This window comes from Bos indicus x Bos taurus, chromosome 11 (genome assembly GCF_003369695.1).
Source record: "Bos indicus x Bos taurus breed Angus x Brahman F1 hybrid chromosome 11, Bos_hybrid_MaternalHap_v2.0, whole genome shotgun sequence".
NCBI lineage: Eukaryota > Metazoa > Chordata > Mammalia > Artiodactyla > Bovidae > Bos > Bos indicus x Bos taurus.
This window is the reverse complement of record NC_040086.1, coordinates 3345867-3611282: the sequence shown is the minus strand read 5'-3', so window position 1 is coordinate 3611282 and position 265416 is coordinate 3345867. Positions and strand designations below refer to the sequence as shown.

The window sequence follows — 265416 nt, the reverse complement described above, 5'->3', positions numbered from 1 at the left end:
GAAGACAGGAGCTGCTAACACTCTTCCAGACTGTCCTGGCGTATTGTTTAAATATACATTTATAGACTCACGAAATATCAGCTCCTTACACCTCTCTCCCAAAGTTCTATTTTTCCGTAGAAGGGAAATACAAAAGAGTCTGAAGTTTTAGAAGAAAAACTTCTCTTTAATAGGACTTTAAGACAATATTTCTCTTGAGGAAGAGAAACAATGGACTGAATATGAACATTTATCTTCGTCTTTATCAGAAAAAAAATTCTTTAATGAAAACTAATTCAATAAACCAGAACACTTAGTCGGAGCTCACATCTCTCATGTATAAAAGCAACAATGTACAATTTACTTTAAAAAGAGCAGATGTTAACCTGTTAGAAATGAAAATTAAACAAAACTCCTCTAACATTTAGATCTGAGCTTCCCTATGTCACCAAAAGCCAAACGAGGACAACAGTCTGGAATTAAAATAAGTAAATATAAAACTATTTTTGAAGTTTATTTTCTGACTTTTTTCTCTTATGAAAAGAAATTTACTCAAAAAAAGCTTTCTATTATTTCTTCAGATAAATGGAAAGAAATATCAACAGAAATTTAACCCTAGCATAAAATTAAAGTCAAAAAAGAAATCAAACTTGTGGAAATGCAAAAATACTTATATACTTTATCTTCTAAAATTAGGATGACCATTATAAACCTGGTATAGCTGGGACATTCTCACTTTACACCTTTCATTCTAAAAAGTGTTCTCAAAAGTGTTCAGACAATACATTTTATGGCCTTGTTAACTTTAATCAGGGCTTCCCTGGTAAAGAATCCGCCTGCAATACGGGATTCCTAGATTCCATCCCTGGGTTGGGACGATCCCCTGGAGGAGGGCATGGTAACCCACTCCAGTGTTCTTGCCTGGAGAATCCCCATGGACACAGTTCCATGGGGTCGCAAAGAATGGACAGGACTGAGCGACTAAGCAAAGCAAAGCAAAACTTTAATCCAGCCAAGATAATGTTTAAATTACTGACTTAAAAAGAAATCAACAACAAAAAAATTTTTAAAGTAACATTTAAATTCACAAACATCTAAAAATAGTCCAGCTTCCAATAACATTAGTCATTTGATTGCTGTGTAATTCACTTTTTAATCTTATAAAGATTAATTACATTTTCAGTATGGCAAGGAATGGGACCACAGTTTCAGTGTAGAGTGAACATTATCAAGAGAAAAGGGAGCCAAGTTTGTTAGTAAATACGGTACTATGCATTCCCTAAGCATCACAACATAAGAGAAGAAGGTATCCTAGAAGTGTATCTGTGGGAAGACATCGCCATCTTTTAGAAACTCTCAACATGTGGTTCCCTAACAACAGCTATGGTTTTTCGAGTAGTCATGTATGGATATGAGAGTTGGATCATAAAGAAGGCTGAGTGCCAAAGAATAGATGCTTTCAAACTGTGGTGCTGGAAAAGACGCTTGAGAATCCCTTGAACAGTAAGGAGATCAAACCAGTCAATCCTAAAGGAAATCAGTCCTGAATATTCATTGGAAGGACTGATGCTGAAGCTGAAGTTCAATAGTTTGGCCTCCTGATATCAGTGAAGAGCCAACTCATTGGAAAAGGCCTTGATATGCTTGCAGAAATTGAAGGCAGGAGGAGAAGGGGTCGACAGAGGATGAGATGGTTGTATGGCCTCATCAACTCAATGGACATGAGTTTGAACAATGGTGAAGGACAGGGAAGCCTGATGTGCAGTTCATGGGGTTGCAAAGAGTCAGACATGACTGAGTCGCTAAACAACAACAGCATTAACATCTTCTCTAAACTTGCTAGAAACAGAAGTTCCCAGGTTCCACACCAGAACCGAATCAGAAACTCTGAAAATGGGCCAAGAAATCTATATTTTAACAAACTGACCAGGGATTCTGATAAACATGTGGACTTAGATCATCTAAAGTGCTATTTGGGGGACTAGAACCAACCTACATGAGAATTTCTCTGGGGGCCTTTAAGCATGATAAGAGGGCTTCCCTGGTGGCTCAGATGGTAGAGAATCTGCCTGCAATGCAGCAGACCTGGTTTGATCCCTGAGTTTGATCTCTGAGTTTAGAAGTTCCCTGGAGAAGGGAATGGCAACCCGCTCCAGTATTCTTCCTAGAGAATTCCATGGACAGAGAAGCCTGATGAGCTACAATGCATGGGGTCACAAAGAGTCAGAACTGACTGAGTGACTAACACTTTCACTTTCAAGCAAGATATATTTGTGTTTATATGTGTTTTCATTGGAGGATATACGTAACCTTGAAACCCAACAGCCCTACTGTCATGGTAGCTGTGAAAGCCAGCAGCCTCCCAGCCACCAGAGGGGCAAAAAAGGATTTGGAGCACTTCATAAAGCCATGTCCCCAGGGAGTCCTCACTATTTGACTGACCTGACAGCTTACCGGAAAAGCTCCATTCTCAGGGCTTGTCTTTTTTTTTTTTTTTTTAATTGGAGGATAATTGCTTTACTATATTGTGTTGGTTTCTGCCATACATCGACATGAATAGGTATTCATGTGTCTCCTCGCCCTTGAACCTCCCTCCCGCTTCCCACCCCATCCCACCCCTCTAGGTTGTCACGGAGCACTGGGGTGAGCTCCCTGTGTCACACAGCAGATTCCCACTGACTGTCTATTTTACGTATGGTAATATATATGTGGTACTGCTACTCTCTCAATTTGTCCCACTCTCTCCTCCCCCCGGAGAAGGCAATGGCACCCCACTCCAGTACTCTTGCCTGGAAAATCCCATGGACGGAGGAACCACTTTCATGCACTGGAGAAGGAAATGGCAACCCACTCCACTGTTCTTGCCTGGAGAATCCCAGGGACGGGGGAGCCTGGTGGGCTGCCGTCTATGGGGTCGCACAGAGTCGGACACGACTGAAGCAACTTAGCGCAGCAGCAGCTCCTCCCCCACTGTGTGCACAAGCCTGTTCTGTGTGTCTGCGTCTCCATTCCTGCCCTGTATATAGATTCACCAGTACCCTCTTTCTAGATTCCATATATAAGCATTCATATGTGATATTTGTTTTTCTCTTTCTGACTTACTTCGCTCTGTATAATGTCTTTATTTGACCTGACTCAGGGTTTATTTGGTGCAAATGGCCCTATCCACAAAGCATTTGCTTGAAAGGAATCAGTAGTAATTATTTAACAGTGCAACCGCCTAAGGTGGTGATACCAGGTGGAGCTAGCAAAAGGCTGACCAATTAACCTAAAACGAAAGAATGAGGAAGACTTACCTGGGGGAACTTTGGAGAGATCTGAGATACTGCTCAATTATGTATGAAAGATTCTACAGGATAGGCTGTTTGACAGGCCATTAAAAAGTCTCAATAAATTAAAAAGGATTGATACCATACAAAGTATGTTCTCTGACACCCGTAATATTAAAATTGAAATCAACGACAAATGGAAATTACAAGTAGGTGGAAATTAAAAAACACAGCATTCAATAACCAAGGGGTCAAAAAGAACTCAAAAGGGAAGTGAGAAAACATTTTCAGAAAAATTTCAGTGGAAACTCAATGTATCAAAACTTTTGCAATGCAGCTAAAGCAGTGCTTAGAGGAAAATTTATGGCTGGAAACAGCTATATTTTTTAAAAAAAGACTTAAAATTAGTAACCTGACCTTTCTCCTTAAGAAGCTAGAAAAATTTAAAAAAAAAAGGAAATAAAAATGATTAGAACTGAAATTAATGAAATGCAGAATAGAAAAAAGAAGAAAGATTGATAAAATTAAAAATTGGTTCTTTGAAAATATTAACAATTTTGACAGACCTTTAGCTAGCTTGGCCATGAAACAAATTAAAGAGAAGATTCAAATTGCTAGGATTAGGAGTAAGAAAGGAGACATCACTACTGACCATTTATATCAATAATAAGGATTATAAAGGAAAACTGAGCAATTTTAACAAGCTACAAAACTTAGATGAAATGAAGAGATCCCTGGACAGAAACAAATAAAATTAACTGAAAAGAAGTAGAAAATCTGTATAGAACTTTAATAAGAAAAAAACTTAATTAGTAACTTTATAGCATTCCATTAAAAAAATCCTCAGGCCCAGATATCTTGACTAATGAATTTTAACAAGCATTTAGAAAACTCTTTGCAAACTCTCACAGAAACTAGAAGAGGAGGAAACACTTTCAAACTCTTTATACGAGACCTGTATTACTCAGATACCATAACCAGACACAGACACTAGAATAAATGAAAACTCCAAATCTATATTCCTTATTATATAAAAAAGCAATCCTCCCCCACCAAAGAAAATACTAGCATACTGAACCTAGTAACCTGGAAAAGGTTATATGCCATGGCCAAGTGGGATTTATCCCAGGAATGTAAGTTTAACATCTGAAAATCAATTAAGGAAATATATTAATAAATGACCAAAAAAAAAGCCGCATGATTTGACAAAATTCGACAAACTAGGAATTAAAGAGAACTTCCTCAAATTGACAAAGAATATTTTTGAAAACCCCACAGCAAAGATTACACTTGATGAAAGATTGAATGTTTTACCTCTAAGACAACGAAGACGACAAAGATGTCTCCTCTTTCCACTTCCATGCAATATCATATTGGAGGGTCTATCTAGGGCAAGCAGACAAGGAGGAAAGAAAAGAAAAGACATCCAGACTGAAGAGGAAAGGGTAAAACTATTTGCAGAGTTGGCTCCGATGGTAAAGAATCTACCTACAATGCAGGAGACCCAGGTTCAATCCCTGGGTCAGCAAGATTCCCTGGAGAAGGGTATGGCTACCCACTCCAGTATTCTTGCCTGGAGAATTCCATGGACAGAGGAGCCTGGCAGGTTGCAGTCCATGGGGTCACAAAGAGTTGGACAGAACTGAGCAACTGACACTTCCACTTCTTCATGTATATGGAAAAGGCTAAGGAATCATTTTCCTTTTTAATTAGAGTAAACCTGTTCAGCAAGGATGAAGAATATAACATCAGTATTTTTTATAAACTAGCAACAAGCAATCCAAACATCAAATTAATAAAACTCGCTTTGCAATAGCACCAAAATAATTTTAAAAAGTCAGGTATTTAACAAAGTTCAAGATTTTGTATGCTAAAAATCCAAAACATTGTTCAAAGAAATTAAAGAAAATATAAGTAAATGGAAAGACATCCCATGTTGATGGATCAGAAGACTTCACGTATATAAGATGGCAATATTCCCCCAAATTGATCTTCAGTTCAACATAATCCCTATCAAAATCCCAGCTAGCTTCTTTGCAGAAATTGACAAGCTGATCTAAAAATGTATATGGAAATAGGGGAAAAACCCAGATAGTCAAAACAATCATGAAAAAGGAAATAAAGTTGAAGGACTTACCCTGACTAATTTCAAATCTTACTATAAAGCTACAAGTCATCAAGATAACATAAGGATAGGCATGAAGATCAATAGGATAGACTTGGGAGCCCAGAAATAAAGACTTATATTTGAGTTATTGATTTTACTGATGCCGAAACAGTTCAGCTGAGGGAAGAATAGCCTGTTAAACAGATTATCTTAGGACAATTGGATATGTATTGCCAAAAAAAAAAAAAAAAAAAAGACATTGGATTCTTACTTCATACTATATGCAAAAGTTAACTCAGAAGTCAATCATAAACTTGTAAGTAAAAGCTAATACTGTAAAGATATCAGAATAAAACATAGAAATAAATCGCTTCAGGCTTGGACTAGGGAATGATTCCTTAGATGTGACACCAAAAGTGTCAACAGCAATCAAAAATAGATAGCTTGGGCATTACCAAAATCAACACCTTTTGTGACTCAAAGAGTGTCATCAAGAACATGAAGACAACACACAGAATAGGAGAAAACATCTTGAAATCATATGCATTTAAGGAGCTTTTACCTTTATGTATTGTGGAATACATAAAGGAGATTTACAACCCAGCAATAAAGAGAACCCAACTGAAAATGAGCAAAGGATCTAAACAGACATTTCTCCAGAAAAAATGTATGAATGACCAGTAAGTACATGAAAAGATGCCCAACCTCATTAGTCACCAGAGAAATGCAAATCAAAACCACAATGAGGCACCACTTCATAGCCTCTAAGATGATCAAGTCACATAGTAACAAGCGCTGGCAAATTACAGGATTGTTCATGACAGCATTATTTATAACAGTCAAAAAGTAGAAACAACCCAAAGAACATCAATTGAATGAATAGATAAATAAAATGCAGAATATGATTTACAATGAAGTATTGATACATGCAATACACGGATAAACCTTTATAATGGGCTAAATGAAAGAAGCTCGTCACAAAAAGGCCACACAGTGTATGATTCCATTTCTGTAGTACGTCCAGAATAGGCAGACCCATAGAAACAAAGGTAAACAGGTAGTTCCCAGGGACTGGGAGGAGGGGATGATGGGGAGTGGCTGTTAGTATGTAGACGAGTCTTTTGGGAGTGATTAAAATATTCTGCATTTAGATAGTGGTGATGGCTGCACACTTCTGTGCAAAGAGTAAAACCCATTGAATTGTACACTACAAAAGGGTAGTTTTTATGGTATATGAATTTATACCTCAAAAAACCCTGTTATTTAAACAAGCAAGTAGCATATTATTGTGTTAATAATATCGAAAATCATCCTGAAACTCAATAATTTGCTAGAAGGACCCACAGGACCCACAAGTTGTTTTGCTCAAGGTTACAGTTTATTGCAGTGAAAGGATGTATCAGTTAAGCCTGTAAGGGACCAGATTAATTTTTATTTAAGAATTTCTGTCTCTTGGACTTCCCCGGTGGCACAGTGGATAAGAACCCACCTGCCAATGTAGGGGACATGGGTTCGATCCCGGATCCAGGGAGATCCCACATGCCCCAGAGCAAATAAACCTGTATGCCACAGCTACTGAGCCTGTGCCCTAGGGCCCAGGACAACAACTCCTGAGCCCGCACATCCTCGGGCCCACGCTCTGCAACAGGAGAGGCCCCACAAGGAGAAGCCTTCGCACCGCAACTACTGGAGCCCTCACTCTAGGGCCGGTGCTCCGCAACAAGAGAAATCACCGCTGTGAGAAGGCTTTGCGCTGGAACGAGGAGTATCCCCTGCTCGCCAGAACTAGAGAAAGCCCCTGCAAAGCAGCGAAGACCCAGCACGGTCAAATAAATGAAAAAATTAAAAAACTTCTGTCTCTTTATTGATACTCTTTATTTCATGAAACATTGTCATAATCTTTTTTTCACTTCTTTATGTTTGTAATGACTTTGATGTCTTCTTCCGCTAAGTACAAGCGAGCCTCTCTCCCAGGCAGTTTCTACTGCCTGCTTTTTCGTTGCATCTGTTTTCCTGTGTGTGGGTCGCACTTTCCTGTTTCTTTGCATATAGGAACTGAGAGGAACAGCTACGTAAGAGGCAGGACATTCCAGTGTCTGGTTACTTCTTTCGAAACCTGAGGGTGGGAGAACTTTTGGTTTCATTTTGTCTTCCATTTTCAGGATTCTGTGAATGTGGGGTGAATTTTGATGATACTTCTCCTTTTTGGTGTCGGCTCCCTCCTTTGATGGCTTGTCTTCTGGCTGGTACAGCTGGGTGAGCCTGGAGCTGTCTCACCCTGGAGACCCTCAAGGCAGGCCTCTGCTCTAGAAGCACCTTCTCTTCCTAAGGGTGGGCTTCCTCCCGTACCTTCCATTCTTTGCTTCTTCCCATGGCATTGCCTGTCAAATATTTTTACTTCAGGGCACTCATTTCTCCTGGATGCTGGGGTGAATAAAAGAAAGCCTCTTGCAAGTGGAGGTGAATGCCTTAAGGATTCTGACCTCCCCAGAGCCCATCAGGGAAAGTATATCCAGCACATCAGTTGAGCATCTTTGCCCTAGGCCAAGATAAAGTGTTAGTTGTAGGAAAAAGGGACAAAGAGTTTTCTCAGTCTGATTTTGGTACAGGCCTCAGGCGAGCAGTCCAGGATGTATCAGTTAAGCCTGTTTTGTTGGTGTTCAGTTGCTAAGTCATGTCCAGCTCTTTGAGATCCCACGCGCTGCAGCACGCCAGGCCTCCTTGTCCTTCACCGTCTCCTGCAGTTCGCTCAAACCCATGTCCATTGAGTCGGTGATGCCATCCAACCATCTCAATCTCTGTTTCCCCCTTCTCCTCCTGCCCTCAATCTTCCCCAGCATCAGGGTCTTTTCCAGTGAGTTGGCTCTTCGCATCAAGTGGCCAAAGTGTTGGAGTTTCAGCTTCAGCATCAGTCCCCTCCTATAAGGTTCAAATATCATTACCTCTGGGCAGTCTTTCTCCCTCCAATTTCCTCAAGAATGAATCAGTTCATCTCTCATCTGTACTCCCAAAGCAAGTATACATAAATGTGCTACAGCACTTTTTTACGTTATCATCACACACAGATCTGTTTCCCCTATTAGTCAACAGGTTCACAGACGGCGGGACCTCGTCTCGCTCAACTCTACACAAGGCCTCACTCAGCGGGGCCCGACACCTGCTGCGTGGTGTGTGCTCAGTAATTTTCATTCTAGAAATTCTTTAACTTGGCTCCATGTTGGGGTCATCTGGAGAGTCTGAAAAAATTGTAGCTGTCTAGCCTCTACCCCCAAACCAATTAAGTCAGAATTGCCAAGGATGGGGCCCAAGCATCAGGATTTTTAAAGGCCTGCCTGGGTGGTTTTAATGTGCAGTCAGGGTTACACACCACTGGTTTAATTGATTGGTCCACCTTATCACACTTGCTCTTGCCATTGAGTCCTGCCATAAAACCGGCTTCTCCTGAGATTTGATTCAATTTAGCAGATATTTTTGAGCACCCATCCTGTGCCAGCCATCGTGGAGACCGACCCTTGCTACACAAAGTGTGTTTTATGGACCAGCAGCTCTAGCGTCATCAGGGAACTTGTTAGCAATGCAGAATCTCAGGCTCCATCCCAGATCTACCAACTCAGGATCTGCATTTAACAAGATTCTCAGGGTGGTTCGCATGCATATTGAGTTCTGAGAAACAGTGCTCTCACAATGCCAAAATGCTTACTCACTGTGAATTTTATTTCACTTCTTATTTACTCTGCCGGAGAAGGCAATGGCACCCCACTCCAGTACTCTTGCCTGGAAAATCCCATGGACGGAGGAGCCGGGTAGGCTGCAGTCCATGGGGTCGCTAAAAGTCGGACACTACTGAGCGACTTCACTTTCACTTTTCACTTTCATGCATTGGAGAAGGAAATGACAAACCACTCCAGTGTTCTTGCCTGGAAATCCCAGGGACAGGGGAGCCTGGTAGGAAGCCGTCTATGTGGTCGCACAGAGTCAAACATGACTGAAGTGACTTAGCAGCAGCAGCAGCAGCAGCAGCAGCATTCACTCTGATTTGCTTTCCTGTAAAGGAGTATTGTAGGGCTTCCCAGGTGGCTCAGTGGCAAAGAATCCACCTGCAATGCAGGAGACATAGGTTTGATCCCTGCATCAGGAAGATCCCCTGGAGGAGGAAATGGCAACCCACTCCAGTAGTTTTCCTTGAGAATCCCATGGACAGAGAAGCCTGGCAGGCTACAGTCCATAGGGTCACAGTTGGACACAATTGAAGCGACTTAGCACACATGCATGCACGCAAAGGAGTATCACAGTCTATTCTGTTCTCCAGCTAAAATGGAACATCTCATCCAAACAGGCTGGGACTAGGCAGGGTTCCGGGAGCCACCACAGGAGTTCCCACCCATGACAAGGTCATGCGGGAGAGCCCTGACGGGCAAGGCAAGTCAGGGCTCGAGGACCCCCCTGGATCTGCCTAAGCGTCTACCCCAAAACCAGAATCTGTCTGTTTTACTATTTTACGACTTTCACCAACTCCTCTGACATTAACAGGGGGCTATCTCCGACCACCTTTCTTTGAAGAAAATCAACTCAGAGCTCTAGTTAATTAGCCTCCTGGGCATAATAGGAGTGTTTCAATCCAAACTCCTCAGATGGCTCTCTAACTTGCCTGACAGGTTTCCCGGACTCCTACAGCTACGCATACGATTGTTTACAGTCTCCCAAATGCTAGAGGCATGGGAAGCTTAAGAGATTCAAATAGTATAGAGCCTCTTGGAGAGTTAGAAATTGTTAGAACTAGTAGAAGATTTCATTGTTGAGCCAATGCTTGCTGCCAAGTTTCCACATCCCCTGTATTGTGTCCTTGCTGCTGCTGCTGCTAAGTCGCTTCAGTCGTGTCAGACTGTACGACCCCATGGACTGCAGCCTACCTTAGGAGTATATTAATTAATATAGTTGGTATATAGAAAAAATAAGTAGTGGCCTTGGTGCTAACAACTTTAGACCCTTAAGGTAATAAATTCTCTCCTTGTTGTAAACCCACTGCACCTCTGCCCTATAGAAATGCAGCTTTATCTAACACCTTTGGAGGATGGCGCCAAACTTTAAAATAATTACTCTTAGAGAAAATAAGTCTTATGGTTGACAAACCTTTATCAGAGTCATAAAATGTTAACAGGCCTTCTGACCAGAAGATGATGTAAATCACCTAAACCATTTGTATACGATAAGTTTGCAGAAAAGAAAGCCTGGTCTCAATAAGGATCAAAGACTGCTGACTTTGCATGATTTTACACCCCCTATTATCCTCTATGCACAACTTAAGGTATATAAGGTCCCTTTGAAAATAAAGCTACGGGCCTTGCTCAAAGCTCGGTCTCCCCGTATTGTTCGTTCTTGCTTCCTTTTCTCTCCTTTTCTTTTCTGTTCTTCCTTCAGGGTGACTGACTTAGAGCGTGGGGCTCTCTGAGACCACTTACTTGCCTGGGCTTCTAAGACCCACTTGAGAAGGTGCCTAAGGTGGGGCACCTTCCGCTATTCGAGAGGGTGCCTGCGGCCTCCGTGGTCAGTGCAAACCTAGTGTCACAGGTTTTATTGGCTTTCCGCATAAACCAGTTAGTTCATCTCTGTCTCTTTTTCCTTTTATCTATCCTTTTCACCAACGCCATCCTCCGGAGGGAATCCCTGGATCCAACCGGGGCTGGACTCCAGTAGCAGGGGAGAGATGAGCTGGTGGATTCCCTGAGTGTGGAGGGAAGAGGGAAGGTGAGGCTGGCCCTTGGAGAGAGAGATGGAAGCATTCCTTGGCACACTGAAGATCAGTGTATTGGGGGCCTTGGGGATGGGCTGTTGGAAGGGATGACTCCTGTCTGATGTTGCCAGTTCAGTGGGAATGATCTGGGTGTGCTGGAGGCCTGGAGAAGATCTGGTTGCCAGGGAGCATGCTGGCATTGGTGCCTTTCTTGGTAGGATAAATACAGCAGCCTTGCTCATCTTGTGCTTTGGGGATCAAGGTATAGTGGGGCTCACAGACACAGAAAACAAACATATGGTTATCAAAAGGGAAAGCAGGGGAGAGATGAACTGGGAATTTCGGACTAACGGATACACACTACTGTACATAAAATAGATTCACAAGAGGACCTATTGTGTAGCAGAGGGAACTGTATTTAATACCTAGTAATAACCTAGAATGGAAAAGAATCTGAAAGAGAATAGCTCCATGTATGTATGCATAACTGAACCACTCTGCCGTGTACCTGAAACTAACACAATGCTGTAAATCAACCGCACTTCAATCTGTGAGAACAGGTACGCTGGGCTAGACGTGGTGGTCCAGGTGGTTACGATTCCAGCCGCCAATGCCGGGGCCACGCGTTCCGTCCCTGGTTTGGGAAGATTCCACATGCGGTGCGGCAACTAAACCAGTGCACCACAACTGCTGAAACCCTCTCACCCTAAAGCCGGTGCTCCGCGATAAGAGAAGCCACAACTAGAGAGTACCCCTGCTCGCCGCAACTAGAGGAAGCCTGTGTGCAGCAGTGAAGACCCAGCACAGCCCAAAAGGACTGTTATAGTAAAAAACTAGAGTGGGGCATTTTTGAGGGCTGGCAGGTTAGGAGTCACAGGTTATTCACAATATAACATTTTTTCCCCATGACACTCACAGACAATTGAAATCTAATTTTTGTGGTGCTATCAGACTGCTGACTACAATCTGTAGCAAAAGATTGAATTTTATGTCCCAATCAAACACGTGACATGTGAGTATAACAAACACGGTTGCCATGGAGCCATACTCCCATGTATGGTGCCAACACGGTCTATTATTTTTATTATATTCCCCTAAAATTTGTTATTAGGTTGGTTTCATGACCCGATCATGGATTGCAGTCCACAATTTGAAAAAATAAATAAATGCTTTTCACAGAATCATCGTAAATTTGCAGTGAAAGCATTAGACATTCTCTGAACTGGTCAAGCTGACCCAACTCCTAGGGTGTAGTTTAGCATAAGTGGTTAAAATATGGGCTTCCGGAAGCCTGCCCGCTTTCCTAGCTGTGTGCTCTAAACAAGTGATTTCATCTTGCTCAGCCTTTGTTCCCCATCTGACAATGGGAATAGTGACAGCCACTTCCCCCTCCCTCAATCTCTTCTAAAGCTGAGTTCACTCTTAGCCATCCCAAAGATGGGGAGATAACAGATGTGCCTCTGGGCCCACGGCTGCCTCTGTTAGCACCAGCAGAATGGCACTGCGGGAATCTGGGGATGAAGACAGCACCCTCAGGAGCATCGCGGGCCAGGAGGTAGGCTTGGAAATGAGTTTTATAGAAATAGAACCCCGACTTGCTGGCAAAGGAAATACAGTGCTTCCTTCCTGATTCAAAGGCAGACGTTATAAAATATTACACATAAACCCAAATGTCACTGGCTTCACACAGTGAAGGCCTATCTCTTGTATCACAGTCTCGTGGGCTTGGAGGCACAGGCTCTGCACCATGAGGCCTGCGGGTCATGGGGCGGAGGAGGAGGAAAGCGTGGGGTAGCAGACACGCTACTTCCGCTCACACTTCTCTGGCCACAACTGGTTCCCTCGTCAGCCTGACTCTGCAAGAGAGGCACAGTGAGGCCTTGGTGTCTGTCAGGGCGCCCTCACCAAGACATCACCATAGAGACGAGGAAGGAGAGACGGTGACCATCATCAAAAGCCACCCACCCAGAGGGTCAAATACCTAGGAGTTTATTTATCATCAGTCATTGCATCTTAAATTCTACAAATGGTTCCAACCACATTCTTGCTTTGGCATCTTGATTACTGCAGTGCGCTAAAAAGGCCAAGCCACACCTTGCTGCCAGCACTGAAGGCTGACGTTTGCACAGAAAAGAGCTGTTCCCTCCCACTCTTGCATTGCAGGCAGATTCTTCTGCAGCTGAGCCACCAGAGAAGCCCTGTCCCCCCCACTCTGACCTGTTCTGTCTCTGAGGCCTGGGTGGATCTCCTGGGTATGGGCTTGCACACAGTTCAGCCTAACCTTTCCCTGGAAAACCACTCCAAGTACTGACAGCCGTGCCCTCTGGATCCCTGGCTTCCCTGATTATTCACCTAAACTCTATAATCACACACACATAACTTCTCCTCTAATCCATTTAGGAAAGATACAGGCTGTACTTAAACCACAGAAGAGTCCAACATTGCCAAGTCTGTCAACACTTATGTCTGTTAACAGCATGCACCTCGCATACCCACCTGAATTAAATGGAAGAATGAAATAATTCTGTCAAAGCCAACACTTCGTCTGGGTCTAGGGTTAACCACTGCTGCCAGCAGCCATGATCATCTTCCTTCAGTGGCTTTACCAGTCGCATGGGGGAAATACCACCCAGATGATTTATAATGTGTCATTTGTAACCGTCTACTCTTAGGCAGTTTCATTGGCGATATATCTATTAATGTATTGACCAAAGTTTAATCTTAATATTTGAAAGTATATCTGAAATTTCAAAAATATCCAAAGACCATCTTGGAATTCCCATTTTAAGATCCTTGCCTTAGTGAAACAGAACTCAGATTGTTTTGAAGGAATTGTCAAAAGAATTTTGAAGTTTTTGTAACCTACTCTTTCAAGACAGATGCTCTTCAGTATCTGAAGCATCATTTCCCAGGTTGGGGAGCCAAACACATGGTTATATTCAAGATCACTGACATTAGAGTCTTCTGGATTACAATTGCCACAGTATAGCAATTGCTAGATACAAAGTCTGGTTTCTGTATAACTGCTTTGTCTTGGGGACAGGCAACTTTTGAAGTATAATGCCATGGATGTGTATTTTTTTTCTTCCAAAAATTTTGCTTTGTTGTGTTTCTCTGAAATCCATGCATCATCAAATTCTTGCATATAGAAAAAATAGTCCATCATTTTAATTTTAATGGTTTCATTCATGTTTACCTACTTAGATAGTCTCTATATTCCTGATGTGGTTTAGCAAATACAACCTTACAGCAGAGTGTTAAAACAGAAGACTTGGAGGATTAAAGAATATTAGATGTGTAGGGTCCTCTCTGGCCAAGACAGGCATTGAAATATGAAAGCTGCTTACCTGGCCTGGGGATCTGCCTCTTTCTTGTCTCTTTTCTTTTTTTTCATAAATAATAACAAAAGTAGTACATGCTTGTGGGTTGGAAAAAGTTGGATGGTACAGATAAGCAAGTAACAAAAGGATCTTTCCAATTCTACCAGCAGATGGTGGCGTTAAGGATTTATGCGTGTATCTCTCCACATTTGGCTGTCATAGTGACTGCCTCTTCTAGAATGAAAGACAGAATGAACTAGCACAAGAGAACTTGCCAAGGTCACCAATGTCCTTCTTGTTACCAAATTCAATGCCCACTTCACAATTCTTCAGGGTGTGGCATCATCAATCACATTGTTGAATTTCCATCGCTGACTTTTACCATATCTTGACTACTTACTTTCTTGTCTCAGTTCCCTGAAGGTTTCACAGGCAAGTCTTCTTTCTCCTTCAAAAATGGTTATGCCTTCCAGGCTTTAAAATACCGCTGACTACTTGACCTCTTAACTGTTTCTTGATTCTGTCTCTACTTCTCTACTGTTCAGCTTGCCATCCCCTTCCCCAGCCTAGACTCCTCCCCCAGCCTGGACAACTCCCCTCTCTGGGCCTCCAAATCCAACTCCGACATAACAGGGGTTTATTTAGGAGGCAGCTCAACCCTCCAGTGTCTCTTTACTGCCTCAGGTAAAGTTCAAAACTCCTTGGCATATGAATCTTCAGGAGATAACATTGGCAGAGGGGGATGACTTCCTATCCCACAGTGAGCATAACCACCTTTAACGTTTGGGAGAAGGGAGATGTCCAAGAAATAAGGTGAGGAAGCCCTTGCCTGGCTATCCTACTTCATCTCGAGCCACTCTAAACTTTTATGTTCTAGCATTATAAGATGTAGAATGAATGAAGAAGTGATGCTGGTGGCCTGAAATAAGGGTGAACTAGAGTTTTCACCCTTATTTCAGTGGCTCCAGCATCTCTAGCCACAGAGGAGGGGAGGGTGCAGAGGCCCAGCTCCAGGCAAATGCAGGCAGCAGCCTCTTGTCACTTAGTTGAACAGCTGCTTCGGTTTGCTGCCCTGAGCTACAAACTGGCCCAGAAAACGCGCTGGAGGGCAGCGCCCAGAATCCTGGTATGGAATGGTGCTGGCTTCTTATCCAGTGTGGAGAGACAGTAAAGGGGGCAGAGAGGCACAGAGCGATGACTTTCCCCTCCACATTTGTTGGCGGTTTGTTGCTACATGCTTCTGAGCCCAAAGAACAAACTGAAAAAGCTGGTGACTCACCTAGGGAACTGAATGTGTACACGTGAGCTCCCAGGTCCTAAAAGTAGAACCATCCCATTCATTGAAGACTGTGTAAGCTGCTTCTGGGTACATTGAAAAACTCCTTCCTGTACAAATTTCTCTGGCTAAGGGGAAGAAAATGAGAATCATTCACTGCAAGCATCTTCTTTTTCACTGCCCCTCCTACAAATAAAACCTATAAAGAGTTGCCAAGAAGAAAAGTTTGGAAAGTTATTTAGAATTAGGATTAGGTTTCTTTTGCTAGAGAATCAATGTTACAAATGGAGATAAAGTTTCCAGGGAGCCTATAGATTTCTATTTCACTGACATTAAAACAATGTTTCTATTAGAAAATGAAACCAGAATTCCATCAGGATGACAAGACTTTCTCTCCTCTGCTGCAGTCAGGATCTGTCCTCTCTACCCTCCACCCATCACCCACTGTCTGCCTTGGGAAGATATGCAACCCCAGCCTTGCACCACTGGTGGCGGCAGGAGTGCTGTGGGTGAGGGCAGTTAGGAGGATGTGGCACTAAACGTGGCCAAGGAGGGGTCGGGGTGGGGAAGGGAGGCCAGACAAGAAATGTGGGCTCCCTCAGCAGCCTCTCCTCCTTTCTTCTCATGCACCCTAAACCCTTTAAATTTGCCTTTTGCCCAAAACAAGTGGGCCTTGATCTAAAGGTGAGCACATTTTCTAAACAGGGAGCTTTTCGATGAAAATGGTATTACTTGTGTGTTTGACCTGAATTACTGAATAGCTTGTAGAGAACAAAAGTGAATTTGTACCAGGACTGAACTCTGTGTGATACAACATAAATCTAACTTAACCTATAGTTAGCAAACACAACTTTCCACCAAAAAGAATTTTTAAAAATTTCAGTAGTTCTTGCCCAGCCCCGCCCCCCAGGGTGGGGACTGGGAGGTGTCTGGAAAGGGCGTTGGCCTGTCAAGGCGACTGCCGGTGCCGAAAGCTCTTAGTGTGCGGGCGGGGGAAGGGCCAGATGTCCTCGCTGTTCTGCTCTGAACACAGGACGGAGCTGTCCTGCCCCAGATGCCACTGATAACTTAGAGTCAACCATTTACAGTTCCTGTTTCCATCCCTGATAACTGTGTTTTCAATGTTTTCTGGAAACATAAGGTCCATTTTAATTGTCCTGGCAATAGTAATCAAAGGACCCAGGTCACATACGAAATAAGAGGGCCACAGTCTCCCTTTTTCCTACCGGCAGGATCAGAGATGGGCAGAGGTGGAGGGGCCTTGGAGACTGGCTCACCCCACCCGCTGGCTCTGCCCCAGTGTGTGCTAAGCTGTTTCAGTCATGTCTGACTATTTGCCCACCAGGCTCCTCTGTCCATGGGATTCTCCAGGGAGGAATACTGGAGTGGGTTGCCATGCCCTCCTCCAGGAGATCTTCCTGACCCAGAAATCAAACTTGCATCTCCTGTGGCGGATTCTTTACTGCTAAGCCACGGGGGAAGCCCAGTGCAGAGAGACGCGGTAGCTGCGATGTCACCCTGTTGGCAGCAGCATTACCTGACCACTGCGGCCCTGGGGCCTGAACACAGTAGCCTTTCTCAACAAAACATCCAGAAACATGGTGGAGCTGTAGCGTTTGCTCATTAAACTTCTGCAAATCCAACTGAGTTTGGGGCTAAAGAGGAGAGAGGGGAGGGGGGGCAGCACTCTGAATGGTGTGGGAAACTCTGCCTGTCCTTCTGCTGCTGATGTGGGCAGGGATCCCAAGAGCATCTCAGAGTGTGAGCAGCTTGGCCGACGTGCCAGGACAAGGCAAACACTTTTTTCAGTTAATAGATTTTTTTTGTTTCTCTCTCAACAATTGTAACAAACATAAGGCCATTATTGAAAACTATACGCCTGACCAAAGAGATGAAAGACTTATATGCTGAGAACGATAAAACATTGATTAAGGAAATTGAAGATGACTAAAAGAAATGGAAAGATATACCATGCTCTTGGATCAGAAGAATTAATATCCTCAAAATGACCGTATTACCCAAAGCAATCTACGGATTTAATGCAAGAAGAAAATGGCAAACCACTCCAGTATTCTTGCCTAGAAAATTCCATGGACAAAGGAGCCTGGCAGGCTACAGTCCATGGGGTCACAAAGAGTCAGACACAACTGAGCGTGCACACATGCACACACTATTAAATTACCCATGACATTTTTCACAGAACTGAAACAAGTAATCGTAAAATTCATATGGAACCACAAAAAATCCAGAATTGCCAAAGCATTCCTGAGAAAAAAGAACAAAGCAGGAGGCACAACCCTCCCAGACCTTAGACAATACTGCAAAGCCACAGTAATCAAAGCAGCATGGTATTAGCACAAAAACAGACATAGGGGTTAATGGGACAGAACAGAAAGCCAGAGATAAAGTCACACAGCTACAGTCAATTAATCTTCAACAAAAGGGGCAAGAGTATACAATGGAGAAGAGAGTCTCTTCAGCAAGGGGTGTTGGGAAAACTAGATAGCTGCTTGTAAATCAGTAAAGTTAGAAAACACTCCCCCATACCACACACAAAAATAAGCTCAGAATGGCTTAAAGACTTTAAATATGACACCATAACACTCATAGGAAAGAACATAGGCAAAATATTCTCTGACATAAATCGTAGCAATGTTTTCTTAGGTCGGTCTCCTAAGGCAAAAGAAATATAAGCAAAAATAAACAAATGGAACCTAATAAAACATAAGTTTTTGCACAGCACAGGAAACCAGTAACAAAACAAAAAAGACAACCTATAGACTGGGAGAAAATATTTGCACATGATGTGGCCAGCAAGGACTTAATTTCCAAAATATACAAACAGCTCAAACAATTCAATAATGACAACAAAAACCCACAAGCCCCCCCCCGAAATGTGCAGAAAGCCTAAATAGACATTTCTCTAAAAAAGACATACAGATGGTCAACAGGCACATGAAAAGATGCTCAATACCACTATCTATTTATTAGAGAAAGGAAAATCAAAACTACAATGAGGTAACACCTCTCACTGGTCAGAATGGCACAAATTCTAAATGCAGGAGAGGGTGTAGAGAAAAGGGAACCTTCCTACACTGTTCACCCCACTCTGGTACTCTTGCCTGGAAAATCCCATGGACGGAGGAGCCTGGGAGGCTGCAGTCCATGGGGTCGCTAAGAGTCAGACACGACTGAATGGCTTCACTTTCACTTTTCACTTTCATGCATTGGAGGAGGAAATGGCAACCCACTCCAGTGTTCTTGCCTGGAGAATCCCAGGGACGGGGGAGCCTGGTGGGCTGCTGTCTATGGGGTCGCACAGAGTCGGACACGACTGAAGCGACTTAGCAGCAGCAGCAACAGCCTACACTGTTGGTGGGAATGCAAAATGGTGTCGCTGCTATGTAGAACATCATGAATGTTCCTTAGAAAACTAAGAATGGAGTTATCATATCATTCAGCAATCCTACTCCTAGGCGTATGTCTAATTCTAAAATCTCTAATTCGAAAAGGTACATGCACCCCAATGTTCTTAGCAGCACTATTTACAACAGCCAAGATGTGGAAGCTGTCCAAGTGTCCACTGATAGGCGAATGGATAAAGAAGATGCGGCATATGTACACGATGGAATACTACTCAGCAAAAACACAAGAATGAAGTAACGCCATTTGCAGCAACAACGGAGGGTTGTTGCGACCATCCTAGAGATTATCATACTGAGTGAAGTAAGTCAGACAAAGACAAGGATCATATGGCATCACTTACATGAGGAACCTAAAGTGTGACGCAAATGAACTTATTTACAAAACAGAAACAGATTCCCGAGGTAGGAATCAAACACAGGGTTACCAAAGGGGGAGGCTGGGGGAGAAATACATCAGAAGCTTGGGATTAACAGATACACACTATGATGTATAAAATAGAAAAACAAAAAGGTCCTACTGTGTAGCACAGGGAACTACATTCAGTATCCTACAATAACCTAGATGGAAAAGAATGGAAAACGATACATTTATATCTATCTATATATATATTTGAATCACTTTGCTGTACACCAGAACCACAACATTGTAACCAACTATACTTCAGTAAAGAAAATTCAATTTTTATTTTTTACAATTATTTATTTTGGACTGCATTGCATCTTTGGTGCTGCCTAAGGGCTGTTGCAGAGAGCAGTGGGGTGCTCTCGTGCTGTGGTGTGTGGGCCTCTCAGTGTGGTGGTTTCTTTTGTTGGAAGCGTGGGCTCCAGGGGAGTGGGCTCAGTAGTTGTGGCCCACGGACTTAGTCGCTCCGTGGCACGTGGGATCTTCCTGGTCCAGAGATTGAACCCATGTCCCCTGTATTGGCTGGGGAATTTTCAACCACTGGACCACCACAGAGTCCCAGCGAAATTTTTTTTTAAATAAAAAAGACATGAAGTTATCAAAGAAAATTTGAATTGTTAATGAGTTGGGAACTCAAAATCACTCAGATAAATTAATTTTGAAACAGATACACATATAGCTTTCATGGAAATAAAATGCCTTGTCAGTTTTAATGCTGGTGTGTCCTTTATCTCTTTTCTATAAAAATGATCACTCCTTTTATTAGCTTTCTTGTGGCATTGCAAACGTTAAGGAGAAGCTTTCTCCTGACAAGTGACGTTGGCTAAGATTTTGTATATAAATATATACAAAAGAACTCAGAAACGAATCAGGTAAACTATTGCTGCAAGTATGCTGCAACACTTGTCGGAATCAAAAATAGTAAGAGCTCACATCTCTGTTACTTGGAAGGGAAGGACACACAGCTGTCCTGTCCAGAGAAGACTCTTTAGCTCCCCCTGCTGGGAAATTGTCATACTACACTTACTGTGTTAGAACAAGACCCTCTACTGCCATCTGCAGGAAATCCATCATAATAAATACAAAAGTCTGTGATTCTAACAAGGCAAGATGCCTCTTTAGGAGGGACACTTTTGGGTAGCGGGGCTTCCCTGAGAGCTCAGCTGATAAAGAATCCGCCTGCAATGCAAGAGACCCCGGTTCGATTCCTGGGTCGGGAAGATTCGCTGGAGAAGGGATAGGCTACCCACTTCAGTATTCTTGGGCCTCCCTGGTGGCTCAGATGGTAAAGAATCCGCCTGCAATGCTGGAGACCTGGGTTTGATCCCTGGGCTGGGAAGATCCCCTGGAGAAGGCTGCTGCTGCTGCTGCTGCTGCTGCTAAGTCGCTTTAGTCGTGTCCGACTCTGTGTGACCCCATAGACAGCAGCCCACCAGGCTCCCCCGTCCCTGGGATTCTCCAGGCAAGACTACTGGAGTGGGCTGCCATTTCCTTCTCCAATGCATAGAAGTGAAAAGTGAAAGTAAAGTCGCTGAGTCGTGCCTGACTCTTAGCGACCCCATGGGCTGGAGCCTACCAGGCTCCTCCATCCATGGGATTTTCCAGGCAAGTGTACTGGAGTGGGATAGGCAACAGCTGCCAATTCCAGTATTCTGGCCTGGAGAATACTGGACTGTATAGTCCATGGGGTCGCAAAGAGTGAACATGACTGAGCAACTTTCACAACTAGAGCGACCATATGTGGCAGAGCCCTGAACACTTAAAGTAAGCCAACTGTTTCCTCTGATTCTCAGCCAGAGTAAGCTGAGATACTGGCATGCCGGACCTAACACAATCCTAGCCTGCATGTAGAGGGCAGTTAGAGAGATAAAAAAACATATGATCCATAGGTATATATGTCAAACAGAAATGAGTGCGTACATCCACCCCCAACAACGTTCATAGCAATGTTACTCATTGTGGCCAAGAAGAGAAACAGCCCCAATCCCCATGAATACAAGAATGGATAAGTAAATCATGCTGTGTTCACTCCATGAAATAGTAGACAGCAAGGAGAATATGGACTACAGCTACACATACACCATGGATGAGTTTTGATAACTTTGTGTTGAACAAGGAAAGTCAGCTACAAAAAGAATACCGTGTGGTTCCATTTATATGAAGTCTGAGAACAGACAAAACTAATCTCTAGTGACAGAAGTCAAATGGTTATCTTTCAGGGAGTTCTACTGACTGGGAAGGGGCCCAAGGGGGCCTCCCAGGATGCTGGAGCTGTTCTATGCATGTGAGTTCATGTCCACATGTAACTATGTATCAGACTCTACATTTAAGATACTTCCCATGTGTGTCTTATCCACAGCAAAACATTTGTCTGGAACTTCCAGATCCCAACCTCATTTAACTCCTTGTAAAATGAATTCTTTCTAAATGGAGAAAAGATTCAGATATAAGAAATGAAGCCACAAAAATTCTAGAGGTGTATACATGGGTGGATATTTCTATATTCTGAATGAAAAGACTTAACTGTGACATAAAGGCCAAAACAGATAAGACATTGATAACTTCAACAACATAAAAATACAGAAATCTTTGTGAACAAAAACTAAGTCGAGGGAAACTTGTATCACATGTTGACAAAGGAACACCAATTTGTTTTCCTAATATCTTCTCAGAAATGAATATGAAAGAGATGCAAAGCAGATATATAGGAAGAATTATAAACAGGGGTTTTTAAAGAATCATAAGTAACCAATTATTATATAAACACTCCAGTTATATTTATAGTGAACTAAATCACGTTAAAGTAAGGTAATTTCCCAACTATTAGTCTGATAAAGAACAAAAATGATGATAATACACAGCTACTCTTATACACTGTAAAAAGATAGAAACTTTTGGGAGAGCAACTTAATGTGTATCAAAAGTCTTTTTGAGAATTCCTGCACTTTGACTCACTGATTCTGCCTCCAGGAATTTACCCTAAGGAGATTAATCCCTTAACTATTCGGCACATATTTATAGAACACCTATTATTATGCTTGGTCCTTTGCTGGGTATACACTGGTAAGAAAAAAAAAAAGAACAAATATCTATCAGAATGGAATTTAGTGTAGGAGGTACTGAGATGAAACCTCAATAGCAAAAGGAACAAAGAGAATAAAAACTCATTCACCAAATAGGAAATGAATAGTGGAATCATGGGTGATTAAAGACTGACCTCGCTCACCTCTGGAAAGGCTGGGAAAATGTGCTCTTTCAGGCCGGAGGTGGGCACACACCCTGAGAGGGTGGTTCTGAGGCCACTCACACAGAATGTATGAAAATGCTAAATGTGTGAGCCTCTTGAATAAGAATGGCATATTTTCTTGGTTTCCGATAAGTCATGTGACTTAGTGTTTTCTATTTTCTTTGGGTGCTCAGAGTCCTATTTGATGTTCAACCTTTAGCCATTTAAATCTTAGGACACAAAACTGCACAACCTAAATCTAAATACGTGGGACATCTGAGAAACCCAAATGGAGGGAAATTCTGCAAAATAATCGGCTTCTTCAAAAAAGAGCAAAAGACCAAAGAAGAGTAAGGAGCCAAATGTTCCAGATGAAAGGATGCTACGGAGATGTGATGATAAACACAGTTTGTGAGTCTGGATTAGATCCTGGACCAGGAAAAAGTAGAGCTTCTTGGGACTCAGTGAAATGTGAAGACAGATCACAGATTAGATAAAATCTTTAAATCAGTGTTAAACTTCCTGCTTTTGATAACTGCATTGTGGTTATGTAAGAAAATGTTCTTTTCCTTGTTCTTAGTGAGGATGAGGGTGAGAACCACCGAGCTACAGACTCATCCAATGACTGGGTCAAGGAAAAATTTTAAATCCAGGTAAATGTCTTTCTTCTATGCTGTGATTATCCTAGTAAATCATTAAGAGATTGTGAGGCTCTCTTTAGTTCCGGTTTTTGTTGGGCTGCATTTAACTTCATTTTTGTTAGCAGGCATGCTATCACTGCTAAGAAAAAAATCCATGAATCCAAAATTGACCACAAAATATATACTAAAAAATGTTTATCCTCTGATGTATTCACTAATTAACATTTGGTGCTTTTTTCTCTATCTCAATTGATTTGACACCAGGTGTGACATTTACATTTTCTGAGTCTTAGTTTCCAAATTTGCAGGAGGGAGATTCTAATACTTGCCTCCAAGTGTTGAATAGAAAAATGCAGAGCATCTGACATTGTACCAGACACCAAGCAGGTGCCTTCCACGTGTCAGGGAGTATTAATGCACATGTCTCTAAGTCTCTTCCTGTTAGCTTAGCTGACTAGAGCCTGGGTCTGTGAAATACCAGCTCGATGCCTGCCCAAGGCGAATTGGTACTTTCTGGTCCTAAGCCGGCTCCCATTCCTGGATTCTGGGGCACTCATCAGCAAAGCCGTTGGATCATAGAAAAAGCAAAAGAATTTCAGAAAAATATCTACTTCTGCTTCATTCACTACGCTAAAGCCTTTGACTCTGTGGATCACAACAAAATGTGGAAAATTCTTTAAGGAGATGGAAATATCAGACCACCTTACCTGCTTCCTGAGAAATCTGTATGCAGGTCAAGAAGCAACAGAATCAGACATGGAACAGCAGACTGATACCAAATTGGGAAAGGAGTACGTCAAGGTTGTATATCATCACCCTGCTTATTTAACTTATATGCAGAGTACATCATGCGAAATGCCAGGCTGGATGAAGCTGGAATCAAGATTCTGGGAGATATACCAATAAACTCAGATATGCAGATGATATCTCCCTAATGCAGAAAGCAAAGAGGCACTGAAGAGCCGCTTGATGAAGGTGAAAGAGGAGAGTGAAAAAGCTGGCTTGACACTCAACATTCAAAAAACTAAGATCACAGCACGTGTTTCCATCACTTAATAGCAAATAGATGGGGAAACAATGGAAGACTTTATTTTCTTGGGCTCCAAAATCGCTGTGAATGGAGACTGAAACCATGAAATTAAAAAGATGCTTGCTCCTTGGAAGAAAAGCTATGACAAACCTAGACAGCATGTTAAAAAGCAGAGACATTACTTAGCCGACAAAGGTCTGTCTAGTCAAAGCTATGGTTTTTCCAGTAGTCATGTATGGATGTGAGAGCTGGACTATAAAGAAAGCTGAGCACCGAAGAACTGATGCTTTTGAACTGTGGTGTTGGAGAAGAGTCTTGAGAGTCCCTTGGACTGCAAGGAGATCCAACCAGTCCATCCTAAAGGAGATCAGTCCTAAATAATCATTGGAAGGACTGATGCTGAAGCTGAAACTCCAATACACCTGATGCAAAGAGTGGACTCTTTGGAAAAGGCCCTGATGCTGGGAAAGATTGAAGGCAGGAGGAAAAGGGGACGACAGAGGATGAGATGGTTGGATGGCATCACTGACTCAATGGACATGAGTTTGAGCAAACTCCAGGAAACAGTGAAGGACAGGAAAGCCTGGCGTGCTGCAGTCCATGTGTTTGCAAAGAGTTGGACACGACTGAGTGACTGAACAACAACATCAGCAATGCAAGATCCTCTTACTGAGCCATTAGGGCCCGAGCCGTCCTGTGTATCACTTCCCATCACCATTCACAAAAAGCCACTCAGAGCCATGACCACTGATACATGGGCTCCATATATTACAAAAGGTTAGTATAAAACTTTTGTTAGATATTTTTATTATTTTTAAGCTTTTTTTTGACATACACCATTTTTAAAGTCACTATTGAATTTATTACAGTATTGTTTCTGTTTCATATTTTGGTTTATTGACCAAGTGGCATGTGAGAGCTTAGCTCCTCGACCAAAGATTGAACCCACACCCCCTCATTGGAAAGAGAAGTCTCAGCCACTGGGCTGCCAGGGAAGTCTCTGTTATTTTCAAAAACCATCAGTCTATGATGGAAACAACTCAGAATGGTGGTTGCCTCTGAAAGCGGAATGGAGCTTGCCTGAGAAGGAGAATGTGGAACTTTCCAGAGTGTTGGTAATGTTCTACATCGGTTGCAGGGTATACAATGCTCAGCGCTCAGAGGACATGCACTTACTGCGTACCTCATAGTTCACATGTGCATTTTGTCTCAGTAGAAAAAAACCTGTAAGCACAAAACTCTAATGATACACATGTTGAAGTATTTGGGAGGAATAATGGCAGCCACAATTTACTCTGAAATGTATTTTAAAATTAGGCACATTAATGGACGGATAGAAGAATGGATAGATGGACAGTAATAAGTACAGTAAAATATAAATGGTAGAATCTAGGTGGTGGATATATTGTTGTTTAACCACATAATTATTTCTATTTTGCTACATGTTTGAAAATTTTCAATATAGAATGTTGGGGATGTGGGGAGGAACCAATACCCAGGACCAAGGACCTCAAAATGGACCTACAGTTAAAATACTGATTATTTTTAACATTGAAGCCATAATTCTCATTGGGCTGGATGAAGAAAACATAATTATAACAATGAATAATGTTAGCTTTCTTCTGTCTTGGCCGCTGGCTGGTCTAGTGGACTGTAAGGACTTGGACAAATCCAGGTCAAAGATGGAGGTCCGCTGTCCAAGTGTAGGCTCGAGGTCCAGGTCTAGGCTCAGGACTCAGTCGCCGCGTCCCTCATCTTCACTCTCACCCCAGTCCTCGTCCTCAAGCTCCATGTCACGCTCACTGTCAGGTCCAGCTTCACTCTCCCCCTCAGGCTGGCCCTCACTCCTGCGTTGCGTTCACTCCTACTCCACACCTCAGTCCCACCTCCTCTCGCCCAGACTCATCAGCTTCTATTCATTCACCCTGACACCCTCAGTCTCACTCTCAAGGTTACAATTGCCATCACCCGCACTCCAACCTTCTCCTGACCCTGACTTTCATTTCCACCATCATGTCGAAAAAAGTAGACATGTGTAGATCCAAGATCCATGTCCAACATCTCTGTTAAGATCCGAGGTGCAGACACATCATCCACGACCAAGGTCAGGTCTCGGTCCATAACGGAGGTCTGGATCCATGATACAGTCCCAAGGCATAGTTTAGGACTGAGATTGCAGGATGTTTCCAGTTTTAATTAAAAGGAGAGAGGCTCCCCACCCTCCCTCATCTAATAACTGTGGGCTACAAAGATGTTCTTAGATTCTGGTATTTCAGTTATTTTCGTTTTTTTTTTTAATTAAAATAATGCTGTAGTAAACATTTGTGTATGTCTCTGGGTATACACATATGGAAGCTTTCCTGTAATATGGAGCCAGAAGTAGGGTTGCCACATCACAGGTATGAGTTGTCAACTTCACTAGGCAAAACCACTCCCTGCACTTCAGAAAAGCATTTTTCTTCTCCATTTTATTCCTCACGGTTTTCATTTTGCATTTCCTTCCTTGGGGTATTTTCTGGGCTCCCAGACCCAGAAAAGGAAGCTGCCTTGGCTTCCATTTAACAGAACTCTGGCAGAAGGGTTCTAGAGAGACCAGAGTTTGCTTAACAAAGTTACAATAGGTCTCTGGCCCTGCCTAACTTAGGGCGTTGGTAGCAGCAGAAATTTGAGGGCTAGTGCTTCAGGGGGATGGAGCAGGCTTCTCTCATATTGAACCAGTTGAGTTACCAATAATTTCAGTTGCTCTTTATACTGGTTACTGCCAAGATATACTGTGCCCAGCTCATTGTGGTTCTTTGAGGTCTAGAAGATTTGGGACTTCCCAAGTTTGAGGTATCGGAACCTTTACCAGGCTGGGTTCCTCAGACCCAAAGCTCCAGCCTGCTCATCCAAGGTCTGACCAGCTCCTCCCTCCCCAGGGTTCTGCCAGGGAGCCTGCAATCAGTCTGAACGTCGAGGGGTGCTCACCAGTGTTTTCTTCCTTTCTTGTCTCGGAGACTGCTTTTCCTGAGACCAACAGATACACACACAAACACATACACACAAACACCCCTCCATGAGTTTAGATTCCCAGAGAAGGCACAAAGAGAAGCTATCTCCCGGTGTGGACCCCCGTGCTGGACCCGGTGCAGAGGGAGGGCCTGCCTGCAGCACACGGGATGGGCTGGGAGCCCACAAGCCCTTTCTCAGGTTCCAAGACAGTGAATGGAAGTCCTAAAAACAATCCAAGACTCAACTTCCCAGCAACCTCAGCACCCAAGGGCTAACTAGATGAAACTGTGTTCATTTCTCCCTCCAGGACAATAATGTGACATTTTCTGCACCCAAGAGGTTGAAGGGCCATCCTCATTATACTGTATAAGTTTAAAGTTTGTTCACAACAACTCTGCGAGGTGGGCAACGTAGTTCCCATTTTTTGGGTGAGGAAAGCCAGGTATAGTGAGGTCAAATAACCTGCCTGAGGGGCAGTCGTGACTTGAACAAGAGCAGTCCCAACCCCCTCACACCGAAGCCCATATTCTAACTTACTACCCAAACTTCTTGGGCGTAAGCACTGGACAAATCTGGGGAAATGCTTACCTGGCTTCCTGAACATCCATGCCTTCCTAGACTGCCCACCACCACCCCCATGGTGGCCTGGGGCAAACAGTGCCAATGGGCTTAGCATCCCGCCTGGGACATATCTTTTATGTAACCGAATGCTTGGAGTTGCTCACTCTGACGAGTGCCGCAGCCTTGTCTGCCTTTCTGTGCCTGATTTTTGTACACATCCCCTCACACGGTGCCTGTGTGAAACCTGCTCACCAGTGCCCGTTCCTTTGGGGAAGCCAGGCTCATTGCCCTGGAAGCATACCCCAAGATATGTGACCACGTGAGTTTTCCCTTATGATAAAACATGAAGCAGGAGCCGTTCGGTGTTTTTTTAAATCCAGGTCTCTATTTTTCCTGTGTAAATATGAATGTAGGCAAAATTAATAGTTAAGGCTTTTAAAATACGTGCATTTTGGTAACACGTTGCTAGTTACATTGTGCTGATGATAAGAGCTTGGATCACATCTTTCTTTAATAGTTCTTTGAAATTTCTTCTAAAAAGTTAAAATGGTCAAATGATCCATAGTAGAAACCAGAACAGACCCATGTAAATCCAAAATGCATACTTGAAAAGGCAGCACCTTTTGTATGAACTACATTAGGGCCCAGTTATGTAGCATATGGATTATAATTTAGACCACAGAGATGTCAAGGTTTCCAAAGGGCATGGGGCATCTTGTCTGAGAAGAAAAGAGCATAGGAAGAAAGAAGAAGAGGAGGAAGAGAAGAGAAGGAAGGAAGGAAGAAAGGGAGATGAGATTGGAGAGGGGAGCCAGAAAGCCTGCATATACGGCTTCTCTGCATCAGGAGAGTTGGGTAATTTACAATGTGTATGAAGCAGAGAATGGACCATTAAGGTAATAATTCAGTCATAGAACCCAAATCTATATAGATACCTTCTAAAATCTTAATGTAATATTATATACTGATTAAACAAAAAGAGCCAGGTCGACACTCTGCACGTTTTTGTCTAACAGCTTTGCCTCAAGATGTAATTCCAAGGGAGAGTGAGGCTTCCTGTTCCAGGGTGCAGGGAAAGACATGGCCTAACGGTCTCGTCTCTTGAAAGTCCTAGTGGTCAGCTTGTTTACCTTAGGACCCCATTCCGACCTCCAACCCGGGAAACTTCCCCTCAACACGACTCTCCCCTCCAGGCCAGAACAGGCTGCCTCAGGACTCCGACTCAGGGACTGGGACAGAGCCTGTCTTTGAAGCCTGTTGGGGAGTTAGGAGATGTCCCTTTCCCTAATGGAGATGCTTTTTGCCAGGAAACAGATTCTGGTTTCACAGGAGTTGATGGCAGGGCACCTGGATTTGCTTCTCAGACTTGAAATGGCCTCAGCTGGGGTGACCTGGCTTCATTCTTTGTGCCTGTCACGGCATCAAAGAGCACACGAGGAGATACCCAAGTCAGAAATATGCCCAAGCTGTTTCATGTATCCAATTCGAGTTACCGCTGGTACTCTCAGCTTCTGTTATCACTCCCTCATCAGGAGGTGGTGGAGTGAGGGGCAGGAGGGATGGGTAAGTAAATAACCTCCCATTTACAAAAAAATGAAGTTCAGGAGTCTAAATATTCCCCACGGATTAAAAAAAAAAACTTCTGTGCTCACATTTTTATACTCTTGGCCTAGAAACATCTCACACTTAACAAAACCCTGCCTCAGGAAGCGTTTCTTGTGGAGCTCACAGCAACCTGTCACTTAACTGGGACAGACATAAAGACTCCCGTTATCTAGATGAGGGAAACCAAGGCTCTCTCCCAAGGCCACGCAGCGCACAGAGGGTGGGGAAAGCTAGAATTCGGTCCCGGCCGAGCCCCGTGCGGCGCAGCGTCGCACTGACCGCCGCCCCGGGGAGGCAGGAGAGGGCACCTGTGTCTTCAGGGCTGACTGGCCTCAGTTTGCGGAGCATCGCCATCAGGCGGGAGGCCCATCTTCACCTGGCTTTCCAACTGGCTGAGCCGCTGCTTCACCTTCATCTGGGTGGCGTTGTACTCAGCCAGGAGCCGCGCAAACCTGGTCTGCAGGGAGTCCAGGGAGGTCTCGAGGTGCTCCACCTTCTCCTCGATGTCCTTGGGGTCTGCCCCGGCCTTGGCCAGCTCCTCGTCGATCAGGTTGTCCTTCATGAGGATCTGCCGCCCTTTCTCCTCCAGCGCCTTCTTGGCCTCGGGGTACTCGGTGAGCGCCTCCATCAGGTCGTCCTTGGAGAGGCAGAACAGGTCCGAGTAGCCGATGCTCCTGATGTTGGCCGTGCGGCGGTTCCCGGACTTGCTCCCCTTGATGTTCAAGATGCTGATCTCCCCGAAATAACTCCCGTCGCCGAGGACCACGAACTGGGTGATGCCGTCCTCGGCCACCACGGCCAGCTTGCCCTCCTTGATAATGTACATCTCCCTCCCGATGTCCCCCTTCTTGCAGATGTAGTCCCCGGGGCTGAACACTGCCGGCCGCAGCTTCAGCACCAGCTCCACCAGCAGCCCCGCCTCGCAGTCCTGGAAGATTCGGACCTTCCTCAGGGTGTCCAGGTGCACGTTGATGGCGATCTCGGCCTTCAGCTTGTCGGGGAGGCTCTTGAGCACCTCCTTCTCATCCACTGTCTTCTTGTTGGCCCACAGGTAGTCGAACCAGCGGATCACCCGTGTCTCCAAGTCCTTGGTCACCTTGCGGAACTGCATGTACTGCTTGATGGAATCGATCTTGGCCTGGAACTCGGCGCGTGAAGCGTTCATGTTTGAGATCATGGAGCCCACGTTGCCCACGATGGTGGCAAAAATCAGGACGCCCACCAGGAAGTCGATGACCACAAAGAGATATTCCTCGTCTTTTACGGGGGGCGGGGTCTCCCCAATGGTGGTCAGGGTCAAGGTGGACCAGTAGAGACTGTAAATGTACTTTCTGGAGAGGCGCCCATACTCTGGGTTGGAGATGTTTGGGTAGACCCAGGAGTCGGTCCCGAAACCAATGAACTTGGAAATGGCAAAGTAGATGCAGGCGTTCCAGTGGATGATGATGAGGATGTACAAGACCAAGTTCCCAATCCTGAACATGTTGGGGTAGTTGGTCCTTGTCTCCGTGCGGTCAAAGAATTCGAAGAGCCGGGCCAACTTCAGGAGGCGGTTGAACCTCAGTTCTGGGTAGTTCATGCCCAGCTTAAAATAAGCCAGGTCTGTGGGGGCCAGGGACAACACGTCCAGCTTGAAGTGCAAGGTCTGTGTGTAGTGCTTCCACAGACGGCTGGCGTCCATGACCATCAGGCCTTGCTCCAGGAAGCCTGAGGAAGGAGACAGACCACGCGGGCATCAGAGAGGCTGCGTGCTTATGGTCACGGCCCACAGAAAGATATTTTACCTTGTGACTACACAAGATGTGGTGTTATATATACATAACAGAAACCATTTCCAAAAACCATACTCACTATTATTACAGGAAACGTGCTCTGGTATTTCCTATCAGATCATCTAATCTATTTTATTCAGTTAAAAATACAGATCAGTTAGGTAAATTTGAATGTGGATTGGGTATTTGATAGTAGTGAAGAAAGATTATTAAATTTTAAGAGATAAATGGAAGTTATATTTTAAAGAATGGGTCCTGGTTAAAGCTACATGCTAACATGGTTACTGTCTGAGATTCACTTTAAAAAAACCTCCATCCAAGAACAGGGTGTGGGAGGATAAATGAACCAAAATTAGCAAAGTGTTGATAACAGTTGGAGCTGGATGAGGGTACAGGGGGATTCATAATAGTGCTCTCTCAGTTTTGTATATGTTTGAAAATATCAACAATAACAACTTTAAAAACATTGGTCATGGCCTAGCAAATTGGCTTTACCAGTTACTAATGGGGCATGATCTTGCCCGTGGGAACTCCCTGGTGGTCCAGTGGTTAAGACTTCACCTTCCAATGAAGGCGATGTGGGTTCCATCCCTGGTCAGGGAGTTAGGATCCCAGGCCGGTCACTCAGCGCTTCTGGGCCCTGGTTTCTAAAGCAGTAAGATGGAGATAATCCAGCCCGTGCTTCTTGTCTCCTGCAGCAGTTCTCACAAGAAAACAAGACGTGCTTGGAATGCTTTGTGTATTATAAAGCTGCCCAAGGTTGTGTGGTGATCTGGTGGTGTTTGTATCCACAACCACGGCACAGTTTTTAGTTTAAAAACCTTGGAAGTGACAGGCAGGGCCTCTGGCAGCTTATGTGATGTCTTTGTGCAAATCAGAAAGAGGATCCTCAAGGATGCACAGCTTGGAGACTGAGGCATGGGTGGGGCTTTAGGCCTGGCTCACAGCTAGAGGTGGTTTTGTTACTGACTGGGGGTCTTTGGACTCTTTAATCAGCAGAAACTGGTGAGAGACCAGACCAGGAATTCAGGCAAGGCTTTACTGGGGCTCGGGCAGCAGCAGCACTAGGCAGTGAGACAAGTCACGGGCGTCCTTGCTCGCTCCCAGAGGCGGGGCTGGTTTCTTAAGTGGGGTGGGGGTGGGGGTGGGGGTGGACCTGTGGGTTGGGCTGGAGGTGTGGCTCAGGTGGTCTGCATATGGGGATAGTTATTTTTCATTTCCTATGCTGCTGCTGCTGCTGCTAAGTCGCTTCAGTCGTGTCCGACTCTGTGCGACCCCATAGACAGCAGCCCACTAGGCTCCTCTGTCCCTGGGATTCTCCAGGCAAGAACACTGGAGTGGATTGCCATTTCCTTCTCCAATGCATGAAAGTGAAAAGTGAAAGTGAAATCACTCAGTCATGCCCAACTCTTAGCGACCCCATGGACTGCAGCCTACCAGGCTTCTCTGTCCATGGGATTTTCCAGGCAAGAGTACTGGAGTGGGGTGCCATTGCCTTCTCCGTTCGTTCCCTATAGATCCTTTGTATGCTGTTGCTGCACAAGCACTCTGGCAGAGGATCGCAGCTCACAGGCTGTCTTAATCTGAAGGAAATCACACCCTCCTAGGCCCTATTTCAGATTTTAGTTCTCTGTATATTTCACCTACTCTGAAAGCCATGGGTAACATACCCTGGCTCTTCTGACTGTCCACGAAGAGGAACCCCAAGGGCGACTGTTCTGGATCTCCCTGAACCTGCCCACAGGCCCCAGGCCCCACCCCCACACCCCCACTGCTGCATGCTGTGGGATCTAGGACATGGGGCCCGGGCCCACTCACCTGTCCGGGCTCGGACCAGCATATCCATGCCATAGAGGATGTCTGCTGAGTAGTCCAGGACCAGCCAAAGCATCAGGTGCTCGGACTGGAGCTCATCGAAACAGGCCCTAAAAAAGTGCAAGAAGGGCCATGTGGGGGAGGGCCCAGGGTGGGCAGCAGCGCTGTGCTACAAACTGGGGCTCAGTTCATCCCCCCAACAGCCCGGCCTGCAGGGCTGTACCCCAGCAGCTCACCCCGGCCTCGATGAGGGGCCCGGGCGCTCAGAAGCTTTTCTGCCTCGAGGTCATAGAGCTCCTAAGAAGACCTGAGACTGACCCCAAAGAGTGGGCCCTGTTGCCTCCTGACAGTAAGTGATATGATGGCCCCTTCCCCACACTGGAGATGGGGCAGTTTTTCCAGGCCTCAGTGGTAGAGTCAGATGAAGGGGCTGAGAACCTGCCCTTTCTGGGGCCAAAGAAACAACAAAGATACAACAACTTCTAGAGATTAACAATGGAACAAGTCACATCTCCCCCCACAAAATAGTAGCTCACCATGCATCCCAAACGGCTCAGAAAGCCCAAAGGCCCCCTCTGGTGTCTGCCCCCTGGTGGGTGAGGTTGGTCCAGACTGGGATTGACATATACACACTGCTATATATAAAATAACTAATAAGACAACTAATGAAGACTTATAGTATAGCTCAGGCAACTCTCTGTATGACTTACACAGGAAAACAAACTAAAAATCAGTAGATATATGTATATATGTAACAGACTCACTTTGCTGAACCCCTGAAACTAACACAACATTGTAAATATAATATATGCCAATAAGAATTAATAGAAAACAAACAAGAAAGCCCAAAGACCACAGCCAGCAGAGAACACCACCTGTTACCTACAGCCCCGTCCTGCAGGTCAGCTCAGGAGTGGCCCACCCCTCCCACTTCCCCTCAGGAGAGCAATAACTCACTCTTGCATCTTCCTCCTGTGACTCAATTAGGAAGGCTCCAGGGTGCCAGGCCCTTTGCTTTGATCTCAAACACAGGTCCCCACCGGTGCTCCCTCTTTAAGCCCTTCCTTATGGACAGAGCCCTGGAGTGCGGCATGGCAGCCCACTCCAGTATTCTTGCAGGGAGAATTCCATGGACAGAGGAGCCTGGTGGGCTACAGCCCATGGGGTCACAAAGAGTCGGATACTACTGAGTGACTGTGGACAGAGAGCCTGAGGCACACACAGCCGGAGGGCAGCCACCGGGCGCTCAGAGCTCTGTCCCTAGCCGCCCCTCCCGGCTACCTGCACACGAGCAGACACCAGTTGTAGAAGACAGGCACGGCGATGACAGTCAGCCAGTGGTAGTACATGTTGCTGGAAGGGTCCATAACAACGCTGTCCTTCTTCTTCCTGGGAACGCCCACACAAACAGCACAGTGTGTTGGAAGTCTGCAGCTCTGGAGGGGTTTAGAGACCTGGTCTAGCTTACAGACCCCAGGGCAGCTGTGGGCTGCAGCGGAAGAGATGACTTCCCAGATAGGGTCCTATCTATCTCAGCAGGGGTCATGTGGGTGTCCCTGTAGAGGGCCTTCTCTTCCACCCCCAGGAAGCCACGGTAACTCTAAAACCATGGTGATGACATTCCCACGTGCCCTGTGGTATCATCCACGCACTCCAGAGTGCCAGGGAGGAAAGTGGAGCACCGTGATGTTGGAACCACCTCAGGGAAGCTTTGGGAAAATGCAAGTTCCCAGGCCCACCCAGACCCCTCCTGGGCTGGGGTCTGGAAATGTGCATTTGACCCTTGCCCCAGGTGGTTCTGAGGCAGCTCCTCTCTGGACTGACCTTGGGATCCCGGGGGTCCCCTTTAGGAAGGTGCTCTGTCCACTTCACTAACTGCATTTGTGCAGATGTTCTAAAGCCTCACTTCCGAGCACTGGGGTCCTGCCTCCCACTGAAAACCACCAACCTGGGAATCACTGCAGTTATGTCAGCCAAGACTGAGTGGAAGAAATAGCTTAGGGTGCTTTCTACTTTCATTTTCAGGATTTTTGGAGGGTTAGAATTTATAGGTGGTACTGGAGATCTTTTCTTTGGGTCCACCTGTCTCCTCCCCCATGCCAACTCCCCACCATGCCCACTAGGCCTGCAGAGCTGCTCCTGTGCCCCAGAGGACACCCTGGGTTGCCTTTCTGGTTGCACCTCAACTTATCAAATGCAAGATCAGTTTCTCACTGACAGGGCTTTGGACATTCCCAACCAGCAACACTCATCATCACTGGGTTTGAATTAGTTTGTGAACATAGTATTTTCTAGTGACCGGGAGAGGGGCTCCACATACCCCAGCTGTGAAGATGACACGGTGGGCAAACAGAATGCCCCAGAAGAGGGCACCAGAGCAGGCTCCCAGGGAAGCCCCCAGCTGCCCACCCAGGGCTGCAGACCACCCTGCCTACCTACAAGCCCCACTCTGAGGTCCCCGACTTTCCCTGCAGAATGAAACCCACACATGGTCTCAGCAGGCCTGATCCCTGCCTGAGACCAAGTCCTTTTCCATAGCCCTAAGCAGCCCCCTCTCTAGGGCTGACCCTGAGGCCCCACGGAGTCAGCCTCTCTCTCCTCCCTGGGGAGGGACCGGGCGTGCTGTGACCCCAGAACTTCCCCTCTTTGGGGGCAGTTTCTCTTCGTACTTACTCCTCTTTCTTGGGGTTCTCCTTTTTCTCTTCCTTTTTCTCTTTCTCCTCCTTTTTCGCCTTGTCACTGGATGACACAGGGTGACACTTAGCAATTTTCATATACCATGGGGAGAGGGCAGGCCGCAGTGACCGAAGGAGAGGGCGTGGTGCAGGAAACTCATCTTTCCAGCACGTTGGGGTGAAGCGAGCTTACTGATTTCAATAATAGTAATGTCAGGAAGCTGATGCACAGAGAGGTCAGGTAACTTGCCCAAGGTCACAAAGCTCTTAGGTAGCTGAGTTGGGATACAAATGCTCTTAACTAGTATATATATTAAATGTATTGCATGTATGTGGTGCTAGCGGTAAAGAACCTGCCTGCCAATGCAGGATTTATAAGAGATGTGGGTTTGATCCCTGGTTTGGGAAGATCCCCTGGAGAGGGAAAAGGCAATCCATGCCAGTATTCTTGCCTGGAGAATCGGGGAGCCAGTCCATGGGGTCACAAAGAGTCAGACATGAGTGAAGCGACTTAGCATGTATGTATGTATGTATGTATCTATTTATCTACCCATCTATATTCTCAATACATAGACCTAGAGAAAACTTGGAGGTATATTTGCCGATATGTGAAGAGGGGCTTCTCTGATACTGGGGTTCAATTATTAACATAGAGTATACTTTTGTGGCTGTGTGCCATTCATGGGTGCTTTTCTGTGTCCCAAGTTTTTGACAATGAGCATATTAATAAATTGAGTAGAAACAAAAAGTTATAATTGGTAAATGAGAAGAGCCAGGACAGTCAGTCACCCCATCCTCTGTTCTGAATCTACTGATCTTTCAGCAGCTTAAGTCTTAATGCCAAAACACCAGCAGAGGGAGCTGCCCACAAGCTTATTGGGCACACTCAGCCCTGCTGGGAGTTTAATTACACCAGGCTCTGCCACCCTTGTTCAGGATTTGTGGCCTGGGTTACAAGCTTTGGCCTTTCCTCTGGCTACCAACCTGCTGAGGCCTAGGGAAGACCCCGTGCCATCCAGCTGTGTCCCAGAATGCAACCAGCACTGACCCAGGGGACCTGCACAGAGCTACGAATCGATGGTGGCTTTGACTGAGAACAATTTGATCAGGAGAAAGAAAATTTCAGAAGCCATGGACTAAGCGAAATGCCATAAATGTGGTGGAAGAGTGGGGGAAGGTGTCCATAAGAATTACTTCTGTATCTTTGTGCCCAGGTGGCCCCATTTGGGAACAGTTCCCTGTTTTGTCCTTTGGTCCTTGGACCCATGGTACGAGCCCATCTGAAAAGATTTATCAGAGCCTGATGCAGCCAACTGCACCCACCCCCATCCTTGCCCACATCCTAGCCCCAGGTCGGAGAAGCCTGGAGACCCACCCACAGGACCTCCGCCCAGTCCAGTATCCTGAGCCTTTACTCAACTGCAGGACTTTCAAGGGTGTTTGATGTCAGGTTTGCCTTGACATCAAGCATTTCGAAACAGCTATCATTTTGCATATTAAATCATTTTGTTTTTCTGACATTTGGGTCTCTGGATTTGATGTCCCAATTTATGTAAACAAAATGCAACTGAGGGGGAGGAATGCATTAGGAGTTTGAGATCAGGTCAACTCTTTGTGACCCCATAGACTGCAGCCCACCAGACTCCTCTGTCCATGGAATTCTCTAGGCAAGAATGCTGAAATGGGTTGCTATTCCCTTCTCCAGGGGGATCTTCCCGATCCAGGGGCTGAACCTGGATTTCTTGCATTGTAGGCATTATTACTGTCTGAGCCACCTGGGAAGCCCTTCTTGTTTTCACTTCAAGGGAGAAATGGATTAAGAGTTTGGGATTAGCAGATGTAAACTATTATATATAGCATGGATAAAGAACAACTGCATAGAACAGGAACCTATAATCAATCTCCTGTGATAAACCACAATGGAAAGGAGTCTGAAAAAGAATATATAAATATATAAGACTGAATCGCTCTGCTGTATACCAGAAATTAACACAACATTGTAAACTTATTTCAATTAAAAAAATAAATTTAAAAGACAACAAAAACAAAACAAAAAACCCAATGCAACTAATGTTCAAGGAGGAAAACAGAAACAAAAATTCTATCAGAACAAAGGGAAATAATCAGAAAAAGCCTTGGCATAGTTCTCTGTCAACTGGAAGTCAAGAAATTGGCATTGTTTGCTGATATTGTCCTCCTAGGCTCCAACTGAGACCCCCCCCTTCCCTACTTATCCCCATGGTGTTCCATAAAGGAAGGCTGGAGAATGGGGCACACATGTGCATGTGTTCACACATGTAAATGGCCCCACCACATACACACTCCCTGTTTGGGCTTTTGGATGGCATTGCCAGAATCACACATCAAACTTCTCTGCCAGCTCAGCATCAGGTGGTAGGAAACAATTGCAGTGGGCCAGGGTTTCAAGAGGTTGTTCTCTGGAAATATTTAAATTTCCTTTTTCCACTGATTACATCCTGATCACATCCTCCAAAGAGGCCCAAATTAGCCTTAAGACAAGAGCGTTCCCCTGGCACACAGGAGCTTGAGGACGTAGAATGAAAAGTACATTCTTATCATGAAGGAGAAGATCCACTGCTCAGTAAAGGGACTCCAGCTTTGCACCTTCAGATACATAGCAACAGAGGGTGCTGGCACTGAAAATGTTTACCCATCCAACTCCTTCGCTTTATAAATAAGAACAGTGCGAGACACAGAAAAGAGGACCTGCCCAAGGAAGTCTCACCGAATAGGTCCCTCCCCACATTTGTCCATGGGGACGGGTTTCCAATGCCAGGAGCAGGGTTCTAGCAGGGTCTGGGGGTGTGGCAGAAGCAGCAGGACTAAGGAGGGAGTCACAGCTGGAGTGTCTACAGGAGGAGGGCGGCGGTGGGGAGTGGGAGGGGGCAGAGGTACTCACTCCTTCTCCGAGTTGTTGCAGGTGTTGGTGTTGTTTCTGGCCAGGGGCCAGGCACTGCGGGAAGGCAAAGAGAATCTGAACTCGGTCCACTTGCTGGGGACCCCTTGCCCTCCGGCAGTTATTCTGGGACTCCCATCCCCTGTCTCCTGGGCCTTTCCACGCAGTTTTAACACAGGGAATTGTTATCGTTGGGGACAAACTTCTTTTGTGTGTGTGACCAGTTTGTGCTGGTGAATGCCTCAGAGTAGAGGAGAGGATGGACACTTGGGTAATGTGAGGATTCTGAATAAATGGGGAGTGCCTCTTTGAATCCCATCCAGCACCCTGGCCTCAATTCCTCTTGCATTTTAGCACATGCCAGGCAGTGCACCAGACGCTACGGAGGGCACGTAGGCCACCCAGCATGGTGCCCGCCCTCGGGTGCTTCTGGGGGAACAGGCTGAGCGCCTTGGGCCAAGGTGGACAGAGTTAGCAGCAGCAGCAGCACTTTTAGAGGGTGGGCAGGGATGAGGTTCTCACAGGGCCCCTCCCTCAGACACCCCATCACAGGGGTCGCTTCCGATTCTTAGGGCAAAAAATAGACTGAGGGCAGAGCTGCCCCAGGGTTCAGCCCATCCTCCCCACCCCGGTCCCCAACATTCACCTTAAAACTTCAGGGCCCACTACCCAGATCTATGTGAGAATCTTGTAGAAGGCGGGGATTGGTTTTGCACCCAGCGATGTTTATTTAAAGCTGGACTGGCCAGTTCTTGATGGTGTTCTTTAGGAAAAGGCGTGATCCTTGTGAGCTCAACTGCCAGTTCACGTGTGTGACAGCTGGTTTAAGAAAGCCAGCCTGGCCTCACAGGGCTGGAGGGCGGCTTGCCTGTCTGTGGTCACTGCAGACCAGTGACAGGACAGGAGGTCTGCGGGCCAAAGCCAGTGCCTGGGCCACTCCAGACTGACTCTAGCACCTCTCCTCTGATGTCGAACATCCGGCCAAATACTTTTTTTGGTACTTCTGCCCATGCCTCCCTCCCTCCATTCAGAATGTGGCTCTAATTGCTTTTTTGGGGATTAATTTATCACCTGAAAACCCCCCGAGAAATCAAAGCTGTGCTATTACAAAGAAAAGTTTAGGTGTCTGGGGTGCAGTGGCATGTGTTTGCCACACCCCTGTGCCCATAATCTCATTGGGCCCAACCCGTAGGAGAACTAAGACCCATTTCTGCATACATTTTGCTTTGCTAATAGGACTTGGCCTTGGAAATTCAAGGTCTTCTTCCACAAGGAAGCCTCCCTGACTACTCTGCTCCCATCCTGCACCATTGCATTCACCTGCCCACTCTGAACCTTCCAGTGAGTTAACCAGGCATTGGTGGCAAGTTGGGGCCTGGCCCTGATGGGGTCCTAGCTCAACCCTCCACTTATCTGGTCACACAGGGAAATGGACACAGTCTAGTGTTCGTCTCCATGAATCTCAAGTTGCAGAGAAGACAGTTTGATCAGTTAAGCCAAGGAAGTCTTTGCTTGCCCAAAAGGAACTGAACCAGTTTGTTGACTTGCTAACAAACCTCCTTCCCTCCCTACCCCTTCTCTGCTCCCTGCACCCTACCTCCCTGCCACACACCACCTTTGCCCTACCCGGCTTCTCCAAGTTCCCTTCTTCCTTGGCCTGCATCCCTCCTCTCTGGCTCAGCAGTGAACAGCACGTGTGCCTTGTGGTCCTAGAGCTCCCTCACAGGGATGCTCAGCTCTGGGAACCTGCACGTGTCCCAGCGCTCAGGCCCTCCACAGCACCCTTCTCACAGCCCAGCAGACCAAGGGTTTGTTGTCCAAACTCGTGTGAAACAGTAGCCCGGAAACGCTGCTCCACTGGACCTCTGCCTCTCAGCCAGCAATTCTCATGCCTTCCTCAGCAGGGAAGACTCGTGCAGACCTCCTAATGTCACTAGCAAGACATTTCTTTGAACTGTCATATTTTATCTTAAGCATGCTTGTGTATCTCGCACATTTCACAATGTACTGCATAACCTGTAATAAAAATATACCCCACCCTACCCCCAATCTGGAAATAAAGCTGAAGCTCTGAGAAGATCCATCCTGTTTTCCCCAAAGCTTCAGAGCCTTCAGTCCCCAGGGGCTTTCTCTGCCTGTTTGAGGTGCCACATCTGAGCCTTTCTGTTCCTTTAACTCAAAAACAGCATTTTCTCTATCAAATTACATAGGGACTGTCGGTTCTGCAACAACCATGCTTCTTTTCACCCTTATTTTTATGTCTTTTAAATCCTGACATGACCTAGAGAATTCAGCTTAGAGATCTTGTCCAAGCCCCCCTTTCCCTTAAAGTGGGTTCTGAGCAAGTGTCCTCCCATTTGTGAGGCTGAGAGGAGGTCTGCTCCCCCCGCAGGCTTACTTCTCCTACTGCTACAGGGTCCTAAAGAGACCTTCTGCTGTTAATCGACACCTGATTCAATCCGTGGTGGCTCAGTGGTCTCCCACTGACCAGAAGCTGGGTGCTTCTCAAGAGCACTAGAGAGGAGGGAGAGGGGAGGCAGCAGCTCTGTGTGGGGTGGGGGAGCAGGGGATATCAGTCTAGCCCCTGCAAACTTCTCTGCGTGCCTGCACCCCACAGCACCAGCCACAAGCTCCCCGCTGGGTAGGGGGCCAGGCAAGGTGCTCAGAGCCCTTGTTCTGCAGACCCTTCTCCTAATGAAAAGCAAACACTCTCCCTATCCCCCCCAGGCCCACCTATCGTCCCCTCATTGTTCTCAACCTAACCTGGGGTTGGAAGGTTCCCCTTGAAAGTTCTAACCAACCTTCAGATCTTTTCCCCAGAAGAATGCACCTATACCCATCCATAAAATTGTGGGTACTATGTAGGTACTCCCCGAGGCTCGTGGTACAAAAGCCTCAGTTTTCTAGCAAGAGAGGTCACAGAGCAGTGTAGGATGAGGGTCCTTTGATGGAGAGACTGGTGAGGCCAATGTCCTGCAGGTGCGATTCTGAAGACACCAGCAGCAGGGGGTGCTAGGGGGGCTCTGCGGAGGACAGGGTCAGAGCTCAGTTGAGGCTGGGGCCTCAGGTTAAAGGGCTTCATCTCCTGCAGGGCTTCTTGAAGTCTGATGGAGATGGTTAGAGCATGCAGTCTAACCCCAGAACAGACCCTTTCTTCAGGGAATACCTGGGCATCGACGTTCCAGGCCACATGCTGGGTTAATCCACACTGGCCCACACGAGCAGCAAGCGCTTCCAGCCCCATGTGGTACAGGTGGCCCCCTCTCCCTTACCTTCTCCCTCTGTCTGGTGGCTCCTGGCTGCCCACATTGAACTGGACATGGCTTTCTCGGCTAGACACCTCTTGGAGCTCAGCTCCGCGGAAACGCTCCAGGAAAGAGTCGGGCCTCTGGTCCTCCTGGTGTAAGTGCCTGGCGCTCCAGGCACGGAGCGAGATGATGAGGCGTGACAACCTGGAAGGATACAGGTGGGCAGCCAGGACGTAGTAGAAGGAGGCGGAAGCCCCCTCCCAGAGGGTGGGGCAGGGGCAGTGATGCAGGCAGGACAGGATCCCCCGGCAGGCGGCAGGCTCAGGTTTGACCCCACCCCTGCCCCCCACTCCCCAGAACCGCTTCTTCCTCCTTCCTCTGCCACCTGGGATGGAGCTTCCTCCATAAGGGATACTATTTTCATTGTGGCTTTGTCACTTTAATGCCTGGACTCCATCAAAGGCATGATCCTTCCACTGGGGCCTTAGCAAGTTTTTCTGCTCATTTTTCCTTTTGCCCCATGTAGAGCTCTTTGTTATGACTGGTAAGCAGAGGAACAGTAAAAAAAAAAATACAATTTCCAAATAGGGATAAAATTCAGAGCCAGTTTAATGGAGCAAGCACCCAGATACAACCTAGGTTTTTTCCCCAACCCTTGTCCTATGAATTGCTGTCCATACAAACTTTTGTTTTGTCTCCAGGCCTGTGGAGAAGTCCCTCTGCAATGTGCACTGACCTCTGTCTTGGAGCAGATCCGGTCCAGGCCTCAGGCACCTGAACCCAGGCAGCCCGCATGCCTAGAGCGCATCTAAGCTCCAGCTTTCCCTGTAAAACCTTCCCTCAGCCCCATCTGGTACAGGTGGCCCCGTCTCCCTTACCTTCTCCCTCTGTCTGGTGGCTCCTGGCTGCCCACATTGAACTGGACATGGCTTTCTCGGCTGGACACCTCTGAACTGCCTCTCCTGCCCCTTTATTCTCCAAATCTGCAACCCCATCCTCATCACCATTTCTTCCTAAGACTTATCTTCTTTCTGCCTCTGTCTCCTTATTCCCAAGCTGAGGGCAGAAACCAGTCACTTACCTGGTGGGACCCTGGCTGGTGAAGGAGCTTTGCCTGGATTCAGCCAGTCCTCTAGTCTCCATGGCAATGCCTTCCTGCAGTTCTGACGATGTCTCCTCGCATGGCAAGTGGGTCCTAGGAAATCAAATATGCAGCAAGCAAAATTGATTTCCAGCTCATCCAACTCTTGGACATGTTGAGGATCGAGATGGCCAGATGCTCTGCTTAAAGAGGAATGCCACTGTCAGAGATCCTCACCCCAGAGCTCCACCCTTCAGTTCATGCTCCAGCAGATCCTGGCTTTTAGGATAATGTGGCCTTTACTTTATGGCAAGGAGGCCACTGCCCATAGCCTAGGCGAAAGGGGCCAGCCAGCAGTAAGTGGTCCTTACTAGAGCACCGAGGGCAGGGAGTTGGGGTGGGGGAGGTACTGTGCCTGCCTCTAGAGCCAGAGCAGTTGTTTCCACATGAGGATTCCAGAACAAGGATTTTGGTTCACACACATCTCTGCATGCTGAAACCCTTTCTCCTAAAGCCAGATCAAGTGCCGCCTCCTTCAGGAGGTCTTCCCTTGCCCTCTGTCCCAGTGTGTATGTGCTGCAGGAAACCACTGATTAAGAGGAGGGTCCTGAAATATTGTAATGAATTGGCTTCATATTTGTATAGTGCTTTCAAATGAAAGTCCACTTCTGCTGTGCCCTTTTGCCAAGGTAGGGGCGGAGGACCTTCCCTTGAGCAATTCAGGGCAAAAAGTCTGAGCATTAGCAGAGCCTAGTGTTTCTTGAATTTCCTGGAATAAGAGCTCTCTGCTGGGGCCTGTTTTCATTTCTTTCCCTTTAAAACTTCCTGGGGCTGAAGTCTGATCAGCCTGATTAAAAGCCATCCAGGCACTGGCCTCTAAGGATTTGCACTTCATCCTTTGAGTCTTGAAGAGCCCAAGCAAGACAAATTAATTCGATCACATGACCTATTCCAACCTAATCAGCCTTCTTAACAAGGTGGCAACACGGTTGAAGAAGTAAGCAGGAATTACTGTCAGGGTAAACGCTCTGTGTCTCCCTAGTGAGTGATCAGAAGTCAGAATTCCACAACCCAGCCGCCAAGCTGCTGCCTCTTCCTTTCTGCAACAGCCCTGCTGTTTCCAGCACAGGGCGGGGGGTGGGGGTGGGGGGCTCACTACCACACCTTGGCTCCTCCAGGCAGTCCCTGCTCAGCCCTGATGGCCAGCAGGTTCTTCTCTCCCTCAGCTTCCCCATATCGAGGATACTTTTTTTTTTTTTTTTTACTGAAAACACACAGAGTGACACATAAAGTACCTGCCATTTATTGACTGCTTACTGTACGTCAGCCACTTACATTTTATCACTTAAATCATATAACAATGTTATAAGGGACGAAACAGGTTCAGGGAGATTAAGTAACTTTCCCAAGGTCACGTAGCCAACTGGAAAAACTGAGATTTGAATGCCATGCCATCCCATTTCAAAGCCTGCTGTCACCCATTCATGAATCTGCCTTCTGTATTTTCTAATTAAAGCAAAAGTTGAATAGGACATGGCTGAGGCAGATGGTGACTGAAGCTATGAAATTAAAAGACGCTTGCTAAGCTTGCTAAGGAATAGCTATGACCAACCTAGACAGCATATTAAAAAGCAGAGACATTACTTTGCCAACAAAGGTCCATCTAGTCAAAGCCAGGGTTTTTCCAGTAGTCATGTATGGATGTGAGAGTTGGGCTATAAAGAATGCTGAGCACCGAAGAACTGATGCTTTTGAAGTATGGTGTTGGAGAAGACTCTTGAGTGTCCCTTAGACTTCAAGGAGATCAAACCAGTCCATCCTAAAGGAAATTAGTCCTGAATATTCATTGGAAGGACTGACGCTGAAGCTGAAACTTCAATACTTTCTCGATTTGATGTGAAGAACTGACTCATTGGAAAAGACCCTGATGCTGGGAAAGACTGAAGGCGTGAGAAGGGGATGACAGAGGATAAGATGGTTGGATGGCATCACTGACTTGATGGACATCAGTTTGAGCAAGCTCCAGGAGTTGGCGATTGACAGGGAGCTTGGCGTGCTGCAGTCCGTGGGGTCACAAAGTCGGACACGACTGAGGGACTAAACTGAACTGAGGACTGAGTTCTGTAGCATGCCACTAGAGACATAATTCTAATTCCCCTAGCTGCACTATGTGGGCATGTTTTTTTTTATTGCCAAAGCACCTAATTAAATTCTCTCTCTAATCTCATAAGAGACCACTCACACCTCAACCTTATACATATAAGAGACCCTATCAGGACTTCCCCTGACAGGGGATAAGAATCCATCTGCCAATACAGGGGACATGGGTTCAGACCATGGTCCAGAAAGATTCCACACACTGCGGAGCAACTAAGCCCATGCACCACAACTGCTGAGCCTGCGTGCTGCAACTAGTTAAGCCTGTGCACCTAGAGCCCATGCTTTGCAACAAGAGAACCAACTGCAATGAGAAGCCTGGACACCGCAACAGAGAGTAGCCCCCACTTGCTGCAACTAGAGAAAGCCTGCACGCCAAAACGAAGACCCAGTGCAACCAAAAATAACATTAATTAATTTAAAGAGAGAGACCCTATCAGAGGCCCTGCTACAAGTAGGAAGCTACAATTCCCTTGCCCTTCTAATATTGTCCACAAAGCTGGGAATGCATGTTCCAAGGCACCGGGTCAGTTACAGGAGGAGGAGGCAGGGGGACAAGTGAATCCATCTCTCCAATCCCTGGTTTCGAGCAGCTGGCATGCCTGGGGGTGGGGAGCTGGAGGTGGGGGCAGCAACTGGCAGCTGGGCTGGAGCTCTGCATGGCCTGTGTGCCCGGAAGATCTGGAGGTGGTCCCCAGGACGAAGCTATTCTGTCCCCACCAGCTCCTCAGGGAGCTCCAGGCACCAGGCAGTCAGCCCAGCATTTCTGCCTAGTCTGGTTTCTGCTAATTGTGTGGGAGCACCTGCTGAGAGCAGATTTACTTGCATCCGCAGCAGAAGACTCCATGTGCATGACATCAGGGTTTGTGGGTGAGTGAGAGGGGCAGAACTCACCCCAGATTTCAAAGCAGGCCTGCAGCTGGCAGCAGTGAGAGCCACTGCATGTGGCCTGGACCTACGGCATCCACTGGAAGGGGAGGCAGCAAAGTGGGGGACCCAGAGGCCTGGGTTTGAGTCCCTACCCCAATGCCTATTAGCTAGGTGTACTGCAGGCTTGTCACTTACCCTCCCTGACTTTAATTTTCCTGGTCTTCGAAAAGGAAACAAAGGAAAAATTGATTTCATAATGACTTGTTCAAACACCCAAGTCCCAAAAGGCACATTTAGTTGTGAGGAACAGGAAGGGTCTTATATGATGTAAGTCCAAGGGACCCAAGGGGCTTTTTTTTCTGGATGCATCTCCTTAATTGTTTCTTGATGCACAAAGTTCTACCCTGATGTCTTTCTTCTAGCTCCAGAATCTCTACCCTTTTTAAACGCCTGGGAGATATCTAAATAATAGCAAATCCAATGAGTTACTCCTCAGAGAAACTGATTTCACAAGGTAGACAGAAGGGGAGATGGGGTGGGAGGAGAGGAAACAAATGTCTGAGGTGACATTTTGAGTCCCCAAGGACACACAGGTACTGCTGAAAGGGAGGACCTTCTGCCAATCACTGCAAGATCAGAGATTCAGAACCTCGAAGGGAAATACAGAGGGTGGAGACTGGGGGCCAGGCCCCGTCCTGCTAGCTGGCTGAGGAGCTAGCTGAGGACTTGACAGGCCTCAGGCTCTATAGAACAAGCAGATCAGGCCAGGACAACCTGACATTGCCTCCCACTCACAGACTCCTTCTCAGTGGTGATGCTACCTCTACAGGAAGAAGCCCTGGGAAGTTGGTAATTAGCAAGAACAAGGACAACTGGTGAAACACAAGAAACTGTTTTGAAAGACAAGGTCATTTTCAACGCGTAAAGCTCATCTTCTGTGTTCATTTATACAGAGGAATTCATGTCCATGAGGTGAGGCTTTTTTGTCACTGGAGGAAGCAGAGGTTCTCATCAGAATGGAAACCGGTAACTAACTTTGTGCTCTGTGGATCTGGTGTCTTCCTCTAGTGACTCTGGGGACATGCGAGTGAACAGAAGTGACCTTTTAGAACAAGGGTGGAGAGTGTGACACATTATTTTTCTTCTCCTCCCAAGCCCCGAGGAACTAGAGTGACGGGCAGGTGCTGCCCCAGCCGCATGTGACCAAGGAACCGAGGTCACTGCATTTTTGCCTTCGGTCCTGGGGAAGCAGGTTGCAAATGGTTTTCTTTTGTGATAATTGCTTTGGGCTCTGCTCAGGAAGCAGCACGAAGAAGTCTCCTCTTCTTTAGGACATGACCCTCTATGCCCAAAAGCTCATCTAAAATAGCTACACCAGGAGATTGCTCTGGGGGTTGAGGTGTCCTTGGTGCTAGCTGCAATTCTCTGCAGCAGGTTCTGAAGTCTTTATTGCATTATCTGCAAAAATATGCCAGGGAGCTCTTAAATAATTGAGTCAATGAAACAGATCTAAATAGAAAGAGCAAAATGCAGGATATTTTTATTTCTGGTCTTTTCAAGGTGTAAATTTAATTTTTTTGTGTTGTTGTTCAAAGGAAACATTTTGATCCTTCCTTATGACTCTTCACAAGCAAAATGATCTCAGTGATTTAAAAGAGAAATGGAAACCGGTCTCTAATTTGGTGAAAGAGCTGGGAAGAGAGATGTCTCAGGGGACAGGAAGATGACATCTTCCCTCTTTGGGGGGCCCTCAGCAAAGGGCCAACCAACACACAGGTTCCCAGCACAGCTGTGTGGTATCACTGAGGATAAAGAGTGATTCATATTTAAGGACACCCGTTTGTAATTATCTCTCCAAAAGCTTTCTAAAAGGATTGGAATTTCAAGGCAAAGATCTGATTTGTTCAGATTCCATTTCCTCCCTCAAAATAGCGATTGGAAACTTTAAAAATTTTATGTGACTGTGTCAAAATCCTTTGCTCAAATAAATCTTACAGGGAAAATTGGTCTGTCCATAGGCAGATATTAGGCTGCTCTGAGAAGCAGGGGAGGGGCCTGGATGCAACTTTCTGGCCCAAGGCTGTACCATTCCCAGCGTGAACTCCTACTCTGAATCCTCAGTGATGCTAAGGAACCATTCTGGAAACTTTTGTTAACCCACTCCTGCCTCTGTGAGCTAATGCTTCTCGTGAAGGAAGCTTTTTTCCTGTCTCTCCTTTTGAGATCTCTCTAGTGTTTCCATGGGATTCTGTACTAATCTGTCAACAACATGCTGTTGGGCATGGCCCCCAGTGGGGCTCAGTGAGACTTGGCTGCTGGTCAGGCTGAGACAACCTGATGTGGACACAGGCAGGAAACAGCCCATCCAGGTGTCAGGGCAGCTGGGGCTATCGGAGGTCAGAGGGGCCAGAAAAGGCTTCAGCCTGGGACACAGAGAAGACCCATGGAGGTGAGCATCTCCAAGACCAGCAGGGAGCGGTGATAAGGGCTTACTGCATGGCAGGGGCTGTGCCATGAGCTTTGCCTTGTTTTAACCTCACTGCTGCTCTCTGAGGTCAGAACTAGCATATTTTGCAGATGAGGAAACTAAGGCTTGGAGCTGTTGATCAGCTTTTCAGAGCCAGTTTTCAAACCTGGCAGAGTGGCCTCAAGCTTGTGCTGTTGGTCACCATGCTGGCCTGGGGATGCAGAGCAGGGGAGGGGGGGCATGGCATCACCCGGGGGAGATGGCAGAGAGGACTGTCCAAGGGCAGCATTTCAGAGCCCCTGCTGTGTGGCGGACCCATTCTCTGAGTGTGCATGGGCTCAACCTGAGCTCACAGAGAAGCTCTGGGAAACCAGAGGCTCTTGAACAGCCTTCAGACCAGATGGGACTTGCTGGCCACCTGCTGAGGCAGAGCCAGGATGCGTCGGGCAGAGCTGGCCCGTGTGGTGGTGGTGTGAGTCGAGCAGGCATTCTGGGCAGGAGCCCCAGCCCACCTGCTGGGCCTGCCTTCTCTTGACTCTCCCACTGGGAGAAGCCAGACAGACCCCAGGGAGCTTGGATCTCAGAGATGCTCTGGCTATGTCCTGCCTGAAGCAAAAGGGAGCAATGGGGAGAAGTTCCATGTTGCTTCACATGCTCCTGATCCTGACAGCCTCTGTCCTTCTCCCTGGGGCCCAAGATCCTAGGAGCCTCATGTCTCCAGGGAGCCTGACTTTCTTGTTGTGTGCCATGCTTGGACCTATTTTTTTTTTTTTTTTAGTTGCAGCACGTGGGATCTGGTTCCCTGATCAGGGATGGAACTCAGGCTCCCTGCATTGAGAACTCGGAGTCTCAGCCACTGGACCACCAGGGAAGTCCCCCTTGGGCCTTTTTTCCATTTTATTGCAACCCTCTTTGAAGCCCCTCTTCAGCCCCTTCTTCAGGGGTTTTGTCAGCTCTGATGTGGGAAAGAAACTATTAATATATACCAAAGTTTGAATAGCAGATAACTGTCCTAACAGTGTTCTTTTCCCTTTTAAATAAGGGCAATGCCTTAAGCTAAAGGAAGGAGCCCTCAGTTATGGAACACAGATATTGATGGTCAGCCAGTTAGCAGGGAGAGATTTGAGTAGGGTGAGAATTTATGATGCCCCTGAGTCATATAAAATTTCCTGGGTCTCAGCACCAACTTGCAAGAGTAGGAGGGAATAAACATCTGTTGGCATGCTTTGAGACTTTCCTTCCTTTGCCTGAACCCCAGAAAGTGGGGATCCAAAGACTGCATAAGTTTGCAGTGATGGGGAAACTACTGTCCATCACTCATAAGCAGAGTTTGCTAAGGACCTGGGACAAAGAACTGGACACACAAAAATGAGATGTGCATCTGAGAGAGGAAGAGACATACACAAGTGGGTGAGGAAAAATGGTGGAGGAGGGCCAGTGCCAGGGATGCAAGGACTGAGGGACTGTCGGTGCGTTTTGGGGCCTTAGATAATGTGCAATTTACATGGGCGGGAGAAGTTTTCAGTGCTATATAAGTGGGACAAAAATAACATTAATATTGGAAATACAGTTTCTCCTGGTTTAACTCAATTGACTGACAATTTAAGAAGCATCAAAAAAATGTAAGTCTGTCTGTACCAAATAGATACTCACATTTCCCAATGCTGCTCCATTTTACAATTGAAGAATCTGAGGCATAGAGGGTTTAGTGCATTTTCCCAGATCTCCCAGTAAGTTAGGAACAGGGCTTGAAGTAGAGGCCCCAGATTTCCAGGTTACTGCCTATGTCGGACATCATCGATGGTGCTGATGGCTTTGCTGGCAGGCATGGCCCCTTCCCCAAGTCCATGAGCATGACTGAGTCCTGACCCTCCCCTGGAAATGAGGGGCAGGGCACTGGATTGGTACTCCACCCCAGTGCCCAGGACACTGACTGGTGCAGACAGAGCCTGATAAATGTTTGATGTACACAAGGCAAAGTGTGGCACTTTGGGGACGTTTTCACAGTCGTGTTTAATCTGCTGCATTTTAATCTTCATTTTCTTGCCTTCCCAAAGTTATGTAACTTTTGGAGCATTTTCCCACATCTCTAAAATGAGAATAAAAACTACTTCAGTGTGGGTTGGGAGGAGTCATGCAGTTAGAAGGAGTGCTGTGAACAGCCTCCACCCTCCAACCTGTCCTGCCCACAGGCTAAGGCATTCTTTCTCCCTGGTCAAGAGCAGCTATGGGAACAATTTGTTCCAGGCATGAAGTTAAAGCCCATCCTACCTGCTGAGACCGTTTTCAATGCAATCCAGATCTCTGTCCGTGGTCCTGACCGAGGGGTGTGTCCTGGTGCGGTGGGAGTATTGGGTGCTAATCTTGGCCATCTTCTTCCTGTGTCACATTCCACCCCAAGGTGGCTGCTGAAACATGAACATGAACCAGATATGTCGTCAGGACGAGGAAGTAACTGAACACCCAGCTCGTTTGGGAGGGCTGCTCCCCAGACAAGCCCTGGCACACGTCCTCCTCCATCTCTCTCACAACTCCTGCCACAGTGTTTTAGTTGGCTCTCTCTGGGTTCTTCTTCCCATTCAGAAGCACAAAGAAGGTCTTTTACTCCTTTGTATAAGCTGCATGCCAAGAACTGCTCAAAATTAAATGCTGATCAAACAAATGAATGAACTTGGTATCCAATGTAAGAAAGCTAAACCCTCATGATTCTCTTCAATGATGCAGTGTCCCTCTTAACTCTGACTTTGTGGTGGCTCAGTGGTAAAGAATCCACCTGCCAATGCAGGAGACACTGGTTCAATCTCTGATCCATGAAGATTCCCACATACTGTGGAGCAGCTGAGCCCAGGTGCCACAACTACTGAGCCTATACTCTAGAGCCCAGGAGCCGCAGCTGGGCTCACATGCTGCAGATACTAGAGTCCGCACACTAGAGCCTGTGATCTGTAACAGGAGAGGCCACTGCAGTGAGAAACTTGCTCTGCAACCAGGGCAGCTTCATTGCCCTCACAGCAGCGAAGACCCAGCAGAGACAAAAATAAACAATTTTTTAAAAGTAAAAAAAAAAGTCTGACTTTGTCATTTTCCTATATTTATCTTATAATTTTGCTCATTTTATAGCTCCCCCAAATCTTGTTTTAAAACAAAGCATAAAAAGCCTAAATACTTGACATTTATAAAAACTTTTAAACAAGATCTTCAACCTGATACACACTTCATCTCATTTAATCTTCAAAATAAACTCATCAGACACATACAATTTCTGTCTCTATTTAAAGATGACTAAATTGAGATCCCATTGCTGACCATGAATACTCTCCCTTCAGCAAACGGTGGAAGGTACCCCTCTGATCGATGAGAAAACTGACGTGAGTGCACAGCTAGCATGATGAAAACAGCAGACCAGTTGCATGATTTCTGATCAAAATTCTGCAGGAGGAAAATAAATTCCTGAGGATAGTTTTTCTGAGGCAGATGAGCACAGGCTCTCTTGAGCTGCTGCATGGCTTAAGTGTGTCAGAAGTCAGTTGAGACCACTCCAGAGAAAAATGGTGATTTCCAGAAATAGCCCAGTGGCTCACTCCAGAACTAAATTAATTTCATATCCAAAGGAAGGTCGGTGCAAGGACCCCAGAGCACTGCACCAAAGTACCTAACATAGATGTGGTCCGTGCTCATCACATGTTACTCAGGGAGGTGAAGATATTGGCTTAGATAGTCCTGGTTCATCTCTGAGATTTGATAGCTTAAGTCCATGATTTAATTAAAATTTTTATAGTTTTCTCAATAGACAAAAAATGGTTTTGGTTTTTGAAAACGATGTTCATTTATGTAACTTAGTTTCTGGCTGACCACAGGAGATACAAAGAAGTATAAGACAAAGACAGTTCTCAAGGATCTTACAAGTGGGGCAGATGACAGATACCAAAGAGTCCTGCTGGTTGTGTCAAGAGCTTGGATTCTACTCTAAGCCCAGCAGGGACGTGGTCAGATGTGTACAGGTTATTCTGGCTGCAATGGGGAGGATATATTCAGGGAACACGAGCAGCTAAGTGCTGCAGTATCTCAGGCAAGAGACAATCGTTGCCTGGACTAGTTTGTGGTAGTGAATCAAATATAATAAATTTAAAAACTAAATGGATAGGAGCATGGGGACATGGCAACTGATCAAGGATAAATGAGGGAGTCATGCTGCCATGACTGTGAGGGTGCGGGGTTGGTGGTGCTGCCCACTGAGGCAGGGACTGGGGAAGGAGGAGGGCTGAGGAAGAGAGTGATTCTGGTTTGAGATACCTGTGGAAACTGTGATGCCAACAAATGAAACAAGAATCTCCCATTAAAGAAATACATCTATAATTTGAAATCATCCATCCAGCGATTTTTTAACTGAGCCCTGACTGTACTCACTTAAGTGCCAGGCAATACGCTAAGAGCTAGGGTTTTATTAGAAAACAATATGCAGCTTTGTCCTCAAGGAGCTTACAGTGGGATCTAGAGAAACTCTTAAAGAAGTCTGGGACTCTGTCAAAAACCTATCAAAATTACTCTTTGTACATTTCCAGGAAAATTGTTCCAAAGAAAAATGTGATTGCCTCCAGTCTGGACCCTTTCCCTGAACTGCCCTCTCCACCCTGGGCTCAAACCCTGACCTGATGCCACTGAATGGAGGCCGCACTTCTGGACCCTCGTAGACCTGCCCGCTGTGGAGAGCTCCTGCATGGCAGGCACAGAGTAGGTGCTTGTGTAACACTGTCTCCTTTAACCCCCCCAGCAGCCTCCCTTTTCCAATGAAGAAACTGAACAGGTGAGCAGTTTCCCTAATGTTATTGCTTGAGACCTGGGCCAAGATGAACAAAAATCTGATTCCAGAGCCTGATAGCGTAAAGTCTGTGGGTAGAAAAGAACTGGCCCTGCTTTTTGGCCTAAGCAGTAGGGCCCCTGCCTGGGGTCCCATTCTTTAAAGGACCCACTCTGACCACTTTCCAACCACAGCCCATGACCAACGGGACATAGGCTGTGCTCTGGATGCCCTGGACCCCCAAATTCTCTGCCCAGCAGGCTGTGGACCGGCTCTCGAGACTGCTGGGGCCTCTTCCCAGGTCTGTCTTCCTGAGAAGTGTGTCAGTGTTCACGCCCTTAGACTTCCAGGTAGCTCAGGAGGAGCTGTTTGTGCGGGAGGGTTAAATGGAGCTTGGACGTGTGGGGAGAATGCCCACGTGCATGTGTGAAAGTCTCCCCTGTGACTTGGGATAAACCCAAAGGGAAAAGAAGGGGGCAAACCATGGATGGGAGACTGGAGATCAAATCTCCCCATGCTACCATGTTCTGAGGCCACTGTGACACGTGTGCAAACCCAGAAGTGCTAGACTGCAAGCCCTCCTTGGGCAACCCTTGACTGATAGAACCCAGAACCAGGGATAGATATTCCCCTCTTTTGTCCCCTCAGGAAGACAATTCAGACCTATATTCTACAGGGATCTTTGGAGAAGCCCTGGAAGGATCTAACCAGCTGCCCATAGTGGTCATTAGTTTGATAATCTACACTTGGGGTGGTTTCCCCTTTTTTCCTTGTTTTGTCTTCGAAGACTCTTCTTTTCCTTGGAACCACTTTCCCCAAAAAGCTGCCTGCCAGTATGCCCTTACCCAAAATTCTGTGGGCTCTTATGGTGAGAGGAGGGAATTACCTCAACTCAGAGAATGTTTTTCAGTTATTTAGACATGGTAAGTGGGCACTTGACCCAGACCTCTCAAAGGTTAGAAGTAATCTTTTTTAATTCTGTGTTCTTTATCCAGGAGAACAAGGTTGGGTAGGGCAGGGCAAAATGTACATAATTAAAGGAAAATGTTAGTTTAAGATAAATCATAAGATCTTTTCCCCCAATTGTTTCATAAATGTCATAATGGTTGTCTTTTTACAATTACTTAAAAGCATAAGGATCCAAACAAGGTCTATATATTCTGATGGCTTGATGTGTCTCTTTGGTATTTTTAAATCTAAAGTTTCTATGCATTTCTCTTCTTTCTTTTTATGGAAAAAACCAAAACTGCTTGTACTATTGAGTTTCCCACGGTATGGATTTTTGCCAATTCCAATTTTACAATGTTTCCCGTAAATTGGTAGCTGTACTCAGGATGCAGTTAAATTTGGGTTCCATATTTTTTTTGCAAGAATATTCCTTTGGGTGATTTTAGCAGCCATTGGTGATCATTGATTCATTAGGAGTTGCATATTGGTGATATTCTACCATTCCATCTTCATAAGTTAGCTGAAATATTCTTAAAAAAAGAAAATTTGATACTATTTGGCTGCTCAATAGTACGACTCATACAGGAAAGGCAGGTACATGCATGCTAAGTCACTTCAGTCGTGTCCGACTCTTTGAGACTCTATGGACTGTATAGCCTGCCATGCTCCTCTGTCCATCGGATTCTGCAGGCAAGAACACCATCGTGGGTTGCCGTGCCCTCCTCCAGGGGATCTTCCTGACCCAGGGATCAAACCCGCATCTCTTATGTCTCCTGCATAGTCAGGCAGTTTACCACTAGAGCCACATGGCAAGCCCAGGAAAGGCAGAATAAACATTTAATTCAATCCAAGTAATTCCCCAACCACCCAAGTGCTTTCACATCTCTTGGTCCCACAAACTCTAGGAGAACTCACAGATGAGATCATGAAATTAAAATCAGTAATACTGAGGCTCTGTTGAGAATGGAAACCACCATCCAGCCAGGGTCCCCTGAGTGTGGGACACCTGAATATCCATTATTTGTACATCCACAGGAACCTTAAGAGGTAATAGTGAAGCTGATTTTGGAGGTGAGGAAATGCAGGTTAGGGCCTCTCTGACCCTGAAGTCCATGTTGTGGTTTGTTTTATTTTATCACACCCACTGCAGGAGAGTAGAAGTGCACAAATATAATTTTAATTTTCAAGCATGGGAAGAAGATACAGCCTACCAACTACTAGGGTGACCTTGAAGTGGATCCCAGGGGTGAGTGGTTTGTGGTCATCTCCCAAGTCCATGTGTGTTTTCCAGGGCTTGACTGGGGAATTTAGGACATACTGTTTCAGACAATTCCTTTTTTTTTTTAACAGCATCACTAAATCCAACGTGTTTTCTTCCCACTGACACACTTACTGATTCTTTCAGTGTCCTAAACATTGCACCTGGCCCCAAAGAGTATGAAGATGAAGAAAACAGGTCCCTGTCTTTGAAGACACAAAACTGCATAGGGAAACAGGCATGTAAACAGCAGTGGGAGGAGAGAGAGGTGCTGAAATAGAGACAGAGGCATGATGGGAAGCAATGCAGATGGCAGGGGACTAATTCTGTCTTAGGGACCACTGAGGTCTGAGGAGACTTTTTATGTGAGGAGCAATCACCATAATTATTTAACATTATTCAACATCTACCACGTGTGAACCACTGTGCTTGTGCACCTTTAAGAATTTGATTGCCTTTTGTGCATAGCTCTAACTCCCTCCACTCTTCTCGGCTTGGGCATCTAAGTAGGCAGAAATCTAACACAACTTGCCCAGCTGTTCTTGTGTTTTTCTCACTCCTTTATTAACTCCAGAAGACTTAAAGGAGTTAATAAACTTTACTTAAAATATTTTATCCTCCAAAACACCCATTATATACTCATGGTAGGTAATAAAAAATAGGTGGTATAAAGGGAGGAAGATCCAGGTGAGTAACTGCAGTGATAACAATGATAATTACAACAGTATATTTATTAGCCTTTACTCTTTGCCTGGTACTGTTCTTGATAACTTAAGTTGTATTAAACTCATTTGATCCTCCTAACACTTCTGTGAATGAGTCATGCTGAACATTTACGTCCTATTTAAGAACGGAGGGGAATTTATGAGGGAGAGAGCAAGTACGCCACAAAGGAAGTCAAAACGTGTAAAGCTCTATTTTTTAAATTGAAATGTGCTTCTGAAAAAAAATCTTGGTCCCCACTTGTGATGACTAACTTCTCATACTAAAAAAATATTGTCCATGTCCTGTCCTCTTTTTTATTTTGGCTTAAACATGAAAACCAGTCCTGGTTCCATGTATGTCAACTGACACATTGTCATTTTCCAAAACCTGGACGTAGCACGCCAACAGAGAGGTGTGAGGCCTCTGTGAATGATCACTGTCCTGGGTAATGACTCCTGTTCAATCAGGGTCTGGCAGGTCCGATCAGTGAGGCACTAAGCTTGGACACAAACCCACGCCAAGCAGATGGGAATCCCCATCAGAGGAGAGCCCTGCACTCGTGCTGGGCTCGCACACTTAGCCCAGGCTTCCATTTTCTCCAGCTAGGATGGACCATTTTTACCACTTGGGGTCTTTGATCTTCTCAGAAGTAACCTGCCTCTGGCCTTCAGCCATTTCAAGCCTCCACAACTCAACTTACCTAGCATCACTCTGGGCAAAAAGCACTCAGCTAATTCTCAGTAAGTGTGAGGTTGGGCAGGCTCATTTTGTCAAATTAAACTCCTAAGATAAGTTAGTAACTCCCACAAAGTCTGCACACCTTGGAACTTTTATCTAAAGTACACTTCTAATTGCCTTTCCCTTCTTTCCTATTTCATCTGAGAACTTCAGGGTAGAAGGGAAAATCTCTAACGCTGAGCCACTGAATCACTCAGACGTGTGAGCCAGCCACAGAACAAACACAGGGACCAGAGCAGACATTAGTACATGAACTCAATGATAAGGGTTTTGTGTTTTCAAGCAGCTTCCTGAGTAAAATATCTTTTGTTTGCAACAAATGACATTGGAAAGACAATATAGGTGGTCATGTGTACTGTACTAAGAGAAGGGAGAGCTGGAGTCTCTTCTCAGCTCAGCCTTCAATTTGGGCATGTGACCTAGCACTTTAGTTTCTTCATCTAATAATGGGACATAGACTATGGCACATAGATGAAGTCTTCCACAGAAACCCAATTAAAAAAACATTCACTTGTAGTGTTCTGTTTAAATGTTTGATAATTTTTATAAAGACAATCAGTGGGATATAACTTAATTTTGACCATAATATCCAAATAATAAAGTTAGGTATGGAACACATCATACCAACCAAAGCTATCTCTATTCATTTGGGGTTTTAAAATATTTAAATATACATTTTAAAAAAACCCTTAAAATGCAGGTAGAATACCTTTGGGAACTCTGTGGAACAGAGGTACAAACCAAGACCCAGGAGATTATTAAAGGGCCTTCTGTTTCAGAATTTCCATGATGGGACAAAACTCTACAGTGCAAATATTGTACCTGATAGTCCTCTCCTATTTTCTATGAATGTGATCCTATATGAAGGAGATAAAAATATTCCAGAGTTTCAAAAACAGAAAGGGGAAGCAACTATATAATGTCAATATTCTCTGGACATGGCACAAGTATAAACAACTTAAATATCAGAACTTAACGTAAGACGATGAAAATTATATTAATAGGCAAAGATTTTAATAACAAAATACTAGCAAACCAAACGGAGAAGGCAATGGCACCCCACTCCAGTACTCTTGCCTGGAAAATCCCATGGACGGAGGAGCCTGGTGGGCTGCAGTCCATGGGGTCACTAGGAGTCAGACATGACTGAGCGACTTCACTTTCACTTTTCACTTTCATGCATTGGAGAAGGAAATGGCAACCCACTCCAGTGTTCTTGCCTGGAGAATCCCAGGGACGGGGGAGCCTGGTGGGTGGCCATCTATGGGGTCGCATAGAGTCAGACACGACTGAAGTGACTTAGCAGCAGCAGCAGCAGCAAACCAAATCTAATAATACATAAAAAGTATCCTATTCTATGGTCAAGTGATACTTATTCTAGGAATGCAAAGTTGGCTTATCATCCAAAATTAGTTAGCTTAGTATATTATATTGGGCTTCCTGGGTAGCTCAGCTGGTAAAGAATCCACCTGCAATGCAGGAGACCTGGGTTCAATTCCTGGGTCGGGAAGTTCCCCTGGAGAAGGGATAGGCTACCCACTCCAGTATGCTTGCCTAGAGAATCCCCATGCACAGAGGAGCCTGGTAGGCTATAGTCCATGGGGTCACAAAGGGTTGGCTGCAACTAAGCACAACAACACACAGTACACCGTATTAATAGGTTAAAGGGTAAAAACATGTTCATCTCAATGGGCACAAGAAAAGCATTTGACAAAATCCAACATATTTTCATGTTAAAACTGTCAATAAACTAGGACTAGAAGGAAATGTCCTCAATCTGATTAAGGGCATATACGATCAACTCATTTTCAACGATGGTCCCAAGATAACTCAATGAGGGAAAGAATAAATGGTATTTTCATCAAATGTTGCTGGTATGTAAAAGAATACATACCATTCATAAAAATTAACTCAAAATAGGTCATAGACTTAAATATAAGAGCTAAAACTATAAAGTTTCTAGAGGAAGACAGAGGAATTTGGGTTAGACAGTGGTTCCTTAGATATGACATCAGAAGTATAATGGACTAAAAAAAAAGATTGGGCTTCATAAAAAATAAATAAAACCTTTGTGCATCAAAGGACACCATCAAGAAGTAAAAAGGCAACCCACAGAATGGAAAAAATAATTTAAAATTATATATTGTAAGGGCCTTGTACCCAAAATATGTAAAGAACTATTATTACAACTCAATATTAAAAAGACAAGTAACCCAATTAAATAATGGGCAAAGGACTTGAATACATATTTCACTAAGGAGATACACAAATGTCCAACAAGCACATGAAGAAATGCTTAATATAGTTATTTATAGAGAAATGTAAGTCAAAATCATGATGAGGTATCACTCCACACTGCCTAAAAGGGCTATCATTAAGAAATAAACAGACAATAGCAAGTGTTGGTAAGGATGTGGAGAAGCTGGAGTCTTCACATGCTGCTGGTAGGAATGCTATAAATGGTGTAGCCTCTTTGGAAACTGGGCAATTCCTCAAGATGCTGAAAATAGTCATCATAAGACCCGGAATTCTGCTCACAGGCAGATACCTAACAAAAATATATGTCCGCACAACTTGTATTTCAATGTTCACAGCAGCATTATTCATAACAGTCCCCAAATGGAAACAACCTAAATGTCCATCACCTGATAACTAGATAAACAAAATAAGGTGTTTCTACATAATGTTATTCAGGTGGAATTTGCTACAACACGGATGAACCTTGAAAACATTATGCTAAGTAAGCAAGCCAGACACAAAATGCCACATATCGTATAATTCAATTTGTATGAAATGTCCAGAATAGGCAAATCCATAGAGATAGAAAATAGATTAGTGGCTGCCAGGAACAAGGATGGGAGGGGAGTTAGAAAAGAAAATGTCTGATAATGGGTGCAGGATTTCCTTTTGGAGTGTTGAAAGTGTTAAACTGTAACCCTCAGAGGGTGCCATTCTCCCGCTTCTGAACTCTATGCGTTTCTATAACCCAAGCAAAGGGCAGCTTGCACATACCAGCTGTAGATTTTCAATTCCTGACTAAGAAAAAAAGCTAACATTGTTCCCCAAACAGGAAGAGATTCAGGGTAAATGAGAAGGCTCTGAAATTGTAGCAATGTTGTTAGTTTTGTTAGTCAACCACCAAACAGAGGCTTGCCACATGCCTGCAAAGTGTCTTGGTCTTCTGCAAGAGATGGTTCAAAGTTCATGGGACTCTGGTTTCCTGAGCTTTAAGTGCACTCAGTTTCTAAATGACTACTTTGCAATAAGATTCAGCTGCTCAGGCTGAGATTCCAAGAGGATGAAACTACTTTCTAGATGTTGCTAGAGCCGGTGAACCCAGATCTCTGGAGCCAGCCTTATAGATGCTCTCTGCAGAATTATGTCTTCTCCTCCCAAAACACACACACAGTCATCAAGGCCGGGCAAAGGACCTCCCTTCTTTCCCCAAGGACCCATTTCCAAGATTAGCTGCAGGCACAGGAAGTAAAGTGTGTTATTTCCCCTTAATTAACTTTTTGGATATGATTATAAAAGTAGTACACTGTCATTATAGTAAATTATAAAATGGTCGTATCCAACTTTGAGCATTTGCCATACCAGGCACTGTGCTGAGAAATTCACTCCAATTGCTTCATTTCTTCTCCAACAACCCAATGAGGCACATAGTATTGCTACCAGTTTGCACATGAAGAACCTTGGGCTCAGAATGGCTAACAACAGTTATTGTTAACCATGGTTATTCAAAGTCACCTAGAGGCAGCACTGGGGAACAAAAGTCTGTTTGGGTTTAACCCCTACACTAGATTATTCTAATACAAGATGGGGTGTGTGAAATTCCTCATAGAACAACAAAAGAGGGACTCCTCTGGTGGTCCAACAGTTGAGATGCCATGCTTCCAAATCCCCGGTAGGGGAACTAGGATCTGCATGCCGAAGCCAAAGTAAATAAATAAAACAGGACAAAAGAAGCGCTTTGGGGATGAGGGCCATGTGAGAGAGGATGCAGCATATCCAGGGAAGAGTTGATACAAAACTATCCTGAATGGCACCCTCCCACTGGAGCCTGCTAATCACCCAGCTAAGACTCGCATAAGCTTCCAGACCTCCCTCTCCCTCACTTCCCTAGATCTACCGTCACCAAGTCCTCTAGGTTATCTGTCCCCTCTGTTGCCTTCCATTCTTCCATTCACTAATTCAGAAATGGATTGAGCCCTAACCATGTGCCAGAACCGAACCAGGCAGTAGGGGAGTGACAGTGAACAATCCAGAAGCAGCTCCTGGCCTCTTGAGTTCTGCTCCCACCTTTGTCCAGGCTCTTGTCCCTCTCTCCAGGACTGTCGAAACAAATCCACCCATGCCCCTTGCTGTGGAAGGGCAGAGTCCTAACCACTGGACCACTAGGGAATTCCCACACAGTAGTTCTAAACATGTCAATCAGAAACTTTTAGAGGTGGCCTATTTTCTCCAGCATGTAGCTTTAGCCTGACATTAAATCATGTAATCTGGATCATATTACCTTAAAAGTGATGCTCCATTTAAACCAAATCACTCACCCTTTCCTTAAGGGTGGCATGAGTTTTCTCATCCCACTTACTGGCATAGAATGCTCACCAAAGCCTACTCTGCACTGGCTTTTACTTCTCAGTCCCCCTTACAGAGCAGCTGAGGACGGAGTGGCAGGCTCTGTCCAACAGAGTCCCCCATTGATGGAACCCCCCACTGCCCCCCGGGCCCCCGCCCCAAGCCTTGGAACCACAGACATCGCATAGGCAATACACTAAGCTGCTGAGACCTTCTGAATCTATTACTGAATGCAGCAAGTTTGTGTGCCAGAAACACAGGAGGCCAAGTAATATCAAAACCAAAATGTTGCAGTTTGGAGCAGAGAAAGGTTTATTGCAGGGCCCTGAAAGCTTTCAGTAAGCCTTTTTCTAGGAAAGGTGATGGACGGGTGTGGTGAGTTGTTGCAAACTTCTTGGGGTCACATCCTTTGTTCTAGAGGTCAGGTCATGGTCTGGTCACAAGGTTCCTGTAAACCTCCACCAAATCCACCAAACAAACGTAGTAAAGCACAGAGTAGTAAAGCACAGACTGGCGTACTGCAGTCCATGGAGTCACAAATAGTCTAACACGACTTAGCGACTGAACAACAAATGTTATTCTCTGTTCTGAAAAGGAAGGGCAAGGTCCCAAGACTCAGCTCTCCCTCTGATGCCCCCGCCCTGGCGAAGGCCGGGTGGGGTGTGTGTCCCTGCTGGTGCCTTCACCCTGCCCAGGAGTGTTCCTCCAGCACCCAGTCTTGGTCCTCCTGCCAGCACCCTCAGGACCAGGTCCCCAGACCCTGCTCAGCCATCATACTGGGTGACCGGAACCCAGCCAGCCCTCAGGCTTGTCATTTAACCTGGAGAGAACCATTTGTACGGGAACAGGAATACCCATTCTAGCAAATACTCATCAGGACAATTCCCAGTTCCTGACAACTGCCCTTGGTTGAGAAGAGCCCCACCCACAGAGGCGGACCTGAAGTAACCATGTGCAAGGTCCTTGCAACTTAACCCTCACCTCCAGCCACTTATTAGGAATGGACAACTGATCTATGCTGTTCCCAGTTTTGAAACTTGAAGGGAGAGACTGAAGCTGGCTGAAGCTGGTACCTGAATGGCAGTGTCCACATACTCCAGTTGCTGAGGCCTCCACAGACTCGGACCTGTGAAGACCACCTCCGCCATTAGAAAGGGGAGAGGTTCCCAGGGCAGCTGGGCCGGGGGCTCTGGAGCCACCGAGGACGCAGCCCTCAGCCTGTCCTGGGACCCCCAGCTCACCCACTGGCCCCCAGGCTAGAGGACCTGGAGGGTCCTGGGGAGAAGGCTGCCATCCACCTCGCACAGCATCCTCCGCCATGACGACCACTGTGAGGGCGACCGTTGGGAAGCGAGCAGGACCTCTAACGGACACGCTCTGGGCCTCACGCTCAGGATCTCGCGAGAATTGTCGCGAGCTAACGGCTGCGCGCCGCCCCACCCATCTTATTAACAGAAGTCTCTGTGCTACCGCGGGGCTAGCCAGTGCAGAGGAAATTCATGTCTTTGCTCCTGCTAGTCCCTCTGCCTAGAGAGACCTTTCCCCTATGGCTCCTCAGGTGAAATTCCTTTGTTTCAACTCCAATATGTCCTCCCCTGGGTGAGGGTGGCGGGGGTCTGTCATCCCCACCTCTGTACTCGCCAGGCTCTATCACCTCTGTTTCAGTCCAGAGAGGCGGCCGTCTCTGCACCGGGACGTCCGGAGACCAGGGGCTGTGTTTGGCTAGTTAATTCTGTCTCCCACAGGGCTTAGTCTTGCGATTTGTACTCAGGAGTAGTCAGTGAGCAGCAGACATGAGTTAAGTCAGAGCGAAAACCATTTTCCCCCAGCCTCATTGTAACAACTGGAGGATGGAAATGGAAACTTGACCCTTCCCAACCTGGAGGCCACAGGGATTAGAGAGGATTTCCGGTGAACAGGCGGCTAGGCGGTGTGTGTTGTGTGTGTGTGTGTCGGGGGGGGGGGGGGTGGGCAGGGTGAGCGCCGGCAGTACCTCAACATTGCCATCCCTCTTTCACAACTGAAGGAACCCCTCAGCCTGTGCAGGATCTGGGGAAGCTACTACTCAAGAACTTCTGCAGCTTGCAACAGTTTACCTCCTGGGTACCATGGCGATGGGAAATTGGTCGTCATGGCAACCTCATTATTGACAAGAAGCTGCAACCGCGGGCAGATAGTGAATGAGGACAGGAAACGCATTAAGCACGGGAGCATCAAAGTCAAGAGGCACAAGCAGTCCTGGCCAAAGTCCCTGCTAAAGTGACTGAGATTTTGCAGAACTAGTCACCCAAAGGGCATCCAGTGACCCTCTCCTGGCATCCAGCGCCCATCGAGGGCCCTATTTATGACGGAACAGAGGCGCCACATCCTCTAATTCTCCCACTGCTGCTGCTGCTAAGTCGCTTCAGTCGTGTCCGACTCTGTGCGATCCCATAGACGGCAGCCCACCAGGCTCCCCGGTCCCTGGGATTCTCCAGGCAAGAACACTGGAGTGGGTTGCCATTTCCTTCTCCAATGCATGAAAGTGAAAGTGAAGTCGCTCAGTCGTATCCAACTCTTAGCGACCCCATGGACTGCAGCCTACCAGGCAAGAGTACTGGAGTGGGGTGCCATCGCCTTCTCCGAATTCTCCCACTCGTTCAGTGAAATCCTAACGCGCTTCCCTGACCCAGCAGACTTTTCAAGAATCCGAAATTTGGGCATACAAGCTTAGAGCTAGTGGCTGTGACGGCGGTCTCCTCCCTTCTCCCGGCCTGACTTTCTAGCGCCCCATCCAGTGATTTCTCACCCAATTATGTCGCCCCATGCCTAGACAACGATATCAGTTGCGAATTTTTATGAATGAAAGTGTGTGTGCGCGCGTGGATGTGCAGCTTGATAGGCTGGAGGACACGTCCAGAGAGACTGAACTGTCCCGGAGAGACCCTGAACCCAGGTCTGGAGCTACTGTCCCAGGGTAGGAGGAGGAGCTCCCACTCCCACTATCACGCTGTCGGGTTTCCAGATGAGTTGTGCAGGTGGAACCCCTAGCAGGGAGCCCTGAGCGAGTGAATTGCCTGTCCCGGGCACGGGGTCCACCGCCGCGGAGATCACAGACCCGGGCTCGGGGTTTTCTTTGCTGCTGCTCCTGTCATCCTCGGCCACATCCCGCGTCTAACTAGGGATACCCACTTCAGAATGACAACGTTTAAAGTCTCAGCAACAGCATAAAATAAGGCAGCTGTGAATTGGAGGATTCCACGGAGAGGAGAATAAATCGGCCCTTCCTCCAGTCATCCAGCCCTTGCCCGGGAAGGCTGGAGCGCAAGGGGTTGCTGGCCGCGCCCCTCAAGGATTGGGAGTGGGGGCGGCTGCTGAGCTGGGGAGAAAAGCCTGAGGATGAGGACAGAGAGCCCGTGTGATTATCCGCTTAGGGGATTGCTAAGAATCAGAGGGCCCCCCACCCCGCCCCTTCTTGCTCCTAAACGCTAAGCCCCTAAGGCAGGAGCAGCCAAGATCTCGGATTATGATTTTATCATTAAAAAAACAAAAGTGACTGTTCACTCCCCCAGAGAATTTTAATTCTTTGCCTCTTCCTCAGCCCACCTGTCTCCGGATCCTCAAGGCTGAGTAGGATCCAGTGGAGGCAGTCCCCCGACCCCCGTCCGCATTCTCCTTGGCTCCTGCTCCCTCCAAGTCGTGGTCACTACTTCCTCAGGAGCCGCGCACACTCGGGGAGACTGCGCGGGACCCCAATCTGGACCCCGGGGAAAGAGGCGGCCACGAGCCTCTTCTAGGACGGGCGGCCGTGAAGGCGGGGGCGTCCGGGTACCCGGGATCTTGGGGAGGTGTCTTGGGGGTGGTGCCAGGTGCATCCTTTTGCTGAAGGAGCCCAGCTTCTTCTGCCTCCAGCCTCGACGGCTCAGCCTGACTTGGCCCAGCGCGGCGGCTGCGGGACGTGAGTAGAAGGGGGTGCGATAGATTTAGAAAGCAGGGACGGCCTCTAGTCCTTTGATTGCTGCTGAAGGGATGTGTGTGCCGGGGTGGGAGCAGAGCTGGCCCTTGCTTCTGCCCCTTTCTCCCCTGTTTCAGCACCGGGGGCTTCGGACAGCGCCGCGCCCACCAGAGGGCCCCGCGACCCTAGTTCCTTGAGCGCATATCTTTAATCCACTTTCATACTGGAGTCTGCGTCCCCCGCGCACCTCCCAGCGCCCCAAGAACCATCAGCTCAAGAGCCCCTAAATTCCTTACCCCACCAAAGTTTGAGCTCTCCGCAGCGCGCCTGTGCCTGGCGGAGCGTCTCCTCTTCGCTCTGGACAGCAGCGCCCGCCTTGCTCGCTCCCACACGCTCCAGCCCCAGGACCCTCCTCTGCTGGCAGCGGAAGGAGCCGGTTGCCTCTCTCTCTCTCTGCGAAAGTCAGGTGAGGCTCTGGAGCCTCAAAGGCGGTCCCGGAAGAGGCCGAAGCCGCTCGAAGCCGTACCCTCTGAGGCAAGAGGGGCGAGCCAGGAAGAAGCAAGCAGCAAAGTCCGTCTGTCAAATCTGGACTCGCTCCTAACCGCGAACAGCCTCCTTGGACTCCTTCCTGGGATTTTGTTTTAAAACTGGTAGTGTAATTCACACCGCATGAGGACACAGCAGAGATCTGGGAGTTTGAAGTTTAAAGGTGGGAATATATATCCCCTTAAACTCATTTACAATCTTAGGCGGGAGAGTTTGAGAAACAAATGTCTCTTGGGGATATGGTGTATTCTCCTTGCAGAGTTTTGGTTTCCTTCTGTCACACCAGACAACACAGATTCCCTGAACCAAAACTTTAAACCTACCAATCCAGCTGGTATTCATTGCCCACTATGGAGGCCAAAGGTGCTTAAACTCTTTTTGAAGAAAAAAACCTTTTAGCAAACTCACTTTTGCCACAGAAGGTATATATCTGACACACACATATCAAGGATGAAGACCTAATCTCACCTCCTGTTCACTCTCCGGTTCTGGATGAACAGGTCCCAGGAGGAGTCCAGCTTTCTTGTCTGGGACAAGAAGCCTCTGGGTTCCAGGTTCCCATAAATTAACACCCTTACAGGAAGAAACTCTGAAGGAGCAGATCCCCCTCAGGACCCTGAAAACCAGAGGCTTCTCTGAGGACTTGAAGTACATGGCATTTCCTGAACATACCTATCAAACTGTCTATTCATGGAGGAAACTGTCTTCAGAGGGCAAGCTTTCAAGTTCATGCAGATTTGAAGGGAGAGATGAAGTGTATCCCATTCACTGGAGAAATAACGAATTAGACATATGTACACACATTTATCTACAGAAAGGACACAAAGCCTAGGAAAAAAAACTTCCTTGAAAAGTCAGGCTAAATTGTTCAGATTCAAAGGATTCTGGTTATAGGAAAACAAATGAATGGAAATGGTGAATCAATAAAGTTGAAGCCACAGAAGACGGAGAAGAAGAGAGTTTTTGTTTGGTCATTTGGGCTCTTGGAAGAAACCTGAATTTACCACAAGAGAAAAAAACAATTCATGAGACCATGGTCTCCTTAGCCCACAGAGTCTCCAACATACATCATTTACCCTGGGCAATTTTTTTTAAATAGTCCTTATTATTGAGAAATGCTGCATTTCTTCTAATCCCTGTGATTTATACAAGTAAGAGCTGTTTCCTGTTGGCTTGTCCTCAGGGAAGACAGGAAGCAGGTGGTTATCCTCTGTGGCCCAGAAATATTTTAGAGCTTTTAAAGAATCTTGAATGCTGATTTTGGAGAAAGTAGTAGTAGTAGCTATCAAATAGGAGACAATTTTTGAGGCATAATATTAAAAATTCATTTGAACTTTGTTTTTGAAATGTAGACCATTTCTAAGATCTGAAGGGGAAAACAAGATCTTACAAAATTGATCATAAGCTGGAGAAGTGCACTGAATCTGATGAAATAAAGTAGACCATCTACTATAGGACTGAGCACATAATTGGGCTATAGGGCATTATGTGGGTGTCGATAATTATTACTGAAGAACCTTTGGCACCTGAAAGATGGAAACAGATGAACTGAGACTGGGAATGAGCAGAAGGAGCCCACAGAAGATGTCTCTGTGAATTTGCCTGGAAAGACTTCTAGGAGCAAGATCTTTGACTGCCAGTTTAGAGGGTCCAGATTTGGCCAAAGACACACTGAGTGCGGTGGCATCTGGGGATCTGTCCTATTGCTGAAGCTTCATCTGAGGTACAAGATGGTGTGTACGGATGGCATCTTTGTCAAGAGGCAGGACACAGTCAGCACCAGGCAATTCCCGATGAGCCAGCGGGATGTCCTCACAGGTCCATGGGATCCAGAGACTCAGCATAGGGATTGTCAGAAACCCAAAGCCTTGTGCCAGAAGTGGAAGACCACAGTGTGAAGGACATGATGGAGGACACTACTTCCTTATTCTGATGGGGCAGGTGAGATTGGGAGGAGGGAAGACTGGGTGGATCCTGTGTTGTTTCAGTCTCAGTCAGGGCTCACTAAAGCAATGAGAAGGGGTCTGTGGGGGAAAGGGTCACACTCGGCCATCCAGAGCTGAGGAAGGCTGGCCCCAGGGAAGCTAGGAGACCAGTTCTGTTCACCTGTGATTTCAGTGCCAGAGAAATGAAAGGATAAATACTAGCCATGCCCAGAAGGGTTGAGTTAGAACAGGAGCCTGGATAAGTGTGGCTTAGGGGACTCCCTGGTGATATGGAAAAACCCAGATGCTGGGAAAGATTGAGGGCAGGAAGAGAAGGGGGTGACAGAGGATGAGATGGTTGGATGGTATCACTGACTCAATGGACATGAGTTTAAGCAAACTCCAGGAGATAGTGAAGGACAGGGAGGCCTGGTGTGCTGCAGTCCAAGGGGTAGCAAAGAGCCTCAGACACAATTAAGCAACTGAAAACAGTGATATTTAGTTTTATTTTAAAATTTAGAAATGGTGTGATTACAGTCTATATAGTCTTCTGGGATTTTTTTTCCCAACCAATAATTAAGATTCAGTGACGCTGTTGCTTGTAGCCATAGGTCTTTTAGTTTTACTCTGTATATATACAATTTGTTATTTATTCTGTGTGCGTATGATGTACTTTCATTTTAAAAAACTAGGAAGCGGAGCAATATTTTTGCTATCCTAATTACGTAAAATCTGCCCAGTCCAAACACTTCAGACATCCTGCTACTAAGTCACTTCAGTTGTGTCCGACTCTGTGTGACCCCATAGACGGCAGCTCACCAGGCTCCCCCATCCCTGGAATTCTCCAGGCAAGAACACTGGAGTGGGTTGCCATTTCCTTCTCCAATGCATGAAAGTGAAAAGTGAAAGGGAAGTCGCTCAGTCGTGTCCGACTCTTTGCGACCCCATGGACTGCAGCCTACCAGGCTCCTCCGTCCATGGGATTTTCCAGGCAGGAGTACTGGAGTGGGGTGCCATTGCCTTCTCTGCAGACATCCTGGGAACCTGATAATTACAGGCTGGTGTTGAAAGGCACATAATTTGTGCCCAAAGGTGGGCAACAAGGCAGCTGCTTCTGCCGGGGGCCATATGGTGTCCCTTATGTTAAAGAACACACAGTCTGATAAGCAGATAAGCCACACTAGCAGATGAGAAGTAGAAACGCACACAGATAAGTCCACTTATCAGTAAGGGGAAGGTGTCGGCCAGCCCTGGCAGATGGCCTAGATCCTTGGTGAATGATAAAGGCAATTTGTAGGCTTGGCTTTTGGGAAATAAAATACTTATGCAGAGGCAGACAGGGTTCACAGGAGAGACAATCATGCATCAGTTTCCCCAGCAAAAATGCTCCTAGTCAATGTAAAATCATCTGGGGGAAAAATGCCTGAGGTAGGGAGAGGCAATTGTGTTTAGTTTTTAAGGCCCGCTTTGCCTGCTTCCTTCTCAGACCATGAAGAAAACCTCTGTTTCCCTCACCTACCTGGCAGTTGGAAGAACAGAAGGAAAATAAATTAATGAAATATGGAGTTATGAATTCTATCCAAATGTCATTAAGAGCCCAAGGAGGTCCATGGTACTGTGGATCTAAGCTACTTTGTCCTGGGAGCCACCCCCTTCAGGTCAGCCTTGCAGGCAGTGGAAAGGTAGGAGCTGCTGAAAAGGCCTATGTGGGTGGGAGCCTTCTCACTCTGTACAAATCTCCTGTGTCTGACCACCAGTGCCTGCAATTCCACTCTCAGAATTTCATCCTTTTATTTTCAAACTTTGGTTCTTTTTAAAATGCCAGTAACTCCAGGTGCTAGAATGTGGTGGATAAAGAATCAAATAAAAAGTTCTGATAAGATTGAGGAGAGCATTTGATGATGCTGGAAACCAGTGAGGGTGGCATGGTGTGGATATCACGGCGTGGGGGAGGGGGTGCTATCAGAGGGGGCCAGGGCCGGATGACAGACACTCAATACTGAGGGCAAACTTGGCCCCCATTACAGCCACGCCTGGTCCTGGCCTCGGAAAATCACTTGAGTGTTCCTCTAAGACTAAAACCTTCCTTTTCCACCCAAATGGAAGGACAATTACCTTTGCAATTGTAAAAGCTGACAAATGTGTACGGAATGCAAGGCTGCTTGAGTGGATTGCAGCATGAATGCCATCACAGACGCTCATTAATAGATGTGAGTCACCCTGGGGCTCAGTACTGCTCAGGACCACATTCTCATCAGGGCCTGGGGGAAACACATGTAAGTGTCCTGTACATTTCAGTATAGATGGAGTGTGTGGCTAACATGCTTTCAGGAAATATGGCAAATAAGGGGTTTAAATCCAGATCCAAAAAATGCTTGAGAGCTTTCAGTGATGGGCTGAAAATACAGACCAAGAAAAAAAAAAGTAACAGGAACAAGGATAATGTTCTGCATCAGGGTCTAAAAAATCAGCTGTCCCAGTACAGAAGAGGAGACATGGCTTAGCAGACCTCATTTAATATGATGCGAAGCCTCAAGATGATGTATTTCTACAGAATTAGCAAAAGTTAAGGAGAATGCTGACTTAATAGAGAAGTTCAGTTCAGTTCAGTTGCTCAGTTGTGTCCGATTCTTTGCGACCCCATGAATTGCAGCACGCCAGGACAGCCTCCCTGTCCATGACCAACTCCCAGAACCCACCCAAACTCATGTGCATTGAGTCGGTGATGCCATCCAGCCATCTCATCCTCTGCCGTCCCCTTCTTCTCCTACCACCAATCCCTCCCAGCATCAGAGTCTTTTCCAATGGGTCAACTCTTCTCATGAGGTGGCCAAAGTATTGGAGTTTCAGCTTCAGCATCAGTCCTTCCAATGAACACCCAGGACTGATCTTTAGGATGGACTTGTTGGATCTCCTTGCAGGCCAAGGAACTCTCAAGAGTCTTCTCCAACACCACAGTTCAAAAACATCAATTCTTCAGCCCTCAGCTTTCTTCACAGTCCAACTCTCATATCCATACATGACCACTGGAAAAACCATAGCCTTGACTAGACAGATCTTTGTTGGCAAAGTAATCTCTCTGCTTTCTAATATGCTATCTAGGTTGGTCATGATTTTCCTTCCAATGAGTAAGCATCTTTTAATTTCATGGCTGCAATCACTAGTGATTTTGGAGCCCCCCAAAATAAAGTCTGACACTGTTTTCACTGTTTTCCCATCTATTTGCCATGAAGTGATGGGACCAGATGCCATGATCTTAGTTTTCTGAATGTTGAGCTTTAAGCCAACTTTTTCACTCTCCTCTTTCACTTTCATCAAGAGGCTTTTTAGTTCCTCTTCACTTTCTGCCATAAGGGTGGTGTCATCTGCATATCTGAGGTTATTGATATTTCTCCCGGCAATCTTGATTCCAGCTTGTGTTTCTTCCAGTCCAGCGTTTCTCATGATGTACTCTGCATATAAGTTAAATAAACAGGGTGACAATATACAGCCTTGATGTACTCCTTTTCCTATTTGGAACCAGTCTGTTGTTCCATGTCCGGTTCTAACTGTTGCTTCCTGACCTGCATACAGGTTTCTCAGGAGGCAAGTCAGGTGGTCTGGTATTCCCATCTCTTTCAGAATTTTCCACAGTTTATTGTGATCCACACAGTCAAAGGCTTTGGCATAGTCAATAAAACAGAAATAGATGTTTTTCTGGAACTCTCTTGCTTTTTCAATGATCCAGTGGATATTGGCAATTGGATCTCTGGTTCCTCTGCCTTTTCTAAAACCAGCTTGAACATCAGGAAGTTCACGGTTCACGTATTGCTGAAGCCTGGCTTGGAGAATTTTGAGCATTACTTTACTAGCCTGTGAAATGAGTGCAATTGTGCAGTAGTTTGAGCATTCTAGAAAAGAGGTGAGGCTTGCTTAGAGCTTCTCATGTAAACCTACCTGGATTATTTTCATTTTGGTTACCACATTTTTAAAAGGTGTTCCACAACAGAACTTCCCTGGTGGCACAGTGATGAAGAATCCACCTGCCAATGCAGGGAACATAGGTTCTATCCCTGGTCTGGGAGGATCCCACGTGCCCTGCAGATCAACTGCGCCCGTGCACCACAACTACTGAGCCTGTGCTCTGGACCACAGGAACTGCAGCTATTGCGTCTACGTGGCAACTACTGAAGCCCGAGCCCGTGCTCTGCAACAAGAGCAGCCAGTGCAGGGAGAAGCCTGTGCATCATGACGAAGAGTGGCCCTGGCTCCCCACAACTAGAGAAAGCCTGGGCAAAAGCAGTGGCATGGCCAAAAAGATAAGTACTGCCCAGTCATATTATAATAAACTTTAAAAATCTATTCAATAAATCAATTCTACATTTTGTTATGTTCTAGTTTTTCTTCACATACACATGTTCTCTTTTACAGTCATAATAACGTGTAAATACAAATTTCGTTACTCTACTTTTAATTGTCTTGAGGAATAGCCTAGCTTGCTATTTGGATTCTAATGCTTTTCTGGTCACAGCCAAAACATTTATCACTGGCCATGATCATGGCCAAATGAATTACATAATCAATAGAATGATTTACACACTTACTGATCTTTTCATGTACATTTAAATTATTTCCCATTTTTCAGTCTTTTAAATGATGGCCATAAGCACATGCATAGAATCTTTGCCTATTTTTGGTAATTATTTCCTTATGTTCCCAGAAGCAGGATTACTCCAAAGATGTAAACATCTGAATCCAAGAGAAGTTTTAGCAATTTCTATTGCTAAAAATCATTTTCCAGTTCCACCATTTTTTCACCTGTATTCTATTTTTCAAATTTCATGCATAAACTCTACCCTATTATAGTTTTAATTTGCATCACAGTAAGATGTAGTAAAGTTGAACATTTTCTCATGTCTGCTTATTACTTGTGTTTCCTCTTGGTGAATTATTGATTCGTGTTCTTGGCCCATTTACATTAAAGTTGATGCTTTTCCTTTCAATTTTTATGAGCTTTTTGTGCAATACTGAGAGAAACTTCTCTCTGATTTATTTGATGAAAATATTTCTCACAGTTGGCTTGCCTTTGAGTTATAATGTTTATTTTATAGACTTACAAAACATTTCCCACTGAGATTCATTCAATTCACTGAAATCCTAGAATGCATACTTCCACTACATATATGTTGCCTACTCCTTTTTTGATGGTTTTACATGTTTTTATACTTAATATTAACTTTTTAATACCACTGGACTTGTTCTGACATATAGTCAAGAATTTTACTTAAAATCTTTGAAACTTTTTAATTAATGTGGAAGTCAAGTTCTTCATCTATTAAAAAAATTTTAAAGCCACCTACTTGTCTTATTCCAAGATCCTCTAATAGACTATTGAGTGGACAAATACATGATTGTCCAGGATACCCCCACCATTGTTCAGGATTCTTCAACCATGCTATGTCAGTTACCAGCTCATTAGCTCTCAGCTCCCCAGTATTACCTGCTTCTCAGTGCAATATTAGGCATCTGTTTTGTGCAGAACGCAAGATGTAAAGCTGACTCCGTACAGGAAGCAGGAAGGGACTCTTCTGCCTCTTCTGGCAGCTGCACCGCTGGTCAGCAGAGAGGGAGTGAGCAGGACCAGCGGTCTCTGCCCCATCCCCACCCCACCGCACTTCTGCCTAAACCACACGGCTCCTTGATGATGTCTCAGCCCCAGTCCTACCTGGTGGTCGCCTGCCGGCAGCTCTCTCAGCGTGGACACCTGGTGCCACAGCCCATCCTGCCTGGATGGCTGCTCCAACTCCATCTGCTTCCCTATGCCCTCACCCCCCAGATTTGTCTCCTGGGACTTTTGGTGCTACAACCCTCTGACACAAGCATCAGAGCTCTAGGTCTCCTCCTCACACCAGTGCCCTCAATTTCTTTGCACACCTGTGTGGCTTACCCCATCTGCATTCTGCAAGTTGCTTCCTGCTGGCCCAACAAGTGCAGATCAGCTCAGGCCTATGCAAACCAGGGACCTTCTCTGCCACCCACTGGCCTGCAGTTACGCCAGATCCAACAAGGTCTAGCCTTTGGGAGGAGGGGTTCCATTCCAAGTTTGTCTCCCCTTGGTTACTCCCCTTCAGCCCTGGGGTGTCATGTAGATTCTCTCACATCTCGTGGTTACCCTTTTATCATAGTTTAATGATCTTTATAGTAATCTCCTCCTGTTTAAAATTATTGTGTGGTTTCTGCCTCTTGATTAGATCCAAACTGATATAGGGATATCTTTTATATTTTTATCTAGAGAAGAGGATCAGAAAATTTTTCTTAAATACTAACTGGATAGTAAGTATTCTAGGCTTTCAGGCCAGATGGTCTCTGTCACAAAATCCAACACTCATTCATGTTAAAAAACAAAATAAAACCCCAAACTCTCAGAAAATTAAGAATAAGAGGAAACTTCCTCAAGTTGATAAAAGTCATCTTAGAAAAGCTTACAGTTAGAAGTTAGAAAAGCTTACAGTTAAAATCACACTTAAATTTGAAGAGATCAGGAACAAAGCAAGGGTATTCGCTTTCAGTCCTTCTGTTAGTGTCTGTACTGAGAGTCCTAGCCAGGGCAATACTGAAAAACAGAATGAGCAATTGGCATGAAGATGAGGAGAATGTAACTGCCATTACTCAAAGACAGCATGAATGTATGCAGAAAATCCAATTTACAAAAATATTATAACTAATAAGTAAATTTAATAAGATTGCAGGACACAAAGTTAATATACAAAACTCAATTGTATTTCTATATAATCTAGCAAAAAACAATAGAAAATGAAATTTAGAAAGTATTATTTACAATTGCATCATAGACATAATTCTTTATTCTATGTGTAAAACTTGTAAACCATTGCTAAGAAAAATTACTAAATAAATGTAAATATATACCACGTCATGGCATATGTTTATGAAATCTCAATAATTTAAAGATTTCCCCTCATATTAATCTATAGATTTCATGCAGTCTCAATCAAAGCCCATATGTGTGTGTGTGTGTGTGTGTGTATGTGTGTGTGTGTGTGTGTGTGTGTGTGTGTGTATACAACTGATTTTTTGATAAGTGTCAAGGCAATTCAGTGTGGAAAAGAAATTCATTTTTAAGAAATGTAGTGAAAAAATCAGGATGTGTATGAATAAAACAAATCTCAATTCCTATTTCACTCTACACAGGAAACTTAATTTGAGATGGATCATAGACAGACCTACATATGAAAGCTGCAATCAAATGCACAGAAACAAAAAAACAGAATATTTTCATGATTGTGTAGTAGGCAAAATTTTTTTAGACAAGACCAAAAGTTACTAACCATAAAAAACACAATAAATTATACTTCACCAAAAAGTTTCTTCTAATCAAGAGATACCATCAAGAAAATGAAGAGGATAGTCTACAAAATTAATTGTACACGCTCTTCAATAACATATAGACTGACAGACGGGCAGACAGACAAGCAGACTGAGGGACTGTTTCGGATTAAAGAAATCTAACAATAAATGACAACTAAAGGCAACGTGATTTTGGTTTGGATCCTTGACTCCAGCAATTTTTCTGTCAAGGGTGTCATGAAACAACCAATGAATTCTGAACAAGACTGTAGTTTAATAATAATTGTGTTAATAATAGTTGTGTGTCACTGTTAATTTACTGATTTTGATAATTGTACTGTGATTAAGTAAGAGGATGTTCTTGTATTTAGAAAACACTGAAGTATGAAATAAAGAAGTAACATCTCTGTTAGTGTCAAATGGTTCAGAAAAAAGAATTAGTATGTGTGTGTGTGTAAGACAGAAAAAGTTGACATGCTGATTGGTAAAATAACATTTTTTTTTTTTTGGTAAAATAACATTTATGGGTCCCAGGTGAAGGGTATATGGAAATTTTTTGGACTATTTTTGCAACTTTTCTGTAAGTCTTATTTCATAATAAATATTTAAAAAGGAAATGTATAGACATAAAATACTCACAATACATATATCTGACAAAGGAATTATTTCCAAAATATATAAAATTTATATAAATCAATAATAAAAAGACAACCCAATTAAAAAATGGGAAAAGTATTTGAACAGACATTTCACCAAAGAATATATAGGGATGACAAATATACAAATGAAATGGACTCTGTCATTAGTAATCAAATTACAAATTGGAAATGTAAATTAAAACCACAGTGAAATACTACTGCACACCCATTAGAATGACTAATGAAAAAGTTAAAGTAAATATGGAGAGAATATAGAGAAGCAAACACACGGTGGGAATGTACAATGATGCATTTGTACTTTGGAGAACAACTTGACACTTTCTTATGACGTTAAAAGTACCCCAACCTCATGATCCCTCATTTCCACTCTTAGATGTCTTTTTCTCAAGAGAGATGAAAACATACATCATCAAAATGGTTTGCACACAAATGTTCATAGCAACTTTGTTTATAATAGCCCCAAATTGGAAATAAATCAAATGTCCATCAATACATGAAGGGATAAACAGATTGTGATTTATTCAAACATGGAACATTACTCAGGTCTAACTTACTTGAGATGATGACGTGGCCCCCACGGAATGGAGGTGTTTGAAAGCTGCTGATGAAGGGAATGTGGTTTGCTTTGTCCCTCTTAGAGCTATGACACAGTGCAGCAAGAAGTCACAGGCACCTGGAATTTCAACCCCTTGAGTGGAGGCTGAGCTCATGAAGTAAAGGTTTCCAGGGGAAGTGATTCAGAACCTCTGGGATGACTTCACGCAGTTTATTATTCACAAGATCAGAGTGACATTTAAATCATGCAGATGTACCCTGCTTATCTGTGAGTGGACACAGCACACACTGGCAGTGCCACAGAGCAATAAATAACACATTTTAGAGGAAACAAGGGTATTTTACATTTCCGTTTGACTCTGTGAAATGCGGCTTTTGAATTTGCCTTCTCTATTGAATTCCAATTTCTCACCAAGTAGCTGTATAAAGGAATTTATCTTTTTTCTTCTGCCTCTCCCCCACCTCCTTCCTTTCGTTATTTTTCAGTCTTTCTCCTTCCTCTCCCTCTTCTTCACTTCTCTTCTCTGTTCCACCTCCTCCCTACTCTGGCTTGTACCTACTGCTTGGGGTGAGGGTACAACCACCATTTTCTCCTGCCCGGTGTGAGTTCACATCCTCTGTGTGTTGCATGGGTCCCATGGTTACCACGAATGCTTGTTTTGGTTGTGGAAGGAGAATGAGGAGGGAGATTGTAGGAAGCAGATCTGGGAGGTTCTTGAGGGAATTTTGGATGAAGGAGTCTCCTCCCACGCACCTGACCCCATTCCTCAAACCTGCCCATTGTACAGATAAGAAAACTGAGGCCCATAGTGGGGAGTAACAAGCTCAAGTTTTTTGTTGTTGTTGTTGTTTTTTTAATCAAGGAGTGTTACTGGCACACTTAGCTTTTCTCTCTCGCTCTCTCTTTTTTTTTTTTCCTGTGGCTATACTGTGTGGTATGCGGGATCTTGTTGCCCCCAGAGGGATTGAACCCATGCTCCCTGCAGCAGAAGCATAGAACCCTAATCACCAGACCACCAGGGTATGCCCTGCTGCTGCTAAGTCACTTCAGTCGTGTCCGACTCTGTGCGACCCCATGGACAGCAGTCCACCAGGCTCCCCCATCCCTGGGATTCTCCAGACAAGAGCACTGGAGTGGGTTGCTATTTCCTTCTCCAATGCATGAAAGTGAAAAGTGAAAGTGAAGTCGCTCAGTCATGTCTGACTCTTAGCGACCTCATGGACTGCAGCCTACCAGGCTCCTCTGTCCATGGGATTTTCCAGGCAAGAGTACTGGAGTGGGGTGCCATATGCCCTAGCTCTAATTTAAATGTAGTTCTGCTACTCACCAAGGACCGCCTTCTGTGATCAGGTTCTGGCTCTCTTTCTAGCCAGATGATCTGCCCCAAAGTTCCCCTGTTATGCCTTCAGCCTATTAAGAAGCAAGCTCAGGATTTTGCAGATCAAACAAAACTGAGGGTTTTGTGCTTTTGGAGAGATAAAGCTTGACCTTTCCTTAGAAGTTACTTCATAACCATCCCATGCAGTGCTTGTGTTGTGGAGAGAGATGCTGAGAAAATATGCGCCCTGTTGGTAATCATGGTTACTACCTTCAGGGCACTTACTCTGAACAAAATACTGCAAAGCACTCAATTCATTTACTTTTCTAATTATGAAAGGGGAAACTGAGGCACAGAAGTGGCCACCACCATAGAGCTAGGCTGGCACCAGTGGTGGTTTCTTAAGCACACACTTAAGCTGGGTCTCTGCACACCAGAAAGCTGGGCCCCCAGATCCTTCTGGGGACTCAAGATCCTCCCACCAGACACCTGGCAGAGGGGTGTGAAACCTCAGGCCACCAGGGTTGTTGTTCTCTCTGTGACATCGTCAGGATTCACCCCTCTCCCCTGCAGAATCACTAGGAAGGTTACGGGGCGGGGGGGGGGGGGTGGGTGGGGGCGGGGAAGGGTTGTTCAGTCAACAGAAATTGATGAGGTCAGACGAGGAATTCAGGCGGGGCGTTATTGAGACTCATGCTGCACAGGAAGAGAAAACTAGAAGCAGGCGCCCTTGCTGGCTCCTCCCTTAAGAGGGGTGAGGGCGGGAGGGATCTGTGGGTGGGGCTGGAGGGTAGGCTTAGCTGGTCGGCCTGCCCCCTGGGTAGCGCTGTGTGCAGGCAGCATTAGCAGGACCCTCCTCAGGGAAGCGGCAGTTGGGCTTTGGCCTTTTTGTATCTTATTGTTCGTGATTTGTCCCAACTGCGCATGCCTGCAGTTATTTTCAGTCCCTTATAGTTAGTGGGAGGAGGAGAAGACTGTTGCTGGAGGAGACGTTCGTCCAGGTGCAAGCACTGCAGCAAAGGGTCCCAGGTCCCACCCTGTCTTGGGAGAAGCAATCTGAGGCCACTTATCCTGAATGGCTAGCTCTCAGATGGGTTGGCTACTGAGGAATCGGTGAATGTTGCACCCCCCCTCCGTGGTATCTCATTGGTTGCCCCCCAAACAGCAATCAGCTGTGAGTTGAGGAAATCGTCCTTTTTGGTTTAGCTATGCCTAGTGATGAGAACTCCAGCGTTCTTGCCTGGAGAATCCCAGGGACGGGGGAGCCTGGTGGGCTGACGTCTATGGGGTCGCACAGAGTCAGACATGACTGAAGCGACTGAGCAGCAGCAGCAGTGATGAGAAAGTTGGCAAAAAGTGTTCCTGGACCAGACCCATTTTATTCCTGATTGTAGCATCTGGCTCATCTGTAATTGTTATACTAGCCGGAGGATATTGGACATACAATGCAAAATACCACCATGTAGGGATCAAACAGCTGGTTTAAGGGGTCAGATGTGGCCAGGCCATGCTCCATGTGCGTCTTTATGGGAGGCCAAATCAGAAAGGACAGGGTGGGCCTTCCTGAAGACTCTGGGTAACATAGAGATCCCTTCCAATCCGCATGCCCTGGGGGTTGCTGGGGAAGCAGCAGCCCGTCAGTGCTGGCCACCGCTGAGGCCCAGTGTTAGTTATTTCTCTACAGCATACATGCCCCCGTTGAGGGAATTTTGAAGCCCAGGAGTGAGGCTACCTAAAGGTCCATCCATTTCACAAATATACACTGAGCACCCACTGTGTGCTTGGCGCACCTTGTCACACTGAAAAAGACCTCCTACTCTTGTGAATTAGCTGGGACAAAGCCTCAGGGTCATGTAAGACACAGCTATTCTCTTCCTGGAACAAAGGTTAACTCTCTTCTGAAGAACTATTTGGGAATAACAGAAAGAGTGCTGTGCAGGCTTCCCTGGTGGCTCAGGTGGTAAAGAATCTGCCTGCAGTGCAGGAGACCTGGGTGCTATCCCTGGCTCGGGAAGACCCCTTGGAGAGGGAATGACTACCCACTCCGGTATTCTTGCCTGGGAAATCCTAGGAGGAGACTGACAGAGGAGATTGGCAGGCTACCAGTCCATGGGGTTGAAGGGAGTCAGTCATGACTAAGAGACTAACACTTTAACTTTCAGGAAGTGTGCTGAAGCTCAGTACAGTCACTGGGGTCTTGGGGAGATTCATAGCACTTTGACTCAAAGGGGTGCTTGGTGAGGGCCTCCATCAGCCACTCAATGCCTGGAAGGAGGGAGCTTATTGAGAGACCACGGCGCATGTCTGGAATGACAGAAGGGGTATCTGGGGATTACAGTGCACACAGGAAGGAAACTCGCAGAGAAGGATGATGGGATGGTAACTTCTCAGTGGAGGATGGCTCTCTGCTGGGGGGTACGCATAGGCTCCTGGGGGTGAGAGCCCTGGGAAAGCCTCCCAGCGCCGGGGAGATTAGGTGAAATGAGGTTGGTGCTGATGCTGAGTGCACGGTTATAATCTGTCCTGCATGGATCTTGGCTGCTTTAAGTGGTGATCTCCTCTTCCTCACAAGGTATGGGGGTAGGGATTCAGGAGGCCCCTGCCGTCTCTCCCTGGGAGTGTTATTGATGCCAGTAGCCATGGTAACAGCTGTAGAACAGCTGAGGTGTAATGATTTCTCACTGTGTGCCTCACCCTGTTCCAAGTCCTCCAGCCATTCATCCCCATGAGAGCCTGTGAGGCAGGCACGATTTTCACTCTAGGTGCCCAGAGGACCTTCTGTAGGGACCACGAGCCTAACAGTCAAGAAGTGAACTGGCTCTGGGTCTCGGAGGCCGAGTTCTCCTTGACCTTGGTTGGAGGGTGTTTGGGGCTCAGACCTGGGAGGGAGAAGTATAACAGTATTTATGTATAACAAGAGTATTTCCTCTTGGATCACCTGCTCAGGTACTGGTTCCCTATGTGTGATTCACTGAGATCCTGCTCAGGAGCTTGTTGAAAATACAGAATGCCAGTTTCCACCCCAAGCCTTCTGCATTCGACTGCCTGGAAGTGGAGCCCAGGATTCTGCATTCTCAACAGGGCAATTTACTGGCATATTAAAATCTCTAGTAGATGCTGAAGAGATCAAGAAGAGATGGAAAGAACACAGAGAACTATACAAAAAAGATCTTAATGAACTGGGTTACTATGATGGTGTGGTCAGAGTTAGACATTCTGGAGTGTGAAGTCAAGTGGGCCTTAGGAAGCGCTGCTGTTAATAAAGCTAGTGGATGTGATGGGATTCCAGTAGAGCTATTCAAAATCCTAGAGGATGATGCCATCAAGGTGTTGCATTCAATATGTCAGCAAATCTGGAAAACCCAGGAGTGGCCACAGGACTGGAAAAGGTCAATCCTCATCCTAATTCCCAAGAAGGGTAGTACTTAAGAATCTTCTAACCTCATCTCCCATTCTAGTAAGGTCATGCTTAAAATCTTTCATGTTAGGCTTCAGCATTATGCAAACCAAGAACTTCCAGATGTCCAAGCTGGGTTCAGAAAAGGAAGAGGATCTAGAGGATCTCTAGATCAAATTGTCAACATTCACTGGATCATGAAGAAAGCAAAAGAATTCCAGAAAAACATCTACCTCTGTTTCATCAACTATGCTAAAGCCTTTGACTGTGTCGATCATAACAAACTGTGGAAAGCTCTTAAAGTGATGGAAATACCAGACCATCTTACCTGTCTCCTGAGAAACCTGTATGCAGGTCAAGAAGCAACAGTTAGAAAAGCCAGTATGGAACAACTGATCGGTTCAAGATTGAGAAAGGAGTATGACAGGGCTGTCTGCTGTCACCCTGTTTGTTTAACCTATACGCTGCTGAGCACATCATGAGAAATGCCAGGCTGGGTGAGTTACAAGCTGAATCAAGATTGCTGGGAGAAATATCAACAACCTTAGCTATGCAGATGTTACCACTCTAATGGCAGAAAGCGAAGAGGAACTGAAGAGCCTCTTGATGAGGATGAAGCCGGCTTAAAACTAAATATTAAAACTAAGATCATGGCATCCGACCCCATTACTGCATGGAAAATAGAAGAGGAAAAGGCGAAAGTAGTGACAGATTTCCTCTTCTTGGGCTCTAAAATCACTGTGGTGACTGCAGCCATGAAATCAGAAGATGATTGCTTCTTGCCAGGAAAGCTATGGCAAACCCAGACAGCGCGTTAAAAAGCAGAGACATTACTCTGCCGACAAAGCACAGATACTACTCTGCCATATAGTCAAGGCTATGGTCTTCCCAATGGTCACGTACAGTTGTAAGAGCTGGACTGTAAACAAGGCAAAGCACCATAGAATTGATGCCTTCAAACTGTGGAGCTGGAGAAGACTCCTGAGAGTCCCTTGGACAGCAAGGAGATCAAACCAGTCGATCTTAAGGGAACTCAACCCTGAATACTCCTTGGTAGGACTGATGCTGAAGCTGAAGCTCCGGTATTATGGTCATCTGATGTGAACAGTTGACTCATCAGAAAAATCCCTGATGCTGGGAAAGACTGAGGGTAGGAGAGGAGGGCATCAGAGGATGTGATGGCTGGATGACATCGCTGATGCAAAGGCCATGAACTTGGGCAAATTTGGGGAGATGGTGAGGCCAGGGGAGGCCTGGCATGCTGCAGTTCGTGAGGGTTGCAAAGCCTCCAAGGACGGGCGACTGAACAACAGCAAAGCAGCAAGCCTCCCCTGTGGGGTGGAATACCTGCCTTGGACAGTCTCTACGTTGTTCTACAGAAAAGGCTGAAGTATTGGGAAGACTTGCATACAGGAATATAATTTTGTATTCTTGGTGGGAGGTGAATCATTTATATTCAAACTTCCTCTGGAAGCAAAGGAACACAAATGAAGATTCCTGATAACTAGAATTGCTAGGTGGTGCGACTTCACTGTCACTTTTCACTTTCATGCATTGGAGAAGGAAATGGCACCCCGCTCCAGTGTTCTTAACTCGAGAATCCCAGGGACGGGGGAGCCTGGTGGGCTGCCGTCTGTGGGGTCGCACAGAGTCGGACACGACTGAAGCGACTTAGCAGCAGCAGCCTTCAAAAAATATCCCAGAGAGAGGGTTGAAACCTCATGACACTTCAGCAGTCAGTGTAAATCCAAACAATGGCAGAGTTTCTCACAAGTGAAAAAGGCCACCTCGAGGAGCCCGAGGCATCCCAGCCTTTGCATTGTAAGCAAAGCTTTTGCTGTAACATTCTCTTGCAGGGTCAGAGAAGGCCTATCTGACTGCAACCTGTGATGCGCTGATGTGTGTGTATTCAGTCATGTCCAACTCTTTTCGACCTCATGGACTGTAGCCTGCCAGGCTCCTCTGTCCATGGAATTCCCCAGGCAAGAATACTGGAGTGGGCTGCCATTTCCTACTCCAGGGGATCTTCATGACCCTGGGATCGAACTCGAGTCTCTTTTGTCTCCTACATTTCAGGCAGATTCTTTACCACTGGGCCACCTAGGAAGCAGACACCAGGTTAAACGCCACCTTGACTGGACACCCAAGGAGATGTTATGGGGAGTGAGCAGAAACCCCGGAGGTACCTAGAATAATTACTCAAAATGAATCCAGGTAATTTATAGAGAAAGTAAATAGATCATTGTCCAGGGAGCAGAGGTGTGAGATGTGCCTTAGAAACAGCTGTTGGTAGAACTTGATGTGTTTCTCAGGGTCTCAGCCACAGCAAAACAGCAAAAGGAGGTGTTTCTCTGCTGGACACAAGGTGTAGGTTAAATATATTAACAAAGAGAGGAGATGTGAAAATGGAGGAGCGGGGAGAGCATTCTTCAAATAATCTCACAGAGCAATCCCAGAACTGAAAGTCCCTGGACTGCCATCCTGCAAATCTGAGCCCTTGGGAAGTAAAGGAAAAAGGCCTCCCAGTAAGACATTGTCCTCTTCTGGAGGCTGGGGGTTGGAAACAGGGCGTAAGCAAGAGTCTGAGGTTGGCCGTCTAGCCCCAGAATATTCCTGGAGCCCTGAATGGCCCAGTGTGGTCCCTCTTTTGGAAGATGGTGAGCCTACCGTCCCAAGAAACCCACACAGGAGAAGCAGCCCTGGAATGTAGCAGGGTATGTGTTATTCCTACGTTAGTTCTGAAGACCACAGTACAGCATCCCTCATCCGTCAGATGGAATCAGTTGTCTCCTCTAGGGTCATCTGAAGGGCTGTCAAGCGACACCCTTCCCCGGCCCTCACCTTCATCTTCTCCAGTCTGGCCAAAGTGACATGCAGAGGGCAGGCTGTCAGCAAGGGCAGGCTGGAACTCTTGGGTGCTGGCTGAAGCTCCTGTCCACAAGAAGAATTTCTTCCTCATCAGAGAAGCTTCAGTTCTACTCTTAAGGCCTTTCAACTGATTGACTCGGACCTACCCAGATTATCTAGCATAATCTCTCTTATGGACAACTGGTTATGGAGTTTAATTATACCTACAAAATACCTTCATTTCAAAACCTGGATATCCATTGGAAGGACTGTTGCTGAAGCTGAAGCTCCAATACTTTGTCCACCTGATGTGAAGAGCTGACTCATTGAAAAAGACCCTGATGTGGAGAAAGACTGAGGGCAGGAGGAGAAGGGGACGGCAGAGGATGAGATGGTTAGAATAGATAGACAGAATCCATCACAGATTCAATGGGCACGAATTTGAGCAAACTCTTGGAGATAGCAGAAGACAGAAGAGCCTGGTGTGCAATCAATATTCCATGAGGCCCCAAAGAGTCGGACTTGACTTAGTGACTGAACACCACCACTACCACCTAGATTAGTGTTTGAATTCCTGGGGACTATAACCTAGCCAAGGTCACACTTAGAAAAAAAGATCACTGGTTTCCCTGAGAGTTTATTCAAACATACTGGAAGTGGGGTTTCTCTCACCTTCACTGTCAAAGGCTAGTTCCACTGAATAAACATACAATTCCTTGTTACAGGTTTTTGTTATTTTCCTTTTTTTATGCACTTTGTTCTTCCAACATCTGGTTTCCATAGCTTTTGTTAAGAAGTCATTAATACTGCGTCATCGTTTCCTGGAATGTAACACATTGTTCTTTGGCTGTTTTCAAAATTTTCTTGTTATCATCATCTTTTTAACAGTTTGATTTCAATGTGCCTAGAGTGGTTTTCTTTGTATTTATTATGCTTAGGATTATTTAGACTTCTAGAATCTACTAATGTTTTCCACCACATTTTGGAAGTTATCAGTCATTGTCTCTAAATATGTTTTTTCTCTTCTCCTGTCTCCTCTTTTAGGTCTTTAATTTCACATATTTTGAAAATGTTTGAAACCACACCACTGGTTTCTGAGGTTCTGTTTACTTTTCTCCAATACCTTTTTGTTTCTGTTCTTTTTGTTGAATTGGGTAATTTTTCTCAATATATTTTCAAGTTCAATGATTCTTCTGCTTTCTCCTTCTGCTGTTCATATTTTTCAGCTATAGGATTCTCCTTTTGTATTTTTAGGACCTCCTTTTATCTATTGAGATTCCCTATTCATTTTTTCCATTGATTTTCCTTTAATTCCCTGTATATATTTATGATTATTGCTTTGAAGTTTGTTAAACACAACATCTAGATTCAAAGTTTCTATTGATTCTTTCAGCCATTAGAATGAAACACATTTTCTTGTGTCTCTGCGTGTCTACTAAGTTTTTTAATTCAAAATCAGACACTGTAGGCAATATATTCTAGCAATGTGAAGCCCGTTGTGTTCTTCAAGGGGGTTTTTGTTTATTTATTTTTGGTCTGCTGTTTTGTTTTTTTTTTTCCTATTCTAGTAATAAGTTAACTTGCCGTACTCAAACTGCAAACTTTTCTCTCCTGTAGTATGAAGCCGCTCACATTTTTATTCTGTTCTTACGGCTTCTCATTGCTGCTTTTTAATTCTGGCACCTTGGGTAGTTCCCTTATGTCTACATATCTTGGTGGCAGATTTTGAAGCTCACTCTTTCCTTGTTTAAATTTTCAACTGCACTGCCAGCCTCAGACTCTGTCCCCTGATGTGGTAATCCCACAGGACTAGATCACTGCTGCCCAAGCTGTACATGATTTGCAAATACATTTCAGTTACCAGGCAGCCAACACACAGACTTTGCTCCATGCAGCTCTGTCTCATAAAATGCCTTTCTGCCTTTTTGTTGGTGGTGGTGGTTTTAAACAGAGCGCCCTGAGTTCTCCCTTACACATGCTTATATAGTTTAGTGATCAGTCAGGAATAAAAACAGTTAATATTCACTTTTTATGACTCACTCTGACTGTGGTTTCTTGCTCCCAAGATATCTTTAAATTTTCACTTCTTTTCCAGCCTTGAACTCTCATCTCTGGCACCTGGAGCCAGTCAGCGTATAGTTTTCTGTGGCCTTGGCCGTGAAAATTGGGAACTGCCCTTAAGCCAGAGTGTCGCCACCTCACAAATCTTACCTCTTCTAGATGCAGTTTTTGGAGAATAAACTCTCCATATCCTATATGCTTTTGAACATTTTTATTGTGGTTTTAAATACCTGTTGACTTTTATTTAATATTTATTTTTATTTATTTGGCTGTGCCAGGTCTTAGCTATAACACTGATCTTCGATTTGGCATTCAAGATATTTAGTCGCCACATTTTAATTCTCAGTTGTGGGATCTAGTTCCCTGACCAGGGATCAAACCTGGGTCTCCTGCATTGGGAGCGTGGAGTCTGGGCCACTGGGCCACCAGGGAAGTCCCACCTGTTGACTTTTAAAAATATTTTATGCAGATCATAAAATTGTTATTGTGAAAGGATTTGCATTAGCACTTCACATTGCCACATTTCTGGAAGTTCTCCAAATAGTTTTAATTTGTAGCTCTCTTAACATGAGTGAAGTTAAACATCTCTTCAAGCTTTTAGGTTTATTCTTATATATATTTTTATGTCCTTTGCCTGTTTTCTGCCATGTTTTTGGTCATTTTTTCCCCTTCAATTTTTAAGAGTTCTCTATATTTTAGGGACATCAGCCCTTTGTAACACACTAAATTTCTATTTATATTTGGGTCTGTTTCTAGACACTATTTTATCCCACTGGTCCCCTTGTCTTGTGTTAGCAACATCCAGTTTTAAGCATGAAGATGTTATCATGTTTCATGTGTTATCACAAGTCCCTCTCCTTTTAGTATTTTCAAGTTAGTGTCACATATTTATTTTTCTATATGAACTATACTACCAACTTCTCAAGTCTTATAAAACATTTGGTATTATTTTTCTTGGGACTATGTTACATTAAAAAATGAACTCAGAGAGAACTAATATATTCATGATGCTAAGCCATTTTGTCTAAAAACAGGGGATGTTTATTAAATCTAATTTTGTGTCTTTCAGGAGTGTTTTAAAGTTTTTCTCATATTGGTTTTGCACATTTATTGTTAAGTTTATTCAAGTTACAATAGATCCTCATTATTGATGGATTTCCATATTTGTGATTCACCTAGTCACTAAAACGTCTTTGTAACTCCAAAATCAATACTCAAAGTATTTTGTAGAATATGCATATGCTCAGAGTGGTGGTGAAAACTTAGGTCATCTTTCTGCTTCTCATTTCAGCTCTCATACAGTAAAAAGAGGTCCTTTTCATGGCATATTTAGTGCCATATTTTCTCACATTTTTGTGTCCTGCTGGTGATTTCAGTTTAAAATGAAGTACAGTTTAAGTGCCGTCTAGTGGTCCTAAGTGCAAGAAGGCTGTGATGTACCTTACAAAGAACATGCATGTTCGCTTCCTTCAGACAGGAGTTTTAGTGCTGTTAGCCATGAATTCTATGTTAACAAATCAACAATACATATTAAATAAAGTGTCTTTAAACAGAAAAACACATAAAAGGAGGTTAGATGTTGATCAGTTGGTGGAAACAATGTGACCAGAGGCTCACAGGAACCTTACCCCTAAGAACCATAATTCAGTATATGCTAAATTTAGTTTTAGAGTTAACTTTATAGACCCTAAATGCCATTCAAAATATGAGATTTATGAGAATTGACTATATTTAATTTTCTTAGTTGCTGTTGTAAATGAGGTTTTCTCTATCAATATATCTTCTAATTGATCATTACTTGTGTGTATGAAAACTGTATTGGTTTTCATACAGTTTGATTTTCATACAGAAACTGTATGATTTCTGTATATTAAATTTCTATCCTGCCACCTCACTGAATGTTTTTTGTTTCAATTAGTATCAATATTATCACTTATTCTCTCAGGTTTTTCAGGTATATTCTCTTTTCATGTGAAAATATAATTTTCTTTTTCAATTCTATTCTCCTAATTAATTTTCTCATCCAATTGTCTTGGCTACAACCCCTCTCCCTTTTTATAAGGATGGTTTTTCATCTATGTTGAACTGCTCTGAGTTAGTAATGGACTTTAGTTATTGCACAGACTCTCGAGTTGAAAGGCACTTAGAAGTAATGTTGGGGATTCTGTCATTTGATGCATGGATCCTTTTTCACAGCACTCAAGGGGTCATCTGGTCTCTTCTTGAACCATCTGTTCCCCTTCTTCTGGTAAGAGCTTATCACCCTGTACTCATTCCACATAGCTGTGTGGCTATCAATCACTCCATCCTGATGCCTCTGCTCCTGGCTTTTAATCCAAGCTAATTATAAAGGGTAGCTATAAAATCTGTATGTATAGTTATTATTTTTTAACGGATCTAATCTCTTTTATTACTTCTTCTGTCATATGCTAAAAGTGCAGGTTTATCCAGTGAAAATCAAATACACAAGTTACCTGAGGCAATGCATACAGATGAAATGTAAGGATGGCTGGTAATGCATCTCCTGCCTTTACTGGAGCCTGGAAACTGTTTCTAGACAGTCTATCAGGGACTCACAGGGCTCACTTTGTCTGTTTCCCAGAGATCAATGCTTCTGTCCAATGTTTTGGAAACTGTTACATATATTTTTATCATGTGCTTTAGTTGTTTCAGGTCAACTGAAATCTAATGGGTAGAAATCTAATTTCTGTTATTCCACATTGGCTGGAAGTGGAAATACATCGATTATTGCAGTCTTCCCAGCACAAAGAACTGTGCATTATTACTGAAGGACAACACGTTGAACATATCACTTAATGGCATTGAGCATATCATGCACTATAATGTAATATCAATATACTATTATGAATATTTGTCCTGTAGTTCATCTTTGCATCCCCATGGAAATGGAGAGAGGCAGAATAGTATAATGGTCTCTCTGCAGCCTGGCACACTGTCAGCACTCAACTGTTTACTGAATAATTGAATGGACACATGCAGGCTTACATGAATGCACACATGCATGAAAGAATCACTATGACCAAGTGAATGGTTTCTTTCCTACCCCTTCAGTCCTCAGCTGTACAGACCAAACCCGGATGACTGCTCCAGTATCTTCCTGCTGGGGTTCTGGGTGACAGGATGCCCAGTGATAGGATGCTCTCCCCAGCCTTGTTCCAGATCATTTCCTCACTCCTCAATTCCTTCCTCCTTGTATTACTGATGCATTTTAACCTGATCCCCTTTTCTTTCATATTTTTGGAACTGGATTCCTCCTTGAAATTCTTCATCATAACTCTTGGTGACCCCTCCTAGCTTTTAGGAATGTAAGCATCACTTTTAATTAGATTATGAATTTTAGAGTATCACAACACTGCCCTATCTTTTCTGGAGAAAAGCATCCAATATTTTTCTTATTAATAATCTGTACCCTATTATTATATAGCCCCAGGGCTATTACTGACTAGGAGAGGAGAATTTGGGAGACTTTTATTTTTAAAATTAATGAGGCTGAGACTTCACTGGTGGTCCAGTGGTTAAGAAACTGCCTTCCAATGCAGGAGATGCAGGTTTGATCCCTGGAGAAGCGGAGAAGGCAATGGCACCCCACTCCAGTACTCTTGCCTGGAAAATCCCATGGACGGAGGAGCCTGGTGGGCTGCAGTCCATGGGGTCGCTAAGAGTCGGACACGACTGAGCGACTTCACTTTCACTTTTCACTTTCACGCACTGGAGAAGGAAATGGCAACCCACTCCAGTGTTCTTGCCTGGAGAATCCCAGGGACGAGGGAGCCTGGTGGGCTGCCGTCTATGGGGTCGCAGAGTTGGACACGACTGAAGCGACTTAGCAGCAGCAGCAGCAGCAGCAGCAGCAGCAGGGGAACTAAGATCCCAAATGCTGCAGGGCAACTAAGCTCTCAAGCCACAACTAGACAGCCTGTGTATTGTAACTAGAGAAGCCCACGCTTCAGTGGAGACCCAGTGTAGCCAAAAAGTAAATAAATAAAAAAATAAATAAACCAACCTTCTCATCACTCATCTCCAGGAAGCTACAAGGAGAACTGCCTTTCATCTACACTAAGAATGAGAGGGGAAAAAATAAAACTAATGAAGCTAATTTTACTAAACAATTATTGAATAGAAGTGAATATTTTTGTATGTCTTTGCCAAAATGTGTTCAAAGAAAATAGTAACAAACAGCCCAATTGTTTTGAAATGTTTCCAAGGTAAGAGTCTTTATTCTGGTTCCACGCTCAATTAGAAGTACCTACAACAGACTTCAGACAAAAATAATTAGGGAGGGCTCAATAAAAATTTTCAGACAACAAAATAGGTAATGTTCAGTTTTACAGCTCTCAGACAAGTTACTAGGTCTTGATTTCAGTCCTAATATTTAAGGATAAAATCTGATTATGATGAGATAATCAATGTAAAATGAAATTGCAAGCTTGGATTAGAACTACAGAATTTCAAGATTAGAACTACAGATTTTAAAAAACTTGAAAATCCTATGAAGGTAATCGGTCAGATTAAACTCCTGGGTGTGTGTGTCTACTGGAAGATGGTATTCTATCGGTTTTGTGAGGACAGGGGAAATAATAGGATGAAGAACGCCCCAGAAAAGTCAGAACCAATAGGCTCAACTAGATCCAGGCAGAGGGCGGCAGGGACGACTACCTTTGTCACAACCAGGGAAGGTGAGGATACAGTAGAGGGCGGCCTTACCTCAGCAGAGGGGCTAGGTCCGCAGTGCTGGGCGGCTGAGGGCAGCCCTGAAGGGCCGCTGGTGCTCGTGAACGTGGATGGCGCTAGGCTGCTTTCAGGTTTCTCAGTGGTGCCACTCAGCCCTCGGCTGTGGGTCGCTTGATGAGGGCAGGGCAGGGCTTTTCCCGGTGTGGGTGCGGCAGCGATGGCATGGCTGGTTGACTCCTAGACCCCAGGCTGAGGACATACTCTGGGGAAGTGATGTCAGCATTACTTAAGGGTGTTTGAGTTTTTGCTGTGCTGGGGCCTACACTCACCCGGAAACTGGGGTGTGAGCTCACATGCGCTATCCTTGAGAGAGACTTCAGGGTGTTCCTGGGAGACATGATGTCCCCCTCCCAGCTTGGGCTTAGGGTGTCTCTTAGGGTGGGAGTCTCGGGACCTGTTGCCACAGGAAGAGTCATCTGAGTCTGAGGAGACCACCTCCTGGAGAGATAGCCTCTTGCTGGCTTTCTTTTTCTTCCTTCTAGGGTTCTCCTGTTTTGTAGCTTGTAAATCCCCTGTGTTAACTTCTCTGATTGGCCATACTAGGAGAGAAGAGTTCTTTGTGTCCATATCTTCCCTAGAGAGAGAGAGACATAGAAAGAGAGAGAGATGAGGGTTATCCTGGTTTTGATGGCTGCTGTGTCTACAGAGATGTCCAAGTTAAGAAATAAAAAGTGTGGGTGAGGATGTGGAGAAAAAGTAACCCCTTTACTGCTGGTGGGAATGTAAACTGGTAGTGCCTCTACAGAAAACAGCATGGACGTTCCTCAAAAAATTAAAAGTAGAACAATATTTTTGATCCAGCAATTCTACTTCTGGGCATATAGCCAAAGAAAATGAAATCAGTATCTTGAAGAGATATCTGCATTCCCATGTTCACTGCAGCATTATTTACAATTGCCAAGATATGGAAACAACCTAGGTGTCCCCTGGTGGATGAATGGATAGAGAAAACGTGACATATGTGGAATATTATTAGCCATAAGAAAGAAGGAAATTTGCCATTTGTGACAACATGGATGGATCTTGAGGGCATTACGCTAATTGAAATATGTCAGACAGAGATAGACAAATACTGTATGATCTCACTCATGTGTGAATCTAAAAAGAGCCAAACTCATAGAAAGGGAAAATAGTATGGTGGTTGCCAGGGTCTGGAGGCAGGGGGAGGGGAAGAAGGGGGGCTGGTGGGAGAAACAGGGAGATGTTGGCCAAAGGGTATAAAAAAATAAAATATATTGGGCAGTTTATTTATATTGAAGGACTTATTTGAAGTCCTTCAAAAAAGGCACCTTGGGAACACCATGATCCCTTCCCAGCCATGCCATCATGGCACACCATTTCAGGAACTTGCCTTTTTCAGAGGCTTCAGGGCAAAGTAAGGACACCAGCTGCCTGGTATTCAACCTTATTTTGTTCTCATAATCAGTATCTGCCACCTTGATCACCTACCTTTCACACCGAATAACTTTGACCATGGTTGTTTTAGATCCTTTTGGAAATTGTCAAGAAAAAAATCAGTAGAGTGAGAAAAGATTTTTAGTTATTTTTAAGTAGAAAATCCCTCTTCAGTGGTCTGAATCTTAAACCACATGTGATACTTTGCAAAAACTGGTTCAAAGACTCAGGAGGTAATTTCCAAGAGAGATTAAAAAATTGGCCTGCCCACTTTATACCCATTAGGATAGCTATTGCCAAAAAAAGAAAAAGCAAAACCAAAAAGTAACAAGTGCTGATAAGGATGTGGAGAGATTGGAATGCTTGTGATGGGAATGTAAAATGGTACAGCTGCTGTGGGAAACAGTGCGGCAGGTCCTCAAAATACTAAAAATAGAATTACATAATCCAGAAATTCCACTTATTTCTGGGAATAAGTGGAACTTATCCCCAGGGACCCAAACAGATATCTTTACATGGTGAGTACTCTTGAAATGAGGAACTAAGGATGGTTTTTAGTCTTTTTGTTTTTAATTCCTAAATTATATCGACTATGCATTCCTTTTGGAATAGGAATAAAACAATATAACAATCTGGGGAGGGAGGTTGGAGGGGTGTTCAGGGTTAGGAACATGTGTACACCCGTGGCAGATTCATGTTGATGTAAGGCAAAACCTACACAATACTGTAAAGTAATTAGCCTCTAATTAAAATAAATAAATTTAAATTAAAAAATAAATAAAGTTCACACAAACTAAAATATATATATATAACAATCTGACTGCAATGTGGGAGACCTGGGTTTGATCCCTCAGTCAGAAAATTTCCCTGGAAAAGGGAATGACTACCCACTCCAGTATTCTTGCCTGGAGAATTCCATGGACAGAGGAACCTGGTGGACTACAGTCTATGGGGTTGCAAAGAGTCAGGCATGACTGAGTGACTAACACACACACACACACAAGTTGTCAGGATTAGAATAAAAATGGATTGGGGTTTTGATCAAGGAAAAGCCTTTAGATAAACCAAGCAGATGCTGGGCCACTTTATCATACTCTCCAAAATGACTGATGTTGACCAAGTTCAAGATATTCCACAAGGAAACGTCCACTCATGGGATGGCCAGCAGAGTAGGTGGGAAATGAATCTGATGTGAAAATTCTTATCCATTCCCCCCACCCACCCTCACTTTGCTCCACGGGGAGGGGAAGGGCGGCCGTGTCTTCACTTCAGTCAGGGCACATTCTCCACCTGCACATCTAGAAGGACCCTGCTAGGTGGTCCTCTTTTGCCCTGTGTGTATTCAGTCGCTCAGTGGCGTCCGACTCTTTGTGACATTTTTGGACTGTAGTCTGCTATGCTCCTCTGTCCATGGGATTTTTCAGGCAAGAATACTGAAGTGGGGTGCCATTTCTTTCTCCAGAGGATCTTCCTGACTCAGGGATTGAACCCACATCTCCTGCATTGCAGGCAGATTCTTTACTGTCTGAGCCACCAGGGAAGCTTAAGCCAAAACTGAGTTAAATTTAGTGCCCTATTGTCTTCCACTATAGAGTTAACTCGGTAATACAATAAACAGGCCAACACTAGAGGGGGTGTCTGGGGAGCCAGCCACTGTGTCTTCACTGGCTCTTCAAAGAAGCTGGTTCGACTTCAGGGAAGAGTTCTGAGCCTCCTGTCCACGCTCTCCTTAGCTTAAAACCCAATGCATTTCCTTAACCAGGCATCATCAGCTTAACCGTATTCTTGCCGGTTCCCTGAGGCTTCAGTTCTGTTCTGCTCTAAGTGTGTCTCTGTCGGTAAGACCATCTTGGTAAATGAAGAACACGGGGACCTCTGGGGTGGGCACTGAAGAGATGTTTGATGAGGATCAAGAGGCCCCGGGGTTTTGACAACAGAAGTGGCAGAAAGTGGAGAAACTGATAAGAAAAGGCAGTTGCTGGGTCTTCCTGGTGGTCCGGTGGTGAGAGTCTGCCTGCCAACGTGGAGGACATGGGTTCCATTTCTGGTCCAGGAAGATTTCACATGCCTCGGGGCAACAAAGCCCGCACACCACAACTACTGAGCCTGTGCTCTAGAATCTGTTCTCTGTAATAAGAGGAGCCACTGCAATGAGGAGCCTGAGAGCAGCTGGAGAGTAGCCCCTCCTTACTGAAACCAGAGAAAGTCCTCCTGCAACAACAAAGACCCAGCACAGCTGAAATAAATCAATCATTTGAAAAAAAAAGCAAAGGCAGTTGCCATCCAAATGGCTCCCCCTGGCCCTCAGGGCTAATGGATCTCCATGACTCTGTGTTCTGGTCCCAAGAACTACACACCTTCTGAGGACAGGTAATGGCATTTTTCCCTCCGGATATGGCAGGGCACTCAATCATAGGGTTACTGCTGAACTGCTTATCTTTTAGGCCTTGGAAATGAGGCTCCTGATCTGACCAGAATGGACCGAGGCTGCTAATGACATACAGAGGTTTAATGATTTCAGAGGCAAGCTCCTTTTAAGGGAAAAATAGTCAGTCGTGACCAGGCAAGATGGTGGGAAGTGATTCATCTTGGGTAATGTCAGAGTCTGCGCTGAATCTCGAAGCTTTAATCAATGACTTATGTCCCTGCTGTTAGGAAGGCAGTGTGAGGCCAGGCTACATGGATAAAGGGAGGAGTGTTCAACAACATAGGACTTATTATCGCCTGTGGGGGCACAGTCTTAATTCAAACAGCTTGATGGAAAATTACTAAACTGCTCAAAGAATGATAACGAGAGGCTAGTATTTTGTGTAATAGGAATTAAGAGCTGGCCACAGACCCAGACAAACCACATCTGAACCCTTGGAGGAGGGTCCCCCTACCAGAACTCTTATCGCCAACTGCATCCCACGAAGTCCACATGGTTATAATCACGCATCAAGGAAAGAACACTCCTATCTCCAGGATCTCATGACCAACACCCTACTTCAGATCCCCAGTGATTTTCCATCAGCACAGAGACAATAATTAGTTCACTCTGGCTTTCCTGAGATCACATTTAGAACGTGCTAAATTTTTTCAAGAAATCAGACTTCCTTTACAGTGAAAGAGGAGCCTTGAAGGCAACCTGCCCAAGTTGTACTCTGTCAAGAAGAAAGGGAAGGACTTCCCTGGTGGCACAGTGGATAAGAATCTGCTTGCCAATGAAGCAGACATGGGAAGATCCCACATGACGTGGGGCAACTAAGCTGGTGCACCACAACTACAGAGCCTGAGCTCGAGAGCTGCGCTCGGCAACAAGAGAAGCCACCACAGTAAGACTGCACACCGCAACTAGAGGACAGTCCCTGCTCTCCACAGCTAGAGAAACCTGAGCACAGCAATGAAGTTCCAGTGCACTCATAAATAAATAAATTTTAAAAATTTTCAATAAAGGAAGGGAAGATGGATTCCAGCTCTGTTGGGAGGGTTTTCCAACTAGGTCCATGGCATCAGGAGCATGGATTCAGCTGCCAGAGCTGCCCTGCCCAGAGGAGCATGTGGTCCCCAGCTGTGGTGGTTGAATAACACCAGTAGGGGCACATCCTTTTGCTGGAGGAAACTGGAAATCCGAGCGTTAAGCCCACGAGGCACACTTTCCTGGCAGGAGCGAGAAGCCACAGCCTTCTGATGTGAACAGGATCCTGGGGGAGGTAGTCAAGGAGACCGAGGACGTGAATCTCCTGCTGGTGAGAAGGGAGGATGCCAAAAAGTGGGGAATATTCCTTCCGGTCCACTTGCTTTGGGGAGTTAGAAAAAATTACATGTATGTTCTCTAAATGGGGAAAGCCATAGAGAGGTTAGGGGATATTCTCACAAAGAAGAGAGATCTCTGATGCTGTGAAATATAGAAAAAGCTCAGGGACTTTCCTGAAGGTAAGGCATGGCAAGAGCGGTCATTTCCCTCCACCAGACACACCTCTTTCAGAAGCGCCATCAGAGAACACAGTCATTGGGTTGCAACAGAAAGAGGAAATTGGAACAGCTTCACAAACATGGTGATACTAAAACTATCTCCTTTAAGGACTAGTTATTTGGAATTTAGTGAACTTGGTAACATATTTTGCAAACCAAACTTATTATGAGGCTTTAAGAATCATTTCAGTGTCAAATTTTGAACTGAAAATGAAAAATTTGTATCAGCTGCAGCCATATTCAATCAGTGTTGAACTCTTCACCTTCCAAATACTGTTCTTCCTGCCTTTCACTATGTTACACCCTCATGAGGAACCAGAAGAGGGGTTTTCTGAAAATACTCTGTCAGCCCCAACTGAAGACCCCAAGAAGGAAGAAAAAAAAGGAGGGGCAGAGGGTGGGAAGTTGGATATCTGGCACTCTGGTCCATAGCTGTCTGGGACCATGTACCCCTGGTCTCACCAACCTTAAATGGTTGGTTATAGTGGATTTGATATTTTATTTTTTAATTTTATATTTCATTATTTATTTTTAATATAAATTTATTTAAATTGGAGGCTAATTACTTTACAATATTGTAGTGATTTTGCCATACACTGACATGAATCCGCCATGGGTATACACGTGTTCCTCATCCTGAACCCCCCACCCACCTCCCTCCCCATCCCATCCCTCTGGGTAATCCCAGTGCACCAGCCCTGAGCACCCTGTATCATGCATCGAACCTGGACTGGAGATACATTTCACATATGATAATATACATGTTTCAATGCCATTTTCCCAAATCATTCCACCCTCACCCTCTCCCACAGAGTCCAAAAGACTGTTTTATACATCTGTGTCTCTTTTGCTGCCTCACATATAGGGTTATCATTACCATCTTTCTAAATTCCATATATATGCGTTAGTATACTGTATTGGGATTTGATATTTTAAAACAAAATTTTGTCAAGTGATGTCCTGTTGGAGTTGTAACCTACAATTCATTTCTTTAATTAGTCCTTCGAAGAAAGCACCATAATTTTTTTTTAATGGTCTCATTTAGTGCAATGGTGTGAAGATATGCTAAAGAACCACCAAAGGGAGGTGGTACATTTAGAAAGTGAGTGAGAAAGAGAATGAAATCATGGTTGCCAGGGGGCAGGGGAAGGATTCAAAGAAGGGATAGTTAGGGAGTTTGGGATGGACATGTACACATTGCTGTACTTAAAATGGATAGCCAACAAGCATCTACTGTATAGCACAGAGAACTCTGGTCACTGTTATACGGCAGCCTAGACGGGAGGGGAGTTTGGGGATGAAAATGGATACATGTGTATGTCCGGCTGAGTCCCTTTGCTGTTCACCTGAAACTATCACAACATTGTAATTGGCTATAACCAATACAAAATAAAAAGTTTTTTTTTTTTTTTTTTTTTTTTAAAGAACCATCTGCTCCAAATTTATGAACATGATACAAAGTAAAGATATCTTAGGAAAAAAAAAGAGCGGGTAAGAAAGAGCTTCTAATGAGAAGGACCTACCAGAAGGAAATCCCCGTGTAGACACAAAATCAGACCTACGCCTTTATTCTGTGTGCTCACAGCTGCCAGCTCTGATTATGGAAACAGAGACAGATTAGGCTCTGAACTTAGCAGGCTGGATGCGACCTCTGCTTAGGAGAATTAGATGTGTCTTTTGCTAGCAGAGAGGCAGCCAGAGCAACAAAACAGTGGAAATTACAAAGGGGGACAACAGGGTCGATGAATGTCTCTGCCGTGTAAAGACCCAGAAGCTGGGGTAGGTCACTAGCAGTGGAGAGTTTTAAATAAGGCCTGGGGCAGTACTAAGGTAGAAAATAATGAAAGGCTTTAATTTTAATTCTAAAATAGTGATCGATAATCTTGAGTTTAATGAAGATGGTCGATACCTAGACCCATGTATCCATATTCCTTTATTAGGTACTGTAATTTGGATATCAAATTGTTTGAGTAGGATTTTGAGATGAACAAAAAACAGTGCTATTATTTAAAAATGAAATATTCATCTAGAAAAAGGATTGTAACATCTATTTTCAACAATCATACCTAATAAAAGCTTTTCTGTGGAACTACACGCCCTCAAAGAGTCTTGCTGGGCATCCCCTAGTATTTGTTCATCTGTTCATTCTTCGAATTGTCCTTGGGTACATCTTGCAGGCTGGACTCTGGCACCCAGGATATAGAAGTAGATCCTGGCCCCTGCTTTCAAAGACTCATGTCCAGTAAGAGTGATGACCATTAAAGTACATGGCCCAAGACAAGGCAACAGTCTCATAATGAAAATGTTTACAGGAGGCAGTGGGATCACCTCACCATAGAGGACTGGAGTCCCAGAACATCACACAGGAGTGGTGGGATGCTTGCCTTTGATATTGGAATTCCCCAGGCAGCCAAGGGCAAGAGTAGCATTCCAGGGAGGGAATACTTAGCCTATGCAGAGGCACAGGGCTTTGAAAAAGCACAGCATGGGGAAAAAACTACAAGTTTATAAATTTAGTATGGTTAGTGTGCAGAGGGCTTTTGGGAGGATAGTTGGGGAGTAGCTAGGGGAAAAGTAAGACCAGGTAGGTAGGCTTGGTTCAGGTCAACAAGAAGGTAAGCTAGGTTAAGAGGAGGCATTTCAGGGAGGAGGGAGCTTTAGTGGGGGAGGGACAAGAGCAGATTTGCCTGTGAGGAAGATTCTTCTGCCCAGCCCTCAGGGTAGATGGCTGGACAGCAGAGCAGGAGGAAGCCTCCTGACCTACGGAAGCACATGTGCAGCAGTGCTGAGAAATATTTGCAAGCTGTTTATAGAATATGTCTGTCTTTAAATAAATCCACTTCTTACCTATGACTCTGTCTCTCACTGAATTCTTTCTGCAATGAGACATCAAGAACCTGAGCTTTGTTATGTCCTGAGACCAGGAGTGTGGTCTCAGTTAAAAGACAGTGGGTTCAAGTTCCAGTCTGGGTTGTGTGGTTTCAGATCTGGGTGGTGAAGGGAGTCCAGGGTAGTTGACTGAGCAAGGACCCCAGACTGAGCAAGACCCCAGCGGGGTACAGATCTATTAGGGGAACTACTGACTGAAACTGCCTGCCCTGGCTAGGCACCACAGTAGTTATCTCAAGCAGGAGGTCCTGGTAAGGAATGTGGAACTAACAAGCTTACCATCAACTGGAAGAATTCAGGGAAGGTCAAAAGGAGAGAGGAGACTCCAGTCCACATATCCTACCAATCTCCCAGAATCCTATTGGCTGGAATCCATCTTGGCTGAGTGACGTGTGCACCACCAGGAAGGACCCTGAATCAGAATGACTGGCCAGATACAACCCGGAAACTAATCCCATCACCATAAAACCAAGACTGGGAGCCACATGGCAGAGTAGTCCTCCTGGGTTCCCTTGCCCTGCTGCTCTCCACAGAGATGCCCCTTCCTGATAAAGTCTCTTGCTTTGTCAGCACATGTGTCTCCTTGGACAATTCATTTCCAAGTGTTAGACAAGACCCCACTCTTGGGTTCTGGAAGAGGTCCCTCTTCCTGCAACAGACATACTGGGCAGATCAGTGTAGGACAAGGAGGGACTCTGACGTCAGTGGGAGGGATCCAGGCTTCCACAAGCCCAGAGGTGGGGAAAGCAGCACAGTGAGAGAATGTCTGGTGGTTTCTGTCTATGAAGCACAGGTGAAGCCACGGGGATATGGAAGGTTGGCACCCAAAGATGGCCCAACCTGTGCTCAAGGTCACCTCCAAGGTCATGGCTCTGACCCCAACTCTGATGTTCCTTGTTGGTCCCAGGGACTCGGGTTCTTGCCTACTCTCCAGGTCTCAGCTTTTTCTCACTGATTTTGCTTTAATCCACCTTTCCAGCTTTTATTGATCCTGTTGCCTCAGATAAAAATGTGTTCACTCCACCGCTGCCCCAGGAAACTACCACCCACACACACTCACCAGGGCACGGGTAAGCCAGGAGCTGCACCTTCCTCTCACCAGCCATGGGGAGAGGCAGCGGCTGATTGGTCCCAGGTGCAACTGAGTCTAACCTGAGCTTTCTAGGAAGATTGCATCTTGGAAGGCCTTGAATCCTTACCAATGAAAGGAAAGTAATTCCTTCAGATTTATGACAGGATTGAATGCTTTTCTGAAAGGTCAGTAAAATACATAATGTTGAATTTGAGATTAGAATCAGATAGACAAACAGCCAGCAGATAAAAGGTGTGATGTGGCAGGAACCATCATCCTAGACCTGCATTTTAGCAGGAAATCCTCACTTTTGCTTTTCTCTTCAAGCCTTTAGAGATCATGGATCTCAACTCAGAAGCAGATGAAAAGTGCAAAGACATAAATTAAATTCAGAAAGTAAGAAGTTGGGTCCACTTACGCTTTTGAATCCTCCTGAATTGGGGGTGAGTTAATATGAGAGCAAGAGAGAGTATATTTGTTTTGGCTGATCTTAATGAGTGCACTCCGAGGGCAAAATTCCTGTAATAATACCAAAAGAGTTCATTCAATTTAAATCAGAAATATCCACAATTCAGATGTGATTTTATTTTGCTAGTACAGCCCATTGTAATAGCTACCAGCCATTTTCCTATTCTGGTGACACTTAAGAGAGTGGTTTGAATGCAGAGTCTAACTTGGTAATTTTATGCTGAATAAAAGTCATCATTGAATCCTTTCTGTCATTTTTCCACATTCTGGATCATTTGTCAAGTTCACCCCGCTAAGATGCGTGTGTGCATGCACAAACACACACTATTTCATAGAACTATCTTCCTTTCCGTCTTAACTTCAGCCTTGGCCATCTCCTTTCTGGACTCATAAATTGTCACCACCACCTGATACTCAAAGTCCCACTGTCAGCCCCTGGGTCTCCCAGAATTCCTATCAGAATTGTCCCCTGGGTCTCCCAGAATTCCTATCAGAATTGTCCCCTGGGTCTCCCAGAATTCCTATCAGAATCGTCCTTGGCATCCATCTTCCATACCATGTTATCTAGTCTCTATGGCCCTGCTGCCCTGTGGATAATTTCTGAGGTCCTTCCTGGGCTCCGAGGCTCTTCCTCAGGGACCCTGGGTCACCTAGAACCCATTCAGGGGCGTCTCTTCCAATGACCCTGTATCTGCTTTCTCCTCTCTTGCCTGGTGGAAGTCCCCAGAGCAGGGCCACCTGGCAGAGATGCTTCCCACCCACTTCCAGCCTTCTTCACTATCATCCAAACAGCCCCAGAAGAGTCCATCATCCCTCAGGGGTTTTCCTGGATTGATGAGAAGGTGCCTTTCTCCCTCTTGATCTATCGGATTGGATACAGCACTCCAGGGGACCCGGGCTCTGATGGCCTTCACTCATCCATCCTAAATTTCATCCCTTCATCCTAAAATTCACTCACCATGACCCCTTCCCTGATGGACATACCTCAGTTACAGTCAGGAATTGACAAGATATTTTAATTCTGTTTACTAGGCAGTTGGGCACAGATATTTAGAGAGCAGGCCATAAAACCAGACTTCCTGGGTTCAAATGCCTGTGACACCACCACCCTGGGTATGACTTCACTTCTCCACTTCTGGCTTCTTATATACAAATGGGGATATGCGTATGTACCTCACAGTGTTCTCAGCATCCAACTGTTCACTGTGTGTGAAGCACTTGGGTTTGTACCCATGCCACATAGAAAGTGCTGAATACAGTCAGCACGACAGTATTTGCTTGCCAATACATTTTGCAGGCATATTACGTGGGCCATCAAAACAACATTATTTCCATTAGAAACATCACTTATGCAAGCGCTTTATAAAACCATGGTGAGAAAGTGCTCATTATCCGCAGCAGTACCAGGGGTGCAAAGATGGAAGGACCCAGGCCCAGCCTTTAAGGATTTGGGAGATTGGAGAGGGATCTGGTGTGAGAGGAAGGCAGGACGGTGTGCAAGGGGATCTGGGGGCCTCAGCAGAAACAGGGCAGAGTCTTCAGGGGACAGGAGTTTATATGGAAGAAGATGGAGAGGGTGATCCAGGAAGGGTTAAAAACCTAGAGGCTTGAGAAACTCCACTGTGTTCAGGAAGCAGTGAGCCTTCCATGTGGCTGGGAGTCAAACTCACAGGGCAGGCGGGCAGGCTGAGGTTGGGCTGGGCTTTTCCTCGAGGTGGAAGAGAAGTGTGTGTGTGTGTGTGTGTGTGTGTGTGCAGGGATGGAGCAGGGGCAGGTGGCACATCAGGTAGGCAAGTGACCTCATCATTGTAACCTGATATTTTTTCTAAAACTTTTAGGAAAAATACATAGGGAGGAGCAGTAGGGAGACAGAGTGGGGCTGTGAGAAACTGGGGAGGCTTTTGACGAAGCCAGAACTGGAGCAAGCCTCCCCAGTCCCCCATTGTGGAACAAGAGCCCCAGAGACCATCTGATGGGGGAGTTAGGAGAGCACTGTGACTTAGCAAGGGCGGACTTCGAGTCGCCCAGTGGACGGAACTCTAACCACAGGAGCTGGATGTGCAGGGGAAATAGATACAGCCAGAGCAGGAGAGAGCCAGGCACTGCACCCGAGAAAGGCAGGGGTCAAGGAAGCCACTTTCTGCCTAAAGAAAAAGTGCTTTTCTAATGAAAGTCTACTTACTCTCCGGTTGTTACACTTTAAAACTGTGTAGAATTTATCGTCAGCCATATCTTGATTTGGAAGTGCAATAACAATGGCAGGGACATAGAAGTCAAATCCTTTGGGGATCACAATTTTGGCAAACACATAATCTCCAACCTGTAGATGAGAACATCTTTGAGAGCAAATATTCAGCTTACGGATCTTAGAGACAATAGTAAATAAGCTTGTTTGAAAACTCTCCAAGATGCTAGCTGATGCTAGGATTCAAACACATTTTTTTTCTTAGTTGGAAAGAGTTATAGTTCCAACATTCTTTGGGTTCATAGGGCCCTGGCTGGAATTTTATGATTAGTTTGGGGAAGCCACATTCAGCAGGGCTTCACCTGCCAAGGGTCTCAGGGACAGCCAGCGAGGTGGCGAGGGGTCTGGAAACCAACTCTTACAATGACTGGTTGAAGGAACCAGGACTCTTTGACACAAGAATGAGTTTGAACGGAGGAAAGGAGTGTGTTTGTTTAATGTGGCTCTGAATCTCACACCTGAAATCCATGGGGAAAAGTCACAGAGAGAGAACTTCCAGGAGAAACAAAGTCTGGTGAAGGGACACACAAAGTTTTGGGCATCAGTCAGATAGAGGGGATTCATGGTCGGGGGAAAGTGCCCTGATGTGCCTTTGGGTCTGCCCAGGAGATGCGGGAACAGACAACCCACATGAATCCTCTGAGTGCCCCTCAGTGCTTTTTTTCCTCCAGGCTCATATTATTTAAGAAACAGCAGCAGTGGAACTCTGCAGAGGCCTTCTCTCTACTCTGGCCTTGGTGCTGGAATAAGGATAATACAGGAGAATTGGCAGACACAGCACGGCTCTGATGAATTTATAAGTAGATGAGAACACATCAGCCCGACTCACCCCTGGGATGCACATTTAGGGGTAACTGCGTTATGGCATCAAGGTCTGGCATCAACTGACTTATGGTGTCAAGGCAGGTGCTACCTCTGGTCTTTTTATTCAATGTTTTAGCATGATTTCCTGCAGTGAAAGCTTCCAAGCTCTAGCAGTTACAGCAACTCCCTTCCCCCACCCATCTATTGTCTGTAAAGCAACAAAGGCCTCAAGGGACATGCAAGCACGTCTGAGCTATTTAAATAGGGCATTGGCAGATAAGGGTCAAGAGCAAAGAAATTGGTAAGCAAGAGGTCACAGGAACAGGGGCTGCTGCTGTCCAAAGCTCTAGGAAAGGTGAAAAGGGGCCCAGGAACAGCTAGCTGGAGCAGGTACCTGGAGCAGTGGGCAGGGCATGGCGCCCCCCACCGGCGTGATGAACGAGATGGGCACAACCTTGGTGTCTCCATACCTGAAGCCCACAAGTGCATGGGTGGGGTTCACACACCTCTTCACAACTCCTATAAGGAATCAAATTATTGAAATAAAATATAAAGACAATGCCTGTTCCCTTAGGCTTGCCCCATCTCTTGGGTTTGCTAAATTATAACACTTTGCCTGCTGAAATCAGCGAGCCCCTTGATTTCTCCACTGCATAATGCTGGGTTCTGTGTGATGCCTGCTAGGGTTAACCAGCTCAGACAGCAGTGCCGTGCTGTGGTCTGGAGCTGAGCTGGGAAGCTGAGAGAACACACGTGGGAGCTTGTTCAACCAGTATTCCCAGAAGCCATCCTGATGGGAACACTGATCCTAGAAATACCTTCTCCCTGGAGGCTTCCTACCATCTTATTTATTTATTTCAGCCATATTTCCTTCTATAATATACTTGGAGACAGAAAATCATTATTGTTAAATTGAGAAAGTGAAAGGAAATATGAATTCCCATCCTCAGCTTCTCATCTGATATTACACACCCCACAGCTTCCCTAAAATGTATAATCAAAAAACGAAGAAAAAAAAAAGTAAGTTTTCTTGTCTTTTAGTTATATGGGGAGATTATTATAACAGGAAAAGAATGTATCAGTGTTAAGGTTCATGTATTTTGTTATTTATCCTAGGTGAAATTAATTTTCCCATTGCAAAGGGATTATTAATATTAGGGAGAGGTTTTTGACAGGGATACTTCCCCAGCAGTAACAGCTTCACTTGGACCCCCTTATCCTGAGACAGAAATGTGCTCGCCCCCATGCTGGGCTCCAACAGCCTGAGTGCCTTGGCTTTCTTCCCCACTCTAGCTTACTCGTTGGCCTTGGTGAAGTCTTAGGTACTGCTGCTGCTGCTAAGTCGCTTCAGTCGTATCCGACTCTGTGCGACCCCATAGACTGCAGCCCACCAGGCTCCGACGTCCCTGGGATTCTCCAGGCAAGAACACTGGAGTGGGTTGCCATTTCCTTCTCCAATGCATAAAAGTGAAAGTGAAGTTGCTCAGTCGTGTCAGACTTTTAGTGACCTCATGGACTGCAGCCTACCAGGCTCCTCTGTCCATGGGATTTTCCAGGCAAGAGTACTGGAGTGGGTTGCCCTTGCCTTTTCCGGTCTTAGGTCCTTCCAAGTGGCAAAGAAACAGCTGCTAGCTTTCATCTTGAGTCCACGTATCTTGTTTCAGTTATTTATTTATAAAGGATCTAATCCTTTTATTTTATATTGGCCACACTGTGAAGCTTATGGAATCTTAGTTCCTCTACCAGGCATCCAACCCTTGTCCCCTGCAGTAGAGGCGCTGAGTCTTAACCACTGGATCGCCAGGGAAGTTCCCCATGTTTCTTGTTTTAAATGGCCAAAAAAAGGGAAAGCTTAAAAACAAAACAACTGCCCTCCCCCCGCCATACACACACACAAGAAAACCAGCTTTATGTTATCTATTTTCTTATTGGACTAAGATGTTTGGGTGGTTTTTGAAGTACTATTTACACATTTTTTTTACCATAAACTGACTCTACCCTTTTCATCAGGAAAACAAACACTACTTTTTATAAAGAATTCCTACTATGAAAACAAAGAGCCACTGTGAGGTGAGAAGAATCCTTCTATGCCCAGCATATGCGTGCCCCGCCACAAGCGCCAGCCAGTGCCACAGAGCAGGGCTGAGGGTCCAAGCGCCAAGATGACCTCAATGGCCAGGGTGACCCTCCTCGAATTCTTAGCCTTTGGGACTGTGTAGAATCCAGTCTTAAAACTGGGGTGCAGTTTTTCAGGTGTCTGCCTGAGTTGAGCAGCTGTGCAGCTGCATGGCCCATGGAGTCTACACCATGCATTAGCTTTTTTTTTACATAAAAAGGCTTCCTGCCCCTGATCTAGATCATTAGACCTAGACATTTGGTATGTTTCTACCATCTCTTTTTTGTTTCAATCTCTTCATTCATGGGTTTTTGTTCACCTCCAGAAATCAGTGCAGTTTCTTCCCAATTAACTGTAGAGCCAGCCTCATGGTGTTGACACCTGGCTGGCTGTTAATCAGGCCAGAGGACCCAGAGCTGCTGGCCTGTCTGGTTATGGCTCAGCCTCTGCACTAACTCCTTCTCTACCTCATTAAGGAGTTGCTGCCATTTCCAGGTCCTGATTCTAGATCGGCTTCCTATTCTGGGATGCCGTTATGCTCCAGTTTCCTTCTGCCCTCAGCCCCAGAGAGGTGAGAAGGCATCTCCCAGGGCCATTTGGGGCTCTGGCTCTGGAGGTTGGACCGGAACCACCTCCATGGCTTTCTGTCTTCCTCCTACTGGAGGCTCTGGGATCCCCATCTTCCTGGGTATGAGTCAGCTTCCCTACCTCTGCTGGGGGATTCTCCTATACCCAGGTCGGGGGAGAAGGGGGTGCCCCCCAGTTGAGACCCTCAGTGAAAACACTGCTCATGCCCAAAGGTCAGAGGAATGAAGAAACAGTTTAAGTAGACAGCATGGGTCAGTTCATTTAGCAAAAGAAAGCAGGGGTTGTTTTCAATCTTCATTCCAAACAGGAATTTCTTAGGCTGGAGTGCAGATTTTTTTACCTCTGGCTATAAGAACCTTCTGATATTCACAGCTGGGCTGGGATTCCGTTTCCTGGAAGAGGCATCTGTTCTGCTCAACTGGAAACGTGCCTTCCACTTGCCCCTCCTCCACTGACTTCCAGCCTACACATCTAGTCATCATAGTCTCTTCTTCCTTTAGTCTCAGAGGTTTCCTCTATAGCTCACTGTGCTGGTTTTGCCTTTTTGAATTGCTCTTAAACTTTTAAAACTACTGTTAAAGTTTTTAAACTTCCAGCAGTGTTCTATACCCCCAGGTGAGGACCCCAGGTGAGTTGTTTATATCTCCCAAGAAGCGGTAATAGAAAAACTCCATAGGTAATTAACACTTTCCAATTTCAAAATGCTGCACATTATCAAATTTAATCGACATCACTATCTTATGGGGATTTTCATTGTTTAAATCCCATTTGGAGAGAGAAGGAAACAAGCTCAGAATACTTCAGTGATGCCTGTCAGCTGGATGGTAGAGGCAAGAAACAGATTTCAAAAAAAAAAAAAAATTAGGATTTTTCTGGTCCTAAATCATTACACCTGAGAAAGTATTCTGTTTCCCACCCCCAGCCTTTTTTTTTTTTTTTTCCTGTTGTAACTTGTTCTGATGGCATAGTGCAGAAATCTTGCAACCCAGACTTTTCATCATTGAGGATTTCCTGAGATAAAATGCTGCTTTTTACTGAACAACAGGAAAGATGACACAGTTCCTACAAATAATGATTAAAATAAAGTTCTGAAATGTGTCCGCCTTCCTGATTTTCAGCATCCGGATGAACCAGGCTATCAGCTTGTCACTTCTGTTCTGCACAACACAGTCTGACCTCCACTAGCTAATCCACACTGATCCCTGGAGCAGAGGTGGTGGTTGTTGTTCAGTCACTTGGTCGTGTCCGACTATTTGTGACCCCAGGGACTGCAGCATGCCAGGCTTCCCTGTTCTTCACTACCTCCTGGAGTTTGCTTAAACTCATGTTCATTGAGTCAGTGATACTATCCAACCATCTAGTCCTCTGCCACCCCCTTTCCTCCTGCCCTCAATCTTTCCCAGCATCAAGGTCTTTTCCAATGAGTCAGCTCTTTGCATCAGCTGGCCAAAGTATTGGAGCTTCAGCATCAATTCTTCCAATGAATATTCTATGAATAAAGGACTGATTTCCTTTAGGATTGACTGGTTTGATCTCCTTGCTGTCCAAGGGACTCTCAAGAGTCTTCTCCAACACCACAATTTGAAAGCATCAATCCTTTGGAACAGAGGTAGCCAAATGGAAATCCCTGCCCTGATTCCCAAGGGTGGCAGCAAGAACTGAGCCAGCTTTGCTCCTGCATAGACCTGGCCTTAAGCAAAGGACGCTTTGATCCAATTGCTCTGAAGCTGCCTTCTGCTTAGTTGTTTTTCTCTAGAAACATTTATGAGGCTTTGAACAAATATTATCAGAAAGGAGTCACCAATGAAGATCATGCCTGTGCTCCTCAAAATTCTATCTGGCCTTCCTTTTTGGAAGGGGTAAAAAAATTCAAATACAATATCCTAGTTGTTAGTTCTACACATATGTCTGCTAGAAACCCAAATTCCTATTTAAGTATTTTTCCCACTTAAAAAGCAGATTTAATTAAATGTAATAAATAATTTTTTAAAAATGGTGACTGGGAGTAGGATTGACTACACTTCAAGGTATAATCTTTTCGATTGACATCTCTTCTTCTGGGTTCTTTAAGCTCTCTTTCCCCATAGGCTTTTACATGATTTCAGTGAGTACTTTTGTGCTGATGTGTCAAAAATTTCTGTCTCTGGACAGATTTCCTCTCCAGACTCTAGATCCATATCTCCAACTGCGTCTCTGACAACGTTAGTGTCTCATGGTGCATCTGCGATTCATCATGTCCCAGACACATTTGCCTCTCCCTCTAAGGAAGAGGATGTCATAGGCATTCCATTCTCAGGGCTTCTAGTGAAGCCCTGGTCTTCCCTTGCTAGAACTCTCCCCCCCAGATAATCTCATGGCCCCTTTTAATTAATTTATTTTTAAATTTTATTTTTTAAATTTTTTGGCTGTGCCACACACTATGTGGGAACTTAGCTTCCTGACCAGGGTTCAAATCTATGCCCCCTACAGTGGAAGCCTGGAGTCTTAACTGATGGACTACCAGGAAATCCCTTCTTGCTCCTTTTGAAAGTCCTGATTAATATATCACCTTACCCATAAGCTCTTCATCGACCACCATACTTAGAATTGCAACCTTCACCTTTGATGTGCTCAATTCTCTTCGTGGCTCCATTTTCCTTCATAGCCCTGGATCTGACACACTACATATTTTACTTATTCAGCTGCTGTCTGACTCCCCCACTAGCATGTAAGCTCCATAAAGACAAGAATTTTCTTCTGTTTGCTTACTGTGTTAGACCAGCACTTTAGGAATATTACATACATGGAACATAGTAAATATGTAATAAAAACTTGTTTACTAAACAAATGAAAGATTAATGTAAGTTTTTCTGGCGATTACTTCTCCACAAATATGGGTAGAAACCTCATCATCCTTTCATTTTAGAAGTGGAATACCTTAGTACGGCTTATGAGGTGTCAAAGTGATAGGGAAAGCACAGTTTGAGAACTTCTGGTCCCTGATATCGTATTACTTAACAAAGGAATTTTACAAAGTAAAATATCTACCTACCTGGAAAATAAAAGCCATTTTCATCACATCTTGCAATAACCTTCTGGCCTCTGAGTGGATCCAATTTTTTTGATTTGTTTTTCTTTGTTGGAGTTCCTTGAATTTTCTGTTGCTAAAAAAAAAATAAATAAAACATTAATAATCACAGGAACAAGATAGTTTGCTATTCTCTGATGAGAATTATGTCACTGAAGAATTACAGAACACGCACATACTATATACTCACTCTGGAGGACTCTCTGTTGTGGAACAGGCTTTTAAACTTGGACAGATATGGGGAACTGCTGCACATAGAAAATGAGGCAGTATTTCCAGCCTAATCTAATCAAGTTAAAATGAAACCAAAAAAGGCAACCTTTCCAGAGCATTTAAACAGGACCTAGAGTCTTAAAACACAATATTTAATATAATTGATATATTAAACTAAAACACAATATTTAATATAATTGTAACATTGTATAATATTGTGTAGTATAATATTAATATTGTATAATATTGTGGAGTATTATATAATATTAATATTGTATAATATTATACAAGCCAAAATGCAACATACAAAAAAGCACACAAACATGATCAATTCTCAAGGTAAAAGGCAATCGACAGACCACAGAATTGAGATGACTCAGGCATTGGAATAATCAGATAAAGACTTTAAATTAGCAGTCACAACCGTAGCATGAATGCCAAGTCACTTCAGTCATGTCTAGTTCTTTGCAGTGCTATGGACCATGGCCCACCAGGCTCCTCTGTCTATGGGATTCTCCAGGCAAGAATACTGGAGTGGGTTGCCTTACCCTTCTCCAGAGAATCTTCCTGACCCAGGGCTGTGGGATGTGTTCAAGTTTTCGGACTCACATAGCTTTTAGCTTATGTGGCCACAGACAAAAACGGAAGATGACCAACACCCTTTTGATGTTCCCACCGAGTTGGATTTTGCTTGGGACCCTCCATTCTCATGGAATTTCTGGTTTTAGAAATGCAGTCAGTATATCAAAGAGGATGGCCCAACATCAATGGTAGATGGTGAATATCCTCTGACTGTTCCTGAGCTTTCAACCAGAGGACACATCTAAGCACTCCTTTCCATGGCCGATCAGAATGACCTACTGCCAGTCTGAAATGGTCTCAAAGAGATGGGACTGGACCAGGGGACAGGAGAAATGGGACCAAGTGCTATCCAGGTGGTTGTGTGAGCTTGGGCAGTATGCTAACATTTCTGGGCTTCAGTTTCTGCGTGTGCAAAATAAGAGGACAAAATAAATGACCTCTAATGTCCTCTAATATCTGTCCAGAAGAGTCTTAGCCTTAGGAGACTTTCTGCAGTACTGGAGAAACTGTCAGGTCACACGCGTACAAGGGCAGGAACACAAGCATGATACCCTGGCTTGTCGTTTCTACAACATAACGGAAAAGTCATGGTCAGAACTGTGACACGAGTAGCAGAGTTTTCCATCATAATTACCCCAAAGAGATGCCCACACCACAGACTACACAAGAACTGTAGTCAGTTCCTTGATGGAAGACTCCATGTACAGTATGTTCTTGTTATTGATAGAATTCAAAATCTTGAAAATTCAGAATATGCCAAATTAAATCAGATGTCACATAAATACCTCACCTTTACATAAATTTAGTTTCCAAAGCCACACTACTTCACACCATCAGTGTTCATATCAAAGACCGATCAGCCAGGGAGACGGTGTTGGCCCCTGAGGCATGAGGCGGTCTTATCATCTCCAGACCAATAATAACCTATTATTTACAAAGGATTTCCATATTGATTCTAGAAAGCCATTTTTCTCCTTTAGATTTCATCAGTATAACAGACCAGTGGTTTATTAGAACCTATGCTTAGATTCATCTAAAACTCCTTTTCAAAATTCAAAATAAGAATAATCCCATAATTTATTTGCCTAGCCTCTTTTTATCTCTAGATTCCAAATATTGATTCTCTCAACCAGAGAGCTTCTCTTAGCCAGAAGCTAACAAATATGATTGCTCTCTACAGTTCTACAGGTACAAATCTGTGAAGTCATTTGCCCAAAATCATCAGAGAGCTCTTTTTTACCTTCCTATAGTTGTCACTCACTTCCCAATGCATCTAATACAGAAAAACCACTCACTCTGTGAAGACCTTCCCTGCAAGGGTAATAGCAACGAATGGAAGCGATGCAGAGGGCTGCTCGTGTTCATTCTAACACACTGAAAATGCTACCTAAGCAACTGCCTTTCTGGGACTTCCTTGGTGGTCCAGTGATTAAGACTCCACTCTTTCAAAGTAGGGGGCTTGGGTTCAATCCCCGGTCGGGGAACTAAGATCCCACATGCTGTGAGGCACTGCCAAACCCCTCCACCACCACCCCCCAAAAAAACCCTGCCTTTCTAAACAGCCAAAAAGTATCATCCCTCCTTCACATCATTCCCACACCACACTTTGAGTTCACCTGAAAGGACCATTACAGCTACTACAGGGCTTTGCACAGTCACATTCACTCTGCTCTTGTTTCCAACTATTACTACTATTGACAAGAACTCGCTCCTGGCTGTTTCTATAGCATGGAGGTGTATGGAAGGAACCTCTCACTGCACACTCAGTGATTCTTCCATATCCCTGCACAGGCAACTCAGCTATACCACAGATAGAGCAGAGAAGCCTCGGCAACGCAGACCTATGGGGGCCAGCTTTAATATATGGATTCATTCACAGAAATAGAGCACTGGTCTCTCAGGATGGTAGGACACCAGTCAGGGCAGCTAGATACCTCATCCATTCAGCCATAATGCCGATGGAACCTTTCCAGAGAGATGACATCCTGCTATTTTTGAATCTTGCCAAAGACTTCATATTTTTTAAAAAATGTTTATTTATTTGGCTGCACAGAGTCTTAGTTGCAGCACATGGCTCAAACCCAGGTCCCCTGCATTGGGAGCACGCAGTCTTAGCCACTGGACTACAAAGACTTACTAAAGACTTTAGAGACATAGCCCATACTAGAGGGTGTTCCCTGACCTGCTCATTTTCAGCCATAAGGCAACTAATCATATGCACAAGCAGATCAGATCAGTCACTCAGTCGTGTCTGACTCTTTGCAACCCCATGAATCGCAGCACGCCAGGCCTCCCTGTCCATCACCAACTCCCGCAGTTCACTCAGACTCATGTCCATCGAGTCAGTGATGCCATCCAGCCATCTCATCCTCTGTCGTCCCCTTCTCCTCCTGCCCCCAATCCCTCCCAGCATCAGAGTCTTTTCCAATGAGTCAACTCTTCGTATGAGGTGGCCAAAGTACTGGAGTTTCAGCTTTAGCATCATTCCTTCCAAAGAAATCCCAGGGCTGATCTCCTTCAGAATGGACTGGTTGGATCTCCTTGCAGTCCAAGGGACTCTCAAGAGTCTTCTCCAACACCACAGTTCAAAAGCATCAATTCTTCGGCGCTCAGCCTTCTTCAGCTTGAAAAAGAAATCTTTGGAGGATGAGAGTCACAGGGGATGGAGAATGAGAGAATGAGAAATGCCAGCACTAAATAAATAAGCCAACCTATCTGCAGGCTCAGGAGCATAGGAGTACTGCAGACCAGTTTTAGTGAGAAAGTCAGATGGGCAGTGATGCTGCAGTTAGGAATGCTGTTCTCTGGGTAATTTGATTCTGCCTTGTTTCCAAAATTCAGAGACTCCAATTCACTCTTTTGCCAGATTCAGTTATCAAGTGATGTATCAATAGATACAGGATCCAAGATACAATACCCTCCTTTTGTTTTATTACTTAGTTTCAAGGTCATGTTCTCAGGTTTGCATTGGTGGGGTGGAGATCACTAAATGTTTGATGCTTTAGAATTTTCCACTTAACAAACAGCATGTTTTCACATCAGGTACAGAACATACTTCTATGTTCTACATACGTAGAACTAGTCTTTGGCTCAAAATCTTGTTGTAAAATCACTGTATTTTTTTCCTGCCTCAAATCATTGAACTCTGCTGCTGCTGCTGCTAAGTCGCTTCAGTCGTGTCCAGCTCTGTGTGACACCATAGACGGCAGCCCACCAGGCTCCCCCGTCCCTGGGATTCTGCAGACAAGAACACTGGAGTGGATTGCCATTTCCTTCTCCAATGAATGAAAGTGAAAAGTGAAAGGGAAGTCGCTCAGTCGTGTCCAACTCTTCACGACCCCATGGACTGCAGCCCACCAGGCTCCTCCATCCATGGGATTTTCCAGACAAGAGTACTGGAGTGGGGTGCCATCGCCTTCTCCAGAACTCTGCTGCAAACAACCCCTAAACAGTACTAGCAGCAGATCCAACATGCTTCTCTGGCCATATTTTGTCCTTAAAGCCAAGTAAAGTATGACTGCTGTGATCAAGATACTACACGTAGGGCCAGGGATCTTCTGACCTTTCCTCTCCATAGAGTACCTAATTATGAGATTAGAACATTTGGAAACTCTTTTGAAACCTAGTGAGGAGAACAAGGCCAGCCTGGAGCATTTTCTGACCTATTCTCTCTCTCCTCTCATTTATACGTAGAGGGGTTTGCTCCACCACAGGAGTATCCAGGATCTGTGTCCCTTTTAGACATGAGTTCTGGAGAGAAAATGAGAAAATGACCTTACAGGAAGATGTAAACCAAGGGTGGCCAACTCCTGCCCAGTCCCCGAGGCAGCAGAATGGGAGTGACCGACCCATGGTTGCTGCTGTTGGTGTTCAGTTGCTAAATTGTGTCCGATTCTTTGCAAACCCATAGACTGTAGCCCGCCAGGCTCCTCTGTCCATGGGATTTCCCAGGCAAGAATACTGGGGTGGGTTGCCATTTCCTTCTTCATTTCTTCTACCCATGGTAGAGAGTTGAAAAGACTTGGAGAGTTTTCCTTTCTAGGAAATTTGCATTTTAGCAGGAGTCAAACTAAAGCCATAGAAGTGAAGCTCTAAGTGGAATTTCCTGTCCCAGCTCCCTCCATTTCAAGAGGAGGGTAAGTCTCCTTGCAAGATTTCTCAAGCACAGCAGGTCAGTACTGGGCTCCTGGGGACACTGAGGAGTCCATCCGTGAGCCCAAGGCTTAAGAGGGAAGCTGCAACCAGGAGAACATGCAGAGAATTATTGTCCCATTTCAGAAGTTATGTTGTGGCTAACTCTTTTTCTATCCCATAGACTGTAGCCTGCCAGGCTACTCTGACACTTAGTTGTACTTTCAAATCCAGAGCAGGGTTGGCAAGTGCTTTTGCGGAGCTTTGTTCCCCTCCTCCTCAGGGAATTTCATAATGTTAGAAAACGCAGGAGCAATACATGTCCGCAAATTTCTGTGCAGTTTCTAATCCCCTCTCCAGGGGTGGCTTGGCCTTACCCTCATCCTGGTGTGGTTCCTTGAGCTGTGTAAACAGGTGCTTACGAAGCATAGGAAACAATGATAGAATGAAGAAGCCCTGAAAGGCCTTGAGTCCAGCACACAGCAGCACTGGACTAGGGAGACTTAACCACTCTGATAGTGAAGTCTCCAACCAAATCGCAATCCATATCAACTCAAAGGGCTTTTGTGGAAGGGTGAAATTTTTTCAGAAAATTGTTTCTTTTTTTTTGGTAGTATCTAAAGTGTATTAAGTCTCTCAGTAATGTCTGACTCTTTGCCACCCCAAGGGCTGCAGCCTGCCAGGCTCCTCTGTCCATGGAATTCTCCAGGCAAGAACACTGGAGTAGGTTGTCATTCCCTTCTCCAGGGGATCTTCCTGACCCAGGGATTGAACGCAAGTCTCCTGTATTGCAAGCAGATTCTTTACCATCTGAGCCACCAGGGTAGTAGCAAAGGAACCTGATAAATATGCATTAGATGCTGAATCAAATTATTTCTGTAGCTTGAAAAGCACATTTGTAACATCTTCTCAGGGAATATTCCCTCATTGCTCTTTTAGGGAAGAATCAAAGAGAGGAAAACTTGAAAAGGTTTTAAGTATTTAAACCTGAAAATTACTGCAGCTCTGAAGTCTGTGCTTTGGATGTTACTGATAGTCATCCATAGGCAGGCACTTCAGAGATGCACATACTACAGCCAGTTCTGTGCCACTGCCTGCAGTGTGGACCACCACCAGCTGACTGCTGCGGTTGTACAGAAACATCTCAAGTGAGGTGATGGTATAAATAGAAATGCTGGGCCTGTAAGAAAACTTTTCAAAAGAATCTCTGTGCTGCTTACTCTGGTCCACCCATCTGCCCCTAGGTCCATTCTCTGCCCTGCCCTGCCCCATGTTCCAGAAGGCTGACCCCTCCAAGGACAACATGACCCAATTTCTCTTGTTGACTGACTTTCTGATAGGCAGAGCCAATGGGAGGCGGGAGGTCAGAGGGCAGCAAGGAGAGAAGGGCTGGGGCATTGGTTCCAACCTCCCTCCCTGTCTTTTGTCTCTCCACAGATACCACCCCCCCAAACCCCAACTAGTGGACTGCACTCTTGCAGGCTCCAGTACCACTATTTCCCTCCACCTCTGAAGTCCAGAGGTGCTGACAACTTCCCGCTTTGCCAGTTCTGGGGTGAAATCCCCTTTTAGCTGCCTTGACCTGCCTCCCCCTCTGCAAACAGTCCTTTCATTAATGTTTCTTCACTTGAAGTGACTGAATGAGATTCTGTTTCCTGCCTGGACCCTCCTTATAAGCCCTCTGCACTCAATTTTCCTCCTCCAGCCAGTGAAGTCAATGATCACACCCAAACCTGTTTAGGGTAGAATTTATGCCAATGAAAAAACGATGAAAACTTCCCTGGTGGTCCAGTGGTGGAGAATCTGCCTGCCAATCAATGCAGGGGACCTGGGTTTGACCCCTGGTCTGGGAAGATTCCACTTGCTGCAGGGGAACTAAGACCACGAGTCCCAACGACTAAGCCCATTTGCTCCAACTACTGAAGCTGAGTGCCCTAAGAGCCCGTGCTCTGCAATGAGAGAAACCACTGCAGTGGGAAGCCCACGAACTGCCACGAAGACCAGCTCCCACTCGCTGCAAATAGAGAAAGCCCTCGAGCAGCAATGGAGATCCAGCACAGCCAAAAATAAACAAAATTAAAAAAAAAAAAGACGAGCTGTGTGGCAGGGGAGTGCTGGGGTCCACCCAGCTGAAATCTCTAGCCAAGAGGGGTGCCTTCAGCTTTAGAATAAAAAGAATCAAGGTGTTGATTTTTGTTCTTGGAGCTGATAACCCCCCCTCCCCCGCTTTCCACTCCTGAACATCAGGGTACTAGACAGAAACTTTTCTGGATACTATTTAGAGTTGGTGGGAGTGTTTCTTCCCTTCTTTGAACTTCCTCCATTGGCTGGTCTTCCTGAGCAGGATCCTCGCCTAAAATCCCCAGCTAACCATGGCACTACCATGACACGGGCAGCATCTTCTCTTTGGCATCCTTGCCCATCACATCCGGGCGCCTCACTCTCTCTGGGATTTCAGCCCACACTGGCCAGGTGTCCCACCACCATCGTCTCACAGGAGCCCATGGGGGGTCTGGTTTCCAGACGTTCACGTATCGCCTCAGTGTGTGCGTGTGGTTCTTTGTGCAGCCAGCTGGGTCAGCTCATCTCCAAGGTCTCTATTCAGGTTGTTCACAGATGCTTATAGCTTAACAAGATGCACAATCCAGACTTGCTAGTTCCCCGCCTGCACGCCAGGGGACCCTCTATCTCACAGTCTCCAGGGAGTCAGTCCTCCTATCAGACTCAAGTAGCAGCAGAAGAGACTACAGGTTCCACTCCTGGAATAAGAGGGGCTGGCTAGTCATAAAGGGTTAAGGTGCGATGCCTCCCTTTAAAGAAGGAGTACTGCTGCTGCTGCTGCTGCTAAATCACTTCAGTCATTTCCAACTCTGTGCGACCCCATGGACTGCAGCCCACCAGGCTCCCCCGTCCTTGGGATTCTCCAGGCAAGAGTACTGGAGTGGGTTGCTGTTGCCTTCTCCGAGCTGTATAAAGATGGGTTATGAGGCAGGAATGACAGACAACTGGTTCAATTACTGTTTGGGAGAAAACATAACAAATGACTCTACTTATTCTGACTTCATTTTATACAACTCAAAGAAATTTCTAAGTCTCCTGAACTACTGTTCTCTCGTGTAATGTCATAGTCACAATCCAATATGTTTTCAAATCCAAGTGGTTTCTTTTCATCACTCATTCTCCCATTCCCTTCTCACCCAGTCTCACCCACATCCTCCCACCTGTGGTGCATTTTCCTAATGCTCTCTTTCTCCTGGACAACTTTCCATGGAATGGAACATTTAATTAGCTATTTCTCAAAGCCAAAGCCTCCAGATTCCTTGCTGGTCACAACTTGGAGTAGTAACCATGTGCAGCCAGCTGGGTCAGCTCATCTCCAAGGTCTCTATTCAGGTTGTTCACAGATGCTTATAGCTTAACAAGACTTGCCACCACAGTGTGTTTCAAGGCAGCCAAGGTTACGACTGGGGCTGCCCCACACCAGGCTCCCAGGGAGAACTCGGGGGGTGAATTATGTCTTGGATGCCCTTGGTGCCTTCCACCATCCTGCAGCCCTGAGGGCTCCGGATGGGCTAATGTCGTTGAACTCCTCAATCATGGCAACAAGAGCGGTGCTGGTGAAGGGAGCTTTCCAGTGGAATTTTAAAGGTTCAGAATTAAGAGACTTTCCTGGTGGTGCAGTGGTTAAGACTCTGTGCTTCCAATGCAAGGGGCATGAGTCTGATCTCTGGTTGGGGAACTAAGATCCCACATGCCATGCAGTGTGGCCAAAAATAAAATAAACACCAGGAAGATATTTCTTCATTAAAAAAATAAAAGTTCAGAATTAAGACCTTTCTTTCCATTATGCAGTCAGTAATCCAAGCACCTGTCTCCAAGGATGCCACAGAATGAGTGGATTACAGAAACAGGGAGAACGGTTAAGCATGGGATGTGCCCAGTATAATGTGCTGGGCAGAGCAGGTAAAATAATGATTCACACCCTACATCTGATCTTGCAAAGAACTGCCAGGGAAAGTCTGAGTGGAAAAGCAGGGCACAATCTAGCCAGACACTGGCATGTATAACCACTTCTCCCCACCACTAATCCTGACCAACAGAAAAATCATGAAGCTGTCCCAAGCTCAGGAACCAATGTGTGTCTACGCTGGGTGCCAACATATGTCAGGGGAAAGCATCTGAGAGCCACAGACCCTCAGGCTCCATGAGGCACCCTCGACTGGATCAAATACAGTGACCACTCCCTTCTGAACACACATGGGCATTTCTGATTGCCTCTCATGCCAACCAATTTTGACCACCTTTTGCTGTGTTATCAATAAACTGTAGGGGATCTTAACAAAAACCAGGTTTCTTCCTCTCCAAATTACAATCATTGATCAAAATCTTTGGCCTTTGCTATTAGAATTTAAAATGAGACTCTAGTTATATCTGAATCAATAAAGATGACTACATATGTGATGGATTTTTCACTGCAGGATCTCAAAAAGTCTTGCAATCCTGAGCTTTGATTTCAACCATTTTTCACACAGAAAGGTTGACACCTTTAGTGGGTCATGGAATCAATTCAGATAGAAATGAAGTAAAATATCACACAATACATCACTTACAGTAAGGAGAAGCATCACCTTAAATATTACACAGAAAATCTTCCTTTACAGAGGGCCACACTCACAGTGGAAGAAATTGTGGATCAGCTGCCAAGTATGAACCTCTCCCACCCATTCCTTACCTGTGGACAACTTTCCTGGGCACATGGGTGCTGCCCCGAGCAGACAGTGGGGGCTTTGGTCACCCAATAAAGTGACAGGGCAGTGAAAGGACATCTTTAATCCTTGACCAAAAAAGAGGGTAGCAGTGGACGCACCAATACCATTACATGAATTCAACGTCTTCTCTCGCTGTGGCTCTCACGTCAAGCTCCCACCATCTTTTTCTCCTTTCCTTTCTATGAAGATCTTCAAACTAAAGTCTTCACTTCCTATATTTATTTTCTCAACTTCTATCCACTCCTCTACCTTCTGCAAACTGGCTTCCACTCCCCAAAGGCCACCAAAACTGTTCTGGCTAGGATCATTACTGACATCCCTCTTGAAAGTCAAATGGCTTTCAGACATCATCCTGTATGATTATTTCAAAACTCCTCAGTAATTCATTAATCGTAAAAATAGCAATGATGGACAATGTGTGTTGAGACAGCGTTTCCCGATGAACATTTAATGCTGCACACTGTCCTGAGCATTTTATGTGAGCTGTCTCATAACCATCTTGCAGGTGGCCATTATGATTTTTCTCACGTAAGGATGAGGGACCTAGGCTTAGACAGCCTAATGAAGGTCCCTCGGCTGGAGTGTGGCAGTGCTGAGACTTGAATTCAGGTCTTTCTGACTCCAGGCCCAGGGCTCTTGCCACCTCTCCTCCTTGGGCTCCGGCATCACAGCTCTCTACCTGGAGCTTCTGCTTCTCCAGCTGTCCTACACTGGCCCCTCTACAGTCTCCCTTTCTCATTACCTCAAAGAACCTTCAAATCTATCTCCTTAACTCAGACTTTTCTCCTAAACTCCAAACATGTGGCTGCCTATGGGCCTTTCTCACCCAGATGCCCTGGGGACATCCAAGAATTGAGAGGACCTAAAGAGTTTCCTTTCCTTTCCTCTCATGGTACCTCTTGCTTCTGTTCTTCCGTTTATTTATTCATTCAAATATTTGGGAGTGCTTACAAGGTGTCAGGCAATACTCCAGCAATACTAGAAATACCTAGAACACAATGGACCAAGCCCCACTCTTATTCCAGTGGAGGATGCAGATCATGAACAAATACATACATAATGTCAGGTGGTGAAATGTGCTATGAAGAAAACAAAACTGTGGTAAGGGGTGAGAGAACGACACGGTGTTTCGAAGGGCTGTCTCCTCAAGAAGCAGAGGTGATACGGATGTGGTGGTTAACAGTGCCTCTGTCTCTTAGCTGTCTAAGATGGGAAGTTTGTGGGTGTGCTCAACTTTGCCCTCTGGCTCACTGCACACATTCACTTTCCACCAACTCATGCCTCTTTCACCTAAACCCTCCATACTGTACTGACTTGGCTCGAGGATCAACGTCTCTGAGTCTGCACCTGGTTTTGGTCTTTTCCCCCTACACTGAGCCTTATCTTGCTGCCAAAATAATCTTTCCAAAACAAAAATCTGTTCATGTTTTCTGCTTGCTGTAAATCTCTCACTGGTATTCATTTCCTACAGGATAGAGTCCCTGATTCTAAGAGAGATTTTCAGTTCCCTGTATTCTGGGTCCATCTTCCCTTTCCCTGTCTCGTCTCCTGCCACACCCCTGGTGAATACACCATGTTCTTCCCCTCTACCTGTCTTGGCACACACAAGCTGTTTCTCTCACTCAGAACACTTCTCACACTCCCACCCGCAAATCCCTACACATCCTTCTGGATCAAATTCAATCACCCCCTTCTGTGAAGACTTCCTCAACTCCCCAGCCAGAATTGTTCACTTTTCCCCATCTTCCAGTTGTTCTATGGCTATGCCTCTACTGTCATATTTGTAATACTCTGATATAAGGGTCTGGGTTTCATTCCTTCAATAAATACTTTTGAGCACCCACCATGTGCCAGGCATCATTCTCAGTGGATGTAGCTATGGATACAGCTATAAGTGAGGCCAAACAAGATCTCAGCTCTCATGGAGATTATGCTCTAATACAATATGTCTCCTACATTGGGCTGAACCCATGTCTCCAATGGTATTAACAAGCCCCTATTTTGTGTTCAATGTATAGCTTCACCTTGGCAGATCCCAAGGAAAGAGAGAAGAATGTGACAGCCTATTCACTGACTGAGATCACCTGTGCCATGAATCTAATCCATGGTAGGCAGTGAACAAATATTTTTGGATGAAGAAATTGTGGAAATTATTTTACTTCCCACTCTGTGGACAAGAGAATAAAGAAATAGAACAATTCATTCATATCCCACGAACAATGAGCCTTTGAATCCCACAAATCTAGACAAATTCAGAACATACTTTGTTCTGAATCACAAGAGGCTTCTTTTCACTACATTAGCAACACTCCCGTTTTTAAATTTAATGTAAAGTGTAGATGAAAGAATCCTGCTGTTGCTGCTGCTCAGTCACTCAGTTATGTCTGACTCTTTGAGACCCTGTGGACTGTAGCCCTTCAGGCTCTTCTGTCCATGGAATTTCCCAGGCAAGAATACTGGAGTGGGTTGCTGTTTCCTCCTCCATGTGACCTTCCTAACCCAGAGATCAAAAGCTTGAAAATTCTGCTGTTAGGCAGTAATGTCTTCAGAGCTCAACATGGGAAAGTCCATCATTTAAGACCTGTAATGGTCTGTTTTCTCAACTATAATAAGAGTGGGGCTTGGTCCCTGTGTTTAAGTACTTTTAGTGCTTAGAATAGGGCTTGGCACCTCAGAGGAACTCATAAATATTTCAATGAATAAATGAAGGGACAAACAGAGAGGAAGAGGCATGATGAAAGAAGAGATCTCCAGGGGGAGGGAGTTAATTCATTTTCAGCCTTCTTGATTCTTGGGTGTCCATGGGACATCTAGGTGTGAAAGGCCAATAGACAGAAACACATTTGGGGTCAACAGATGGTGCATTCCAAGGAAAGACTGAACAACTCTTTGAGGGGGTCACTTTGTTTGAATAAAAACAATATTAAGAATCCCAATACATATAAATAAATAAAACAGAATAGGTAAAAGCGAAAATAAAGATATGATAAAACTTTTACACTCTGCAGAAAAGAAATAGCTTTTGACACTAAAGGGGGAAAAAGCCATTTTCAGGGGAAAAATTAAATTAAAATAAGCAAATAAAACACAACAATCTAGAATAGCAAAAACAGAATTTAAAACCAGGCAAAGTCAGTATCATTTAGCAAAGACTGAAATAAAAAATAGATGAATCTCAAAGGTCAATTCCTTGGATATATTTTTTATGCCATCAAATGGTGAATATATGAAAATTATATAAAAATCAGTAAGATTCTGGATGAACTATTCCAGGTCTACACACACTCTACTACAGTCAGAAAGAGAATATTTATTATACAGGCAGCAAGTATTTAAAGCCCCCAGGTGTTTATGTTCTTTGGGCCAAGAGTCCCACTTCTAAGACCTTATCTTAACAAAATAGTTCAACTGTATGCACCATAGAAGCATCAAAACATCTGAAAGGAAAATTGAAAAAAAAAAAAAAACAAAACCCCAAATGTCCAACATTCAGTGAAGAGTTAAACCAATGAGGGTAGTTATACACCATGGACTATCATGTAACTACAAAAAATGTCAATCTGATGGTTCAGCAAAAACAGAAAGAAAGTATGTAAGACAATGCTAAATTGAAAAGTAGAATATAAAATGATTATGGACACTCTGTATCTATGTGTAAAATTTATTCAAGGAAGAAAAACAATTAAAAGTAAATGACTGAGGATTTAAAGATGGCGGAGGCATAGGTGGACATGGAGTACATCTCTTTCCACGGATAAATCAGGAATACACCTTCAGACACAGAAGTGTGTGCAGAACACCAGCTGAGAGCAGACAGGAGTGCCTGACCAGTGGAAAAGAATATATAGAACCACACAAAACTCAGTAGGATGAAGGAACTAGGGGCAAAAACAGGAGTGTTAGCAAGACTGGACCTGCCCTCGGCGGGTGGGGGAACTGAAGCAAGGGTCTGATCCCCATATCAGGGCAACTGTCTGAGTCAGAGGAGAAACATTTAAGTCTGAGAGGGAAACAGCTGATCTGTGGTAGCCTAAATGGAAGGAGAGTCAAACAGTCCTTGCTGCAGCCATACATATTCCGGAAAGGGATGAGGTCCCCTGGAAGGTGCAGTGGCTGGGAGCTGGAGTTTAGGGATTGTGGAGCAATCCCAGGGCAAGGGCTGCTGTTGATTGCGGAGAGACGGATCGAGGGGATGTGAGGGAGGAGACTGTGGTGAGAAATGCCTGTGGAGGAAAGCTGGGCAGCCGTGGAAGCAAGGCGATACTGCATAGTGGGTGGAGCCATCACCGTAGCCTCTCTCTCCCTACAATAGCCAGCAGTGGCAGCTGAACAAGAAAGGCTGGCCCAGAAAGTGCCTGACGCACTGAACTACAGAATAGGACCCCACCCAGGGTGCTCCTTTAAGTGCCTGACACCCCGATCTACAGAGTAGGATCCCAACCAGGGGGCCCTCTCTATGTGCCTGATGCACCAAACAACAGAGAAGGACCCCAGGCAAGGAAGCCTTGTAAGTGCCTGAACAGGCAGAGCTATGGAGAAAGACTGGCCAAAGAGGCCTTCTGATCACCAGCTACAAGAGAATCGAAGAAAGACTCTCTGATAGGGTCATAACTCCTACAGCAAAGGCAGTCCATGTCCCTGCACATTTGGTGCCTCCAGGGTCCCTGCAAGCCAAGCAGCTTCACCACCTTCATGTTCAACTCTCACTGGGGCAGAGCTGCCACAGACAAAAAAAAGGCTTGTGTCTATGCATGCAGGGTTGCTTCAGTCGTGTCCAACTCTTTGTGGCCCTGTAGACTGCGGCCTGCCAGGCTTCTCTGTCAGGGGGTTCTCCAGGCAATACAGGAAGTATTGGCCAATACTGGTTGCCATACCCTTCTGTTGCTGCTGCTAAGTCACTTCAGTTGTGTCCGACTCTGTGCAACCCCATAGATGGCAGCCCACTAGGCTCCTCTGTCCCTCGGATTCTCCAGGCAAGAATACTGAGGTGGGTTGCCATTTCCTTCTCCAATGCATGAAACTGAAAAGTGAAAGTGAAGTCGCTCAGTCGTGCCCGACTCTTAGCGACCCCATGGACTGCAGCCTACCAGGCTCTTCCGTCCTTGGGATTTTCCAGGCAAGAGTACTGGAGTGGGGTGCCATTGCCTTCTCTGCCATACCCTTCTAGAGCATTATGTTTCCTGCTGTCCTAGCCATCAACTCCCCTGAATACCTGGTGCTGCCAGAACCCCTTCGACCCAAGCAGCTGCACCACCTCCACACCTGGCCCTCATAGGGGCAAACCCAAGTGCTCCAGGGCATCCTCAAGAGCAAACCCCAGGGGACGACCCACATGCAGAAGTGGAAATAAAACCACAATTGAAACCCAGAGGCAGTGTGGCTAAGGAAGAAGACCTCAAACCTTCCCATCAGCTGTATAAGCTTCAGATTAAATCCACAAGATCAACTAGGCAGACTCTGTGTCTATGGAATATATAAAAGAACACTAAGAGCTTTCACAAAATAAAATGCACCAGTTCTGATAGCCGTGGACATTGGAGGCAAGAACACATAGAAGTAAGACAAGATTAGAATCTAAGCCGCCCCCACAACAGGTCCAGAGATCAGCACAGTGTTGGAGGGCCTCCTTGGGAGGTAAGGTGGACTGTGACTCCCAGTGAAGGAAAGGACTCTGAGAGCAGTGACTCAAGAAAAACATCTATTATTCCTATGTTTTGACTTGTTCTGTAGATTCTTTGGATTTTTTTTTCCCCTTTCCCCCTCCTCTGTTGTAGTTGTCAAGTTTATTGGCACTATGAAATCTAATTCAGCTTTTGAGCTTTTTCTTTTCTCTTTTTCTCAGCCACATTTTTTTTATTGTTGTTATAAACCTCTGCCTCTACATTGGGCTTTTGCAGTTCTGTGGAGTTTTCCTTGTTTTTTTTCCTTTTTCTCTCTTTTTAGCTTTAATTAATTTTTCTACATTTATTCCTTTGTTTGCTTTTCCTACTGTTACTTTCCCCTTGCAGTTAATCTTTAATGTATATAAATCTTCTTTATCTACCTCTATTTAACCTTGCACATCTATTCTTTCTTTTCTTTCTTTCCTTTCCTCTCAATATATTTGTTAGTTTTATTTTCTTTGCTTTATTCCCCAATTGGCACTTTGCTTTAGTTTTATTTTCCAGTTTGTGCTTTAGTAAGTTTTGCTCTTAACTAGTAGATATAATTTTTGGCTTCCTTTATTCACCAGATCAACCTACTGTACTTTATTTTTGTTGGACTCTTGATTTTGATTATGTGTGTATATGCATATGTATATATTCAGTCACACTTTTTTATATTCAGTCACACACATATAATTTTTGATTTTGTTTGTTTAACAGGTCAATCTACTGTACTTTGTTTTAATTGGACTGTTTTGACTTTGCTTATGGGTGCATATGTGTATGTGTATATTCCATTATTTTAATTATTATTTACCTGATTTTGTAACTTCCATTTGTCTGGGGTTCATCTTTGGTTTCTCACTTTGGGGTATCTGTTTTAAGCTCACTTAATGCCATAACAAATCACTTGTGAAATCTTCATTTCTAACCAGAGATCAAGCTCTGACCCTTTGGAGTGGGAGCACTGACTCCAAGACCCTAGAATACCTGAGTACTAACACTAGGGAGTATCAAATAGTGAGAACTCACACAAAGGAAACCACTTGAGTACAAGACCCAGCATCACCCAACCCCCAGTAGCACCCTGTGCAGAACACCTCATCTAAACAACAAACAATAAAAATACAAACCCAATCATCAGCAGACAGGATTACCACCTCATTCAGCCTTGCCCAACAGAGGACAAACACACACACACACACACAAACTCAGCATAAATCTCACCCTATTTGAAGCTTACACAAACCACTGGACCAACCTTAGGAGGCCAAAAACCAAAAGGAAGAAAGAATTCAACCCTGAAGCCTGGGAAAAGGTGACCTCAAACACAATAAGTTAAAAAAAATTATGAAAAGGCAGATAAATACTACACAAATGAAGGAACAAACTAGAAAAACAGAAGTCCAAATAAATGAAGAGGAAATATGCAAACTCCCTGAAAAAGAATTCAGAATAATGATAGTAAAGATGATCAAAAATCTTGAAAACAAAATGGAGAAAATACATGAATCAATTAACAAAGACCTAGAAGAATTAAAGAATAAACATACAGAGACATACAACACAATTACTGAAATTAAAAATACTCTGGAAAGAATCAATAGCATATTGATAGAATATCTGAATAGAATATCTGAAGCAGAAGAACGAATCAGTGAGCTAGAAGATAAAATGGTGGAAATAATTTCTGAAGAGCAGAATAAACTCTGGGACAATATCAAATGCACCAACATTCAAATTATAGGGGTCCCAGAAGAAGAAGAGAAAAAGAAAGGGTATGAGAAAATTTTTGAAGAGATTATAGTTGAAAATTTCCCCAACATGGAAAAGGGAATAGTCTATCAAGTCCAAGAGGCATGAAGAGTCCCATACAGAATAAACCCAAGGAGAAACACACCAAGACACATACTAATCAAACTAACAGAATAAACACAAAGAAAGAATCTTAAAAGCAGCAAGGGAAAAGCAACAAGTAACATACAAGGGAAACCCCATACGTTTAACAGCTGATCTTTCAGCAGAAACTCAGCAGGCCAGAAGGGAATGGCAGGATATATTTAAAGTACTGAAAGGGAAAAATCTACAACCAAGATTACTGTACCTGGTAAGGATCTCATTCAAAATTGATGGAGAAATAAAAAGCTTTTCAGACAAGCAAAAGTTACGAAAAGTTAAGAGAATTCAGTACCACCAAACCAGCTTTACGACAAGTGTTAAAGGGACTTATATAGTCAAGAAATACAAGAGAAGTAAAAAGATCTACAAAATCAACTTCAAACAATTAAGAAAATGGCAATAGGAATGTATATATCAATAATTACTTTAAATGTAAATGGATTAAATGCTCCAACCAGAAAACACAGACTGGCTGAATGGATACAAAAACAAGACCCATATATATGCTGTCTACAAGAAACCCACTTCAGACCTAAAGACACATATAGGCTGAAAGTGAGAGGACGGAAAAATATATTCCATGCAAATGGGAAGCAAAGAAAGCTGGAGTAGCAATCCTTATATCAGACAAAACAGAGCTTAATATAAAGAATACTACAAGAGATAAGGAAGGATAGTTCAATTTACTTCAGTCACTCAGTTGTGTCCGACTCTTTGAGACCCCACAGACTGCAGCACGCCAGTCCTCCTTGTCCATCACCAACTCCTGGAGTTTACCCAAACTCATATCCATTGAGTTGGTGATGCCATCCAACCCTCTCATCCTCTGTCATCCCCTTCTCCTCCTGCCTTCAATCTTTCCCAGCATCAGGGTCTTTTCAAATGAGTCAGCGCTTCACATCAGGTGGCCAAAGTATTGGAGTTTCAGCTTCAACATAAGCTTCCAATGAACACTCAGGACTCATTTCCTTTAGGATGGACTCGTTGGATCTCCTTGCAGCCCAAGGGATTCTCAAGAGTCTTCTCCAACACCACAGTTGTAGCATCAATTATTCGGCACTCAGCTTTCTTTATAGTCCAACTCTCACATCCATACATGACTACTGGAAAAACCATAGCCTTGACTAGACAGACCTTTGTTGGCATTACATAATGATCAAGGGATCAATCCAAGAGGAAGACATAATAATTGTAAATATCTATGCATCCAACATAGGAGTATCTCAATACATAAGACAAACACTAACAGACATAAAAGGAGAAATTGACAGTAACACAATAATAGTAGAAGACTTTAATTAGGAGACTTTAATTAACAGAAAATTAATAAGGAAACACAAGTCTTAAATGATACATTAGATGAGATGGATCTCACTGATATCTTTAGGACATTCCATCCAAATGCACAAGAATACACTTTCTTCTCAAGTGTACATGGAACATTCTCCAGGATAGACCACATCTTGGATCACAAATCAAACCTGAGTAAATTTAAGAAAACTGAAATTGTATCAAGCATCTTCTCTGACCACAACACTATGAGACCAGATATCATTTATAAGAAAAAATCTGTAAGAAACACAAACACATGGAGATTAAACAATACATTTCTAAATAACCAACAGGTTACTGAAGAAATCAAAAGGGAAATCAGAAAATTTCTAGAAACAAATGACAATGAAAACACGATAACTCAAAACCTATGGGATGCAGCAAAAGCAGTTCTAAGAGGGAAGTTTATAGCAATACAATCCCACCTCAAGAAACAAGAAAAACATTGAATAGAAGACCTAATTTTACACCTAAAACAACTAGAAAAAGAAGAACAAAAAAATTCCAAAATTAGTAGAAGGAAAGAAATCATAAAAATCTGAGCAGAAATAAATTTAAAAAAATGAAAGAAACAATAGTAAAGATTAATAAAACTAAAAGCTGATTCTTTGAGAAGATAAACAAAATTGACAAACCTTTAGCCAAACTCATCAAGGAAAAAAGAAAGAAGAATCAAATCAACAAAATTAGAAATGAAAATGGAGAGGTTACAACAGACAATGGGGTGACCCCCCCATGTCGCACGTTGGCAAGGCTGGCAAAATTACAGGGTATCTCTGAAGAGGGCACCCTGGGGCAAGCACATCTCACTCTGTTGAAGGGGATCCATGACCCTGTCACTCTACTGTCTGGAGGGGACCATAACCAAGAAAGAAAAGTTGTCATGTCAGGCAGCTTTCTGGACTTGGAGTTGTGTTAATGAATAAGTGATGACCTGCTGATCAGAAGAAAAAAAAAAAAGAGAGAGAGAGACTACTATGAACAACTATATGGCAATAAAATGGATAACCTGGAAGAAATGGACAGATTCTTTGAAAAGTTCAACCTTTTAAGATTGAACTAGGAAGAAATAGAAATAATGAACAACCCAATTATAAGCACTGAAATTGAAGCTGTGATCAAAAATCTCTCAGAAAACAAAAACCCAGGACTAGATGGCTTCACAGGAGAATTCCATCAAACATTTAGAGAAGAGCTATTGCCTATCCTTCTAAAACTTTTTCAAAACTCTTTCAAAAAATTGCAGAGGAAGGAACACTTCCAAACTCATTCTACGAAGCCACTATCACACTGATACCAAAACCAGACAAAGACAACACACAAAAAAAGAAAACTACAGGCCAATATCACTGATGAACATAGATGCAAAAATCCTCAACAAAATTTTAGCAAACAGAATTCAGCAACACATCAAAAAGCTCATACACCATGATCAAGCTTGGTTTATTCCAGGGATGTAAGGATTCTTCAATATACGGAAATCAATCAATGTGATACACCACATTAACAAATTGAAAGATAAAAACCATATGATAATCTCAATAGATGCAGAAAAAGCCTTTGACTAAATTCAGCACCCATTTATGATTAAACTTTTAAATGCACATTAAAAAATGTGCATAGAAGGAACCTACCTCAACATAATAAAGCCAATATATGATAAGCCTACAGCAAACATTATTCTCAATGGTAAAAAGTTGAAAGCATTCCCCCTGAGGTCAGGAACAAGACAAGGGTGTTCACTTTTACCACTATTATTCAACATAGTTCTAGAAGTCCTAGCTACAGCAGACAAGAAAAAGAAATAAAAGGAATTCAGATTGGAAAAGAAGAAGTAAAGTTCTCACTGTTTGCAGATGACATGATACTGTACATAAGAAACCCTAAAGATAGTATCAGAAAATTACTAGAGCTAATCAGTGAATTTAGCAAAGTTGCAGGATACAAAATCAATACATAGAAATCACTTGCATTTCTATATACTGACAATGAAAATACAGAAAGAAATTAAGGAATCAATCCTATTCACCATTGCAACAAAAAGAAGTATCCAGGAATAAATTTACCTAAGGAGACAAAAGAACGGTACACAGAAAATTGTAAGACACTAATGAAAGAAATCAAAGGTGACATAAACAGATGGAGAGATATTCCATGTTCCTGGGTAGGGAGAATCAATATTGTGAAAATGACTATATTAACAAACACAATCTACAGATTCAATGTGATCCCTATCCAATTACCAATGACATTTTTCACAGAACTAGAACAAAAAATTTCACAATTCATATGGAAACACAAAAGACCTGAATAGCCAAAGTGGTCTTGAGAAAGAAGAATGGAGTGGAGGAAACAAACTCCCTGACTTTAGATTATACTACAAAGCTAGTCATCAAGACAGTATGGTACTGGCACAAAAACAGAAATATAGACCAATGGAACAAGATAGAAAGCTCAGAAATAAACCCATACACCTATGGGTACCTAATTTTTGACAAAGGAGGCAAGAATATAAAATGGGGCACACAGCCTCTTCAATAAATGGTGCTGGGAAAACTGGACAGCTACATGTAAAAGAATGAAATTAGAACACTCCCTAACACCAAACACAAAGATAAACTCAAAATGGATTAAAGACCTAAATGCAAGACCAGAAACTATAAAACTCTTAGAGAAAAACATAGGCAGAACACTTGATTACATAAATCAAAGCAAGATCTTCTATGACCCACCTACTAGAGTAATGGAAATAAAAACAAAAGTAAACAGGTGGGATCTGATTAAACATAAAAGCTTTTGCACAGCAAAAGAAACTATAAGCAAGGTGAAAAGACAACCCTCAGAATGGGAGAAAACAACAGCAAATGAGACAACTGACAAAGGATTAATTTCCAAAATATACAAGCAGCTCATACAACTCAATACCAGCAAAATAAACAACCCAATCAAAAAGTGGGAAAAAGACCCAAGCAGACATTTCTCCAAAGAAGACACACAAATGGCTAACAAACACATGAAAAGATGCTCAACATCGCTCATTATTAGAGAAATGCAAATCAAAACTACAATGAGATATCACCTCACATCAGTCAGAATGGCCATCATCAAAAACTCTACAAACAATAAATGCTGGAGAGGGTATGGAGAAAAGGGTGGCTCAGATGGTAAAGCATCTGCCTGCAATGCAGGAGACCCAGGTTTGATCCCTGGGTCAGGAAGATCCCCTGGAGAAGGAAATGGCAATCCACTCCAGTACTCTTGCCTGGAAAATTCTATGGATGGAGGAGCCTGGTGGGCTACAGTCCATGGGGTCGCAAAGAGTCGGACATGACTGAGCAACTTCACTTTCTTCTTTCTTTCCTGCACTGTCAGTGGGAATGTAAATTGATATAGCCACTATGGAAGAAGGTATGGAGATTTCTTAAAAAACTAGGAATAAAACCACATGACCCAGAAATCCCACTCCTAGGCATATACCCTGAGGAAACCAAAATTGAAAGACACATGTATCCCATTGTTCATTGCAGCACTATTTACACTATTTACAACAGATGAATGGATAAATAAGTTGTGGTACCTATACACAATGGAATATTACTCAGCCATAAAAAGGAATGCCTTTGAGTCAGTTCTTCATTAGAAGAATCCACCTCATTGGTGGATGAACCTAGAACCTATTATAGTGAAGTCAGAAAGAGAAAGATAAATATTGTATTCTAATGGATATATACAGAATCTAGAAAAATGGAACTGAAGAATTTATTCACAGGGCAGCAATGGAGAAACAGACAGAGAGAATAGACTTGTGGACATGGGGAGAGGGGAGGAGAGGGTGAGATATAACATGGAAACTTACATTACCATATGTAAAATAGATGGCCAAGGGGAATTTGCTGTATGGCTCAGGAAACTCAGACAGGGGCTCTGTGTCAACCTGGAGGGGTAGGATGGGGAGGGAGATGGGAGAGGGCTTCAGGAGGGAGGGGATATACGTATGCTGCTGCTGCTGCTAAGTCGCTTTAGTCGTGTCCGACTCTGTGCGACCCCGTAGATGGCAGCCCACCAGGCTCCCCCGTCCCTGGGATTCTCCAGGCAAGAACACTGGAGTGGGTTGCCATTTCTTTCTCCAATGCATGAAAGCGAAAAGTGAAAGTGAAGTTGCTCAGTCGTGTCCGACTCCTAGCGACCCCATGGACCGCAGCCCACCAGGCTCCTCCGTCCATGGGATTTTCCAGGCAAGAGTACTGGAGTGGGGTGCCATTGCCTTCTCCAATTACTGAAGTCCAAGCACCCTAGAGCCCATTCTCTGCAGCAAGAGAAGCCACTGCAATGAGAAGTCCATGCACTGCAACAAAGAGTAGCCCCCACTTGCCGCAAACAGAGAAAGCCCACATGTAGCAACAGAGACTGAGTGCAACCAAAAAAAATAAAATAAAATAAAGAAGTAAATGATCCAAAGTGGTAATAAATATTAAGGCTGCTAGATAATAAATTTTCTTTTTAGAAGGTCTGTTTTACTAGTAACAATAATTGCTAATACTTATGGAAGACTTTCAATACTAACTACTTTAAATGTTCATTTTCTCATAACAAGCCTATTAATACTCTTATCTTACAGATTTAAAAAAAAAATGTACGGTTTAGAGAGAGTCACTGACCAAGATCACATGGGGATTAGGTGGCAGATCTGAGACTAGATGCTGGTCTGGCTCATATCAAAGTCCAGGCTTTTAATCACTCTGTGATACTTCTGCTTAGTTTTATTTTCCAGTTAAAACATGTATTGTTTAAAAAATAAGGTCAGAGTAAAATCAAATGCCATTTCCTTTCTACTGAAAGAGGTGCTGAGACCTTCAGTGGGTTGGCTGTAAGTCTTAGAAATCAGTGTGTTGAGAAGTGGAGGAGAGGGATGGCCAACACAGAGATGTCAAGGGCTCGGACCAGAGGGGAGGGAGCAAACACAGACCCCACCACGGTACGCACCTCTTCGAGTGCTTTGCTTACATAATTCTCCTTCTTGACAGCCTCTTGGAGCTCCATGGCCTGCTGCACGTACATTTTCCCAGCTAGGATTTCATTCTCCAGCATGGAGAGCTCCTTCAACGAAATGGGCCAATTCAACCTTTCTAATGCCTCGTTCAAAGCTGCCTTGTTTTCTAAGTACCGCATTGGTTTGTTTGCATCTAACCTAGAGAAGGGAGAAGAAAGAGAAAAGTAATGTGATCATAACAGAAAACATATGGAAAGATGGTTTTTCAGTCAACCCTCCCCTGAGAAACATCTGTCGGAGCAGATGTCAGGTGTTGACAGAATTGCAGCCACGCCTTCTTGTCCACTGGGGCTTTGGTAGTTTGCACAAGTTAAAAATAATCATCTCTGAGTCATGGAAGGCCCTTTTACCCATTATTTAATTTGATGGTCTGATTTTATAGAAGTTTGTTACACGAGTTGTTTTTTTTTTTTTCCAACAATTTTTTTTCAGCATGTTTGGAACCCATTCCTTTCTTCTTAGGTCTAACGTTTGGCAGAAGCAAAAGCAAGTTTCAAAGAGATTTCACACAGCTATGTCTAGCAGTGACTCTGGAAAACAAGCAAACACTAAACCCAAATATTTGTCTCAGTGCAATAATTCTTCTAATAGCTCATTTTAGCTACCTTTATCTCCTGTCCTCTTGTAAGCCTAAATAGGCCTATATTTTCCGGTTTCACTGATTTGGTTCACAAAGAACAGAAGCCAAACTTTCTATCAGCTGATGAACAGGCTGCATGATTCCAGGGAAAGCCAGTGGGGTGTGGAGGGCCCAAGTTCTAAATTCTATTTCTAGTCCCAGCTACTTCTGAGTCAGATATTCATGGAAGGAGGTACAGAGAGGGCGATGGATAGATTGAGTGAGGGAGATATGGGGAGAAGAACATTTCATAATTATCATTCTCTTATTGCTGAAGGTGTCACGTCTTTTTATTTTTTTAAGTGTGTGTTGTGTGTGTTGGAAGAGCACACTGTAAACCCAGCACAATCACAGGACTCAATTCACAGATAAACTTGTCTCCAGAAGACAGCAAAAATCCTTATTAAAAATATAAATGGGAGTGATGTCAGGAAAATAGTAAAATGAGAAACCCCAGACCTCATTCCCCCACAGAAATGCCGACAATAATATGTGGCCAAACTGCCTTTGTGAGAATTCCAAGAAGCCAGTTAAAAGGTACCAGCTCGGAGAAGGAAATGGCAACCCACTCCAGTATTCTTGCCTGGAAAAGTCCATGGACAGAGGAGCCTGGCAGGCTGCAGTCCATGGGGTTACATGACTGAGCATGTGTGCATGAGGGTGGAGGGTCATGGGTTGGTGGCAATAAACTGGTAGAACTAAAAAAAAAAAAAAAGGTACCAGCTCTCCAGGTGTTCAAAGCCAAGAAGAATGGGCACTGAAGTGTGTATTTGGAACATTTGTTGCACTTTGCCTGGCCTAGCCCCTCCCCTTTCTTGGCACGTGGGGAGCAACTCAGAGGAAATCAAATCCTGGCTTCTCCGAAAGAGAAGAGTGGAACATGTATGCAACATTTTCGCCTTCTGTGGGGCTGCTTGAGACACTAGCTTTTGTCTCACTTGACTCAGAGTGCCAATAAAAATGGCAGCATACTTTGCATGCCAGGTTACTGGCAGCTGAGAGCAAAGGCAAGTTTCATGGCTGGTTACAGCACCAGAGAGACTGCAGTACCCAAAGAAAGACACCAGGGGGAGGAAAAGACTACCCGCTCCTGAGAAAAGACAGGGGCAAATCTCTTTGACTGGGAAATTACACACACACACACACACACACACACACCACACCACCACCACCACCACCATTCCTAGAGAAGAAATACCCTCAGAAAAGTTGTGAGAGGTTCCCAGAATCTCTAGTCAGAATGACTGGTGAAGGTCTTCCCCTATAAGAAGTCATCTCTAAAGACTGGGACAAGTGTCTGCCTTTCCAAATGTCCAGATCTTGCCTAAAAGTACTAAGGAATAAAGAGAAATAGAGAAGAGTGGCCAAAGGAGCAAAATAAATCTCCAGAAATCTACACTAAAGAAAAGAGCTATGAATTACCGGACAGAGAACTGAAAATAACTGTCTTAAAAATGCTCATTGAGCTCAAAGAGAATACAGACAACTAAATGGAATCAGGAAAATGATGGATGAACATACTAAGAATATCAACAAAGACACAGAAACCATAAAAAGAACCAAACTGAAATTCTGTATCTGAGGAATACAATAACTGAAAAATTCACTGAGTGAGTGAGTGAGTGAAGTCGCTCAGTCGTGTCTGACTCTTTGCGACCCCGTGGACTATAGCCCACCAGGCTCTTCCGCCTATGGGATTCTCCAGGCAAGACTACTGGAGTGGGTTGCCATTCCCTTCTCCAGGGGATTTTCCCAACCCAGGGATCAAACCCAGGTCTCCTGCATTGTAGGCAGACGCTTTAACCTCTGAGCCACCAGGGAAACCCAAAAAATTCACTAGAGAGCTTCAAAAGGTGACTTCGTAAATCAGAAAAAAAAAATCAGAAAATTATGACTATTTTAAGTCATAAATTGTTACAAGAGACAAAGAAGGACATTCAGCTCAGTTCAGTTGCTTAGTCATGTCTGACTCTGTGACCTATGGACTGCAGCACACCAGGCCTCCCTGTCCATCACCAACTCATGGAGCCTACTCAAACTTATGTCCATCAAGTTGGTGATGCCATCCAACCATCTCATCCTCTGTTGTCCCTTTCTCCTCCCACCCTCAATCTTTCCCAGCATCAGGGTCTTTTCCAATGAGTCAGTTCTTCCCATCAGGTAGCCAAAGTATTGGAGTTTCAGCTTCAGCATCAGTCCTTCCAATGAATATTTAGGACTGATTTCCTTTAGGATGGACTGGTTGGATCTCCTTGCAGTCCAAGGGACCCTCAGGAGTCTTCTCCAACACCACAGTTCAAAAGCATCAGTTCTTTGGCACTCAACTTTCTTTATGGTCCAACTCTCACGTCCATACATGAGTACCGGAAAAACCATAGCTTTGACTAGACAGACCTTTGTAGGCAAAGTAATGTCTGCTTTTTAATATGCTCTCTAGGTTGATCATAGCTTTTCTTCCAAGGAGCAAGCGTCTTTTAATTTCACGGCTGCAGTCACCATCTACAGTGATTTTGGAGCCCCCAAAATAAAGTCTCTCACTGTTTCTACTGTTTCCTCATCTATTTGCCATGAAGTGATGGGACCAGATGCCATGATCTTAGTTTTCTGAATGTTGAGTTTTAAGCCACCTTTTCCACTCTCTTCTTTCACTTTCATGAAGAGGCTCTTTAGTTTTCTTCACTTTCTGACATAAGCATGGTGTCATCTGTGTATCTGAGGTTATTGGTATTTCTCCTAGCCATCTTGATTTCAACTTGTGCTTCATTTAGCCTGGCATTTCTCATGATGTACTCTGCATATAAGTTAAATAAGCAGGGTGACAATATACAGCTTTGACGTACTCCTTTCCTGATTTGGAACCAGTCTGTTGTTCCATGTCCAGTTCTAACTGTTGCTTCTTGACCTGCATACAGATTTTTCAGGAGGCAGGTCAGGAGGTCTGGTATTCCCATCTCTTTAAAAATTTTCCACACTTTGTTGTGATCCACACAGTCAAAGGTTTTGGCGTAGTCAATAAAGCAGAAATAGATGTTTTTCTGGAACTCTCTCTCTTTTTCGATGATCCAATGGATGTTGACAATTTGATCTCTGGTTCCTCTACCTTTTCCAAATACAGCTTGAACATCTGGAAGTTCATGGTTCACTACTGTTGAAGGCTGGATTGGAGAATTTTGAGCATTACTTTACTAGTGTGTGAGATGAGTGCAATTGTGTGGTAGTTTGAGCATTCTTTGGCATTGCCTTTGAGACTGGAGTGAAAACTAACCTTTTCCAGTCCTGTGGCCACTGCTGAATTTTCCAAATTTGCTGGCATATTGAGTGCATCACTTTCACAGTATCATCTTTTAGGATTTGAAGTAGCTCAACTGGAATTTCATCACCTCCACTGGCTTTGTTCATAGTGATACTTCCTAAGGCCCACTTGAGTTCGCATATAAGAAGGACATTATATAATGGTAAAAAGGGTCCATCCACAAGGAAGATATGACAGTTATAAATATGCACCTAACTTCACAGCTCCCAAATATAGAAGCAAACATTAATAGAATTGAAGGGAGAAAATGAAACATGATAAGAGAAGATTTCAATTTCCATTTTCAATAATGGATACAATCACCAAACAGAAGACTAATGAAGAAACAGAGGACTTGAAAAACATAATAGATTAATTAGACCAGACATACACAGAACACACTACCAACCAATAGCAGAATACATATGCTTCCTAAGCACATGGAACATTCTCTTCAGGATAAACCACATGTAAAAGCACAAGTCTTAAAAGTTTTAAGATTAAATCATATAAAATATATTCTCCAATCACAGTGAAATAAAACTAGAAATCAAATATGTGTAAATTAAACAAGATGCTCTTAAACAACCAATGGGCCAAAGAAAAAATCATAAGGGAGACTGTAAAATATCTTGAGCTATTTTAAAATAACAATATAACATACTAAAATGTCTAAGACATAGCAAAAGCAGTCCTAAGAGGGAAATCTACAGTGCTAAAGACTTATATTAAAAAAGAGAAAATACTCAAATCAACAACCTAACTTTACACTTCAAGGAAGTGGGAAAATGAAGAATAAACTCAAAGTTAGCAGAAGGAAAGAAATAATAAAGATGAGAGCAGAAATAAGTGAAATATAACAGTAGAAAAAAATCTATGAAACTAAGAGTTAGTTTTTGGAAAGAGCAGCAAAAATGACAAATGCTTATTAGCTAGATGAAGAAGAAAAAAGAGAAAAGTCTAATAACTAGAATCAGAAAGGAAAGAATGAACATTACAACTGTTATCAGAGAAATAAGAAGGATATTTTATAAAAGGCTACCACGATCCATTATACACCAACAAAGTGGATAACATAGAAGAAATGGAAATTTCTATAAAAATATAACCAAGACTGAATCAGAAAGAAATAAAAAATCTGAACAGACTTGTAACTAGTAAGGAGATTGAATCAGCAAACAAATAATTTCCAACAAATATGAGCCCAGTACTATATGGCTTCCATGGAGAGAACTACCAAACATTTAAATAAGAATTAACACCAATCCTCCTCAAATAATTCCAAATATTGAAGAGGAGGGAACGTTTTGAAACTCATTCTATGATGCCAGTATTACCCTGATACCAAAGCCAGACAAAGATACTACGAGATGGAAAACTACAGCCCAATATTGCTTTTGAACACTGATTCAATACTAGCAAACAAAATTCAACAACACATTAAAAGAATGAGACACTGAAGAATGAGACTTATTCCTAGAATGCAATATGTAAAAATCAGTCAATATAATAAATCACAGTAACAAAATGAAGGAAAAAATTATCATCTCAATGGATACAGCAAAATCACGATGAATTCAACACTCATGATTAAAAATGAAAACACTCAACAAACTAGGATTATGAGGAGACTACCTCCATATGGGGCTTCCCCAGTGGCTCAGAGGTAAACAATCCACCTTCAATGCAGGAGACACAGGTTCAGTCCCTGGGTTGGGAAGACCCCCTGGAGAAGGACATGGCAACCCACTCTAGTATACTTGCCAGGAAAATCCTGTGGACAGAGGAACCTAGCAGGCTAAGGTCCATGGGATTGCAGAGAGTCGGACATGACTGAAGCAACTGAGCACAAGCACTGTAATATAGTAACGGTGTCATAACTTACTCAAAATCATGCTTTAGACGGTAAGGAGGGAAGTGATGTCATGAAAGACAGTGGAGTAGAAAAATCAAGGAATTGGTCTTTTCACCAAAACAACTACTTGATAGAATTAACTGTTTTGGAACTCAAGAATGTAGTTAAATACTTACATAGCATTCAGAAGAACGCCTGATGGAGAGAGAGGCTGACATGTAGGGAAATCTCTGTCAGGTCACTGGCTGACCACAGGGATAACAAAACAATACTTCAATGAACACACATGATAAAGAATACAGTCTTTGCAAAATAGGTGGAAAGACATTAAACAGACAACTGCAGCCTTCATCAAGCAACAGTAGCAATTTCTGGGGAGGGTAGAGAATCTGATTTCCTGAGTTACTGTTACAGTGTCCAAAATGTTCAGTTTTCAACAAAAAATTACAAAGAATAACAAGAAACATGTATGCATACAGCCCATTCACAGGGGGAGAAAAGCAACAGACACATAAAGTTCAGACACTGGATTTGGCAGACAAAGACTTAAAATAACTTTCTTAAAAGCCAATCCTCAAATTCACACTGAACTTCAAGGGGCCACAAATAACCAGAACACTTTTGAAACAGAAGAACAAAATTGGGAGACTTTCAAAACTCACTATAGCCCGCTAGGCTTTTCTGTCCGTGGAATTCTACAGGCAAAAATACTGCACTGGGTTGCCATTCTCCAGGGGATCTTCCCAACCCGGGGATGGAACCCAGGTCTCTTGCACTGCAGGCAGATTCTTTACCATGTGAGCCATCAGGGAAGCCCAGAAAGCAGACTGGTAGTTACTAAAGTGGGAGAGAGGAATGGGAAGGAGTACTTAGCAGGTACAAGGTATTTTCTGAGATGATAGAGAAGTTTTGAAAGTAAAGGAACATGTGGCTTGCACAACATTAAAAAAATTTTTTTTATTGGAGTATAGTTACTTTAGAATGTTGTTATTTTCTGCCGTACAGCAAAGTGAACTAACTGTGAATAACTTAAGTATTACCGAGTAGCACATTTAAAAACAGTCAAAAGAAACTGTTAACTGTAGGTTATATGAATTTCACCAAAATTAAAAAGCAATTTTAAAGATGAAAAGGAACTGGCTTACTTTTTTTTTTCCTCTGGAGATAATGCTCGCCAAACAATTTTATTCAAGCGCCTGTTTAAAAAAAAAAGTCAACAATAATTATTTAATAGCAATACTTTACTCCAGAAGGAAAGGCTGACCCCAGGCAGGGAAAGCCCAAGCCACGCACCCCCGCAGGACCGCACCATCGCCACTTGCTTGGAGACTGGATGTGAGGGTCTCCCTCCCTTGGCATGACTGCAGAAGCTTTATGATTCTGTGGCAACCATGCTAAATGTGAAAGGAGGGCATAGTTCTCAGCTCCATTAGGTAAAACCCAGGCTGAGAAAAGGCAGCAAACAAACTGGTCCTCATTACCTCTGCATGAAGATATTTTTAAACATCTGATTTTCATCTTAAGGAAAAATACAAGTGTGCCCTTAGCCTGCCTCCTGTAGACATTTTTCTGTCTGGATTTGCAGAACAAAAAAGGGTTAATAGGGTCATAAATAAGAGAACTGGGATACACTTTAGAGATCAACCAGCCTGACCTCCTCGTTTTCCAAATGTGGCAGCTGAAGGGGCAGAATGATGAAGTGCCTTGCTCATCCAGCATGGAAAGTTGGGGCTGAGACTAAGCTCACTGAACATGTTTGCAGAAAGATTCTGGAAAGGAGGAAGTTGGAGCCAGTGCTTTCAGTTGGGTAGTTATAGCTCCTTTTCTTGTTACTCATCAGTGGTGCTCCAGGAGCACCAAGCACAGAACACTGGCTCAATGGGCTGTGAGCTGTGTCCATGAAAAGAAAAGTCTCAATAAGATGGAGTGGGAGAATACTGCCACTCCCCAGGAGGCACGCTCCTAATCCTTGGGCCCAGTGTCCGTGGCACAGGGCTCTGGGAGCATACTTTGGGTGGTGTTATCTTGCCCTGATCATCCATCATGAGCTTGGGGAGGTCATGGAAAGGGGGTCTAGTGTGGTGGTAAAGAGCACAGACTCTGGAGCCACTGGGCCCAAAGCTCAGTGTTCCCCTCTTATTATCCAGTAGACTTTGGGCCAGTAGCCAACTTTTCTGTAGAATGCGGATAATAACAGTACCTCCCAACCAGTGTTGCAGTGCAGATTTAACAAGCAAGTGTATGCATCGTACATAGAACTGTGTCTGACACAGGTAAACGCTCTGTAAGTGATAGAAAGTGTCAGGAAGCAGGAAACAAGCCAGCTCTGCCCCTGTCTCCTTTGATAGTTTTGGTTCTTTGTGGCCTCTTTAGAAGGGCTTCCCTGGTGGCTCAGACGGTAAAGAACCTTCCTGCAATGCAGGAGACCAGTTTTGATCCCTGGGTCAGGAAGATCCCAGTCGGAAATGACAACCCACTTAGGTATTCTTGCCTGGAAAATTCCAAGGACAGGGGAGCCTGGTGGGCTATAGTCCATGGGGTCACAAGAAACTGGCTTTCTTTAAAAAAATTTTATTTATTTATTTATTTTGGCTGCCCTGGGTCTTAGTTGCGGCACGCAGGGCTTCCCTGGTGGCTCAGGCAGTAAAGAATTCTTCTGCAATGAGGGAGACCTGGGTTGCAATGAAGATTTGATCCCTGAGTTGGGAAGATCCCCTGGAGAAGGAAATGGCAACCCACTCCAGCCAGTATTCTTGCCTGGAGAATTCCCATGGACAGAGGAGCCTGGCAGGCTACAGTCCATGGGGTTGCAAAGAGTCAGACACAATTAAGCAACTAACACACAATAGGATCTTTAATCTTCATTGTGGCATGCAGGATTTTTTTGGTTGTGGACTGTGGGATCTAGTTCCCTGAGGGATCGAACCTGGGCTGCCTGCATTGGGAGTGTGGAGTCTTAGCCACTGGACCATCAGGGAAGTCCCAATTTTCTTTAATCATGTGGTTGATTAAAGAGGGCTTCTAAAACCTGTGTGCATTTATGGAAAATAAAAAACTATTTAAAAATATTTTAAAATTTAAACCTTGAAAGTGGAGGCAATGGAAGAGAGAGGCTGGGAATGTAGACAAGGGCTTGGCAGACTCTGGTCTGGGTTCAAATCTCAGAGGCTCTGCTTTACTGCTGTGTGCTCCTATTACATAACTTAAAAAATATTCATTTATTTGGCTGTGTCAGGTTTTAGTTGCAGCACTTGGACTCTCTAGCTGTGGCATGCAAGGCTCAGTAGTTGTGGCACTCAGGCTTAGTTAGTTACTCCATGGCATGTGGGATCTTAGTTCCCCAACCAGGGATCGAACCTGCAACCCCTGCAGTGCAAGGCAGATTCATAACCACTGGACCACCAGGGAAACCCCTGTTATGCAACTTTTGAAAACTGCTTTCTTACCAATAAAACAAGGATAACACCACTTACTCCTGGCATTGAGGGGATTAAATGGGCAGTATGTATAAAGTGATCAGAAATAACTAAGGCTCATTCCTTCCAGGTTCTAAAGAAGAGGGAGACTTAGAAATTCAGGAATGGTTGGTGAATGTGGGTCCAATTAGCTATGACATGTCTCTAATTTTATTTTTAAAATGAAAAAAAAAATGCTTACCACAGTGCCTGTCACGTACTAAGTGCTCAAAGGTTAGTGTTTTTATTTATTATTATTATTATTTTGGCCATGCTGCATGCAGGTGGGATTTTAGTCCCCCACCAGGCATTGAGCCCACACTCCCTGCATTGGAAGTGAGAAGTCCTAACCACTTGACTGCCAGGGAAGTCCCCCGTCTCTAATTTTAATTTGTTTCTTCAGAAGATATTTTCGTAAGAGGGTATGTATTTCATATCCCCTATTATTCCTCCATTTGCCATCTTCACTGAACTATTTCAAAGCACACAGCAAAAGCAAGCAGGCATGAATTGAGGGTCGTGGAGAGTATATGAATCCTGGCTCCACTAGTGTGGAAGGCAGCCGCAGGAACGCCTTTAAAAGTGTGGGATGAGAGCCATCCGGGATACTGGGGTTTGATAAACCACAATCTTCCTCTGTTTTTAGGAGAACCAAACTTGACTTCAGGTTCACCATGAACATAGCTACATAAAAATCACCCAAGAATCTAGCCAGCACTGATATCCTCAGAGCTTATGTGCAGATACACAAAGTCAAAACTGCTCCTGCAATTCTTAAAATACTGAAACACAAGGGAATTAGGTGTGACCAAAATAGCTAGAGTGTCACTACTTTGACCAAAGGACTGTGAGCTTCCAACTTACTTGGTCATCCCCAACCATACAGACTTAAGAGTTATATCTGGCTTACCTGTGGTGGGAAACTCCTTAGAAATGTTTTATTGGGGATGAGATGGGGATAAATCAAGTTTCACTAATTATTTTTCATAGTCTGCATAGCTTTAGAAAGATGGAGCAAGATGGAAAAGGGAACTGACATTTATACCAGCAAACAAATACTATTAAACACAAAAGATCAGAAGCTTTGTTCTATACAATATGAATGTTAATATTATTAAAAACAATATTAAATAATTCATTTAAAATAAACATCAAATTAATGATACCAAATAATATACATTCAATCAATATTAATCATATTAAAGTTAATGCTAATAATCATATTTAAATTAATAGTATTTTATTATTTTAATAACAATATGGTATAATATTTCTCTGAGGGTATTAAAGACTTTTCCAGATTCACTTATTGGAAGTAAGAACTGGGACAAAGCACTACTAGGTCTGTATTTTGGTTTTGCTATGAATGAAGGACTCTCTTCTGCCTAGGAACAGAGGGTCTCTGTCCTTCTGGAAATTCTCAGGAAAGGGTCATCTTAGTGGAAAGAACTATTTGACTTTTCCATCCCATGTATTTATGGTTATTTTAGCATCAGCAGATTCAGGGAATGAAAGAGGGAAGTAATTAACATTAGTTGCTCTTTATGTATATAATTTACATAACCTTCAAACCAGATTTTTGCAAATAAGGAATCTGAAGCTCACAAGTGTCACATGATCTGTCAAGCAACTGTCAGAGCCAAGAATGAAACCCCTGAGCTGTCTGACCTCAAAGCCCCAGCTTGTGGCCCTGTTGTAGGCTTTCACAGACCAGGTAATCACAGCACTCAAATATTTGAATGAGTCAAGCAAATTAAATTATAATATAAATGATATCATTATATTATATTTTATATAACTGAACTAGATGAATTTTAATAACTAAACCTGAATTAGATCAAATTCAAATTAAATTCCAACAGTCAAAATATATACAGTGACACCTGCTAGGAAGAGGGAGACCAGGGGGAAAGCCAGCAGCCCAGAGTCTGCCCTGGGGGCTGACATCCTCACAGGGGAGAGGCAGGCCTGCGTTGAAGCTGGGAGCACTCCCAAGCACCACAGTCAAAGTGGGTGCTGGAGAGTCGCTGGGGAAGGGCCTCTGGGTTGGCGGGGCGGGGGGTGGGGGGGGTGGCGGTGGCCATTAGTGCTGAGGCAAGAAGGGATGAAAGAGGATAGCTGGGTGGGTGGGCAGGGAGAGTGGCAATAGAGCTTGGAGGCAAGGGAAGGCCTGCCTGGTGCAGAGGAAGAGGCAGAGAAGAGGACCAGACAGAGCAAAGTCTCTGGCCCAGCAGGGAGGGTGACCCTTGGGAGAGTTCAGCCTGCCTTGGAGGGAAATGAAGGGCCCACAAAGACTCAGAAAAGCCTTGAGGCAACAGAAGGAGCCCATGCAACACAGCCTCAGTTCTTAGGTGAGGGTAGCAGAAGAAGCTCAAGTGTAAGCAGATTTGGAGAGGCCTGAGATGGGCCTAGGAGAAGGCAATGGCAACCCAATCCAGTACTCTGGCCTGGAAGATCCCATGGACGGAGGAGCCTGGTAGGCTGCAGTCCATGGGGTCCCGACGAGTTGGACACGACTAAGCGACTTCCCTTTCCCTTTTCACTTTCATGCATTGGAGAAGGAAATGGCGACCCACTCCAGTGTTCTTGCCTGGAGAATCCCAGGGACGGGGGAGCCTGGTGGGCTGCCGTCTATGGGGTCGCAGAGTCAGACACGACTGAAGTGACTTAGCAGCAGCAGAGGTGGGCCTAGTACAGAAAGGCCAGTCTCTGGGCTGGCTCTTGCACTCCAGGTGGCAGAAGTCAGACCTTATATTCAGTTGGTCAAAAAAGTCTATTTGGGTATTTCTATAACATGGAATGGAAAAATCCGAACTTTGGGACCAAACCAATACTTTTTTGAACACACACTAGACACACGAAAAAATGACAGTAGACCAGTAAGGGCTGGCCTGGGCCCTGATCACTTTTGCTTACTTGGATTTTCCCCAACCACATGGTAGTAAATGAAAACCCAGTTACACAACTTCCAGAACCAAGAATAAGAACTTGCCTGGAGGAGCTGGATAGCTCAAAGTTTAATCAAGAGTGTGCATAAGGAGTAATTAAGTGCTACAGGGCAGGGTGGGGAGGTGACTAGAGAGCTGGGAGAGGGTGAGATTCTAACCACAGAGCAGTAATCTCCACTCTGAGATGGGCTCCCAGGTCAGGCCTGAAGGAGCCAGGCCCCAGGAAGGGGCTGGGATTCAAGGACCCTGGGTTTCTTTCCCATCTGGATCTCTTCTCCAGCCTGGCAGTTGCCTGCCAAATCCTGGGTTATCTGCCCTTGTGAAGACAGGCCCCCTAACTCAGCATGAACACAGTGACTATTTAAGAGTACAGTTTTCACTGCAGTCAACTTGGTCATCATCTTGCTTTTGATTTAAAAATTGTTTAAGTAAATTATGTCATTATTGTGGGGTTTTATTAGTCACTTTACAGAAAGTTAAATGCTAAAATGGTCCAGTTCACTCTGCTAAAAAGAAAGCTTTATGAGTTCATGGAGGGACTTCCCTGCCAGTCCAGTGGTTAAGACTGCACCTCCTGAGGCAGGGGGCTGGGGTTCGATCCCTGGTCCGGGAGATGAGGTCCCATATCCCTTGTGGCCAAAAAGCCAAAACATAAAAAATAGAAACAATATTGTAACAAATTCAATAAAGACTTAAAAAAAATGGTCCACATCAAAAGAAAATCTTTAAAAAGAAAAAAGAGTTTATGGAAACATGAGATGTCTACAGAGTTTGGAAAGGAAAGATGGTTTCTTGAAAACCCTACTGGGCACATTCAGGTAATGTACTTAATGCAGCACAGGCATAGAGGAAGCCCCTTCTGTTAGCTGGGGCTGCTGTTAATACTTCTTATGGACTATTGTTAAATAGCTGCTCCAGATGAAAATTTTAAGCTAAAACAAGAGAAAAGCCAAAACAAATTCCACATCCATTAAAGAGTAGCCAGGAGTAATACTCACTTTTCATAGGACTTAATTGCCTGTTCCACTTTTTGCTTGTAGATATTGAGCTTCACTCCTTGGGGGTTAATTAAAGTCATCTTATTTGTGTCATTGCACACATGTGCCAGAGGGAACACCTATACGCCAATGTCAAAGGAAAGTGTCACTTAACATGTGCCTTCAAAACTCCATTTAATGGTTGTACAATATGTTTCTCTGGCTAGAAAATCAATACTTTAGATTTGTAGAGAAATTAGAAAATACAGAAAATAAAAAATAAAGAAATAAAAATCAGAGATATCATTGCTAACCTTTTCCTTCCAATTTTTAAAACCACATATTTTAAAAATAACCATCATCTCAAAAAACTATTTCAGGAAACCCTAATCAGAACCAAGTATTCTCTTCATAAGACTCTGTCAAATTGATGGGCATGAGCAATAAGAAATAGAATCTCATTGCTGCTACTTTGTAAATGACTAGTTAGGTTCTTCCCTGATGGCTTAGATGGTGAAGAATCCACCTGCAATGCAGGAGACATGGGTTCAATTCCTAGGTTGGGAAGATCCTCTGGAGAAGGGAATGGCATCCCACTCCAGTATTCTTGCCGGGAGAATTCCATGGACAGAGGAGTATGGCGGGCTAGAGTCCATGGGGTCACAAAAGTCTCAAACATGACTGAGTGACTAACACTTTCACTTTTCAGTTGGATTCAACATCTTTTTCAAGTACTTATTTTAAATTTGATTTTCTCTTGAGAATATACGATTATAATTAATATCTCTGGGCCATTTTCCTTATCAATTTGGAAGAGATTCTTAGACATGTAAAATAAAGACAGCTTAGTGATCAATGAAACCATGCTCTGTAACAACAGTAGAGAACCAGAATGAGAGGGCATTTAAAAAAAATTCTGTCTGCATCTGATGCTTGCTTCTTTCTGGGTTTGGGGATGTCTCTCATTCCATGCTATGTTAATAGGACCTGTAATAATTTACTTTTTGTTGCTGCTTAGTTGCTAAGTCGTGTCCAACTCTTTTGTGACCCCATGGATTGTAGCCCACCAGACTCCTCTGTCCATGAGATTTCCTGAGCAAAAATACTGGAGTAGGCTGCCATTTCCCTCTCCAGAGGATCTTCCCAACCCAACCATCGAACCTGGGTCTCCTACATTGGCAGGCAGTTTCTTTGTCACTGAGCCACCCGGGAAGCCCAATATTTCACTTTTACCTATTTGCATATTATTTATCCTCCCTTGAGCTTCCCTTGTGGCTCAGCTGGTAAAGAATTAGCCTGCAATGCAGGAGACCTGGGTTCAATGCCTGGGTTGGGAAGATCCCCTGGAGAAGGGAAAGGTTACCCACTCCAGTATTCTGGCCTGGAGAATCCCATGGACTATATAGTCCATGGGGTCGCAAAGAGTTGGACAGGACTGAGTGACTTTCACTTATCCTTCTTTAGAAATGTAAGCTCCTTAAGAGCAGGAACTTTGTTTCATCACCTCTTTATTTCTATCACCTGAACAAGGCTTGGCCCTTTACAAATATCTGTTGATAAAGGAATAAATGTATGTTCCTCAAAAGGTATATTCCATATCTTAATATTCATATGCAAAAGAAAGTCTAACAGGAGAAATACTGAGATACAGTGGTGTTTCAATACTGCATGTGATTCCAACCACAAGGAGCATGTAGGCACTTTAGAAATATGGGCAATCACTTTTAAGAAGTAAATTTTTACTTTCATTCCAGATGATACAGAGTTCATGCTTCCCTTTGCCTCCAAATCATACAAAAATTATATTGTTATTATTTAAGAGAAATGCATAGAAATAAAAGAAGGAAAATAAGAAGGAAAGAAAGTAAAAGAAAGATGCATCGATATATTTCTATAGAGAAAAAGTTGAACACGTCAGCAGGACTGAAGCTGCAGGTTTGTTTGTTGGCTCTTGTGTTCAAAGACGGCAGGGGCAGAGGGAGCTCAGCTCCCAGGAAGCAAGTGGGACTCTGAGTCAGGCTCAGTGCCTGAAGCTGGTGCGTGAGGTTCTCTCACCCCTGCAAGAAGGCCCTGCCTGATGAGAGAGAACGCTCGTGTAGCTTCACAACCAAGAACTAAACCAAGCCACCCTCAATCTGCACTAGCTCAGTATCATCATGGGATAAGAGCTCTAAATGCCAATGACCGGGGAGTAAGGGGATGCATTTAGGTAACTGCAAAAAAAAGAAGGCAGAGGAAAAAACAGATTTTTTAAAAGTCTTATTAAAAATGAGCCAACAAACTAAAACTCCTAAACACACACACACAAAAATGCCCCAAATGGTAGCTGAGCAAATCAACAATCTGAATATCAATTCACTTGAGTAGAAATTAATTTTATGACCACCTAACAATAATTTTATATTAATTTTGATTAAAATTAGCGATTAAGTTGCTCCAAGATGTAACAGTTATAAGAAAGTGTAAGAACAAACAGATGTGCCATGAAAACAAATGGATGAGAAAAAGAACAATATTTTGAATAATAAAATAACATCATTAAAAAAAAAGACATTGAAATTGAAAACTATGTAATGTTGATTTTGCAATTAAAACCTCAAGACCAAAACAAACAAAATAGCCAAAGATTCAGGAAACTGAGAAGGAAGCAATTAAGTTAGGCTGAATAGTCAAATCTTGCTACTTGTAAGACAAAAGAATTCATCATGTGACCTCTAAGCAAGCTTTGTCCAAGAGAAGGAGCCTGAACAGTGGGTTAAAAGGTGAGTTGAGGTGGTTGAGCAGTTAAGAATCCTCCTGTTAATTTCGGGGGCATGGATTTGATCCCTGGTCAGGGAAGGGTCCACATGCTGCAGACCAACTAAGCCCACGCGCCCTAGATCCCAGGCTCTGAAACAAGAGAAGCCCACGCGACGCAACTAGAAAAGGCCTGTGCAAAGCAATGAAGACCCAGTGCAGCCAAAAATCAATCAAACAAAAAATAAAGGTGAGTTGACTGGATTTTGAATATTGAAAGAAATTTACAAAAGTGAAAAAGAAAAAAACACAAACAAAACCCACCATCTTTTAAAATACCACATAAACTTTTAGAGGGAAAAAACAGCCTCAAAAAAGTGAAAGATCCTACACTCTTATCCCTCCTGGGAAAAAGTTCCCTTTAGAAGTCTATAAACAGCTCTTCAAATTGCCAACTTACGGCTCAACTGCAAATCAACACCACAAAATATTTAGCAACATTATATGACTTCATCAGGATCTGCTGGACCCCTGCCAGAAGGTGTGTAAAGAAAACCCTTTGTTTAACGTTCTACCTCCCTCTTTCGTGGGTTTGGATCTCATCCCTTGCATGGCCATCTTGGACTTCAGGGTGGTAGCAGTTCAAATGTGGCTCATGTGCACCCACTCTCATTCCTTTCTGTGTGCAGATTGAGGGAAAGACAAAGTCATGCTCCACACCTTCAGTCTGTGGTCTTAGTTTTTACAACATGGTGATCAGCTGAAGGTCCCACGGGACATTCTCTTTATGATGCCAAGTTTGGTGTGACTGTGAGGTCATAAAGGGCATTCTCACAGGGACTTGGGGGATCAGAATCCTGGCTGTTCAGCTTCTGTAGGGAGGCAGGTGGGGAGGGGAGTGCAGTTAATGAGGAAACTGACATTGCTTAAAAGGGAATGAAACCACTTGGTCACATGTCCTTTGAACATGTTTTACTTTTTACCTCTTATAATGGAAATCAAGCATTACTAACTTATGGCGGGGCCCTTCTGGACAGTATTTGATAATAAAAGGGAGCCTCAAGGTATTGCCTATTTTAATCCTCTTGAGATTAACCTAGAAGCCTTACCAAATTAATGATAATCACAGTCTGTGCGAGACTGTAACTCGAGGGAGGAAGAGCAGAGTGAGAAAGGCAGAGGGGCAGAGAGAGAGTCACTGACTATAACTGCTGAATCCATGGACAGCCTCAATTTGGGCTGGTTCTGCTAGAATTTTTCCCACTGTTAGACCAGAGACACTCCTTAACCAATAATTTTATCAATAGTTGAGAACAGTTTTATCAATAATGATAATAGTGTTTATCTTTTGCTGTCTGCCAACTCCTAAGCCCTCTATATATTTTCTCATTCAATCCTTCCATATACAGACATTGAAATGCAGTTTTGTTACTTGTTTTTCCTCTCCACTGAACTCTGTAGTTTTTTACTCTATTAAAAAATACTAGTTTCTAAAACACAATACATGTGCAAAGTAACCATTTTCGAAATATGTAAAATACTACAATTATATAAATTCAAGTAATGGCTAAAGCTCCAACATTTTTAGAAATTTATCTATATTGTAAAATACTGTGTCTTAAACTCCACCAGATTTGAGTTCTTGGTGATTGAGGCATGAAATGAGCATAACTTTGCTATTTTAAAAGACGTGTTTGCCAAGAATGTGAATGATGTAACCAAAATTTTAAGAGATATATTTAGCTTACATAAAAAACTGTTCTCAAACAATAAAAGAAAAAAAGTTAAATTTGGAGTACCATTTCCCCTTAGCAATAGGCAGGTTTTTTTGTTTTTAATGTTACTGCTGTAAGTGACAGCTAAGATGTAGGGAAACAGGCACTCACAAAATGCCAAGTAAACTGTTGAATAATGCAGGGAATAGCTAAAGTAATTGTAGTAATTCATATTACTGAATATTATTACAACTATTAAAATTCATCCAAAAACGGTCATTACAGGGAAATATGTGCCTAACATATGCTAAATGAAGAAAGTGGGGCACAGAACTGTCAGTTCAGTCACTCAGTCGTGTCCGACTCTTTGGGACGCCATGGACTGCAGCACACCAGGCTTCCCTGTCTATCACCAACTCCCAGACCTTGCTCAAACTCATGTTCATGGAGCTGGTGATGCCATCCAACCATCTCATCCCGTCTTCCCCTTCTCCTCCTGCCTTCAATCTTTCCCGGCAACAGGGTCTTTTCCAATGAGTTAGTTCTTCACATCGGGTGGCCAAAGTACTGGAGCTTCAGCTTCAACATCAGCCCTTCCAGTGAATATTCAGGACTGATTTCCTTTAGGATTGATTGGTTTGATCACCTTACTGTCCAAGGGATTCTCAAGAGTCTTCCCCAACACCACAGTCCAAAAGTATCAATTCTTTGGCATTCAGCTTTCTTTATGGCAACTCTCACATCCATAATGACTACTGGAAAAACCAGCTTTTCTTCCAAGGAGCAAGCATCTTTTAATTTCATGGCTGCAGTTACCATCTGCTGTGATTTTGGAGTCCGAGAAAATAAAGTCTGTCACTGCCTCCATTGTTTCCTCACCTATTTGCCATGAAGTGATGGGATTGGATCTTAGTTTTTTGAATGCTGAGTTTTAAGCCAGCCTTTTCACTCTCCTCTTTCACTTTCATCAAGAGGCTGTCTTTGCTTTTTGCCATAAGGCTGGTGTTATCAGCATATCTGAGGTTATTGCTATTTCTCCCAGCAATTTCGATTCCAACTTGTGCTTCATCCAATCTGGCATTTCTCATGATCTACTGTGCATATAAGTTAAATAAGCAAGGTAACAATATACAGCCTTGATGTACTGCTTTCCCAATTTGGAACCAGTCCGTTGTTCCATGTCCAGTTTTACCTGTTGCTTCTTGACCTGCATACAAGTTTCTCAGGAGGCAGGTAAGGCGGTCTGGTATTCCCATCTCTTTAGGAATCTTCCACAGTTTGTTGTGATCCACACAGTCAAAGGCTTTAGCATAGTCAATGAAGCAGAAGTAGATGTTTTTCTGGGATTCTCTTGCTTTTTCTATGATCCATTGGCTGTTGGCTATTTGACTTCCTCTGCCTTTTCTAAATCCAGCTTGAAGGTCTGGAAGTCCTCGGTTCACGTACTGCTGAAGCCTAGCTTGGAGAATTTTGAGCATTACTTCGCTAGAGTGTGAGATGAGTTCTCAGATTCTTTGGCATTGCCTTTCTGAACTGTAGGCACTGTCATTAGTTGTTACAGTAGTCCAGGAAGAATTGGACCAGACCACATTCTTGCTGTGTTTATAAGCGATCCCACAACATTTTGAAAATGAGAAAATGATGCAAACTGGTGTTTATATATTTATCATTAGACACTGACTGAATTCAACACCTTCACTGTTTTTCAACTAAATCATTTCTTCCTATACATATCCCAGAGCTTGCCGCCAGATTGGGCAAGGAGAGGTCTGACTGGCTGTGAGTAATGAAAATGCGAAGGCTGTGCACATCCCACATGGCTGACTCTGAACACAGGTGCAGTGCTAAAGCTTAAACCTCTGCTTGTATTTATTTATTTAAACAAGTTGTGTTTATTTAATTTTTGGCCACACTCCATGGCATGTGGGATCTTAGTTTCCTGACCACGGATCAAACCGGAACCCCCTGAATTAGAAGGCAGAGTCTTTAGCCACTGCATCACTGGGGAAGTCCCAAACCTCTGCTTTTTAAATAGAAACATTTCCAGGTTTCCATAGAGCAAACTGAAGGCAGGGCCACAAAATTAACTGGCAAAGAGGTGTGTCAATAAGATCATTCATAAACCCATGAAAATACATTACTTACAACAGGGTAGGTTACATCTCACAAACTTCAATCTAAACTTTTAGAAAATAAAAAGATTATTTTTAATGTAAATTTTATAAATGAAATTTGAATTTGTAAATTTTATGAATGAAATTTTCTGGTATGGAATGATATTCAAAATAGATTGTTGAGTAAAAATCAAGGCACAGAGTATCTTCAGTTCAACTTCATTTGGTAAAACAAAACAGAGAACAAAAGACAATATATGTAATGAAAAAGCTTTGATCAGTCATCAAATAATTAATCTTTGAGAAATTATATTCTAATGTTTCTTTCTTTTCTACTTATCTGTATTTTCCAATTTTCTACACAATGAATACATACAGTTTTTGTATTAACTGTCCTTGAAAATTTTTAATTAACTTTTCTATCAACACAGTTTTCAATGCTATTATATTTGAAAGCAGCAAAATGTTATGCCCTTAGCAGCATCCCTAACATTGCTTGTCAGCTAAATGATGAGATAAATAGTCACCTCACTAGGTTGCTTTAAGTTTTAGATCAGACACTTTGATGAGATAAAATGCTTCTCTCAGAACCTAGTACGAGGGACTTTCCTGAGGTCCAGTGGCTAAGACTCCACGCTCCCAACACAGGGGGCCTGGGCTTGCCAATCGTTGGTCAGGGAACTAGATCCCACATGCCTCAACTTCAGATCCCATGTGAAACAACTGACCCGGTGCAGCCAAATAAATTAATAAAAAATATTAAAAAAAAGAACCCAGCACGAGGGCTCCTCACATACCTGATTAAAAGACCTTGCCATGGCCTGTCAGGAGTAAGTGACAGGGATGGGTGCAAGCCCAGGCTACCTGGTCATAGAGCTATGTGCTGGACCCAGATTAGAGCAAAGCAGGAAGCTTTGATGAGATGCTGTTGAAGATAGGATGATGTGTGATGTTGTAGTGGCCTTTCCAATGATGCAAAAGCTATTGTTCCCACATTCTTTTTTTTTCCAAAGCAATTGGCAATAAAGACCTTTAAATTCCAGATTCATCAAATAGCTAAAGCAGTTTTACTCTGTATATGACTTGGTGATGAATTCATTGTTTTGAAAGAGCTAAGGTTAAAGTTATCTGGTCCACTGAAAACTGAACGTGCCCCAGCTGAGCGACTGAACTGAACTGGAATGAACTGAATGAAGAGTTGCCAGGGCAACCTCTCTGCTCAACACTTCATTTCCAAGGTGACAGATTTGATGCTGGTCCAGGAAACATGAAAACCAAAACAGCATTGTGTTCCAGAAGAAGAAACAGCCCATACATAAGTCATGAATGAAACAAATGGCTGGGGACAAAACCAAACGATGCTTTACAATTCTACCCAGACAGACGTGGCCGCACACAGGACACTGGAGTAAAAGTAAATTAAAATTCTCAGTGAAGGAAGTTAAGATTCATGTTTCCTTTTCAGCTCCATTCTACTTTTTGTCTACTTTTCCAAAAAACTGTTAGGTTCAAATATAAAAGCTATATATCTCACCCAGAGGGTTTGTATTTTTCAATCATTGTTTTCCCATTCTTTTCTTTAGTTGAGGGTCTCTTCCAGTTAGAGAAAATATTAAATAAAAGATGTATGTGTGCTTTGAGGGTGAAACTGGAATTTACTGCACTATTATTTGCTTCATTGTCATGATTCTTGCTCTTATCAATAATGGAATGAGGAGAGCATGTGTGTACTACGTGCCCACAGGCTTGTGGTGAGAATTTACAATGCCACAGAAGGCCCTGAGCATGAGTGCCCGTGGTGGAAGGCACAGGAGAAAAATACATGTCCTGTTTCGTTGGCTTTGCTTTCTAAACAGAACCCTCAATACTCTTCCATTTATTTTCCTTCTTGAAAATCACTCAACATGTTTCTCTCTCTCAGCCCCATGTGGTTCTCCTTCCCTCCTTTTGATTTTTTCCATTGGAGACTTTTATGATGGAAAAGATGCCACTGTATTTAGGAAGAGAAGGTAAGCAAAGGAGGATCATAATTTCCCACAAGTTCTCCCTGACCTTTGATATTGAATGGTATTCTCTCATGACTCATGACTCTGACATAGAGGCTTTTCAGACATTTCTGCAGCTCCACACTGCCATCCATTAGCAAGGAGCCATGAACTGCCAACCAAACAAAGGCCAATTTCTTCTCAGCTTAGAAGCAAAAATGCTTAGAGCTTCTCCCTCTACTTTTCATTGTCTTTATGAATAATTTTTTCCCAATGGCTGAAATACATTTCTATTACAACTGTACAAGACATTAAGTGGACTACTTTCTATGTAAGCAGGAAATGAAAAGTACATCAAGCAGGGACGTATAGAAAATCAGTTCTACCTCATCAAAGACTTTGGAAACAACGTGCTTGTCCAGAACAGGGACGTAGGTGGAGCTGTGAGGAATGGCAGCCATGGACAAAGCATCCATGATGGTGAGCTTCTTGGCTGCCAAGCCGTGGATCTTGAGCCAGGTTGCTGAAGACATTCCTGCAGAACTAAGAACATGAGACTGTGACGTTTTAAGACATATCAAACAAACACATAACAAGCCTGTCCTAGTAAAACTGAAGTACTCACTCTTGGTCATAAACTTGGCTTCCTTCTCGAGTCAATCTTTCTAATGACTTGTCATCTGGAAACTCATTTGTCAGCAGGATGCCCATTTCTGTAGAAAAGAAAATGGAAGCTGTATAATTTCCTCACATGTGGGGTTCATATCAAAATGCAAACGGATCACACTCATCTCTGGGTTCAGTGTGTCTGAGGACTAATGAATGGACTAGATCTCCAAGAGCTGATCTCTGAGTGGGTTCTAGGCAAAATGAATTTGCAATGGACACTAAAGGCTGATACACGGGTAATAGGGTACTCGCATTGTTTAACTAATCTACCTCACCCCATACCCACTGAGATCTCTCTCTGTGGAAGGATGAGATGGACTCATTCTCTCACACTCCAGAAAATGTATCTTCTAAATGTCAAATAAGAATGCCATGAGCCAATAATTATTCAGTGTTGCCCTCATTAGACTCCCCCCAGACTATATAGGACAGCCTCGTTCAACATTTGTTTTTGACAGTTTCGTCCCTGATTCCTCAGCTCTATGTGGAAAACCAAAATCCCTACTAAGTCCTATTTAGTTGTAAGTTCAAATCTTCAAACTATTATTTGGAATTTTTAATGTCTATTTTTATAGAAGCTTGGATTTACAAATGAAAAGCAATATTAGCTAATTGAATTAGTAGAAGAAGGGGTGTTTGGGAGTGAGCTAGTTAAATGCCTAAGAAATCACATCTCAGTCATCATATGATAATCCTTTTAAAGGACTGTGCACGTAGTAGATTTAGGAAATATGGAAGGTTAATTAAAATTGAGGAAAAGGCACCCCACAGATCAGCACTGAAGAACACAAGGTTTGATTAAGCTATGGCTCAGTAACAGCAGGTATAAATTTGTCCCTCATGCGCTTCCTCCTACTTAAGGGGTTGTGCGGATGTGTGTGTTTAGCCGGGGGCTTATTATTTATTAACTCCATGAAACTTAGGGAAAAGTGCTATAGGAATTAAAATGTTAGGAAATTAAGTCTTTAAATTTACTATTTTAAAAATAATGATATCATCAATAAACACTGAGTGGAAAAGTCGAATTTTCCTCATATTTAGCCCCCATAAGGCTGACAGTATGGATCAGAGAGGGGCTCGTCAGATGGTACCACCTGTGAATGAATGGAAGAAAATAAACCAACTGTGAAGCATGAGGTTCTCAAATTCAGAACACGGAGTGGCAGCCAGCACCACCACTAGTGCCAGTGGTTACACGAGCCAAGGGTGTATTAAACACCCAGGGACTGATAAATGCAAGTCTGGCCCTAAGGAAGGCCCGTTCGCTAAAGCAAGACAACCTGACTTATCAGGGAGTCCTTTGAAGAGGTAGAAACCTAGACTCACTTAAAAATGATCTGCATCCCCTCAATCTCTCTCCTCAGCTCTTTCAGGAGAAGACGCACTGGGGAGGGGAGACCAGCTTGGGCTTCCTGATGTATAGACCCTCAACAGCTTACCCCTGTCACTTGGCATGTTCCAGCTGCTAGAACTGGAAAGCCTGTCCCTCCTCTCACTGCAGGCTGAGCTCCTGAGGGTGGACAGCTGGCTTCTGAGCAGGCTGGTTTTGGTTGGTTCTGTGGGTGTCACAGGGAGAAGGGTTAAAGGAATTTGGGATGGAAGGAGGTGCTTCGGGAGATGCAGCTATGTCCTTGGACCTTTAAAAAGAAAGCAGGTTTAGTCTCCCAACCCTCAGGGGGACGGTGCTGCCACCAAGTAGATGCTGTGTAATGGTGGATTCTACTGATCTGAGTTCAGGCTCTGCCCCTCCTGGATAAAGATCTGCTTCTGAGTTCCTTTAGCTTGTTGGCAGAAATTATTTCCTTGTGGTTGGAGGACTTAGGTTCCATTTCCTTGCTGGCTGTTATGCAGGGGTCTCAGCTTCTTAATCACCCCCATTCCTATTCATGGACCCCTCCCTCTTCAAACCAGCAATGGCACACTGATTTCCCTCTTGCCTCAAATCTCTGACTTCCTCTTCTGCCACCAGCTGGCAAAAGCCCCCGCATTCAAGGGCTCATGTGAGTACATGGGGCTCTCCTAGGAACCCTGGCTGAGGGTCACACATAACATAATCAGGGAAGTGATGCCCATTACCTTCACAGGGTGCAGGGTTTAGAACGGGACCTCTTTGTAGGTCATTTTAGAAGCTCTGCCCACCACAGCTGCTGTCTACACTTTTATTTGTATTCTTTTCTACCCTCTGTTGGGTCCTTTCAACTAGCAAGTAGACACTAAGTAAATAATGACACTGAATCTGTGTGCTTTACAGCAGGGTTCTCCAGTCTTTGGGATCTAATGCATAATGATCTGAGGTGGAGCTGATGTAATAATAATAGATATAAAGTGCACAAGAAATGAAGTGCATTTGAATCATCCCAAAACCATCCCCACTCACCCAACCCCAGTCCGTGGAAAAATGGGTTTCCATGAAACCGGTCACTGGTGCCAAAAACGTTGGGGATTACTGCTTCAGAGGATAATGCATTTGCACCAAGACATTTGATTACTTTTCCCATGGGATCACAGAAACCACACTAATTGTAATTGTTGTCTGTACTTTGTGATCTGGAGGCCTTTATGTAGTACCAAAGCTTTATGCAGTATTTGTAAACAAAATGTGTCCTGTTTTCAACAAGAAGGGACTTAAGATCCTTTCTTACAAGAAATTAGAGTGAAAATTAGCTAATAATCTGCATTGCCTTTCACACAGAAAGATAACCCCAGCAGTTTCCATGTGTGGAGTCAGGAGTGTGCTATGTGATAGTCACTGCTTTTCTAGGCAACAAATAGGGTGATTCCTGTCTCCATTGCTTCTGTAACAAGGAATTTGGAAGGATAAATTTTCTCAGGAGCTGTGTCTGTGAGCAAAAGAGACAAATGATCCATATAGGAGAGGTGAACTCCTGTTTCTCACTATACCAGCAGGCCATCTTGATCAAAATTGCTGGGTACAAACAACAGATGTGTCCAAATGAAAATGAAATTTAGCTCCCAAAGTTTCCAGACATGAAAACTGTACTATTCCCAAACTACAAATAATGAGTGAAGACATATTTATCTGGCAGTGGATTCAAGCATTTAACTACTCCCCCAGCTCTGTATAGTCTAACACCACATTTCATCACTCTTCTAAATTAAAAATTGAATCAGAATAAAAACTTGGCACAGGGCTGCCTAACAAGAGCAACAAATCCCAAATCTGCAAGTGACAAAAGTGCAAGTGCAAAGTGCACAAAAGGTGCAAGTGACAAAAGGCCATTAAAACATTCAGGATGAGTAGCAAGTAGCATTTCTAGCAAAAGTCAGGTTCACTGGAACGACCAGGCAGGAATGGCAAAAGGGATGCTGCCACACAAGTGGCCAGAATGGGAATCCTCTTTGTCCCTGTGGGCTTAAGACAGAGACACAAGGGCAAATGGACAGAACATGAAAGAGGGACCAAGGTACAGCAAATACTTCTTTGGTCTCTATGGGTTTAAGGCTCTCCTCCTCTGCCCAGAGACATGGGGAGACAAAAGAGACAGTGTGTGTATGGCAGAGGAAGCCATCACAACCTTCCTCACTGAGAGACATGTAGCATCCTAGCCTGGGGAAACTCCTCTGGTCTCTCAGGAAGCACCATAAAGGGACCAGTGGGAGCTGCAATATCAGGTAACCAAGCACCAAAATGATACCACAAAGGCTGTCAAAATGAAATGACCATTAGAACCCACAAGAGCAGGCCAAAGTGAGACTTATGTGTCAACTTTAAACAGGACAACTGCTATCTAAAAGATATAAATAGCAGCCAGGGTCCCTAACATAAAAGAACATTCAGGAAACTATAAAAAAAATCATCCATCATATCAGGAATCAAGAAAGTCACACTTTGAAGGAGAAAAAACAATCAAAGGATGTTAATACCATGATGAATCAGAAGCTGGAATTCTGACAAGGATCTCAAAGAAGCTGTCAGAAAAATGGTTCAGCCATTAATTATAAAATTCCCTTGACACAAATTGAAAAATCTCAGCAAAGAAATAGAAGTTATAAAAATTTCTAAGTGGAAATTGTAGAACTGAAAAACAACAAATGAAAAACATTTTGGGTGAACTCAATAGCAGGGTGAAAATAGCAAAGGGTACTATCAGAGAACTTTGGGAACAGAATAATAGAATTCAGCCAATTTTAACAATAGAAAACACAACAAGAAAAGATAAACAGAGCCTCAGGGGTCTGTAGGATAATAGCAAAATATCCAACATTCATATCATCAGAGTCCCAAGACACAGAGGAAAAAAGTGGGTCTGAGAGACTATTTAAAGAAGTAATAGATGAAAGTGCCCCTAATTTGCTGAAAGATACAACATACAAATCAAGAAGTTGTGCAACCCCAAACAGAATAAACCCAAGGAAATCCATGCCAAGATGCATTATAGTTAAACATTTGAAAATTAGAGACAAAGAAAAAATTTAAAAAGCATGCCAGAGAGAAAGGAACCAGTACCTAGAGGGAAGCAGCAGTTTGAACCAGTCTGAACCAGTTTCACGTTTAAAGTGTAGGCAGCCTGAGGGAGAGGCCCTATGTTTTCAGCTACAGACAGGAAAGAACAATCAGCTGCAAATTCTGAACAAGGCAAAAATGTCCTTCAGGAATGAGGAGAAAGTAAAAACATTCCTAGACAAAGAAAAAAATTATTGTGGCCAGCAGACTTGCCCTTGAAGACTGAACACAGGAAGTTCTTCAAACAGAAAGTAAATGAGAAAAGGAATTTTGGAGAATCAGGAAGGAAGAAAGAACAAAAGAGAAAAAATATGGTAAATACAATAGATTATCTGTTCTTCATAAGATTTATATTTGATGATTTAAATAAAAATTACATCATCACCTGATACTCAAGCCAATGACACTGAAAACTAGGGACAGCAAAGAAACCCAAACTGAAGTAAGATCTCCACACTCACAAAAAAGGGGTAAAATGTTGATACCAGAAGAGTGTTGTAAGTCACATTTATAGGCTGTTATACTCAGAGAAACCAAAAGCTACACTCAAAAGCACTGAAATAAACACTGAGGCCAAGTGGGAGACGTTCTAAACATATGAGGCTGCTTCAACATTTGAAAGCAATCAATGTAATCCACCATATCAACAGACTAAAGAAGAAAAATCATATGATACATGATCTCTCATTTGATGGGGCTTCCCTTGTGGTTCAGCTGGTAAAGAATCCTCCTGCAATGCGGGAGATCCCGCTTCAATTCCTGGGTTGGGGAGATCCCCTGGAGAAGGGAAAGGCTACCCACTCCAGTATTCTGGCCTGGAGAATTCCATGGACCATATAGTAGAGTCAGACACAACTGAGTGACTTTCACTGATCCCTGTTCTCTGGTGCCTCAGTGGTAAAGAACCTGCCTGCCAATGCAGGAGATCCCTGGGTGGGGAAGATGCCCTGGAGAAGGAAATGGCAATCCACTCCAGTATTCTTGCCTCAGAAATCCCATGGACAGAGGAGCCTGGTGGGTCACAGTCCATAGGATTAAAAAGAGTTGGACACAACTTAGCGACTAAGCAACAACATATCATTTGACATAGATATAGCATTTGACAAAATCCGGTACCAATTCATGATAGAAACTCTGAGAAAACTGGGAATGAGGGGAACTTCCTCAATTTAACAAAGAGTATGCACGAAAAACCTACAGCTAAAATCATATTTACTGGTGAAAGATTGAATATCTTTCCCCTTTAAGACCAGGATAAAGGCAAGGATGCTCACTCTCATCACCCTTATTAAACATACTACTGGAAATTCTAGCTTTTGCAACAAGGCAAGAAAAAGAGATAAAGCCAGAAAGATTGGAAAAGAAGATAAAACCGTCCCAATCTGCAGATAACATATTGTATATGTGAAAATAGTAAGGAATTCACACACACATCAACATTTTAAAAAACCCACAAAATCAAAAAAGCTCCTAAAACCACTAAGTGAGTTCTGTGAGGTTGTCCATTATGGGATCAACACACAAAATGAATCACATATTGCTACACTAACAATAAACATATGGCAAGCTATATTAAAAAATCAATACCATTTGTAATTGTTCCAAATACAGTAAGTCCCCTACATACGAACAAGTTCTGTTCTGAGAGCCTAGAAGTGGAGCAGCCATTTTGTGACCATGAGAGTGAACTCTCAAAATTCACCAATAAAAAACAAACGATCCTTAGAGAATACGTGCAAAGCCCATGTGTGCAGACATTTAATTGAGGAGAATGTAAGGATTGCAGATGAGCACATAAAAAGATGTTCCAAATTACTAGTCATTAGGGAAATGGAAGTAAAAAATCACCATGAGATGTTACACGCCTATCAGAACAGTTAAAAATTGTGTGTGTGTGTGTGTTCATTCGTGTTTGACTCTTTGCAACCCCATGGACTGTAGCCTGCCAGGCTCCTCTGTCCATGAAATTTTCCAGACAAGAACACAGGAGTGGATTGCCATTTCCTCCTCCAGGGGATCTTCCCAACCCAAGGATTGAACCCACATCTCCTGCATTGGCAGGCAGATTCTTTAGTGACTGAGCCACCAGGAAGCCCTTCAAAATAAAAAATATTTATGACAATCTTAAAGCTCAACATTCAGAAAACGAAGATCATGGCATCTGGTCCCATCACTTCATGGCAAATAGATGGGGAAACAGTGGAAACAGTGTCATAGTGTCAGACTTTATTTTTTGGGGCTCCAAAATCACTGCAGATGGTGATTGCAGCCATGAAATTAAAAGACGCTTACTCCTTGGAAGGAAAGTTATGACCAACCTAGATAGCATATTGAAAAGCAGAGACATTACTTTGCCAACAAAGGTCCGTCTAGTCAAGGCTATGGTTTTTCCAGTGGTCATGATGGATGTGAGAGTTGGGCTGTGAAGAAAGCTGAGTGCCGAAGAATTGATGCTTTTAAACTGTGGTGTTGGAGAAGACTCTTGAGAGTCCCTTGGACTGCAAGGAGATCCAACCAGTCCATTCTGAAGGAGATCAGCCCTGGGATTTCTTTGGAAGGAATGATGCTAAAGCTGAAACTCCAGTACTTTGGCCACCTCATGAGAAGAGCTGACTCATTGGAAAAGACTCTGATGCTGGGAGGGATTGGGGGCAGGAGGAGAAGGGGACAACAGAGGATGAGATGGCTGGATGGCATCACTGACTCGATGGACGTGAGTCTGAGTGAACTCCGGGAGTTGGTGATTGACAGGGAGGCCTGGCGTGCTGCGATTCATGGGGTTGCAAAGAGTCGGACACGACTGAGCAACTGAACTGAACTGAATAGCAAGTTCTGACAAGAATGTAGAGAAACTGAATCACTCATTGATTACTGTGATAATATGAAATGGCACAGCCACTCCAGAAAATAGTCTGGCAGCTTGTTATAAAACTAAACATTCAATACTATATGAATCAGCAGTTGCACTCTTGGGCTTTATCTTACAGAAGTGAAAAATTATGTTCACACAAAACAGGTACAAAAATGTTTAGAACTGCTTTATTCTTAATAGCCCCAAACTAGAAGCAAGTCAGATGTGTGTCAACAGATGAATGGTTAAACCAACTCTGGAGCATTCATATCACATGCTGCTACTCTGTAATGAAGAGGACTGAAGTGTTGATACCTGTAAAAAATTTGGATGAGTCCGGGGGAAAATATGTTGAGTGAAACAAGCCAAAACCCAAAGATCACGTGTTGTATGATTCCATTTACATAATGCTTTTGAAATGACAACATTTTAGAAATGGAGAACTTAGTAGTTCCCACTAGTTGGGAAAGGGTGTTGGAGGGAAATGGGTGTTGTTAAAAAACAGCAAGGCCAGAGATCTTTGTTGTGATGGAAATGTTCTGTATCTTGACTGTAGGGAGTGGGGAATATGAAACCACACATGATAAAATCTGGGGCAATCTGACTAAGATTGTGGATTGCATCAATGTCAATAACCTGGTTGCAAAACTGAATTTTTTTTCCAACATGTGACCATTGGGGGTAGCTGGGTGAAGAGCAGGTATACAGGATCTCTCTGTATGATTTCTCACAACTGCATGGGAATGTACAATTACTTCAATAATAACTTCAGTTTAACAAACACAAGTTTAGGCTTCTTTTAAAATGTTATGAGACTTTAGCTTTATTCCTCCTTTATTCCTGTTAATACCTTCTTGCACCGAAGGAAAACCAGTCACGAGATTCAAACATTTTGTTTACAGATACCTGCGTGGAGCACTTTCTTTCTCTGAGTCTTTTGACCTGATGGGTCCTCTGGTATTTTCAGCATTCGTGATGATTTGACATCAGCATGAGGTTTTGCACATTTTTCTGGGGTTGAAACCATGGAACAAATCTCCTTTTGATGCCTGTTTTAGATTAAAAAGTAGACAAAGATGATGAAAGAAAAAATTTGAGGAACTTCCTGTGTTCGGTCTTTAAGGGTAGGTCTATTAGCTACAATTATTTTTTGTCTAGGAATGTTTTTAATTTATCTTTGTTCCTGATGGGCATTTATTAAATGCTTAATTTGCTAATAGGAAGACAGTGAATTTCGATGAAGAAATCCTGACTAATACATATTTTCAACTTCTTTCCATTTTGCTATCACAAATCTGCTTGCAATGTGGGAGACCTCGGTTCGATCCCTGGGTTGGGAAGATCCCCTGGCGAAGGGAAAGGCTATCCACTCCAGTATTCTGGCCTGGAGAATTCCATGGACTGTATAGTCCGTGGAGTCACAAAGAGTTGGGACACGACTGAGCAACTTTCACTTTAGGTTAATCATCCAGCCCTTAAAAGAGATTCTGTTTTGCGGATATTCATTCAGAAAATCGGAGAAGGAAATGGCAAGTCACTCTAGTATTCTTGCCCAGAGAATCCCAAGAACAGAGGAGTCTGGTAGGCTCTTTTTGTCCATAGGGTCACAAAGAGTCTGACATGACTGAGCAACTTTCACTTTTTCTTTCACTTCTAAGTAAAAAGATATACTCCTGATGGGGCATTTCTTGTTTGTCATTTTTAAATTGAAGTATAGTTAATTTACAGTGTTGTGTTAGTTTCAAGAGCACAAAGTGATTCAGTTTTATATATATATACATTTTATATTTTATATATATATACATTTTATACATTTGTACATATATTACATATATTATGTATATATATGTTATACATACATTATAAATATATACACACACATATATATACATTTTTCAGATTCCTTTCCATTATAGGTTATTAAAAAATATTGAGTATGCTATACAGTAGGTCCTTGTTGTCTACAATAGGGAAGCCCAGAATAAAGTTATTTTGTTTTATATATAATGGTGTAGATCTGTTAATTCAAAACTCCTTCCACTGTTAATCCCAAACTTCCCCCATTCCCTGCAATCTCCTTGGTAACCATAAATTTGTTTTCCATTCCTGATAGGGTATTTATATGCTGTGATACATGAATGCTATGATGCCTGAATATCTGTACAATGTGAAATCATGTAAGATTTGACACATTTACTGAATGCTGGGGTGGTTTTGGTTTTAGACATATTATTAATAGCATATAGCATGGGAAAGACCTGAAAAATCATCTATCTCAAATACTACCACCACATCATCTTAAAGAGGAAGAAACTGAGACCCACAGCAATCAACAGGTGTGGAAAGAAGTTAGGGATTCACCAAGGTCACACAGAGTGAAGTCCAGCCCTTGAGCCTCCTGCTGCTGCTGCTAAGTCACTTCAGTTGTGTCCAACTCTGTGTGACACCATAGATGGCAGCCCACCAGGCTCCTTCATCCCTGGGATTCTCCAGGCAAGAACACTGGAGTGGGCTGCCATTTCCTTCTCCAATGCATGCATGCATGCTAAGTCGCTTCGGTTGTGACCCTGAGTCAAATCTTCACAACAGTGCACCCCTACTCTGCTCTGTCACCTTTGTGGGTTGTGGTGGGGGTGGGGGATGTCCACATTGGGTACAGATGAGACATCCCTAAGGACCACACAGGATTTGGGAACCTGCATATAAGGATGAGTATGTGAGGCTTCCCTGGCAGTCCAGTGGTTAAGACTCTGCACTTCCACAGCACAGGTTTGATCCCCAGTTGGGGAACTCAGATCCGATATGCAATGCCACTCAGTATGACGAAAAAACATCAAAATTAAAAAAAGGATGAGTTTGTGGCTTCTGTAAGCCAATCATTAATTTGCTAGATTATGAGTTCCCTTTGCTTAAACAAAAATCTTAACATAATCATACTATGCGATTTTTTTAAAAGAACTCTCACAAACCACTGTAGAAAGTGGTAAAGAGATCCAGCAGAGCACCCAAGAAGACCTCTGTGATGGGGAAGTGGGCGCTTTGCCATGCTCACTTGTCTCCATCCTTTTCTGCATTGTACCACCAGTCCATGACCAATGACTCTGAGTAAAGGTCTTGCACCTTCTCTAGGTCATTGCGTCCTTGCTCCATTTCCTTAATTAAAAGAGTCAGATCTTCATTCTGCCAAAATAAGTAAACACATTGCAAGATTATACGAAAGTTCAGATTCCAAACATTTCTAACAAAAAACCAAACTGTATTAGGAAAAGAAGAATCTAAAGAATTTCGTGTAGTTCTTATTTATTTTTTAGACAGCCTAATTGAGGTGTGGCAGAAAATGAAGAGGAACTAAAGAGCCTTTTGATGAGAGTGAAACAGAAGAGTGAAAAGGCTGGTTTAAAACTCAACATTCAAAAAACTAACATCATGGCATCCGCTGCCATCATTCATGGCAAACAGAAGAGAAAAAAGTGGAAGCAGTGACAGATTTTATTTTGGGGGGTTCCAAAATCATTGTGGACAGTGACTACAGTCATAAAATTAAAAGACACTTGCTCCTTGGAAGGAAAGCTATGACAAACCTAGACAGTGTATTAAAAAGCAGAGACATCACTTTGCCGACAAAAGTCCATATAGTCAAAGCTATGGTTTTTCCAGTAGTCATGTACAGATAGCTGAAGAATTGATGCTTTTGAACTGTGGTGCTGGAGAAGACTCTTAAGAGTCCCTTGGACTACAAGGAGATCAAACCAATCAATCTTAAAGGAAATCAACCCTGAATATTCATTGGAAGCGGAGAAGGCAATGGCACCCCACTCCAGTACTCTTGCCTGGAAAATCCCATGGACGGAAGAGCCTGGTAGGCTGCAGTCCATGGGGTCGCCAAGAGTCAGACACGACTGAGCGACTTCACTTTCACTTTTCACTTTCATGCACTGGAGAAGGAAATGGCAACCCACTCCAGTGTTCTTGCCTGGAGAATCCCAGGGACAGGCGAGCCTGGTGGGCTGCTGTCTATGGGGTCGCACAGAGTCGGACACGACTGAGGTGACTTAGCAGCAGCAGCAGCATTCATTGGAAGGACTGATTGCTGAAGCTCCAATACTTTAGCCACCTGATGAGAAGAAGTGACTTTTTGGAAAAGACCCTGATACTGGGAAAGATTGAAGGCAAGAGGAGAAGGGGCAACAGAGGATGAGATGGTTGGATGGCATCACCAACTCAATGGACATGAGTTTGAGCAAACTCCAGGAGATAGTGAAGGACAGGGGAGCCTGGTGTGCTGCAGTCCATGGGGCTGCATGACTTAGCAACTGAACAACAACAAACTGAATGTATGTAAAGTGCACCATGTGAATCGTTTTGACATTCACACTTGTGAAATCATCTCTGCAATCAAGACAATAATTATATCCATTACCCTCTATAAAGTTTGTTTGTATCCCACTGTAGATCTGCCCTCCCTCTTAGCCCCTCTTCAAAAAACAAGCAACTATTCATCTACTTTCTGTCACTATCAGTTTCAATTTTCTGGAATTTTACTTGTCTGTTTATTTTTTCAGCAGGTCTATATTTGTTTTCAGCAAAATACCCATAAAGTTTCCTATTTTAACCATTTTTAAAGTGTGTACACCTCAGTAGCATTAAGTACATTTACGATATTGCACAACCATCACTATTATCTAGTTCAAGAACTTTTTTAATCACCCAAATGGAAACCCATACTTATTTTTAATTAATTTTTATTAGAGTATAGTTGCTTTATGGAATTTTATTTAAATGGAATCATACAGCATATCATCTTTTTGTGTCTAGTTTACTTTCATTAATTATTTTGAGATTCACCCATGATACAGCATGAATCAATAGTACATTCATTTCTATGGCTGAGTAGTATTCTATTATATACCAAATCCAAAATGTAGTCACCTGTAGATGGACATTCGGAGAAGGCAATGGCACCCCACTCCAGTACTCTTGCCTGGAAAATCGCATGAACGGAGGAGCCTGGAAGGCTGCAGTCCATGGGGCCGCTAAGAGTCAGACACGACTGAGCGATGTCACTTTCACTTCTAACTTTCATGCACTGGAGAAGGAAATGGCAACCCACTCCAGTGTTCTTGCCTGGAGAATCCCAGGGATGGGGGAGCCTGGTGGGCTGCCGTCTATGGGGTCACACAGAGTCGGACACGACTGAGGTGACTTAGCAGCAGCAGCAGCAGCAGCAGCAGATGGACATTTGAGTTTCCAGGTTTGAGCTATGATAAATACTAACGCTATGAGCATTTGTACACAAGTCTTCATATGAACATCTGCTTTCATTTCTCTTGGGTCAATGAATAAGATCACACAGGTGGTGATGCTGAACTTTTCAAGAAATGACCAAACTGTTTTCCAAAATGATTGCACTAGTTTACATTCCCATTAGTAATTTATGAGAGTTCTAGTTCCTCCACATCCTTGTAAAAACTTGATAAGGTCAGTTGTCTTAATTTTAGCCATTTTAATAGCTGTGTAATGGTATTTCATTATGGTTAATTTGTGTTTCCCTAATAATTAATGAATTAATTAATTTGTGTTTCCCTAATGATTAATTAATTAAGCATCCTTTCATGATCTTGTTTGAAATGCATATATCTTCTTTGGTAGGGTGTCTGTCCAAATGTTTTGCCCATTTTTTGCTTCCTTGAGTTTTGAGAAATCTTAATATATTCTGGATACAAGACAATGAATACAATCTGAAAACATTTTCTCCCAGTCTACAACTTGTCTTTTAGTTATCTTAACATTGTTTTTAAAGAGAAATTTTTAATTTTGATTAAATCAAATTTATTGAGTTGCTTTATATGGACTATGTTTTTGATATCCTAATAAAGTTTTTTTTTGGTCTAACACAATGTCTCAAAGGGCTTTTCATATGTTCTCTTCTAGGAGGGGGAAAAACCTAGGTTTTACATTTAGGTCCATGTATCATTTTGAGTTAATTTTTTATTACAGTGTGATGTATGGAGCAAGATGTGTTTATTTTATCCAATTGTTCCAACATTTGTTGGAGGAAAAAAAAACACATACTTTCTCCACTGAACTGCCTTTGCATCTCTGTTGAAAATCAGTTATACACATATGTGTTAGTCTATTTCTGGTTTTGCTGTTCTGTTGATCTATAAATCTGTCTTTACGCTAATACCACCCTGTCTTGATGACTATAACTTTATATATCTTGAGATCAAGTAGTATTAGTCTTTCAACTTTGATTTTCTTTTTCAAAGCATTTTGGCTATTTGAAATCTTCTGAATTTCCAGGGAATTAGTTTGTCAACTTTTACTGCTGAAATTTTGATTAGGAATGTGTTGTCTATTTTTTTCTCTTTTAGTATTCTTTTTATTTTCATATAAATTAATGTCTTAGAAAAATTAAAATGAAAACACTAAACACAGTACTGCACATAGCAACCTCTGTTAAATGCCCTATTACAGCACTGAAGAAGGTCATTACACATGGAATACACATGGAGGGACTGAAGGAGACAGGAAGACGGCAGAACAGCAACTCGAGAGCCACTACTCTGTCTGCGCGTGTCAACTACAGACTGAAGGGTAAAGGGACGACTACACACATACAGAACAGACACAGTTCAGATTTTCTTTTGGAGAATGCATATTCTAACACTGTGATGTCTTCTAACCCATAAACAACATACAACTCTCAATGTTTTATAGTTTTCAGTGACAGGCCTTTCACGCACTTTGACGAATTTGTCACTACATATTTCATATTTTTGATGAGATTGTAAAAGATAATTTTTATTTCAATGTTTATTGTTATTTGCTAATATGACAACATTTTTGTATGTCATATGTTGATCTTGTAGGAAATTACAATCTTGCTAACTTCAATTATTAGTTCCAGTAGCATTTTTGTACATTCCATTGGATGTTGAATGAAAATATAGTTTAATTTTATTCTATTTCAGAAGATTTTTCTGTATATATACTATGTAATATATATACCTAAGTCTTTCATTTTGGAGGAAATACTAAATTTCAATATTTAATTTTGAATTCTGTATGTTTATTTTTACTTTATCAAAATGTAATTGAATTTTGTGTGCTGATTTTATAACCAGTGACCTTACTGAACTCAGTTAATAGTTCCAGGAGTTTTTTTGTAGCTCCCTTGGAGTTTTATTTGTTACTTGCAAAAAGGGACAGGTCTATTTCTTCCTTTCTAATCTGTATGCCTTTATTTTCTTGCCTTATCTTGGTAGAGCTTCCAGTAGTATGTTGAATGTGAGTGGGGAGAGTGGACGCAGCTAAATTCCCTCGAAATGGATTGACCCTTTCACGTTTTGCATTTACGATTTTCTAGACAGAAGTAGAGCAGCATTTGGCTGCTCCCACTACTGAGGCAAGATCTTCCTTTAAACTTTACCCAGTACCCACTGGATTATGAGGTTTTTCTAGTCTAGCTGATGGGAGTGGGCATTGCCATCTGATGAGCTCAGAGTACTGGTCTGTCCGATTCTTTTGAATGAGTCATTTCCAGACTCTAGCATTAATAGTTTCTCACATGTTAGCATTGATCAGTGTTCTGGCTTTAAAGTCACTCCTTACAACAGACAATAAGAAACACGTTCTCTAGAGAGGCACACTTGAAATGCACATCTTCAGGCCAAAACTGGAGAATTGGGGCATAGAATTTTATTTACTTTCTTGTATTAGCTCATTAAAATGAATTGTTTCATCAGATGGTCACATGGTTATACAGCTTGATGAGTCAGAAGACAACTACCTAGCAAATTAATTTTTTGAAACCTTCCCACAAATGTGTGCAAACAGGCAGTGGTTAACAAACCTTATGTATGGACCCCCAGGGTGTTTGTTCCTAAAGTTTGGCAAAATGTTGGTAATTGTTAACTTTGACTGATAGGTACATGGCCTATATACTCTTCTACTTTTGCATTTGTTTGCAACATTCCATAATGAAAAGCTTAGAAGAAAAATGGAATCTATTAGGATTCCTGGGCCTCTGTGCCTGGAGCCTGATTTGGTGGCTCAGTAGTGGAACTCGAGAATCTGAATTTTCACAGGTGCCCTAGCTCAGGTGGTCCTTAGGGCACCACAGTTTGCAGGACACTAGCTGTAAGGTGATTCATTTTCTCAACTTAGTTGTCCTTATGGTTGCTGTTCTTCCAATCATTGTCCACAGATCTCCAACCATTAGTGCCCAAGTAAGTGAACACTCTCTGCTCAGCTCATGAAGCTCTTACCTGAACAGCCTCTGGAGTATAGGGATCCTTGCAGCCAAAATTATAAGAATGAAACTCTCCTCCAGTCAAAGAAGCAAGGTCTTTCAAAAATCCATTTGCAATCTCATCATTGTAACAGAAGGAGATGGTGTAAATAGGAATTTTCTGAAAAACTTTGACCTGGTCCATAACCATTTCAGGTGACTGAAATGATACATTTTCAGGGAAAAGAAGGGAGATAGAGAGGAAGAGACAAAAAAAAAATACATGAAAGTCCCTAGTATTTGTTCTAGATAGTGAAATTCTCAATTAGTAATTCCTTATACAGTGGAGAGTGACTTCTTGGAAAGGTGTCAATCCAATTCGACTGACAAAGCAAACTGTCAGGTGGTGAGAGCACGAAGACCAGTGACTCAACGCATGCCCTCTGAAGGCTCACAGTTTCTGTGGGAAAAGTCTGGGAGAAAGACCAGACTAATCCAATTACTCGATTTTAGTGCACCTAAGCCTAGAATCCATGCTTTTAAAGGGTTGGACCTGGTGGCTCAGATGGTAAACAATCTGCCTGCAATGTGGGAGACCCAGATTCGATCCCTAGGTTGGGAAGATACCCTGGAGAAGAGAATGGCTACCCACTCCAGTATTCTTGTGGGGAGAATTCCATGGACAGAGGAGCCTGGCAGGCTACAGTCCATGGGGTTGTAAAGAGTTGGACACAACTGAGCAAATAACACATATATACACATAATTTTGAGCAGGGCTTTCCAGATAGTGTTAATGGTAAAGAACTTGCTTGCCAATGCAGGAGACATAAGAAACTCGAGTTCAATCCCTGGGTCAGGAAGATCCCTGGAGGAGGGCATAGCAACCCACTCACTCCAGTATTCTTGCCTGGAGAATCCCATGGACAGAGGAGCCTGGCAGGCTACAGTCCATGAGGTCACAAAGAGTCGGACACGACTGAAGTGACTTAGCACACACGCACGCACATACTTCTGGACACTTAAAGCACTGGATCATGGGTAAGACATCCTGGATACTGGGATTCTACAGAATGAGGCCACAGGATCTTGGGGTGGCTTCCAAAGCTTCTACTCCTAAAAAGCAATGTCCAGCTTTAGATACCTCAGAGTGATAAAAACTGGTATCTCAGAGTGAAAAAAGAGACATTTATTTAGGGTCTTTTCATGTTCTGAGCACTCTGTTGGGGACATAATACCCCAGTTAACCCTCTTGTGACAGAGTTTTGGAAAGATTTCTGGTGGCCCATTCTCCTTTTTACTGTCAGAGACCTGGTTTTCTTTTCAAGACAGCAACAGACTCAGTTAAAAGCAAACATACAAACGTAACAAAACACACATGAAAACTCATCTTCTGACACTTTTTTTTTTTTTTTTTGCAGCTAGGAGTGACCACATGACCCAGGTCTGTCCATTGAAGTTTCAAGGGAAAGATTTTTTTTGCTAATGAAAAGGCAAAGACATAACAAAAAAAGCTAATATCCTTCTCTTTTCCACCCCTGCCTCCTAGAAAATGGACACTCTGCTTAGGCACAAAGCAGCTGTCTTGTAACCATGAGGGTGGATGTCAGCATGAAGATTAAAAGAAGCGGTTTTCTTGGAGATATCCTTGAGTAGCTGTATAACCTAGACTACTTACCACCAGGCTTCTTCTTCATAGGAATATAAATCTCTCCATTTCAGTTATCATTTGTCTGCTCTCCTGCTTTTTTCTCTCAGTAATATGAAATCCTAATTGGCACAGTAGGTATGGATTCCACTTAAAGATGGAGAAATTGAGGCTCAGAAGGACTAAGCTTCCTAGGATCATCAATCTCTTAAGTGGTAAGACTAGATTCAAAGACAGATTTTAGTACTAGAAGCAATGTCAGATTATTTGTTTTCCCTTGCTTGCAATAGACTGTCACTTGGCAAGGATCGACTCTGTAAACATTACCAGACACACGGGGAAGGTGAACTGATGATGTGCCCTGCTGCCACTCCACCAGCACCACCACACCCAGATCAGCACCCTCAGAGGCTGCCTCTGGTTGTCCTGCCCTCATTGCTTCTGTATTTCTCAGTCCCTCTTTGATTGATTCAACCTGCTGGCTCCTTTAGCCAGTTTCCACTCTCCACCCCCAATTCCTATTCTTTGACTATTAACCTTTCCAAAATGTTTCCTATGAACCCCGGGGAGGTGAGGTGACGAGGGAGGAGGCCTCTGGACTCACCACCTGCTGGCCTTGAGCAGCTCACATGCTGCTCAGGGAGGCGCCAGTTGAGTGGTCCCCTGGTGTCCAGTCTCATTCCAGCCACTACATACACATGACTTTGGCCTCTGTATTTGGTTCCAGTCTTGAGCCTGCCCTTGCCCATAAGCCCGACTGAGTGCCTAACACACACTGCCCATAAGCCCATCCCACTTCTCCTCCTCTCTTCTCCTCTCTTCTCTGCCCATCAGCTGGTTCTGAACCAAACAGCAACCTAACCTAGCTGAGGGCTGACCCCATCTGTCCTGTCAACTTCAAGGACAGAGCAAATCTCTCTCTGCTGCCTGCATCTCCTTCGACCTAGCTTCCATTGTGAGCACTCACCACAGGCCAGTCACTAAGAGCTCTGCTGCGCTCTCTCCCTGCATCCCCTCCACAGCCCACCGAGGAAGGTACGATCATTATCCTCATTTCTTACCAACACTCATCGCCACTGGCCCTACGCCTATATGCCAGACTGGAGATATCAGGCCTAAATTCTGCTAATTTGATAAGATAGGTTTTAGCTAGAGATTGCTCCTATATCGGGGCTTCCCAGGTGGCTCAATGCTAAAGAATCTGCCTGCCAAGCAGGAGATGAGGGTTCAATCCCTGGGTGAGGAAGATGCCCTGGGAAAGGAAATGACAACCAATTCCAGTATTCTTGCTTGGAGAATCCCATGGACAGAGTCTGGCAGGCTCTGGGCTTGCAAAAAAGAGTTGGACATGACTTAGCAATTAAACAACAACAATCTCTATATTGACTTCCAGCTGAGATATTTGGGGAGGGACATTAATGTTGACTTAGTGCTGACATTGTGGGTAGCATCTTCATTTTCATACATTACCTGACATCACTTCATAGATTTATTTGCTCACTGTCTGCATGCTAAGTCGCTTCAGTCATGTCCAACTCTGCAACCCCATGGACTGTAACCCGCCACGCTCCTCTGTGGAGTGGGTTGCCATGTCCTCCTCCAGGGGATTTTCCCAACCCAGGGATTGAGTCTGCATCTTTTATGTCTCCTGCACTGGCAGGTGGGTTCTTTACCACTAGTGCTACCTGGGAAGCCCAAAAAGCTTTGCGTTGCTATCTATCTCCCCATAACACAGAAGCTTTGCTGAAGGCAGGTACCTGGTCTGTCTTGCTCTCTACCATATCTCAGATTGATAACAGTACCTGGCTCATAAAAAATGCTCAGGAAATATCCATGGAATGCATTCACAAGAACATCATAGCAAGCCTGTAAGGAGGGAGCATTAGCTCTAAGTCACAGATGAGGAAACTCACTTTGGGGACACTTGCCCAAAGTCATTCAGATGGGCAGTGCCAGTGATGAGCTCTAACCCAGGTCTCTGGATTTAAAGCTACTTATTCCCATCAGTCCTGACACCCCAAGAGAGCACGAGCATGAGAAAGTCTGCTACATGTATCGCTGTGAGCCCCCGACCCACACGCAGTCCCAGGTAATGTTTGCTAAACTGGCACGAGGTTCCAGAGCCCAGCGAAGTGGTAGAGAGCTGGGCAGAGGGCGGGGCTGCATCTTGACTGCAGAAGGAGCTTGATCTCTGCCAGGGAAGATAGCATTCCTGTCCTCCTGCCCCTAACCCGCAGCCCCCAGGGATTTTCCTCTGCTGGTGGGTGTCCTCACAGCTTTGACAAGAAGACTCAGTAGTTGAAGTAAGCCTTTTCCCCCTGCAGCCTGACTCACCTTGACTCTTCTCAGATGCTAAGCGGAGCTACTGCAGTAGCTGAGATGGAAGGCTTTGAACGTGGAGGTCACTCCCTGTGTAACGCCCATATAACTCCTCAATCAGTTCCCTTCAGACGCCTTGTTGGTCCCTAAGATGAGGTCCCTAAGATGAGCCCAAGCTGCACACCTGAGACATTCGCCCCGGTGCCTTGTCCCTGAGTCTAAACAGGTGTGTGGCCAGATGTCCCTTTCGCCACAAAGGTCGCCTTGGCGTGACAAGAAAGGCAGGAATGGTTCTCTCGTAGTCTGAAGGAGGTTTGTTTGTACAGGGGCAGTCCCCCGTGCCTTCCCCTGCCGCCACCTCTCATATACCCCATGTGGGTCCTTATTATACATCTGTTTTTGTTTAAAATGGTGTAGTTAACTTCCTCACGTCCATTTTCTCGATTTTTGCGAGAGTGAGGCCCTAACTTCAAAGAAATCCCCAAACAATCACAGCCAAATGTGCTTGGCTTCTCTAGCAGAGGCCCCGCAGTGTCCACTCACATCTACAGATACCCAGCAAAGGACACCTAGTGATCCCAGGTTCATGAAAACTAGTATTACTAGAACCCTTTGAACTTGATTAAAGACTTGGCTTTCATATAATTCTGCCCTGGACATTTAATAAACAAGCAGTACGGTGATGTCCATGGAATTGAATTCTGAATAGCATCTCTGTGTGTTCTTCCAAGTAGAAAATTCTGCTGAGTACTGGGAATAATAACATTGGTCTTACCTATTCAGGTCCTACACAGTCAGTGAAAATTAAAAAACAAATGGAGATTGAGTGCTACATTTTAATGTCCTCTACATGGAACATGAATATCAAATATCCTTTTTTTGAGAAAACCTGAGGGGCAATACAAACTAAATAGACTGCATGTGGGGAAAAGGCAGAGAGGAATATGAAATGCCTGAATGAGAGTTTATAAATCACTTTTTTAGCAATTAGCATATTCCTAATTCCAGCTCATCCATATCCCTAGTTTCTTATCATTAACTGGACCAGGGACCCTCTGAGAATCCAGGGAAAGCTACTGACCTTCTCCCCAGAGGAATGTATTTAAATATAATTTAAATATATTTTTTGGAGATTCCAATTTAAATATACTTTTGGGAGATCCGAGATCCTCATAAGTCTGTGATGAACTCGAATCTAAGCATCCTTCTTAACACATTGTTGGTATAGTGTTACTTGGTAAATCCTTTTCAAGGGCTGTTTGCTGGGATCTATCAAAATATATATCTTTTTACTGAGAACACATCTCAGAATTTATGCTACAGATACACTCATACAGGTGCAAAATGATATATGCGCCCCATTACTTTTGCAACCTTGAATAGAAAGATTGAAATAACCTAAATGTTCATCTCCAGGGGATATGACTAAGTAGCTGTGTGATGGAATAGTAAACAGCTATTAAAAAATGAGGAAGCTTTTTATGAAATGATATTAAGCGATCTCTGAGGTATACTGTTTTATTTATTTACAAAAAAATTTTGGCCAAACCCTAAGGCATGTGGTATCTTAGCTCCCCAACCAGGGATCAAACCCAGTCTCCCTGCATTGGAAGGCAGGGTCTTAACCACTGGGCTTCCAGTGAAGTCCTTTGTTTTATTAATAAAGGTTCAGAATTGTGTGTGTAATATGCTGCGTGCATGTGTGCTAAACCATTTCAGTGGTTTCCAACTCTTTGAAACCCTATGGACTGTAGCTCACTGGCCTCCTCTGTCCATGGGATTCTCCAGGCAAGAATACTGGAGTGGGTTACCGTGCCCTCCTCCGGGGATCTTCCTGACCCAGGGATCAAACCTGTGTCTCCAGCACCTGCTGCATTGGCAGGCAGGTTCTTTATCACTAACTCCACCTGGGAAGCCCGTGTAATATGCTACCATTTATATATTTTAAAAAGGAAATATATATATATATATATATATATATATATATATATATAAACATTTATCTGTTTACATAACAAACTATCTTTCAAAGAAAATAAAGAAACTAGTAACCTACATTGCCTCTTAGGTGAGGAACAGGAGGTGGGAGGGAGAATTTTCTCTACATATCCTTTTGTACCTTTGTAATATGTTCCATGTTAATGTACTACTATGCAAAAATTAAATCAGTTTTTAAGGTAGTTTTATTAAATCTATATAATTTAATATGATGCAGTCACTGAGAATGATGTTTCAGAAGAATGTCTCATGACTTGGAAAACTGGCACATATTAGAGAAAGGGCAGAAAATTGAATTATGAACTACTTATACTTACCTCTTATTTTTCCTTATGATTATATGCCTACCTATATTTCCTAAATTGCAATAAAATCAGTTAGAATTTATTAAAAAGAAAAAGACTCCTTGTCCAGATGACTTACAAGTCAGAATCTCCTTACAGAATCAGCCTACACCTTCTCCAAACACCAGTCCCATACTTACACAGGTTTTGGACAGCCATGAAATCCAGGTGGCTCAAGCTCAGCTTCCTCCACTGGCAACCCCTAAGTCTTCAGCTTCTTTAGTTGTCAGTCAGTTAATAACAATTACTAGACAACTGAAATCGGTCTTCTTGACCCCTTCCTCTCTTGGTCCTCACCCAGCCCCCCACCTTCTACCCACAAACTGGCCACCAAGTCCTTTGATGCTACTCCTATGATCTCATCTCTGATGGGTTCCTCCTTCCAAATTTCTGCTGCTCCTCCCTGAGGTGGGACCTCACCAGCTCTCATCAAGATCTAGTCTTTCCCTGGCTCTACTGAGGCATATTTATAACATATTAGGTGGATGGGACCTTCTGTTCCCCTGAGAGTACCCAGTGAGGTAAAGACCATCCTTTCCATGTGACACTCAAGGACCATCATGGTCTCCCCCAACTTAACCCAGAGACTCGGCCCCGACACTCTTCTATCACTGCTCTTGCTCTCCGGTTGTCACCCTGAGCAGCCCACATACCTTTACACCTCTGTTCCTTCTGCCCAGGATACCAGCAATCTCCTCTGTTTAAAAAACTCTTTATCCTCCTTTCAGTCACAGCTGAAGCATGCCCTTCTCAGTGGATACTTGCTTGGTCTTCTTTCCATCTTGTACAGCAGAATTCATCACTGTGCTCCCACCCAGTCTGTAGCCTAGACAACCCTACTCCCTGTATAGTGTCAGAATTCACTGTACATGCTCGCGTACCCTCCAACATGTAAGCTTCCCTAGAGCAGGACATTATTCATCTTTGTAGCCTCACACCTTGGCACCAGACAAGGAGCATAAACAAAGCACAATAAACTGCCTTTGAGTAGAAAGTACAGTGAAATTGGTAGGAAAATTATACCAAATAAAATTTTACTTTATATACAACTTCTTGGCCACAAATCTAACGCTGCAGTAAAATCTGGTTGCTTTAGTATTTAAGCCCTGGACTGTTTGACACAGGATATTTTACAATATTTGCCTAGCAGTCTTCACATGCAGACACTTCACAATGAAGGAAACAAGTTGATACTAATTCACTTCAGCGGTTAATTTACATTGTACTGGCCTGCACATCCGTATATTTATTTAATGCCCAGAGCATTAGTCTTTCATTCACAAAGCTCAAAAGAAGATGAACAGACTCCACTAAAACTTTTCAAATATTTTCCAGTCAGGCTAAACAAAACAAAGAACATTTCACCAGAAAGGCATGCTTTGTTTAAATGATTACTAAGTTAAAATTAGGGGTAAAACCAAGCACATTGTGCAGTGACATGTTTAGATTCAGTGTCCCCAAAGGAAAAAAAATCAAAAAGATATCCTTGCTCTTAGTTTATAATAAAATATAAACCAGTCTTCCATGGAAAGCAGACATTTCCTTTCATGGGGTTGGTCTCCAGGCCTATGGGAGTGCATCAAATTAACCAGACAACACTCACTGTCACATAAATTTTCCTCAGTGCTGCAGTAGACAAAGGAATTTCTCAATGTGGATGTGTTTGTTTTACCTCACTTCTGGGTCCCTAAGTCAAGCAAGCATCTGTCAACAGCTTTTTGGTGGCAATGAAAAAGGTCCCCCAATTCCCACTCTCAGCTTTCACTTTCAGGGGATTAGTGAGTCTGTCTTTGTTCCCAACTTTGATAAGTACCTGATCAGGTCTCCCATCTGTCAAAAGGTAGATTACTTGTGTTTCTTCATCAGCAAAAGCAATTTGCAGGGCACTCAGGGTGTTTGTGGAACTTCCAATCTACAGAAAAGAGAGAGAGAGACATACCAAGTGTATACTTCAATCTCAGAAAAAGAGCTCACAAACAAGTGTTATTCCCTGCCTCCAAAAAAAAAAGAAGGTATTTGTGAAATAAAAGATAAATTTAAATTATATTGAGATAATGATTTCAGTCCAGGAATTCAAGAAGTTGAATCCTTGGATGTATCATAAAAGCGTCTATGCAGATAGTCCCAGGAGAGCTAGAAGCTGGGACAATGCATTTCCTGTCCTATTGACAGAGCTCTTAATTCAGTTTTATCTTTGTGTGTTTCTGTGGGAGGCACTAACTCAGTTACTGTTCATTCAGCTGTCAGCACGGCTTAAACACGGAGCCTGAATACACCCGGGTGGGGACCGTGTTTGTTTTCAGCCAGGATTGATTCATGACACCCAATATTCAGCAAACACAAGTGTGGTGTCATGGGCAATGTGGAGGTACAGGAAGCTGTAAAACTGTAAAATTTCTGCAGCTCTGTCCAGGGATGGAGAGAACTGTCACTCCACAAGAAAAAAGAGCCAGACAAACAGCAAGTATGTGACTTTTGTTACATTCATGAGAGAGCTCAGATCACAGGGCAACCAACTGGCCCAAAATCTGGGGAGAGGTGGGCATCTGGAGAGTCCGGTGAGATGCAAGCCCTGGCTCCTGGGACAGGATGCAGCCAGACACTGAAGGAGAGCTGGGTTGGGGTGGCTGGTGAACAAGCAGAAGCTGCGGGTATATATTGGCAAGAGACCACAATATGGGGGCATCAGTGTTCTTTTTTTCTTTTTAAAGTTGTATTTACTCATTATTTATTCAGTTTTATTTATTTATTCACACCCAGCTGTGCTGAGTCTTTGCTGCTGCATGCCGGCTTTCTCTAGTTGCAGTGCATTCTCATTGTGGTGGCTTCTCTTGGAAGCACAGGCTCTAGGATGAATGGGCTGCGGTAGTCATCGTGCATGTAGTCATCGTGCATGGGCTTACTTGACCCTTGGCATGTGGGATCTTCCTGGACCAGGGATCAAACTGGTATCTCCGGCATTGGAAGGCAGATTCTTAACCAGTGGAATGCCAGGGAAGCCTGGCATCAGTGCTCTCTTGAAGACTGTTTCACCACAAACCCCACAGGGTATTCACAGGATAGACTGAGAGAGCCTAGAGAAAATCTCCTTCATACGGCAGAACTGAGGGAGAGATTCAGTGACACAGGAACATCCACAGAGACCCTGTTCTCTCTCTCCCCTGCAGAACAAAAGCTTTTGTGTGTGTGTGTGTGTGTGTGTGTGTGTATGAGGTAAAGGGCAGTAACGAACATACTCATCCTCAGGGTGCTGGTCAAAACCCAGAAGGCTGGGGAATGGAAGAGGAAACCACAAAGCCCCTACACCTGCAGAAGGAGCAGGGCTACATTCTGGACTCAGAGATACTGACAAAGCCACACCCCTGAGACTCCTGGACACCAGGCCCGACTAACGCTGAGGCTTATTCAGAAAATACCCATCCCTGTTACTCCCCTAGAAACATCAACTAACAAGCAACCTGCAAGAGAAAAGTTCTCTCTGAAGCCCAGTGTAAAGGGAAAAATCAAAAGCTGAGGGTGGAGCAGACAACCTTCTGGTACATCATCTCTCACCCTAACACAAAGCATCACTACAATAATGTGAGGGCTATGGTGCAAACAGACTAACCTCAAACCCAGTCCAGCTCTTAATTAGATTAATTTAACCCATCCCACTGGAGAAGGAAATGGCAACCCACTCCAGTACTCTTGCCTGGAGAATCCCATGGAGGGAGGAGCCTGGTGGGCTACAGTCCATGGGGTCACAAAGAGTAGGACACGACTGAACGACTTCACTTCACTTCACTTCACTTCACTAGCCCATCCCACAAAAGAAAGGCATGCTCTTTTCCAGGCATAAAAAAATATTTATCTCAGTCTCTATATACTGCAGCTCTATGATGTCCAGCTCTTAACAAAAAATGTGTTGTTCATTGCTCAGCTGCTAAGTCATGTCTAATTCTGCGGTCCCATGTACTGAAACACTCTAGGCTTCCCTGTCCTTCACTATTTCCTGGAGTTTTCTCAAACACTGTCCATTGAGTCCATGATGCCATTCAACCATCTATGTCACCCCCTTCTCCTGCCTTCAATCTTTCCCAGCATCAGGGTCTTTACCAATGAGTTGGCTCTTCATATCACATGGCCAATGTATTAGAGCTTCAGCTTTAGCAAAAAATAAGCATATCAAATAGAATATACAACACACTATCAAGAAACTAAAGTACTCATCAGAAACAAACTCAGATGTGACACAGATGCTAAAACCATCTGACAGAAAATTTTAAATAACTGTGATTCATACATTAAAACCTCTAATGGCAAAGGTGAACAACATTCAAGACCAGGTAGGTAATTTCAGCAGAGATGGAAACCTTAAGAAATAGCAGAATGGAAATGCTACTAATGAAAAACACAGTAAGGGGACTTCCCTGGTGGTCTAGTGGTTAAGAATCTACCTTGCAATGCACGGAACACAAGTTTGATTCCTGGTTGGGGAACAAGATCCCAAATGGCAGGGAGCAACTGAGCCCCCAAGGCACAACTACTAAGCCAGCGTGCTCCACAGCCCAGGCATCACACCTAGAGTCTGTGTACTGCAACCAAAGACTTGATGCAATGGAGATTGCATTCATGCATGCATTCATGACACAATGAAGATCCTGCGTGCTGCAATAAGACCTGACACAGCCCAATAAATAAAAATAAACAAACAAAACATGCAATAGGAATATGAAGAAATCTTTTAAAGAGTTCAAAGTGCTGTGTCTCTATATATCAACAGGGATTGGTCCAGGACCCTTTCTCCCATAGATACCAAAATCTGCAGATGCTCAAGTCTGTTAAATAAAATGACATGGTGTTTGCACATAACTAATATACATCCTCCCATCTACTTTAAATCTTCTCTAGATTATATGTAATATCTAATACAGTTTAAATGTTATGTAAATGGTTGCCAGTATGCAGCAAATTCAAGCTTTGCTTTTTGAAAACACTCTCCGACATAAATCACAGCAGGATCCTCTATGACCCACCTCCCAGAATATTGGAAATAAAAGCAAAAATAAACAAATGGGACCTAATTAAACTTAAAAGCTTCTGCACAACAAAGGAAACTATAAGCAAGGTGAAAAGACAGCCTTCAGAATGGGAGAAAATAATAGCAAATGAAGCAACTGACAAAGAACTAATCTCAAAAATATACAAGCAACTCCTGCAGCTCAATTCCAGAAAAATAAAAGATCCAATCAAAAAATGGGCCAAAGAACTAAACAGATATTTCTCCAAAGAAGACATACAGATGGCTAATAAACACATGAAAAGATGCTCAACATTACTCATTATCAGAGAAATGCAAATCAAAACCACAATGAGGTACCATTTCATACCAGTCAGAATGGCTGCTATCAAAAAGTCTACAAACAATAAATGTAGAGAGGGTGTGGAGAAAAGGAACCCTCTTACACTATTGGTGGGAAGGCAAACTAGTTCAGCCACTATGGAGAACAGTGTGGAGATTCCTTAAAAAACTGGAAATAGAACTGCCTTATGACCCAGCAATCCCACTGCTGGGCATACACACCGAGGAAACCAGAACTGAAAGAGACACGTGTACCCCAATGTTCATTGCAGCACTGTTTATAATAGCCAGGACATGGAAGCAACCTAGATGTCCATCAGCAGACGAATGGATAAGAAAGCTGTGGTACATATACACAATGGAGTATTACTCAGCCATTAAAAAGAATACATTTGAATCAGTTCTAATGAGGTGCATGAAACTGGAGCCTATTATACAGAGTGAAGTAAGCCAGAAAGAAAAACACCAATACAGAATAATAACACATATATATGAAATTTAGAAAGATGGTAAGGATAACCCTGTATGCGAGACAGCAAAAGAGACACAGATGTATAGAACAGTCTTTTGGACTCTGTGGGAGAGGGCAAGGGTGGGATGGTTTGGGAGAATGGCACTGAAACATGTATATTATCATATGTGAAACGAATCGCCATCCAGGTTCGATGCATGATTCAGGGTGCTCGGGGCTGGTGCACTGGGATGACCCAGAGGGATGGGATGGGGAGGGAGGTGGGAGGGGGTTCAGGATCGGGAACACATGTACACCCATGGTGGATTCATGTCAATATATGGCAAAACCAATACAATATTGTAAAGTAATTAGCCTCCAATTAAAATAAATAAATTTATATTTAAAAAAAAGAAACTTTCTGGAATTAAAAAATCCATCTGGGGTTGGTTGAATCCATGAATGAGGAACCTGTAGATACAGAGGAATGACTGTAAGTTCAAAATAGCCAAGGAAAGAATTAGTGAACATGAATATAGAGCAATAGAAATTATCTAAAATTAAATGCAAAGAGGAAAAAGAACAAAACAGAAAAGAGCATCAGAGAGCTATGGAGCAAATGGTCTGGTATATGCTTAATTGGAAACAAAGCAGAAAAGGGAAAAAGAGGGTAGAAGAAATATTTGAAAAAATAATGGTTGAGAATTTCCCCAAAACAATGACAGATATAACCCCATGGACCCAAGAAGGTCAGATAACATCAGGTAGGATAAATAAATGACCTAACACCCTGCCAGTGTGATAGCTAAGAAAGCCAGGTAGTGAGCTGGGACTTTCATCCCCACCAACTGTAACATGGCCTCCCTGCTCAATGATGTCCATTCCCACTTAGCAGTGAAAAGGTGTTCCTCCCCATCAGGTTTCAACAGAGTTCCAGTGGGGAACCTGAATTTCAACCTGCACCCAGAAGTATGAGGCAGGGCCCACCTACTACACCCCTGACAGAGCAGTGTCAGACAACGCCGACTAAATAGGAGGTTAGAATAATATCCAGAGTCTCATAAACATAAGACAAAAATGTCTAGGATTCAGTTGATAAACACTCCTTCATACCAAGAATCAGGAAGCTCTCAACCTGAAATGAAAAAGATGATAGCAACAGCAAGAAGACGGAGATGTTAGAATTATTTGATAAAGATTTTAGAGCAGCTGTGAAAAAAAATGCTTCAACTAGAAATGACCAATGATCTTAAAACAAATGAAAACTAAAAAACATCAGCAAAGAAATAGAAAGTCTCATGAAAAAAATAAAAGACAAGAAGGAGAACCAAGTGGAACTTTTAGAACTTAAAAATACAATAACTGAAATTTTATAAGTTCTCTGACCTATGCCAGCTGACCACAGCTCGGTGATACCAGCACACAGCACATTTAGAACACCTGGGTCATGTTCTGAACTGACTTGGTTGATTTCTGGACCAAATCAGTCCAAAGACTAATAGAGGAATCTGGTGTTCTTGAAAATGAATTTTACACATTCAGCAAGTAAGCAAAGGTACTTCAGTAAAGGTTTCTGAAGAGAACAGAATCACAGTGTAAAAACTGATCTGACATATTTTTAGCCATTTAGATGAGACTGATTCTATTCTTTAGTGATTTTTATATAAAGAGGAACCTGCTAATGTTTTTATCCAATGAGAGTACATATATAACATCCTGTTATCACAAACTCTAAATTAGCACACTCTGAATTAAGATATTTCCCGTTACCTAGAGTCATAAAAGAAACTTCAATGGATAATCCTGGATGTTTAACAAGCTGAGAATAAATTTAATACTCTTTTCCAGCGTATGGTGGCCAATTAGGACAAAATGTTACAGACATTATTCCTTATAGAACAGATTTCCTCCTCTCGTTATTTATTTATTTAAATTTATTTATTTTTGTTGTGGTGCATGGCCTGTGGCATCTTAGTTCCCCAACCAGGGATCCAATCTAGGCCCTTGGCAGTGAAAGCACAGAGTCCTAACCACTGGACCACCAGGAAATTGCCCCTCCTCTCATTTTAAAAAGAAAAACTTTTAATTTATTCATTTACTTATTTTAGGCTGCCCTGTTGCTGTGCATGGGCTTTCTCTAGCTGTGGAGAGCGGTGGCTCTCTCTTTGCTGTGGTGCACAGGCCTCTCGTAGCAGTGGCTTCTCTTGCTGTGCATCATGGACTCTAGAGCTTGAGTTTAGTAGTTGTGGCACAGGGGCTGAGTTGTCCCACAGCATGTGGGATCTTCCTGGATCAGGGATTGAACCCATGTCCCTTTGGCAGGTGGATTCTTCACCAGTGAACCACCAGGGAAGTCCCTTTCCTCTCATTAAAAAAAGAATCCCAAAGGAACTCCAGAACATTCCAATGATAGTGCAAACCCTGCTCGTTAATACTCAGGGAGCTCCACTAATGGCCATGTGTAGCTTCCTGTCAAATCTGGAACTCTAATTCAGGCAACGAATCATTTTAAAGTTATTTATGATCCATATTTCGGAGAAGGCAATGGCACCCCACTCCAGTACTCTTGCCTGGAAAATCCCATGGATGGAGGAGCCTGGTAGGCTGTAGTCCATGGGGTCGCTAAGAGTCGGACACGACTGAGCAACTTCCCTTTCACTTTTCACTTTCATGCACTGGAGAAGGAAATGGCAACCCACTCCAGTGTTCTTGCCTGGAGAATCCCAGGGACAGGGGAGCCTAGTGGGCTTCCGTCTATGGGGTCGCACAGAGTCGGACATGACTGAGGCAACTTAGCAGCAGCAGCAGCATGATCCATATTTGACTTTTTAAGAATAGTCCTTGGTCTCAATTTTAGTATATCTTAAATATGTGGAATGCTATGTGATTCTAAAAAAAGAACTTTTAAAATGAAGGTAAGTTCAAGACAACAGAAAACTTGAGAAAAGGGAAATTCTTCCCAGTAGTCTGTGTAGATATAAAGTTCTCCAAGTAAAATAGACCCCTGAAGAAGTGATTTTACCTTTTCATCACACCCTGCTGCCCTATCTCTGTCCTGGCTTTCAGCCCTAACCACTCACATTATACTGTGTATTTCCACAAGTTCATTACTTTTTAACAAAATCCACTGTTTAAAATAGCTGTAATATATCATTTGAAACAAGGATGAAGTCTCAGAAGAAACAAATATGAATGTTTAAGTAAAAAAACTATATTTTGAAATTTGTTTTCATAAACAGGCTGAGACTTGAACTGAGGGCAGTGTTGTCAGTAGAAGCCTATCTAAATGTTAGATATCAACTAAAAAGATTGGATTAACATGACCTTTGTAAGTAAAACAAATGTCTATGTGAAGCCATGGCCATCCTTGGAGTTCAAAGCAGTTTCTTAAGCATTTCTATCCTGATCTCTGTTCTTCTCCCAGACCCAGCCTCTTTCTTACCTTAATGTCTCTAATCCAGGCCTGGGCCCCTTTCAGATTATCCTCATTGATTTCAACAAGTTTTTCCTGCCAAGCACTGGCTTGAGCATCAAACTGCACAAAATTGAATTTCTTTTTATGTTTCAACTGTTCCTGTAAGCGATAATTATTATTTAGCAATAAAAATCATTCAAATGTGAGAAGGGATTAGGACAGGTCATTGTTTGATACATTTTAATCACTATGATTTCTTTTTTCAGTTGCAGAAGCTAAAAATTACATTCAATAGAAAAAAATCAAGTACAAGAGGCATTTAAATAAAATTTACATACAGTTTGGACATTAAACTTTACAAATGTATATATGTATGACCATATATCAGATATATGTAATAAGTTTATATATATATAAAATATTACATTATTTTTCTTTAATGCTGACATTAATGATATACTGAATATGTACACTAAATGCAACATGCTTAAAGAAAAAAAGAAATCCAAAATGGTGTCATCACTTTTTGGCAAGGCTATTGTTACAGTTGCAGATTTGTTCACTTGCCTCCATCAGCCCATACTTCTCCAGTAGAAGTTCATCAAATTAAAAATTGTGTTTTGTATTTGTCAAACATTCCCTGTGATTGTTTTCTATGGTGCATACTCACTTGAATACCACCAACTCGTGACGGTACTCTGACACCCATTTATAGGTGTGGAAACTAGGAGGCAGGGAGTGTTAGCAACCTGCTTCAGGTTGCGCAACTCAGAGGTGGCACAGGTGGAATAAGGACCAGACGCTCCTGACCAACAGCCTGCCCTCCCCCAACACGTCAGTTCTGGGGCCAGTACACGCAGCATCCCTAACACTCATTGGAAATTTAGAATAAACATGCCCAGCTGAAGAGTATCTGGAAAATAACGAAGGCATGTGCACGCCACAGATTTCAGGATAGAGCAGACCTGGAACGATGGACACAGAGATTCACCTAACAGCCTGTACATTACAGGAAGGACCCACTGACCCAAGAATCTACTTTCAAAGAACGGATGACTCGCACTGGCAAAAAGGATCCTTTTTCTGAAGTGGCTTTCCTGTGGGTTTCTAAGTACAAAGCTGGGCTGAGCATCTCTCATAACCACCGCAGGTCATGACTGGTGGAGATGTACTCATGATGCACAGGTGCCCAGGTGCCTGAGGCCTACAGCACCATCTCACCTGTACGAGCTGGATGACCTTGTTCTTCACCAGGTCCAGTTTCCCCGTCATTGAGTGAGACGTGTCGATGAGGATGTAGACACAATCACTAGGCACTTTTCCAAAGAGGCCTTGACTCCCATCCTGTAACCATTTAATCCTGGGGAGGAAATAGTTGAAAGTGAATGGTTAGAGCCTGTGGCACTGAGAGCATCTTCCTAAGAACTTTATGATACATCTACAAAGGAAAATCAATAGGACAGAAAAATAAATCCAATACTGGGCTCCAAAGCCAAAAGTAAATTACTTCCTGTCATCTGATATTTTGAGGCCTTTAGCTATGACTTCACACCATTTATTCTTCTAACCCTGCTGACTGTAGTCAAGCTAGTAATGCCAGCACATTCCTGAAGCTTCAATGAAGCTTATGGATAGAATCAAGCAACCCCAGATCCCAATAATAATCAAGTGCCACTTGTGTAAGCAGGACTGCTTATGTGGTCCATGCTCAGGGTCCCATCACAGATGTAAATGGTTCAGGAAGTTCATGGTACAGGCAAAGTCTGGAAGAGCGGGCAGGGCAGACATAAAAATACTTGAAATTGAGTTCAGAGTTCAGCAAGCCCCAACAACTAGACTTTATAGGGCAAAACACTGAAGAGAGGGCTGCAAAGGAGAGAAAGCAGGTTGGGGAATGATGGAAAGAGAGACAGAAAAGGACAGAATGTGCTCCAGAGGTCTGCAGGAGGATTCTCTAGAGATTTTGGCTAAGTTACAATCAGGGCATGCATGTGAAAAAACTACTGAAATCAGAGAATAAATCACCAAAAAAGGAATAGCTGGGCCAATTCCTCAGAGCTTACATAGGCCTGGGAATAGCTCATCTTCCAAGCAGTCAGAGTGGAAAGGGCTCCATAATGTATGTGGCACCAAGTAGAGTCCTCACAAGGGTATTGCTTTAGTAATAGGACCAAATGAATCCTGGACTAAAATGCCTCCTTGTTAGCACTATGCTAACATAACTTAAAAGCAAGTCCCAGAGTAACTTAACTGCACCCCAAGTAACTTATCTGCATCACATAACATACATTTTAAAAATATAACAAAATCCAGTTCCCAATAATGTTACATTCAAAATGTCTAGCATCTAGTAGAAAATTATCAGGCACATAGAAAAGCAGGAAAGTATGATTCATAATCAGAAGAAAAACAGATCAACAGAAAAAGACCTCAAAATGACATAGATGATAGAATTCTCTAAAAAGGATGCTACACAGCTATTATAAACATAACTCATATGTTCAAGAAGATTAAGTAGGAATGGAATGAGGAGAGGAAGGGAAGACATAAAAAAAAATCCTCTGAGGAAAAATATACTGTATGCTATTAATAGTAAAGTAGACAGTAGCAGAAGAAAAGATAAGGAACTTTAAGAAAGACATAGCAATAGTAAACAGTTAAAAAAAAATACAGGGAGAAAAAGGTTTAAAAAATATAACAGAGGATAAGCCACCCATGGAACACTATCAAGGAGTGTAACATATGTGTAATTAGAAACTAAAGAGGAGGGAAAGGGGACAGAAAAATATTTGGAGAAATATGACCAAATGTTTCCAATTTTGTTGAAAATACACCTACAGATCCAAGAAGCTCAAAGAACCCAAATAGACAGACAAAAAAAAAAAATACCAGGACACATCATTATATAATGGCTGAAATCTAGTAATAAAGAAAAAAATCTTTAAAGGAGCCAGAGACAACATAAGAATAATAGATGATTCCTCATCATAAATTATGCAAGTCAAAAGAGAATGGAGAAAAATTTTTAAGGTACTGAGATAAAACGGTAAAACTAGAATTCTATACTTAGCAAAAATATCTTCCAAAAATAAAAGTAAATTCAGGAGTTTCTCAGACTAAAACAGCTGAGTAATTCATCAGCAACAGACGTGTGTTGGATCTATACAAAAAGAGTAAAGAGCAACATACATGTCAAACATGTGAATAAGTATAAAATACATTTATTCTCATTTTGAGTCTATTTACAAGACGATAGATTATAATGTATTTCGGGCTTATAGCATAAGTAGAAGTTAAGTGTAGAAGAATAATAGAAAATACCGATAGGGAATGGAAGTTGGAAGACTTTCATGATGTACATGAAGCAATACATTATTATTTTAAGGTAGACTGTGATAAGTTGGGGCTTCCTGGTGGCTCAGGAGTAAAGAATCTGCCTGCAATGCAGGAGCTGCAAGAGACATGGGTTCCATCCTTGGGTTGGGAAGATCCCCTGGAAGAAGGCATGGCAACCCACTCCAGTATTCTAGCTTGGAGAATCCCATGGACAGAGGAGCATGATGGGCTATAGTCCACAGGATCACAAAGAGTTGGACATGACTGAAGCAACTTAGCATGCATGCACATGTGATAAGTTAAAGACTTACATTGTAAATGCTAAAGTAGTCACATCACAACAAAACAAAACAAAGAGGTAGTTAATAAGTCAACAGTGGAGATAAAATGGAATCATAAAAAAATCTTTCTACAAAAGAAAGCAGAAAAAGTTAAAAAGGGAACAAAGAACATGTGGGACAAATAGAAAACAAATAGCAAGATTTTAAGTTTAAATCCAACCGAATCAATAATCACATTAAATGCAAATGATCTTAACACTCTAATGAAAAGTCAGAGATGGTCAGATTAGATTAAAAATAATATCTCTATATATTCTACCAATGAAAGGCCTAGTTCAATATACAATACATATAGGTAAATGAACAAGGGTGGAAAAAAGATAAATCCTACAGAAAATAATCAAAAGAAAGCCAGAGTAGCTATACTGATTTTAGACAAAGCAAATTCCCAACAAAGAATTTACCAAAGATAAAAAGGGACATTTCATAATAATATGGGAGCTGATTCATCAGGAGGACATAATGACCACAAGTGTTCATGTACTGGCTAATTGAGCTTCAAAATACATGAAGAACAAAGTGATGGAACAGAAAGAACTGGACAAACACAAAACTATACTTGGAGATTCCAGCACTCTTCTCTCAATAATTTATAGAACAATTAAGCAGAAAATCAGTAAAAATATGGAAGATTTGAATAATACTATCAACAAACTTGAGCTGAGATAAAGTACACTCTACCCAAAGAAAGTTTTTTCTTCATATTCTGGGCCACAAAACAGATCTCAATATAAGAACTGAAATAAAACAGTATTTCTCTGTCCACAGTGAAATTAAAAGCTATCAGAAAAATCCACAAATACTTGGGACACGAAGAACAACATTCCTAAATGACCCTTTGGTCAAAGAAGAAATCAAAGGGGAATTATAAAATGTTTTGAGGTGAATGAAATGAAATACAACATATCGAAATCTGTGACAGATAGCTAAAGCAGTACTCAGGAAAATTTATAAAATTAAATGCTTATATTAGAAAGAAAGGTCAAAAACAGTGATCTAAGCATCTATCTTTAAAAACTTAAACTCAAAGTAAAGAGAAAGGAGGAAATAATAAAGATAAGAGTAGAAATCAATGGCATTCAAAGGAGGAAACCCTACAGAGAAAAAAAAAATGAGACCAAAAACCAGTTCTTTGAAAAGACTGAGAGGATGGATAATTTCTAGTCAGACTTATTAGAAAACAAAAATGACAGAAATGACCAATGTCAGCGGTAGGTGTATTTAAAGAAATTGAAGGCACCGTTTTAAAAATCCTTCCCGTAGTGACTTCCCTGATGTTCCCGTGGCTAAGACTCTGCACTTCCAGTGCAGGAGACCCAGGTTTGACCCCTGGTCAGAGAACTAGATCCCCTATGCTGCAAATACAGAGTTGCATCCAACAACTAAAGACCCTGCATCCTGCAATTAAAAGGTCCTGCATGCTGAAACAAACATTGAAGATCCTGCATGCCACAATTAAGACTACAACTAAATAGATAATAGTAAAACATTAAAAATAATAAAAAATCAAAAATCTTCTCAGAAATAAAAACTCCAGGCCCAGATGGCTTCAATGGTGAATTCTATGAATATTTAATGGGGAGATGATACAAATTCTCTATGAAGTCTTCCAAAAAATAAAAGGGGAGAGAAAACTTCCCAACAACCATTGATACTTGGTGGGAGGAGGACAAACAGACCCCAGAGCTGCCAGCTGGGGTATCGTCAAAGCAGCGTCCTTTCCCCCAGATCTGAAATCCAAACTACTCTCCTCATGGAGTCAACTCCAAACCTTAAGCACTGCAGACTCCAGACACAAGGATTACTGTGTAATCATCACCAGCTGGGTTTTGAGAAACTGGGCCTATGCAGAGCATACATGGGGTAGACAGCTGTTTGCAGCTTGTGACTTTATAACAGAAAACATGGAAAGAGTGAAGAAGCTCGGACAACAAGTGACTACTGCAGCTTGGGGACTAGACTAAACTTACTATATTTAGTGTCTAGTCTAGTCCAATGAACACATTTGTAAATGGCATTATTATTCCCACTTTATAAATGAGAACGCTGATACACACAGACACTGACTTGCCCAGGGTCGCGGCAGATGGCAGACTGGGATTAGAATCCAGCTCCATCCGACCTTAGGACTATGTACCTAAGTGGACATGGTCTTCTCAGTCTAGAACTGTCTGCTGGCATTGGGGAGGTGAAAGCATAAAGATGGGTCACCCCATGGAGCTGATGTTGAGGTCACAGCACTAGTACACGAGACTATGAGCATTACCAGATTTTAAGAACCAGCAGGGCTGAGGCCGGTGGGGGGCGGGGGGGGCGGGGGACGGGGTCACATGAAATTATTTTTAGCTGATTCCTATAATGTATATATATATTATTTCATTGTATTCAAATGTTTCACAGCATTGTAACAGTTGCTTTGAAATAAAATATTCAAGAGTACAGAGGAGAGGTGTTATACAGTCTTGTATTCACCTGAGGTCCACAAAAAAAAATGCAAGACAAACAGAAGCATTCCTTTGCTTCCTACAGTGATGCATAAGCCACATGATAACTACATTTTTGCTGCTTTTCAACATCTACACTGGCATCAAGGCAGCTCAGAATCTGCATCCTAACATCCCCTTTGGCTATGAACAACCAGGCCAACAGCAAATTGTCAGATGGCAGCCCTGACTTAACAATGCTTACTGGCCATTTCTCTTGACTGAGCTTTAATTTACCAAGCACTCAAGCAAATTTGAATTTCAAGGGAGGCTGGACCACTTGAACCCTCACGCAAGTACACCAACCTCCTCTGGATCTGGGCCAGGACTGCGTGCACTCTTTCACTGAACCACGTGTACTTCTCCTTGGTGATACAGACGTGGACCAAGCTCCCATCCTTCCAGGGAGCGTGGACGAATCTGCTGCAGTATTTCGCATGGACTGTCTTCTTGTTGGTCTCCTGAGGAAAGACAGGACAGAAGCCGCTCAGAAACAACCAACGGAAAGCCCCCAGAAGGCACCTCTGCCTCTGCCTTATTTAGACAGCTGCTAGCCCTCACTCCCACTGCAAGATCATTCAACAGTTGGTTCAAGCAAACACGTACCACAGCCTGCTCCATACGGAGCCCTGTGCTGGATGTCATGAATGACAGTCAGAAAGACATGTGCAATCTCATCTGGGCCCCCAAAGAATCTAATGTTTCCAGCAAGGAGACACCAAACACACACAGTGACTCATACCCACATAGAAAGTAGCAAGGCAGAGTACCAGGCACCCTGTACCTGGTCCTGGGTTGAGACTGTAATGACTGGACAAGTTCTGGCAAAGAAGAAAGAGTTCACAGTGGACTGGAGGGTCAAGGAGATCCACAGGAGGTGGACTTGAGACACTCCAAGCCTCTTTCCATTGTTACTCCCAGCTCCAAATGAAGAAAAGCACCCAAAAAGCCCATTCCACATCCAGCACCCACTCCTAGACATACAGAACGGGTCCAAGCACAAAAGCTTCCCGCAGAGAGCTTTCAGGAGGCTGTTTCCGTCACTCATCCCACCAGCTTATAAATGCAGTAAGCACCACTCCACCAGGCCCTCTTCTAGGGACCAGGACAATCCATAAATGAAGACCAAAATTCCTACCTCTGTGGAGCTCACATGACCAGGAAAAGAGCCAGATGATAAAGCAATAATCACGTAGCAGATTAGAGGATGACAAATGCTAGAGAGACAAATAAGGCAAGGAAGGAGCAGAGAACGCCAAGGGACAGGGGAAGGGTGGGGGCAAGTTGAATCCTAGAAGGGGAAGCCTCAAAGAGAAGGTGAAATATGAGTGACACCCGAGGGAACAAAGCGTGTGGCCATTTGAGGGTCTGGGGGCAATCTGAGGACACAGCCAGGACAAAAGCCCTGAGGTAAGCGTTTGCCAAGCAAGTCTGTGGACTTTGAGGAAGGGCAGTGTAGCTGAAATACAGCGAGTGAGGCAAAGAGCAAGATGAAGCTAGAGGAGTGGGAGGAGGAGGAGGGCCAGGAAGCAGATGCTGTAAAACCTGCTCACTGATGGAAATGACCCTGGCTTGCCCTCTGAGTGAAAAAACGAAGCATCCAAAGGCCTTAAAGTAAATTCATAGTGACAAAAATTTTTAAATTGAGATAAAATTGACATTTAGCATTATAATAATTTTAGTGTACAACATAGTGATTTGATATATGGATCTACTGTGAAATGATCAAGAGGGATTTTAGGAGTCAAGGAGGAATGGAGGGGGCTCAGAGAAGGGAGGCAGAATCCAGGGGTCCAGGGATGACTGATGGGAGCAGGGTGGAAGCGATGATGGGATCAGTGCTGATGCTCCCAAGGCAGGCGAGAAGGGGAATTGTGTCTCCACTGCAGTACAAAGAAGGGAGGAGGAACACGTCGTCTCTCTCAGTCTGACCACGTGCTCCCTACTCTGAACCCCATCACGATGCAGTTCTCAACTTTGCTTCATGCATTTCCAAATGGAAACACACGAGACCAAAAGTTATGTGAAAACAGGTGTCCAGCACCAGAATGTCCAAATGGGGAAAGCCCAGTGTTGAGAGCCCAGCAGATCTGAATTCAAACCTGGACTCTACCTGCCACGAGATCTCAGGTAAAGTCATCTAACCTCTCGAGGCCCTGGGACTTCATTTTCACATCTTTAATATGAGAGCACAAATATTTGCCTTGTATATAAAGCAGGTAGGTATTTCATAAATGCTCCTTTCTGACCCACAATGTTTGTGATGAAGAAAACATGGAAGGCAACATCTAGTGGGCATCTCCTAAAGTGCCAGGCATGGTGCTCAGATATGTGATTTTCAAATTTAGACTTTATACCAACCCATGTTACAGATGTGGAGAGAATCAATCAGGTTAAATTATCTGTTCAACAGCTCATGTTTTGTAACTGGTAGAAACAGTATTTTGGAGAAGGCAATGGCACCCCACTCCAGTACTCTTGCCTGGAGAATCCCAGGGACGGGGGAGCCTGGTGGGCTGCCGTCTCTGGGGTCGCACAGAGTCGGACACGACTGAAGCGATTCAGCAGCAGCAGCAGCAGCAGAAACAGCATTTACACCCAGGTCTTCTCATTCAAACCCAGAATGCAGTTAGAACCTTACATGGAACAACTGACTGGTTCAAAATTGGTAAAGGAGTATGACAAGGCTATATATTGTTATCTTGTTTATTTAACTTCCATGAAGAGTACATTATGCAAAATACTAAACTAGATGAAGCACAAGTTGGAATCACGATGGCCAGGAGAAATATCAACAATCTCAGATATGCAAATGATGCCACTCTAATGGCAGAAAGTGAGGAGGAACTAAAGAACCTCTTATGAAAGTGAGAGAGGAGAGTGAAAAAACTGGTTTAAAACTCAACATTCAAAAAACTAAGATCATGGCATCCGGTCCCATCACTTCATGGCAAATAGATGGGGAAACAGTGGAAGCAGTGACAGACCTTATTTTCTTGGACTCCAAAATCACTGCAGATGGTGACTGCAGCCATGAAATTAAAAGACTCCTGGGAGGGGGTTCAGGATGGGGAACACAAGTACACCCGTGGCGGATTCATGTCAATGTATGGCAAAACCAATACAATATTGTAAAGTAATTAGCCTCCAATTAAAATAAATAAATTTATATTAAAAAAAAGACTCCTTGGAAGAAAATCTATGACCAACATAGACAGCATATTAAAAAGCAGAGACATCACTTTGCCAACAAAGGTCCTTAGAGTCAAAGCCATGGTTTTTAAGCAGTCATGTTTGGATGTGAGAGTTGGACCATAAAGAAGGCTGACTGCCGAAGAATTGATGCCTTCAAATTGTGGTGCTGGAGAAGACTCTGGAGAGTCCCTTGGACAGCAAGGAGATCAAAGCAGTCAGTCCTAAAGGAAATCACTGGAAGGCCTGAGGCTAAAGTCGAAGTTCCAGTACTTTGGCTACCTGATGTGAAAAGCAGACTCACTGGAAAAGATGCTGATGCTGGGAAAGACTGAAGGCAAAAGAAGAGGTTGGCAGAGGATGAGATGGTTAGATAGCATCATCCACTCAATAGACATAAATCTGAGCAAACTCTGGGAGACAGTGAAGGACAGGGAAGCCTGGCATGCTGCAGTCCATGGGGCTGCAAAGAGCTGGATATGACTTAGCAACTGAACAACAACAGAAGTAGCATTTACACTCGGGTCTTCTTGTTCAAACCGGGTATAGTTTCTACCATACCACATTGCCTGGCACATAGTGAAGGCTCAATAAATATTTGTTAGAGGAATAAGTGATGAGACTAGACTGAGTTTCTGAACATCAGGGCTGGCTTTGTGCTCAAGCAGCATAAGGAGCCATGAATGCAATGTGACTTCATAGGCGCCCCAAAATATTAAGTTGTTAGACTTTGCCTGCAATTCCCTATTAGAAAAGTACTTTTGTTTTCTCCCCTCACTTGCTCATCCATCTTAGAAATGCTTCATAGCAAGGCCTTTTTTGTCATTTATTTCTCAGTGTCTTGATTTCCTGGTTCTCTACCTACAAAGCAGTTTTTATAGTTAAAAGTTTATGGGGTTCTGCCCAGTGGGAGTCTAGGGTAACCCTAAATAATCAGTCTCAGTTTTAGGTATAAATCCTGTTTCAGCTATGTAGCCCCAAATAATACTAAAAGCAAAATTGTCCCTTTCCCATCAGTATTGGTGACAAAGGATAGCTGCACTGCATTTTACAGGTATACTGTATTTTGTAGCTATACTGTAAAAGCTATTCTCAACTTTGACTATATTAGAACTTGCTAGCATCAGAAATTTGAGGCAAGATTCCCCATTTATAAAGCCAAATTCTTCAAACCATGCTTTTAAATTTCATTTAAATTTGTCAAGAAAGAAAAGGAGAAAATCAGAATTAGAGAAGACCTATGTATACCACACTATAGGGAGCTTGCAGTAAGCTACGTTCAAATTGACAGGAATCCACATTTTTCAATATTCAGGGCCTAATTATTTTAAAGATGAAAATGTGATTAAGTATGATTTCCTGAACTAATAATGTTACTGAATAATATCTACAGAATCAGAAAACTGAGCTGGGGGAGGAAACCCACAAATGAGATTTCCCTGCAATGTACCAATTACTCTGGATCCCAACATGTAAGTCAGGAAACAAGTCTTGCATCAATTCTGTATTTTTCATAATTCAATTTTAGTATTTTCCTCTTGCAGCTCATTCTAAACACACAGCAGTAAGAAGGCAAAAACAACATCACGTGGCTAACGTGGCCCCAAAGAAAAACAGTGCTTCCTTGGGAGGAAATGTGGAATCCAGGGCCTAAGAAGGAGTGTCAAAGGGACTGGAGTTTTGCCTCAGTAGGACTGAGAGACACTGCAGTGATGACCCTGACACTGAACCACAGTCTCAGAGGACACATAGAGGACATGACATTCCCTTTCCTAGCAGTCTCTGCTCGGCTGCCATGACTGGCATGGCTGCTCTGTGACTTGCATTTTAGCTCTCGTTTCAGTGCATTCCTGGGTTGGGAAGATCCTCTGGAGAAGGGATAGGCCGCGCACTCCAGTATTCTTGGGCTTCCCTTGTGGCTCAGCTGGTAAAGAATCTGCCTGCAGTGTGGGAGACCTGGGTTTGATCCCTGGGTTGGGAAGGTCCCCTGGAGAAGGGAAAGGCTACCCACTCCAGTATTCTGGCCTGGAGAATTCCTTGGACTGTATAGTCCATGGGGTTGCAAAGAGTTGGACACGACTTTCACTCACTCAGTGTGGACCTGGATTTTAACCACCTTCTAAAAGAGATTTCCCGGAGAAGGCAATGGCATCCCACTCCAGTACTCTTGCCTGGAAAATCCCATGGATGGCGGAGCCTGGTAGGCTGCAGTCCATGGGGTCGCTAAGAGTCGGACACGGCTGAGTGACTTCCCTTTCACTTTTCATTTTCATGCGTTGGAGAAGGAAATGGCAACCCACTCCAGTGTTCTTGCCTGGAGAATCCCAGGGACGGGGGAGCCTGGTGGGCTGCCGTCTATGTGGTCGCACAGAGTCAGACATGACTGAAGCGACTTAGCAGCAGGAGCGGCAAAAGAGATTTCCATCAGTTTTACAAATTTACAATAATCATTTTATCCTGATGTTTCTGTTTCATATGGAGACCTTTTAGTCTTTCCATAATTCTAAACATTGGATAGCCTTCTTGGTCCTGTTCTACACACTAGCATTTCTCAGTGTGACCCACGGACTGGCAGCTTCAGTATCATCTGGCGATTATTATAAAGGCAGATTCTTGGGCCTGGCCTCAAACCCAGTGACTCATGCATGCTAAGGGTTAGAAGCCACTTACACATATACAATGGAGTATTACTCAGCCATTAAAAAGAATGAAATAATGCCATTCGCAGCAACATGAATAAACCTAGAAACTGTCATACTTAGTGAAATGAGATAGAAAAAGAGAAATATAATATGACGTCACTTAATATGTGGAATCTACAAATAAACAATACAAATGAATGTATTTACAAAACAGAAACAGACTCAGGGACTTCGAGAACAGAACTTATGCTTAAAGGTGGTGGTGAGGGGAAGAATGGAGGGAAGGGATAGTTAGGGAATTTGGGATCATCATGTACACACTGCTGTATTTGAAATGGATAACCAACAAGGACTTCCTGTGTACCACAGGGAGCTCTGCTCAATACTATATGGCAGTCTGGATGGGAGGGGAGTCTGGAGGAGAATGGATACATGTATACGTATGGTTGAGTCACTTTGCTCTTCACCTGAAATGATCACAACATTGTTCATCAGTTATACTCCAATATAATATAAGCTTAAAAAATAAAATAAAGGTTAGGTGCCACTACTGCAGATCATTATCCTTCCAGCCAGAGTTGGGCACCTGGAAAAGCTACATTCCTTTCAGAACCATTGTCACAATGGAACTGCAGCTTTCAGAAATTTACAGTATAGCCCCTTCCCATGCTATAACCCCTTAGCGAAAATAATTTTATATTTATTGAAAATCCACTAAATGCTGGCTGGTAGTCACTTGCCAACATTCGTTGGATCATGGAGAAAGCAAGGGAATTCCAGTAAAACATGTACTTCTGCTTCATTGACTAAAGCCTTTGACTGTGTGGATCACAACAAACGGTGGAAAAGAGATGGGAATATAATACCACCTTACATGCTTCCTGAGAAACCTGTATGAGGGTCAAAAAGCAACAGTCGGAACCACACATAGAAGAACTGACTGGTTCAAGATTGCAAAAGGAGTATGTCAAGGCTGTGTATTGTCACCCTGCTTATTTAACTTACATGCAAAGTACACCACATGAAATGCTGGGCTGGATGAAATCACAAGCTGGAATCAAGACTGCTGGGAGAAATATTAACAACCTCAGACATGCAGATGATATCATTCTAATGGCAGAAAGCAAAGAGGAACTAAAGAGCCTCTCAATGAGGGTGAAAGAGAGTGAAAAAGATGGCTTGAAACTCAGAATTCAAAAAACTAAGATCATGGCATGCAGTCCCATCACTCCGTGGCAAACAGAAGAGGAAAAATTGGAAGCAGTGACAGATTTTACTTTCTTGCTGTCCAAAATCACTGCGGACAGTGACTGAAGCCAGATGCTGCTCCTTGGAAGGAAAGCTATGACAAACCTAGACAGTGTATTAAAAAGCAGAGATATCACTGACTCAATGGACACGAATTTGAGCAATTCTCCAGGAGATAGTGGAGGACAGAGGAGCCTGGCATGCTACAGTCCAGGGGGTTGAAAACAGTCAGACACAACTTAGTGACTGAGCAACAATAAGTCACTTGAATAATGTATCTTCAAGATGGTGACAATACAAGAGGACCGTAGAAATGCCTGCTTTGGGGAACATTCACCAGGAGTTTCTCTCTTCCATTCAATATGGGGAAAACAAAGGGTTTGTTTTTTGACACAATGCCTAGATTTCTACAACTCCTGGTTTATATATAATTATTATCTAATTCACTTATATCTAGAAGCCATTCTCAGACTTGATCTCCACTCCCACAAGTATCATTCAGAGAAGTATAAGGCAGAGAACAGGAGTATCCTTCACAGACAGGCAACCTTGGTCCTGCCCTGGGTCCAACCCTGGTCCTCAATGCCCCACTCAGGGCAGCCCCAACCTAGGGGTTCGCTTCACTTACCGCACTGGTCTGCACCGACTCGTTCTCTGGTTTGGATTTTATATCAACAACTCCATCAGCGTGGCGGAAGGAGCAGTCAGCAATGACGTTGTAAAACGACAGCTTCTGGGCTTTCAAACCATATTTCTGAAGCCACTTCTCTGAGTCCCAGGCGTCTTCTGGATTTGACTCATGTGCTCCTAATTGCAGTTGTGGAATCACAGTTCATCAGACATTTATATTACGCAAGACTTTCATAAGACATCCTCAACTTAGTATTTTTCCCAAGCTGAAACATATTCCTTGTTAGCTCACATTTGTTGCAGAAGGCACACTTTCCAAAAGCAGGACTAGCAGAGAACTAGTTCACAAGACTGGAAGGCAGGAACCTGCTACTTTTCATTTCACTTCCTCCATTACTTAAGTTGCCTGGACCCATGTGTGGGCGGAGGTGGCTGACAGACAAGGCAAGGTGTCAGCAGAGCATCAGACTTGGGGTCAGAGCTCTGGGTTCAAGTCCTGACTCCATTACTTACTAGCTTGGGAAAGTTGCCCAAACTTGGGTGAGTCACTCCACTTAAACTCTCTGAGCTTCAACAGAATTCTTCACCTGCAGATGGCATCTGCTTGGCCTTTCTAAGCAGGTTGAAGTTATTCAATATGAAAAGTTATGTGAAAGTGTGTTGTAATGAAGAAGGAGGAGAAGGAGGGGCAGGAGCTCCTGTGTTAATATGGTGGATTTATCCCGGATTCAGAGCCTGGATCTCAACGCTATGGGCTCAGGAACCTCCTGTCAGCTCAGGTGCCTGAAGCTGTGTCTGTGACTCACCTTAGGCTCATAGGATCAAGTCTAGCAAGAAGGTCAATTGCCCGAATATCCTTAGCCTTGGGCACATTCCCTTGCTGTTTTCCAAAGCTTACCTGTACTCTGTAAATGTGAGGAGATGTTACGCTTCCTGAGCAGAACACCTGGGTAGCCAGTTTATCATACTAACAGCAAAGTACTTACAATGTGCTCAGAAACCCTACCACCACCTAAGGAAAGTTGGGTATCTGTGGGTGGGCATAGAGGAGGCATGGGTGTCTTAAGCTGGCCCCTGAGAGCTAACTGTACCCCTTTCTTCCAGACTCCATGCTCAGTGGTGGCACATGATGAAACTGAACAAGCTGGAAGCATTTACAAAATGTGAAAATCAGTGGATGCTACGAATGAGGGCTTTCTTATTCCAGAGAGGGGCTGATAACATTTCTCTACATGCCCTTGGATGGAAGGCAGAGAGGACCCTGAGCTTTTACCCCTAGTGGGACCTAGGGAGGACTGGGAGAAGGTGCTAGGCAGAGAGGTGGTTTTAAAACAGGCACTACCACATATTAGGTCCACTAGCCCTACAGTTTTGGAGAAGGAAATGGCAACCCACTCCAGTGTTCTTGCCTGGAGAATCCCATGGACGGAGAAGCCTGGTAGGCTGCAGTCCATGGGGTCGTATAGAGTCGGACATGATTTAAGTGACTTAGTAGTAGTAGTAGTCCTACAGTTACTCACTTGGATCAGCCGTTCTCAACTCTGCACACTGGAATTCTCTGATGCCTGCCCCCACACACACCATGCATTCAATTCTGTTTTAACTGATCTGGACATTGAGATTTTCAAAGTTCCCTAGGTGATTAGCCAAGCACTAGGGTAAGAGGAAGAGAGCTTTCTAAATTAAGATTTGGTCATCCCATCATTTATGCTTCTACCAGACTTAAATTATACTTTTAATTAAAAAGTAGCATTCAATGTTGGGGAAATAAAAATATTACCCATAGTTATCCACTACTATATCTAAGGAGATATATAATTAGAATACTATATGAAGAAATAAAACACTTGAGAGTCAATTATTTTTCAATAATACATGAAGGCTCTGTCCATTCATGTTATACTTGTCCTCAAATTCTAATAGAACAACTTTTAGAAAATTAACTCTGAAACCTACTGGGGCTGGAACTTCTCAAAGAAGCTTGATTTTGGCTTTTGAACTTTAATCCAATCTGGCATCAAAAGCCCCTTTGGGCACCATCCCCAATGCCAGTAGTTGGTTTCTATATGGTTCATAAAGTGTCTTTTCACCCCGAACAGGGAGCTGAAATCAGAATTTTCCCAGAGCTTTGGGAAGATCCTGAGGTTCTCCTGCATCACACGGAAATAGCCTAAAGAGACTGGAGCCATTTTGGTGACTAGGGTCAAGTTCCTTGGAGAAGTCCTTTTGTTGTTGTTCAGTCACTCAGCCATGTCCAACTCTTTGTGACCCACGGACTACAGCATGCCAGGCTTCCCTGTCCTTCACCATCTCCTGGAGCTTGCTCAAACTCATGTCCATTGAGTCGATGATGCCATCCAACGATCTCATCCTCCGTCATTCCCTTCTCCTCCCTCCAATTTTTCCCAGCATCAGGGTCTTTTCCAATGAGTTGGCTCTTCACATCAGATGACCAAAGTATTCACGTTTCAGCTTCAGTATCAGTCCTTCCAATGAATATTCAGGACTGATTTCCTTTAGGATGAACTGGTTGGATCTCCTTGCAGTCCAAGGGACTCTCAAGAGTCTTCTCCAATACCACAGATCAAAAGCATCAATTCCTTGTCACTCAGCCTTCTTTATGATTCAGCTCTCACATCCATACATCACTACTGGAAAAACCATACTTTGACAAACCTTTGTCGGCAGAGTAATGTCTCTGATTTTTAATATGTTGTCTAGTTTTGTCACAGCTTTTCTTCCAAGAAGCAAGCATCTTTTAATTTCATGGCTGCAGTCACTGTCCTCAGTGATTTTGGAGCCCAGGAAAATAGTCTTTGACTGTTCCCATTGATTCCCCATCTATATGCCATGAAGTGAATGAAAGTGATTTTTTCTAGAAATGCTGGGCTGGAGAAACCCTTTGAATGTTTTTCTTCAGTTATTGTTGATTACAGTCTAAGACTTTGTCTCTTTACTCCTTCTTTATTCTCTTCCCTCCTTTATGATCAGTAGGTACAGTAGGAAATAAACTTCATTCAGTTATTTCCAAAGCAACATACACCCTATCACAGGCTCTGCTCTGTTTTGGGTTGTCTTCTTTTAAAAAGACAGGAGTCCTTTATCAATGATAAATTCAAGCTGATCAGAAAAGAACTTCCTAAAAACACATCAATCCAATTCTAAGAAGGGATTTTATAGAGCCAGAGACTAAGTTTTGACTGGTAGTTCCACCCAGGACCAGGCACTGCAGTCAGCCTGGGGGCATGATTCAGGCTCCCAATTACCCTCTAAATGGAGGTTGGGAGGAAGACCCCCAATAACTTGAACCTTATCAAAGAAAGAAGGCGCAGTCAAGCAGGCAAAAACAAAGAGCCCAGGTACTCCAAAGCTGAAGAAAGGACAGAAAGGGGGAAGTCTTTTCACTTTCAGTGCTAATTACACCACCAACACCTGAGCCTCATATCCCAGGGAAGGGAGAGGAGAGGGAGTCATCTGTTCATTAGAGTCACTTACTAAGAGGGCCTTCCGATTCCCCTGTGGTTATCTTAATTAAAAATGCTACATAAATTCTCACCTATGGAGCTGAGTATAATACCTTCATTTATGATGGAGATGTGACCTCACAGCACATCCTGATTACTCGGCTTTACCACTCCCCATGACCAATCTCTTAAAGATTCTCCCTCATCCATGGGCAGGAGAATCACATGCTAGATCACATATATGTCACAAGATTAACTTACCTGGCCTCCCTGTCCTACTTAGCCTGCCCACAGAGCCTGACTGAACCTTTCAGCTTTTCCTCGTCCTTTTGACACTGAGTTTGGTATTTTGAACCAAGCATTCAGAGCCCAATCTTGGCATGACTACACAACATGATTAATCATCTCTAGTGAGTCTTAAAATGGCTGTGAAGGTTATTCCAAATAAGGACTTCCTGAAATTTTTTGAGCTGAAGTCTTGAACGTTTTGTGAGAAAAGTCATAATCTTGTTCGATTGCCGTAACTGGCATACACACACATAGAATGCTCAGATGTGCCAACAACAAGTCTTGAAACAGTTTAGCACCTCAGGAATGATGCATATTCTTAAAAAAAATTTTTTTTTAATTTTTTGCCACACCACACAGCATGTGGGATTGAACCCATGCCCGAAGCTCTAAGTTTTAACCACTGGACCTCCAGGGAAGTCCTCCACATCTCTTTTACTTTATTTATGAATAGCTGTGTTAAGGTATATTCATCATTGATAACAATAAACTATACACATTAAGTTCTGACATATGTATGCTTAGGTTTATGTCAATCACTTTGGTATTTGTTGTCTATTGGCACCATCTGTCCTTTGTTCTTTGTTTTTTCCAGATAGCACTTTAAAAAAAATTATTATCTATTTATTTATTTAGTTGCGTTGGGCCTTTGTTGCTGTGTGCAGGCTTTCTCGAGCTGTGGTGAGCAGGGGCTACTCTTCGTCATGGGGCACAGGCTTCTCGTAGTGCTGGCTTCCCTTGTTGCAGAGCACGGACTCTAGGACGTGTGGGCTTCAATACTTGTGTCACATGAGCTCAGCAGTTGTGGTGCAAGGAGACTTGGTTGCCCACAGAATGTGGAATCTTCCCAGACCGAGGATTGAACCCATGTCCCCTGCATTGGCAGGCAGATTCTCATCCACACCAGGGAAATCCCAAGACAGCTTTTGGATTGAGTATTTTCAATTTCTAGTTATCTTGTTTGTTGGCTTGTTTTGTTATTCAGTGGGTAATTTATTTATAGTGAAAAGTGAAAGTGAAAGTCGCCTCCACCTCTTTGTGACCCTCCAGGCCAAAAGGCCTGTAATTCTCCAGGCCAGAATACTGGAGTGGGTAGCCTTTCCCTTCTCCAGGGGATCTTCCAAACCCAGGGATCAAACTGGGGTCTCCTGAATTGCAGGTGGATTATTTACCAATTGAGCTATCAGGGAAGCCCTTATTTAGAGTACACATCTTCAACATGTGTGTGTGTTAGTCGCTCAGTCATGTCCAACTCTTTGCAACCCTATGGACTGTAGCCAGCCAGGTTCCTCTGTCCTCTCCAGGCAAGAATACTGGAGTGGGTAGCCATTCCCTCCTCCAAGGGATCCTCCCAATCCAGGGATAGAACCCAGGTCTCCCGCATTTCAGCCAGAATTTTTACCGTCTGAGCCACCAGGGAAGCCCAGTGGATATCTGGATGGATAATTTCAATGGATATTATACTACCCCCCATATGCTATAAGAACTGGATAACAGAGACTTCCCTGGTGGTCCAGTGGTTAAGAATCCACCTTGCACTCCAGAGGACACAGATTCGATCCCTGGTCAGGGAACTAAGATCCCATGTGCCTTGGGGCAAGTAGGCCCATGAGCCACAACTAGAGAGAAGAATCCCTCACATCACAACTAGCACTTGACACAGTAAAATAAATTAAAAAAAAAAAATTTTTTTTTAAAGAACCTTACAATAGCATATTTCCTTTTCTCCCCTTCTGAATTTCTTTTTGGCAACGCAGTGGGATTTTTTTTTTAATAATTGTGGTAAAATATACATAATATGAAATTTATCATTTTAACCATTTTTAGATGAACAATTTAGTGGCATTAAGCACATTCACATTATTGGATCACTATCCAACTCCAAAACTTTTTCAGTATCCCAGAAAGGAACTCTGTACCTATTAAATGACTCTCTCCATTCCCTACTCCCCCAGTCCATGGTAATCTTGTTTTGTGTCTGCTTATTTCACTTAGCATAATGTTTTCAAGGTTTATCTATGCTGTCGCATGTGTCAGTTTCCTTCTTCAAGCTGAATAATATTCCATTGCACATACAGACCACATTTTTTTTGTCCCATCATCTGTTGGTGGACATTTGGGTTGTTCATCTTTGAAACTTATGAATAATGCTGTGATTCCCCTCCTGTCTTTTATGCTACTACTGTCAAACATTTAACTTTTATATATATCATATAGACCTCACAGGGACTTCCTAGCGGTACTAGTGGTAAAGAACCCACCTGCCAATGCAGGAGGCATAAGAGACACGGGTTTGATCCCTGGGTCGGGAAGATCCCCTGGAGAAGGGAATGGCAACCCACTCCAGTATTCCTGCCCAGAGAATCCCATGGACTGAGGAGCCTGGCGGGCTACTGTCCGTAGGGTAGTAGAGCTGGACATGACTGAAGTGACACAGCACGCACACACAGACCTCACAGCACACCATTATTACTTTTGCTTAAACAGAAATTGCTTTCTAAAGATATCTAAATAGCAAAACATCATCTATTTATCCACAGTTATTTCCAGCTTTTTATTCCTTTGTGTAGAACCATACTTCCATTCATTTCTTCCCACATAAAAGCATCATTCTCCTCCTGCCTGAAGGATTTCCTCACAATGCAGATGCGCTGATAATTAATTCTTTTCTGCTGTAGGTAAAGATAAAAAATATCTTTATTTTGCCTTTGGTTTTTTTTTTTGTTTAGCCTTTGTTTTTGAAAAAGTATCTTCACAAAACACAGAATTCTAGATTGACAGTTTAGGGTATTGAATGAAAAAAATAAGATGTTACTCCACTATCTTGTCACTTGCAATGAGAAATCTACTATTGTGCTTATCTCTGTTCCTTTCTACAGAAAATGTCTTTTTTTCCTCTGTTTGCTTTAAAAATTCTCTCTCTCTCTTTTTTTTTTTTTTTTTGTGGACCATTTTTAAAGTCTTTATTGAATTTTTTTGCAATACATGTTCTGATTTTTGGCCAAGAGGTTTGTAGGATCTTACCAAGGATGGAACCTGTGTTTCCTGCACTGGGAGATGAAATCTTAACCACTGGACCACCAGGGAAGTCCCAAGATTTTCTCCTTATCAGTGGTTTTAAGCAAATTGATTGTGATGTTCTTTGGTACAGTTTCCCTCATTTTCTTGTACTTGACATTCCCCGAATTCTTTGGATCTCTAAGTTATAACTTTCATCAAATTTGGAAATTTTTCAATCTTTATTTCTCCAAATACTTTTCTGTTCCGCCTCCTCCCCTCTCCTCAGGAATTCCATCTACATTCATTGATGCTCTTCTGTTTGTTCTTTGTGTTATTTTTCTCTGTGTGTCTCATTTTGAATAGTTTCTCTTGCTATGTCTTCAAGATCACCCATCTTCTTTCCTGCAGTGTCTAATCTGCCATTGATTTTGTTCCCCATGTTTTCAACCTAAGATATTTTCTTGCCTAAAAGTTTTCATCTGTAAAAGTTCAGCATGTATTTTTTTAAAAAATACTTCCCTGCCTCTATTTAACTTTTTTTTTTTTTTTTAAAAAAGCTTGACCCAGCTGAGGACCCGGCCCAGGCTCCTTGAAGGCAGCTTTGACTGCATCTAGGCAGGGCAGGCTTTGATGTATATCACCCAGGGGGGCAGCACAGCCCAATGGAACAAGAGCCAGATTCTCATCCTGGGCTCTGGTGCCTGTTCTTCTCCTGGCTTCAGTTGTACATCACCAGGTTCATCCACTCCATTTCTGTCAGGTAGAGTCCTTTTCCATCCTTGGAGAGGTTCTGGAAAGCTTCAAGACACCATTTGTGAAATCCTTCAGCTCTATTTAACTTTTTGAATATAGGAATACAGTTATAATTACTGTCTTCTGTCAATTCTAACATCTGTGTCAATGTTGATTGATTAGCAAGGGACATAGCCTTCTTTTCATGCCTAGTAATCTTTGATCAGATGCCAGTCATTGTGAGTTTTACCTAGTTAGATACTGGATGCTTTTATATTCTTATAAATCTTCTTGAGCTTTGTTCTGAGACGCAGTTAAGTTATACATAAAGAATTCTCTCCTTTCATGTCTTGCTTTGATGCTTCCTCAGGAGGGCTCAGAGCTGTTTAAGGCCAGCCATTCCCCATGACTGAGGTAAGACCTCCCAAGCAGTCCACCCAGTGCTCTATGGCATAAATTTTTCCAAATGGGCTGGTGAAAATAGGCATTCTTCTTCACCCTGCATGAGCTCTAAACCTTTTCTTTCTAATTCTTTCCAGTGGATCTTTCCCAGCCTTGGGTAATTTCCTCACAGAATAATTAAGATAATCAGAAATCACTAGAGGGACTCTTGGCAGATTTCCAGAGTTCTCTCTCTATTTCTTTGTCTTATGAAAGCTAGATATCTTGATCTTCCTGGATCCTTAGCTCTACCTCCCAAACTTGGAAGTTTGCTGTGCTCCTTCTTCTTACACCATGGCAAAGCATTAAGCTGAGACAATCAGAGTTTACCTTGGATTTTCCTGTATCTCTCAGGGATCTCTGGCCTTTGATACTAGGTATCCAGTGTCTTTAAAAACCAATGCTTTGTGTGTTTTGGTCAGTTTTTTGTTTCCCTTAGGGAATTCTCATGTACTACTCTTGGTAATTAAAAAGAGGTCAAAATTACCAACAGCCAGAGTGTGTGTGGCCTCACCATCCTCTCACTCCAGGCATCAGGCTGATGAGTCATCTCTGCCAGAAACTGCCTTTCTGATCCTATGGTTATAGGTGCCAGCTGGTCCCTGAACCAGTGCACCTAGCCTGGGGGGCAGGTGAGGGGCTGCCATGTTCAGGAAGGGAGATTTGGTCTAATATACATGAAGGTTCCTCTTGTAATGATAGCCCACCGGATCTCCTCCATTCTGACCCTTCCCCTCTCCAGATGACTACCCTGTCTCCTCAGGCCCACAGGCCCTGGCAACTAAACATGGGAAAGGCCACTACCTTCACATGAAGCAGACACAAGGTCTCGGCTGACACAGCATTTGCCTCAATAACACTGGGCTGTGGATGGCAACAGGAGCAAGTCAGTCTCTGCGGCCAAAGCAAGGTTACAAAAGCTTCTATGGGTATCCAACAGTGGAAATTTGGGTATCCAAATTTTCCTTTTTAAATAGAAATGGTACACTAAAAGCATCTTGAAAATTTATGCTTGAAGTCATTTTGGTTTTAATTCTGGGTATGTGTTCATGTGTATTAGATTGAAACAAAGGGATGACAACTTATCCCTCTAAAGATTACAGAGGCCAACAACCCTTCTGTTTCCTTTAGAAATAATATCTAAACACCTTGTTACCCTCGAGAGTACCCCAAGTTTAACTATTCCCTGTATTAGTTTGCTCAAGATGCCATAAAATGCTTCAGACTAGGTGACTTAAATAGAAATTTATTTTCTCACATTTCTGGAGGCTGGAAGTCCAAGATCAAGGTGCCTACAGGTTTGGTTTTTGGTGAAGCAGCTCTTCCTGGCTTGTGGATGGCAATCTTCCGGCTGTGTCTTCATGTAGCTTTTCCTTTATGTGATGTGTGAAGTGAGAGAGGTCTCTTGTGTCTCTTCCTCTTCTTATTAGGACACCAGTTCTCTTAGATTAGAGCCTCACCCTTACGATCTCATTTACCTTTCATTTCCTCCTTGAAGGCCCTATTTCCAAGTACAGACACATTGGGGTTACAGCTTCAACATCTGAATTTGAAGGAGACACAATTCAGTCCATCGTGCTCCCCAAAACAAACACCTTAGTAGCAGGATCACCACTCTCTTTGCCTGACATGGATGTTGGGGTATTCCAGGTCCCCTGCTTCATTTTCATTCTTCTCTCAGGATGACAGAGGACTCTCTGAGTATTTGACTCTAAGATCACCTTTGGGGGAGGGAGAGGTGTCCCTACAAGTGAGCAGTCCCTCCGGACTAGCCTGATTGGGTCCCTTCTTGGAAAGCTCAGAGAGCTGGTCCTTGCAAAGCAACTGCCGCTGCTGCCACCCCAGACCCAAGTAAGGACACCCACTCATGGGGAAAAGTCAGTGTTGCCAGGATTTTATCAAGTGATACTGGGCAAGCTCACTTCTGCCTTTCACCCCTTCCTCCCTCTTCTCATGTCCTCTTCCCCATTTCTCCCCTAGCCAGCCTGGCCTCCTTGCTGTCTTCCCTTACAGATGCCTCTGTAACACAGGCAGGGCACCAGGAGCAATACAGCATGGCTGAGGTTCCCAGTTTTTTTGCACATTAGCATTGCCTGGGGAGCTCTCAAAACTCCCAATGTCTAGACTGAGAGAGAAAAAAAAAAAAACTCCCAGTGTCCAGACTTCATCCTTTATGGATTAAATCAGAATGTCTGTGTTTGGAGCCAGACATCAGTATTCTTTTTTTTTTTTTAATTTTATTTTATTTTTAAACCTTACAATATTGTATTAGTTTTGCCAAATATTGAAATGAATCCGCCACAGGTATACCTGTGTTCCCCATCCTGAACCCTCCTCACTCCTCCCTCCCCATTCCCTCCCTCTGGGTCGTCCCAGTGCACCAGCCCCAAGCATCCAATATCGTGCATCGAACCTGGACTGGCGATTCGTTTCATACATGATATTATACATGTTTCAATGCCATTCTCCCAAATCTCCCCACCCTCTCCCTCTCCCACAGAGTCCATAAGACTGATCTATACATCAGTGTCTCTTTTGCTGTCTCGTACACAGGGTTATTGTTACCATCTTTCTAAATTCCATATATATGCCTTAGTATACTGTATTGGTGTTTTTCTTTCTGGCTTACTTCACTCTATATAATAGGTTCCAGCTTCATCCATCTCATTAGAACTGATTCAAATGTATTCTTTTTAATGGCTGAGTAATACTCCATTGTGTATATGTACCACAGCTTTCTTATCCATTCATCTACTGATGGACATCTAGGTTGCTTCCATGTCCTGGCTATTATCAACAGTGCTGTGATGAACATTGGGGTACACGTGTCTCTTTCCCTTCTGGTTTCCTCAGTGTGTATGCCCAGCAGTGGGATTGCTGGATCATAAGGCAGTTCTATTTCCAGTTTTTTAAGGAATCTCCACACTGTTCTCCATAGAGGCTGTACTAGTTTGCATTCCCACCAACAGTGTAAGAGGGTTCCCTTTTCTCCACACCCTCTCCAGCATTTATTGCTTGTAGACTTTTGGATCGCAGCCATTCTGACTGGCGTGAAATGGTACCTCATAGTGGTTTTGATTTGCATCTCTCTGATAATGAGTGATGTTGAGCATCTTCTATGTGTTTGTTAGCCATCTGTATGTCTTCTTTGGAGAAATGTCTATTTAGTTCTTTGGCCCATTTTTTGATTGGTTCATTTATTTTTCTGGAGTTGAGCTGTAGGAGTTACTTGTATATTTTTGAGATTAGTTGTTTGTCAGTTGCTTCATTTGCTATTATTTTCTCCCATTCTGAAGGCTGCCTTTTCACCTTGCTAATAGTTTCCTTTGTTGTGCAGAAGCTTTTAAGTTTAATTAGGTACCATTTGTTTATTTTTGCTTTTATTTCCAATATTCTGGGAGGTGGGTCATAGAGGATCCTGCTGTGATGTATGTCGGAGAGTGTTTTGCCTATGTTTTCCTCTCCTCCTAGAGGAGGACATCAGTATTCTTAATGAGGAACTCGGTTTTGAATCTCGGCTTCGTTAGTTCTAGCGTGGCCTTGGGCAAGTTATTTAGCCTTAAATGAAGATAATAGCAGCATCTATCTCATAAGATTGTAGCAACGATGAAATGAGCTAATACCTATGAAGAACTCAGAACAGTGCCTAACATTTAAGGTATGTACTAACTACTATCATTACTAGCTGTGCCCTAAATGAAACTAGTGACTACAGAGGAAAATCCTTTACTAACTCAAGAACTCAGGGATGAGAATCAGTATACTCATTGCCCTAATTGTGAAAGAGAAAAGATTGAGCTAACAGTTACCAAGAACCTCCTTGGTGCAAAGCATGCATTATTTATCTTAATTTTTACAAGAATCTCTCAAGACCAGTATTATAATTATTTAACAGACAAATAACCAAAGGCTCAAAGAGACAGTCAGGTTAATCTAATGATGGAACTGGTATTTACAACCATATTTTTCACTCCAAACTCAGGCTCCTCTGAATCCTCTCTCCAGCTGGCTCTTGGCCCATGGTCTTCTATGTTTGCCTTTGCATCGCCCAATTTTAGCAAAAATCCTGCTAAGATAGTTTATCCAGGATCCCTCACTCTCCACATCTGAGAAAAATTCCTCATACCCAACTGTCCCCAGGTGATGTCTGATCACCTCAACCTACTTTCAGCAAGAATTCTGTCATATAGGTTTAGCCAGAAACCCTCTTTGATCCCTGATGTTTCTTCTCAGTAATCTTCCATCCAGCAGCCCTCCACCCTGCTCCTTGGGTGCACCCACTTGTTCATGTTTATTAATAACTGATTCCACTTCCATACTGAGGTCTCTTTTCCCTTCTTGCAATAGTCCCTGAATAGAACCTTGTTTTTTTTAACCATTTGACTGTCCATCTCTGGTTTTGCTTTGACAACCAATAGACACATACACGGAGAAGGCAATGGCACCCCACTCCAGTGCTCTTGCCTGGAAAATCCCATGGATGGAGGAGCCAGGTAGGCTGCAGTCCATGGGGTCGCTAAGAGTCGGGCACGACTGAGCGACTTCACTTTCACTTTTTCACTTTCATGCATTGGAGAAGGAAATGGCAACCCACTCCAGTGTTCTTGCCTGGAGAATCCCAGGGACAGGGGAGCCTGGTGGGCTGACGTCTATGGGGTCGCACAGAGTCGGACACGACTGAAGTGACTTAGCAGCAGCAGACACACACATGTGCATGCATACACAGACACACACATGTGCATGCATACACAGACACACACACAACAGAGCTCTGGAGAGTCCCCTCAGAAGCTCCTACCAGCCAGACTAAGGAGCTCTCCTTGGTAAGGAACATGGAAACAGTTCCAATCCCTGATCAGTGGCAGTACAACTCAGTATTGACTCGTTCACACTCATGCCTGTCAACAGCACCCACCATGGTCTGTTGTGGCCACGCTGGTCTTGGGAGTCTCGGCCACCAGCCTCTGGATCTGGGCCAATATGCTGCCAGCTTCCTCCATCTCCCTCCAGATGAGAAATACATCTTCTCTGACCCCAGCTCCTGAAAGGGAAACACCTGTGAGCAAGTGACTGCAGGAGGCTCCAGAACCGTCTGATGGTCTGAGCAGGCCCGGCACACCCTGGCCAAGTTTCTAGAATATTTCTGAACATCAAATTCCATTTTTCCCACTAATTCTTTCCGAGATTCAGAAGTGAAATCCCTAAGAAAATGCTATCATCTCAAGAAATCATAAATGCAGACTTTAGGATGCAGTAAGTCCTCATAAAGGAAATATTTGTAGCAGCCAGTATATTTTAAGATGAGTTTATTGATAACACTCAAATAAAATAAAGAGTAAAAATATTCAAAAAGCATCCAATGAAAGCCAGAGTTATCACTGCGGGGCGGGGAAACTCAACGGTCTATGAAAGTAATACCCTCACCTTTCTTGACCAAGCTGAAACTTTCTGCTCCTCTGAAACCACCTTCACAACTTGGTATTTTTCCCTCATGTGCTAACAATTCTTTGGCCTTATTTTCTGGAACTCTGCTGTCTCAGTTAAGGTTTTGGTCTGGCTGTGTGTCTTTTTTTTAATGATATGGCTAAATTAAATATAGGTATTTATATCGTTGTAGCAATCAATCATTGAGTCAACCAAAGTTCATCCCATGGGTAAGAGGTCCAAGGCTGGGACAGAAGGTCTGCCTCCACTAAGATCCTGGCTCTAACATGTGAGTAGTTTGAGAGGTTAAGGATGGTGTAGGAGGAAGAGGGAGATGGGTATGACTATAAAAGTGCAACACGAGGGAACCTGGGGCGGCATATTGACAGCATCAATATCAATATGCTGGTGGTGATATCATCCTGTAGTTTTGCAAGATGCCACAAAGAGCAGGTGGGTGGGACTTGCCCGGTGGTCCAGTGGTTTAGACCTCACCTTCCAATACAGTGGGTGTGGGTTCGATTTTGGGGAGTTAAGATCCCACATGCCTTGGCATCAAAACAGCAAAATGTAAAACAGAGGCAATACTATAACAAATTCAATAAAAACTTTAAAAATGGTCCACATTTAAAAAAATATATTTAAAAATAAAGAGCATGTGGGCATTTCTTACAGTTATAGTTCTCTCTACCTACAGTTCTCTCCACCTTGTCTGCTGTGGATACGAGGTCAGTGGCAACTCCAACAGGCAACCACACTTAGCAGATGCCACTCACCCATTTTCAGTGGCATCTGTGGGCCCAGCCACCACCTGGCACCACTTAAGGCATCGTGGGGGCTACGGGGGAGTCTCTGCTTTGGGATGCTTCTAAAAGGTTGTGTAGATAAGAATTTAGCAGATGTATTCTCTAGTTTTAAAGATTCCATTTCAAAACAGTTTACCCTCCCCCCCAAAAAAACGTACACAACAAATCTATTTCACAGACTGTATGCAGTTGGCTCAGAGAACATTGATGCTTTTACTTAAGTAAGCTGAGTCCCTATTCTCTAATGATAAATACCTTTTCAGAGTATCTGCTATGTGCCTGGCATTGTGCTTAGGGCTTTCTAAACATTTTCTCATCTCTCTTCACCACAACTCTGCAGGCAAATTCTACTCCTGTTTCTGTTTCTCGGCTGTGTAAATGGAGGCAGAGCTAGTTGTCCCAGCTCATACCAAGGTCAAAAGTGGTAGAGCAGAGTATCAAATCCAAGTTGGTGTGACTGTACCAACTCAGCACCCTGACTAGTTGTCCCGGAAAAGGGATGACTGGTTTATAGAGGCCCCTGCAGCCCCTCCCCCAGCAGATTCTGATGGCATCCCATTTAACAGTCCACAGATGCCCAAGATCCACAATCACAGAGAATGAGGGACCACCATTAGGTCTAGGAGATGACATAGGAGATTTATCCACCCCCAAAGGACTGACCCTAAACCACCAGGACAGACCGGGGCAGACCAGAGTCAACGTTCCTGAGTCTTAAAATGTAGTCCAGAAGGGCATGGTGAAGTTGAGGAACACCAGAGCTTTGCCCTCCTGAAAGATTGAGCGAGTGAGACAGTATTAATAGCCATATTCATTAAGAAGCAAGTGACAATCCCTGACAGAGATGGATAGCCACCAGTGCTCTGCAGCCATCAACAGCCCCAGGAGTGAAATGTGATGAGTGCCCAGCTCCACGCTGGGAACTCCAAAAATATCACAGGCTGCTGCCAATTGCAAACCTGGAGCCCACAGGACTTTCTGACCCTGTGACAGCAAAACTGACTTCCAGCTGCTTGCTTCAGCCTAGACGTGTTAAGTAGCAGACTTCTCTCATTAAAAGTCTCAAATGAGTCAAGGCTTTCCATTTTCCCCAGGCTTGTCAATGATATGTCAAGAAGTGGACCACTCCTTCAGCATCAAAGGAAAAGCTTCCAAGGAAATACAGTGGCCACTCACTGATCCAAGGACAGGAAAGTGTGTTTAAGGGGCAGCAGTGAGCTGGGATGTGCTCCCCTGACCAAGGAGCCACTAAACTATCACTCCACTGGTTTAGTCGTTAAAATTAGGCAGCTACACATTCCAACACTGGGGATCGGGAAACAAAACAACTCAAAACGGCCCACCTAGGGCCTCCCTGGTGGTTCAGAGATAAAGAATCCGCCCACCAATGAGGAAGACACGGTTCAATCCCTGATCCAGGAAGATTTCACGTGCTGGGGAGAAACTAAGCCTGTGCACCTTAACTACTCTGTGCTCCAGAGCCTGGGAGCACCAACCACTGAGCCCACGTGCCACAACTACTGAAGCCCATGAGCCCTAGAGCCCTGTGCTCTGCAACAAAGACAAGCCACTGAAATGAGAAGCCTGAGCACGGCAACTAAAGAGTAGTCCCTGCTCACCACAACTAGAAAAAAGCCAGTGCAATAACATAAAATAAACAAATAGAATTATATGGCACCCCACTCCAGTACTCTTGTTTGGAAAATCCCATGGACAGAGGAGACTGGTAGGCTGTAGTCCATGGGGTCGCTAAGAGTCGGACACGACTGAGCGACTTCACTTTCACTTTTCACTTCCATGCATTGGAGAAGGAAATGGCAGCCCACTCCAGTGTTCTTGCCTGGAGAATCCCAGGGACGGGGGAGCCTGGTGGGCTGCCGTCTATGGGGTCACACAGAGTCGGACACGACTGAAGCGACTTAGCAGCAGCAGCACCCTTTTAACTTGGTTTGCTTTAAAAACAAACAGAATGAAACAAAACCACCTAGTAGACAAGAAAAAAACACAGGCAATAAAAAGCTTAACTTAGAAGGTAGAGGGGTTTTTTTATGACTTTTAAAAAATATTTATTTGGCTGTGCTGGGTCTTAGTTGCAGCATGTGGGATCTACTTCCCTGACGAGGGGTCAATGAACCCAGGACCCCTGCACTGGGACGTCAGAGTCTTAGCCCACTGGACCACCAGGGAAGTTCCCAGAAGGTAGAGGTTTTATTTCAAGTTATCCTACAGGCAGTCAGAAAGGGCTATCATTTTTATCTGGGTCACTTCTAAGGAACTTAGCTGGAAAATCAAAACAGCTGCAGCCAAAGAGACAGCCCCGCTGAAAATAGAAGAGTGTGGGGGATGAGACACAAGAAATTTCAGTATTCAGAAAGCTCTGTGAGTTTGAAATTCTCCAGGTCAAACCAGAGAGGAGATGAAACCACAGTGGATTCTGACCATCAAGGTATAAGCCATCCTGAGACCTGCCATGCACAGCAACAGGGTCTGTGTCTTAGAGACACCAAGGTGACCTAAAAGATCCTCCAACCCAAAGGACTCTCTCCCCTCACCAACCCCTGACATCCCCCTAGGCCTTGTGGCAACAACTTGAAGGCTCCCAGAATGCTGACACCAGTTGGAGCTGGGGTCACATCAAGCTGCTGTTTGTCATTTGTAGCCGGTACAGACTTTTCAGACTGGCTAGTTCAACATATGAGTGAGACTCGGGTCAGGTATGTTTTGATGTTATCAGGGGAAGAGCCCACAGAGTACCTGCCACCAAACACCATCTCCCTGTTAAACTTCCTTGTCTCACCTGCAGCATAAAGTCCAGTTGTCAGAGTCCAATTCATTAATCTTTTAAGATTTAATTAGGGGGGAGGGGAGGGGAAAAAATGAAATAAAATTTAATTAATTAAATAAATTATTTTTGACTGTGCTAGGTCCTCGTTGCTGCATGCAGGCTTTCTCTAGTTGCAGTGTGCGGGCTTCTCATTGCAGTAGCTTCTCCAGTGCAGAGCACAGGCTCAGTAATTGTGGCACATGGGCTTAGTTGTTCCATGGCATATGGAATCTTCCTGGACCAGGGATTGAACCCGTGTCCCCTGCATTGGCAGGTGGACTCTTAACTACTGGACACCAGGGAAGTCCCCGTTATTCTATTCAGTTGGCAAATATTCACTGAGCACTTAGTATACATGGTGAGTGGACACTGTCAAGTGAACAGGGCCCTGCTCCCTGAGCTGGCATTTAAATCCAGGGGTCAAGGCCCCCCAGGACAGATGTCCCTTTTAATAGTTTGCCACCATGAACCTGGCCAGAGCACTGTCCTCCCAGCCCTCCAGGGCCCCTGCATCTGCCTGTGCTCCCAATCGGGGGCTCATAGCCCACCACCACACTTACCCAACCCCACCCTTCAGTCAAGGCACCGGCCTGATTCCATCATCAAACTTCGCCCAGCCTCTCCACGAAACAGCCATCTGCCTTCTGCCCCTTCTTAATTCCCATGAAATGAACCAGCCACAACCACAGCTCTCAGTGCTTTTGCTGCCAGGACACACTCTCAGGCTGCACACCATTAGACAGGCTGGCACCATATGCAATTCCTGGCTGCCTGGCATGTCAACCTTCAATTCCAAAGAACACAGAGAAGCATCGGGCAGAGATGGTGAATTAGTGTATCCAGACCTTGAATCCAGGAGACCTAAAATTCCAAGAGACCTAAAATTATAATATGGATCTGATAAAAGGGGACATATTACATCCATAAAGGGATTGAAAGAGGTGAAATTGGTAGTTTTTGTTATAATGGAAAAATTCGCAGTTCTTTGTGTTAAATTACATATTAAGATATTTTGCTCAGTCTCGCCCTGTGGAAATTAACCACTAATTCAGTTCAGTTCAGTTGCTCAGTCATGTCCGACTCTTTGTGACCCCATGAACCACAGCACGCCAGGCCTCCCTGTCCATCACCACCTCCCCGAGTCCATCCAAACTCGTCAATTTAAGTCAATCCTTCACAAACACAAGACTTTATTTTTAGTAAGCAGCTGCTAACAACACAACTCACCACACAGCACTGTGTCCAGGGCCATCCTGGGGCTGAGAGCTGTGACCTACAGCTTTTCTATGGTATCAGCCTGCAGAGTTGGATTACTGGTTCTGTTTGCAAGTGCACAATGTCTCTTCTGTCTTTATATCCTCCAAGGCACTCAGCACAGGATCCAGAGTTTCCAGTAAGAATTCCTATCCTTCCTCCTTTTATTTTTTTATGAAGAAACAATGATCAAGTACCTAACATGTTCTTTCCTCAAGGAATTGCACTGTCTCATAACTGACAGCCCCTAATCATGCAAGAAACTCTTCTGAATGGTATATAACAGACTGATATCATTTGAGCATATGGCTGTGCCCTAGGTGTGGTGGATATTGACATGACATGCCCTAAAGCAGTAAGTTGTTTACTTTTAGATCTTCATGCCACAGTGAGGAAAGGCTCACCTCTCCCTCCAATATCTGAAATATTAGCAATACCAGGGGCAGGAGAAGAAAGGTGATTAATAGACTGTGAACTCATTAGTTTGTGGCCCTTTCCCCATGGCCAGGACTCTTGGGGAAGGAACTGGCCCCCCCTGGGTGGAAATTCGGCTGACTGCCTGAGCCCTAAATCCCTACTCAGTTTTAAGGATATAAAAAAGCTGAAGATGACTCTCAAAGGCTGAACTTTCAGGAAAACACGGCACATCTCTTTTCAGAAAGTAATGAATCATTTAAAAATAATAATAAACAATGAGGTGATTAAAATTCCAAGAGACCTAAAATTATAATATGGGTCTGATAAAAGGGGACATATTACATCCATAAAGGGATTGAAAGTGGTGAAATTGGTAGTTTTTGTTATAATGGAAAAATTCGCAGTTCCTTGTGTTAAATTACATATTAAGATATTTTCCTCAGTCTTGCCCTATGGAAATTAACCACTAACTCAGTTCAGTTCAGTTGCTCAGTCGTGTCCGATTTTTTGTGACCCCATGAACTGCAGCACGCCAGGCCTCCCTGTCCATCACCAACTCCCAGAGTTCACCCTAACTCATGTCCATTGAGTCGGTGATACCATCCAACCATCTCATCCTCTGTCGTCCCCTTCTCTTCCCGCCCTCAATCTTTCCCAGCATCAGGGTCTTTTCCAATGAGTCAGCTCTTCGCATCAGGTGGCCAAAGTACTGGAGTTTCAGCTTCAACATCAGTCCTTCCAATGAACACCCAGGACTGATCTCCTTTATTTTAATTTAAAGCAAATAGACTTATTTCACCATGTTGATAAACATCTAACATTTTTATGGAACAATGAATATATGTGTTTCACAATCAACACAATGTCTTAAAAGCAATTTCAAATCTCAAGTGTGGGTAAATCTTAACAGTTGGCTATGGTTTCATCTCCTGGGGTCTCTTTCTTCTAAGCGGAACACTATAAAATGCAAATGGAATGCAGTCTAATTGTCCAATATTCACATAGAAAATATGAATATAAATCATCATTCTTCTTCCCATGGTAGAAAGCAAGCAATAAAGGGGTTCCCTGTGGACAATTCTTGAAGAGATGGGAATAACAGACCACCTGACCTGCCTCTTGAGAAATCTGTATGCAGGTCAGGAAGCAACAGTTAGAACTGGACATGGAACAACAGACTGGTTCCAAATAGGAAAAGGAGTATGTCAAGGCTGTATATTGTTACCCTACTTATTTAACTTATATGCAGAGTACATCATGAGAAACGCTGAGCTGGAGGAAGCACAAGCTGGAATCAAGATTGCCGGGAGAAATATCAATAACCTCAGGTATGCAGATGACACCACCCTTATGGCAGAAAGTGAAGAAGAACTAAAGAGCCTCTTGATGAAAGTGAAAGAGGAGAGTGAAAAAGTTGGCTTAAAGCTCAACATTCAGAAAATGAAGATCATGGCCTCCGGTCCCATCACTTCATGGCAAATAGATGGGGAAACAATGGAAACAATGACAGACTTTATTTTCTTGGGCTCCAAAATCACAGCAGATGGTGACTGCAGCCATGAAATTAAAAGACGCTTGCTCCTTAGAAGAAAAGCTATAACAAATCTAGACAGTATATTAAAAAATAGAGATATTACTTTACCAACAAAGGTCCATCTAGTCAAAGCTATGGTTTTTCCAGTAGTCATATATGGATGTGAGTTGAACCATAAAGAAAGCTGAGCACTGAAGAATTGATGCTTTTGAACTATGGTGCTGGAGAAGACTCTTGAGAGTCCCTTGGACTGTAAGGAGACCAAATCAGTCAATCCTAAAGGAGATCAGTCCTGAATATTCATTGGAAGGACTGATGTTGAAGCTGAAACGCCAATACTTTGGCCACCTGATGTGAACTGACTCATTGGAAAAGACCCTGATGCTGGGAGAGATTGAAGGCAGGAAGAGGAGGGGATGACAGAGGATGAGATGGTTGGATGGCATCACCAACTCGATGGACATGAATTTGAACAAACTCTGGGAGTTGCTGATGGACAGGGAAGCCTGGCATGCTGTAGTCCATGGGGTGGTAAAGAGCTGGACACGACTGAGTGAACTGAACTGAACTGAGATCTTCCCATATATCAGGTGAAGGTGTGACTTAGGGGAAGAAGAAGATTGAGTGTAGGTGGGCAATTCTTAAACCTTAAACTGAGATCCTATTGGGGTTCCCTGAATAGGAACTTTGTCTTCTATTCCTTTTGAATTTCCTCCTCACCCCTATTGAGACTCCAAAGCACACACAAGGCATTTAATAAGTGCTTAATTAACCAGAGGACTGTCTCAGAGTAGTATTAATAAGAAATCCAAGGCAAGCCATTATTAGGAGGAGCAGGACTTTGGAGATAATTAAAGTCTCAGCCTCGTAATCTGTAATGTGGCAATACTTTTGGAAGTGCAGCTGCTCCGGCTCCATCTATTGAATTAAACTGAGTTCTCGGGAGCAGGAAGGAGACCTCTGAGAGAACCGCTCTCAGTAAACCATAAACAGGCACCAGTCGGTGCTTCCAAATTAAATTACCGCTTAGAAACAAAGAAGTGATGCCAAGTCTGAGTGATGGGCCTGCAAACTTTAAATACCTAATTCAAGATCACAATGCCTTCCAAGGATAAGGACTTGGTTGCTTTTTCTCCTTAAGCCAGACAGGCAGAACATACCTTAAAATAAGTAAATTTTGGTTTTGTAATACCTAGTTTCTTTCATGCATTTTTCCTTCACCAACACACAAAAAAGTTTAGTTTCTGAAGGTAGAATCAGCCAAATTTTTACAGCCACACCATTTCTGGACTTCAGAACAATACTGTGGAGCAGAACAGATTTCCTAACACCATTTTGCCAGGCGTATTGGACACAAAAACTCTCTCAGAAAATCATCATCTTTTCCTATTACCCGAAATTCACTCCTTTTCTACTTTTTTTTTTTAACCCCCCACCTTTTTTCCCCCCCCACACTATACAGCATCTTAGTTCCACAACCAGGGATTGAACCCACACCCCCTGCAGTGGCAGCTCAGCATCTTAACCACCGGACTGCAATGGAATTTCCTTTTTTCCCATATTTTTAAAATTGAGACATAATTATGCTATACAGTAAGTCTTTGTTGTTTATTTATTTTACATATAGTCATGTGTATCTGCTAATCCCAAACTCCTTATTTATCCCTCCCCCACCCTCTCCCTCTTGGTAATCACAAATTTGTTTTCAATGTCTATGAGTCTATTTGTTTTATAAGCAAGTTCATTTGTATCTCTTTTTAGATTCCATATATAAGTGATATCATATGACACTTGTCTTTCTCTGACTTCACTAAGTATGATAGTCTCTAGATCTGTGCATATAAAGTCAACTAATACCTGACAAAGGAGCCAAGAATCCTTGATAGAAAAATTATAGTCTCTTCAAAAAATGGTGTTGGGAAAACTGAATATTCACACGTAGAAGAATGAAACTGGACCTCTATCTTATGCCACTCTTCAGATCAACTCTAAACGGATTAAAGGCTTAAACTTAAGTAATTTAAACATTTTGAAACTGTAAAACTACTAGGAGAAAACATAGGGGGAAAGCCCCTTGATACAGGTTTTGGCAACAATTTTTTGGGGTAGGACACCAACAGAGCAAGCAACAAAAGCAAAAATAAATAAGTGGGGCTATATCAAACTAAAAATTGTCTCCACAGAGAAAGAAACTATCAGTAAAACAAAAGGCAACCTACAGAATGGAAGTATTTAAATAGTATTAAATAGATATTTACCAACCTTTTATCTTAGGAGGAGTTAACACAGAAAATGTAAAGGAACTCAAACAACTTATTAGCAAAAACACAAACAATCCAATTAAAATGGGCAAACGACTTGGATATTTTTCCAGAGAAGAGATACAAACGATCAACACACACATGAAAAGGTGCTCAACATCACTAATTACCAGGGAAAAACAAATCAATACAAGATATCACCACAAACCTGTTAGAATGTCTATTATAAAAAGATAACAGTGTTGGTGAGAATGTAGAGAAAAGGCAACGTTTGTGCACTGTTGCTGGGAAATGTAAACTTGTGAAGCCACTACAAAAAACAGGATGGAGGTTCCTCAAGAAACTGAAAATAGAACTATCATATGATCCAGCAATCCCACTTCTGGGTATATAACCAAACAAAATGAAATTACTGTCTTAAAATGACATCTGTACTCCCATGTTCATGGCAGCATTATTTACAACAGTCATAACATGGAAATAACCTAATTATCCACTGACAGATGAATGAATTTAGAAAATGTGATTTTATATTTTATTTTTTATGGGTATAGAAATTTAAAACATCTATCTATGCAATATTAATCAGTCATGAGATAGAAGGAATCTTGAGGGCAGCTAAGTGAAATAAATTAGAAAGACAAAATGCTATTATGATCTCACTTATATGTGAAAACAAAAAAAGCCAAAGTTGTAGAAAGAGGAAGTAGAATAGTTGTCAGCGGCTGGGGTGAGAGAAATGGAGAGAAATTGGTCAAAGGGTACAAATTTCTAGTTATTAGAAATTTGTTATTAGATGAATAAATCCTGGAGATCTAATGTACAGTGTGGTGACTATATTTAACAATACTGTATTATACATTTGAAGGTTGCTAAGAGGATATTGAATGCTCTCAAAACACAAAAAATGTAATTATGTGAGGTGATAGATGCTTTAACTAAGCTTATTGTGATAATCATTTCACAATATATGCGTATCACACCATCATACTGTACATCTTAAACTTTTACAATACTATATGTCAGTTGTATCTCAATAAAGCTTGGTGGAATAAAAGAAACTCCTAGGCAACCAGGCAAAAAGACAAGTCACTTATGAAAGAAAAAAAATCAAGCTGGCCTTGGAGTTCTTCTCTGCAGCATGATCTATGAGAAGATACTGTAGCACAACCCGTAACACACAGAAGACAAACAAAATGTGAGCCAGAACTTTCCATCCAGCCAAGATGTCTTAAGTATAAAGAGGTAGAAAAGAACATTTGGAAACACTGGGGATATTTTTTCTCTGATTCCCTCCTTGGAGAAACTATTAGAAGATAAACTTTAGCCAACCAAGGGATGGCTTGGGAAACCAAAGCAGATGGACTGCAAGTCAGAACTAAATGTACTTGATAGAAGAATTAAACCAAACATGAGAATTGGAATGACAGAAGTAAAGGTAAACAAATTCAGTCTTTAAGTTGCTTACCTGGGGGTAATAACAGTAAAGAGTAACCCACAGGATGATGGTTATGACAATAACAAGTTATAAATTATTGACTGGTTAACTATGTACCAGGTACTGCTTAAAACACTGTGTGTGCGTGTATATATACACACAGTGTTTCATACAGTGTGTATACACACACACACACACACATATATAAATATATTCCTAACAACCCATAAGGTGAACATCATCGTGCGTGCTGCATGCTCAGTCACTTCAGTCATGTCTGACTCTGTGCCACCCCATGGACTGTAGCCCGCCAGGCTCCTCTGCCCATGGGATTCTCCAGGCAAGGATACTGGAGTGGGTTGCCATGCCCTCCTCCAGGGGATCTTCCCAGGGATTGAACCCAAGTCTCTTATGCCTCCTGCAGTGGCAGGTGGCTTCTTTGCCACTAGTGCCATGAGGACAGCCCCAAACATCATCATCTCCATTCATAAATAAGAAAGCCAAAGATCAGATTAGTTAAGTACCTTAACTAAGATCACACAGCTAAGCGATAAATCCAAACCTAGGTCTGGCTCCAAAGTCTGGGCCTTTAATTTTACTGCATTTGAGTTCCCTGAACATAGTACAACACTTTATTTCTCTCCGCCTCCTCATCATTTAACACAAATAATATAATATAGAGCAGTATGCTCCTCAGGTGGCACAGGGGTAAAGAATCCACCTGCCAATGCAGGAGATGCAAAAGATGTGGTTTGTTCCCTGGGTCGGGAAGATCCCCTGGAGAAGGAAATGGCAACCCACTCCAGTATTCTTGCCTGGAGAATCCCGTGGACAGAGGAGCCTGGTGGGCTACAGTCCATAGGGTCATAAAGAGTTGGACATGACTGAGCAACTGAGCACATGGCACATAAACAGTAATATAATATAGTATAATAATAATTTATTAGTCCGATTTTATAGATGAGAAAAGGAAGCAGAAAGGTTAAATAACTTTCCCAAAGTTACACAGCTACTTAAGTGATGATGCAGCTAGTGTCGCTCTAGAGCAATACAATCCAATACTAATTCAATAGGTGAACCACATATATAATTTCTCATTTTCTAGCAGCCACAATTAAGTTAGAAAGAACTTAATTTTATCAATAATATTTGATGCAATGCATATTTTTATGTTACCAGTTTGACATTTAATCTATATTAAATAGATTTTGTGATAATACACATTTTTTCATGTGGTAATTTGCATTTTTCCCCACTCAGTCTTTGAGATTCTAGGTGCATTTTTCACTTACAGCGCATCACCTTTTTTTTTTTTGCCACTCGGTGCAGTTTCTGGGATTTCAGTTCCTGGAGCAGAGATTGAACTGGGCCCCCCAGCAGTGAAAGCGCAGAATCCTAATCACTGAACCACGAGGGGATTCCTTACAACACATCTCAAATTGGATTCACACTTCAATGCTCACTAGCCACATGTGGTTGGTGGCTCCCATACTGAACAGAGCAGAACCAGACCTGTATGTGTCACCAATTTAACAGCATGCCAACTCTCCATTTTCCATTCTCCAACACTGATTCCTGAAGTGTTATTTTATAGAATAAAAAATAGCAACTGGATATATTATCTTCCTTCAGAGAAAGCCCATCCTGGGGTTAAGGTTTCACCTCTATAAAAGGTCATATTTATGCTTATCATTCAGTTCAGTTCAGTCGCTCAGTTGTGTCCAACTCTTTGCTACCCAAAGACTGCAGCATGCCAGGCTTCCCTGTCCATCACCAACTCCCAGAGTTTGCTCAAACTCATGTCCATCGCGTCAGTGATGCCATCCAACCATCTCATTCTCTGTCATCCCCTTCCCCTCCTGCCTTCAATCTTTCCCAGCCTCAGAGTCTCTTCCAAGAGTCACTTCTTCGCATCAGGTAGCCAAAGTATTGGAGCTTCAGCGTCAGCATCAGTCCATCCAGTGAATATTCAGGACTCAATTCCTTTAGGATTGACTGATTTGATCTCCTTGCAGTCCAAGGGACTCTCAAGAGTCTTCTCCAACACATGTTCAAAAGTATCAGTTCTTTGGCACTCAGCTTTCTTTATGGTTCAATTCTCACATCCAAACATGACTACTGGAAAAACCATAGCTTTGACTAGACAGACCTTTGTTGGTAAAGTAATGCCTCTACTTTTTAATATGCTGTCTAGGTTGGTCATAGCTTTTCTTCCAAGAAGCAAGCGTCTTTTAATTTCACAGCTGCAGTCACCACCTACAGTGATTTTGGAGCCCAAGAAAATAAAGTCTGTCACTGTTTCCATTGTTTCCCCATCTATTTGCCATGAAGTGATGGGACTGGATGCCATGATCTTAGTTTTTTGAATGTTGAGTTTTAAGCCAGCTTTTTCACTTTCATCAAGAGGCTCTTCAGTTCCTCTTTGCTTTCTGCCATAAGGGTGGTGTCATCAGCATATCTGAGATTATTGCTATTTCTCCCAGCAATCTTGATTCCAGCTTTGCTTCACCCAGTCTAGCATCTCACACGATGTACTCTACATGTAAGTTAAATAAGCAAGGTGACAACACACAGCCTTGGCATACTCCTTTCCATGTTCCATGTCCAGTCCTAACTGTTGCTTCTTGACCTGCATACAGGTTTCTCAGGAGGCGGGTAAGGTGGTCTGGTATTTCCATCTCTTTAAGAATTTTCCAGTTTGTTGTGACCCACGCAGTCAATGAAACAGAAGTAGATGTTTTTCTGAAACTCTCTTGCCTTTTCTATGATCTAACAGATGTTGGCAATTTGATCTCTGGTTCCTCTGCCTTTTCTAAATCCAACTTGAACATCTGGAAGTTCTTGGTTCATGTCCTGTTGAAGCCTGGCTTGGAGAATTTTGAGCATTACTTTGCTAGCATGTGAGATGAGTGCAATTGTGTGGTAGTTTGAACATTCTTTGGCATTGTCTTTCTTTGGGATTGGAATGAAAACTGACCTTTTCCAGTCCTGTGGCCACTGCTGAGTTTTCCAGATTTGCTGGCATATTGAGTGCAGCACTTTCACAGCATCATCTTTTAGGATTTGAAATAGCTCAACTGAATTCCATCACCTCCACTAGCTTTGTTCATAGTGATGCTTCCTAAGGCCCATTTTACTTCTCAGTCCAGGTTGTCTGGCTCTAGGTGAGTGATCACACTATGGTGGTTATCTGGGTCATGAAGATCTTTTTTGTATAGTTCTTCTGTGTAGTTCTGCCACCCCTTTGTAATATCTTCTGCTTCTGTTAGGTCCATACTGTTTCTGTCCTTTATTGTGCCCATCTTTGCATGAAATGTTCCCTTGGTATCTCTAAATTTCTTGAAGAGATCTCTAGTCTTTCCCATTCTATTGTTTTCCTCTATGTGTATTGTTGGATCATATTTTTTATGTTTATCTGTTCTCCCTGTATTTTTCTCTTCCCCATCTCCTTCCTCCACATTGACGCAGGTATCAGGAACACAGCAAAGTTGCCCCAAAAAAGGCAGAGCAGAAAGATGAAATAGCCTGCAAGACATTCTGGCTTTTTCTATTGAAGCCTAACCCCATCCCCCACCCCCTGAGGAGAGGTGCTGGGGTTTACAAAGCAGGTAGCTTTAAGAAGCAATAGGAAGAAAAGCAGTATCCCAGATTAGAAGGAGATTCCCCTTGGCTTGGGGAAGAAGAGAAGAGCATCCTGGGATAAGGTGAGAACTGGCTCTGAGTCTCTCTCTGCAGCACCCTGGGACGAAGGCCCAGGGTGAACGGTTGGGGGTTAGAGTCTACAAAGGACTCCCACATCCAAAGCCACCATGCACAGGAGCAGCAGAGAACTGCTCAGCATGGAGTGACCATAAGATGGGCACAGGGGATATTTATAGGGCAATTTGCAGGAACAGATGTCCAACTACTAGAGTTACCTCCTGATGGCTTAGCACAGCCGAGGATCTCCAAGCTGTGGGAAAAGCTCAGGAGTCATGCCTGGGAATGACTTTCCCCTAATCTTCTGTGATAGTAGGGCACTGGAATCAAACATTAAACTGAATTCTAGAAACCAAAGAAAGTGGCCAGCCTTGGACTTGCACCCTATACACACACAAAGAGAGAATGGAATATTATTCGGCCTTTAAACGGAAGGAAATTCTGACACATGCTATAACATGGATGAGCCCTGAGGACATGTGCTAAGTAAAATTTGCCAGTCACAAAATGACACATGCTGTGTGATTCCAATTACCTAGAGTAGTCAGATTCAGAGACAGGAAGCAGAATGGCAAATGTTGGGGGCAGAGCTGTGGAGACGGAGAAATGGAGAGTTTTTTTTAATGGGTACAGAGTTTCAGTTTTCCAAGAGGGACAAAGTTCTGGAGATGGTTGCACAACACAGTGAAGATACTTGACACCCCTGAGTTTAGAGAATGTACTTAACACTTTAAAAATGGTTCAGATGATAAATTTTTTTTTGGCTGTGCCACTTGGCATATGAAATCTTAGTTCCCCAACCTGGGATCAAACCCATGCCCCCTGCAGCATGGTGTCTTAACTACTGGACTGTCAGGGAAGTCCTTAAGATGACAAATTTTATGTACATTTTACAACAATTTTTAAAAACTATTATCTTGACTATAGAGGTTTATAGCCTTGATGTAGCGCATGGGGTGAGGGGAACTCACACTCTGGAAACCTCAAAGTCAGAAACAGCAGGACATTTCTTTCAGTTGCCGGTTCGCTTCTCTGAGCACTGCTCCTCCTACCCCACACTTGACAGTATCTCTTTTCTAGGTAACAGAAGGCGGAATTATCTCCAGAGGAGACTAGAGAGGGCCTTGAAGAAGCTCAATTGATAAATGCTTGAGACAGATGATGGAGAGACAGGGAGGGGAAACTGATCAGGGCAAGATTGGAGAACCGCCTCTGAGCCTGAGTGAGGCTGAAAAGCACACATTTTCCAAACCAAAACCATCTAAAGGATTTCTGGGAAGTTTTTTTTTTTTTTTTTGAGTAGGAGAGGTAGGTTCTGAAATGCTGGCATTTCTAGGACACTGTGATGGATTGAAGGGACAAGATCACATATTTAGGATTTGGGATTCTCTCCCTAGTTCAGAACATGTGATCACTGAAATGGCATTAGAATGGCAGGCCACGCCCTGAGGACCTCATTCTAAGAAAAATGTTTTTATCTGTAATTTGATTTGTATGCTTCAAGGTAATTGGAAAGAGGGTAGTTGTTGAAAATGTAAGCTATGCAGACAGAGACGCTTCCCTTTATAACAAGTTGCCAAGGAACACATAGGCCTGAATTAAACCCCATTTATGGTCACTGGTGTGCCTTGGGGAGCTGGTGACATCTCACATTCTTTACCTTGACTGATTCATTGCCCACTAGATTTAATCTTATGAATTACTTTCAAAGGCACACATCCTAAATTAATGTTTTTCTTAGATTAGCAACAATTTTGCTTACCAACTGACATTTTCTCAAATCCCCTGGAGATGTCCACCTCACCATCAGAGCAAAGGTGTAAGTGACCCAAAGCAGTGACCCTGATGACCTCAACTGGAACCTCTCCCCTGCTCTGGGGCGACCCAGAATCTGAACTCACAAAGTGTGTGTCAACCCCTGAGCTGCGAATGCAAGTGGCTCCAACGCAGTCCTTCTCTCTGGAGCCTCTGCAACACTGTTATGTAAACAGAGGGAACTTGCAAACATGTGTACCCTGCACTTCTTCCCCAGCCCCAAACTACCCCCAAAGAATAGTTCCTGGCTGTTTGAAGCTAGAAATCTTTCTGATGATTATCACAAATGAGCAGGAAGATAGGGGTCGGGATAGGCTTTCTCAGACTTCTAATGCCCTCTGTGCTGGGTCATCTCACATTCCCACAGGAGCTGCCTTCCCTGCTCCGCTCCTCTTGGTGGTGTTTACTCAGTGTATTTCCAGCTTAGCAATCTCATCAGCTCCCCAAAGAAACTCCCATCTGCTGCTTTCGGAGGAAGCTTGTAGAACTGGATTCCTCAATCACAGTACTATTTCTCACTTATTTCCTGAGCTTGTTCTCAATGCCTATTAAACTCTCTGATCACATCTTTTGAATGAAAGAGGAAGTTCATTCAGCCTCCAGAGTTTCCTATATGCCCTTGGCCCTCACAAGAGGCAGGATCATCCAGCATGTACATCTAGAAGCACTGCCAGCCCTGACGGGGAGGCAGCAGAAAACCCACAAGAAGTGCGGGCATCCTCATTATAGCTTCCAGATAACCCGGGCCAGAGCAGCTCTGCCTGTCCAAGAATGAAGACCGCACTGACACACCTGGGGCCATGTCTCTAGAAGTTTCCCAAGCTAGGAAACACATCTCACTGAGGCTACTTCCTCAGGTAATACACTTATGCCTGGTTGCCAGGCTGCCAAATGCTCCATTAACATCTATGAACTCTGCCCTGTACCACATGAATAATACAAAAGATACGGTTAGTCTCTCTCCCTTGTGCTTTATTTTTCAAGGCTAGGGATCATCTGGAGTTATTAAGACATAAAGTACACACTTCTTTTTGACCCCAGATACCTGGAGGGAGTTTTCCTTTCAGTTTCCTTGAATTCCAAGTAATCACACTGTCACCATCCTTAATGGGAAAGGCAGGAAATTCTACACACTCTGTTCTCTCTGCAAATGCATGGAATCTGAAATAGGAAGAGATTTGCCACATTAGGCTAGTAAGTGCACATGCCTATTCATTCTCCCAGGGCTGTGAATTTGCTCTTCTGTGGTGCTAAGTATCTTCCAAGTGTTCACTGCTTTCCCCTGTACCTTGTCAATTCCCACAAACAAAAGACAGGAAGGCAGAACAGAACAGAGAATTGAGAAGCTATTGGGATTTTAACTGATGACTCTTCTGTTCATTAGAGGACACTTAGCTCAACCAAATGGTATTTACTGATCCTGGAAAAATGATACCCTGTGCTGAGATTTATTCTTTTGTTCCCAGGGTTCCATCCTGTCAACAGTTTTGATAGCCAAGAAGCTAATGAGGGGCCAGACAGTGCCCATAGTCCTGAGGGCTCAGTGTTGAAATTTGGTGATAACAGGCACCATTGGCTTATCTGATGGGCTGCTGATGGGCTTCAGTCAGCTTTAACTCAGCAAACACACACTGCCCCCAGGACCTGAGCATAAGGACTAATGAAAAGAATTCAGTGTGGGCGAGTTTTTAAGGCCTGACTTCTCTAAGTGAGGTCCTAGGAGCAGCAGCAGCACCTGGGAGCTGGCTAGGGATGCACATTCCTGGGCCCCACCTGGATTCATTGAGTCAGAACTTGCACTTTAACAAGGTCCCTGGGGCAGTTCCATGTAGCTTAAAGCTCAAAAAGCACCTGTGTACCAATGTTCATGGTGCACTATTTACCCTAGCCAAGACATGGAAGCAACCTAGGTGTCCATCAATAGATGCATGAATAAAGAAGATGTGGTACATATATACAATGGAATATTATTCAGCCATAGAAAGAATGAAACAATGCCATTCGCAGCACCATGGATGGACCTAGAGGTTATCATATGAAATGAAATAAATCAGAAAGACAAACATTGTATGATACCACTTATAGGCAAAGCATAAAGGGAAAGATATACCCAACTGAATGCAGAGTTCCAAAGAATAGCAAGGAGAGAAAAAAAGACTTAAGTGAACAATGAAGAGAAACAGAGGAAAACAATAGAACTGGAAACACTGGAGATCTCTTCAAGAAAATATCAAGAGATATCAAGGGAACATTTCATGCAAAGATGGGCACAATAAAGGACAGAAATGGTATGAACCTAACAGAAGCAGAAGATACTAAGAAGAGGTGGCAAGAATACACAAAATTGTACAAAAAAAGGTCTTAATGACCTAGATAACCATGATGGTTTGATCACTCAATGAGAGCCAGACATCCTGGACTGTAAGTCAAGTGGGCCTTAGGAAGCATTGCTGTTGTTTACTCACCAAGTTGTGTCCGATTCTTTGCAACCCCATGGACTGCAGCATGCCAGGCTTCCCTGTCTCCCACCATCTCCCAGACTTTGCCCAAGTTCATGTCCACTGCATTGGTGATGCCATCCAAACATCTAATCCCCTGCCACCCTCTTCTCCTTCTGCCTTCAATCTTTCCCAACATCGAGATCTTTTCCAGTGAGTCAGCTCTTCACATCAGCTGGCCAAAGTATTAGAGCTTCTACTTCAGCATCAATCCTTCCAGTGAATATTCAGAGTTGATTTCCTTTAGGATTCACCGGTCTGACCTCCTTGCTGCCCAAGGGATTCTCAACAGTCTTCTCCAACACCACAGTTCAAAAGTGACAATTCTTCAGCATTCTGACTTCTTTATGGTCCAGTTCTCACAACCATCAGTTCAGTTCAGTTCAGTTGCTCACTCGTGTCTGATTCTTTGTGACCCCATGGACCACAGCACGCCAGGCTTCCCTGTCCATCGCCAATTCCCGGAGCTTACTCAAATTCATGTCCATTGAGTTGGTGATGCCATCCAACCATCTCATCCTCTGTCATCTTCTTCTCTTCCTGCCTTCAATCTTTTCCAGCATCAGGGTCTTTTCCAATGAATCAGTCCTTCGCATCAGGTGGCCAAAGTATTGGAGTTTCAGCTTCAGCATCAGTCCTTCCAATGAATATTCAGGACTGATCTCCTTTAGGATGGACTGGTCAGATCTCTTGCAGTTCAAGAGACTCTCAAGACTCTTCTCCAACACCACAGTTCAAAAGCATCAATTCTTCAGTGCTCAGCTTTCTTTATGGTTCAACTCTCACATCCATATATGACTACTGGGAAAGCCATAGTTTTGACTAGATGGACCTTTGTTGGCAAAATAATGTCTCTGCTTTTTAATATGCTGTCTAGGTTGGTCATAGCTTTTCTTCCAAGGAGCAAGCATCTTTTAATTTCATGGCTGCATTCACCATCTGCTGTGATTTTGGAGCCCAAGAAAATAAAGTCTGTAACTGTTTCCACTGTGTCCCCATCTGTTTGCCATAAAGTAATGGGACCGGATGCCATGATCTTAATTTCCTGAATGTTGAGTTTCAAGCCAACTTTTTCACTCTTCTCTTTCACTTTCATGAAAAGGCTTTTTAGTTCTTCTTCACTTTCTGCCAAAAGGGTGGTATCATCTGAATATCTGAAGTTATTGCTATTTGATTCCAGCTTGTGCTTCATCCAGCTCGGCATTTCACATGATGTACTCTGCATATAAGTTAAATAAGCAGGGTGACAAAACTTGACATACTCCTTTCCCCGATGTGGAACCAGTCTGTTGTTCCATGTACAGTTCTAACTGTTGCCTCTTGATCTGTATACAGGTTTCTCAGGAGGCAGGTCAGGTGGTCTGGTATTCCCATCTCTTTAAGAGTTTTCCAGTTTTTTATGATCCCCTTCATGGATCACTGCCTGGTTGTGGCGAAGGGGCTTGTGTAACTTAATGAAGCAATAAGCCATGCTGTGCAGGGCCACCCAAGATGGACGGATCATAGTGGACAGTTCTGACAAAACATGATCCATCTACTGGAGGAGGGAATGGCAAACCACCCCAGTATACCTGCAATGAGAACACCATGAACTGTATAAATAGGAAGGATTAGTACAAACAAAGCTAGTGGAGGTGATGGAATTCCAGGTGAGCTACTTCAAATCCTAAAAGATGAAGCTGTGAAAGTGCTGCACTCAATATGCCAGAAAATTTGGAAAACTCAGCAGAGGCCACAGGACTAGAAAAGGTCAGTTTTCATTCTAATCCCAAAGAAGGGCAATGCCAAAGAACGTTCAAACTACTGCACAATTGCGCTCATCTCACATGCTAGCAAGATAATGCTCAAAATCCTTTAAGCTAGGCTTCAACAGTACACGAATCAAGAACTTCCAGATGTACAAGCTAGATTTAGAAAAAGCAGAGGAATGAGAGATCAAACTGCCAACATCCATTGAATCATAAAAAAGCAAGAGAATTCAAAAAAAAATCTGCTTCATTGACTATGCTAAAGCCTTTGACCATATGAGTCACAACAAACTGTGGAAAATTCTTAAAGAGATGGGAATACCAGACCACCTTACCTGCCTCCTGAAAACCCTGTAAGTAGGGCAAGAAGCAACAGTTAGAACTGGACATGGAACAATGGACTGGTCCAAAATTGGAAAAGCAGTACGTCAAGGTTGTATATTGTTACCTTGCTTATTTAACTTATATGCAAAGTGAACATCATGTGAAATGCCAGACTGGATGAAGCACAAGCTGTAATCAAGATTGCCAGGAGAAATATCAACAACCTCAGATATGCAGATGGCATCACCCTAATGGCAGAAAGTAAAGAGGAACTAAAGAGTCTCTTGATGAAGGTGAAAGAGGAGAGTGTAAAAGTTGGCTTAAAATTCAACAGTTAAAAAACTAAGATCATGGCATCCAGTCCCATCACTTCATGGCAAATAGATGGGAAAACAATGGAAACACTGGCAGGTTTTATTTTCTTGGGCTCCAAAATCACAGCAGATGGTGACTGCAACCATGAAATTAGAAGATACTTGTCCTTGGAAGAAAAAGTATGACAAACCCAAACAGTGTATTAAAAAGCAAAGACAGCATTTTGCAGACAAAGGTCCATATAGTCAAAGCCATGGTTTTTTTTTACAGTAGTCATGTATGGATGTGAGAGTTGGACCATAACGGAGGCTGAGCACTGAATAATTGATGCTTTCAATTTTTGGTGCTGGAGAAGACATCTGAGAGTCCCTTGGACAGCAAGGAGATCAAACCAGTCAATCCTAAAGGAAATCAACCCTGAATATTCATTGGAAGGACTGATGCTGAAGCTGAAACTCCAATACTTTGGCCACTTGATGCAAAGAGATGATTCATTGGAAAAGAACCTGATTCTGGGAAGGATTAAGGGCAGGAGGAGAAGGGAGTGACAGAGAATGAGATTGTTGGATGGTATCACTGACTCAACGGACATGAGTTTGAGCAAACTCCAGGAGATGGTGGACAGGAGATGGTGAAGCCTAGTATGCTGCAGTCCATGGGTTAGCAAAGAGCAGGACACAACTGAGCAACTGAACAACAACAACACAGGTACAAAGGTGAATGGAGACTGGAAAAGAGAAGAACAGAGAAAACAATGTTTTGGCCGCACTGGGTCCTCATCGCTGTGTGTGGGCTTCTCATTGTGGTGACATCTCTTGTTTCGGGGCATGAGCTGTACACTTGGAGGCTCAGGAGTTGTGGCTCATGGGCTTAGTTGCTCTGCAGCATGTGGAATCTTTCCAGACCAGGGGTTTAACCCTTGTCCCCTTCGTTGGCAGGTGGATTCTTTACTACTGGAGCACCTGGGAAATCCCATAGCAACTGATTGGTCATGAAAACCACTTGGAATTGAGACCCACTGCTGACTTCATGCAAGCAGCAGTTCACTCAGTCTCCCTGGAGCCTGTTTTTGGCCTACCTGCTGAAGGTCTTGGCACTCAAATCCTTCAGGAAGGCTATGGTGCCCTGTCCTCTGGCATTGAAGGACACCGTGCAGACAGGACAGGGGATCTCCAAAGCCTGCTGAAGGAGAAGCTCCTTGGATTCCTCGGGAATGTCTCCCACCACAAAGTAGTAAATGGATTCAATCTGCAAAACAGTGGTGCCATTGGTTTATTTCCCTGACACACCCTAGCCTTGAATCAGACTCATGGGCCATATAATCTCTATAAAACTGTCTCTTTAAAAAAATAAATGGGCAGAAAGAAGAGCAGCACTTCTCAACATTTCTTGAGGATGTGTGGGGGCCAAAGTCAAGAAGTGAGCTATTCAAGGCCTGGTGCCAAGAAGTCTCAGGCTTTACATGGGAAGGATATGACTGGCAGATTTGGAGAAAAGCTTCCTCTGAGCCCACAGATATGTTATGAGGTCAGGAGTGGCTATTTTCAAGTCCAGGAATGAAGGAAGTGTTGGCATAGCCACTGGGAGCAGGAAGCTTATTAGCAATTCCCCATGTTGGTGCCAGAATTCTACAGTGCAAACTCAGGCATCCTCAGTCTGAGGCTGTGTATGGGGAGGAGGGCATATTCCCAGCTGGTTCATCCTCTGGTCTCACCTTAGGGGACAGACACACCTGGGGAGGTGAGGCCAGTCAGGGGGCACAGCAGGCCAGAAGTCAGGAGAAAGACACATACACACAAACACACACACACCCCAAGCTTAAACCAGGGATCTGGGAGATGCATACCTCACCCAGAAAGGAGACAATGACAAAGTGGTCCCTGCTTAACTTAAAGACATCGACTCCATCCACAGGGCTGCAAGCAGTGGTCCCGCCCCACCCTTAACCACACTGCTCTAAGGGTCTCCTCTGCCACTACTGAGTTCCATAACTTTGGAAAAGTGGTGGAAGTTCAGTTTCTTCACTGTGAAAAGGAGCTTATGCAATTGGCTTCATGATAGAGCTTAAACATGATGACTTACACTTATGCATGTATATAAATCTCAGGAAGCAAAAACCACAGGGAGAGCCAGAAATGCACATCATCTAAACCTAACCCCACCAAACACGCTAAGTGATTCTCTACCTATAACCCGGCCAGAACCTCCAGCAAATGTGTTCTGTTGTAAGGGATAAACAGATGTCACCAGCCCTTCAGGATTCAGGAGCCTCTAATTACACATCCCCCATCCCGGGTTAGCTGAAGGTATATAGTCAGTTACCTCACCTCAACTTCAAAGCTGGGACTTAAGCCTACTTGGCCCAGAGACAGGTGGGCAGAGGGTCAGCTCCCAGCTACTTAGGATGCCCAGTCAGTGACAGCAAAGTGGGGACAGTCTGTGCCCAAGGAGGCAGGGGGTCCATGCTGGGAGTCAGGGGATGGCCAGAGTGGGAGATGAGCCCCGTCTACTGCAACCACACTCCTCCTCGAACTGGGCACAAAAAGTCCATCTGACCCCTCACTCTCTCAGGCCCTTCATCACAAAGTCCCTGACTTTTAAAAGTACCTCGTGGGAGGTAAAGACGAATGAATGTTGTCTATTTCTCCCAGTCAGTCACCTGAAAAGAACTAAAAACACGGGCAGGAGGAAGAAAGCTTTCTTCAGATTCCTAATTAGACACTAATACTGTTCTTCCAGAAAGTGCATTCTCTGGCATTCTCTTCATGGTGTTACATGTTACTTTACATTGTTGTTGTTCAGTCTCTCAGTCATGTCCATCTCTTTGCAACTCCATGGACTGTAGCACCCCAGGCTTACATAGGACATCTTAAATAGGTTCCTGAGCCACAGTTACTGGTTTTCTAGCTGTGTTGGTGCCCAAGTTTAGCATGAGGACAACTTCATCCTCTCCTGGGATCTATAATCACACAAAGCTCGAGACAGGGAATCAGACACAGGGAGTATATTCTAGGGTTTGGTACATCAACAGGAAAGTGAGTGAGGACAAATATCTCTCATCGTTCTGTTGACAGCTTCTGACACCCTGTATCTCTGCCTCGATCAGTGCAAACATAGCTTCTTTGCTCTGGCAATAACCCAGGAACCTGAAATTCTCACAGAGAGATTTTTTTCCCTCAAGATTTCATCAAACTAGAAATTGCTATAGCCAGCAGTGAGTCAGGATTTGCTTTCATTCATTAATCAAGGCTATGGGGTTATTTACTATTCACTAAGGTTCTTACTCAGCTTCTTAGTTGCCTGTGTTTTTGGTCAACTCTCAGTTATCCGTGCTCCAGAGTTCTGGGGACATGTTTTCCCAGAGACTACTATCTGCACACTGCCTTTCTTTTTATAAAACAAAATCTTTACTTATTTATCTGGCTGCACTGGGTCTTTGCTGTGGCATGCGGGATCTTTAGATGCAGCATATAGGGTCTAGTTCCCTGACCAGGATCAAACCTGTACCTCCTGCACTGGAAGTGTGCAGTCTTAACAACTGGACCGCCAGGGAAGTTTTTAATAGATTTGTTTTTTTAAGTCTTATCCTATTTATAGGGTGTTGTTGTTGCTGTTTTTTTGACACACCACTTGGCATGCAGTATCTTCCCCAATGAGGGACTGAACCCATGTCCCCTGCAGTGGAAGCTCAGAGTCTTAATCACTGGACTTCCAGGGAAGTCACCACGCATGCTTTTCTTTACTCATCTTAAGACATAAAGCATGGCATTTTTATATGTGAGGCATTTACTAACATTCTCCTCGGGACCACAGCCAGATACAAGTTCTGAGTGGAGAACACCAGTCTGAATACGTTCCGCATCTTTCACACCCCATAGTCTCTGCTCAAGTTTTCATGTGGCATTTGGTGGCCAATGCCTGGAAACTTCTTTCTTGGTACTTTCTCTTCCACAGGACTTCCCTGGAACTCACTATATTGTTATACATTTCCTGGGCTAGGGAAAAACCCCAGAGAAAGGAGGCATACAAACCAGAGGAACATAAAATAGAAAGGCAAGATCACCAGGAAATCTTGCTGTCAGGTCAGGTCGCCAGAGCCAGCTATGACCAGGGTAGCCAGGGGAACAAAGAAAGAGAACACCCATGTGCACATGCACACACACACATCCGAAGCCTGTGAAATATTCCATTTCTTCAATGCTTATTATAGTGTCCAGACATTTGAAATTTTACAGATGTTAAAACAAACTTGAAAGGCCAAAGAACAACGTAGCTTGTATTTCGTTCTTCTTTAATGGAAAACATTTGTTCCTCTGGCTTTATAAAGATAAACAGTATGTTTCCAATTTCAAACCATCAACCCTCAGTATCAATAAACAGTCTGGTGACCACTGAGGGCTCTCCTTTCAAGGTGCCTCACCCAGGAAACGACTTCTTAATACAACGGAGTAAAGCTTGAAATCTACAGAATCCCCAGGCTTCCAGGGTAGAAGCAGAAATTAATTATGAATATTAATTAATACAGATCAATTAGTAAGGATTAAGCATCTGTATCCCAAGACAAAGCAGAAAGTTGAGGCTGCCCTAAGGACCTCACCTGCTCAGAGTACTTCCTCTCTAGCCTGTCACTGTCCTTAATAGTCACTCACAGAAACACACATCCTAATGGCTAAAAGAGACAAAACACCACCATTTAATCACATCTTCCAGGTAAAGCTTTATTTCCCAAAGGTCCCTATCAAAAAATATATGATCTGAAAACAGATGATGCACCAGCAGGGATACACTTCACCTTGGAAAGCACCTGATGGACCCATTTGTGAAGAAGAGGAACTGGGAAAGACTCAAAGCATGGATGTTGGGGAAACCCTATTTTCTCATCCTTGGGGTTCTATGAGGAGTCTTATAACTTCTCCTAAGAAAGAAAAGTGTTAGCCACTTACTCATGTACAACCTTTTGCAACCCTATGGACTGTAGCATGCTGGCTCCTCTGTCCATGGGATTCTCCAAGCCAGAACACTGGAGTGGGTTGCCATTCCCTTTTCCAGGGTATATTCCTGACCCAGGGATCAAACTTGGATCTCCTGCATTGCAGGTAGATTCTTTACCATCTGAGCCACCAGGGAAGAGCCCATAAGAGACAGGTTTATCTAATTGTCAGGTGAGCAAAAGTGGAAAAGTGGAATTGAAGCATTGCTGCTGCTGCTGCTGCTGCTAAGTCGCTTCAGTCGTGTCCGACTCTGTGCGATCCCATAGACAGCAGCCCACCAGGCTCCCCCATCCCTGGGATTCTCCAGGCAAGAACACTGGAGTGGGTTGCCATTTCCTTCTCCAAACTGAAGCATTAGAGATACACAATCAGGGCCTCATTGCCTTCCTTTCTTGATGCTCAGAGGCTGTGAGCAGCACATGGTTCTCCTAGCAGCAGTTAAAGGAGGGTGTGCCTTGTGGCTCCCATCCCCCCCTCGCAGGGGGAGCCCAGCCAGGCTCGGGGAGCAGAGTCTGATTTGATTGATCCACCTCTGCACCACCAGATATGCTCTTTTGATCCCCATGTGGGGCCTGTCATCTATTTCTCAATTGGATCCAGATTCCGAGGCGAACAGGATTAAGACTTCTGGGGCTCCTGGATGCCAGGAGGCAGTGTCTGTGTGATGCAACTGGAAGGGCTCCGGCTCAGCTGAGAGGCAGTGTGAGGACACTGAGTGTGAAGGAATAAGCTCAAAGCCACTTTTGTGACCTGGGACCAGACACAGACGCTCACTCACCACTTCATCCTTCCCCGCCTCCAGCAGAGCCTCCAGGCGGCTGGTGTGGCTCGAAGCCAGCTCAAAAGGCAACTTCTCAACCCAGCTGATGGCGGCGGCTATGGATGGTGCTGTCACAGGAACAGCATTTTCCTGCCATTTCACAGGCTCTTGAGAAACCCTGAAAGGAATCACATGGGGCTGTCACCAGGCAGTGGTCAACGTAGCTGTCAGCCCTCAGTCTCAGAGCTACAAGCAACAAGACACCCAACGTCACTAGAGAGAAAGAAAATGCAGCTCCCAGACCTCTGAAAGTTACTGAGAAAACAGGTGACTTTCCATAAGCTGTACTGATTGGGGAAAACAACATTTATAGAAGGGCTTCCCTGATAGCTCAGTTGGTAAAGAATCCGCCTGCAATGAGAGACCCCAGTTCAATTTCTGGGTCAGGAAGATCTGCTGGAGAATACTACTACTACCCACTCCAGTATTCTTGGACTTCCCTTGTAGTTCAGCTGGTAAATAATTCAACTGCAATGCGGGAGACCTGGGTTCTATCTCTGGGTCAATGCCGGAGACCTGGGGTCGATCTCTGGGTTGGGAAGATCCCCTGGGGAAGGGGAAGGCTACCCACTACAGTATTCTGGCCTGGGTCGCAGAGTTGGACATGACTGAGCAACTTTCACTTTCACTTTTCACTTTTGAGAATTAAAAAATCTCAAAAATTTGAATATTACCAAGTGCATTAAAATTATTAAGGAAAGTGCACAGGGAACTATAATCAATATCTTGTAATAATCTACAATGGAAAAGAACCTAAAAAAGAATAGGTGTAAATTTTTATAACTGAATTACTTTGCTGTACCCCTGAAATTAACATAACACTGTAAATCAACTATATTTCAATAAAAATTTTAATCTCAAAAACTTATTGAGGAAAGTTATTTTCATAAATAGGCAGGTTTAGTTGCAACTGTCTTTTATGAGTAGTAAGTTTCTAAGCATTAAGATTTGCAAATCAGCAACAATTTTGTTACTCCACAACTTTATTTCTAATTCTTTTATTATACTGTTTTCATTGTTCTGAAAGATTCCTATCAGTTACCCTTTTTAGGATCAAAAACAGTATTGCTTTGAATTCATCAGAGTGAAAGTTTTTACATTCTTGGAACTTTTGATTAAATCATTTAATTTGGGACTGGAAATGTGATGGAAATCCACCCCCACCCAAAAAACAGCAGCTACTTGAGTTCATCTCTGTATTTATAATTAAATAATTAAATGAATTATTTGAATCATATATTAATTTGCAATAGGAAGAATTATATGAATCCCGGACTAAATTAATCGGCCTGATTTGTCCCTCCTGGCCTATACATCCAGAGGCCTAGGTTGCCTCACCTCTGTGTCACCTCTGTGTGGCCTCTGCATAGAGGATCTGGCTTGGTGGCATGTATGCTATAGCACATATTTCCAAGAAAGCTGAAGCACTATAGACTTAATCACTTAATTCCTTCAATAATATATCTATGATATAAATAGGAACCTAGGATAGAACAAACACAATCAGGCAGTATCTTCAATGTCATCTGTTTTAGCTGAAAATATTTTACTTAGAAAAGAAAGATTCAGATAGATGGCCTTCTCATCCAGGTATCTTTTGTCAAGGAGAGAGAGCAACTGTTCCACAGGAGAGATTAGCACTGAGGTCCAAATTCTCTTGAATCCAAGAATCTGTAAATAATTGATTGTGAAGACTCTGAAATAAGGGAACTTTTATAAAGCCAGCCACCTGTTGTTCTGATTAAAAGAGAGGTCAGCTTACAGAGGAAATCAAGTTGAGCTGCAAACTCAGTCTGAAAAACTGAAAATTTGTGATGTTGAAATTCATTATCAAACCTAAAGTCTAAAATGTGTGAAGGAATTTTATGGCCTTAAATATATATTCAATATAATAAATATTCTTATATTTTGACCTTGACATACACTGAAGAGAAGGCTGTTTTAAAATCTCTTCTAATGCCCTGCACAAAATAGATAAAAGTTTTTAATACTGATTCATTGTGGGTTTTTGCTGGAATGATAAAGTCTAAGAAATTACAAGATTATAGCTCTTCCCTATCCACAGAGCTAACTGTGTTAGTGATGCTACTTAACTCCAGATACATGAAAATTACTCATGAAGTTTCAGGGAAATACTCCTTTCCTATGGGAACTCACCATATGACATTGAACTTGGCTATGTGAGCCACTTGCTCTTGGAGGACCATGGTTAGAGCATCTCGGCACAGACTAAGCTCCTCCTCCAACATGCCACCAAAATCCAGCACTATGGTGATGCACTGCTCCAAGATGACACCAAAGATCTGCCGGCTGTTGCTGGTGAGCCAGTCCATCCGCTGCTTGTAGCTCTCCATAGCTTGTGTTAAATGTTCCATATACTGAGAGATTAGTTCTGATTTGGCTGTCAGCTTAATGAGAATAAAAGTAACAAAATAAAATAAATAGAAGCATACCAAAATAAGTCATTAAAAAAAATCATTTACTGGAGTATAGTTTTCTTTTTTTTACAATATTTTGTTGGTTTCAGGTGTACAGCAAAGTGAATAAGTTTCATATATATAAATATAAATATATATATATATATATATATATCTCCACTCTTTTTTTGAAAGATTGTTTTCTCATACAGGCCACTGCAGAGTATTGAGTAGAGTTCCCTTTGCTATACAGCAAGTTTTCTGTTTTACATATGGTAGTGTGTATATGTCAGTCCCAATCTCCTGATTTATTCTATCTCCCAGTAACCATAAGTTTGTTTTCTACATCTGTGACTCTACTTTCATTTTGTAAATACATACATTTGTATCTTTTTTTTTAATTCCACATTAGGCAATATCATAGGATATTTTTTGTGTGTCCGACTTAATGTCACTCAGTATGACAATATTTAGGTCCACCCATGTTGCGGTAAATGGCATTGTTTTGTTATTAGCTGAGTCCAAACAAGTCACTTGAACCCCAGTGCAGCCAGGAACAATAGGGCCCACTGAGTTATGACTTTGCCATCAAGAACTGTATATTAATAACAACTTCATAGATGATCCTCCAAACCCCATACATTCCAGGAAGAAATCTTCCAATCTTACAAATAAAAAACCCTTGGATAATTTCCCATAGAAAGAAACATGATGATGAGATCTATACAAAAATATAGCATTCTTTAAAAAAAAAAAAACTGTTTCCAGATTGTGTTTAACCTTTCCAGTTACAGAATTATTTTTAATTCTGAAAATGCTCAGGGGTACTCTGAAGAAACTAGGTAAAAGAAAATAGAGATCAGCAAAGGCAGATTGGAAAAAAAATTCCTAAAGAAACCAGATAAAGATGAACAAACAAAACATAAAGTTAGTAGAAAGAAGGAAATTACAAAGATCAGAGCAGAAATAAATGAAATAGAGACTAAAGAAACAATGGGAAATATCAATGAAACTAAGAAGCTGGTTCTTTGAAAAGATAAACAAAACTGACAAACCTTGAGCCAGACTCATAGAGAAAAAAGAGAGAGTGCCCAAATCAATAAAATCAGTAATAAAAAGACAGAAATACAAAAGATCATGAGAGATTGCTATGAACAACTATATACCAATAAAATGAACAACATAAAAGAAAAGCACAAATCTTCCAGATGGAGCCAGGAAGAAATAGAAAACATGAACAGGCCAATTATCACAGTAAAACTGAATAAGTAAAAAAAAAAACTCCCCTGAAACAAAAGTCTAGAACCAGATGGTTTCACAGGTGAAAATTTTACCAAATATTTAGAGAAGAATTAACACCTATCCTTCTCAAACTATTTCCCAAAAAAATTGCAAAGTCAGGAACACTTCCAAATTCATTCCACCAGGTCAGTATCATCCTGATATCAAAACCACAAAAAATAAAATTACAGGCCTGTCACTGATGGACATAGATGAAAAAATCTTCAGCAAAATACTGGCAAACCAAATTAAAAAATACATTAGAAGGATCATACACCATGATCAAGTGGGATTTATCCCAGGGGTGAGGATGGTTCAATAGCTGCAAATCAATAAATGTGATACACATTAACAAACTGTAGAATAAAAAATCATGATCATCTCAAAAGATGAAGAAAAATCTTTTTGTAAAATTTAACATCTGTTGATGATTTTTTAAAAATTCCTCACAAAGTGGATATAGAGGGACCCTGACAATGTAAAGGCCATATATGATAAACCTATAGCTAATACTATACTTGATGGTGAAAAGCTAAAAGTATTTCCTCTAAGATCAGGAACAAGACATGGATGCCTTGCTCTTGTCACTTTAATTCAACATAGTATTGTAAGTTCTAGTCAGAGAATCAAGCAATCAGACCTAAAAAAAAATAAAAGGAATTCAATTTGGAAAGGAAGAAGTAAAATCGTCACTGTTTGCAAACAACATGACACTATACATAGAAAATCTTAAAGACACCACCAAAAAAACTACTAGAGATCATGAATGAATTCAGGATACAAAATCAGTACACAGACATCTGTCATAGTTTTATACACTAACAATGAACTATCAGAAAGAGAAATTGAGAAAACAATCCCATTTACCATCACATCAAAAAGAATAAAATATCTAGGAATAAATCTAAGGAGATAAAAGACCTATACTCAGAAAAATATTATGATATTAATAAAAGAAATTAAAGAAGACACAAAGAACTGGAAAGGTATTCCATGTTCATTGATTGGAAAAATTAATGTGGTTAAAATGACCATGCTACACAAGACAATCTACATATTTAATGCCTCTGTATCAAAATACGAATGTCATTTTTCACAGAACTAGAACAAATAATTCTAAAATTTATATGGAAACACAAAAGACCCAGAATAGCCAAAGCAATCTTTAGAAAGAAGAACAGAGTTGGAGGTATCATGTTCCTTGACTTCAGACTATGCTACAAAGCTACAGCAATCAAAACAGTGTATGGTTCTGGCACAAAAACAGACACATAGATCAATGGAGCAAAACAGAGAGCCCAGAAACAACGGACAATTAACCTATGACAAAGGAGGCAGGAATATACCATGGGGAAAGACACTCTATTCAATAAATGGTGCTAGGAAAACTAGACATCTACTTATAAAAGAATACAATTAGAATATTTGCTCACACTGCATATAAAAATAACCTTAAAATGGGTTAAAGAACAAAATGTAATACTGGAAACCATAAAACTCCAAGAATAAAACATAGGCAGAACACTCTTTGATATAAATCATAGCAATATTTTTTGGATCTGTCTTCTAAGGCAAAAGAAACAAAAGCGAAAATAAACAAATGGGACCTAAATAAACTTAAAGATTTTTCTCACAGCATACTAAACCATTGACAAAATGAAAATACAGTCTTCTGAATGGGAGAAAATATTTACAAATGATATAACTCAAGAGGGGTTAATATCTAAAATAAACAGCTCACACAATTCAATATTAAAAAAAAAAACAAAAAAAACATGATTGAAAAAATGGGCCAAAGATCTAAACAGACATCTTGCCAAGAAGATATATGGATAATTAACAGGCACATAAAAAGATGCTCAACATCACCAATCATCAGAGAAATACGAATCAAAACCACAATGAGATATCACTTCACACCAGTCAGAATGTCCGTCATCAGAAAGACCACAAAGAACGAACGATGGAAAAGGAACAGAGAAAAAGGAGACCTCGACACTGTTGGGGGGAACGTAACTGGTGTATCCACTATGAAAAGCAGGATGGAAGTGCTTTAAAACACTAAAAATACAACTGGCATATAATCCGGCAATTATCTTGGGTATATATCCAAAGAAAATGAAAACACTAATTTTGTGAAGATACATGCAGCCCAATGTTTATTGCAACATACTATATATGAAATAGATAATTAACAAGAACTTACTATATAGCACAGGGCACTGGACTCAATACTCTGTAACAATCTATATGGGAAAAGAATCTGAAAAAGAATGAATATGTGTATATGTATAACTAAATCACTTTGCTGCACACCTAAAACTAACACAATATTGTCAATCAACTATTTGCTGTTGTTCAGTCACTAAGTTGTGTCCACACTCTGCAACTGCAGAGGTTTCCTTTTTCTCTGTTCCCATGAACTGCAGCATGCCAGACTTCCCTGTCCTTCACTATCTCCTGGAGTTCGCTCAAACTCATGTCCATTGAGTCAGTGATGCTATCCAATAATATAAAATAAGAATTAAATTTTCAAAAATTTGTATTCAACAAATCTAGATAAAATTCAGATATTCCAAAGAAAACTAGGCGGGGCGAGGAAAAAATTAGGTAGAAGAAAAGCGAGATCAGCAAAGCCAGACTGAAAAAAAAAAATTTCACTGAAACATCTGCCTAATTACAACATGCCAAAAACATTTCTGACAATGCTTCCAAACATGCCAGCATATCTGCCTGGCTTCCCCTAAGGGGTGCCTTCCCAGTGCCCATCCTCATGCTCATGGCCTTTGTCCTGTGACCTCTTGTCTCTCAGGCCGAGCTCCCCTGTACCTAGATCACTTGATCACCCAGAACCACCGGTGACACACAAATAAAGCATCATTCACACGGTCAGAACAACCACGCAAGGCCTTCCAGGGTGTTGGCAGGGGGCAGGAGATATACAAAAGGAATGAGAAAAGGTGGTGTCCTATTCTGTGAAGAATCAATTTTTAAAAGATATGGTATTTAAAAAAAAAAAAACCTTTCAACAATCCTCGCAACACCTTAAGGAAGGTGTGTCTCCTGAACACACCTTGTAATTCTATGTCTTCATGCCTTGGCTCATGCTCAGCACTCTGCCTTCAGCTCCTTTCATTTTCAGCCCCCAACTGTCTCAAGCTTATTCCTGAAGCACAAGCATCACTTCCTGCCGCTTTCCATGGCTCCCTAAAGCAGCATTCCCAACCCCCTCGCCAGACTTCCCAGCACTTACTACAAGTCACTACCACAGCATGGAAACCAGGGTGGGACCGTGTCACAGGGGCCATAAAGGTGGAATTGAATGGCAAAGACAGACGTATTCGGTATTTCTGCATTGATTTTTAAGGTGATTCAGACAAAAAAAAATACATTTTGTACACCAAATTCAAAATTCCGTGGATATTATTGTTTGTGTGTGTGGAGAAGGCAATGGCACCCCACTCCAGCACTCTTGCCTGGAAAATCCCATGGACGGAGGAGCCTGGTGGGCTGCCAGTCCATGGGGTCGCTAAGAGTTGGACACAACTGAGCGACTTCACTTTCACTTTTCAGTTTCACGCACTGGAGAAGGAAATGGCAACCCACTCCAGTGTTCTTGCCTGGAGAATCCCAGAGACCGGGGAGCCTGGTGGGCTGCCGTCTATGGGGTCACACAGAGTTGGACACAACTGAAATGACTTAGCAGCAGTAGCAGCAGTAAATCACTTCAGTTGTGTCCAACTCTTTGCAACCCTATGGACTGCAGCCTGCCAGCCTCCTCTGACCATGGGATTCTCCAGTCAAGAATACTGGAATGGGTTGCCATTGCCTTCTCCAGGGGATCTTCCCAGCCCAGGAGTTGAACTCCCTCTCTGATGTCTCCTGCATTGGCAGGCGGGTTCTTTACCACTAGTGGTACCTGGGAAGCCCTACTAAACACTATTATTGTTTAGGAACAGGCTAAGTATGAGAGTAATGTGTATTTTTTAAATACTAAGAAATAACAGTCCAAGTGGACTCTACATGGATGTACAGTGACATGAACAAGTATCCATGAAGCAACACGATGGGACGTGTGTCTCTGGAGCTCCCTGTGGTGGCCGGGGTGTGCACAGGGCCTGACATGGGGCGGGTGCAGGAATCACATGCTGAATTGCTGGGAATGACGGGCTCCAGGACAAGGTGGCACTCTCTCGATGTTCACTACTACCTGCACCGGTGCTCCTTTATTTTACACCACCATCAGGTAACAGCAGCCTGCTCTTGCCTTTCAGATGACCCCCGTCATACTTGTTTTTTCCCCTTTATTTTCCAGGTAAAACAAAGTGTTGATATGCAAACGTCTTCACCTCTGGTCAGGTGCTTTCTGCACTCACCTCTAATGGGTCAAGTTCCTGGGCTGTGACTTTCACCACCCTCTACACTGTCAGAAGAAATCCTCCAGCACTGACAAGGCCCTGGCTTGGCTGCCTCTCTGTGTCAACCTCAGCAGTGTGTCCCTGGACCTGCCCATCGAGGGAACTCCAACTTACATTGTACACTCTGCCATCTTCCGTCGTGTAGATCCGTGGAAACAGGCCATCTGCATACCGGGAAGCCACAAGTCTCCCCAGAGACATCACATAATCTGCATGTGTATAAAGAAAAGCAGTCAAAATGGTACAATATCAACACTTATTTTTATTTCCAAATGCTTATCTCTGACATCAAATTATATCTGTGATGCTTATAATTCTGTTCTAGACAATGAAGTATTTCCAGGCACTATGATAAATGTGACTGCTATAACACCAAATGTATGAATGAATGGGAAGGACGAACAGTGTTTATTTCTTGGCCTGCTGGGTCTTTTGCCCAGAACGATTAAGGCAGAGGTCAAAAAGATGACACAGAAATTATGTTTAATTCCAGAAATCTTTTATTTGGGACTTGGACTTAGTTTTCAGAATTTTAAAAATAAAACCTAGGGGCTTCTCTGGCGGTTCAATGGTTAAGAATCTGCCTGCCAATGCAGGGGACACGGGTTCCATCCCTGCTCCTGGAGGATCCCACATGCCACGCAGCAACTAAGCCCATGCACCACAACTGTTGAGCCCACACGCCCTAGAGCCCATGTCCAGCAACAAAAGCCACTCAATGAGAAGTCTACACACCGCAGCTAGAGAGCAGCCCCCACTCACCACAACTAGAGAAAGACCACGTGCAGCAACGAAGCTCCAGCACAGCCAGAAAGTAAATTAAATGAATAACAATTTTAAATATTAAACTTAGATATTATCTACTGTTCCCTCAAGTAGGGGGTTGTGAATAAATGAGATGAAGCAAGAGTCAGAATACTCATACAGAATGTCAAAACCACTTTCTTCTCAGAGCATAAGCTCAGCTGTTCAACATCCACCCCGTAAACCCTCACTGAACACCCACTATGTGCTGACACAGTGTTTCCAGAATGGGAATACAATGCTTCCTGAAACACAGTCATTCCCTCACACGACTAAAAGAAAGTTTCATGGACTGGTTATGACTTGGCAAGGCAGAGATGAGGTAAGGCTTCAGGAACTGTTTTTATTGTGATGATTATTTTCTTCTTATTATAAATTATTAAGTCCCAAAAGTGGTGAAGAGAGTGGTGATGCTCTTGGATCCAACACTCCCTTTCCTCTGCCTTTCTAGGGAGGCAGGATCACAGCCTGCTTGGGAAAGCAGGAAGGGCAAGGCCACATTTTATAGACCAGGCTTGGTCCCAAATCACCAGCAATGATAAACTTTACAAGTCTTGAAGTTCAATGTCCATAATAGGAAAGAGCAAAGAATGGGTACTTGAATTCTGTCAGCAATATTCTCATTCAATAAATCTCTCAAACTCTAAAACCTTCATTTCCAAGATTTCAACATCGTGACTGACATTTATAGAGCAACTTCACATCACCAGCAGCATTCTCTCTTTACCTCAGGCATTCATCTGGAGTCAGGAGAGAGGGCTGTGTTTTTGAGAACTGAAGGAGATTAATTTATGTAAGCCTCCATCAGCTGTATAGCCAATTAAAATAAAAGGCATTGTGAATTCCTCATTCAATAATGGTGAAGTAGGTTTTATTGCTAACTCTTACACAGGAAAAAAACAAAAAACCTCTCGACAAAATATTTAAAAAGCTACTTGAAGGCACTAGAGAGCAATCAAGAACAGGCAGAAACTGGAGTGGCATTAATTCTTGAAAGAAGGAAATTGGTGAATTCTGCATTTATTTAACAGGGGAGACACTTTGAAGTTTGAGTCCGACCAAGTTAACTGCTTGCTAGGATAAGAATCAGATCTACACCCATCAAATGATAAGTGGATAAACAAACCGTGCAATATCCATACAATTCATCTCCTGACAGTAACTGACCATAAAACAAGTAGAGTTCTGGTATATGCTGCTGCTGCTGCTGCTGCTGCTGCTGCTAAGTCGATTCAGTCGTGTCTGACTCTGTGCGACCCCAGAGACGGCAGCCCACCAGGCTCCCCCGTCCCTGGGATTCTCCAGGCAAGAACACTAGAGTGGGTTGCTATTTCCTTCTCCAGTGCATGAAAGTGAAAAGTGAAAGTGAAGTCGTTCAGTCAAGTCTGACTCTTAGCGACCCCATGGACTGCAGCCTACCAGGCTCCTCCATCCATGGGATTTTCCAGGCAAGAGTACTGGAGTGGGGTGCCATTGCCTTCTCCCTCTGGTATATGCTACAACATACTAATAGACGGATCTTAAAAACATCATGTTAAATGAAAGATATCAGTCACAAAGAGGCTTCTTGGCAGAGGATGAGATGGTGGGATAGCATCACCAACTCAATGGACATGAATATGAGCAGACTCCCGGAGACAGTAAGGACAGGGGAGCCTGGCATGCTGCAGTTTATGGGCTCGCAAAGAGTCAGACACGACTTAGCAACTGAACAACAACAGAAACTGGTGGCTCAGTGGTAAAGGACCCGCCTGGCAACATAGGAGACTCGGGTTTGATCCGTGGGTCAGGACGATCCCCTGGAGAAGGCAATGGCACCCCACTCCAGTATTCTTGCCTGGGAAATCCCATGGACAGAGGAGCCTGGTGGGCTGCAGTTCATGGGGTTGCAAAAGAGTGGGACACAACTTAGCAACTAAACAACAATCAGCCAAAAAACATCTCATATTATATGACTCTATTTGTATGAAATGTGCAGAACAAGCAAATCTAGAGAGATAGAAAGTAGATTACTTTGGCCTGGGGCCTTATGGGCAGGGTGTATAGCTAAGAAGTACAAGGTTTATTTCTGAGGTGATGAAAATTTTCTTTAAGTTGACTGTGATAATAGTTGCACATTTCTGTGAATATACTAAAGAATATTGAATCATATATTTTAAATTGGTTAATGGTATAGAATGTGAATTACATCTCAATAAAGCTGTTATTTCTGAAAAAACAGATAAGAGAGGGACTTCCCTGGCAGTCCAGTGGTTAAGACTATGCATTTCCACTGCAGGCAGCACAGGTTTGATCCCTGACTGGGGAACTAGGATCCCACATGCCACATAGCATGATCAAAAATAATTTTTTTAAGTAGATATAAGAATACATCTGTGTTTTTTAAAATTAATTTTTATTGGAGTATAATTGCTTCACAATGTTGTGTTAGTTTCCACTGTACTGCAAAATGAATCAGCCATACCTGAACTAGTTGTTTCCTATTGGGATAAACATTAAAGAGATTTGCAAAAATGTAAAACTGTGCCACTCTTCCTACTAGCATTTTTATTTTAAAAAATTTACTTATTTTTCTTAAAAGTGTTATGCTAACATATAACAGGTTTGTGACTTTTAAATGAACAAATATTTTTAAAGGTTTTAGTTTTAACTTCCAATACAACAAATGTCAATGGATATAAAATGCATATATTCTAAGTATAAGAGATTAAATGAGTACATGATATGAACATGTATAGAGGAAATGTAATGAATAAAGAAGCATCAGGGTAAAAACATTTTCATTCCCTGGTGGTTCGGTGGCAAAGAATCCTCCTGCCAATGCAGAAGACATGGGTTCAATCCCTGGGTCAGGAGATCCCCTGGAGAAAAGAAATGGCAATCCCCTCTAGTATTCTTGCCTAGAAAATCTCGATCCATGGGATGGCAAAAGACAGACATGACTGGGTGACATTCTAACGACAAAACAAAATAACAACAACTCTAATGACAGTGGTTTTCTCATCAGAAATCACGGAGGGGGCTTCCCTGGTGGCTCAGTGATAAAGAATCCACCTGCCAACACAGGAGGCCTGGGTTTGATCCTTAATCCGCGAAGATTCCACATACCTTGGAGGAACTAAGCCTATGGGTCACAACTACTGAGCCTGCACTCTAGAGCCTGGGGGCTGCAACCACTGAAGACGGCACGCCCTAAGCCAAAGCAACGAGAAGCCTGTACATCACGACTAGAGTGGCCCCCTGCTCTCCACAACTAGATAAAAGCCTGGGCAATGACAAAGACCCAGCACAGCCAAAGAAATCATGGAGGCCAAAAGGAAGCAGCTTCTTTGTTTCTTTGTTTTGGCTGTGCCTCTCAGTCCGTGGGATCTTAGTTCCCCAACCAGAGATCGAACCTGTGCCCGCTGCGGTGGAAGCGCAGAGTCTTAACCACTGGACTGCCAGGGAAGTACCCATACAGTCTCTCTTAAGTGCTAAAAGAAAAGAACTGTCAACACCAAATCTTATATCTGGTGAAATTACTCTTCAAGAATGAAGGAGAAATAAACATACTGTCAGACGAAGAAACTAAAAAAAATAAAAGTTCCCAGCAGAACTATTCTTATAGAATAAATAAAGTTCTACAAACAGGAAGGAGATGATAAAAGAAAGAACTCTGAAACATCAGGAAGGAAGAACACAGTAAGTATTGACACATATAAATATGCGTAAATAAGCAGACTCTTCTTGAATTTTCTAAATTGCTTGACAGTTGAATAAAAAACTAAAGTACAGCCTAATGTGATTCTCAATGTATGAAAAAATAAAGCATATTAAAAATGAGGAGATTAAAGGGACATAAAGGGAAATAGTGTCCATTCTTTATCCAAACTGGTAAAATGCTGATAACAGGAGACTTTGATATGTTACATATTTATAATGTAATACCTAGCACAACCACTAAAAGAGCTGCACGAAGAGATACACTCAAAAATATTACAGATAATTTTTTTTAAATTCTGAACAGTGTTTAAGAAACCCAGAGCTAGGCAAGAAAAATAAACAAATGGAAAACAGATAAAAAAAGAAAACAAAACAAAACAAAAAACAAAATAGCAAACTCTAACATACAAATAATTATACTAAATACAAATGGTATAGAGAAACAGTTAAAAGAGATTAGCAAAGAGGATTTAAAAACTGATTATATAATGTGTCTAAGAAATTTGCTTCAAATATACTGATATATAAGTTAAAGTAAAAGGACAAAAAAGATGTCATGTAAATATTAATAAAAACAGCAGGGTTGATTGTATTAACGTAAAAAAAGTAAACTACAGAGCAAAGAACATGACTAAGGGTAGAGAGGACATTATGTAATTATAAAAGTGGCAATTCTCCAGGAAGACTTTGAAATCCTAAGTGACATGATGAAACAAAATTTGAATAGTTTTATGTCTATTACAGAAATTGAATTTCTTATCAAACTTTTCTTACAAACTCCAGCCTCAGATAAATTTTACCAGTGAGTTCTATCAAACATTTGAAGATGAACTAGTACCAATCATATACAAACACCATCAGAACACAGAGGAGAGGGCAACACTTCCAAATCATTTTATGAGGCCAACATAATCCTGATACCAAAACCTAATAAGGACATTAAAAGAGAATTACAGAGTAACACCCCTCATGATCTTAAATGGAAAAATCCTTGACAAAATATGAAGAATTGTTATTTTGCTAATGTTAATGACTGAATTATAATTATTACCCTAATCCATAGCCTCCAAAAGGGGTTTGCACATGCCAGGGTGGGAGCAAGACATCTGCAGGGTGTGAGGGGTATAACTTATATTTAGGTTTTATTTCATCTTTAAAGAAGAAAGAATGAAATTAAGTATTACTAATATTTAATAGGTGGATTGAAGATTGTACATCTACATAATATACATATATTGGGGGTCCATGTGCAAACCTTTTTTACCCATAAGGATGTGAGATCAAAACAAACTCAGAGGAACATCCCTGGTGGTCCAGGGGCTAAAACTCTGTGATCCCAATGCAGGGGGCCCAGGTTCGATCCCTGGTCAGGGAGTTAGATCCTGCATGCTGCAACTCAAAGATCCTGCATGCTGTGACTATTAATAAGGCCTGGCACAGTCAAATAAAAAAATAAACCAACTCAGAGACCTGTGTTTTGAGGGGACTTCAGAACTGATGCCGCCTCCTCAAAGGCTAAAGGGCAGCATGCTGTTTGGGCTTTCCAGTCAGTGCTGCTTTGTATTAATACCTTCACAATGTGGGAATCCAATCTGCGATAAAATCTGTTTCAAGGTCAATTTGTTGCTCTTAAGCCCATGCAGTTGAAGCCATTCCTCAGATGAGATGAGACTCTGCTTGACTGAGTCTGTTCTAGTGTCGCTTAGTCCCTCTTGCTTCCGAGGCTGCTCCTCAGAGATGGTGGAAGATGAGCCTGGTACTTCCATCTCTGAATTAGGATCTAAGTCACAGGAACCTCCTGTAAGGGCAATTGTCAAAATCAGACTTCCTGAAAACTTAGAAACAAGCTAATATCAACTGAGAACTGGTTTAATATAAATGAGAGTACAATTACACTGAATGCTATTTAGCACAGGTAAAAATAATACAAATTGTATATTTGTTGGCAAAGAAGATACCTAAATATACGACTAAAAGGTATTCATAAAATTCAGTATCTATATTTGCATACCCCCACTCAGAAAAACATCGAGAAAGATATATGCCAATTTTACAGTAGTTTCCTCTGTGTGGTGAATACAAGGATTCACCATCCCATGTTTCATTCTCTGGGACTTTACTAGAAAGTTGTGGCTTTCTGGCTCAAGTAGCCAGAAAGTTTAAGAGATCAGCCCAACTTAAAGCAATATACAACACACTGAACTGATCCAGACCTGCCTAAACAAAGCTGGTGTACACATGGAGTGGGGAGACTGTAATGTGATCTTAGCTCACTCACCACTACTTCAGGCAGGGCCTGAAAATCTAAGGAAAGAGTAGAAAGCTCTGCTTCCCTTTGTATCTAGGAATGTGCAGTGCATGTAAATGGGTTCCCTGGAATGCAACATTTTCCAACAATGGAAAAACTCCCTTCTCCCATTTCTAAAATTCTCATCCTATTTCCAGAAAGTATCCCTGTTATGACAAGCAAGTTTAGTCAAACAGAAATCAATTGGACCCAAGCTAGGGAGGTTTTGTGAAAAGACGTTAGACATACTATTAGCAAACGTTTATTTAACTTTGTATATTTTCTCTGTAGTATACATTTTCCCTTACAGTAACCTAATGAGGTAGGTGGTACTACTATTCCCATCTTACAGATGAGGAAACCAACACAGAGGCGGTCTAACTAACTTGGCCAGTTCTCACAGCTGGTGGGGGTGGGGTGGGGGGAGGTATGTGGCTTAGATTCTAACCCGGGCCTTCCATTCCAGGGTCTATGTTCTGCGGACTTTACAATAAAAAATCCAACTGCATGCAGCAACTTTCATTTGTTGGCCAGGAACTGGGCTGAGCCTTTCAAAGACTATCTCACAAATTCTTCATAACGGTATCAGTTACCCACTGCTATCACCCTACTTACATTTGAGGAATTGGAACATGTTCAGGAGACACAGTCAGTAAAGCAGAAGCAGAAATCAAAGCCATTTCTTTACCACTCTGCCATGGTGATAAGTGACCTCTTCCCACCTGGTCCTATGCTACAAGGCTATAGACTCCATACAACAGGACTGCTGTCCAGGAGGGCTCCTGGGTCCTCACTGAAGACCGAGCACTGACCTTTATTCTCAGACCTCAGGCTCAGTAAGGGTTTTCCAGGTGGCACTAGTGTTAAAGAATCAGAGACACAGCTTCGATTCCTGGGTCAGGAAGACCCCCTGGATGAGGGCATGGCAACCCACTCCAGTATTCTTAGTTGGAGAATCCCCATGGACAGAGAAGCCTGGCAGGCTACAGTCCATGGGGTCACAAAGAGTTGGAAGTGATTAAGCACACATGCACAGGCTCAATAAGCTTTTTGACTTATTTTCAAATTTTCAAAGATGATGGTTTCTGGACTTCCCTGGTTGTCCAGTGGTTAAGAATTCGCCTGCCTATGCAGGGGTCATGGGTTCCATCCCTGGTCGAGGAAGATTCCACATGCTGCAGGGCAACTAAGCCCGTGCGCTGTAACTGAGCCTGAGCTCTGGAGCTGGTGCTCTGCAACAAGAGAAGTCATTGCAATTAGAAACCCACACTGCAATTAGAGAGTAGCCCCCACTTGTTACAACTCGAGAAAGCCTGCGAGCAGCAATGAAGACCCAGCACAGCTGAAAACTAACTAACTAAATAATAAAGATAATGATTTTCATTTTAAGGTTTATGTGAATTTGTACTGTCCCTATATGTTGAATTCCAAATTTCAAACAAATTCATATTTTTGGTGAAGATCTTCTTTCTACAAAGGCTCAATTTGATGAGAACGTTACAATAGTATTTGGAGAGCATCATGTAGGAGTTGGAAGATCATGGATGAAAACTCCTTATAGGTCCATTCTGCCATTTTAAGCAAGTGATTCCTCCTCTCTGCACTGTTTATACATCCTAACTCCCAGGGCCACCGCAAGGAACAAATGTGCCAATGCGTGGATGAGCACTTGATACATCAGAAAGAACTATGCACAAATAAATTCCTTAAAAGTCATTACTCTTCATACTATTTGTAACCTAATAAATGGACTTTTTAAGCTTTAAAAAAAGTTATTACCCTTTAGTAATTGTGCCTTGTTTCATACATCCACTTTTATCCAAACCTCCTTTTGGAAGTCCCAAAGTTCCCAGAGCTATGAAGTTTGGAATCCTCCTCCTCCTTTAGAATCACAGAATATGAAGACAGCAAGATGGGCAGGCTAATATGCTTCTGCTTTCTTTTTGAGATCTGTCCAACAAAGACTGCCAGCTGAAGGACTTTTAAATTTGGTCAATGGTTCCTATAGAAACTAGAAAAAGGAAGCTCAGAATATTTTTCACTATTTCATCATTTCCAGTTACTCTCTTTCCTGAACACACTCATCTACCTCCTGTAATCTTCTTCCTAAAGGGAGCTACATGCCTGAGGTTAAAAAAGGAGCACAGCTACACAAACTGCTCACTAAGGCTACTAAACTGGATTTTGGAAGCTTAAAGAAGATTTTAGAAGAGCCATAGCTTTTGCTTTTAAGCCAAATGGACATATTCTCAATTCCAAACAAAAGGCAACTGAATCCTTCAGCTAAGGTGTATGGCCCAGTCCCTTCTGCATTTGAAAGATTTTTATTTATCTTAAAAATATTAATTATTTATTTATTTGACTGCACTGGGTCTTAGTTGCCACCCGCCTAGTTGCAGCATATGGGATCTAGCTCCCTGACCAAGGATAGAATCCAGGCCCCTGCAATGGGAGCACAGAGTCCCAGCCACTGGACTACCAGGGAAGTCCCTCAAATGATCTTTTTAAATAATTTTTTTAAGTCTAGTAGGCTCTGTCAGATCAGAAAACCTATAGGAGTCCTCCTAATTCACATCTTGACTTTTCTGGCTTTTTAGCATGAGAATACCTGTATTGAGCTGAACCTATCCAGAGACAACAAGGAAGGAAGGAGAGAAAGGGCACCTCCAACAGAAGAGATCATTCTTCTCAAATGGGGTAAGAGGTACCCTGGAGAAGCCAGAAAGTTTCCAGAGCAAAGTTGCCAAGTGAACTGACAAAGCAATCCTTCCACACAGCCCACCTGTATTCCTACCTCTAAGCCGGTCTCAGGTCATTCTCCTGCGTGGAATCTCAGCCTTGAAGGCCCATTTCCAATCCCATCTCCTCCATTAAGCCTCTCCAGAGGCCTCATCAAACTCCTGCACCCTCCCCCTGTGAAAGCCCCAGTTTTTGCTTGGCTATTCCACCCATGTGGCCTTAGCCACTTCAAGTCTGTCCTCCCTAGATTGAAAATACATTCGATTACTACAGGGATAAACCACATGAATGTCCTCAGCACAGTGCCTTATATACAGCAGGTACTTTGTACAAGTATTGAGTTGAATTAAATTGATCACTCAGAATTACTGAGAATCCTGATTGTTCCAAAAAAGGCAAAGATTCGCAGTGCGGGAAATAGCTGTCTCTTTAAATAGACATTTTCCAGCTCTGACTATGTTATTATGATTAGTATTATAACTGAGTTTCTTTATCTGAGGTTATTACAATATACAGGAATCCAGAAGTTAGAAATAACAAATTGCAGTTGAGCACTTCCCTAAGTTTTAAAAGCTATCCAAGAGCCAAAGTTTTGGGAAATAGAAAAAGGTTTTCCTACATAGAAAGAGGAAGTATAAATGGAAAAAAGAAAAAAAAAAAAAGAAGAAGAAGAAGTGAAAGTGTGAGCTGAAGGCAGCTGCAGGCAGGCAGAAGTTTGGGGAAAATATAGAAAGTTGTCTAAACTGGCACAATCCAAAGTCCCCAAGCAAGGTAACTAGGGGCTCCAGGTACGGCCACCCTGGAGCTGCTGGGTCTTTGGGTACCAGGCAGCAAGAGATGTCCCTTGGCCGCCCTGAGCTGAGTCCTACAGAAGGCCTCGTGCCTTAAGACAGCAGTCCTGTATGGTTAGAGGTTGAGTGGCAATGTTATTCCATTGTGTCTGACTGTGCAACCCCATGGACAGTGTAGCTTGCCAGGCTCCTTTGTCCATGGGATTCTCCAGGCAAGAATACTGGAGTGGGTAGCCATTTCCTTCTCCAGGGGATCTTCCCGACCCAGGTATGGAACCTAGATCTCCTACTTTGGCAGGCAGATTCTTTACTAGCTGAGTCACCTGGGAAGCCCTGGTCCCACCGTGGCGCCCACCAGTGGCTGAGCTGGTGGTATCGTGGGTGCCTGCCTCGCTTCCACTGCTCTTCTAGCAGAAAGGTGCACTCCAGAAAGCAGCCGGTCCAAACCAATATCAGGCCGCTCCTGCACTTTCGCCCTCCAGCCCTTGGCTGAGGGAGGTTTGCAGGCGGCAGAGACCACGGTGGCCACGTGGACACGGTGGACGTGCCCCATCAACCGGGATCACAGTCTAAGTTGGCCAGCGCCATGGGCCCAGCCGGCCGCCGACCCCACTAGCCAGCCCATGACTAACGAAGTGGCCCTGGAGCTACCCACTGCACCAAAACGGGGCTCCCTGTCCGCTTGTGCAGTGCGGGCGGCGGGAATAGGCCGGTCCGGTGGGATATGCGGGGCTGAGCCCAGAGAGCTGTCGGAGAGCCGGGCCTGCCTCAACGGAGCGCTCGGGCCCGCGCCAGGGAGGGAAGGGCCCTTCACATCTCGGGCTGGGGCTGAGGGGGCCACCACCACCACAGTGCATGACTTAATTATAATTTAATTCAGTCTAAATATCTGGCACGCTTCTACCTGCTTCACCTTATCAGTGTCGGCCTAGAGTACAGACAAAATTTTTCTAAGCTGGGTCTCCACCACAGAGGCGAGCTTTCCCCCCGGAATGAGGGGAGGTGCAAAGCGCTCTAAGGTAGGAGGGGTCGGGACGCGTTTCTGGCTGACCCTGGTATGAATTAGTTAAGTGACTCAGGGTAAGTTGCCGAGCTTTCCCCTAAGCGGGGGCCAGTCCAGCTCGTAAACTGTGGGATTCCAAGGCTTCCATCAGCAGCCTGCTGGGAACCTGGGCGCCTCAGGGGTTCTGACGTGAGGGGACAGCAGTCCGCACTTACGAGGCAACCTGTCAGGTGAAAGACCAGGCGGTTCCTGTCAGCAGCCACCTTCCCCTGCTTGGGGGGCCTTTCGGCCCGTGAGGACAGGCGAGGTATGCATCTCGATTGATAAAGAGCGACTCCAGCGGACGAAGTGTCCGAGCTTGGTGCGAAAGGATTCCAGCCGTTCTGTTTCTCTGTGACCCGAGGGCGACCTGTGGGGCACAGCGTCGCGGCGGTCGCTCGGACACCTCCAATCACGGCGCGGCTCCCCGGTCCGGCCCCGCCTACGGAGCACGTGCCCCCGCGGAGGCGGAGCCAGGGGCGGAGGGGCGGGGCTCCGAGGAGGCGCTGGGACTCGGTGCTTGGGCGCGGCTGGGTGTGCGGGCCCAGCTGAGACAGATGACCGGAAGAACTGTGAACTGTAGTCTTGCAAGTTTGTAATTTTGGAGAGGGGCGGGGGTGGGGCTGCAGTTACCAAAATTCCTCCTTTCTATTGGATGTGAGTATTCCTATAGGTATTACTTTGTCCATTTGGCTTTATTTTTAACCCTTATTTTCATTTGTAACAATGAGTAAGCAAAGAGCGCAAGACGTGATTTTTTTTTCAGTCACTCGGAAATAAAATTGTTTATGAAAAGCATCTTTAAATCCTTAATAAGATCCCACAGGCAAGTATTGTTTTACTGTGTTGAGATATTAAAATGTGTCTTAGATTTTAAAATTCAAGAAGTGACCAGATTATTTTTGGCTGTTTTTTTTTGTTGTTGTTGTTAAGTTTTTGGCTCAGAGATATAATAAAACATAGTTAATATTAGAACTGAATATTTCTGTCCCCAACAGAAAAGTCTACCTCATCTACAGGGGTTTATTTTTCCTATATTCTTTGAATGCCTTTATAACTATAAAAGTACTGAAAGGTTTGCTCTCATCATAAATCATTACACAAAATTATTAGATTGTATACTACTGTCCCAAATGACACCTGCCATTTGCACCCCCAAAAAACAAACAAAAACTCAGCAGTACTGAAGATTCTGTTCAGAAGGCAAGTAGCACAGTGGCCATGCCCATGTTTGCCTATGCCACATTAAACCCTGCTGCCCACACCCTGCCAGGCTTGTATTCCTAGGTCACTGTGGGTGAGACAGAGAGTACAGCATCCACTCTACCAAACCCACTGCCTCATGCTGTCACACCGGGCACCCCACCTTCATCCCATGTCCTCTCCCTTCCCTGTGACACTCGCCTCTTAACATGCAAGTCACTGCAGGTGACTCTATGCTCTGTCAATTATGTGTATATGCCTGTAAGCATACATTCTGAGGAAACATTAATTATTAATTATTTAAAGTGTAGACAGAAAAGTGAGCAGAACTTGAAATCATTTTGAAATACTGCATTGCTGATAGGGACTTCAGTTCAGCCAGCTTTACGGGAATTCAACTTATTTTTGGTTGCTGAGTGGTGTGGAGTAAGAATATCTTTCGCAGAACTTCTCTGGTGCTCCGGAGAAGTTATTTGACCTTTGTACTATTTACTTTTCAAGTTGAATGGTTTTTCTTTTCTCTTAAACAAGCCTATCACTGGCACTACTAGGCTTAAGACTCTGCGCTTCCGATGGAGGGGGCACAGGTTCCATCCCTCAGGAAACTAGATCCCACGTATCAAAACTAAAGATCCTGCATGCCTCAACTAAGACCTGGTGCAGCCAAATAAATATTAAAACAAAACAAAACCTTTAGCACAGTTGCAATATGCCATTGGACTGAACCTTTACACTTTTGTTTTGAATTTTATACATATTTTGTATCTTACCTTCAACCTTAGTAATTGACATCTATCATTTCACTCCCATCCTTAAAGTAATATCTGTGTGTGTGTCTGTGTGTGCGTGTGTCTGTGTGTTCAGTTGTGTCCAATTCTTTGGAGTTCATGGGTTGTAGCTTGTGAAATTTCCAGGTGAAAATACAGGAGTGTGTTGCCATTTTCTACTCCAAGGAATCTTCGCCACCCAGCGATATAACCCTCCTCTTTTACATCTAATGCGTTGGCAGGCGGATTCTTTACCACTGCGCCATCTGGGAAGTAAAGTTTAACCTGAGTTTACCATTCAGGAACCATATACTTTCAACCTCTTTGCCCACAACTCAAACTCTCCAGCAGAGAGACAAATGTGGTTCCTGCCTCTGACCACAGATGCCTCTACTCCAACACCCGCTTTACCTGAATTACCACCACTTGGGGGCCACAGCCCCCAGAACCAACAGGGCCAGCTTAAGCCCCTATCTCTACTCGGCCCTCAGGACACTCCAGCCCCAATCATTTCTTTCCACCTGTCCAGATTTAGAGCACCAGTTGTCAGTACCACACTTGGCACCATGTCCAAGTGTGACAACCCTTTACGTTGTTATTTGACCTTTGTACTGTTTATTTTTCAAGTTGAATGTTTTTTCTTTTTTCTTAAACAAGACTATCACTGGCACTACTGGTCTTATGATCATGATTAGAATCTTGGTAGGTGAGGGGCAGGGAGGGTGATAAATGAAACAAGAGGAAGAAAAGCAATTTTCCTGAGCCCACCACAAAACCTGGAACCAGAGAAAAAGTAAAATGTTAATCCAAGGGAATTGTATATATACGTGAGGATGAGTCAGAGAGAATGATCACAGAAGCACTCCTGAAGAGGAAGGAGGCAATGGGGAGTGAAGCAACTGCATCAGGCAGCAGTTGCTCTTAAACCTTGGATGGTGCTGTTGGTCTAGGGAGTTTGGCTGCCATGGGCTGCTTGAGACATCAGGGCAGGCAAAGTCCAAAGAGACATTTGTACATAGCGTGATATTCTTCAGTTCACTGTTCTTTGTGTGGGGAGTGAATGCAGGTTTGCAGCCCTCAGTCTAACATCTTTCATGAGGAACAGAGATTTTAAGCATAACTGTCAAAGCCCTTTGACAATTGCTAGGCTGAGAGCCAAAGAATTGATGCTTTTGAACTGTGGTGTTGGAGAAGACTCTTCAGAGTCCCTGAGACTGCAAGGAGATCAAACCAGTCAGTCCTAAAGGAAATCAACCCTGAATATTCATTGGAAGGACTGATGCTGAAGCTGAAGCTCCAATACTTCGGCCACCTGATATGAAGCACCAACTCATTGGAGAAGACCCTGATGCTGGGAAATATCAAAGGTGGGAGGAGAAGGGGACGACAGAGGATGAGATGGTTGGATGGCATCACTGACTCAGTGGACATGAGTCTGAGCAAACTCTGGGAGATAGTGTAGAACAGGGAAGCCTGGCGTACTGGAGTCCATGGGGTCACAAAAAGTCAGACACAACTTAGCAACTGAACAACAATGTTCAGTGTTAATCAACATTTAAAAATAATAGCTAGAATTTCTTGAAATCCAAGCAATGCTCTAAGCACTATTAATATGTCACTTCATTCAGTACTTACAAAGGCTCCAGGAGGAAGATACCATGATTATCCCCATTTGACAGACAAGTAAACTGAGACATAAGCCCAAGCAGCTTCTCCAAATTCCTCAGCAAGTAAATAGTGGCCCAAGAATTTGAACCCAGGCAATCTGCTTCAACGCCCCACCCTCTTAATTATGTGGTGTGAGGATCAGTTATTGGCTTTAGTTTTCTCCATAAGAAATGTTCTTTCGTCTTGGTTGTACAGTGTTCATTTAGAACTGGATATTAGTGCCACAGTGAAAACCTCACTGGACTTGAATGGGCTTTTAACAGAACACATTTCAGTTTTAAATGGAATGAAACACATCCATTTTCTAATCACCCCTCCTTCCCACACTTCCTATTAATCAACCCCTTTGCAATGCAGTGTTGCTTTTCAATAAACTAGATGCCTTTAAGTCTACAGTCATATCCCAATTGCTGAATTAAGACTTAGATAAATATTTTATCTAAACAAGAAGTCCCAAACACCTGAACATTTTAAATCACTCTTCAAAATAGATACTTATACCAAAAACTGGCAAAACCAACACTCCTGGAATGAGACTTTGATCATATGCAAAAATCTTCAGGAATGGGTCTGAATATTGCCTTGGCTGGGACATGCTCTTCTCGTGGTTCCTAAGGATCAGAGTAGACACAGTGAACAATGGCAACAGGAAATAAGACATTTCCTCATTTAAGGGAGTGGCTTAGTAGTAAAGAATCTGCCTGCCAAGCAGGGGAGGTGGGTTTGATCCTTGGGTCAGGAAGATGCTCTGGAGAAGGAAATGGCAACCTACTCCAGTATTCTTGCCCGGGAAATCCCACAAACAGAGGAACCTGGCAGGCTACAGTCCATGGGGTTACAAAAGAGCTGGACACGATTTAGCAACTAAACACTGCATGAACCCAAGGCAGGGTGAACTACAGGGCACAGGACTCGGGCACAGGTCTAGGGTCTCTCCTTCAAAGCTCAGGTCTCTCCTCCAGATCCTTGCCAAGCCTGGAGGGGCAAACGTGTGACACTGCTAATGTGGGAGGAAGAGAGAAGAGTGTTTGCCCACCAGAAGATGTAAGTTCTGGTTTGGCTGCCCTCTTGTCCCTTTTGTGAAACAGCTAAGTGCCAGAGGGAGAAACACACCTGATGGACATAAACTTAGCCCCATCAGCATCCTGAAGTCTGATCCGATTAGGCCAGTACTCACACTTCCCGAGGAGTGAAGGGAAGAGACGAAAGAGAGGAAGAGGATAACATTAGGCCACTTGGAGCATTCTCACTGATGAATCTAATTGTAAAATTCCCAGGTAAAATAGCAGCAAATGAATTTAATAGAATATTTTTAAATCATTTTTTAATTGTAAACATATATACCTTTCTACCTAGCCATTCCACTTTTTGATGTCCTTGAGAATATATAAAAGTGTTTTTATCATAGCAAAATAATAGAAATCTAAGTGTCCATGAGTGAAGGAGTAGTAGAAATTATGATGGGCTTCCCAGGTGATGCTAGTGGTAAAGAACCTGTCTGCCAATGCAGAAGATGCAGGAGACACAGATTCGACCCCTGGGTTGGGACGATCCCCTGAGCAGGAAATGGCAACCCACTTCAGTATTCTTCCCTGGAGAATTCCATGGAGAGAGGAGCCTGGCAGGCTATAGTCCATGGGGTTGCAAAGAATTAGACACGATTGAAGCGACTTAGCACGTACACTCACTCCAGTACTCTTGCCTGGAAAATCCCATGGACGAAGGAGCCTGGTAGGCTGCAGTCCATGGGGTC

The 265416-nt window shown here is 43.2% G+C and overlaps 2 protein-coding genes across 6 annotated transcripts; both read right to left on the bottom strand.

Moving 5' to 3' along the window:
- Positions 1-28322: 28322 nt before the first annotated feature.
- CNGA3 (cyclic nucleotide gated channel alpha 3) lies at positions 28323-66089 on the bottom strand. Its single transcript, XM_027554639.1, has 9 exons — positions 65825-66089; positions 50838-50974; positions 43073-43186; positions 42016-42195; positions 38747-38800; positions 35825-35890; positions 34433-34540; positions 33155-33261; positions 28323-31271 (listed from the first exon to the last, which is right to left on the bottom strand). The coding sequence occupies exons 2-9, from the start codon at positions 50936-50938 to the stop codon at positions 29881-29883; spliced, it is 2121 nt and encodes a 706-aa protein (XP_027410440.1). The 5' UTR covers positions 50939-50974; positions 65825-66089; the 3' UTR covers positions 28323-29880.
- A 24287-nt stretch (positions 66090-90376) lies between these two features.
- VWA3B (von Willebrand factor A domain containing 3B) lies at positions 90377-260427 on the bottom strand. Of its 5 annotated transcripts, XR_003513264.1 has the most exons (28): positions 260202-260427; positions 254737-254964; positions 248775-248869; positions 242702-242952; positions 240503-240662; positions 235812-235981; positions 230894-231009; positions 213292-213417; positions 200450-200628; positions 193046-193200; positions 187801-187939; positions 186607-186738; positions 179186-179284; positions 171104-171286; positions 165886-166013; positions 163740-163882; positions 156957-157073; positions 155474-155561; positions 155235-155391; positions 146320-146438; positions 140064-140114; positions 133086-133290; positions 109496-109607; positions 104155-104279; positions 102894-103031; positions 100662-100762; positions 90907-91507; positions 90377-90458 (listed from the first exon to the last, which is right to left on the bottom strand). XR_003513264.1 is itself a non-coding variant. In XM_027554634.1 (27 exons), the coding sequence occupies exons 2-27, from the start codon at positions 254930-254932 to the stop codon at positions 91156-91158; spliced, it is 3837 nt and encodes a 1278-aa protein (XP_027410435.1). In that variant the 5' UTR covers positions 254933-254964; positions 260202-260427; the 3' UTR covers positions 90400-91155. The 5 variants fall into 5 exon arrangements, 4 of the variants coding, with proteins under 4 accessions (XP_027410435.1, XP_027410437.1, XP_027410439.1 ...); XM_027554634.1 differs by having other exon boundaries at positions 90400-91507; XM_027554636.1 differs by lacking the exon at positions 156957-157073 and having other exon boundaries at positions 90400-91507.
- Between the last annotated feature and the right edge of the window lie 4989 nt (positions 260428-265416).

Coding starts and splice junctions, on each gene's coding strand:
- CNGA3 (XM_027554639.1), bottom strand. CDS start 50,938: ATGGCCAAGATTAGCACCCAATACTCCCACCGCACCAGGACACACCCC. Junction 42,196..43,072: donor ACCAGCCAGGGTCCCACCAG/GTAAGTGACTGG, acceptor GTATCCTTCCAG/GTTGTCACGCCTCATCATCT. Junction 31,272..33,154: donor GCTGGTCCGAGCCCGGACAG/GTGAGTGGGCCC, acceptor CTCCTTCCTCAG/GCTTCCTGGAGCAAGGCCTG.
- VWA3B (XM_027554634.1), bottom strand. CDS start 254,932: ATGGAAGTACCAGGCTCATCTTCCACCATCTCTGAGGAGCAGCCTCGG. Junction 187,940..193,045: donor CTGGCCCAGATCCAGAGGAG/GTTGGTGTACTT, acceptor TTTCCTCCCCAG/GATTAAATGGTTACAGGATG. Junction 155,562..156,956: donor GAACATGCCAAGTGACAGGG/GTAAGCTGTTGA, acceptor TCTTTTCTACAG/AAATGGGCATCCTGCTGACA.